This window comes from Tachypleus tridentatus, chromosome 13 (assembly GCF_004210375.1).
Source record: "Tachypleus tridentatus isolate NWPU-2018 chromosome 13, ASM421037v1, whole genome shotgun sequence".
NCBI classification, from domain to species: domain Eukaryota; kingdom Metazoa; phylum Arthropoda; class Merostomata; order Xiphosura; family Limulidae; genus Tachypleus; species Tachypleus tridentatus.
The window spans coordinates 90,995,104-91,281,275 of NC_134837.1; the positions used below are offsets into that span (position 1 = coordinate 90,995,104).

At 32.4% G+C, this 286,172-nt stretch overlaps 4 protein-coding genes, 1 long non-coding RNA gene and 1 pseudogene across 11 annotated transcripts; 3 read left to right on the forward strand and 3 right to left on the reverse strand.

Annotated features, from left to right (window-relative positions):
• Window positions 1-36,468: 36,468 nt before the first annotated feature.
• LOC143239772 (uncharacterized) lies at window positions 36,469-137,874 on the reverse strand. Of its 2 annotated transcripts, XM_076481256.1 has the most exons (8): window positions 137,671-137,874; window positions 136,555-136,714; window positions 52,989-53,052; window positions 51,331-51,416; window positions 51,121-51,213; window positions 45,228-45,287; window positions 41,521-41,604; window positions 36,469-38,639 (listed from the first exon to the last, which is right to left on the reverse strand). In XM_076481256.1, the coding sequence occupies exons 3-8, from the start codon at window positions 53,002-53,004 to the stop codon at window positions 38,301-38,303; spliced, it is 678 nt and encodes a 225-aa protein (XP_076337371.1). In that variant the 5' UTR covers window positions 53,005-53,052; window positions 136,555-136,714; window positions 137,671-137,874; the 3' UTR covers window positions 36,469-38,300. The 2 variants fall into 2 exon arrangements, with proteins under 2 accessions (XP_076337371.1, XP_076337370.1); XM_076481255.1 differs by lacking the exons at window positions 136,555-136,714; window positions 137,671-137,874 and adding an exon at window positions 122,780-122,945 and having other exon boundaries at window positions 38,177-38,639.
• Window positions 137,875-144,158: 6,284 nt separating this feature from the next.
• Window positions 144,159-169,991, forward strand: LOC143236218 (serine/threonine-protein kinase BRSK2-like; annotated as a pseudogene). The gene is made up of 18 exons (XR_013019512.1): window positions 144,159-144,182; window positions 144,776-144,811; window positions 148,992-149,077; window positions 150,094-150,234; window positions 150,441-150,591; window positions 150,762-150,830; window positions 151,964-152,109; window positions 153,150-153,184; window positions 153,553-153,604; window positions 155,691-155,803; window positions 157,254-157,470; window positions 157,564-157,922; window positions 161,296-161,355; window positions 165,191-165,411; window positions 165,543-165,585; window positions 167,451-167,574; window positions 168,034-168,265; window positions 168,903-169,991. The product of XR_013019512.1 is annotated as a serine/threonine-protein kinase BRSK2-like (transcript).
• Window positions 169,992-175,062: 5,071 nt separating this feature from the next.
• Window positions 175,063-211,308, forward strand: LOC143239986 (DNA damage-regulated autophagy modulator protein 2-like). 4 transcript variants are annotated; one of them, XM_076481718.1, is made up of 8 exons: window positions 175,063-175,120; window positions 182,534-182,606; window positions 184,314-184,435; window positions 184,823-184,977; window positions 195,961-196,138; window positions 198,260-198,333; window positions 202,582-202,698; window positions 207,928-211,308. In XM_076481718.1, the coding sequence occupies exons 1-8, from the start codon at window positions 175,078-175,080 to the stop codon at window positions 208,096-208,098; spliced, it is 933 nt and encodes a 310-aa protein (XP_076337833.1). In that variant the 5' UTR covers window positions 175,063-175,077; the 3' UTR covers window positions 208,099-211,308. The 4 variants fall into 4 exon arrangements, with proteins under 4 accessions (XP_076337833.1, XP_076337832.1, XP_076337834.1 ...); XM_076481717.1 differs by lacking the exon at window positions 175,063-175,120 and adding an exon at window positions 175,163-175,244; XM_076481719.1 differs by lacking the exon at window positions 175,063-175,120 and adding an exon at window positions 180,042-180,193.
• Window positions 211,309-230,536: 19,228 nt separating this feature from the next.
• LOC143237856 (electron transfer flavoprotein regulatory factor 1-like) lies at window positions 230,537-240,222 on the reverse strand. 2 transcript variants are annotated; one of them, XM_076477539.1, is made up of 3 exons: window positions 240,076-240,222; window positions 235,328-235,450; window positions 230,537-233,708 (listed from the first exon to the last, which is right to left on the reverse strand). In XM_076477539.1, exons 2-3 carry the CDS (start codon window positions 235,367-235,369, stop codon window positions 233,499-233,501), a joined length of 252 nt encoding a protein of 83 aa, XP_076333654.1. In that variant the 5' UTR covers window positions 235,370-235,450; window positions 240,076-240,222; the 3' UTR covers window positions 230,537-233,498. The 2 variants fall into 2 exon arrangements, with proteins under 2 accessions (XP_076333654.1, XP_076333655.1); XM_076477540.1 differs by having other exon boundaries at window positions 240,187-240,205.
• A 13,378-nt stretch (window positions 240,223-253,600) lies between these two features.
• Window positions 253,601-274,543, reverse strand: LOC143239988 (uncharacterized). Its single transcript, XR_013021492.1, has 4 exons — window positions 274,383-274,543; window positions 264,465-264,602; window positions 262,250-262,451; window positions 253,601-255,155 (listed from the first exon to the last, which is right to left on the reverse strand). It is a non-coding gene; the product is annotated as an uncharacterized LOC143239988 (long non-coding RNA).
• On the forward strand, window positions 270,190-273,545 carry LOC143239987 (progestin and adipoQ receptor family member 3). The gene has a single exon (XM_076481721.1). The coding sequence runs from the start codon at window positions 270,389-270,391 to the stop codon at window positions 271,232-271,234; it is 846 nt and encodes a 281-aa protein (XP_076337836.1). The 5' UTR covers window positions 270,190-270,388; the 3' UTR covers window positions 271,235-273,545.
• Window positions 274,544-286,172: the final 11,629 nt, after the last annotated feature.

The window sequence follows — 286,172 nt, forward strand, 5'->3', positions numbered from 1 at the left end:
ACTAACTTCAAACCATACTTGGCGACATTTATATACCATCATAGAGGTTTAGAAACTTATAGACTGTAAAAGTTCCGCACGTGAATGTCATCACATTCTTTCTAGAAAGTTCGATTCCAGTAAGTTCACTGACCTCCAATCAGCATTCCAGAAAATTTCGGCATTTTATAGATTTCTAGGCCTAATTCACGAGCATTCCGGAAAACTCAACAACTTCTCTGTAGTTCAAGAATGTTTAACGAAAATAGTCATTTTAACTCTGCTAAGAATTTTGACCTGATTTATTTGATTTTAAATTCTGACAAGGTATTAAGTTCAATTTTATAAACAATCAAATTTACGTCTAACATTACAGTATTATTATTTATTATTAACTCTATTACGTAACACTCAATAAAGGATCGAAACACAAATTTTTCGTTCAATAGACACGTACATGCATAGAAAAACAATAAGGTGGTGTGGCGATGTTAACATTTTCAAAAGACATACACTCAAAGTACGATACCTTATTTGGAAGGGCAAGTACTTTTGTCCGTTACGAAAAAAGAAATAAAATTGAAAATTACGTGACTTCTTAACATTCAAACTAGTACCAAAAAGAAATTTAAAGTGGAAAGAAGTTGTAGTTAAATTGTACTTTAAAAATATGCTACAGACACAATGTGTAGTTGAAAGAAGTTTTAAAAACTATCAATGCACGGAAATAAAAATTAATAGGTTCCATTGACACCATATACCTGTTTACAGCCCGTCGATCAAAGATATTAATTTCTAAGCTTCCAACTCTCTCATCATGATCTCCAATACTACATCGTGAAATAAGATATTAAATAAAGTAACGTCTACTATTTCATAAGATCTCTTTAGGAACAATAATGGTTACGGAACAATCTATGACCTTTGTAGTTTCTCGTTAAAAATCTATTATTACTATCGTGAATTTATGATATTGGATATTATTCTATGTATCGGATAACGTTTGCTGAAACTGCCGAAATAAGATTATACAATGAATTCAATATCAAATTATTATAACGCAGTAATAAATCAGTTCCAAAGAAACACAACAGGATATACAAATTTTTTCTTTCTGATAGTTTCCCTATTTCATGATTACAACAGCCAGAAATAATAATCAAGTTTGCATATATCACAAATATATACTATAAACTTATCTTACTTCATAAGCATTTATAATCAAAAGAATAACTAACAGTTGAATATATTATACTATGATTTATTAAGAAGGACCTAAATAAATATATTTAAGCTATTAATCACGGGATTTCTGATTTAAGTAATGGCTATGTAAGAATAGAAATGTAATCAGTCAAGTTTTGATATTAAATGAATCAGGTATAATATTTTTAGATTTCGAAAGATTAAAGATGGGATTTGAACAAGCTATTGGTATTTTCAGTAATACTATAAAAAAGTAGGTAAATTGGTACTTTCGTTTGTGTTAACAGCGTATATTAATTATCTAAATTTCCCAAAAATAAAAATGTTAATAATTAGTACAATTTGTTTGTTTTGGAATTTCGCACAAAGCTACCCGAGGGCTATCTGTGCTAGCCGTCCCTAATTTAGCAGTGCAAGACTAGAGGGAAGGCAGTTAGTCATCACCACCCACCGCCAACTCTTAGCTACTCTTTTGCCAATAAATAGTGGAATTGACCGTCACATTATAACGCCCCTCACAGCTGAAAGGGCGAGTATGTTTGGCGCGACAGGGATGCGAACCCGCGACCTTCAGATTACGAGTCGCACGCTTGGCCATGCCGGACCAATTAGTACAACTGGAAATTGAGACGAAACAATGTTCGAATCCGCTAATGTGCTTACCAGTCATGTATTTTTATTAAATAAATTTTTCGTTTAAATAGATTAACATATTAAAATAGCTTAAAGTAGTTAAATATGACGCAGTCGTTCATTCAAATTTTTTAATATATTAGCAAAGCCCAATGATGAACAGATCATTCTTGTAAAAGAGAGTTTCTTCACTGATGTCGAATTTAACCAAGTGAACAAACTCCATTTTATAAGAAGGATCTGTACATCATTGGATCTTGCTAATATATTAAAATAATTTCAATGAACGACTACGTCATATTCAACCAGGACAATTCAAGTAAACTCGACTTCATCGTGAATAGGTAATTTGCATGTTTTCTTATAGGAGATAATTTATTTTTAGTAAACCTAATACATAAATGCAAACAACAGAGAAAAGTAAACTTGTAAAACACATTTGACGACATTAGTAAGGAAATATAGTCTTTATTCTAACATTTGCAGGCAATATTTACGTTTTAATACACATCTCAACTATATTTAATAATATAGTCTGAGAAGTTACGTTTCTTAATTGATATTTAATAATTAAAGAATATTTATTTACGCATGTTTGTTTTGAACTTTGCGCAAAGCTACACGAAGAATATCTACGCTAGTCGTTTCTAATTTAGAAGTGGAGAATAGAGGGAAGGCAACTAGTCATCAACATTCACAGCCAACTCTTGAGTTACTATTTTGCGAACGAAATGCGGGATTAACCTACACTTATATCACTCACACGGCTGTGACAGTAGTTCGAACACATAATCCTCATATTACGAATCGTGGGCACTCACCGCTTCGCCATGCCAGACCTTATTCATGTTTGGCAAAAAAGATAATAACAACATAATATTTCTAAGCTTTAAATACAGATGGTTTATTAAAAGTTCTTATTACACATTGCGAAGTATTCTATCCGTAAGAAGGTTTGGAGAATCATTATTTTAGATATAAATTATTTAATCCTATTGAATTCTGTATGCAAACATTCTTAAGTAAGAGATACCTTATACGCACAACGGAACACAATTTTAATCAAATTTTCTTTAAAGACCTTTGATATAAAACTTGCGGAATTAAAGTACAAATCAGTAAATGTTTTTAGGTTATAATTCACATTGAAATATTGGCAAGATATGGAAGGTTGGTATACTTCTGGTGTTTCTTAGTAAATTTTATATTGTTATATTTACTATTCACAGTTTAAATAATTGCAGGCAATTTTACAAACACTGTTTTCATGATAAAAAGTGAAATAAATTGGTCAAAGAGGACGCTTGTCTAGAATCCATACCAACACCATCAATCTGATCATAAAAAATTTCCATTAAGAAGGAAACGTAATCCCTTGTTAAGAAACTTCATTAATCTCAAAAACCTTATTAGGGAATAGTTAGATGGACAGAATTGTTGTTTAGTATCAAATTAGTACTTAACTGCATAGTTTCTTATAATGGTACATTATTATACAGCGATTCAACGAGGATGCTGGCAGAGTGAACATTGCTATCAAATTTCAACTGTTGTAATTGGCTAGAAAATTCAAAGTTGTTTTTCAACGTTCGTTCATTAGTAGTAAACACCTTAAATAACTGAGTCAAAAACCACCCAACGTGTTTATAAGTTTCAATTGTAGAAACTACCAATCGCAATAAACATTTTCTTTATAAAGTTTAGGAAAATCATAAAGACACAGTTTTGAATGACTGTCTGAAGCTGGAACTTAACCAAGTAAAATATTTCTATCTAAGCTATCACACCTTTAAATACGGTAACTTCTATATTTCACCTCACACATTTTTTAAAGACGTATTTTTGTCGTGACATGTAAAAATGAAAATCCTCTATTTCCTGTTTAAAGAGGCCTGGCATAGCCAGGTGGTTAAGTCACTCAACCCGTAATCTGAGGGTCACGTGGGGATGTTATAATGTGACGGTCAATCCCACTATATTTGTTGGTAAGAAAGTAGCGATGACTTGCTGCCTTCCCTCTTTCTTACAATTAGGGACAACTAGCGTAGATAGCCCTCGTGTAGCTTTACACGAAATTCATGAAACGAACAAACATACAAAAGTGAATTACATGGTATAAACTGTTTCAGTTCTATGCTGGAAATTATTCTGAAGAAGTGAGAACAGAGACGTTAAAGCTAGGAACAGCACATTTAAATACCGAATAAGTGCTTTAAACAGGACTGATTTGATTTGTTTTGAATTTCGCGCAAAGCTTCACGAGGGTGATTTGCGCTATTCGTCCCTAATTTAGCAGTGCAAGACAAGAGGTAAGGCAGATAGTCATCCTAACCCACCTCCAACTCTTAGGCTACTCTTTTACCAATGAACAGTGAGATTGACCGTTACATATTACGCCACCACAGCTGAAAGGGCAATCATGTTTGATGCCACGGAGATTCAAACCCGCGACCTTCAAATTGCGAGTCGAGTGCCTGAACCACCAGTACATGCTTGGTCAGGCTTTGTTATTATTGGATGATGTTGTGAATCGTTTTGGAGATTTAGTTTTTGAAGAAATAATATGTGTTTTTTTTTTATCTTCACAGCTATTCTACTCTGTCATCGTTACTGCAGGGGCCATTCATATAGACGGTGTTTTTCACTCCTCTGGTAATGTAGCTGTAGGTTTTTACACACTCTAAAATTGTTGATATTTTAATAAATATATATATATATATATATTCTAATGTGTGTGATACATTTTTTTTTATAATCAAGGCTTAAATTTTAACTTAGTTCGCAAACTTTCATATTTTAAGCGATACCTGAACATACAGTAAGATTTTCAAGTTTTTAGCAGTACGTAATCGTCTAATTCTGTCAGTATTATTTCAATCTGCAATTCCACGTACCAGAATTCTGAGAAAACAAATAGTGCGCATTGCTTTAAAATTAAAAGTTGTTTTCTGAAACATATATCTTATTAAAGTAAATCTACAGAATAATTGGAATTTATTAAATATAGTCTATTATAAACATTAAAATAGTGCTTTAGTTTGCTTTGTATAATGTGAGTGATGGTATTTTATTATACGTTTAAACGTCTAGAACTTTTGGTACTCAGTCTAATAATCATCGTATTTGCTGGATTCTGTGCTGTATCTTCTGTGGTTCTTATTGTCGGATTGTTTTTGGTAAGTAACTGAGACTTACTAAATAAAACTTTTGATTTTTTGTTGCTTTTAATTCGAATCAAAAATTTTATACAACGAAATAGTCATAGTTAAATTGCTTGTATAAATTTGTGTTTGTTAAACATACTTAAGCTATTAATTTTGCCACTACGCGTAGAAAAATTATGAATTAAATCAATCCATCTTTGTAGTGGAAAAAATAACACGTGTGTGTTTTGAGAAATTATTATTTTTTTATAAAAGATAACTTTGTAACAAAGTACATTTTTTACACTTGTTCTATAAAGAATTCAAATGTGTATTACAGTGGTTTAACTGCCGGTATTAGTTCTAAAAACATTGGTTGATCTAAATACTGAAAAATAAATAATGTATAGCAGTAAAATATGAACAATTTATTATGTATATAATTTGCTTTAGTTTTATTCCCTTTTACAGATATTAAAGTAACCTATGAAATACCTTAAACATATTCCAAAAATAGCAAGGTTGATATAAAATCAATGAATGCTAAAATGAGTAGTTTCAATTCTTGTCGAAAAATTATTAATTTTTAGGAAATTTGTTTTTGTATTATATGATTTAAATCTAAAAAAGAAGAACACGGCTGAGTGCATTAGCTTGGTGTAGAAAAACTATCAAACTTCATTATGAAAACATTAATAACAGAAAGTGTGAAAGTATTTTAAGAAATCTATCAAAATTATTAGTCTCCCATTAACACAAGAAAACTGTTCTGTAGTTTTAACTACTAATTAAAATAGATCAGTTTCATCAAATCTTTACTTATTTCGATAAATATGTTGATTGTTTTGAAACATATTTATAACTATAACTTAGTACTTTCTCAATAATATTATTATAGTTACATACTTCTATGTTTTACACATCTATATAATAATTTTTCTGTATGAAAAATAACAATAATAACTTAGAGTTAAGAAAAAATAGTGATCAAAGTTTAATGAAGGATCGGAATCTTTCAAAATATGTATATTCCGAAAATAGGTTTATGAATAAAACGTTTACTGTAAGGCTTGACAAGTTGACTAATTTTTATTGTAACAGCAAAACAATTTTACAAACGTAGTTGTTTGTTTTTATGAGTTATTAGTTACAAATAATTTTTAACGAGAAATTTCATCAGTATGTAATATCTTTTGTGTTTCTGATATCAATATTTTTCAATACTGAACATGTCAAAATATTTATATATAAAAGTCATTAGAATACATTGCTTTGATATTAATCACGTTTAAAAACACACTTAAAAATGTAATTGAAATACAATTCACAAATTAAAGAAACAGTGTGCTTCAAAATGATAAACTTTAGACTATAATAGAAAATAATTAAATAATAAGATCCTTATTCATTGAGTAGAATTGTAGTTTGCTTTCATATGTAAAAGTAATATTTTGTTACTAATACTATTTAGTTCTAATATGTATTTTCAAAGACTTTACTTGAAAAGTGACTTTGAAACAAATACTTTCTTTCAGAACCACAGGATGATGCTACTGCCGTGGATATTTTCTGTTACCATAACAACTTTGATAAACATAATTTCATTTTTCTACCTTTTTAATGACGTTGTAAGTATAGCAATATGTCCCTACTGTGCTTTTATCTGTTTTATATTTTGAAAAAGAGTCGACATGGTCAGGTGGTTGACTCGTAATCTGAGAGTTGCGAGTTCGAATCCTAGTTGCACCAAATATGCTTGTCTTTCAGCCGTGGGGGCGTTATAATGTCAATCCCACTATTCGCTGGTAAAAGAGCAACACATGAGTTGACGGTGGGTGGTAATGATTAGTTTTCTTCCCTCTTGTCTTACACTATTAAATTAGGGACTCCTAGCGCAGATAGCCTTCTTGTAGCTTTGTGCGAAATTCTAAACAAACAAACAATTTGAAGTAATAATAAACAAGACTTTTGAAGTACAATATCTAGAGCAGAAAGATCATGAATGACCACACTGTGTCATAAATGTTATATGAAACAAAACGATTGAACTGAGCCCTCAAGGGAAAGAGATTTTTACAGCAATGATTTCCTTGAACATGATTATTTTTCGGTTACTATTACAATTTCAAATAAAGAAACTTACATTTATATAATAGTATACCTAAACATTATTGGTCACACAAACCTTCAGGCGAAGGACAGGTTTTTTATTTTCTCTCCCCCACTTCTCATGATATTCCTTAAAGAAAGAACAATGGGGCTATAGTTTCATGCTGCTAGTGATATATATATATATATATATTCAGAGGTATATAGGATATATTTTCTGTTTGAAGTTCACATTATACGTTGCCGATGTTACATATACCAACATAAATCACATTTAGTGTACTTTACATGTGATTTTCTGTAATATTAATACATTATACTGACATATCAGTTTGTACTGCCACATAGATATAGTAAACTGCGTGCGATAGCTTTACTTAAGTGCTTAGATGAACAGTTGTTGTACAATTCATATGCCTTCATATAGTTATAAGGAACACAGTGGTAAGTATGTGTGATAATTTTAAAATTGCATGTTACGTTGGTTAACATTAGTTATTCTTCATTTTAAAATGCACCTAATCTGAGGCATTAAAATATTATATACTTCTTTTTTCTTATTTTTAGTGTTTGTCTGTTTCTAGTTTTACGCAAAGCTACACGAGAGCTATCTCTACTAGCCGTCTCTAATTTAGCAGTGAAAGTTTGTTTGTTTGTTTTGGAATTTCGCACAAAGCTACTCGAGGGCTATCTGTTCTAGCTGTCCCTAATTTAGCAGTGTAAGACTAGAGGGAAGGCAGCTAGTCATCACCATCCACCGCCAACTCTTGGGCTACTCTTTTATTAACGAATAGTGGGATTGACCGTAACATTATAACGCCCCCACGGCTGAAAGGGTGAGCATGTTTGGCGCGACCGGGATTACAAGTCGCACGCCTTAACACGCTTGGCCATGCCTGGCCCAGCAGTGAAAGACTAGAGGAAAAGCTGCTAGTCATTATCACCCACCGCCAAGTCTTTGGGTTATTCCTTTATCAACTAATAGTAGCACAGAACATCTCATTGTAGTACTCCCACGGTTGAAAGGGCGAACATGTTAGGTGGGACGGGAATTCGAGTGCCCGACCCTCAGATTTTGAGTAGAGCATCTTAACCGCTGGCCATGCCGGGCTTTGTATTTCTATGATGGAACAAAACAAACACTTTTCTAATGAACCATTCATTCATGGAGCACTTAATAAAGAAATAAAGTTCGTTTAAATATGGATATACTTATATTTTTTGCCTGCAAGGTAGAAGCCTCTACGTTACATTACAGTACAATTATGTCTTTGTGATATGTTATAATACACAGAAGTACTATTCTAAAGGATATATCAGGTCATCCCTTAAGTAATGTCCAATTTTCGGTGCAGAAAAAGATAAAGGACTTCAAACACTTCTAATGTTATTTAATCAATAATGTATGTTCGATTATTATTAATTACTTCCTGCTATGCTAACGATTCAAAAACTTCTGAATGCCACTTTTATAAAATTCTTAGTGTTTGGAGGAAACGAATGTAGAGAGGGTAGTTTTGACATCTTCATGTGTTCCAAGCTCTTTAATATCAAGATAGTTCTGCAATTTTCGGAGCAGATGATAATCAGATAGGGCAAGGTCTGGAAAATAAGAAGGGTGTAGAAGTTTTCCCAGTCTAGCTCTTCAATCTTTGGATATGTGATCCTTACTGTACGGGGCCGTGCATTATCCTGGTGTAATACATCACCTTTATGATTACTCAAAGCAGTGCAACATTCAAGCGCTCTAACTGTTGACAATACAAGTCTGATGTAATCGTTACATTGAGTAACAGCAACTCAACAGTATCCCACCAAACGCTTAACAAGACTTTCATAGGGTGGAGGTCCTGTTTACCTGCACTGAGCCATTGTCTGCGGCGCTTAAATTTTGTAAAATATCCATTTTTCATTTGCAGTCACTAACATGTCACAAAAAGGTGAGTGACGTTCACGAGAGTGCAGAGAAGTTCAAATGTTCATTCTTGTTCTAAGGTTGGTTTCAGTCAAATCATGGGATCCATTTTCCAAGTTTTTGATACCTTTCCAAGCTGTTGCAGATGACGGTGAGCTGTTGAATGGGTTGAATAAAGCTTCTGTGCTAGTTCTTCAACTGTTACAGCACAATCTTCATCAGGTGTAGCCAGCAGCAAGTCATCATTAAACTCAATAGGACGACCTGAACGTGGCGCATCACTTTAGCTATAGTCACCTGGTCCGAACTTCTGAAACCACCTTCGACATTTTCTTTCATTGAGAAATTTTGTACTATAAACACCTTGAATATTTCGTGTAGTTTCTGCTGCACTATTGCCTTTTTTAAATTCATAAACCATTATATGCCTAAAGAGCTCCTCAGACACATCCATCTTCATAAGGGTTTATTTGATTAATGATCTGAAAAAGTGGAGTTAGATTAGTTTCTTTTATTTGTCTGAACATTTTTATACACGTCAACTACATATTTTAGTTATTAAAGCCTTCTACAAAGCAAATGATGATGCACTTTCTGTATTACATTTTCGGGCATTACTTATTGAATGACTTGATAGTAATGAACTGAGATATGGTATTCTATTTTCCAACATATGTTTCGAATCATGTAAAGGATTAATAACGGAGTCATTGGTAACTAGATTACTTCTTAAGAAGAAGGTATAGTAATCAAAATCATTACTTTTTGTTATCATAGTAATATATAATTTACAAATATGTCAATGATTTACTGAATTGAGTTAACAGAAAAATGTAAAGGAATAAGTTATTAAGTGTCAACATCAATTTACGAAATATTTTATTGCTATCTTCCTCTACTGTTAACAACCATTGTAAAAATTAGCAAAATTATTTAATTTATTTTTTCAGTATTTTCCAAACGAAACAGATATTACTCAATGATAAATGGTAAATCGAATAGTAGATTGGGATTTATAGTTGATACAATATGGAAATATTACGTTCGCAAGTGATTGAAAACAATTTTTATAACCATTAATAATATCAATTATGTTATTAGTATACAGCATTATACAAAGTTCATTCACAACCTTAAAAATCATGAGACAGTTTATTAAGAAATATAACTGAAAGACTCAAAATGGTATAACTATACATATTGAAATTTAAATCTAAATGAAATTTATTTATTTTTTGAAATAAAGAAACAGTTTGGAAAATATATTTATTGATTGATTAGAATTAAGCAGACGTACCTCTGTGCTACTAGGGGCATGGAAAATATAAATGACATTGTATCTATTTAATACTTAGAGACTTCACGAAATCGATATTTTACAATAATATATATTAATCATAGTTGAAGATATACCAAAAGGTTTCTGAGAAACACTAAAATATCTATTTATGAAGATCTTCGATTCTTTCAAATATTCCCTTTGAAGATCACTGTTAAATTTTCGGAATTATAGCGTTGCAATTCTAGGACTGAGTCCCTGTAGTAGACGAAGCGCAGATAGCCTATTTTATAGCTATGCATTAGAACAAACTAACAAATGTTCCTCGGTAAACAAACAAATAACCAATGGTCAGTCTAAAGACTTATAAAGTTAAAAATCTGGTTTTGACACCTTTTGTGAGCAGAACACTTACAGAAATTTTTGTAATTTTGTGCTTAATGATTAGCAAATAAACAAATCGGTCACTGAATCCTTCGATGAGTAAAAAGTTATTCTCTCTTCGGGAGATAATTTATTTTTGAAAACTTCCTTGAGAAAACTTAAGAAATGTCGAAAATTTTCTGTTGTCAAATTTTCACATCTTATTACGCTTAATAAGCTTACAAATTACCTTTATACACAGTAAAAATAAAACAGTCTTTAAAAGATTTGATGTGAAGACGTTTGAAACGATTTGTACGATTTCGGAAATACCAAAAACATTTTTGATGTCCTTTGTAACTATATTCAAAAATATATACTGTTACAAACAGCTTCTGTTCTATTCCACAGTAGGATACATGGTAACCTATTTTACTCAGAGCTGAGGAGACCATATACTCCTACTCAAATATTCTTCGAACAAATCGAATGACAAGATAGTAAATTGCTTGTAGTTTCTAAAAGTGTATTGTAATTTTGTGATATCGTTCAGTTAATACGTTTTTATAAAAAAAAATAATTTTCTGTAAAATAACATATAGAAGTATTACTTACAGACTATGACTGGAAAGAAAGATTGAAGTGAGACCTGGCGCAATCTTAGAGTATAAATTGTAGCTGATTGTTTAATATAAGGTATCTTCATCTTAGACAATGATATTCACAACACTCGAGGAGATTATTTATGTTGGTAATGTAACAGTGTGGAGAAATTTAATTTTATTCATTCTATTTCCTAATAATGTTATCAGCCGTATTTCTTTCCATATAAATGAGTCTTTCACACAAGAAATATATTTGTAGTTTCATTTAAGAAAAAACATTCCATTGCGGACACTTACTACTGAGATACGTATATGTATGTTCAAGTTTAAAGTTTTTTTTTGAAGTTATATTTTATTCACAACACAGATTTACTTCATAATATTCTTCCTGTCAAATTTATTTTGCGTCTCATTTTTTATTTTTCCTTCGGACTTATTCTGTTTCTAAATTATACATATTAATAGAAAATATTTCTTCTAACTTTTTTTCTTCTTATAACATACACTGAACCTATGTATTGTACCTTCGCTTATGAAATATAATAGGTTTAAAGTAACTCATTGCAATTAGTTCCTTGAAAGTATGTAAGGGTATATTAGTTTATAACAACCCCATTATTCTGAACATTTAAAATACAGTTTTGTAGATATTCTGAAATATGCTCTTCTTGGATACTTTCAAATTTATTTAACGCTTAGAACACAAATCTTTATTAGTTTTATATGTGTTTGTGTGTATTTATTTAAATATATATATATACGTGTTTGTTTTACTTAGTTCATTAGCTCTATACATTTAATAGTAAATAAATTACATAAAATACCAAATAAATATCAAAGCTAAAGCCAAAAACTGGCCGTATTTTATTGGGTTCTACAGTCATTGCAATATTGTTTTTGTATTGTTCACTTTATAGACATATATATTACTGTTGAAGGACAATTACATGATTATTTTAATTGTTTGTGCAGAAGTTTACAATATTATTTTAATTTAAAACACTTTTGAAGACAAAAAGGATTATAAAATGAAAGGCTAGTAACGTAAAAACCAAACACTTTTATCAAAGACCATAAGGCCTAAGATTTTCTTTTTCATTTGGCATCAAAAGCTGTAGAAGTTCAATTTGGTTATTTACTTTATATATATATATGTGTGTGTGTGTTAATATTGAGTATACTTTTGTTTATTTGCCATAAATGTGTGAAGAACGTTTCTATTGATTAATCTTGCTGTTCAAATTTTGCTATGGTAATTTTGCTATGACATGAAATATGTTGGTATTTACAGACTATTGACCCAAACCAAGCTGTTTTCTTCGCTACTGATCTTCTAATATGTGTATTAAACGTAAGTAAAATCTATAAATGTGCATCAAATACTTCTTCTTATTAATGTTGGCTTGCATACGAAATTAGAGACAGAAATAAGTTTTAATTATAAAATATATCTGTTCATTATACAATAGATAATGTATGATTAAACATGATATTTGCTTCAAGAAATACATAATGTTTGTTGCTTTTTCAGTAATTAATTAAAGAAATTAATTTTGTGCGAAAATACTCATAATGAACTGATTTATAAATAAAATAAATGACAGAATAAAAACATAGCTGACTCCAAATATTAGCATATGATTTATCACCTGTCTAGCATGTTTTGAAAATTTCAAAGTATTACAATAAAGAGTTGATAAACGTTTTTGAATAACTAAACACATATAAGAGCAATATTGTTTAAAGACAGAATATTTGATGGTAGAGTTTCTTAATGTGTTGAAATGAAATGCTTTTACAAATGCCTACGCCCCCCACTAGTACAGCGGTAAGTCTACGGATTTACAATGCTGAAATTAGGGGTTCAATTTCTCTCGGAGGACTCAGTAGATAGCCCAATGTGGCTTTACTATAAGAAAACACACATAAATACCTCCTACCTATAGCACAATGCCACGTATCTTCATGTAAACACACGATAATCCGATACCTAAACATCCTACCTATAGCACAATGCCACGTATCTTCATGTAATGTCATTTTGCGAAATTTCCAAACAAACAAACAAATTCATGTAATGTCATTTTAATACGTTTTACTCTCTTTTTCAGAGTCAATAAATCTTAAATTCTATGAAACAAGCTATTCATATTAAACTAAAATTAGATGTACTGTACACGTTTTAATTAAGCAGCGAACAACAACAACTATCCTATTTTAAACTGTAAAAGACAAGCACGATGAAACAATTTTACAACATGGTGTAGAACATTAAAAGTATTCTCATGGCCTTATAGTATATTTTATATTGTCTACATGTATGTAATCTTGGCTTGTTCGTGGCTTGGTGATTTAAGACGCTCGACTTATAATCTCACCAAGGATCTAAATTCTCGTCATCAAATATAATCACTGTTTCGTCTGTGGGGAAGTTACACCGTTTCGATCAATCCCACTATTCTTTGGTAAAAAAAGTAACATAAGAGTTGTAGGTAGTGTTAATTAGCTGCCTTCTCCATACCCTGATTACTAAATCAGGGAGAGCTAGTGCAGATAGCCCTCGTGTTGTTTTGCGTGAGATTTAAACTAACGTTTACGTATTGCATATAAATAGTCATTTTTGAACTAAGAATATTATTTATTTAATCAGTTTATATTTGGTTTCACATTCCTTAATATAAAATTTATATAATTGATGTTTTTATTTAAATAAATTACATAAGCGGCAACTGATTGTATTTCCTATTATTTTTATGCTGATAAATATCGCGTGAGACAAAAAAAATCACATTTCTTTTTGTTTTCCAGCTACAGATTTCAAATTACTATAATGTAAAACTAATATCTGAGGTTTGTTTTTTGTTTGCCAGTGTCACGACGCTAGATGCGTTCTCGTAATGTACAAAATACGAAATACCTAGTCGGCAAAGGTTTGTTCATACACAGGAGAGACATGAAAGACTAAATAGGCATATCTCTTACTTGAAACCAATAATATACAAATTAAGGGTAATATGAAACTAACATACCTATTTTACAATCATCTTTACTGTCTTATAATTTTATTATTTTTAAGATTTTTTTTAATGTTACAACTTTTATGTAAAGCTCTGGAAATCTTACACCAATATCTACTTCGTTCTCGAAAGTTACAGACTAGCCATACCTAATTTAATAGTAATAGACTAGAAAGAAGGCAGATAGTTAGACAGCATTCACAGCCATCTCTTGGGATACTCTTTTATCAACGATAGTGAAATTGCTTGTAACATTATAACACTCCTACTACTGAAATAGTGAAAATGTTTATTGATGGGGATTGAAATCCACGACCCTCAGGTTGCCATTTTAACACCTTAACCACTCCAAACATGTTGAAAAATAAAGAAAACATAACATCAGATGTATGATTAATGTTTTAGTGGTGGTTTTAAAATTAAAAGACTAAATTTAAAGTTCATCACTAATATTCTAATTGTTACTTGCAGATATATTGTGTTTTATGTGTTATTTCTCAATACCAAGAGTATACATCAGGAAGAGGCAGGGCTAGCTTTCTCAACGAAGAGGTAAGGAACTTTTAGATGTAGTTATTATAACTTTATGAAATGTTAAAAAAATACGTTAAAGTAATATCCAATTATAACGGCTATAATTAAGTAAAAACAAGTTTCTTTTGCCACATTACAACATTTTCCCAGGACAATGAAGCAATGGCTAACACTTTTCAATGTATTTACTTACTGGTTTTGATGAAAACTCGAGATTCTATTGTTATAACAGTAACAATATGTGTACAGAACCTAGTTCTCTTTCGATTTTCTGTAAGTTACTGTAGTTCGTTTTACAAAGAAACTCGTATATTTTTAGTATAAAAACATAATGTGTAATTTTAATGTAGCCAATTTTCGTTATGATTAGGAGAATAGTTGGTTTCAAGGACGAAGTAAAGTACACACAAAAGAAAATTGGGATAAATCTGAAGCGAATCACTCAATAAATAGTTAATTATATAACTGAAGTGTTTTTTATCAAAAGTGCCTTTCTTTATAAGTCAGTGTCATGGTTAGGTATCATTAGAAACAATGCCCATCTACGATATTCCACTGGCATGTTTGAAAAGTATTGAACCATATATTGGTTTGAAGGATATAAAAACACAAAAAACGTCAGCTGAAATAAACAGTTTTACATCTTACAATACCAATAATATAACAGACCCACGGTCTTAAAGTGCGGATCGAAAACATATATTATTATTTGTATATCGATAACTAGACGGCAACCACAGAGCCTCGGATACACATTCCGGCACGTTAACCACTATTTGGCTGCATTCATTAGATCTTAAATTGTATATAGTAAGTGGAAATGTATAAAACAGTTATACAAACAGTAAGTGCAAACTTCGTATAACACACGACAACCTCCCCTTAGACAATGTAGTAATGCGATTTTGTTTATGTGCCACAGTAGTACTCTGTAGTTATCCAATCAATTATATAATGTCACTTAGGTTACTGACCAAATAAACATGTGGCCATCAACATCGTTTTCTAGTATAAGCATTCAAAAACACATGGCCTCCAAGAAAGAAATACCTTACGACAAGCGTGTAGTAGCTGCCGCTTACGTTGTAAGAGTTATTTGGCGTGAAAAAGTGAAAAAATCATGTGCGCGCAATATACAAAACACTTTGTGGATTCGCGAAATTAGCGCTATTAATAACAAGTGAAAGCAGTCAAGGAAAAAAGCTAGAACTTTCCAATAAAGATCGCATACACCTAAATATATGCTTTTTAAAATATAGGAAACGTTCCAGTAATAAAAAGGCAGGTGATTAATCTGGCTTGAAATACACGTATATTTGTCATCCCGAGTACAGCAGGAGCAATATGGCTTAGCGTAGCCTCAAGAACTTGTAACTGGAAGAAAGCCTATGATTTGGGGAGGTAACCAAATGCAATTATCCACAACGCTAATGAAAATAAAAGAGTTGATTGAACAAGCACAGCACAGTGTTGTTTACCAAGAACACAGATGTTAGGTGCTCAATATAAAATAATGGAAGCATATTCAAAGAGGAAATGAGGTAGTACCACTACAAAATTACAACAACTATGAAGAAACATGGTGGTGAATCTAGGAATCTATGAAGTAGCAACTCCTTTGATGGTGCTTGAGACTTGATAGTAAACATTGATGAGTCACTAATAAGATAGAAGTACAGTCAGATTATAATATACTATGGCATTTCATTCGGGAATTTATTAACTTGCTAGATGTTTCTAATAATGACCCTAAACCAGGGACGTGTAATGATTCGTTCTGATGAGGAAGCAAAAGCATTAAAGATGGATTACAAAAGAAAGTAAAAATTACAGGTCGGCCAATAAAGATAAAATTAATTATTTGTAGTCATTAATCATGTTTAAGATTAAGTATTTTCAATTAAAGATAAAACAAGGCATATTCGACTACCTACTTTATTTATATGTTAATTCTACCCTCCTTTATTTTGATTGAATAAATTTATTACATATTCGTAGAAACTATCAGTCTTTATTTCCTTAAGAAACTTTCTCAACCGCGGTTAACGCTAAACTTGAAAGTCTGTCGTGTCGTTGTATATTTCTGGTGTAGCTGTGTATTCTTTTTAAATGAGTAAAAGGACGCTCAACTGAGGCGGTGGTGATTGTAAGTTGTTGTATCTAACTTGGCATTTCGCAAACAATAAAGTAATTCATTTAATGGTTTTACTTTCAATTCAGTGTCAGTGTATAAAGTCGAAAGTTCATTTTTCAAGCGATGAATATCAAAGTATTCTCCATAATTATCTTATAATAATTTTAGTGCTAATTCGGGAAATATTTTTGCTCTCTTCCTGCTTTTTAGTGTCAAGAAATTCAAATAATGCTATGTTTTCAAGCTTTTAAACTTAATTTTAATGTGGCCACAAATTGCATTCAAAATTTTATAAAATAACTTTCTGTATGCTATTTTAAATGTATTCTCCGGCATAATTCTTTATCCAAATAGCAGGAGGGTATAATACATCGACTTCTGCCAAAACTTCATCGAAATCTCTCTTTGTTTTGGAGAACAATAACCATTTCATTTACTTTATTCATACAGTAGGATATGCAAAGTATCCTATTCTGTGAATACCAAATATAACATTCGTATACGAAAAATACTGGCAACTAAATTCAAATAGAAATTGAACTCAAAATTTTTGAGAATCGATGAAATTGCTTGGGTACAGGTGAAGGCTTCAGTATCCAAGTTGCAAAAAAAATATCAATAATATATTGAAATAAGTCAACGAATTCTTCCTTTTATTGCAAGACAGTTTCAACAAGGCAGTGATTATAATTCCAAAGAGTCGGAGCCATTTTCGAGAATCTTGTCTTCATTTCAGTATCTGAAAGGTGTACTTTTTTGATTTCGCAAAAAAAGAAGAAAATGATTTACGTTTTGCGAAAAGTCTGTCACACTCCTTGATCTTTGTCATAGATTAGACAACATTAAATTCACTCTATTTGTCATTTAATGAATGAAAATAGGTTTTGGATACTTATCAATAGGCTTCAAAATTTGTTGCGCAATATTTAATTAATCGAATGAATTGAACACTATCTTGGATATACCTACAGCTGTTCGTATGTACTAACATTTGTAAACTCCAGAAATATATCGCAAATTTCACTATCTTTAGTCATATATCGTACAACACTAAATAGCTGAGAAATGGTTATTGCATCAGTAGTTTCATCTAAGATAAGAGCCGCAAACCGAGAATCACTTATTTCGCTTTTAATTTTATTTAACAGTACTTTCCCTACACATTTAATGAAGTCATTATAGATCCTATTTGACAAGCTAGAAAAAAAAGAAACATACACGATTTCTCTAAAGGAGATTTCAATAATGTATCATTTTTCTTGAACAAATTTACCAATTCCACATAACTTCTTCAGTTAGCAGATTCATCATGACCTCTAAATGCGAACTGTTGTTCACCCAAATTGTATATTATGTCGATTAATCTTTTTAAAATATCTCTGTTCCTCGTCATCTTTTCATTTTGCATTTGTACATTTATTTTATGTTGAATATTTATTTGGAATTCAATCTGTGATTTTCCCAACCTAGCTGGGCCTAGAGTTGAAAATATATGACGGGAGGAATTGTCATGTCTTTTAATTCCTCAGTGCATATTACTTAAATCTTTAAATCCTTTTGAGTTTCATCCTCCAAATTCACTGTCAAATAATAAACAAGACCAGCATCATAGCTTCTACAAGTTAAGACAAGCAATTAGCATAGATGTCCTGTCATATTGGTTTACACTGAATTTTAGAATGCATTGCTTTGTTCTCCCAGTTAGATTTAGATCTGTATCAGTCTACCATTTCTAATGATGCTTTCTTTATCACTAGAACTCACTGTATCAAACTTCTTCATTAATAAGCTATCAGTTGCATAGTTACAATTTTTCCTATTACCCTTTCAATCTATATTTAAATATGAAGGGTGACACTTTACAAAAAAAAGTATACATACAAAAATAACAGTATTATTTAATACAATGGCCGAAGAACCTGCACATCACGTGACATCAGAGAGGTAACAAACAACCAGGAGAGCGAAATGCAGGTCATGAAAAACAAACGTTTCCAAATATTGCAAGAACATTAACTATAAATTATTATTTTTCTTATTATATTTGATTTGTTTATTGTACATTTTAATTTATAAAATAGTTATTACGAAATGCTAACTTATTTATAAATTATTTATTTCGCTTAATTTTTTTAAATTTAGATAAATTAATATATAGACTATCAATTGTCAATAAATTACAATTTTACGTGTATTTTGAAGTAAGATGAACTGGTTATTGCTTCCTTTATGCCATGGAAGAGGCCAATATAGCATTCAAGATATGCTGTCGTTTTGTTTTAAATACAAGTACGAATTTGAAATTTCCATTCAGAAAATTATTCATGTAAGAAGCGATTTATAGTTTAAAAATTATATTACGTGACAAAAATGTTTTACTTAGAAATAAAGTATTTTCTACTGAGAAGAAACTAAAATCAACTCCAAAAAAGGAAGCATTTTGCGAGTTGTAGTCGAGACTCTTTCCAACACTGCTTTCTCCCGTACAAGGTGATTACTGATTATATACGGTATAATAAAGTGCTTTGGTATGAATCAATTGTAAATTCATAACGTCATACTTAGCTGATACTTAAAAAAATAATTATTCTTTTAACATATATTGGGGAAGCACTGCTTCCCTTGCTTCCATGGACCACATGATTTTGCCTTAAACATATAATTAACATGGTAAATTCTACCATAAGAGGGTAAAAACTAGTTTCAAAGTAAGATTTTATGTCTATTTCTCACAGTTTCACGATCCAATTGTGCGTTGAGACCAATGTTGTTTTAGCCTGTTCAGCTCAGAACACCGTACAAGCATTTGAAACTACATGCATAATGAGGAAGTAAAGAGGCAACCAAACAACTTGTAAAATTGTGACATACTATTAAGTATTTGAAAGAAAATACCTTTTTTTTTCCTTAACTAGTACGGTAACATGTTATCCAGATATCTTGAAACGTAACGTTACTTTTAAATTACAAAGATATCTCTTAGGTAGGCAATACTGACAACAAAGCCACAATTCTGGTTTACTTCAAATTTTACATCTTTTCTCAAAAATACTAAAGGTAATCCATGTATTGTAAAACTAAATTTACAATCATTTCGACTCGTAATTCACCTATGAACAATAATTGAGTTACACTGAAAATGTGTGATGAGGTGAATTGGGAACTAAAGTGAATGTAAATTAAAATAATACAATATCTGTGTTGCTAAACTGATGAATTATAGCTTTGTTGTGTTTTTCCTCAAGCACTATCGGTTGGAATTCACGTTTTGTTGCTTGTTACATCCTTCAAAGACAGTTATAATCATTATTGTTAAACTAGATCTTTAGAAAGAGACAACTCCTACAGGGAAGTACTTTACAGATCATGATATGACATTTATTACATACATTATTGAAGTAGGTTATATGGGACAGTTTGTTCCTTGTTAAGCAGGAAACTATACAAGGTGTTATCTATACTCTGCTCACCATAGATAAGGAAAACCCGAGTTTTAGAATTTTTATACGAGGACATATTGAAAAGATCATTTGTTACCTTTAACGCTGGTAACGTGTGAAAAAGAGCGGGAAGCAGGACAGGTATCTGATGGCATTCTCGTTCTGGGTTTAGGTGTGTAAAATGAACTTTGGAAATAAGAGTAGCCAAAAAAAGTGAAAGAAAGGAATTTTTTATTTTTATCAATCAGAATTCTTTCTCATTCATACTTGATTTGTTATGTTTTCAAAAAAAGTGGTTATTTACAGCTACAAAAATAGGTAACTATTTCAGGTAGTCGATACAGATTTAATTTATTGTTTCATGCTATTAGCGCTAGAATTAGTATATATCTTCAAATTTCCAAGATATTTATGGCGGATTTGTTATTATATATGTATTTTAATACTGATGATTGTTTTAGTTAAATATATATTTAGAAATGCGTGTAACTTATACTGTTAAATATGTATTCCCGCCTCTTCAATAAATTTTTAGAAAATTCTCGAGCGTGAGGAACAACAGCACATATATAAGTAAATACCAGTATTGTTGCTTTAGCTGAAATTTCAAGAAAACCTCCTCTCAAGCTTATAAAAGGTAACCAACGCAACGTGAGGAGACATTTTATATTGTTGGTATGCTATACACCTCGGAACCTTATCAATTGGGAAGCTACAAATATTTGATCAGGAACGCTTATAGATTTTGAACATTACAAACTAACATTAGCGGTTTAACTTATGAACAATGTTGCAGGTTCCGTACTGATATTGATAATACCTTAACGGCGTCGTTAAAGTTCTCGTTGCACATTCATTTTCTGTCTTAAAAGCTTTGTTTTGCAATTATTCTTTCTCACAAAACACCATGACTTATTTCTTTAATCTTATGTATTAAACTTGGTGACATTTCGCTGTTGAATATTCATAAATCCGTCCAGTATCAAAATATGAGTACAAATAATGTCGTCATTTGTGATGCAATCGTTCATTTTCTGTAATAAAGCTTCTGTGCATTGCCATATATAACTCGTTTATACAAAGTACGAGTAACCATTCATACTTTTGATTTTTGTTATATAATTACTAAAATCAACTTATGTTTCATTAATCAAATTTGGGCTATTTTAAGATATATGATTTTTTTAATAAAAGCTCTAGTTGGTTCTAATATAATCAAAGCTCTTTATTGATCGTCCTAAATGCTTAATATGTATTGTAAATAAAGAAACAGTCATGCAGTTGGATAAGTTAATCAAGATTGTCACAAATGAATGAATTTCAATAATTAATCTAATAATTAAGATATATCGGACAGTTTATAAAACTATGCAAAGAGAGTGAATATGTATGCTGGACGAAAAGTTATGAATAAATTATTATATCAAACAAGTCTAATACTATTTCAATTTATAGGTTTGTTTTTATGTTTGAAATACGTAACACTGTGTGTACTTTGTCATTTTGTTCGTTATATGTTTGTGCTTTTCTCCAACAATTACTTATGCAAATGTATTTCATATAAAGGTAAATAATGTTATGATATTTGGGACATACAAGCAGCATGATAACGAACTTAGGTCACAGTATATAAACGTATAATATTAAATACCTACTGTGCAAAAGTGTTGGGACAAAATATGAAGTTAGATTTCAGGCTATTTTCAAAGACCATTGAAAGGTAAAACATCAAAATTTTTATTTATCTTCACATTAAATACAACAGAAACTTAGTGGAAGTGATTGAGTTCAGATGTTTTGAATTTCGCGCAAAATTACTCGAGGGCTGTCTGCGCTAGCCATCCCTAATTTAGCAGTGTAAGACTAGAGGCAGGAAACTAGTCATCACCACCCACCGCCAACTTTTAGACTACTCTTTTACCAACGAATGGTGGGATTGACCGTTACATTATAACGCCCCCACGCCTAAAAGGACGAGCATGTTTGGCGCGACGGGGATTTGAACCCGCGACTCTCAGATTACGAGTCGAACGCCTTAACCCACCTGGCCATGCCGGGCAATGATTGAGTTCAGCAAACAGTTAATATTTTATGGCTCCTTTTTGCTTTTATAACCGCATACAGTCTTTCAGGCATTGATGGAATATATTTAATTAAACTGTCTTTTGGAATGTTACTACAAATGTGTCTAATACACTTCCATAAAGTTTCTTTGGAAGCAATGTTTGATTTGTCCAGTTTTTGACCTATCAAGTCACAGATCTGCACAATTGGGTTGAGATCGAGACTCAGTGGAGGATGTTGCATCATTTGAGTGACTCCAGCAACTTTTCTTCTTAGCTAATTAATTTCTGCATAAGTTGGATTAGTGTTTGGGATCATTATATTCATGCTAGTAAAATTATTTACCAATAATACACAAACCGTTGGGTATACCATAACGGATCAGGATTTGATGATATTTACGCTGGTCCATTATTCCATATAGTAAAAATATTATATTGGGTACCAAGACAATTATTTCGGACCCTACATTTGATCAGTACGTTTATTTAAGGAGAACTTTTATGACATGCCCTTGGTACAAGTATATGGGAATTCTAACGAATTGTAATCATTCTCATCTTGACTCATTTAACTGTCAACATGGATCGATGAATTATTACCTTCTATAAATGCATGGAAGAATTAACCCCATACAATAGAAAAAACGACAAAGTAGTTTCTTTCTCTAACACTTTTGCAAAGTACTGTATTTAATTCTACAAAAAGGTTATTCCCAAATTTATTATTTCAGAGAGAGAGAAATATGTAAAACAATTATTTATAGCTTATAATTTTGCTTTACTAATTATTACGATTCTTGCTAGGAATCTGGTTACAGACGTTACAACAGATGTGATTCCAGAGTAAAAACTGCTCTTCCAAAAGTGACAATGAAATTTAGTGAAAATAAAACCAAAACGTCATGTCAGATTTTACCATCTGGATCTGTGACAGATCCTCAAACCCAACAGTCATGGGAACTCACTTCTATTTCAGAAGAGCATAAAAGCGATCTTCTCAGAATAAGTATAGGAGACACGAGCTCTGAAGAAACGAATGGATGCTTTTTACCTCAAGTTAGCTTCAAATCTTTCCCTGTATCAGAATATTTAAATCACATTAGCTCAGGAGATAAAAAATGTGGCTGTAATAAAACTGCCATCGTCAGAATAAATCGCTCAACATCATTCGCTGGAGAAACATCCTTTATTCTTTCGTCTATTCATGAAGTCAGTGAAGTAGAACCACTAATAAACTCTGCTTTTAGTGAAAACAGTGTTTTGTCTTGTAAGTATAATAATATTTATACAATAGATTTAATAATTTTTATTGTTTTGAATATTAAACATACTAGTTAAACATATAATTATTCAAAAAGTATAAGTTAAACAGCTTTCCGCTAGTACAGCGGTATGTCTACGGATTTACAACGCTAGAAATGAAGGGTTCGATTCACTTCGGTGGTCTCAGGAGATAGCCACAAGATATATGTACATGTATATAGATAAAAGTTCAGCTAATGCTCTTCATCAGATCGTACATCTAAAATAAAAGCGCATACAAAAAGTTTTAAGAATGCGTGCAAGAATATGGGAAGTCGGTTATATAATTCTTCTACAAAACTTTTAATGAAAAATTAATGATATTCAAATACAGATTACGATTTTAATTGAAATAACTCGTGAAAAAATTAAATAATTTAAGAATAACAACAGCGTTGATTTGAACCAGATGGTTGCATGGTTCCTATATTGTAAATTAATTTACTTTCTACTCATTATTTTTTGCGAAAGTATGCTAAGTCACTCACAGGTCACAGAATTGAAACGTCTTCAATCGTATGATTGTAAATTATTTGCTTATAAGCATATACTGGTTTTTCGCCTTGTCCATGTGTGGACAGTTTACATGTTTCAGTGCCTGGATTATTACGCGTTTTTTTAAGATTGTGAATAAGGAAAATTTCTCAGGTTTATATTACTAGATTATCACCTGTTATACTCAGCCTCATTTTGCTTACCATTGGCAGGGTACGACTTCTCATATCTCTTTTTCTGGGTAGTTCTAGTCCCTAGTTTGATCGATATTCCTTTGTTTTTTAATATCATTAAGTACAAGGTACATGACCATCTTGCAAATTATAAATCTCTAGAATGAGTACATATATATGAATTGAGTGTATGAATATTTTGTTTCATAAAAGACTGTTATATGTTTTTTGTTTATTTTTTTTCCAAAACGATCAATTACAATGCCGGTACAATGCCAGAGTTAAAATGTATCTATTATTACACTACGACTGAAAGTTCTGAAAACTTACAGTTACCAAATGTTGATTGAATATTTATTTGTATTTACTAGATACTTATTTGTGTTTATTAAATAAACTATTTTGTTAATCTGTCCTAATACACACACACACATATATATATATATACTTTTTCATACGTAATATACGTATTTGGACAGATTTTTTGTGAGATTTATGGCTTATTCTGTATATTTAAATATAAAGTTGTACCAACACTGTCGTTAAATAGAACATAAACTCTTTTTTTGTTCACTTAGCGCCAACCTATGATGTAATCTGGTAGAAAAAATCACTCACCATTTCTTTGAAAAAAGCTTCAAGGACAGTGTGTTTCACAATTTATATTTCTTTTCTCTCAAGCAACATTTGAAAATATTCCAAAAAAATTAGTTATAGTGGTTAAAAATATCAACATTTATGGTATAATTTGTTGTTTAATTTTTAATCTCATACTACCAGGTCAGCACTCTTTCATTTCTTTAGAACATTACCCTCAGTGCAGATAGTCATGATTAAAGGAACTGAAATAATCGTGTCTCTAATAATACATTCATTTTCTAAGAGCCATGGAATATCTTTGACTTCTTTTATTCGTAGTATCTTGAATCAAACTGATTATTTGAAGTTCGTAATGTCTTTTTACAAAAATTATATAACACTGCATCATGAAATTCCCATGAAAAGTTAAGATTAGCAGGGGTGGATTGTTCTTCTGTTTTCTGAAATGTATGTGTTTTTGTGAAAATTTAAGCTGATGATCAAAATATTAATTTCTCAATCCAATAAATGGTATAAGACATTCTAAACAAAATTATGAGTTGTTATATTTGTATTAAATGTAATATAAAAAATAAACCACAATTAAGGATATCGTTTGTTTGTTTTTGGAATTTCGCACAAAGCTACTCGAGGGCTATCTGTGCTAGCCGTCCCTAATTTAGCAGTGTAAGACTAGAGGGAAGGCAGCTAGTCATCACCACCCACCGCCAACTTTTGGTTACTCTTTTACCAACGAATAGTGGGATTGACCGTCACCAGTATACACCCCCACGGCTGGGAGGGCGAGCATGTTTAGCGCGACGCAGGCGCGAACCCGCGACCCTCGGATTACGAGTCGCACGCCTTACGCGCTTGGCGATGCCGGGCCCCACAATTAAGGAAACGCGAATTCCCATGTTTTCAGGCGTCTGTTTCTACAATTGTAATAAAATTATGAGTTAAAACCATAAAGACAAAATTAAAGCATTTATTAATAAGTTATTAACTTTTATTTTTGTATCAACATATCAACGCTTTTTCTGTTAGTATTGTAATGGGAAAATTATTTTTTGCTTGCATAATATAGTAAACATGTTAGTTTTTTTTCTTCGGTCATAAACAATTTCATATCACATCAAATAATGTATAATTTTATATCAAATTAATCATAGGTAAAGGGGTTCTAATTTTCAACAATTAATTAACGAACGATATTTTTAATGCTTTGCTAGACGTTACAAAACAATGAATTCCATGCCTCGTGGCCCCGGCATGGCCAGGTGGATAAGGCAATTGACTCGTAATCTGAGGGTCACGGGCTCGAATCCCCGTCACATCAAACATGCTCGCCCTTTCAGCCGTGGGGGCGTTATAATGTAACAATCAATCCCACTATTCGTTGGTAAAAGAGTAGCCCAAGGGTTGGCAGTGGATGATGACAACTAGTTGCTTTCCTTCTTGTCTTATATTGCTAAATTAGGGACGGCTAACGCATACAGCCTTTGTGTAGTTTTGCGCGAAATTCAAACCAAACAAAACCAAAACCTATTCTTCATACTATTTCCTTGTGTTGTTGAGCTTATGAAACCTATCCTGGTATGTTAACTATTAAAGTACAGTAGATATTTCTAGCTTTTAAGGCTGATTTTTATGAAAATATATTAATGCTGTTTAAAGTATGATATTATTATTATTATGCGTGATGGAATCATATGAAACTGGATCGCTGTAGGAAATGTATTTAGGTATCTCTAATTCGTTGCGTTGTTAACGACACGTTTACAATTTAATATACAACATTTAGAGCCTGCTCTTTCTTTACATAAGCCTGGCATTTTTTTCAGTTCCGGTATTTTATTCCGAAACAAATGTCTTTACTGTCATAACTGCTATTGTTTCAACCTTGTTAAAAATCAGTTTTGATAAAACAGTATAAAATTCCTCCAAGGCATCGGTTTGAATTTCATGCAAAGCTATACAAGAGCTAACTGCGCTAGCCATTCCTACTTTAGCAGTGAAGGCAGTCAATTATTACCACCCACCAGCCAACTGTTGGGTTACTGTTTTAACAACGGCTGAAAGAGCGACCAGTTTGATGGAACGGGGATTCGAATCTGCGACCCTCAGTTTGCGAGTGAGGCGCCTTAACCACATTTTCATTGCATCGGTTAAAACAATTTTACATATATAGCATCTGCTTGTCACCCTACCGCTATATTTTCGTGTCTGTGTATGTAACTTAAATTATAAATTTACTGTCGTTCAAAAGGTAACAATTACGTATTATTTCATAAACATACAGTGTAACATTTTGTGTCAACATCACACTTATTTAATAAAAAAATATTCGCATTTCTTTGTATACCGTATAGGTTCGACTTTTGCTTTTAAGACAAGCCACAAACATGAAGATCGAAGGCAACATAACTTGGAAAAATATACATTTCCAAGCAGATCTTACACCTGTCCTGTTGGATTTTGTAACACTGTTGACAACAAGAAAACATTATCCTGCAGAAAGATAAGTGAGGATGAAAAGAGAAGCAGAAAATATTGTAACATCAAATTAGCAGAGTGACGATGTTCCAAATGTCTTTTGTAATCAAACTGTATTTGAATATGGCTCACCTAGCTCATTTGATTCATTTTTAACTTAGAATGTATATTATTGTCTATGTTCGAAGTACAGTTACCATTTCAACGTGCGTGGTGTTTATGTTGTTAATTTTGTATATTTTGTTTATAAGTGTCATTACAATTTTATTCCGAATTCTATCTGGAATTAAAACTTAATTACAACGTGATATGAGGCAAACGTATTGTTGTAAAACGTCTACGAATTACACATGTTAGCTTATCAATGATACCTTATATATTTTATTCATCAGGTTTCTTCGTAAATACAAAACAAAGCTTACAACAACAGATTCTCTCGACGGGAAATCCAAGTTTAATACTAAACAACAGAACGACGCCAAACAACAACGAACATTTGGCATGTGTGTAGTAACAAAAATTTAATTTGTGAACCTATCAGAATACACATATTCCGCTTTCAGCAAGCTATATTGAAAAAGGTAAAGTATTAGGTACGAAAATCTCTAAAGTTCTAACATTTTGTAAAGAGTATTTAAAATATAGAATAAAAGAATAAAGTCAATTAAACGAAAAACGAGAAAGAATAGAAACATGCAACAACTATAACAATATTATACCAATGTTCAGAACATATTTTTAATTGCAGCTTTCTATTGTTTATCATAAGAAAGCTGTCTTTCTTCTGAACCTTTCGTGTTTAAAGGAGTTTAATTTCATATACACATTTACTTGATTGCCAAGGTGAGTTCATGATTAATCAAAATCGCGATATTTACAATTAGCCAGCAAATACATTGTTCTCGTTGCCCTAGATTACAAAAAAGTTTCCTTTTGGCTATTATGTAAATCCTATGTTATGGAAAATTATTTTGACTTGGAAAAATTGGGAAAGCAATTTCAGGTAAACGACATATTCAAACCCTTTATAACAAAAAATCTTCTTACAAGTTAGTTCTTAATGATTTGAAAAATCAACATTGTTAGTATATTATAGCAGTATTTTAACATACAGCATGATTTTTTTATATGTTGTGCACATTGAAAAATCTTTATTAACTATTAACACAGAGGCACAGTGGTATGTCTGCAGACTTACAACGCTAGAAATAGGAGTGGGTAGACCGCTTTGTGCTTAACTACAGCAAACATGACAAACTTGATTGTGAATGTTTGCGGTGTTGGTGAGTGTTTGTTTATTACAAGATATCATCCAATTAAAGTTGAAGAAATGCTATGTGAATTTATATTTTCTCTCAGATGCATTGTTCCCCAGTGGCTCAGCGGTATGTCTGCGGACATACAACGCTAGAAACTGGGTTTCCAAACCCATGGTGGGCAGAGCACAGATAGTCCATTGTGTAGCTTTGTGCTTAATTCAAAACAACAACGACAACTGAGATGCATTTGTTCTTTTACATGATAAATACAGTTATTATATTTAAAGATAAAATGCCCTGCATGATGAAAAAAATAAAATTTATAAAGATGTATGTGTTTCTTTATAGCAAAGTCACATTAGTTTATCTTAGGTGTCCACCAAGAGGAAGCAAATAGATGATTTTAGTGTTGTAAATCCGAAGATTTACCGCTGTGCCATCGGAGAACAAATTAATAAAATAAAGAGAAAAAAACATCCTTATATCTTCAGCTAAAACTAACTTTAGTGTCCAAAACTTATAATATTATTGATATATTTATTAATTATGCTACGATTACTTTAATTATGCACAATTATATTATATTTGCGAAAAGCAAACGGAAGTAAATAACAAAAAAGTATGTACTCAAAGATATCATAAAAGCATGTTTTAGAATTCCATTAAAGGCAATAAATAAATCTTGATAATATGTGACTCCACTCTATTTTCAGTTATAGTTTAAATTTAAATTTGTCCTAAAATACACGTGAATAATTCGTAACTTCTAGAAAAGTACAAATTAGATAAACTCGTATCATTAACTTTGAAGACTGCTTGTTTGTATTAGAGTTTTTTTTGTATACAGTTGCTTAGAAAATACTAAAAGGAAAGTAGTAAGTAAACATTTCTTATGGTATTTTTTTCTTAGCGAATACTGAAATTTGACAATCACTTTTATAAGTCATCCACAGTCCAAATGTTCGGAGTGCATTGTTTGCAACAGTTCGTGAACAAATAACAATCAGACTTATAATATGTTTATTCTTATTATTTGGTTATTTTTTGTCCATCTACGAATGAAAATTGTATTATTTAAAAACAAAAGTTAACAGATAATTACAAAGAGAAGGAAAGCTAAAAAAAAACTAACAAAGAAATCAGCAAAGGTTAAGAAAACTGTATCAATGCCTTGGCAATAAAATAACAACACAGGTAATATAAATGTGAATTAAAACTATGTTTGAAAGTGATTATCGTATTAAAACACACACACTATTACTAGTGAAACCGTAGGAATCTTAAGCTTTTCAACTTTTCAAAATAACATAATCATTTATTTATCAATATACTACAGTTTAGCCATGCTCTATTAGGAAGCTACAAAAACACTGCGTACTGGCAAGAAGTGGATGATAAAAGTTAACAGTTCAGTATCAGATTCCTTACTAGAAAATTGTTACTACCTGCGAGGTATTTAAGGCGTTTGCCTCGTAAAATGAGGGTCGCGGGTTCTAATTTTCGTCACACCAAACATGCTCGCCCTTTCAGCCGTGAGGGCGTTATAATGTGATAGTCAATCCCAATATTCTTTGGTATCCCAAGAGTTGGCGATGTGTGGTGATGACTAGCTGTCTTCCCTCTAGTCTTACATTGCTAAATTAGAGACGGCTAGCGCAGATAGCCCTCGTGTAGCTTTGTGCGAAATTCAAAAACAAACGATTACTATCTGGCAACTTAGAAAATGACAATTGAAGCGCAGAAAATGCTTTGGACTAAGGACTCTATTTTTCACATATGTACTCTATTTAACTTTATATAATAATATTATTTCAACATTGGACAAAAAATATTAAGTCATTCTAAATATTAACATATAGAAATTGGATATTCATACTTATAAAATATCGTATAATTTGATAATTTTGAAATATATAATTTTATCGTCGATATTACTGTAAAATAACAACCACTTCTTTTATTGACCGACATCATTGGTTATTATAACGTTACGTTTCGTTACAGTACATTAATATTGATGAAACTAGCTATAGTTTTATGTGTGCCTGCTTAGTAGCTTACTTTTGTACAAAATCAAAGTAAATTAAAAGACAATTTGAGTATAGTATACACGATATTTTTATAAAATTCTGTTTTGGGAAGTTTCTAGTTTAACAGGGATCTCAAATAAAAGAGAAATAATGTATTATGGCATTAATTTTCTGCTTGTCTTGAATGTTTTCCATGTTTGTTGTTGTAATTTCCTTGTGTGATCGTGTAAGCCCTATAGATATCATATAAACATCCCATCTACAGATATTTTGAGAGGTAAACTGCTGTAAAATAATTTCTATAAAAATATTTCAGTTCTCTTTCAAATACATAGATTTAGATATCTATAAATATATAAACGCATATGTTTTAAAAGACTATTTAGTTAAAACTAGTAACTTATTAACTATTACTTAGTTAACATAGTATTCCGTAATGTATGGAGTATGTATTGGAACATATCCTACTCTTACATGAACATAGCATATATGTTCCTAAGAATAGACAGTGAAATATGGTATTACGCGAGCAGTAATAATCAGTTAACTTGCATCAAGAATATATGTTGCGTGTGTTGTTTTCCAAGTATTATGACATATATATACTTAAAGAACTCAAATAAAATACTATTTAATTCCGTTTTCAATCCTTTTTTACTGTGCATTTTACTTAACTTACGAGCTTAAAATACAGTGAACGATAATTGTAAGCACTAATTCGTAACAGTAGTACTTTTAATAAAAAAAGAACACGAATGTAGAACATTTAATGATGTATTATCATGGAAATGTTTGTGATGTTCGTTGTTGTTGTTGTTATTAAGCACAATTAAGGAAACTCCTTATTCAACGTTATGAAATTTCAGACTTGACGCTGATCCACCGAGGAAAATAAAAAAAATGTAAAACGCATTTATCGATATTCAATTTCGCTGGCTTTATTTCTCTGAGGATTCTAGTAATACCAATATTTCATTACTCATAAGTCCAAGATAGTCAGAAACAAACGATGCTAAGCAAATTTTACCATTCTTAAAAACAGAAATAAGTTTTGATATGACACTTACATCTACAAATAACGTTAACATTTTGTGTAAGTGTGATATTATTGTCTCAGACAAAACCTGTAGCCTAAAAACATTACAAAACAGGATTTCACTTTACGTGAGAATATAAAGAGTAAAGTAAATTTTCGTGCAGTTGTAATGAGTAATATGTTTACTGAGAGTCAGTATAGTTTCAATAACTGCTGGCGAAACGATTTGCTTTTAAATTTATATACGAAGTTGTGTAACATAAGTATGAACAACTAGAATTTGAATATCTATTATGCATAATAATATTACTAAGTGCCCTCACTTACTGAGATTCGTGTGTGTATTGATTTTCAAAACGTCAACCACGATATTCGTTTACCAAGAAGTTCTTGGGCTGTTATTTTACCAGCTAATAGTGAGATTGACTGAAATATTATAACACCCCCACGGTTATGCGGACGAGCATGTAAAATGCTGCGAGAAACAATTAGATCTGTCTTACTGATACTTCGGAGTGATTAGCAATACAATATACTTGAATGTTAATCTTATTGTTTGAAAAAGACAGGAATAAGATCTCGAAAAGTCTCCAAGGAAACTAAAATGGAACTCGTTGGGAAGTAAGCTTGTATCAGCTTTTGAACATGTACTGAAGACAAACAGCAATTACAGCTGAATAGGTTTTTCCCACTTAAAGAATGAAACTAATGCCATGATTGACATAACATTGTATTAGATTATGAAATATACTCATAAAAACCCATTTAGATCACTATGACTTGATATTAAATCGAGCATTATATTTATCTTGGAAGTAAAGTAGTTTGTCGGTAAAGTAGTTTATAAAAGATAATTATGCAAATAGAAGATAAACATGTTCAAAGACAATTAACATTAACTTCCCATCGTAGCAAGCTATATACTTACTGATAGACTAGATACCAGCCTAGTAATCAGTATAAATAATTAAGTATACTTTTATTATGTTTCTTCATAAATAAAATATTTGTATACATAGTTAACGATATTTATAGTATTTATAAAAACTAACATGATCTTAGATTTCGTAAAATAGTAAAGATTTAGATGACAGAATTCAATATGTTGATTAAAATATCTGCTAATCTAAAAGTTATTAAGGTGTTTCATGACATTCAGGTTCAAGGTAGCCTCAAATATTCCTAACAGTAATGTTATGAAGTTAGGTGTAAGGAACATAGTTTGTGATTGAGAGATATAAGAAACCTATGGAATTAAGGGATTACAGTACTATACTTCATTAGAACATTTTTAGAGAGAATGTTTACTTTCCTGCTCAGCTGCTCTGGAAATTAGCTACGCGGTTTTAAGTGAAGTGCGATTTTTTCGTTTGGCAGATTTCAGAATGAATGACCTGAAGGAGCAACGACTTGCTGTGAAATTTTGTGTTAAACTTGGAAAATCTGCGACTGAAACTTTTGCTATGCTTAACACGGCTTACGGTGATGTTGCTATGAAGCGTACGGCATGTTTCAAGTAGCATGAACGTTTTAAGGATGGTCGACAGTCCATTGAAGATGATGAGCGTCCTGGACGTCCTTCCACGTCAACTGATAACCCACACGTCGACAAAATCAACACCCTGGTGCGGGCAAATCGACGTCTGACTGTCAGGGAGCTTGCTGAAAAGTGTGGGATATCAGTTGGATCTTGTTACGAGATTTTGACCGAAAAATTAAAGATGCACCGCGTTGCGGCGAAATTCAGCCCTCAGAACTGGTGAGTTTTTGGCCAAACACTCGATCACTATTCTTTCCCACCCCCTACTCACCTGACCTTGCCTCTTGCGATGTTTTCATGTTCCCCAAACTCAAAAGACCCTTGAAAGGAAGAAGATTTGAGACGATTCCCGAGATTAAGGCAAATGCGACGAAGGAGCTGGAGGACATTACAAAAGAAGCGTACCAGGACTGTTTCAACAAGTGGAAACACCGTTGGGATAAGTTTGTGCGTTGGGGAGGAGAGTACCTTGAAGGGGTCCCAGACCTGTAACTTCTAAATAAAGTACATTTTGTTTTATGACGTCAGTCCGCGTATTTTTTGAACAGCCCTCGTAATTATGTGTGTTCGACGTGTTGATTAAGAAAGGACTATAAAAGACAGGAGTTCAATGAAAGAAAATATATTGGAATCTGTGAGAGGAAATAAATAATACGAGAGACGCGAAGGACGAATGTATTATGCTTTAGTAGAAAGAAAAATTTATTATAAGTACACATGTTCTTGATCATATTAACAACGAATAACGTGTTCTGTTTTCATTAACATGAGTTAATTTCTGACAGTAATAGGTACGACCTAAATAAAGAAGAAGAAGAGAATGCGATATATCATTATAGTAACAAAGTGGTGTCGAAGAGATATACAACAGATAATGATCAAAGAAACGTTTATTCAAATATGTAACTGAAACATAACTCAGTAGTATTGTATTACAAAACATGTCAACGCTAAGTAGGGTGTTTTTAAGTGTGTGCATTAATAACACATAGAAGTACATAGGCTTACATAAAGAATAAATCTAATGGATGGTGTCTTTATCTCACAGTGTGGACTCAGTAATTTTAGAAACTTTTCTTACTAATGAACGTTTTTACATATCTCACAGAACACCCTTGAGAGGGCAAGGCTTCTCTTAGTAATGAAAGTTCTACATATCTCATAACACAGAACAAGCTTGCCTTCTCAAGGGTGTTGCAATGTGATACTCAATTCACAGAAACCTCAGTGAAGTTTTGCACAAGAATTCATTAACTGCCTTCCTCATATTTCTGTTTGTATATGCAAAACAATTTTTCACGATTTTTTCTAAGGTAATTTCTTTAAAAAAAACATTTAATGTACGGATATGCTGTTATGTGTTATCTTTATTTCAGCTATTAAAAATAACAAATTTCCGCAATTTTTATAATACACATTCACGCATTTAGATATATAGAAGTGAATAAAATATATAACAATAATTCCTGACGTAACTGCGTTATCAGATTTTTCAGTCATCACATCATACTAATAGCAAAATAATTTTAATGGTACCTTTAACCTGTGGAAAGATTGTATCTTGAAAAAAGGTTAACAAAAAATAAAAGACGTATTTCTTTGTTTTTAATACAAAATAAACCATTACAAGATATAAACAGAAATACCTGTAATAATTATTACATAGTTTTATTAATTTAAAATATCTTTAAAATATATATATAAACTCCTTTCCGTCAAGAGTTTTATCGCATTCTCAATAAATGGCGATCATGGATTTGCCGATTTTTGCATAATATTCAGAAACTTATTCACTTTCCGGCTTGGTATAAAACGTTTTCAGAAGTCTAATACTCTGTGATAGAATATAACATAACATATTTCTAAATTGATATGGGATATGGCAAAATACATTCTGTGAATTGAATAATATGTAAAACAACAAGCAATATAAAACCATCGTAGTTAAGGATAAAGAAAGTGAATACATATCTAACATTATTATACCGCATTTTTCAATATTCAACCAGGCTCTTAAGCTTGCACAGTACAATACAATAGAAATAATCATTATCTTCTTATAATTCATTATTATGGCATTGAAACCTTTATTGATGACAGAACAACAATAATAATGACGACAGTATATCTAAGTAATATAATTAAGAGAGTTTTGAAGGTCCACGATAGTAGGCAGATATATTCACCATTTTACGCTTTTATATATGTCACACAATACAAAAACTTTACTGAAATGACGCTGCTCAAAATGAGTAATATATTTGGTATTACTGACTCAATGATTAGGTTTGCTTACAAACGATTTTTGTAATATCAAAACATTAATCTTTATTTTCGTTTTAATATGTTTCAATATAAAATTAATGTTTAACGAATATACACACACATATCTATGTGTAAATTCTAAACTATTCTCTAAGTGCAATTCACACAGGGTTTATTGATTTCCTTTTTAAAAACTAGTATTTCCTGTACTGTAATTTTTTACCAAGTTCTTAGTACAGTTTTGTCGTCAGTGTTATCACTACGGTGCAATTGTAAAATAGAAATGTACAGAACCTCAATTACTAGAAGTTTCGTCATTAACCAACATAAAGTGGAAAAAAAACTTATCAGTTAAACATCACTAAAACGTTCAATATATTAAATCAGATATAGTTGATATCAATTAACTTGGAAATGTATCAACAGTTTATTTAGATGTATGTAAAGTATAATTTGATTTGGATTTTATTTTAGATCTTTTCTTGCGCCTCATCTGTACCAAAATTAAATTCTTTAATATTATTGGTACAAAAAAACAACAACAAGTAGAACTGCCACCTGTTGGTGTATTTTCTTAACTTTAATAACATTGAAGACTATCTTGTAAATGTAGCCTTTATTTCTCTAAATCTTTTACACAATACTGAAACATCTAGAAACATCAAGTTTCAATTGTACAGCATTAGGAAAACAACTAATAGCGAATAAAAATATACAAAGATGAATTTATTCACAGGGGAAAGTGAGTCTTCATTCCATCATAGAATAAGGATGTACCAGTATTTTCAAATAAAAATAGATGCAGTAGTTTTACAAGCGTAAACTTTCACTGTTTCTTAGTGTTTAAAAGAAATTAGAGTTCTTCATTTGAATTTCATAAGTTGATGAAATGTGTACAAGCTCTTACATTTCTTTGTAACATTTCGAAGTTCTTTTCGTGCAAAAGAATATTCACGGGTAACGAGCGCATTCTTATCTGCGTTAATTAAATATGGCCCTTTAACACATATGTTAATTGGAACTAACGATTTATTGAAATAATTTCAGCTCTTGCATGTAATTAACTGATTTAGCTTTCTCTCAATTCCTAAGAAACAAATTGGACTGCCATATGCTTAATGTAGTTGGGTATGGTTACGTGCTTTTAACTAACCGGATATAATGATTTCTGTTAAGAAATAAAACCAAAACTTATTGAACATTTAGTAAATTATAAGTGATCCAATAAATCAAATTAATAAAAATGTACATTTTAAAATTACAAATAAAAAAAAAGGAATTAAATTTTCAGTTGACTGTAAAATTGGAAGAGCTGAATATTAGCAAAATATTTTTAGAAATATATAGATTATTGTACAATTCAGCTGAAATGTAGAGGAGCTAAACCATTTACCAATAGAAGTTAACTCATAATGATATTTGCAAGTAAAAGTTATTTTTTATCTTTTGCGATATGTAATGCTACAAGTTGTGGATGTCAGAAATACTTCGTTGAAATTTAAGATGCGTAATTTTAGGAATAAAGTAATATCTAAATAAGTAGAACACAAAATGTTTCTATATTATAGAATTGTGTATTTTAAAATTGCTTTAATATTTTAGTAATTTTTATGTATTTATATCATCATTAAAATCTGATGACATTATATGATTAAATGTATTTTTTTCTAATACATTAGAGTGGTATAATAAGTGAAAGGTTTTATACTGGGTTTTTTTTAAGCACGATTTCGCGAAATTCCAGTATTGTGGCTTTCACTAATTCAAAAATAAAATGTATTTGCTCAGAGAATGCAGCATTTAAAATTACAATACCAACAATAAAACTACTTGCCATAATAATGCAATATTGAGGATTAGCCAAGTTTAAAAGAGAGCATACTTACTAGAGAAATCTTACATTGAGTAATACATCAATCAAAAATAAAACGATATTTATCCTAAATCTCTAACCTTGAGGATTACATTAAACCAAAAATAAAATATACTAGGGATATATGTGTACAAATTTCACACTAAAAGCGAGGACATTTATTTAAGAAATACCTGACAAATAATATATTTAACATTGAATCATAATAAGCTTATATATTAAAATAGCATAATATTAGAACTACATCACAAGATGATAACATAAATCTGTTTTTGTTTCTCAAATTACAATTAAAACATTTCTTTAACAATGATACAAAAAGAAATAAAACGAATCGTGTTAAATGATGTACAGTTAACAAGAAATTAAAAAAAAAAAACATTGCAAATAATGTTAACTAGAATAATCTTTCAAATAAAATCAAGTGATATGCATTAAAATACTGCGTTATGATCAATAAAGCTTTCATTGTTTTATTTTCTTGAATTAATTTCAAGATACGTTTATGTTATCTTACACGTATTTAAGAATAATATATTTGGAACAATAAATTAAGATCACCACTAGCTTTCTGGAAACCGAGATATTTGAATGTTTGCACTCAAAATCGTTCTTTTACAATGATATACATACTTACATGCATAAATATTATGCTGTTTATATCTTATATTTGATCAAATCATTTTTCACCATTTCAATAATTTTTTAAACGTTTTAACTTTTCTCTTTATGCTTCGAGGCTGGTAAGATATACGTGATGTAAAATTCCCTACAAGAAAAGTTTTGTTTCTTGAGACATTGTGCAGTAGTTCATTTCGACATTTACCTGTTAAATATTTTGCATTTTATTGCCTACAGATGGCTCAAGCTGTTCCGTTACAAATACTTTGATTGGGGCGGTTACTTCTTCTTGAAGATTGTTTTCTTGGATGCGTGAGCAGAGGTCCTTATTATCTGGACGTGACACATCGTTAACTGTCTGTTCCTCAACGTAAGAACTGAGGAGCTCAGTCGACATGTGTGATCGAGTGGGGGTGCTGCAAGAGGCACAAGGTGGGGGAACTCCCAGATAGCCTGGAGAAAGTTTCCCGTGTACATTTAATCGTGGAACAGTATGTTTAGGCTGTGGTGAACTTCCCTCGCGATCAAATCGAACAACGGGGATTGACTAAAAATAAAAACAACAATTTAAAATGTTGATGAAACTTTCATATTTCATGATTAAATATAGAGGTCTTGCACGTGAATTGACAAAACTTTCCGGATCATTCATTACCGCCATTTTGAATGTTTTCTGTTTTTTTTCTAGCAAGAAACAGCAAACCATATTAGTACAAAACTCACATACTAGTTTAGTAACCAGCTGTGAAAAAAGGGGTGGAAAGTTATTCAGTTTTTCGATATACCTTTCTTTATACACATTGCTGAAATGATTTGCAGCATTATCTAACACAATATTAAAATACATTTTTCATTTTTTCTAGTGTAAAACGAATGAAAGCACTGACATTTAATTAAACGGAGTACACTATAGATCTCGAAATTTACAGTGCAAGACCTTTATATATAAAATTACATATAAAGCAAATCAAAAATGAGTGGTGCACGCACAGCTGTGCCATGCATAAAAATATATGAAAGAAGTAACGATTCGCTGAAAAGCTATTAAGAGGAAAACAATAAACTCGTTTCTGAAACACTTTTTACTCATGATTTATTTAAGAATAAAACTTCGTTCCTGCGTGAATTTGTTTTTATTTTTACTGAAATGTGAAATGCACTGTATGCTAATTTATAAACTTTTGGCTGTAACAAGGTAAAACAGTTCTTACAAAATAATGTCAATTAACCTTTCTTGCTTTTTATACAAATGCAATATTTGATAATCCATTATATAATCTGAAATACAAATGACTAGTTATTCAGCCTATGCTAGTAAATGAATAATTGGGTTAAAACGACTTTACCTTTATCTTTTCACTTTAATATTAAGTATGGTGATCTCAAACTAAAAAGTAGTTTGGAACAGGAGTTATACTTAAACCTAGTGTTGATAAGATTGGGAAGTGTTATCCACTTTAAAGCATCTATTTCCAAGCTATGATTAGCATCTAGAATCACACGATGGCATGCAAAGCCTCTCCCAAAATTACTTCTTGCCTGTTTGAAGAACGTAATTTCTCTTCGCAATAGGTCAGTCCATTTGTTTGCTTTATCCATCCTAATGGAAAATGTTGTCCAATCTAACATGACGCAGATAGATACAGTACTGGCCAAACTGTTTACATACTCTTCTATATTGACGTTATTGTCTACATTCATGAAATAGTTATTGAGTAAATGCTCGAGTAGTAGCAGAGAAGGTAGTTTATGATTGGACAAACAGGTACGAGTTGTTATTCTGGTATGCATAAGTTGTTTTCAGCACTTGTTCGACAAAAAACAACAAAACAAAACACGAATACCTGTTTTGTTTAAAGGGTGTTCTTTTGGTATGATATTTTTCGAAAGAGATTAACGCTTTGTTGAGAAAATTTTTCTGAGGTACTTTGTGTCCAGTCACGTATTGTCAAGTGTCAGAAGTTATAGAGCGTAAAGTTGTTTGACGGTATGAAGCAAATAGGCATTGTCAGAACGGTATAGTAACCTTAGTGCATAAAACCACAAACTTGTGTGACTAAATGATTAGCATTGTTGGAATGGCATAGCTCTTAACTGCTTTCATCTTATGTAAATGCAAATGCATATGACTGAATTACGCTACCCTGACTAAAGTCAATTACTTACTTTTACTGAGAACCTTGGTAATAACAAGTAATAACAATAACCATTTTGCAACATTACTAACGAACTGATAATACACTAGTAGCCATATTCTATGACAACGAACATATAATGTGTGAATACATGACTGCTTACGTGCAGGAGCTAGGTGATCATCCTGCAGCGGTACCACTTATATCAAAAACTTGGACAAATTAGATTCTGCATATCTACGTTATATCTATGATTTAGCAGGAAAGTTTCAGTTCTATACCTCTGACTCGAAGGTTCTGCGTTAAATAAAACAATTTTATCAAAGAAGTTGGTGCCTAAGACGTGAGTCTTCTATGTAAGATGAACGCTATCACTGCCGAAGCCTGATATGACCTTGCTAGAGCACTCTGGATTAAAAGCAAGCACAATAAATTTTATAATTTATATTTGTATTGTTTTCAAATTAAGTGTGACGTATTGACACCTAAGGTTCTATTTTAAACAGTACGATTTTTACAACATATCTTTGAAGGAAACAAAACGAGAGAAAAGAGGAAAAATCTTTGTCCCAGCAAAGAGAGTTTTACTGCAAGAACAAAGATACGGTTAGAAACAGCGAAACAAGATTTAACAATTAATTCTACCAAAGAAAATGTTCTTACCCTAGATAGATTGAAGAAACTATTTAGCAAATATATCAGCAAATGCCAGAAAATATCGAGAGATAGATCTAAAAAAAAGCTACGAAAGTATGGGATTAGAGTACAGTCACCCCCAAGGCTTAATACCAAAAACTTATGAGACAAGTGTAATAACAAAATTCTAAATAAAAAGAAAAACTAGATAGTAGGAATTAAAGTACCGAGTAAAGTAAAGAAAGAAGGGCTGAACGATTATTACACCCACTTTAAAGTTGTGCATTTTCAAACATCATCAAGGTTTGTAATGTTATCCGCACATTACTAGTTCGTTTCTTTACTTTTGGTACTCCCATTCCTACTTCCTAATTTGTAGCCGTGGCATAGTGGCTCATAGAAGTTTCTTTAAATTCTTTAAATTGATGTACTTGAACACGCCTATGCTGATAATATAACATATGTTTGAGTTACGTGAACTTAAGAATGAACGAATTAACCTAAGAGCGGTTTAAAATTATTTTTATAACAGTGGTTATGATTTGTCATAGATATGTTAAGATATATTCCACGTATCTCTTAATTTACTTGGAAGTGTATTTACAACCTATTCTATTACAGCGGATTAGAGCAATAATATTTATTTACGTAACTTACTTGAAAATTACAATGTTGCCTTGCCACTGCATGCCTTTGCACGTACTCTTGATATTGGGAAACTACACATAATAAACAGTAAACCTGCAAAAATATATATGAAATAAGCGATGCAAAATGTACAAGATATATCTTTTAATTAAATATATCAATAATCATAAATACTGTTTTAGATAAAGTTCTTAAACTTTTTTCTCTTCTTAACTCAGTCATTACTGTACGTTACTTGAGATTATATGAAACAAAAATCAAACATGACTATAATTATAATATTTTTGAACTTGTGTCTATTCATGTTGTGTGTTGTTCGGCCAAAAGAACCTGCAGAGCACACTGTGTGTTATAAACAGAAATGATAGTCCACTTTCTGTAGCTGGAATGGGGTTAATCCATACTACTACTATTTTCGAAGGATGTACTCTATAGAACCCTTGCTTCATACACCAGATTTCAAGGTAATTAGTTAAGAAATACATGAGATATAAAATCTTCACTTTTGATTGACTTTCTTCATTTAGTCGTCATAAAATAGCTATGAGTACAAACTTTTAGCTCATAGTTCTCCGTCGTCTCTCGACAGATCTGAAATCTCATTACAATTTTGGAATTAAGAGATGAAACCCTATCGGTTGATGTGACTGAACATGTTCAAAGTCTCATAGATTCATCTATTGCAATCTGGCTTAAAAAATTTCAAATGCCGCGGCGTTTGAGAATTCCCTCATATTTTCTTCCCACCGAAAGTACGGAAACTGTATCTGATAAAAAAACATAACATTCATTTATATTTTTCGAATTTAGTATATCAACAGACCTAAACAGCTTACAATTAGATATCAAATGTAGGTCTGAATATAAGCCATATATGCAAATTTATTCAACAAAACATTGCTCTCATTGTTTTACAAAAGCTTTATCTAAGAGTAAAGATGGACCGTTTTTGTCATCATTAGGGTTAAAGACGGCTGATTGAGAGCAGCAAAATTATACGGTGCAAGCAGATACGTAAGTATTGGTTAGGCCAAGCATATCTAATTAGTAGTTTTTTTCTCACGTTGCTCCTCCAAATAGCACAGTCGTATGTGTACGTAATCACATCGCTAGACACCGTGTTTCGACATCCGTGATGAACACAGAACAGATAGATCATTGTGTAACTTTATGCTTAATTCTAAACAAACAAATAAACCAAACAATCACTCACGTTTTTATAAATCATATGGATTGACGGTTATTATCCATTGCCAATTTTTAAGTACAAATTTGTTAACTTTTATAAAGTTGTCGTTATTAAAGATGATTTAGTGTCACGTGATGTTAGCTTAAGCAATTACCGTAAATAATGGTGCTTAATGCGACTGTAGGGAGTGCATACAGGTAATGACAAGAAACAGTTAATGTAGTTTCTATTGTGTTACCATAAGGTAGGAAACAGTACCACCAAGTAAGATTATAAAGAATCTCTTTGATTGTAAAGTACAAGTCTGTTCCGAATAACAGGGCTGCGACCCTACAGTTAATGTTGATTCCTATTGAGTGTCACTTTTTCTGACTTGCTGTAATTTCTTGGTTTGTATTGAGAAAAAGACATAATATTTAATCAAATCACACCTTACTTGTGACAAGAAGGTATGGGCAAAAAAAGAATGAATGCGCGACTTAAAGAAATAAACTCGTAGTGTAGCTACAAGTTTGGCTGCCAATTCTTTAGTCGAGTCGTTTTTTATTCAACTTGAAGCATGATGGAGGGTAAATCAAAGTTCTATTGAATGAATATTTGCTGTAAGATGTATATCAATATTATAAGTGTGGTTGTTAGTTTGACTGTCAATTCTAATATAATTTCTTTAAGTCTTTCACTCAATCCTTTATCAACAGCACCTCTTTTTACATCTACGTTTTTTTATTAGATATCAATAATGCACGCAATTAGTTTACAATACATTACCTTATACCGCTGCTCTTAGTTGTAAGAAACTTACGTTTTTGTCTTTTCGATAATATTTTCAATAATACAAACTTTGCTTTGGACGAAAAATATTCCAACTCAATAACAGTTTCATTGACCTCTACCAAATGGTATGATGTGCTTCCTAGTACAATGTGCTATTGTTTAAATATATCTATTCACTGCATTTAACCAATATATATTTTAAGTCGAAAATAAAACAAAGTTCATGCGCCTTATTTCCAATATTTTAAGCAAGACGTATTTACTTGCATGTTTAATTATATTTTATTAATCACTTTACTTTGTAAATATCAGGTCTTTTCATTTTCTTCTGCATTTACTTAAATATTCTAATTCAATTATATAACTCATATTACTCTTCTTTCTTCTTGTCTCCAAGTATAATACGCCACCCATCAGCAATGCTAATATGGGAACTTATGCTTTGATCAGATTAAGATATTAGTTAATAACAAAATAACACAATAAACTTTAATACAGGGTCTGTTTCCTCTTCCAAAAAACTATCAACAATTTAAAAAGTAATAGGACATAACGGCAGGTCAAATCTCAAAAGATCATATAAAAAGCGTTACCTACTTAAACCTTTATTTTATAGAATTTATGCACTTATTTATTATGAGAATGCATGAGGTTATTGTAGTCATCATACTTGGAACAACTTCAAAAATATTCTGTAATTAATCTCATTATTTATAATCGGCTAACTGATAAAGTAAAACTAAAATCTTAGTTCTGAGTTCTGCTTGTCAGGTAATATTTAGTGCATCAGAAATTTACAGACGTCGACACAAATCTCTACATAAAATATTTCTGAAGTGAAAAGCTTTCAATCATTCTTGAACTGTGCATATCGAAATATTACATTAGTCAATAGTATTTATTATCACTTATATAACTTCCAACTTATCAAATCTGAAAACGTTTGCTGTTCAGTCTTTTGAATTTACATTTGTATAAGATGTTACGTTTTAACCAATTAAAAGGAATATAACTGGACGTTTGCTAAAATTACAGAGACAACCTTTCGTAGTATCAAAATACTTCTTAGAACACAGTCATTGACGCAGAAACAATATTTTATACATGACATCTGTTTCGTCAAGGAAACTAATTAAAATTTGCAATTGATAAAAGTTAACCAATTAGAGAATATTTTAATTAAACAAAAATTTTTTTAACATTTTGCATAGAAATTTGTCTTTGAAATTTTCAATTTGTTGTAAAGTCCTAAATAAATTGAATAATATATTAATTATCTCTAATAACATCGTAACTTTGATTTAAGGAGATTCATGTTTGACAATGAGGTATATTTTAGCCTAACTGAATCATTGGTAATTCATTTATTATTAAAATGCCATAGAAATGTGAAGTGTTTTGATAAAGTTATATCAATACCCTCCAAAAATATTCGAATCTTCTTACTTAAAACGTTGTACTGTGGCTCTTAAATTCATAAAATTTTTGATTAATTATTCCATTCATGTACTTTTGGAAATTCAATATTTATTGGAATGTTATTAAGATTTAGTAGCGCATTTTAAATAGGCCCAATAGATAATGTAACAGGTAATTTATTTAATGAATAATTACAATGAAATCAATTTCACCAAAAACTAGACTATTAAAATACATTAATTTTTGTTAGTTTCCTTAGATTTAAAATAGATGAAATGTGTTTGATATGAAAAGCTATGGCATATTAAGTGAAGAAACGGTTTCATATACTTACATTAATAGCACAAATTGCTAAGTCTGTAGCAAATAAGATTCCAAGAAAGATATTCATAGACTGAAAATATAAAAATATACCTGTACATTTTGACATTCATACAAAAATGATGAGGTAGAAATGTATATGATATTCAAACCCACATCAACACTAAAACACCCATACATAAAACTCATATAAGGCTTACTGTAAAACAAAATACAATTCTCACGTATGCATTAGGCTGAAAATTCAAGATTTTCCACATTGAGTTTTTTTTCGCTTTTTGACATTGTAATCTTTACGGATTATTTTTTTAGTAAACTTGAATTTAAATCTGTTTCATTCTCATTTTTAGACTAGAAATATTGTTTAAGTATTACTAAAACAGGAATAAATATAATCCTTATAGGAACCAACAAACAATCACAATGAAATTATAAGCTATGTAAACAAAAAACAAAAATCGTTTTAATAAACCTCAGTGAACTCGGTAATAAGAGTTGTGTGCTTCTTAAAAATATTTTTTTTTAAATCACGTTCACAGAGTAATGTATCTAATACTTTTCAACTTTTTCACAATCAACATGTATATATAAACTTTGGTTTTTGTATGATATGATAGCTTAAGTTAGAATAATTTCAAAATAAAAATATGTATATGCGTCCATTTTGCTTTCCGTAAATGTTTTGTTAACATGAAGAAACGGGTTACAAGATAATGCTAAAAATATATACTTCCATAGATTTGAAACCATATCGACATAAATAAACATAAACCTTTTTTTTCAAATAAGTAGCTTAGTTGGCTCTATTATTATCATTATTATCCATAAATGTCGCTCTAGAAACGACTGAAACAAATAAAATATTGTTTTCCCTTATCGCAAATATGTACTATTTTCATTGCAACAGTTTCATTTATTTTGTTCAAACGTTTCACAACAACCAACTTCTAAAACTACTTTTTGATTAGTAAGAAAAACTTCTGAAATTTAATTTAATCTAGTTTGTCTTTTTCTTCTTTCTAGTAATTCAGACATGAAAAGTGTGACGTATTATAGATACTCAGAGTTGTAGAATAAATTGAAATTGCAGAGTATATAGTCAGATCATAGAAACAATTCGCAGTAACTGACTTCTCTTTGTGTTAATTCTCACAGAAAAAACTTATACATTTATCTATTGGGATATTGCTAATCACTTGATTCGATAAAATAAAAGCTGTGGTTTACGACAGCTTATTAAATAAGAGTTTAAGACAATTTATTTAGTTTAAAAACGCCTTATGAAATAATAGCATTTCAAAGATTTGAGAAAAATAATAGCAAATAAATATCTAGCTTTAAAATTAGTCTTTTTTATTTTTTTATACATAGAAAACGCGTTATCTGAGTTAACTATCTTTAATTTTAATAGCAAAAGGTAAAGCAACTATAGCTAATCAAAAGCATTCTCAATCAAGTCTTAAGATTATCTTCTAAACTATAAAAATGTATTAAACATTCTCATCAATGCTGTTTATGAAAGTAAGCATAATAAAAGAATAATACTTAGTTACATAATGCATACAAAGTGTAATACAATAGAAAAACTGTATGAAAAAAATTAAAAATGCTTAAAAGGCCTGTATATTAAGTACGAGTCTTTACCTTTAAGATATGCTCAATACGATAAAAAGTAAAAAATCTAAATAGTGAATTTCTGTTTCTTGTGATTAACCAGCAGATAAGATATTGGACATCCTCAGAGCTTTGAAAATATATTCACTTTATTATTGTTTTTACCCATTTAGAAACACCTATTTATTTGATCAAAAATTGTCTTACATGTATAGGATCTGTCAAGTAATTTCATAAAATATTTACTGGAGACGTTGTTTCTAGTTGGACAGAAATAACTATTAGGTATCTTAATTGTTGAATGGTTACCTTTTCTGTTACTTCAGTAAACATAGGTGGAAGGGAATATTGTTTTAATACGAGTAATTTCGTGTTTAGTTATATTGCACCGAAATATGTAGATTATAAATCATGATAATTTATTTTAAAATAATGAAACTCTACACATTAACGAATCGTTATAAGTTATGGCTATGAAAATTCATATATCTTTAAAAAGTATTAAAATATTTAATTTAATACGAGGCTTAAAATCTGGAATAGAAATTAGGGAATAAACTTTGTTTTAAAAGAGTAACAAATGCTAGATAGAAGTGAACTACTGACTGAAAATTACAAAGAATTTTCGTATCGTTAAAATAGTGAAAAATGTGACATTATTCAACCACTTAAAAGTGGTACCTTAAAAATGGCAACATTTGTTTGTTTTGCCACTCGAGGGCTAGTTGTGCTAGCCGTCTCTAATTTAGCAGTGTAAGACTAGAGGGAAGGCAACTAGTCATCACCACCCACCGCCAGCTCATGGGCTACTCTTTTCCAACGAATAGTGGGATTGATCGTAACATTATAATGTCCCCACAGAAGAAAGAGCGAGCATGTTTGATGTGACAGGGATTTGAACCCGCAATTATAAGATTACGAGTCTAGTGCCTTAACATACTTGGCCATGCTGGGCCAAATGGCAATGTAAAATGACAGCAAATTTAACATCAATACTGTTATTTCGTGTTTTGTCAAAGCCTATAATTACGTTTTGTATGCATTGTTAAATATGCAAAATGACCTTATGTGATTAGATTTCAAAAATTATATTATAAAATAGAAATTGTGGAGAACAATGGGGCTATAAGAGTGTACCTTGATTTCTTTATTGTAAGGTATCAACTCTGCCAAACTCTTTATGCACCACCTAACTTTTCTCATAGGTTTTATTGGTTTTCTTTTCTTTTTGGTAAAGTAAACGAAGACACTTTGAATGATGAACAATATCTTATAAAACCAAATTACCCACAGTTAGGTTTGTCGTCAATTTTTATTTTGTAAAACAAGCGTACATTTTCTCACACGTTGATTGTTTTTAAACGTATAAATTCAGTTAAGTTTATTGGATGAATAATTACAGAAAAACAACTTTCTTGAGATATGATAACATTTTAAAATTTTCATCAGACAAATACCAAGAAACCTTATTTCCCTTCCTGTATCTTCTTCCATTCTTTTATTCTTTTTTTAGCACTTCGAAACTTAAGGCTGTTAAACTTCTTTTCACAACGTTCGTGTCACATAGCTTTATACAACTTGAAGGTTGATAGCAAGTATTTTCATTTTTCCCCTAGCTTTTTAATGTATGAAGACAAAGAAAACAAAACGTGCTAACAACCAAAATATATGTATATTATTGGAAAGATAACTAATTAACTATTTCAATCTCTCTTGCCCGTGACACAGCAGTATGTCTGCGGACTTATAATTCTAAAACCAGATTCCAATACCTATGGTGGCCAAAGCAGAGATAGCACTTTGTGTAGCTTTGTTATTAATAACAACAGTGTCTGTGATTTATTTTATCGTAAAAATAAAATAATTTTAAAGTAAGTAACTGTTTTACGTCACTTGTAGAGGTCTCTGTGAAGACACTAAGATCAAAAATAACAAAAAAGAAGCTATTATATGTATGTTCAATACTTACTTTTGTACAATGGAATAGTTTATTTTAGGCATTTGAATTATTTGTTAATATTAGATTATAAAAAGAGCTCTATTGTTATGTGAACGTCTGCTGTTTAACTTCTGTGTCATTTTTAGTATTATGTTTATTTCTCTAAACGTATATTTATTATCATATTTCAAAGAAAGTCTTCAAATATTCGGAAAACTGTGAATAAATTATAGATTACATCAAGGATAATATCATACATTACATAACAAACACCAGCGACTGTATGTGTCAAAACAACTTAAGTATCCTTTAATCCAATAGATAGCAAAACAATAATCATTACTGATGTTTTTCACCTTAGATAAGATATTTTAACCCGTATTTCAAGACCCAAAGAGTGTTTTTTCACTAACATTTCTTTTTACTATTAAAATTAAGTTTAATCTGAAAACTTTCAGAGATGGTAGATTTATATTTATATTTTTGAAACAACTTCGAGAAAAGTTTTCGTTTGCTAATTGATAAATTTTTAAGTGAAATACAGCATCATCAAGTCTCTAAACAAGCTAATATTAAGGTCTACCTGATGTGTTATATTAGTATATATTAATAAAGTCACATTCTCAATATCATTAATATTTTATCCTTCTGATATCACTTTTTTATGAATACCTTTCAATAAAGATACAAACAAGTTCATCTAATATTCGGTAGTGAAGGTTGAAGCATCACGATAGTCAGCAGTAGGATGAGTAGACAGGAATACTTTGAAAGTAGCTACATGCATAATATTGTACTCGGGCCACTGCAAAAGGTAATTTTAAACGGTTTCTGAATATCGTTTTGTGTCATTTGAAGAGTTCTATTCTTCATGTTCTCATCAAATCATGTTTCACAGTCCCAACGCCAAAGAAGTGGGTGAAGAGCCTTCTTTTAGCCGACAAAAATGTCCAAATATTTCATTTCAAATAAATAAAATCTGATTAGGTGGGGTTTCTTTGTTGTTTTTTTGTAACAAAAACGCTTCTCACTGGCTCGTGAGGGCATTCTTAGATGTTTAAGCACGGCCTGGCATGGCCAAGCGCGTAAGGCGTGCGACTCGTAATCCGAGGGTCGCGGGTTCACGCTCGCGTCGCGCTAAACATGCTCGCCCTCCCAGCCGTGGGGGTGTATAATGTGACGATCAATCCCACGATTCGTTGGTACAAGAGTAGCCCAAGAGTAGGCGGTGGGTGGTGATGACTAGCTGCCTTCCCTCTAGTCTTACACTGTTAAATTAGGGACGGCTAGCACAGATAGCCCTCGAGTAGCTTTGTGCGAAATTCCAAAACAAACAAACAAACGTTTAAGCACAAAATATATAATAATTTTTTATGAAAGTTATATCAAGGACCACTTATAGGAAATATATACAAAACACTTATTTTCTTGAAATACTAGAAGAAATAATCTAAATAATGTATAGATATATTATTAATATAATATAATTAATTTTTAGAAAATATGTTTATGTAATATTTATTTAGATTTGATATTCAAAAGAAAATTGATCATCCTTTACTATCATAGGCCCCTCTCGTACAGCAGTAAGTTTACGGATTTACGACGCTAAAATTAGGGGTTTGATTTCTCTCAGTTGGCTCAGCAAATAGCCCGATGTGGCAGAGAACAAAGAGCCCATTGTGGAATCCTACGTTTAACTTCAAACCAACTAAGTACTGAATGATTCAAATAACAGTTTATATCACTATGTTAATAAGAAAACATAATTATAATTTTAGAATAATATATTTTACTGGTTTATTTATCATTAAGCACAAAGCTCCACAAAGAACTATCTGTGCTCTGCCCACCACAATGGTTTCTAGCCATTGAGTAGCTATTTTTTATTGAAGAAACAATTCAGTGTTTTCTCAAATTTGTAACAATAAATCATAGCATTTACAAGTATATTTGATGAAAAATTAATAAACTCGTAGTATAAATGATCTAGCGGGTTCTTTATCTGTAGGTTTTCATGGATGCTAGCTCAAAGTATATGTTTATCTTACTGCAGAACATAACATGTAGCAATATGAAAATGCTTAGTAAATTTGAATTATACAGTTCTTTTTCAGTACAAAAGCTGTGTTATTTATTTTAGTGGAAATGTTGATTGAATTTCAAGTACGTAGAAAATTTCCATGGTTTTATTTCTGTGAACGAAAATAGTTTTATTGCGTAATTCATTCCAGCTAAGTCACCAAATAAAAAAAAAAACTCTGTATGAGTACGTTATCAGTCCCGTGAGTGCAGGTTAGTTTAATAATGATGCAATGGTGATTTTTAAACCACAGTTAATGATATAACCTACCGATTCTGTTATGAAATACAAGGCAAGAATCAGATGTAGTAAAGTGGTGATTGAGATGACCACTATCCACGGGAGCAGAAAAATACGACGCTCCTGTCAGAGTAAGTTTAAAGAGAATTATTAGCATATAAAGTAACCAGAATTTAGATTTAATTGTTTATTCATAAACAGTAAAATTAATCACCAAAGTCTTAATATAATTAAACTTACCGCATAAACACCAATCAGAAGAATGACTGAAGATATCACGCTCATGGCTGCCAAGACCATCATAAACAAATTCCCTAAGAATACAACTGAGAAATATAAAAGATAAATCAGTTAATTGATGAAGTGTATACTTACATACCAATATTTTCAATTACAAATTAATTAAATTCGTAATGCAATGTTAACATAATTCAAAAGAGAAAACACAGATATATTTAACTGTTGTTCGAAGTGTATAGGCACAGAATTTGTTAATGTCAGTTAGTTCTGTTCGAACATTTTACCGATATGGACAGAGTTTTTGTACCCACTTCGTGTTTATCCTTAATAAAAACATAAACGTTCTTAAATATTCAGTTAATAAATTAATGATAAGTACTATACAAAATTTATCATAATTATTATTTTTAATTTCTTTCTTAAATTGTCATTTCAAAAGTAGCTCATTCTTACACACACATGATAGACACTAAGTAAAATAATAATTTTATCTTCAATGATGAGCATGTTGATAGATAGTAATTTAGTGCTAAATGAATGATAAAACAAGTGTGTTTTTTGTAATATGTATCACACGTATGAAAAACTGGCGAATAATTTTCGTACAATCAAACGTAACAATAAACACGTTAGTTGTTAGTATGTAGGGATTGTCTAAGAAATGGCTGCTTCATTCAGTTTCTTACTATATGATGTTTACATATAACTGTTAAAGCTGAGCTGTAACCATTTTTAGCACATAATTGTCATTTTCGAGTATTTCGCAGCTTGTGAAAATTCTATTACCAGATTTTATTACACATATTGATAAAATACACTAACTTTCAGTAATGAGAAAAACGTTACAAAAACTAATAAAACCCGTTTTGTTAATGTAAAATGATCTAGGGATGGCAATACCTAACGGATACAAACATGAATATATGGATGATACAGCTATGCTTTTCTCGTACTTTTTTTTACTTTCTGTAGGCTCCTCAACATTAAGTCATAAGAAGTCTAGATTATAATCAGTGATGATTAATAATCTATTGTAGCTAATTATATAGTTTAATACTAATATATGAGGTAATTCCACAAGTTCAATGAAAAAATTTGAAGAACTGATATCATATTAACAACATATATTACCATTAAAATATAAAAATGAAACATATGTTTCTTTATTAACCTACTTCAGTGAAATTGTTTAAAAAATAAGAGGAGAACGAACAATAAAAGAACAAATTTGCAAAACGTAATCATGATGTGTGGATGACAATGCCAAAACATAGAGAAATAAGGTAGTGCACAATATATAAAAGCCATGTAAAAATCATTACATAAGTAACCAACTCATTCCAATAACAGCTTTTATCTACAACTAAATGTTGAACTCCTGTCAATTGCATGAGTTTACGTTTAAATAAAAGCATTTAAACTGAATAGTTCTATATAGTCTTACAGTAGCTAATAGCCATAAACTTGTAAAATTGACTCAATACTTACTGGCCACTTATGTAAAGATTTTTATATTGTTTTTGTGTTCCACCTGTCTTGTTTTATATTCTTCGGCGTTGTCATCCTTACGTCATGCTTAATTTCATAATTTTTTACTAGTTATAATAAAATAGGGATATATTCTTTATTACGATAGCTTAACATAAGATATTACGTACCTGTTGTATGATACATGGCATGAACTTGAAATAAACATGCTGTGAAAATGAACAGGTACACTGCCTAAAAAAACAGAAATGACAAAAACTAATGTAATATAAGCCACAAAAAATTGATATTTCTAAAGTGAAAGATAAACTTTTATGGGAAAATCTTAGAGTATTTTTCAAAATAAATAATATTTACCAGTAACATAAACGCAATATGCCCACAATATCTTTATATTACTACACAAATTAAAATGTAATGACAAAGTTCCAGTACAACGTATTTGATCTTTGAAATACGTACTTTGCAAAATTTCTGGGTAAAGGTTATTACAGGATACAAGAAGTTAATATTTTGTATTCTAATGCATTAAATATAGGATACCATGTTACACTTTTGTTCTAAAATCCTATGAGTTGAAAGTCTGAGATACACGTGATTGCACAAAATGTGTATTTTTTATGTTGAGGTATTCTATAAGTTTGTGCTTAAAATGAAAAAAAAACAGACTGCTGCAATTTATAATTTAACAGTTTGTTTGTAGTTTACGTACCAAGCTGCAGAATGTGCTATTTGTGCTCTATCCACCACTGGTATCGAAAAGTGGTTATGTTACTAGAGAGGAGTATATAAACGTAACTAAATTAGCCGTAGATAAATATTATTTCTACATGGATGAATGAAAAATTATTTTACATCTCATTAGACTGAACTTTTTGTATAGTATTTTGTGAACTTTAAATACGAAGCTCCTTAGAAAAGTAAAACATTACTAATATATGTTTTCTATCTATTCTGGTGTTGTGTTATGTGTGTGCAGTACCAGTCTCGGTAACATCGAAGAGTTTTTGTACTACTTTGTTTTTCAAATGTATATGAACTAGAGATGAAAATCGAAATAAAAAATATTATTTAACAAGTAAGTTTATTTTCTCTGAGAAACCGTTTAAAGCTGAATTCCAGCAGGACGCTTTGAATAAAATGCTGCTTGTTATGTTACATTTTATCGTTTGCTTATGTTCATAGCAGTCTGGTTTATTCTATCTATTTCAATATAAAAGTATCCTAAAGCGATAGCATGTAAAAAATTCGACTACAACAAACTAAGCTATAATATTGTCTCATTTACATAAAACGTGAGAGTCAGAATAAAAAATGTGGGTGCTACAAGACACCTGTTATCATTTAGACAGTTAAAACACGGTTTTTCATTCATATTTAAACCTTTATGATTTGGCAGTAAATCGAAATATGGTCCTCGTATTTTCTTTTTACTTTGATCTTAAATAATGTTTTTGAAATACCAGAACATGTCAGTCAAGTTAAGTTAGAACAGAGTAGTAAAACAGTCAATCATAAACATAGTTAAAAGTTATTTTATTAGATAAACGCTAAAATATATAAAATAACATTTGTTGTGTCGACTAGCATCCCATCCTACAATATAACGAAATCTTCAATATCTCTAGTTAACTTATGACATACAATGCTGAATAAGTAATATTTCTAAAGTTTCCATGCGTAGGAGAAACACTTTAAATAGAGTTTTGAATATATTATTGTAAAATAATAAAACAATTATTAGAATCTATCCAATTTACACTACACATATATTACACGGTTCAATTAATTCTCTATTCATTATCACAAGTGATTGCGTTAAAAAACTCCTAAGTTACGTTTTGTTGTGATTTTTTGTTGCTGTAATACAATTAACCTCACCAAACATACTCTTAAACAAAAAGAGTTCGACCACAATTTTTGCTAAATGAACAAAATTGTGTGGTTTTTGCTTAGACTGTTGCTTTTTTGTAACACTGTATCTGCTTATTCATAAAATATAATTATTATATCATCACAAACCTTTGCTGTAAATTAAAAGAATGAAACATAAAATAAACTGTTATACCCAGTTATTGTATTTTCCACAAACACCCCAACTAAAGTGATGATAAGAAATATAAACTGTCTTAAAATATTTACTGGGAAGCAAATTAAGGGGTAATAATAATAAAGTCCATTTATTATTAATGAAAAATACAAAGAAAAGAGACGAGAATATTGGTGAGTTCTCTTAAAATTCTGAGTTTAAGCCTTTTCCATCAGGATATGTTAAAGCATTTTGAAAGAGAGCTTTGGAGACAAACTTTTAATATTAAATATACATCCTTCTACAAGTAAACAATGCAGATAACGAAATTGTATACAGTTTTATTAGATGGAGAATGTCTTTAGCATATTTTAACGTCTTTTTTATGCTTTTCATTCCAAAAGATATGTGACAACTTTTTAGGTTTTTATATGCTTAGGTAGCGTGTTTACTTCATTGATCAGTGCTACATATTGCAGTGTACAACTCTCAGAAGTGATAAAACACAAAATATGACCACATAACAAGTGTAGTTGGATTCTGTAGCAGCACTAAACAGCCCGTATAGAAGTGGAATTTTTGTATGATTTCATGAGTGAAAAAAATTGTCAGGAGTAAACCTTGTTTATTATACTCATACGATGAAAAACAACAACAACAACAACCCCAAAACATTAATTCCCGTTCAATGAGATTCTTTATTACTGATGGGACTTTTTTGGGCGAATTAGAGCTGATCTACATTGAAGTGGTTATCAACTGTCCTTGGAATGAGTTTTGTTTAAAATTATTTGCTAACCTGTTTCATATTGGAATGTTTGGCGCAAAGTGATAATGCATGAAGATTAGTTTTATCCAGAAAACTTACAAGGATGTACATAAAAACTAGAAATGACACACTATTCATTTTGCATTTACAAAGAACAGCTGAGTAAGTGTAAGCTCTGCTGAATTAGTTGAGCTGAACAGGGATAATTAAATTACAAACTGATAATGTCAGCTGGCCAGATATTACTTTTTATTATTTATTATAATAACAGGCAACATTTTTTTACGATAAATACCCATTAATCTTTTCTATGTTCTATTTTTACGATTGTACAATTTTAGCAATATAAACTGAGAACTACTGATTGAAGAAAAAGCTGTTCTGTAACAGATGAGCTTGCATGTTGAAATAAGATCATACAAATTTTGCATATTTATCCTCCAACAAATAACCACAAGTTTTAAACGAATAAAATAAGATCCTCAATCGCTGGTCTATATGTTGTTTCGCACTTTTTAATATTTACAAATTTTTTTCACTCATATTCTGATACAGTTGCTATCTGCACTATCCGTCACTAATTTAGCAGTGTAAGACTAGAAAGAAGGCAGCTACTTATTACGAACTACCGTAAACTCTAGGCCTACTATTTTTACCAACTAATAGTGGAATTAACCGTCACATTTTTACGCCCCCACGACTGAAATTATGAGCATAGTTAGTGTGACGAGAATTTGAACTCGCGACCCTCACATTATGAGTCAATCGCCTTAACTACGTGGCCATACTTGGTCTAATGTTTTCTGGAAGAAATGGATATGGAAGTTAAATCATACAGATAGCTTTATTAACAGCGTGATCATAGCTTTAGTAAGAGTAACAGTTAAAATTACATCCAAAATTAACAAAGAAAGCAGGCCCCCCAGTGGCTCAGTGGTATTTCTGTGGTCTTCCAACGCTAAAAACCGGGTTTCGATACCCGTGGTGGGCAGAGCACAGATAGCCAATTGTGTAGCTTTGTGCTTAATTCAAAACAACAACAAAGTAAGCAGTGAGAAGAATGTTTATTTGTGATATACATCGTAGTATGAATCTTTTGAATAAATAATATCATTGTGTAAAAATATAGAATACACGTGGTTCATATCCTTTTTTCCATGCACTCAAGTTGCATTTGTTAACGATAAAGCTTTGCTTTGAATACATGGTAAGTAAGTGATTGTAATAGTTTAAAACAGTTAAATGTTACTTCACACTGCCGTAAAAAAATAATAATATATTGTTTTTTCATTTATACTCGTCAAATTAAAATATGATAAACTTTTAAATATATTAATTATTTTAAATAAAAATATACTTAGGCATTTTGGTGAGAAAACAATTATCTTTAGCTTACATGTACCAAAAGTGGCCCAATAAAACAATGTGAATTACAATGTTTAAATTAGGAGCTACTGCAAATTCCTAAAGATAGCGCAAAACAGTGAGTGAGATTAATGAAAATACATCCATAATTTTCTAATGAACATCACAAAGTAATATGCGATCTTTGATTTAGAATGCGGGAGAGATTTTAGAAACCCAATTTTAAAACACTAGGATTGAAATAATTAATGTTGACATCGATAAAAAAACATTTCAAATGAAAAGAAATATATCCAACGTTAGTTTTAAAGCGATTTCTAAATATTTTCTAAAGTATGAAATAAAACATATTAATAAACCGATCATACGTTTTGCTGATATATTAATTTGTAAATGAGTGTTTGGATATTAAGCACAAAGCTACACAAAGGCTATCTGTGCTCTGCTCACCACAGGTATCGAAACCCTGTTTATAGTGGTACGAGTCATCAGATATTCCGCTTTGACAATGAGTGGCAATATTCAGGTAAGAAAGTTGGAAAACTAAATAATATAAGGCTAAGCTTCCTCCTGAACGTATAATGAAAAATCAGGCTATTATTCAAAATGTATTGACTACTGAAATTTAACTGTCATGGTGCTGTACATAGAAGTCCCATGGTGGGTCAACAGTAGGTTTGCCGACTTACAATGCTAAAATGGTGGGATAGATTTCTCGATGTGAACACATTACAGGCAGCTCATTGTGTAGTTTTGCACTGTGATAACAACTATGAAAATGACTATTTACAGAAAATAGAAAGGCATATATGGTCAGATGGTTAGGGCACTTGCCTCCCAATCTGAGGGTCACAGGTTCAAATCACCGTCCCTCCAAACATACTCGCCTATTCAGCCCTGAAAGCATTATAGTGTTAGGGTTAATCACATTATTCGTTTGATAGTTTTTTAATTTCACGCAAAGCTACACGAGGGTTATCTGTGCTAGCCGTCCCTAATTTAGCAGTGTAAGACTAGAGGGAAGGCAGCTAGTCATCACCACCCACCGCCAACTCTTGGGCTACTCTTTTACCAACGAATAGTGGGATTGACCGTCACATTATAACGTCCTCACAGCTGATAGGGCAAGCATGTTTAGTGCGACCGGGATTCGAACCCGCGACCCTCAGATTACGAGTCGAACGCCTTAACCCACCTGGCCATGTCGGGCATATTATTCGTTGGTAAAAGAGTATCCTAAAAGTAGGCGGTGGGTGGTGAAGACTATCTGCCTTTTCTCTAGTCTTACCCTGCTAAATTATGGACGGTTTGCGCAGATAGCTGTACGCGAAGTTAAAAATCAAACACAGAAAATACAATGCCAATAATTCTTGTGCTTATATTACGCTACCAAACAATTGTTACTTGTTAGCGACTATTCATTTGGTAGAAATTATTATTTTTTTGCGAAAGGTCCACCTTTTGAAAGCGCTTGGGTTACAAGGTTTTGTATTTCAGTTTTATCAAGACTTCTTGAACCTACGTGTTTTTAGCACATCATGATTATTTTACTTACAGTAATCCAAAACTTAGTTAATAATGTTAGAAAACTACTGATTCAGATGTACACTCCACTACTTCAGCAGTGCTTAAGCGATCACACATTATTTCTCTCAAATGTGAATAAGTGACAGATTTTGCTAAGAAAATACAGAATGCACGCCTGCTTTTAGATAAGCGGAATACATGGGGAAAGACGAGTTCATCTTAATTAACTATTAACGTTTCATTTTCCAAAGACTAAAATTTATAGTTGTAGAAGTTTGTACATTGTTGATACGATATTTATAAAGTTTAATGTATTCTATCATCAAGGGGTTAAACAAAGTATAAAATTATAAGTACAAAGTATAACCCTTTGTATCAGTGCTAGTGAGTTTAGTTTAAATAAGTATTTATTTCAACTTTTGTGAAATAAAAATAAAGGAATTTCGGAAACAGATGGCTAACAGGAAATGTTGCCACTTTGAAAAAGTTAGCAGACAATACATTAAAATACGTTCAAACCCGTGAATCGACATTTTAGACTGAAACAGCGTTAACAAAACAGCACAATGTAGTCAATCATAAAAACATTTTAAATGCTAAATGGACATCTTTGAAACATAACCGGAAGGCATGACATTGTATCTAGAAATCACAAGAATGTCGTTATCTACTACGATCTTATTTCGCCATTCAACTAATTTTTTAACAAAACAAAATGCAAAGTATCGTCTGATCAGTTTGGTGCATCTGACATCCAAAAAACAAAAAACAGAAATATCCAGAAGTGTAGGTCTGTTTCCAGTGATAATTTTGGATTCAGAGGTATCGAACCATGTTCGAATCTGCACGATATCACAGAGTACTCCAAACACTTTAGAATGCGGGTACTTTATAAGAGTAGCAGTTGGATAGTGGGTAGTACGTTGCTGCTAAATCGCCACATGACATCTTAGTGTATGTGTTTTCTTATAGCAAAGCCGTATCTGACTTTCTGTTGTATCTACCGAGAGGAATCGAACCTCTGATTTCAGTATTATGAATCTGAAGACTTACCGCTATCCCTCCAAGAAGGTCCGGCATGACCAGGTGGTTAAGCGCTCGACTCATAATCCGAGGGTCGCGGCTTCGAATCCTCGTCACACCAAACATGTTCGCCCTTTGAGCTTTGAGGGCGTTATAATATTACTGTCAATCCCACTATTCGTTGGTAAAAGAGTTGTCCAGAGTTGGTAGTGGGTCGTTATGACTAGTTGCTCATTCTGAATCACTCAGTCTCAATGACTGTCTCATTCTGCCAAATTAGGTTAAGGCAAATAGCCTTCGTGTAGCTTAGCTCGAAATTCAACAAAGAAACCATTTATGTTTCATAGGAGATTTATATCTACCTTGTAAACAGTCTTTTCTCAAACTATTATTGGGCCTGGCATGGCCTAGCACGTTAAGGCGTACGCTTCGTAATCTGAGGGTCGCGGGTTCGCGCCCGAGATGCGCCAAACATGCTCGCCCTCCCAGCAGTGGGGGCATTATATTGTGACGGTCAATCCCACTATTCGTTGGTAAAAGAGTAGCCCAAGAGTTGGCGGTGGGTGGTGATGACTAGCTACTTTCCCTCTAGTCTTACACTGCTAAATTAGGGACGGCTAGCACAGATAGTTCTCGAGTAGCTTTGTGCGAAATTCCAAAAAACCAATCAAACTATTATTTTTATGGAAGAAAAACTTGTTGTATGACAAACCCAAGCCTCTGTTTAATAACCACTCTTTCAAAATATTACGTCCATTTAATGTTTCGAGATGCACGTAGGACGAATTCTGCATACAATAAGAGACAGAATTAATAATGCTTTGTCACCGAACACTAATTTAGTGCTCTCAAGATGGTTAAGCGTTCTATAATCCTATAGTTATAAAATAAAGTTATGTCCAGTCGACATTCAGTTAATAAGAATGCCATAACAATTGCACGAGAATTAAACAAAATGTCTTATATAAGCCCCCCGCTAGACGTGGCTTTGCTATAAGATAACACACATACGCCTTATAATAATCATATTAAAGATTGATTTTAAATTAGTTGTAGAACAGTAAAATTCATGACTGTTTTAATCATTAAAGTAATACAATAAAATGTCAATGGAGAGTTTTCAAAGAAACTTCTCCAAACTGTGTTTGTGTTATTCATTTTAAATGTACAAATTTCGACAGTGAAATAAACTAGAGTCAATAAAACATATTGAACCGGCTGAATATATTAATCAGTAATAATAAAGGAAGTGTTTACCATTCATTTTTAATTCAATATTTCTTTAATGTTTTGGTATTTCATGGCTGGTTTTTGGTCATTAGTGGTCAAAATAATTATCAATTTTGAACAATATAAACTCGACAATCCAAATACCAAAATCAAATAAATGCAGGTAAGGGTTTATGTTCTTTTCATGATTTGCAAAATCAACAGTCTGGAACTTTATCTGCAATTATTTATGTTTTTGTTTCATACTTGATCCAGCGTGGCCAGTTGGTTAAGGCACTTGACTTGTAATCCGAAGGTCTCGCGGATTCAAATACCCGTTGCATTAAACATGCTTGCCCTTTCATCAGTGGACGCGTTATAATGTTACGATCAACCGCACTATTCATTGGTAAAAGAGTAGCCCAAGAGTTGGCGGTAGGTGGTGATGACTAGTTACTTTTCCTATAGTTTTATACTGCTCGTGTAACTTTGAGCGAAATTTAAAAACAAACGTTTAATACTTGAGTACTTGTGACATAATTTCAAATGTAAAACTTGACGTTGATACATGTTTTGTATATCTTTTGGTTTTGTATGATCCTTTTAGGAAATGTTGCTGTTGTTTTCAACGAATAGGCATTCCGTCCACCTTAATCCTTGATTTTTGTGTTGTAAGTCCAATAATTTACCTCTGATCTATCAGGGAATATTTAACAGAAGTGAACTGACTTACTAATTAGATTCTATGTTATGATCTGGATTTCTGATATTGCCAAATGTTTCTTGCCGTATTCTTGTAGAAATTCGAAATATTTTAATGTGTTTTTTAGGGTTATTAAAAACATAACAAGAAGACATAAACAGATTGTTATTTGATGATCGAGACAAAAAAAGGCTTACAAACCATTATTATACGAATGCCATAAAACCAAGTAATATGAGATAGTTTGCATATCATAACATTATGAAATCTGTAGTTTTTTTTCATAATGTGCATATTGTTTTCTAGGCCCGCCATGGTCAGGTGAGTTGAAGCGTTTGATTCGTAATCTAAGGGTCGCGATTTCGAATTCCCGACGCACCAAATATGCTCGCCCTTTTAGCCCTTTCAGTGACGTTCAATCCCACTATTCGTTGGTAAAAGAGTAGCTCAAGAGTTGGCGGTGGATGGTGATGACTAGCTGCCTTCTTTCTAATCTTATTACACTGCTAAATTACGGACGGCTAGCGCAGATAACCCTCAAGTAGTTTTGCGCGACATTCAAAAAACAAACAAACAAGTACAGTATATTGTTTTCGTTTTTTATGATTGTTGATAGCATATTTTCTTACATTTGTATTAATCAGTTTATTGGCAATCACAAATTATTTTGTATTATAGCTAATTTGCAACAATATTAAAATAGTTTAACTTTGTAGATTAGACGAAGTTATTTAACTTTAATATGACATCGAATATAATTGTATATAAATGTATATATACATCACCAACTCAAACTGGTAAAATCAAGAATTAAATAAGAAGGTAAATATTAACAGTATTTCAATTACTTGAATATTAAAGCACTTTGTCAAAATTGTGTTTCACTCAGTATCAGAGACCATCAAGCCAGTTAAGTCATAGCAGAACGTGCATTAGCCGAAACTTTATCATACATGCTATGCGTGAAGCAATCAAATTCGTGAATAATGCTAAAAATGTAAAAATTCAAGCTTTTAAGTCTATGCAGGACTCTTATACAGACTACTTCATCTTTATGTACCTAAATAATTAATATTGTAACTATTTTAGCGTGCTTATTGATACATTTAAGCAACAACAATATTTTTAAACTTGTGTTTGTTATTGAGCTCAAAGCTATGGAGAGGATCACTTACTACGTGTCTAATACAGGGATCTAACACATAATTGTTGCGTTATAAGCCATCATGCTTATCACTGAAGCAGTTGGAGGAGTCATTCGGCAAGTATACATTAAATTAAACTAAAAGTAACAAACAATACAAAGGCACTAAAATGTTTAAATACAGTGTGCAACCGTCATATAATAAGTAATATTTTGATAAACTGATTTTCATAGAAACGAGGAGATAAGTTCATTGAATAACAAAAGCTTCGAGAAATATCTATCAGAAAGTATTACTGTATTTGTGTGAAACTGAGTTTGTGAGAATTAAATAGAGATTGAATAATATAAGATAACGCATACAATATTTGTTTAATAACATAAATTACAGTAAATTTTCTTTACAATGCGATACCATACCTTCCCAGTATACTGTATATACCAAACTGTTTACATCGAACTTCCCTTACTTAACAGGTAACTTATGATTTACCCAGAGCAGACAAAGTTTTACTTGACTGGTAATTCTCATACAAACATAAGGGAGGCTTTGGCGTCGATATGTCGCCTGAAATACCATTGACAGACACTGTTTGCTACATCTTTATATTACAACCACACTTTCCATGGGCAGACCAGTTCTTATCTAAGAAAAGACAGATGAATTAGAGGCAGATAAAAAGAAATCGTTCTTGAGATTTTCTTGACCATGTGTTATGCAAAAACTGTACAAAACAGAACATTTAAATAATTATATAGAATTCTACATTAATTAAAATATGAAGGTGGAAAATGTATGGTGTGCTTAAATACCATAAAATAAAAGTATTAATATTTCTAGAGCAGTGCTGTCAAGTTTCCGTTTCATTCGTACAAAAATATAATTCGATTTCTTTGTTGAACATCTTATAAAAAGAGTAAATAAAGATATAGAACGCCTAGGTCGTACTTAAATTTACTATTAATTCATTGACATACATACACAATAAGTAGTAGCATTATTGTGTAATCTACAAGTGATTTAGTGTTACGTATTAAGTTTTAATCTACAGACAATTCTGCGCATGCACACGCACATTAATATATTTATATAAAATTATTTTTTTAAGTTTGAGAATGTTTAAATAAATTATCCTGGAACGTTGTTTGACTGTTTTGAATTAAACACATAGCTACACAATGGTCTATATGAGTTCTGCCCACAACTGATATTGAAATCCGGTTTCTAGCTGTGGGAGTCGGCAGACATTATTGTGCCACTGAGGAGCTCATGGAAAGACAGATTGCTTTCTTTCTTTCGTTTCACAGTAAAGTTGCACAATGGGCTATTTGTGTTTTTTATGTCGATGTATTGAATTCCAATTTCTAGCATTCTAAGAGATGAAATGTATCACTGAGAACCTTAGTATATATATGTTAACTTTGAGAAAAATTGTCACCAAAAATATTTACAAGTAGGAATATATAAAAATATAATCCTGTAGCTTATTATAAAATTAATTTGCTTTTTTATTTAATATTATATTATACTAAGATTCTGTTACTTAACTTCTCAATTACAAAATATGAAAGCAAAGTAAATGTTAAATATAAGCATATTACTCATAATGTTGAAATCGAACACGTCCGAATTTGGCATTCTGTATTAAAATGATTCTATAATTTCACAACACATACTTTTCAAACTCATATTTATCAAAAATAGTTATGAAAGAGTATTTTGAGTATGTTATTTATTATTTTTTTCAACTCAGTTTAAGCTGTATCAAATAATTAAAAAATGAGTAAAATTTGTAATACCTTAACTTACACCATTGAAGACAGCTCCATCATTCTTCCAGTACATTGGTATGAAATGTAGGTATTTAATGATTAGTCACGTTTTCCGAATTGGCGATTCAGACCATTCCGTTTGTAAAAATCCCATACAGTTTTGATTAACTTTTCACTTTATAGCAAGTTGGTCTGTTAAATGCTTTTCAAGTTGTTCTTGAATTGTGGATATACTTCACATAAAACTTCTGGATATTTCAGTTGTTTGGAAACCGTCTAAAGAATTGCAGCTGTCTAATCACAGCAAGTGTTGACAGCTGGTATACGAAATATCTAGAAGTTTAAGGTTAACATAACATAGATTCTTTTCCAAACTGATGGTAAAGCTGCTAGAGAACCTTTGTAGCACAGGTTTTTGTTCACAAAGTGAGCTGCCAACCGTTATCTGTTGATTTTAGTTCAGTATGATTTTACGGCACATAATCCGAGACTAAATAGACATTTGCAACCGGAACTAGGCACTGTACTAGTATTCATTCTGCTATAAACAGATTAGAAAATTCTAGGCTTGTATTTAGGCCACCAAGTAATGTGTATTGTATTCATGGTAAGACAAGGAAACAGCCTCCTTGCAATTACTCACGAGCATATCCAATAAACAGAAGACATATGACTTGATATTATTTTTAAAGCGAAAGTTAATCGTACTTTATTTTGCACTCAGGTAAGAAGTGTATATTGACTTGGAGAAAATCTATGTTAGACAAAATCTAGTTTTTATTTCGGAATACCACGTATACAATTAAGGCGTAGGAAGAAATAGGCATTTGTAGACGTACTTACCCTGCCGTTCGTTACATCTAATGTAACGACAACACTAATGACACATTATTTGGATTATATCCTACAACTATATGCTATCATGTTTTGATATAGTTAACTCTGACTTCCTTTTAATGGGTGATAACTCCTGCCCTTTCTCTGATAAACTGGTTCATATATAATTAGTTATCTACACGCTCACCAGACTTAATCTAATCGATGAAGTATGGCTTACACTCAAATCTGAAGACGCACTGCGTACTATCAAAGTATTTCAGGCTCTAAAGATGTCCTGGACATGAGGCTTTAATAGAACCTTGTCAACTATTTTAGTTTTAAATGTGCAAGTTTTGCTTTATTTGCAACAACGACAAGAAATGTCATGTAATGCAAAGACGAAAGGGCATCCTTATTTTTCTCATTTATGGGCATAGCACAGCTGACCAGTCCTTCGTTTTCACATGACATGACATGAGATGTTTCATTTGTATAAATGTGTTGAAGCAGAAGAAAGAGTGATTGAAGATGTTTCACAACAGTTGCTTTTGAAGCCTCATAACACAAATATTATAGAATCCAATTATCCTTTAACTGTTTGTGTGGTATATTATTTAATCGAAGAAAGCGCCAGCATTTGTAAATGTGCACAAATAGGCTTCAAGGCTTCAATTAATTTTAATCACAACAAACAAAATATTACATCAAATTTAATAGCCTTACCGGATAAGTAAAGTAGTCACATAATGTTATAGATATAAGTAGCTAATGGATTATGCTTCTGGCTATATAATATCGTAATGTTCCTCCCCTTTTTTACTTCCAAATATTAGGGTAATTTAACCTCTATTTTCCCATAAGTAAGTTATTGTTTAACTCTATTGAATTTCAAACAAATATCCTGCTTTCCACCATCGATTCATTCACTTTTCAATACTATTAGTTTCTATTTCTCAATCATTTAAATTAGTTATTAATCGGTTTTTATTTATTTCTTTTTTAGATATTTATTATTTTCAACCAACAGGTACTTTATGGAGACAGACACCTAGGATTCAGATAGATTATTGTCTTTAATTTTCAACTACCAATAAGTGGGAAGGTCGTGAATTATCAGCAACCTCTGTCACACGGGTAGTTATTGGACATCTTTGAACAGAATAACGAGATTGGCTATTACTACTATAACGCACCCACACTACTACTACAGAGCAAGTTCAGCAGCACGCTAACCAATATCTATGTCAGACTCTTTTATTTGTAATCGTTATTCGGGTTTCGTTCTTTAATTCAGTGATCACAACATTACAGTATGTTATTACTTGCTCATTTAATAATTCACCTGGCAGTTTATTTTCCTATTACACATCTTTATCGTCTGTAGTTACATCTGAACTCTGTGTCTCATAATTAACTGAACCACATCTTATAATTTACTTATCTTATTTTTTTGGCACACACAAAATAATCCTTGTTTATTCTTATCATTACAAGTACATTTTTATACGTATGACTTTTATTCAATTTATTATCGCATCTCTCTTATTCTCGTCCCTTGGTGAGTAAGCAGTTAAAATATTACAATCACCAATTCAGTTTCACAGGATGATTAAAACGCATATTGTCAATTGCTTAGCTTTGTGCAAAGAAACGATACTTTTAGTATTTAATATACAGTTTTGAATGTTTCGTCTATTCATCTAACAGCATTACACAACATATTATTTAAGCTTCATTCTGTGTTAGCTAACGTTAAAATTCTGTTTACCTCAGTCTTAAACAAAATTAGGCAATGACTGAAAGATACAGTGAAACATATCACTAAAAAAAATATTTCAAATAAGCAAACAACCTTAGTAAGATCAAATTTTAAACGTTAAAAATACATATATATTTTTAAATGTTGAATAGAAGTAACAAAAGTACACAATAGATATGCGTGTTTCTTTAAATATCTCTATTTACATAATATTAAAACCACTTCGATTGGACAGCTTTAAATCTACGGACTTAAAATCCTAAAATTCGGGATTCGATTTTCCGCAGATAGTCTAATGTTACTATGCTGTAAAAAACAAATATTATAAACGATTTTATGCAAATTACGTTTGGCAATTAGAGTGTTTTAAAGTTTAGTTTTAAAAGTCAGTGAACCATAATTTCTTCGAATATATTTATAACTCACTCTAGTTAGTGTTACGTATACCCCTGGTTATAAAATTTGATATTGAAAAAGAAGTCACTTCGTGATGTTCCTTAATTTACTTATTACTAAGCTATTCGTGGAAATAAAACAGTTATATCTTTGTTGCTTCAGAGCGAAAGAACCAAAACTCCATTATGTCAGCCTGTATGTATAGTCACAGCACTCCACTCAACTACATCTAGCTTTGAAATTTACTTTGGTCAGATGCAATAAAGGAACGTCACGAGTCAAAAATATTGAATTTGAAATACATTTTTTAAGAGAAGAGTATCATTTACAAAAGTAGTTTTAAAGAAATGTAGCATCTAACAAAACTTTTTGCGCGTAAAATTTGTTTGCTTTAAACTAAATAAGGGTTAACAAATGCTTTGGTATCTTTAAAAATTTCTAATAAAATTATAAGCTCTTATCCACAGTCAACGTCCTTTTGTGTTTAAAAATCTGACAGAAAGAAAGTTTATAATCAAGGTTCAAACTCTCGTCACACCTAACATGCTCGCCCTTTCAACAGTGGGGGCGTTATAATGTGACGGTCAATCTCACTATTCGTTGGTAAAAAAAGTAACGGTGGGTGGTGATGACTGGCTGCTTTCCTTCTAGTCTTAGACTGCAAAATTAGGAACGGTTAGCGCAGATAACATACGTGTAGCTTTGCGCGATATCCAAAACAAAACAAACTAAATCAATACAGTGCTTGGCAAACTTGCTCAACCGAAATTGTATGGTACAAGATATTCATAAATCTTTGATCTCCATAAAATCAATCAACGATTTTTTTATTTAAAAATGTTCAAGGTTTTAAAAAAATAGCATAATTTAGTTTGAGTGATGAAAGAGAGCCATTATCTGATTCACGTCACCCGCTGGTACAGCGGTAAGGTTACAGATTGACAACACTAAACTCAGGGGTGCGATTTCCCTCTGTAGACACGGTAGATAGCCCGATGTGGCTTTGGTATAAAAAAACACACACACACTCTAATTCACAAACGCACGCCACCTATTCGAATTACTTTACATTGATTTTTTTTAAATTTGGAACCATGCATGGCTAGTAACTAAAATGTTAGACTGTGAATATGAGGATTCACGGCTCGTGTCCTACAGCTGCAAACATTTTCTCCGTACCTTAATGTTGTCAAATCATAATATTCATTAAAAAAAATGTATCCTTAAAATGAATGTAAATGTTACTGGCTAGTCTATTGGTTGAAAATTAGGTGTGGCTATGCACAGATCAACATTTGTGTAGCTTTGGGCGATATTCTGAACCAAATGAACACAACTTCAATTTTCGTAAGGTTGTGAAATATGTAATTTAAAATAAGTCTTTATTTATCACTATGAAATTATTTTACCTTGTTTATTCGGTGTAATACATTAGTTATATATTTTAAAAAGATATCTGTAATCATTCTGCAAGATGTGATGTTGAAATAAGTGGTTTCATGCACTCATATGTTCTTCGTTCTCAAAAAAAAAAAAATTCCTTAAACGTATTGAAAAAGGTTAACTTATTTCTTTGTGTGTGCATGCCATGAACTTTCATCAGTAAACATTTAAAATACCGTAAGTTAAATTAAACAAAAATATATTGTCGCACAATAAAAGAAACAAATTAACTTTAAAACTATAAAATAGGAACTGTAGGATGTTTCTGAGAAAAAGGAGTTTTTCCTCCAGTAATACCTGTACAGTAATGTGATTACACTATCTGATAGATTTGGCTTTTAATCAAAAGTCTCGTATATGAGAATTAAAACTATATGTGGATTTTGAACTCTAAGATATACAATTCTGTGGTTTTATTTTAGAAATAAATTCGAATTTCATACGTTACATTACGTTTCGACACCTATAAATATATATATATATATACATTATATTCTTTCTCCATTCAGATGAGCATTGATTTCATATATGTTAAAGATTCATTTGTTTGAGCTTGCTTATATATGCACGTTCCTTTATTATTTAACATGCTCATATATTATCCATGATTAATTATGAAAATTGCTTTGCTCTACTTTGGCATGGTAAAGCACCAAATTAGTACAAATGCATATTAAAGTTGATAAATTAATAAATTATTGCTGCTTCGTACGTAGATTTCCCTGCTGGTACCGGTATTTCTAACGTGTAGTAACAACACTGTTTAAAACAGAATATTAAATGTCACTATGTGAAATGAATATGAATTCCTAGTTTCATAACAAGGCTTCTGTTTTTCAGATCATGTCTTTTTTCATACATGGCTTTTCATGCTATACCATTCATAATTTAATGCTATTAATGTCAACGTTATGATAAATCGTTATAAAAACAAGGGTAAGAGCTCAAAGAACGTGAAATGTGCAGTATGACTCTGAGGGGCGTTGTTCCTATAACGGTGGAAATATTTATTTTTGCCTTGGTCCATCTTAGGAATGTTCGAGCTTACTCACTTTAAATGTTCGTACTACTTTGAAGACTCGGTAAATACGAACTACTCTTATTGAATTTCTTTATTCCATATACTCTGTTTTTCACAAAAATAGAGAATAAAGAATAAATAAAAGTGTTATGAGAAACTTTGGTGATGTTATAAAAAGGAATTAAACATTTATTATATAGAACAGGATTATCTGTGATAATGCTTCTACAATAATTTATAAGTTTTACTTTTTTATCAAACTTATTCAAGAAAATAAGATTTTTATATACTAAAAATAGTAAAATTTAACTGAAACCTGATAAATAAGTTTAAAATGTTAGTGAATAATGTGAAACTATAATAACAATTCACGCACGTATAATTAGTACAAGCTTGAAGGGATAACCTTTTTTTTATTAGTCAGGCAAACAAATGAGTTTAAGTGAATCGTTTGTGCAGTAATAAATAGACTAACAGTAAGTAAAGTTATATTATTCTTTTCTAAACCTATGACTTTACTGTTTCCAGCAATAAGTTTATTCAATAACAGCATTTAAAAGAGCTCATGTATAGGTAATATGAATTTAAGTAAGTTTTGGCACTAGAGAAAAGTGCAATGGCTTACAAGAAACCAGATATTAGATAAAATGGTATTATACATATATTTCTTACTAAAATCCCATATTTAACAATGACGAGATTTAAATTAATACCAGTCTTATAATGATGTAATAGTACACTACGTTACTATTTAAAGTCATATACTACCAGTTAAAGCTTTCTATATGTAAGTGACGCAATCGATTCATCAGTTTTTTACGTAACTATTCTGTTTTTGTTTTTGTATAGTTTTGGCCTTTAAAATCAAAATATGTTCAAAACATGTACATCAGCTTATCTGAAAAAAAAATGCGATATACGATTGTTAAGAAAAGTAACTTGCTTCTACAGTTTACTGGCACGTGTTACTGTCATCAGAAGAACGATTTTTCATGGTAATGAGAACACTACAAATAAGTTCAATGAATAATAAAATAACCTCATCATAGTGTAATGATTATGAATTCTAGATCATGATCTAATTCTGACATCCACAATTAGACATTTATTGCTGAGCAGCTACCATTTTAGTTACAAATATTTTTGTTTGTTTATAGTAAAGTACAAACCTGCAAAAAGGGTTATTTGTGCTTTGCCCGAAACCCAGTTCTAGCATTGTATGTCCGAAGTGACACAGGGGCTCTTTTTGAAGAAAGAAATTTTATATTCTAGACTACTTACTCAATTTTACCATTTATAATATTTGTTCACCAAAAATGCATTTATTGTACTATATTTATATAAATAAAACTTTGATTATGAAATATATTATTCTTTCAAAACATTTATTTTAAAGTATGAGATTTGATCGTCAAGTTAATGTAGCCCATCCGTTTTTTTTTTTTGTGGATCTATCTTAAACCCTTATCTGTCGTAAGCTTAGTATTGTCTGGCGATTATGGTATTTGACTAGCAACATGTTAAAATGTCAGTCCCAGCGTTTGTTAGTGAGAGAGCAGCACAAGAGTTGACAATAGATGGTGTCAATTAGCCGCCTTACCTGTAATTTATGACTTCAAAATTACGGACGGCTACCTTAACAACCCCTCGAGTATCTTTGCGTGATATTCAATAAATAAACAAATCTTTCATTATTTTCCTGCATTTACGAATTACTGCTTTTTTTTTTAAACAAAATCTATAAGATAAGTCATATTATTTTCGATTAAAATCTATTCATAATACCTGTATTTAAGAAACCGTTTGCAAAATCTTGCTTTGTCTAAAATATTAAAAGTTTAATTTTGGGATGATTTGTTTGTTTGTTTTTGAATTTCGCACAAAGCTACTCGAGGGCTATCTGCGCTATCCGTCCTTAATTTAGTAGTGTAAGACTAGAGGGAAGGCAGCTAGTCATCACCACCCACCGCCAACTCTTGGGCTACTCTTCTACCAACGAATAGTTGGATTGACCGTATCATTATAACGCCTCCACGGCTGAAAGAGCGAGCATGTTTGGTGTGACGGGGATTCGAAGCAGCGACCCTCGGATTACGAGTCAAGTGTCTTAACTAGTTAGCCATGCCGAGTCTTTGGGATGGTAGCTCACTTCTTAATTTAAGAGCATATGTTCCTAACCGCTTATAATCTTACATGTTCTGACATTACGTGTAAATCAATTTTTCTATCTTAGTGTTTTGTCAGACGTTTTGTTCTATTCTTCCACCTATAACGAAGTTGCAGGAGAAAAACCAACAAGAAAGACGATCTCTTCACCAAAGTATGATGACACAGAACAAGACAAATTATATTGAGAGAAACTCAAGTGATTCGTTGTAATTTGATGATGCTAATTTCGCAAATGTAGTCTGAATTTGTCCAGCTCTTCTAGATTTTGAGTTATTTTAATATTTCAATATCTTATCAGCACATGCAATCAACTGAGGACAATAAATTGATGGTGTGAAATTAAAGTTGCTTAGACCATTTAATGGGTAAAAAAGTGTACATTTTTCATAGCCACAAACACTGGCTATATTGCATTGATGAAGATTTGAAATATAATGTTTGTTCTCGATATAATTGTAGCGAATTACAACGACTTTGCTTTATTCTTATGTTCTTCTGCTTCCAAAAATCACAAAACCCTCTTGTACTTAGTTTCTTAGAACATTCAAAAGATACATCTACTTGGTATAAAAGAAGTTAGTCAGACGTCTCTCTCTCTCAGTTGTCTCTTACTCACTCAATTGGTCACTTCGCCTTGCTTTAAGCACAGGCAAATCAAACATTTTTTATGGTTTCAGTAAAGATAATTTCTTTTAGTTGTTAAGAAAATAATTTAAAATACTGTTTGTCTCTAGTTCAAATAAAGTATGAAAGTACAAAAATCGCCTAAAAGATTTTTGCAACATTTGTAGAACATACTTTAGTTTCATAAAAGTAAAACATCACAGAAGAAGTAATGGTATCTTACTATTACTATTTTGAGTGTAAAATTAGGCTTCACATATATGTTATACAGTTTGCGTATATTGGTTGATACAGTGAATATATAAGAAGAGATAAGGTGTGTCAGTTCCTATGACATGGTGTGAGCTTTAAGATAATCTAACTGACTGTTATTTTTACATGAATAATGTTTCTGGATATTCAGACAAAACAAACATTACATTAAATATCCAGATATTGCATCTGCAATGAAACTAGCATCTTAGGAATATCGTTTTTTAGTGCCACATCCACCAACATATTGGGAAATAGAAGAGTCATCCTGAAAAGAAGACAATGAATCACCTTAATCTTTTCCATCTAAAAATTCTATTCCTTTGACACCTCAACAAAACTAGAAACGTCTAATTACACAAGAAGAGATAAATAATTTGATTTGTGACTTGTGTCTATCAAAGCAGCATGGATAACATTGTTTACAGCGATGGATGTTATTAGCTCGAGGAACAAGGATCTCAATTACCCAAGTTGTCATCAAGGTTTTGTTTCTCATGCACCATGCTAAGTACTTCATATTTTTGTATGAATGTTGATCTACGAATGCAAGAATTAGGTATTGAACATCATATTCAAGAATGGATGCTTTTAATCACTTAATCTAAAGTTTGTCTGAAAACTATAATTTTACACATTGAGAACATTAAGGTTCCTGTTGCTCATACTGCGATCATGAAAGAAACTTCTGAAAGCAGGAAAGTTATTCTTGAGGCCATTAACTACGATCATCATAGGTAAAATTTATTTGGTGATCTAAATATCATCGTACTTCTGCTAGGCCTGCAGAGTGTGAGTATACCAAACATTGTTTCTTATTATGTCTCTGGGACAACCGAGATGATAGAAGTCATTTACACAACCAGATAATTATTATTACGAATTAATGCGTACTTCACGAAATCTATCACGAACCACGACAAATCTTTAAAATCTGTAATTATAACATTCGCGCATAACACAGGAATCTATGCCTCACCGAACAAGAAGAACGTCGTATGTTAAGTTGAAGAATGTCGAGATATGATTAAGTGACAAAAACGGTACAACATGGCAAAATAGCTGAACACGTACGAGATATTCAAGACCTAGATAGAAACAACATATTACATAACACTGAAGATATTCTTTACAAACCGAGGAATTCTTATGCGTACAAATTTTAGCGAGAAAGACTATTTTCTGGACTAGAAATATATATAATCAATTTTAATTTAAAAGATAAACAACCAAATCTAACAAATAATAGAAGTACACAAGTTGATCTTTGAAAGAAGAAAGCGATTTTGCTATATCTTGTCGAATCATTTATTTTAATACAGTTTAGATATATGGATGAGTGTAAAACAACATAATATATTTTACCATTTCTGTTATGTTTCTCAAGAGTTTCTAACATTTTAAATACCTTTTTGTGATGAATTACTACTTCTGGTTACTGTTCCAATAATAGAATTTCAAAGAATGTTAAATATTTCATATCGCTTGTGAGGTCTTGCCATTTTCACACAACGAAAGGTGACCACGTAATTACACCTCTATATTTTTACCATAGTTTCAGAAGTGCATGTGTACAGGGAAACAAAGTTCCTGATGAATGTGTAGAGCGAAATATTGAGTAACGAAAATTATGCTTTGAAGATAGAAATTGTATTGCATTTAATGTACACATTATTTCAGGCTCTAAGTTCAGCTAGTTATTGTTTCAAATAGTCAAGGACCTATGATGCTAAAAACAAGAAGTATGTTTTAGGTATGACCGTTTTTCTTCCTCTCTAAAAGGTTTTGAAGGCAGTGTCATTGTACTAACATGTTTTTTTTTCCAGTTGCAACATACAATACTTTGTTTTCCAACAGGCACCTTTCTACTAAATTTCAAAGAAGTATTTATATAGTTTCTCCTTACACCTTATTTGTTCAAAGGAGATCGATACTCCGCTAAAAGAATTGGGCTTAATTTCATAAAAGGGCTTGTTAGGCTTTCTTGTTTAGCTTTGCCCCTGTACAGTCTGGCAGATACGTCCAGGCGATGGTTTTACTTTCTCTCATCCGTCTGGGGACAAACTACTCTGTATTTTACGTTGTACTATCTTTAAGTCAGTTAAAATGGTAGCACTGTCCCTTTGTTGTCACTCCTTTTAGCAATCTAGAGGAGAACTCGCTTTACGGCTTCCATCACCATCTTTTCTTTGAAGTTCGGATTGACTATATAGTAAATTCAAAAGTGGCTAGCTGGAATAGAATCCATAGGATACCATAAAATATTACCTCAAATTTTAAGCTGTTGGTGTCTTATGAGAGAAAAGGCTATCCCTTATCATGGATGGTGGTTGCTGCTGACTAGCTGGTTTCCCATTGACTGATAGTTACAATAAGGGAAGTAATGAGATAAACTTATTACGTTTGTCATAAAAACAAAATATGAATAATGTTACTAAAACTTTATGTTTATATCCTCAAAGTGTTACTAACCCAATCTTCAAACAGGTATAGTTATGCTTTGCAGTATCTGCGGAATACGGGTGAGGTATCGTTAATGAACTCGATAATACATGGAAGTTTAAGAAAGCCTCGAGTCAATAACAGTCCAATATATGTTCCACGGCAACAGCCATCCCACGTTCAAGAAACATGTCAACAGAGGATATCGAATAAAACAAATAATAAGATCACATTCATAATAAAGAAAACTTAAGGAATGAAATGAATTGACATTTCGTAAATATATATATACATATATATATACATGTATATATGTGTTTGTGTGTCTGTGAAGATGACAAATTGATTTTCTTATAAAACTTCTTTATTTCTGATTATCAACTGAATAAAATCATAAATTTAGAGTAACAGTGGTCTTTTAATATATTTCAAATTATCAATAATTCAGAAAGTAATACACTATTAATTAAAGTGGTATAAATTTAGTTATTTATTTCACAACATGATGAAAGTGTGATAATATATCAATAGATTTTAACAACTTATGAAACCTTTTGTGCGTGAGTATGTATTTTAAATGATAAAAATGTTACTGAAATTCAAAATTAACATAGAAATGAGTGTCAGAATATATTCACAGTATAGATACTGGGACGGACTAGGTGTTAATTTCTCCTATGTTCAGTAACAATTCCTAAATGAAGGGTATACTATACGGACTTGATTTGGTATAGTAGTAGCATTTAAAAAAAAAAAAAAAACATGAATAGTGAAAATATTTTTCAAATACTGATATAACATTTATGCATGGCAGATCAATTATATAAGTTAACTATGTCTATACGTTAATTGAATTATGGAATTGAAAGCTTTCATTTCTAGCGTCTCCATTTACAGGGGAGCCTTTGGTTAAATGTATTTTATAACAATTCTTATTAATATATTATTAACCTTAGAAATAAGAATCCCATCGATTTAAACACATTTTTCTGAATTATTTAGCCTCAAAAAGTTTTTCGTATGGGTCATTGACTTTGATCATTGACAGATGAGCCATATATCAAAACAAAGAAAACTGCTATGAATATTTTAACGAGTCTCATTAATTGAGGCTTTCCCGTTTACTTTAAATAGAAAGTGAGCGTTATAATAGATAAAAACCTAAAATTACTTATTATATTGTAGTGTATAACCAAATGATAATGAACCATATGAAAATAAATTATTGATTTCTGGGTTATTTAACTACATACAGTAAATAAATCATGATCAATACTTCTGCCTATGTCTAAATATATAATGAACAAGGAACATGCTGTACACATACCAAATATTGATTATTGTTAAGGGAGGTAATTTCTGTAAATGCTATTTGCTCATTTATAATAGGCCCGGCATGGCCAGGTGATTAAGGTACTCGACTCGTAATCCGAGGGTCACGACTTCGAATCCCCGTCACACGAAACATACTCGCCCTTTCAGTCGTGGAGGCGTTATAATGTAGCGATCAATCCGACTACTCGTTGGTAAAAGAGTAGTCCAAGAGTTGGCGGTAGGTGGTGATGACTAGCTGCCTTCCATTTAGTTTTACACTGCTAAATTATATTTGCATGTTCAAGCAAAATTAGTGTACGTATGACAAAATGCACTAAACTCTGAGGTTCACCAAACTACGCTCTGAATACAGGAACTATAAGGTCAGAGTTTCGATGCATTTTTTAACATTAGAGAAGCTTCAGAAGTTATTGTTTTTATTCGTCTATAATATTTTTGAGAGGAAAGCTGTAACAAAACAAATTCCAGTCATTTAAGATTAATAATTAGGGTTAGCAAGTAACTAATACGTCAAAATAAGAATTAATTTAATAAAATATCATATTAGATGTTCTAAAAAGCGTTCTAATAATGGTAGTTTACTGAAAATTGAAGTTACAATTTAAACAAGTGTGGAAAATTACATTAAGTGACACATTTTTACTCAGTCTTCCAAATAATGGAAATCTTAGTTATGTTAACTCAAACGAAAGTCATATCTCTTACAATAAGGTCCATATTAATCAATAACGGTCAAAACATAATATATGAAGATGGATATATGGACGATATTTTATCAGCATTATTTATTATTTGCAGTTTTACGTATTGATTGTCATTTATTAAGTGAAAAACTCATAGATTCAAAGTATATAAAAACACAAATATACGAAACAAATAGACTTTAATAAATACGTCTTTCAAGTGTTTAATTTGTGGTCTGTTGTTTGACAAAAATGAAAACTGTAAATTAATTTGTACTCCGTACTAAACGTGAATTATTTAATATATGATTTTTTTTTCTTAAAGGGTAGAATGTGTGAATGTGGTTGTAAACCTTATTATACCATATAATATGGCCAGACTAGCACTTTTAAATAAAATGTTTCACTCATTCATAAAAAAAAATCATATATCGCATAAAATAAATTTCAGGTTGGATTGTATAATTAGGGAAAAGGCTTTTACAATTGGATATATGTGGGCGCCTTACAATTTGTAGCTAGAAACTAGTAAAAGTATAGTGTTTGCTTGATATTGTAAACTCATATGTCTGTTTTGGCTGCATAACTTATGATAATCTTTACGTTAAAAAGTTTGAAAATATAATGAAGCGTTACTATAATACGAAAATAGACTAACTAAATGTTTATTTAAATTGAATTTATATTTTATGAAAAAAAAACATTTCATAGATTTTATGCAGATCATTTTTTTTTTCGTTAAACTTGTCATAGTTTGAACTTACGGTACCCTCCTGTTCACTTTGGTGTTTTACGTAAGACAAAAACAGAATATTTTCATTAATATTACGTATCATTAGTATGTACAACTTAACTGTATTTCCCTTATAATAATGCTAAATTATTTTCTAAAATAGATGTAATCAATATCACACTTTGTTTATATAAAATAGTACCCTACAAAATAATATAAATATTTGTTAACATTTCTTGAAATACAACATGTTCAGGCTAGGGTATGCTTAAATGACGTACACTGACATTTCAGCAAAGGGATATGAAAATGTTTTAAATTACCATTGTGTTAAAACTCTGAATGTAAAAGTGGTTTGTTTTGAATTTCGCACAACGCTACACGAGACTTATCTGCGCAAGCCGTCCTAATTTAGGAATGTAAGACTTGAGGAAAGGGTGTGGGACGGGGATTCGAACTCGCGACCTTCAGATTACGAGTCGAGTACCTTATCCACCTGGCCTTGCCGGACCGGGTAAGAGTGTATAGTGTTTAAAATGACAGCCTTTAATCAATGGCAAACGTTAACCAATTTCAAGTTTGTTTGTTTGTTTTTTGGAATTTCGCACAAAGCTACTCGAGGGCTATCTGTGCTAGCCCTCCCTAATTTAGCAGTGTAAGACTAGAGGGAAGGCAGCTAGTCATCACCACCCACCGCCAACTCTTGGGCTACTCTTTTACCAACGAATAGTGGGATTGACCGTAACATTATAACGCCCTCATGACTGAAAGGGCGAGCATGTTTGGCGCGACCGGGATGCGAACCTGCGACCCTCAGATTACGAGTCGCACCCCCAGTTCCAAAAAGTCATTCTTTATATTAATTTATAATAAAAGTATGATATTCACAGTAAATCCTACAAACACAGTTCATTTTCAAAATATTAGACAATCAGTGGATTTTATAATCAGCGAAGTAAATATTTTATGTTTCAATATTGTGGTATAAAAAACGATTAAACTAAAATAAATTAAATTAAAATAAAGATACAATAAATATTTTTTTTATTTCTATTTGATTTGCATTGATTGATATTTCCGTGCTTTCCAGCATTGTATAAAGGTGAAGGTAGACGGATAACTTTATTACTGAAATATTTATAACATATTAGTCTTTCTGAATCATTAATTTCCTGGAATCACGCAATGTATAGCTATTATAAAAATTATTATAACCTCTCTGTATAGAGAGATATTTAAGATAATTATCAAACAACAAGAATCAAACTTATATAAAACTCCTCCGATTGTTTTTCTTTGATAAAATAAATTTGTTTCTCTCTTCTTGCTTCAAAGTTCAGGTCTATTCTTTTTCCTGCTTGATTGAAGGAGACATGCTAAGTTTCATTTTTTTACATGAAGCTATACTTTATTGAAAGGGATCCATCACCGTGACAGATTGAATCAGAAGTTGGAAGGCATTTCTTTTTTTCGTTGAGGGAAAAGAATGGCCTTTGGATAACAATTTTTTTACGTCATACCAACTATTTTTGTTTTATTCTGGTGAAGTAATAGCGCAGCGAACATTGTGACAACCTGTACTTCACGTATATATGTTATTAATCTCCAATACCGAAAAGAATAGTTATTCTTTCTACAGATAGAAGTCCTGATAAGTATCACTACCACAAAAACAGAAATTTATGAAATTATACTAACAATAATAAAACGTTGACTTTTTCTACAGAAGCCGTACTGTATGGTCATTGTGTTTTTCTATTTATTGTATTTTGAAAGTTGTAAACAATTTGTAATTTAGAATATATCGAAAGGCTTCTTTATTTTCTGATATATTTATATTTACACAATGAAAACCATTTATACTTCGGCCTTATAGTAATTAAATATAAATATATAAGATTAAATTTATTCTTTATACATATAACTGAATTTGCTCTTCCCTAGTGGCACAGTAGTACGTCTGTGGACGTACAACGCTAAAAACTGGGTTTCAATACTCGTGGTGTGCAGAATAAAGATAGTGTAGCTTTGTGCTTTATTACAAAAAAGAACAATAACAATATATGTGAACATGTTCACAGGACTGACGGTTTACACGACAGGCACATATCTTAACACACACATTCACGCTCATATTTATATTTTTATTAGATCTGAAATATCTGAAGAATTATTTGTAATTAGCATTGTAACTGTAGCTTGTATAATTTACACTAAAACGAACTTAGAAAAAATAGTTTATAAATATTTCTCAAATAAAAAAACTTTTCAGTAGAATTCAAGGAATAGCTCTGATGTCAATCATATGACTCGTGCTCCTCAGTTTTCCAAGATGTTTCTAGAGTTTGATTCCACAGGCAATATTTCATTGACAAGCTTAAAAACTAACTGTAATACAGTAATGATCATTTTAATTAACTCAGTGAAACTTAATTTCTGGTGTACCGTTATCAATGATATTCGTTAAATAAACACCATAAAAGAAACTCTAAATCTTTAGAATCTTGAGTAAATTCTATAAGAAAAAGTGGTTTGATCTTGCCCTCATTTAAATCTGTTGATTCTTTACCTGTGCGACGAAATTGATGGTTTTATTATAAAGCTAAATAACCTGGAATGATCTAGTAATCAGTACATCAAAAAATTAATGATACACATAACTTAATAAAACGACCTCAGAGTCTGCATTGAGTACTGTTGACAGTCGTTTTTCCTTCTAATCAAACATTCAAAATTAGTGGTGGCCCGGCATGGCCAGGTGGGTTAAGGTGTGCGACTCGTAATCCGAGGGTCGCGGGTTTACATCCCGGTCGCGCCAAACATGCTCTCCCTTTTAGCCCTGGGGGCGTTATAATGTAACGGTCAATCCCACTATTCGTTGGTAAAAGAGTAGCCCAAGAGTTGGCGGTGGGTGGTGATGACTAGCTGCCTTCCCTCTAGTCTTACACTGCTAAATTAGGGACGGCTAGCGCAGACATCCCTCGAGTAGCTTTGCATGAAATTCAAAACAAACAAAATTAGTGAGCACATAGCACAAACTTTGCATGAATTTTCGAAATGACCAAAAAAATTATTGTTTCTGTGATAAGGCTTTCACATAAAATTGATCATAGGAAACTGATACAGAAACAAATATTCCAAGATATATGATGTGAATTATAAACGTCTCAGTACAGACAGTTATTGTATATATGTATTTATATTTCAATAAGAAAGCAATTTTATTTGTCGAAACTTTGAATTAGGGCAAAGCAAAGAAACAAAATTACCTGTTGTTTGAGCAAGTAGATTGATTTAATTATAAATATTGAATATATGTGAAAATTGTGTTGTTTATTACATTATTGTGTGTCTGTGTTGTGGGAAAATTATCAGATGGCTCATATTATTTTTGATGTGACTATAGCTTGTTTGTTTGTTTTGGAATTTCGAACAAAGCTACTCGAGGGCTATCTGTGCTAGCCGTCCCTAATTTAGCAGTGTAAGACTAGAGGGAAGGCAGCTAGTAATCACCACCCACTGCCAACTCTTGGGCTACTCTTTTACCCTAGTAATCACCACCCACTGCCAACTCTTGGGCTACTCTTTTACCAACGAATAGTGGGATTGACGGCTGGGAGGGCGAGCATGTTTAACGCGACGCGGGCGCGAACCCGCGACACTTGGATCACGAGTCGCACGCCTTACGCGCTTGGCCATGCCAGGCCCCTGTGACTATACCAAAACTACACTACTGATGTGACTATATCAAACTACCCTACTCAGTTACTAGTTTTTATTAAAGTCATTTGTCCTCATCAACTACTTGCAAAATTAATTCCTATAGTAACACAACTACATTCACAATACGTTTCTTTAGAGTAAAAGTGGCGGAATCTTGGGAATGGTATTTTATGTGACACGACGGAACGCTTGTTGTAACTGTTGTTGATTAGTGACACGATGGAGTGTCTATAGGAACTGTTATTGCAATTCTGTAGGAACCAGCAATGTGATGAACGATTCGTTAAGTTAAAAATAGGACAAAATAAGTTTCTGCAATCAATACTTAATGAAACGAACAATATTAGTTTAAATGTATGATATATATATCCCCAGTGACATAAAGAGGGTACCTTTCCTCTCCGCGGGGATATATATCATACGTTATCTTTGGATTAACTCCAATTATCATTCCAATTATATAATGGCTGTGAAATTGAACTCTTGAAATAGTTTAGAGAATTACGAATACGTGTTAATTAGTTTGCCTACAATATTACTTCTGATAATAAAGTTTTATAAATTATTTAACTGCGTTCTTTACACTGCAGATTGTATAAAATATAAGAACACTAATAACGAACAACGTTCCAGACCTTTATGAGCTAAGTACGATGTAAAATGAGGAGATTTGTAAAAAACAACAACAAATGTTTAAATCAAAATTAATGTTTAATACTATTTATTGTTATATTAAGTAAATGATAGTTTTCTTTTCTGTCCAGGTCGTTAATCTGACTCATTATATCATAATGAATGTTCTTCTACAAAATATTGATCCAATCCCCGTCACACCAAACATGTTCTCCCTTTCAGCCGTGGGGGCGTTATAATGTTTCAGTCAATCCCACTATTCATTGGTAAGAGTAGCCCAAGAGTTAGCGGTGTGTGGTGATGACTAGTCCCTCTAGTCTTACACTGCTAAATTAGGGACGGCTAGCGCAGAAAGCCCTCGAGTAGCTTTGCGCGAAATGTCCCTGTATAGGCCCGGCATGGGCAGAGGGGTTAAGGCGTGCGACCCGTAATCTGAGGTTCGCGAGTTCGCATCCCCCTCGCGCTAAACATGCTTGCCATTTCAACCGTGGGGGCGTTATAATATAGCCCAAGAGTTGGTGGTGAAGACTAGTTGCCTTCCCTCTAATCTTACACTGCTAAATTAGCGACGGCTAGCGCAGGTAGCCCTCGAGTAGCTATGCGCGAAATTTAAAAACAAAACAAACAAACAAAGTCCCTCTATAATTCTGGAAAAATATCTGAAATATATTAATAAGTATTTCTGTAATTTTATTGATTTTGAGGTTATACCTTTTACTAGATACATTTCATATCAGGTAGTAATTTGGTCGATTAAATGTTATCGATTAATAATGAAGTAAATTACATATTCCCTCAGAAAATCACAGATTTTGTGTGTTTGTTTATTTTCTTCTAGCAAAGCCACATGAGGCTATCTACTGAATTCACCGAGGGGGATCGAGCCCCTAATTTTAGCGGTGTAAGTCCGTAGATTTACCGCTGTACCAGGGGGAAACATTACAGATTTAAAAATAATAAATTGATGCACGGAATACGTATGGATAAACTGTGATGGATTTAATATCATATTGCTATTTTAATGTCATAGTTTATTTAAGCTAAATTTATATTTGCTGATATACATAACTTATGCTGTTAAATCTATATTGCGAAAATCACACCTATTCGCTAAAGTGTAGGAAATTCTCGAACGTATAAATCAACAATATGTTTCTGTGTGTAAACATTGGTTTATTATCATATTGTTGCGTAAGCTGAAATTTCTAGTATCTCTTTTTTATATTCCTTGGAAGATATAAATGTGTTTGATATAACACTTATTAATCTGCAACTTTCAATATTTTACCAGAAAAGTTTATAAATTTCGAATATTAGAAACCATTTAAGTTCAGCGGATTCATATTGAACATTAATGTTTTTTTTTATTTTACTAAAGCATTGCATAACTTATTCGGTGGATAGCTCGGGATATAGGCAGCGATGAACACAGAGCTAGCTAAGTCCTTTTAAGTAAATTGTATCTATATCAATTCAAAATTAATTTCTTCATCGTGAACACGTTGATAAAATATCAAGGAAATTCCAGACCAGATAGAATACTCCATGCTATTTTGCAAGTTTGTAAAACCTTTGTACATAGGTCATTATGTTTAATAACCATTATTGTAAATTGTGTTATTGCTTATATATTAAAATATATTTGCATTAAAAATCTCTATATAAATCTTGTTGGCAAGTGTCATAAGTTGGATATACATATCCATATTTATTTAATTACTAAATCTAAATTAGCATTTAATTTAATTTCATGCTATTCGATATTATAATACGTTACGTAATAAATTGGAGGCTGGTCTGAAATGAATTGTAACAAAACTGAAAGGAAATATTTAGCTATGAAACGTCCAGCTGCTTCAGATTTTTGTATTTGATCATGATATTGCATGACACGTGGTTTTCTGATAATTAATCAATAGTTCTGTGTTAGTGCTCATTTACGTCCAAGAAAAAATCGTTACATATTAATACATGAAGTGTCTCTAATGCAACTGCATATGAGCTGTGGCTAATGAAATACCAGGTGACTTTTTGTTGTTTAGGATTTCAAGGTGACAATCATTATGGCACTTTTTCCACATCTAGTTATTGTTGATAATATTAGAACCCTCGTGTCTCTTCAATTGGTAGGTTGAAAGGCAATTTGTTCACGAAATTATGTTTGCTTCTTTGTCTAAGCCCAGGAAATTGGCTTCTATTTATTTCCATTAGCGCTAAGTACTTTACGACAATAAAGTTTCCTGTGCCCACGCCATTGTTTTGTGTTTATAGCATTTAGGGCATGTGAGGTTTACCACAATGGATATAAACTAAAAATGACGAGAAAAGAACTAGGTAATGATATTTATAAGAAATGAAATTGTATATGCATGTGTTACGATGTAACTGATTTCAGTCGTTACATTAGATCACTTGACTCACACATTACTTTTGTTACTAATTCTATGAATGCACAGTATTATAATAGGTTTGTTAATAATTGGAAACAAGACTTAATAAAATAGTAAAGAGAAAATAGTAATTTTAACCCCTGCTTGTAAATAATTGTTTCCTCAAAATTTTGATGATTGATTTAAACACTGCATGATATGTGACATACATATAAGAAACCAGTTGTAATAATTTATGCTTCAAATGTACTGCCTTTTAATATATTTACAGTTCTATTACTAATAAAGAAATATTTTTACACTTATTAACATAAATATTTCACGTTTTCATAAAGAACGAAATGAAATCATACATAGTATAAAGATGTCCTGTTTAATTTTATTTAGTTTCGGGAAAGTGATAATTAAACAATTATTAACTGTCATTGTAATAACAAAAATGCGTTGTAATAGAATATCGTGAAAAATTACTGAAATAAACATTAGAATCACGGTGAAAACAATGCACCAGTACATAAAAAATATTACAGAGCAAAAACAAAATAATAATAAATTCATTAATGGCAAAGACATTTTTATTTTATAACTTACTTTACAACGGTTTAATGTGTTACATTTTTTTATAATATTTGTAATCCAGAACGGATATGAATATTTGATGCAAAATTTATGTTTTCAGTTATGTTTTTAAGTTTTACTTTTAATCTAATTCATTTTCAATTAGTAAATGGCTAGAATATTTTGTTTAGTTAGATACTTATGCCTAAAGAATTATAATAACCGTTTTATTAGATAGTTTATAGTTATGGGAAGAATATCTTGAATATTTTGTGATATTTATATTTTGTCTAAAGCCACTCACTGCTTCTCAGTGTCACTTTTTTTATATAAGTTGAAATATGTTTTCAATACTTGAGCCAACTAGTCAACTGTAAGTGTTTGTACCAAATTATGCCATCATTTGGCAATATAACTCTTTGGAAAAAAGAACATGATTTAACTGCAATGTTTATGGTTTTCGAGGATAAAGAAATAATAGAAGTTTCTTTCTCAAGACAATCTTCCGTTATATAAAGTAAACCTTTAAGTTACTCACGGTAGATAAAATCATACCATTTCTATTAATAGCCTTTCTACTATTATTATTTTAAGATTATGAGTGAAACAAATATTGTAGCAATATAACCTTAAATAATATATATTTTCAAATATTAATGCAAAACTAGGGCATTGAGACTATTTCATTTATGGAGAGCCAGTTGATATACTCAAACGTGTTTGTTATTTATTGAAATAAGAAATGTTATTTTTATTTGCTCTGCGATTATTATCTGCAATATTCAGAATCTTATAGAAAACGTGAGCTATTTTATTAGCGTTATTTACACCATTTCATACAAATGTTCTTGTCATTACTATAATATTACACGTTTCTAATTATTATTTATTTGTTTAGTGCAGCATATTTTCACACCACCATTAAGTATATAATGATGAACTGGAACTTTGTAATCAGTTGAGATTATAACTTACATGATTTTTAACTTCAAGTGAAATATGTATTTACTTAACATCTAATTTGACGAACTAAACAAAGAATAAATATTATGACGATATTATTATCCGTGTTTTACAGACTAGCTTTACTGCATTGATTTTAAAAGAAATATAAAATAAAGAGTAAAGGAACTAGCAGAAAAGAGTGGGCGAACAACTCAACTTATTATAATAATCCTCCGTTATTTGATAATTGCTATAATAAGAGATTTGGTGAGTCAAAGGTACTTTATAGACTTGAGGCGTTAAAATCTGGAGTTCATTTGTACTCGTTGGACAGAACAAAGATAGTTCATCGAATAGTTTTTGTTGTTTTTTTACAACAAAAGCAAAAATCTAATAATGGAATGAAGGTTAACAATGGCGTGTACTTCTGTATAAACTAGATATATAAATGATTCTAACATATCCAGTGCGTATACAAAGTTAATGATGTGATACATATAACTTAAAAACACAGCAAAATAAATTAAGGCGTTAATAGCTTGATGTTTATATTCTGATACACATTTTATTTTATTAGTACTGTTATTCAAACACTGACTGTAACATTTAATCACTTTTATATTAAAATATTATATTATAAAATGGTTTACTATATTTAGGTTAGTGATTTTAGGACTGTGTTATCATATTTTCTACAGTACATTATAACGTTCATCGCTGCTACAAAGGGATGGATAATAATTGTACAGCATTAGAAGAAATCATATTAAACAAATTATTTTACTTTATAATACACATTTTCATCAGTTTTGTTTATGGTATTTCCAAACTCGTTCTGAACAAGGAGTAACAATTAATTAACGCAAAATATTGATGCACTAATAAGTTATATTCATATCAGATATTTAGAATTTCAAAGACAGGAATATATTTTTTACTTAAGAATATTAGATAATAAAGGAGTACGAAGCATGTTGATGCACCAGGACCACCGGGAAAGAGATTTGCAACAAGTCATATCCCATTCGTTGTAAATAAAATGAGTTTTGATATCTACAAACACAGTTGTTGGTGATAAAAGTCATCCATGTGTTCCAAGCACGATCGACGTTGAAGATAATTTGCTTCCATTGCTGCCAGCTCAACTGTCACGTACTTTAATCAGCAGATGAATGAAACGATAATTAATGTTATTTTATATAAATACATATCGTTCAAGTTGCTGAACCTAGTTTTCGTGATTTTCTGTTGGATCGTATACACATGGTATAGAAAATAAATCTGAAAAACCGTCATCGGCATACACCAGATGCACCATCAAAAACTGTCAAGGAGGAAGGGTGTACTTTTAACATAACAAAAGAGCCCTACGATAGAATTGTGTGTAACGGGAACTATGTTACAGAGCCATGGTCATGATTTCTACTATAAATGGAACTATAAATTCTACTTTACCTAAAGCAATAACCAGCATAGGAAATAGCGACAGTATGTAAATAATGTAATAACATAGACATAGTAAAACAATTTGTGAAGTTTTCGCAACTTAGGTACTAATTACTGTACGCAAGTTTTTAAGAAACTATTTATTTTCTCTCAGATAACAGCTTGATACACCATTGAAGCTGATGAAACCACATTTATCTTTAAGCCCGGCATGACCAGGTAGGTTAAGGTGTGCGACTCATAATTTGAGGGTCGCGGGTTCGCGTCTCCATCACGCCAAACATGCTCGCTCTTTTAACCGTGGGGGCATTATAATGTTACGGTCAATCCCACTATTCATTGGTAAAAGAGTAGCCCAAAAGTAGGCGGTGGGTGGTGATGACTAGCTGCCTTCCCTCTAATCTTAACCTGCTAAATTAGGGACGGCTAACGCAGATAGGCCTCGAGTAGCTTTGCGAGAAATTAAAAAACAAACAAACATTTATCATTTATTAATGATTGTAACATACCATTTCTGGCATTGCCAGTTTTCCTAAGTGTATGGTTGTTAGGATATTTCTCTTGGGATTAAATTTATTTTCCCTATTTCCAAATAATTCTAAAACCCTAAGGACCAAAGCAACCAAAGGAAAAACAATGTCTTATTACTCTGCTGCTATATAACTGGTCTTCCATTAGGTTCAAGCCTACATTAAAGTATTAATTGCTACGAATATGAAAGTCCGATTTTTAGCGTTACATGCGTTAAAGCTTATCATTGGGTTACCAATTGGCATGTTGGTGAACAATTATTTTATGTATTCAATCAAAGTGAGATGGTTTTACATTTTTGAACATACGACAGTATAGTACATGTGTGTTAAAGTCTGTGAAGCAAGCACCATTTCATTTATACGAGTCTTTTTTCTGTAACACAGTACCACATATCTTAAATTTAGTTAATAAGCATTTTATTTGTGATACAATTTATGTGCGTTTACAAGATACAAGTAAAGTTGCGAATACGTGATCAATGTATTAAACAAACTATCAAATTACTTTTATCATTTGAAAGAGGACGGAAGTGAAACATTTATCTGAGTATCAGTTTAAGGTTGTTTATTGTGTAATACTTAATGTTTAGTTTGTTATCGATGTGTGATAACATATTCAATACCAAAAACAGAATTTGGTTTCATAAAAGATCCAAATTTTATCAAAGAAAGTGTATTTCCAAATAAGCACACCAACAAACACATTCATTATTTTGACAGAATATGTATTAAGAAGGCTGGAACTTTTTAAGAGAAGATGTTGATCGAACCGACTTCACAGTTTTCAGATAAAGCTCCACTTTTAGAGATCAATAACCTCTCACGCTGTTAACGAGATTTGGAGTTATCAGATGGTACGTGGGATATTTTAGCTATAACTTAAACCTCCACATTCACGGTTAAAATGTTCTAAACGTGAAAAAAATTATTTAAGTATTTTAAGTATAAATGTATTTATTTACGTATTTCAATGTTTTCATGTTGTGTTTACAATATTCCAAAAACAAGTTGTATGCATAGAAAGATATAAAAAAGAATATAAAAGATATAAAAAAGAAAGATTTAAAAAAATCGATTTTATGCTCTTTGAAAGCGCTTTAGGTTCAATATTGATTTCAACATAGTTAACCAGATTTTTGTGATTCTATTTACTACTTTTTCATTGTGATTAACTTTCTCGATTTATACATAAAGTACAATGATATTTGTTTTTCTATATAAGTTTATTTAACCAGTAATTCCCTAAAAGTGAATGAAATCAATTGACTTATCATTTTATAGAATAAAATTATATTACAAAATATCTGATAATGACAAGTTGAAATTTATAGAAATGGATAGGCAGAACATATAAAAAACATGAAACTAAAAATATACTGATCTTATATACTTGTTATATAAGATATACTTGTTTATCTATCGAGACTTCTTACAGTGAAAATATCAACAGTGAAACAGAACATGGTAATTTATTTCAATCAAATGCATTTTACGTTTTAGCGAATACTCTATGCTGTAGATATAAATAGTCAATTCAAATTGACTTTGCCTAAATAAAACATCTGGTCAAAATAGAGCATTATATAAATGAAAAGAAAAATACAAAAAATAGCAATTCTCTTGAATAAGAAAAAATTGTTAGGTTTATACGTTAACTTATTTTGTTGCTTTTATGTGATTGGTACATTTATCCAGTGATAACAGAAAGTCCATATGTAAGATTTTGTACACATGGAAGCGGACTATCTTTTTTGAGACAAAATAGTTACAAAATATATATGTATTTTATTACATACCTAATTAAAGAGTGGGGTTTAACTGTCACTCTTATAACGCTCTCACTGCAGTTATTTCAGCCAAAGGGGGTAACACTAGCTATTAGGGGGTAGGGTGTTCTAACTTTTTCCTCAGTTAGAATATGCATTTTTGTAGAATTACATTTACAGATGATCTTGAAAAGTCCTTTCTTCAGTTTTAATAGTTTAGTTATAATCTCTGAGTATTGTTAAAATTGAGATTAACTATCATTATATCCAAAAATGACACAAACATACACAAGCTTTCATAGAGTGTCCTAACTTTTTCACATGACTGTATTTTAAGGTCAATCATCAACTTCGTGTTGTTGAGAGAGAGAGGAAGGAGTCCCAGAGAAATAAAAGCAATATTGGTTTGGGAGAAAAGAATTTAGATATACAAAACGATGTGTTTTCGAAACACCGTATAGAATGTCCAGGCTTTCCTGTTTAACAATGATGATTTTATTGTGCTTTTCGAGAAAATTTATATCCTTAGGACAATTGGTTTTTAAAGTACACTGTATGTTATTTCCAAACATTTTTATATAAACCACTCTGTACTAATATGTAAAGAACTTCTATTGTATATAAATTATAGAGCGATTGGAATAAGATATTTGAACGAAAGCTGTGTTATGTTTTGCATAGAGTTTAAGTTTACGGTACTAAGTAAATAAGTTGAAAATCAAACATTCAGTAGAAAGTATTGTTGAATGAAAATTCTTTAACTGCAACTACGACTGTAGTACTTGTCACTGATACAGTAATAATTTTTTTAACTATGAAGAAAACGCTGTGGATAAATATTATCTAAGAATGATCCGTTCTATATTTTAACGTAATATCTTTTTAAAAGCTCTACTTTATGATACCTGTGAGATTCGAACTAGAGTGAAAATCACTCTTTCCTCTTCTATTGTTTAGAGTGCCAGCACAAATCAATATAAAGCCTGAGAAATATATTTTGCAATGTTCACTTTTACCATCCAAAAATATACATATATTATTAGCATTATAACTTGTAAGTTGATAAGAATCCAAATATACACGATACAGTGATTTTAATAACTATTTATAGCTTGTGGTAAATTTAGGTAAATGTTTTATTCTTAGCATTACAGAAAAGTTACTAAATTTTATAATGTTTGTTAAGTATTGTCATGTCTAATTCCGAATGATTTATTACGATGTAGACGTTCCTTGGTTAGATCATTCATTTTCTCACTCTAGGCTTGTTCATTAGTCAAACGTTTTTGTTGCTCCTATCGACATTTTAAATAGAATGACAGTCGATATACTTACAAGCCGAATTAAAATGATTATATTAACTTATTCAGTTTTTTAATCATCCCTCGCTAGGCTTTTTTTATTAAACAACAATATTTGAAGCTGAAAGCCATTTAGTTATGTCCAAAACTTTGATAGTTTAATTATTATAACCACTGTGAAGAAGATCAGTGCAATATATGCATCTTCGGTTCCAAATGGCTTAAATTTTATGAGAAGATAAAACCTATTCATGTAATACTCATTCTGAAACAAATATTTTCCTTAAAAATATCATAATATGTAGGAGAATAGTATAACCCTGAGAAGAAAGGTCCAGCTTTCGAAAGCGCTCGGGTTATAAGTTTTCTATTTCACTTTTATCAAGACTTCTTGGACCTACGTATTTTTAGAACATCATGAATAATATGTAGGAGATTGTTTTCTTTATCTCGGCTATAAAGAAAACATATCTTATATGATGTTAAACGTAATTATAAGAACTTAGAATCGAGTTTAATTTCCTATATGAACGATGTTTAGATCAGTATTTTTCTGTTAAGTTTAAAGTGTCTGCAAGTTTTTAGCTCTTAACCATCAACATGTAATGAACAATATATCAATTCAAAATTTATGGCCATGTGAAACACCATTTTATTAAGTTTTGGGAGCAAAGTTGACTTTGTACCAGGGCGCTCACATTAAACGCATTATTCTAATTCATAATGAAATCATAAATTTCAACACAAAGCCATCATAGTCGTTAAGAGCTTATTTAAAATTACTTTCTCTGTTTACGACGAATAATTTTATTCTACAACAAGTAGATTAAGATATAATAGGAGTCAGTTAAATTATAGTTATAAAATATAAAAAGGAAATACTGAAGTCTTATGATTAATCAAAGTGCACACACTTTATTAGGCTCATACTATAATAAAACTTCAACGAACCAAGAACACACTTCATAGTGATTTTCTACGAGCAAGTGTTTGAATTACTAAGTTTAGTTATTCTAATGTAAGCTTATTTCTGGATATTCCAGCGTTATATGAACACAAACCCAACAAACAAATGAATAAACATTTGTATTGACTTGTTAATATGTATAATTTTAACAGAAGACTACATGTTTTATAGATTTCTTGTGTCAGTTTTTTGTGTCACGTTTTCAGGTGAGTTTTTAAAAAAGTCAAAATATATAGCATATATATCTGATAGCATATTAATTACGCAGTTTTATTTGAATCATAGTTCAAAGCATTATGTACACTTTTATGTGAATACATTTGTAAACTGATAAAACAAGAGCATTACGATATTTATATATATGGAACACCTATTTGTGTACACCACTGATAATATTGGATTTTTCGGTCTTAATGACACATTTAGCTTCATTTAGCCAAACTAACAAAAACAACTTAAGTATATAACAAAATCCTGCATTATATATATAGTAACATGTTAAAATCATTTAAATGGAAAATAATTTCGAAATATCTTTCACTAATTCAAGTATTCGATATATACAAGATCTATAGCAAAGAACCTGCGCATATATGAGGAAAAAATTGTTTAAGTGTGTTAACGAAAAGCACTTCGTGATCACTTATTAAAAACAACGGTCACATCATTTGCATAATACATCTCCTTTATAATATTCAGCAAACCAAAAGGGTGTACTGGTTTTGTAACTACAAAACTATAAATTAGTAATCTGAAAGTAAGATAAAAAATAGAAATCAGAAAAGGCTCTTAATAAATTTATATTTTTACATTTCCACTAAACCACTACAACCTTTGCATAGGCTATATATGTTAATATTTCTAATCTATGGAGAAACAACTGGTGAAAAGATCTAATTATATTCTAAAATAAGTAGAGAGGTCTCGCATCCTTGAATTAACCACTACCTTATTATTTTATGAAACAATAAAACATCTATGTAAGACTCGTTCTTATTAGTATTATATATTAATATTTCAGTTCATTCAGCTGTTGTTACATTTCAAGGTTGAAAAAGTTTTATGTTACAGTTGTTCAACATATTTATGTATAACATATACAAGTATAATTGAATACAATACACACAGAAGATTGTTAACGATATATGGTTACAGTACAAAATGTGATCATAGGGTTTAAATCATTCCTTCCACTACTAATGATGTTCTGCACGATGATTTTGATTGTGGATTATTGTTCGGTAAAACACTTTCCACTGCAAACAATTTTTTTTTCGTAGTTGCTGAACTATTATTATTTCCTTTTTGTTCACATGCTTTTCAATGACCTACAAACCATCGACCTTATGTAAATGTCAACATTTCGAGAGCCCGTTCGAGTAATCCAAAGTTAATGGGATCTGACTGTAAAAGGAAGAGCATGAATAATTTCTTGTACTTGCATGTTACGAAGAAAATGGTGTGTTTACTGGACGTGAAGAGATCACTATAGGTACTTGTTACGACTACCAAGATGCTAGACGTGGCAAACCTTTGAGTTGCTCGGGAAACTTTCTAATGTTTTGCTAAAATATCTTAACATCTGCTGCGTAATTTGGGGTAGAAGTACATCAGCTTTTGAATATACCGAAACAGTGTCTAAATATACCATTCCACTGGTTATACTGAATATAGTAATTACTTTTTAAATTAATTACTCTGTTAAATTACCGTGGATATGGAAGAATTTAATTAGCAGTTCCTTAAATCACACGTACAATGTAAAACTAATGGTTTGCAAAAAAACAAACAAATAAAACAGTTGTGTACTAGACGACAATCCCAGAGATTGCGCAGAGTGGAGCTTACCACTTACATGGAGTACGGCTATTTTGCAGGAGGCAGAATAGAATTTCTTTATTTATGCTACTAATGACCTTCTTGCTGTGTGCTGCCCTATTGATTTCCCATCTTTTGCTTTTTCTAGATGCACCATAAAAATCTGGAAAAGAGTGTAGTAAAAAAATCTGGAGTTCCTGCATCTTAGGCAGTTTTAAAGTTTAGGCGATGCACGTCTATATAAAACATGACAATCTTATAGAGCAGCCTAATCATTTAATTATTAATAGTTAATCAATAAGAATGTGACTCCACCAGGTGTTGACTTGCTGGGCTGAAAGGCACTTCCGCCCCCTTGTCGTTCCAGTTGTTAAGCCTGTGGAGTACACTAACATTGTCAAATGCTGGTGTCTACAATGTTGTCTTTTGTTACCAAATTGTTATGAATAATCTCAAGTTAAGGTTATATTATATCTGTATTCTCAATTATTATAAATCCATTGAGAAATGTTTCAGATATGTGACGGACGGTTTTTAAATTTTGCGTCACTGTATGATGATAACACAGTTTTTGGACTTATAATTCGTATAGTTTTCACATAATAGTTTGCTTTAAAAGTTGGCTTTACGTTTAGTTGTGTTTTTTGGAAGGAGCTTGTGGTGTTATTGACCTCAGTCCATGTAACTTATATTGCTCAATGTCCTGAGAATGGTTTCAAATTTAACTGCAAGGAAATGCTGTAACTTGGGTTATTCCTGATGATAAACTGTTTAACGTTATTCTCTGCATTTGGTACGTAACTGGTAGCTTGTTATGAAATAGCCTTTTTTATGTCGTTTTTAAATTCCTGCTGTCATAGCGTTTTTATTATTTTGCCGAACTGGTTCATCACAAAAGATTTCTCATTCTTCGCAACCTTCAAATTTCGTGTCAAACATGTTTATAAAAGTGTGCAATAGAAAGATAGACTATCCTGTAATGTTACTCTTCTACAATGAGCCAATTTTAATTGACAGTTGTTCTTACAAGTCACCACAATTCAATTCAACTAAACTGTAACAAGAACTGTAACAAGAACGTTAGGCCTGGCATGGCCAAGCGCGTAAGGCGTGCGACTCGTAATCCGAGGGTTGCGGGTTCGTGCCCGCGTCGCGCTAAACATGCTCACCCTCCCAGCCGTGGGGGTGTATAATGTTACGGTCAATCCCACTATTCGTTGGTAAAAGAGTAGCCCAAGAGTTGGCGGTGGGTGGTGATGACTAGCTGCCTTCCCTCTAGTCTTACACTGCTAAATTAGAGACGGCTAGCACAGATAGCCCTCGAGTAGCTTTGTGCGAAATTCCAAAACAAACAAACAAGAACGTTAGTGCTATTAACTTGTCTGGTCACAGATGATTAGATATACAAACGGTTAACATAAGTCATGAAGAATCCTTTTTGTGAGTCTAATCATCGCAGAGGTTCGTCATAATGATTTCTAGGATCTTATTCTAAATGTTCATTGTCATTGTTACTAGTTTATAATCGCTAAAGTCTAATTATAAAGTACCTACTAATTTGTTTAACTATTATACTCATTTCCAATTAGTTTATAACCTACATTTCTGTTACCAATGTGTTCCAGTGTTTAGTAAAGTCCTAAGAAGAACTGTTTGCTGAGGTGAGGACCAAGAGTCGACCACATGTTTTTTTTTTGTTGTTGTTAGACAGACTGATATGGTATTTACTCCACTGGGATTTCCTTCATTAAATATTCAAATAACTAACTGTTTCAATAAGTTTTGAAGGAATATCCAGGTTTTCTTATTTCTGCACAACATTGATTGAAGATCTTAACACGTCGATGAAGAAGTTTCATTTTATTTTTATTGCTCTGATATTGATTAATATTTTACTGTTAACTTGTTTTATTGTCTTGTCTGGTCTTCTTTTTGTATGTTATTTATGTTTGGTATTACTGGTCCTTGTATAACTACTATCATTCTTATCTCTGAATTTTGTTGATAATTTCGTTTCTACAATGTGAATGTTCCATACTGGTTTCCCACTTTGTATAACATTTTCGTCTACATTTCTCTGTTAATTATCGAGATACGTGCACAGAAACACAGACAGATACACACATGAGCGTGCGAAGACCAAAATGCAATATTCTCGACCCCAGGTGACGGAGTTGGTGATAAAGACTAAAATGTTTATGTTTAATTGTCTATCTAAGCACAGTTTAATCGTATCCATAACTACGTTTGCACGTTAGGTTATGTAATGTTTAATTTATCGTTTAGTGTGAGGATATTTGATGCACTACTTTTCAGTGGCTCATTTTTAATTTTGCTCCGACTTTCTTTAAAAATTATATACCTTAACCTCTTAGGATGAATAAGGAAATTGTCATACCTTAAGTTTGCTAATATTTACTGAAAAAGTGTTTTAGGAATTTTACTTGTCAAATGCTCTAGACGCTTATCTTTCCTTACAGGCTCCATTTTAGAAAAGAACGAAATTTAATTCAAATAAATTACAGGATAAGAAAACTGGAAATTGGAAAACGCTTACCAGCTTTGTGATTTGTTTAGTTTTTTGACATACCTCATTTAAGTGTAACACGAACTATTTCAATAGCTTATAAACTGTTTTTTTTTTTTTTTTAGAAAATTTCGCTTACTCTCTTGGAAAATGTAAAAGAAGATTTTATTTTATTGCTAAGTCCAGAGAAGATACTACTTATTGTTTGAAACAACAATTGAAGGCATAAAAAATCCACCGTATGAGAAACTACCAGATTATAAAAGCAGACTTTATTTTTTATTCAAATATTGCTTGAAAATGATATCAGTAAATCTCTTATTTTCATTACTGAAATAAGGCATAAAATATATCTAAAAGCTCCGATTTATTCAAGAAGTAAATATTTCCTTTTAATATAATATTAATGAAATGAGTGTGTGTTTTCCTTATAGCAAGGCCCAGCATGGCCAGATGGTTAAGGCGCTCGACTCGTGGCCCGGCATGGCCAAGCGCGTAAGGCGTGCGACTCGTAATCCGAGGGTCGCGGGTTCGCGCCCACGTCGCTCTAAACATGCTCGCCCTCCCAGCCGTGGGGGCGTATAATGTGACGGTCAATCCCACTATTCGTTGGTAAAAGAGTAGCCCAAGAGTTGGCGGTGGGTGGTGATGACTAGCTGCCTTCCCTCTAGTCTTACACTGCAAAATTAGGGACGGCTAGCACAGATAGCCCTCGAGTAGCTTTGTGCGAAATTCCAAAACAAACAAACAAACAAAACAAACGCTCGACTCGTAATCCGAGGGTCGCGGTTTCGAATTACCATCACACCAGACATGTACACCCCTTCAGCCGTGGAGGCGTTATAATGTTACGATCAATCCCGATATTCGTTGGTAAAAAAGTAGGCCAAGAGTTGGCGGTGAGTCTTCCCACTAGTCTTACACTGCTAAATTGCGGACGGTTAGCACAGATAGCCCTAGAGTAGCTTTGCGCGAAATTCAAAACAAACCAAAATTTAAACCTAACCTTATAGCAAAGCCACATCGGGCTATCTGGTGAGTCCAACGAGGAGAATCGAACACCTGATTTCAGCGTCGTAGACTTACTGCTGTACCAGCGGGGAACTTAATGAAACGAACCGATATGATTAGCCTTATAATTAACTGTTACCTTTTGCTATGTATTCCGCATACTGTAACCTATTACAATTAACTTTAGAATACCACATGAAAGCACGATACGCCTCTCAGTGGCTCAGCGGAATGCCTGTGGACTTGCACCGCAAGAAACCGCTTTTCGATACCGAGGTGGCCAAAACACAAATATACCATTTTCTAGCTTTGGACATAATTCACAAAAAAAAAAACAAAAAATACAGGATGAACAATCGAAAAGTAAGTTCATTAGAAAATATAAACTTGAGAACAACAAAAGCAGTCTGTATTTCTTCAAAATTTAATTCACACGTTTAAAAGCCGGATGAAAGAAGAAAGACTGTCAGAAGGTGTAAATAAAGTTAAGGGAATCATTTAGTCATTTTCGTAACACGCATAGAAAATGAAAATAATTGATTTAACCTTTGATCTTATGAATAACATTTGGTCTTTAGCGACCGTACTAACCTAATTGTGACATTTTCGACGGCCGCATTCAGCTTCTTCATTGATAAAAAATACTCTCAGAATTTTCGTAGCTTACTTATAGAAAATCCTCTTTTTTTCTTTTAGAAAACTCAAAAATAATTCTATTTTAATTTTTTTCATTTAAAGATCTTGGTACGTGTAGATGCATAATTGTATTACTTTTTACATTTTTTTATAATTACTTGAACAACCTACTCGTATGTGTATTATTACGAATATTGATATTTTTTCTTAAACAAATTCACGTTAATGAAATATCAATGCCTCTCATGTCCTGGTGATCAAGTCATTTGACTCACAATCTACGTGTCGCCGTTTTAAGTCACCATTCCTAACACGCTCACCCCTTCAACAGTATGGTGAGACGTTATAAGTGACTGCTAACTTCTTGTCTATTCGTTGATAAAAGAGTTGTCCAAGAGTTGGTGCTAGTTGCTACTGAATATCTGCTTCTACCCTTGTCTACTTGAAACTTAGGTACAAGTAATACAAAAGATCTTTGTGTAGCCTTGCTCGAAATTCCATGACCGACTGACATATATAATTCTTTATTAGTGAAGATAGTAAGCATTCATGAGTGTTGTCCATACATTTGGGTTATAATATTTCGAAATATGAATTTGGACCAAGAGCGATCCAGCTGTTAGCTATGAAAGTATCGGTAAACCCCGCTATTGGTCGTGACGAGAGCAACCCGAAAGTTGACGATGAGTATTGTTAAGTAGTTGTTATCTTCCCAGTATATCACAAGCACAAGCAACCTTCACCCAGCTTTGTACGGAATCTAACAATTAAGCAAAAATTCACAGATTTCAAGTATTCAGCTAAGAACAAGTGATATAATTTGGTTATTCTAGTGATGGGCCTTGCCTTGTTAATTGAAACATTTTTTTTACAATATTTCTATATATTCAGACTAGAATATCACTTTGTCTTGAGTAATCTGAATTAGTTTATAATTTGTAATTCTGTAAGAAGTTAATAAATTCAAAGAGGTATTTGTATAATAGACTATTCGTTAGAGCTGTTAAAATAACGTATCTCATTTATTAATGTTAGACATTTGTTTGTTTGGAATCAAGCACGAAGCTACAAAATGAGCTTCCTGTGCTCTGCCCATCACGGGTATCGAAGAAAGGTTTCTAGCGGTGTTAGTCCATAGACATAACTCTGTGCCACTAGGGGGCGTTAATGCTTGATATTTTCATTTAGTAACCACTTACACTATGTTAAAGAACCACAAACGAAATCATCATCCTGTTCTATAACAATCGACAGCTCAATAATATTCCAATCATTTTCATTTGTATGTATATGAAGTGAAACTGTATTTGTACATTTGATAAATAAAGCATCTTAAAGATATTTTTCGATCTTTATCGAGTTGTGTTTAATCTTATGGTGGTAATGTGTCCAATAATAAGTATATCAAGTAATGTACGGTAACCTAAGTACCCTGTTCGTATAGCGGTACGTCTACAGATTTATAATAGTGACATCAGCGGTTCGATTCCCCTCTGTGGAAGTAGCAGATAGCTACTTTGCTATAAGAAAACACACACCAGCCTATAGTTTTACGAAACAGACATAAGGTCAAATAAGGTTGGAAATGAGCAAGCAATACTTTTTATTTATTGTATATAAGTTACCAACAAAATCCTAACTTGAATAGTGATCAAAACTGATTGTCAAATAAAAGTCAAATTTTGCATATTCACGTGCCCAGATACGATTAATATTTTTCAAAATTAATAACATACTGTATCACTAAGCGTTATTTTTTTATTCATGTTAACAAATGAACAATAAGGTAGCAGTAAGATTAAGAATGCTGTAACAGGATATTTTATTCTTAAAGTTTCCACTAGAAGTCTTCTTCAAGATTTAGTCAGAGTTTTCTTTATTTTTCACTGCTAGCCCTAGAAAAGGAAACGAATCAGTAGTGGCCTCCACCAACCTGGCTGCTCCTAACTGAAAAATAAGATTTATCATGACTTTCATTCTGATTCGCAGCCCGCCATGTTAATTATTAGGCCACTCATAACCAACATATTTATTCTTTTTATGAGAGGAATTTAAATTCTGTAATTATGCCAATGCTACGAAGACTGTCTACCCTTTACATCTTACTTCCACAGAATACAATCAAGTTTTTTTATCGTTTTCCAATGCATTGCGTATCAATTCAATTTTTTTTTCATAAATTACTTCTTTCTTTACCTTCTCTCATGGAACAGGCAACTTAATAATAATTACACTCCTTGATTTCTTCACCACAAGGCAACGTCTTGCTTGTATAACATCACTGCAATTTCATTAAGAAACACTAAATCTGATCCAAGATACGATCTTACAATCTTTCATTTAATTCATCTCAGCTGTACTTCTTTCGAGCAAAGCATAAATTTCATCAACGTGCAGTTATGTCTACATCTATACGTACATTGAAAAAGTGTTATACCCAAAGCTTAAACAGTACGCTACTTCTTCAAATTAACCAGCGTTAATGGTACATGTTGTACAAATCTAATCATAAATCTAACTTGCAGAAGACCTATTCTTCACAGCTTGTTCCATAAAGTATCCAGAAAAAGTACAAAGCTTAATGGATTAGTAAATGTGGAACTGATTGATAAGCATTACTGATTTTGACCCTGACAAAATCTAGGTCTTTATTTTCTTTCCTTGTCAGCTGTAATCTGAAAGATTACATAATTCATTTCTTCATATTTTTCCATCAGTTTCCATATCTTTTATCATTCTTTTTGCAGATCATCCAATATGACCTCTACATCCTACCTCCACAGGATATAACCAAGTCTTCCTTCCTTTCTTGTTACAATGTACCATTAACTGCTTCCTCCCTATCACTTCTTTCCTTGGAAAAGCTAGGTATACCTACTATCTCTAGTGCTGCGTTGGTGTAGTCATTAACAATAAGAAACTTTGCTGACTTACTGATCACGACTCCTATCGTGATCTTTCTTTCTATATTCGACAGTTATATCGGTAAGACAAGTCTTATTTTACTTGAGTCCACTCTTTCTGTGCATATGCATTAGCTCTTTGAACGCTCGTTGGTATACTACATTTTTAAAATAGTTTTCATCAACCAGTATAGGCGTTCCAGTACCTTCAAACATTTCTAAAATATTGCTGGATATGCCATTGCCACCAAGTGCTGAATCATCGTGAGCTATCCTCATCACTGTCTCAAATTCACATACTTCAGGAGATGTATCATCAAACTGAATTCCTGTGTATGTCAGTCGGACTAGACCTCTGTGTTTTATATGCTCAGAAAATTATTGTAAACTGTTAGGGATTTTTCACAAAATCCAGCGTTCTCTACTCCTATACCTTCCTTTTACTCTTCAGCTTCTTGCTCGTTATAATCTCCTAAGCATCTCCTTTATTTCTATTAAAATAATATTATATCTTTTATTCCGTTTTCATCTGCTTTCTTTCATTTTTTCGCAATTGTCAGTTTGCAAGAGGTATTTGTCTGATGTAGTTTCAGGCAAATACCGCATGCACGTTGTTATACATGCGGTCCTTCTCTTTTGTTAAGGTGACCTTTCTTGCATCCATCTACTTGGGCCTTATATCCTCGCTTCTATCACAGAAGATTCAGGGGACATGTCTTGTCTCTTAGCATTGTAGCTGCCTTGTTTTCTTCTTGTGAATATGATAAACTTGTAACACCTATGCCATCAAACATTGGTGTTTCCTGATTGTCAACTTCTTCTTTTCTCAATAGTCATTAGACTTTTCAGAAGAATTTTCAAATTTTCCAGATCAACTTGAAATATTTGGATAAACACATGATACACCATGGATAATAATCAGTCATGTCATAAATATTTACTTGGCTGGTGTATCCCTGTTGCTTTGGTTCAAGGAAGATGTTTCATTATTTGATAGATTAGTGGTGCTTGGTTGTGACATTACACTGTGTTGATGGAAAACTAAAGACGAAACCATTCTATTGTCCTATCACGCAATCACGTACAACTGAAAGCCTGCTCTACCACCAATGACAGTACCACAATTCATTTCTTCATATTTTCCCATCAGTTCCTATATCTTTTATAAATTTTGTGCAGGTCATCCAATATGACCTCTACATCCTACTTCCACAGGATATAACCATGTCTTCCTTCCTTTCTCGTTACACTGTACCATTAACCGCTTCCTCCCTGTCACTTCTATCATTTCCTCTTCCGATTGAAAAATCGTCTCAATAATAATCACACTACTCAACAATATCATCTGTTTGTTTTTCTCTACTATCTTGAGTTGTAGAAAAAGGATGCGATGTGCACAAAATACATACACCGAGAAAACATACATGTAAGAAAACAATGCAAATGAGTATGGCAAGTTGTAGGACATGTAATATGCTAATAAAACAACATTTGTATTAAGCACTTTGTATGGTATAAAATGTCTAAAAGTGCAATTATACCTGATATTACATAAATAGAGGAAAGTGAAGTTTACAGTCAGCTAAGAAAAATAGCAATACAAAACTAGACTAAAATCGTACTATGAAGAAATATGATAAAGTGATTCTATAAAAAAATGTTAAAGAGAAGACAAACAAGAGAAGAAGGAGAAAACATATAAGGAAAGACGTATATGTGTGTGTGTACGGAGTGAATAGTATTTCATGTATCAGCTACACTGAAAATTCAAATACGAACATCTTCAGAGGGGTTTCTAGGCTGTAGATCTTAAACATCAGTTTTCATAATAGTTATAAACTGCAAAAGTTTTACATAAACACAAGGATGTACTTATATTTGATAAATATTCAACAAATCCATTTATCTGTGATTCATTGGCATAAAATGTTCACATAATGTAAGAATCAATGTAAACACCAAAAATGACTAAGAAGGTAACAACAACAAAAGAACTCGTTTAACTATAGTAGAAATATTAGAAGCAGAAGAGACTGGTAGGCCAGCTGTTTAAAAAATATGGTTTTGTCTAATATATTAATATCATATACAGTAACACTTAAATCCACCCCGAAAGTACTTTATTAGGAGAGAAGGTAGTGCGTTCTAAAGCTGTATCTATAGGTGTATATTTTGTAAAAGTTACATACAGTTAAAGCAGTTTTTACTTGTAAGATCACATACACTTATACGTATGCTTATAAAATAAGAAATATTCTATGAAAGAAGAAATATTAACTGCTAACGTATGTTGAATAATTACTTTCTAGAATACACCATTAAAGTGTTTGTACATCTTGCTCATACGCATTAAGAAAAACCTGTCTACGATTTAGTCATTTTAGTTTTGTTATTGGCCTATAAGAAAATAATTAAAACATAAAATTCAATTATTAGTTAATAATTATAAAAAAAGTAGCTCAAAAGTTGGCTTTTGTCTTACACTTCTAAATTAGGGACGGCTAGTGCAGATAGTTCTGGTATAGCTTTGCGCGAAATCCAAAAACAAACAAAATAAAAGTACATCAGTCGTACTCTGCCAAGAGAACCATCGTGTTTCACCCATGTCTCCCAGGATGAAATAATGTGAAAGAAGCGGACAAAGCTCCAAGATTTTGCTTGCTAAGGCTATATGCAAAATATTGCGGCAAGACTATGTAACATTAAATGATTCAAACAAGAAATTGACGAAAATATGTGAAGCTTTTACTGCTAATAGTAGAAGTGGTTTAGGTATAAACCCGAAAATCTACAAATGTGATGCTAGGTATCTCAGTGCAGGTTCGTTAGGTGATATATGACGATCGACCACAGATGTTTCGAATGGTCTTGCTGTAAATACAAATTTGATGTTATTTCGAGAAACCTAAAATATTCATTAGCAAAACATTGTGTGTTTAGCTGCTTATAAGCCGCTGTTCAAAAAGAAAACAAACCAAAATGTTTAATAGTTTTTGGACTTCAAACACTGGAATCAACAAAGTTGGAGACATGCGTGTTCAAAACGTTAGGTAGCAATCAACGTCAGTTTTTTGCATGGGCGAAGAGGAGAACTGTGTCGTCATAAATGTAAAAAATCTAAAGTGAAGAAGAGTAGTGGATCAGAATAATATTGTGGATGTATTTCAACTAACGATGGTTTAGTGATCTGCAAATAGTTAATGACCCCCTACTACTAACAGTGCAGATCTGATTATAATCCATCATACCCTAACAACTCGTTGGGAGACAATTATCTTCCAGTGAAACAATGATCCTAGATATGTTGGAAATGTGGTTAAAATGTAACACTAGTAGCTTACCCAACACAGGTTACCAATATGGACAATTGTAAGACTATGCAAGATTTTTACAAACACGGGACAGTCAAAAGGCGGCCACATAATTTTACTGTTTTTGAAGAATAAGGCAGACATTTTAGAAGTATATCCACATTCATGCCTTCATAAACTATATAACAACATGAGTAAAGCAGAGGACTCAAATGCGAAATAGTAGTGCAGTGATTTACTAATTCGTATTTCTTCTGTAAGTTCTGTGTACTTCTTATCATCAATGAATTCACCATATAGTTACCATAACTATTTTTTGCGACCCATCTATGTGTGTTGTTTGTGTATTTCCATAATTATTTCCATTTGTCACATGCAATCATGGTGGATAATCCATAATGATTCTTTATATGAATGAGCTAAAGCTAAGCCAATTTTTACTGATAAAATGAAAACATTAATCTGTATTCAAGTAATTTGGTTGGCTGTTGTAGAACAAAGCCAGAATGAGCTATTTGGTGTATCTACCGACATCGTGTAAACAGATACATAGAAAATATAAACCAGAGATACGTATTTCGAAGAAACATGTACATAAAACTTCCCGAAAAATACCTGAATTCAAGTAGGTTTAGCGAACATTGAGAGAACTTTACATTAATAGGTAAAAGAGAGTGGGTTATGCTTTTTGATCAGAAATACTTAGAAAATTCAATTAATCAATGCAAATACACACCTTTAATAGCCAGGCAAATGAAGGTGTTAATGTTAAATACGCTTAAACGTATGTGGGAAAAAAGAAATTTGTTAAATATCCCCGATTTCCGTCATATTCTAAATAATTAAAATACTTTACATATTTTTTGCCGATTTCGAAACACGAATGATATAAGTAATATATTTGAAATACATACTTCGTGTAAGCTAAATTTGTATCTCTAATTAAACAGTTTTGATATATTTTGTTTCTTGTGAATTTATATTTTTTCTTTGAGGAACTACAAAATATAATTTTTACTATAACTAAAACAACCAGATTCAACAAGATTTAACCAAGTGTGTCGTTTGTAGTTTTTAATTCCAATACAACACTTGATTTTATTAGTTGAAAACAGAAAAATGCTATTAGGGAAATATATAAAATGCATACGAAATTATTGAGACATATTTTGTAACAATTTACATTGCTATAACAAATTCATAAACGTGCGACTCAGTGTTGAAATATAGTTTAGTTTCTTAACTATAATAAAATAATTTGGATTTTATTCTCTTTCTTAATATTCTCGGCTCGGTATGGCAATGTGGTTAAGGCAATCCAATCGTAATCCGAGGGGCGCGGGTTTGAATCCACATCAAACTGGTTCTCCCTTTCAGCCTCGGAAACGTTATAAGGTGACGGTCAATCTCCCTATTCGTTGATAAAAGAGTAACCCACGAATTGGCGGTAGGTGATGGTGACTAGCTGCCTTCCCTCTAATCTTACACTGCTAAATTAGGGATGGCTAGCGCAGATAACCCTCGTGTAGTTTTGCGCGAAATTTAAAACAAACCGAACCTAATATTACTTTTCTTACATTTTTTAACACTGAAGAGTGTTTACATGAATAACACTTCATTCCACACAAATTCCGGACAAATAAGATATCGCAATGTTTTACCTACAACTGAATAGAAGGGAAACAATTGATAGAGCCCATCGTCTCTTAAAGCGGCTACCCTTGATTAAATAGGATTGACTACTACTCTTAAAACGCACCCAAAAATGAAAGTACTCTCCACGTTCTGTGGTATTACTACTCGAACCCAAAATCTTCGGATCCCCAGCCCAATATGCTTAACAATAGGCTAAGCTCCAAACACTAGGGTAGGACTATAGAACGTAAAAACACTATAACTGCCTTTAATATTAATTATTTAATCATTACTTGTACAGAAAAAAAATACTTGTATTATCATAATTGTACTTACATTACTTAAAAATGTAAGCATTTAAATGAATCAATATACTACAGAACTTGGGGAACTTAATTAATGGATTCCACACTTGTATACCAATTCCAGAAAAAACATATACTCTTCAAAAAAAGAAATGCAAAAGGCAAAATATGAGACAAATTGTTAACAAGTTTATTCCGGGTAGTTCTGTATGGCATGTGTGAAACTTTGCACATTCACTGCTGAACATCCAAAGTCTGCAAAGGCGAAGTCTACGCTCACTAGTTGAAGTTTAACGTCACTCAACGTCACAACGAGTATGCCCCCCGTGAGCATCAATAACTGCTTGGCATCTCCTGCCCATGGAAGCGATGAGATGACGAATCATATCCTGTGGAATGGCTGTCCACTGAGCCTGCAAAGCTGCTGCAAGCTGAGGTAGAGTCTGCGGTTGAGGTTGTCGTCGTCGCAGACGTCGGTCCAACTCGTCCCAAAGATGTTCGATGGGGTTTAAATCTGGTGTTCTGGAGGGCCAGGGAAGAACGTTGATGTTGTGGTGTCTCAAGAAGACAATGGTGAATCGGGCTGTGTGAGGACGGGCGTTGTCATGTTGACATCATTGACATTCACCATGATGGGTTGCACATGGGGCCTAAGAATCTCGCCGACGGTTGCGTACGGTCTGATCGGAAATCCTACGCAGCCCTTGTATGGCTGAGGCAGTAGACGTCGCAGTGGTGGTCCTATCCCGAAGGTGACGTAACCGGATGTTGCGATCTTGTGCGGGCGTAATCACACGAGGTCTGCCAGATCGTGGACGGTCACGAGTTGATCCATGTTGTTGGTGACGATTCCATAGCCTTGTGATGGTGCTTGGGTGGACATTCACAGCTCTGGCAACATCTGATCGAGATTCGCCTGCTTCCAAGCGACGAATGGCATTGTTGCGTTGTGCTTTAGTCAGTCTTTGCGTAACTGTATTGCGTGTCGGTGGCTTAACACTGAGCTATGGAAACCGAGAACCCGTCACTTTTATAGGGATTTTGCACATGTTTCACTTGCAGAACATGCAGATCTCTCAAACAAATTAATTGGACACGCATGCGTTTTGGCGAAACATCCGATGTTTTCCTCTGTTTCAAAGTGCACAACTTTTATTGTCATTTTGGTCTGACAATCAGTGCCTTAACAAGTGTAACATCACATACTCTGAGCTTGTATCGTTATTACATATATTTCTCTTTAAAATAACAAAAATATCCCTTTTGCCTCTCTTGTTTTGAAGAGTATATATTTAATATTCGTAAAATTCTTAGATTTTTTCACATTGTCTATCACAGTGTTTTTAAAGACAAAGTTCTAATAAGTGAATAGACATAATTATTTTTTTCACTCCTCCCCACAAACGCGTGGGAATTGATCCTTTATTTAATATGGTCATGAAAGTATCTAAGCTGACGAAACAATGAATTGTTTTTTTTTTTTTTTTACTTAATAAAAGTGATTAAAGACACGCTTTGGTGAATAGTTTCGGTTTAGTTGATGAATTTTGGTATCGAATGAAAGACTTCTTGAACAATAACTCATTTTGGAAATTAAAGATGGATATGCAATGTTATTTTCACACAGTTTTAGTTTAAAATCCACAAGGGACTAATTGAAGGAAATGTGAAAAAAAACATGAAAAGTCAAGGCGGATTTTAATCACTTTTGCATCAATCTCTGGGCTTTCTGTTTTATTCTCTTCAATGGATACAAAAACCAATCTGAATTAAAATATCAAATAACATCTAAAATATTAATTTTAAATAGTTTAAAGAATAATATAATCCGATCTCCAAAATTAATTAGTGTGACTATTCTTTTAAAGCATTAAACATTATAATTGTTATGTTTCATAAGTATGATATATACATGTACAAAGTAATTATTAAAATTACATGAACATCGAGGTGACGACGGGTGGCATAACACAGAAAGGAGGCAGAGTGCACAGAACTAAAATCTACAAAATAACAATATTTGATTTAAGTAGTTTCTATGGAGTATAGCTAGACTTCAGATTTATTACAGGTAACAAGCTTCAGCAAATCGTAGTTAAAAAAGTTATCGATCTGCATTACTGTAAAATCTTTTCAAAGAGAGGTTTCACCTCAAAGACTGCTATCAAAACAGCAGGAAAATTATCTGAACGGCTTAAAAATTCATAAGAGATTAGAAAGTTATTAAATCTATTATCCAGCCTTATCCCTTCACAGAATTTGTTGGAAATGACGCTAAGTATGTACTCAAGAACAATATTTCCATCAAAGATTCCTTTGCAAACCGGTAATGTTAGCCGATTTTGGAAAAAAAATGCTTGTGGTGTTTCAAGTAAAATAAGATAACGCCATTTATGGTTCTTCCTGGAAATAAAATGAAATTACTGTCTTCTTTTAAAACGTGGTAGGTAGGAGGATGTATGATTAAAAGTATATATAGTTTGAAATATTTGGAGTTCAAGGACACCATAAGTAGTAAAAAATGATATTACATCTTATAGAACTATACAAAGGGTCCAAATATTGACAATAACCAACATCAGTGAACATGAAGACTTTCAACACTGAGTGTATGTTGAATAAAATTAAATTTAGTATAAGTATCGGAAAAATAACATTGCAAGATGCGAGCTTGAGTGTGTTTGATGTGGTATTTGCAATAAAAAACACACAATAAAAAAACCGTTAATCAAATATTTTACTTTACTTGTACAAACAGATATTAAAAATTAACTGTCATAATGATTTCTCATTTAATAAAAGAGTGAGAGGCACACACACACCATGATATACTATCAACATATCAAGAAACCTTACAGAAACCTGATATTTTCTAACAAATGGTTTGCATTTTTATAGAGTTGGCTGACAAAATATGTAATGTTATGTTACATATCCCATTCAACTTGGTATGTATCTTTTTTGAAAATGACGTAGCTTCTTGCTATAAATGTTCGTTGTGATATAATAGTTATTTTAAAGTTCCCGTTGCAAGAAATAATTATTAAACAATAAATGAAAACTGAAAATTGCTATTGCATGGCATTCTTTTTGTATGCTCGTTGAAATATGGTTTGTTGAGATACAAATTCTGGGGAAATTTAGGCGTGTGTTTTTCGTATATCAAAGCCATATCGGGCTGTTTGCTGTATCCACTGAGGGAAATCGAACCCCTGATTTTAGAGTTGTAAATTCGTAGACTTACCGTTGTCCTAGCGGGGAGAACGGCGAAGTTTGGAAGAATTGGTTATTTCCAAACAAGCACTGGTAAAATAAATATATAACTCATCGATATGAAGAATATAAACTAACGCCATTTTGTAATTTCAACAAAAGGTAAAACGGAAACACTAATTTTAGTATTGCAGTTGTATCTAAATAATAGAAAAACTAATAATATCTGAAGTAAAATAGCTTTTAAATTAATTCTTTATAGACATTTATTTTCAGAGAAAATAGCATAGAAATAAAACTTTAGACTAAAAGTTTAAATTTAAACTTTGTACATTAAATCGTGAGTCGCATTTTGAAAAATAACTCTATTTGAAAAATCAAATTCTACTGGTGTCTAATAAGAATACATCATTACAGTAATTATTTCTGCTTTATTTGAACAAGAAAAAATTATAATACATCTACAGATATATACAGCTTAAAAGTATCCTCATTCCCAGTTTCATGGAACAGGTCATAAAGTGATTATCAAATTAATGACTTGTTGTATATGACTCTGAACTTGTAAAAATGAAAATGAAAAAGAAACACATTCTGGTTTAAAAAACTTATAGTAGTTTATATTTAAAATAAAAGTGACGAGGCTTATACGAATAAAATATAATATGCATGCACTATTACCTTATATTTCGTAGCATCATAGTTGAAAACTTACAATATGTAATTCATGGACATATATTAAAAAGGACAAAAATATGTATACGCTTTGCAAGATATTACAAAAAACGTGAAGAGCAACTATATTACATAAAATGAAAGTGAATAAACCGGGTGGTAATCAGATAATGCACAGAATAGCCGAAATCCCTTCAACCTTAAAATTAACGACTTCTTATCTTGTTGCACTTTAATTCAGAAATTGATTTTTTTCAAATTTGTAATAAACTAATTAGATTATCTCTCTCATTGTATGCACGTATTGGAATACGACTAAAAAACAATAAAATACATTTTAACTCATGTATAAGTAATAAGTTAAAATGAAAAATCCATTGACAATTATGCACAATAAATCTAATATCACTAAATGGAATTATAATAAGGTAAACTTCAAACAATACTTTATCAATTTATTAATAGTAGTATATGATCTGCATTGATAATTTGTTTTTAATATGAAATATGTGTACGTTTACATTATGAGATATCAGTAAGATTTCTAGGTTAAAACTGTAGTATAAAACTCTATTAATTCTTATAGGTACAGCTTGAAAAATTGAGAAACAAAATCGCTTTAATATAATTTTTAAGACTTTTATGTAGCGTTGTGTTTAAATATGGACCTCAATGTTATTTTGTTTCAAATATTGTCTGAATATGTGTCGCAACAGCAGCCTGACCTGCTAAACACAAGAAGAGATATGTGTGTTCAGTATTATAACTCCTAGGCATTTGGCCCTGAAAGGACCGTCTTTCCCTTCTGTCGATATGTCTTTAACCTCAATGAAGCTAATGTCAATAAGCACCAGTCTCATCATTATCATCTCTTATGACATAATTTATTAACAAAAGCGCTGTTACCTCCATCTCCCTGCTCAACTGATCACACACCAAACATGTATGTCATAATAAGTAAGACCCTCTATAGGTGGTTAGGGTGCTCGACTCGTAATCTGAAGGTCGCGGATTTGAATCCCCATCACACTAAATATGTTCGCCCTTTAAGCCGTTGGGCGTTATAACGTTTCGGTCAATTTCACTGTTTGTTGATAAAAGAGTAGTTCAAGAGTTGGGGGTAGGTGTTGATAACTAGCTGCCTTCCCTCTCGTCTTACACTTTAAAAAATTAAAGACGGCTAACGCAGACAGCCCTCGTGTCGCTTTGCGCGAAATTCAAAATACAAATACAAATCTTGTGACGTGCCCTCGACTGGTATGGAAACCTAGTTTTTTAGTGTTATAAGCTATCAGATTTACTCCTAAACACTGATAAAAAAACAACAAAATCCATAAATTCTATAGTAAAAGAGTACATTATTATAAATTTTAAAAAAGGTAAAGGTTTCTTTAACTGTTATTTACAGTTCCATATACATTTCAATAATTGATAGCAAACAATTTATCATGAAATAAGTAACCGTCATTATAAAATAGTATGAATTGGGGGGCAAGATAATAAACATAAAATTAAACTACGAAAAAATTAAGAAAAAAGGAAACAATATTTAAAAAAAAATAACTAGAACACCAAATTACCTAAATCATTACTTAACAAAATTCTGTGTGTTTTAACTTATAGCTATTAAATCGCTGTACACTTTTCTTTCCAAACATGGTATGTAAATTTAGAGCACCTCTGGATGTAATAAAGGAAGTCGGCATGATCCTCTCATGCTTTATCGTGTTGAACTGATAGGTCAACAACTTTAACAAATTTGGTAAATTTTGTAATTTATCTTGAACGTCTGGTTGCACTCCACTTTCCTGGATGAGTGTCTTTATTGTTATGATTTTAAAATAATAAAAAAGACAAAAGTAAGACAATATGAAAATGTACAAATCTAGCATAATTTTCGTTTTCAAATGATAAAGTTTTGTAAACAATGTTAAATTACAATTTCATTTTTTTACAAATGATAATTTATTTAATAATTACCATCACTCTGCTAGAAAAATACCGAACCCATAATTCTGTAACATTAACTTCTAAAGCCATAATTAACTACTATAAAAAACGTCTTACAGCTACTATTTTATAAGATTGCCTATATTTTGTCTTGAGATAAAGTAAAAACTTTTGGAGTAATATAAGCATTCTATTTTACCATATTCATTGTAAGATACTTTACTTTGTGAGATAATATATTTCAATTACAAAAGCACAACAAACGTAGAACACACATAACATTAACTTTCACATGCAAAGACGAAATAAGTGGTATGAAAATAAGAAACAGTGGAATATGCGTTCTTCGTACAAAAATAATGTTTTTACCAAGGAGTACTTTGGTGGATGAATGAGTACAGAAGTATCACAAAACAGAACATACGCTATAATGCTATATAACATAATAAAAAATCTCATCTCTATTATGATAATTTTATTAACCTTTATTAAGAAAGAAAGTTGGAATAAAAACAAATCAACAACTTGTGGACTGGAGTTCAACGATCTGTCTGTGTTTCTTGTATTTCCCTGAATGCATATTAGAAATGAAATATATTGAAAATTTATTAAATGTAAAGAATGATCCTTTTAATTGTTAACATTGTCATCAAAACAATCGCGTTTAGTTGAACAAATAATTAATTTGTCATCTTTGTTTGAAGAGCTTCATATTGGAAGACTGACGTAATGATATTTAAAAATCAATTTTTTTTATTGTTCTTTCATTCATTTATATAATTTTCCTTTTCACTAAATAGATTGATTATTCATAATCATATGGATTGGTATGTATCTTCTTTCTTTAGTAATTCTACAGTATATTTGTTGAAAGTCTCCTTTATGTTCGTAAGACCTATACCGGTTAGAAATGAGACGTATTTTATTTTTCGCGTCAGGTATGAAAACGCACTTCAACATTGATTAATGTGATTTAAGTATCAAAATAATTCAGGTAAGACTTTAATATATTTTCTTAAAAATGTATATCAAAGTCTGATAATACTTTGATAAATTTCTAAGTAATTCTCTAGATTAAACTTTACCTCATTGTACAAAACTATGGTATAACATGATTTACTAAAATAATCAAAATTTTTGGTGGCTTTAACTGCTGAAGTGATAATGTATTTACCACACTAAAAACGTCTTCCTATGTCATAACTTGCCTTAGTTGTTTATATGATTGTGTATTCATGAATTTTATTTCACCCATTTTTTTTCATCCTTCAGATTGGTTTTCTTTTTTACTTTAATTAAATAAAATGTTTTTAACAGTCTTACTAATAAGTAGGATTTTAAAGTTAAATTTAATACAACCATATTATGTAACCTTGTCAAAAAAGTATATTATCATTATTACGATGTTAATATTATTGGTGAGTAGATACATAGCCTAGAGGTGAATAATAAAAGGAGTTAAGAGAAAGATGTGAAAAAACATGATTTACATTCACAATCAGACAACAATTAAATAAAATTACACACAGCAAAGATGTTTCAAAACTAAAAGCAAAGTACTGTATAAATTTAATTCATCTTTACATCTCTTAGCTACAAATATTGCCATGTTAAGAAACCCTTTTAATCGATCTTTATAATAAGAGAAGGACTTCTGTTTAATACTAATATACATTCTTGCTCTTTGAAACCGTATATTATTTTTTATCTTTTATCTGTCGTTCCATTAAGTTTTACTAACATTTTTAAATATCCTTCTCTTGCCCCCCGCTAGTACAGCGTATGTCTTCGGATTTACAAAGCTATAATCAGGTATTCGATTCCCCTCGGGGGGGCTGGGCTGATAGTGTGATGTGGCTTTACTATAAGAAAACACACATATGTCCTTCTCTATAAGCTATTGCTTAAAAATTATGAAGACGTCCTTCATTTATTTCATGATTTTATTTATTTATTTTCAATAGCCTTATTTAATAATGTGTTTTGTTTTAATGTATTTTATTTTTATAATTGGTTTTTCAAACCTTTTTTTATTTTACCCATTTCATAGACCTGTTTTCAAATTTGCTAGGTCTACGTTGTTTATTTTTATGAAGGCTTGCTATTTCATTTTTGTTTTCTGCTCCGAGTTTTAAATTTAGGTTTAATCCAAAGTTACTTTGAGATGTAACACGGGTATACGTACTATCAAGGATTACTTTAATGATGTAAGGCGCAACATCGTTAGGTTCGAACTTTGTAAGATAATATATTTCAGTTACATAAAGCACAACCAAAGGCGACACGCGAGGATTACCTGAAGTACATTTGATGTTATCGAATCATTCAAACTCAAATTGTTAAATAACTTCATTTAAACTTACAAGGTGAGTAATGAGAAAAACCCTTTCTTATCCTACCTTTTCAACTGTCTCGATAGAGTTTAGTGAACAGATGTATTTTAAATTGCAATAATCTAACAAATATGCCGATGACATTTGTTATGGAAAATTAACATTCATGTTTAATATTACTGACCACATATCTTGTTTTCACGATCCTTCCTTCTTCCATCCTTGGATATTTGACTATGTTTGACACATAAGCCTTAGTGCTCAATTCGTTACTTTTCAGGAACAGTTCTTTTTACTATCTTTAGAATAAAATCTAACAGGTAGCCATTGTTTATTTTACACGGTGAACTATCTAAATACTTCTTTTTCGTAAAACTATATGGCATTAACTAGTGGTTAAAACGGTTCACTTGCAATCTGATATCGTGGGCTCCAATTCCTTCTCCATGTATGCTCATCCTTTCTACCGTGGAGGCATTATAACACTATAAAAATTCAATTTTGGTTGATAAAGAGTTAGCAATGAGTGGTGTTGACAAGATGTCTTCCCTCTAATTTATCACAGCAAAATTAGGGACGGGTAATGCAGATAGCTCTCAAGTAGTTCTGAGTGAAATTAAACAAACATTCATCATAAAAGAAGCGGAATGTACAGTTACAACTGAAAGACTAATAAAATTATCGTAGCGAAAATGATAAACTGTGTAATTTAATTAGTGTATGTATAGTTTTAATGAAGAACTAGACACCAAAACGAATAATAGACTTGAACACATTAAATGTAGCTTATAATAAAACACTAAATGTTTGGATATTATTATTATTAATTCTGAAATAACTCTCTTTAAATGTAACAACACCTAATTATGTAAATTCTCATTTTGTTGCATAAAAGCGTTTTCACTTTAACTATCACTGCTATAATGTTTTCATCATAATATGTGAATGAAATTCGCAAATTACAAAACAACTAGCCTATCTTTCAGACATTTCGGAGAGATTCTCTTTATAAACAGTTTCAATTCCTTATTTTATTGAACATTATTACAATTGATAAGTAAAAACATTTATATATGCTGTAAAGAAGGTATAACACCTTTCCTTTCTGGATTTTTGAAAGATATGGGCACACTTGTTTTACTTATTGGCTTCTACACCTCATAAAAGATAACTCACTCGAATGAGCGTTTCTCAGCTTTATAAATTTGAAATGTTCAAATTCTAAAGCAGCACTTGTTCATAGATTGTACTTGAAATGTATTACCTCTCAAAGATGTGTTTAAAATATGGAGTTAATGTTGATGTCTCACTGTAATACTGAATTCATTATGAACACCTAGAAATGTATTATTATTATTTTCCTTACGAAGAAAACTTCTCAGTGACACAGCGGTATGTCTAGGGACTCACACTGCTAGAAATCATGTTTCAATACCTTAAGTGGACAGAACATAGATAGTTCATTGTGTAATTAGCTCTATGCTCAATTTCAAACAAACAAACGATTAAGGAGAGTTACACCCCGCAAAAAATGTTGAAAATAAAGACTTATTTTTGATACCTGTTTACAAAGTGTTAAGATTTATATATAAACTACTACATTCTGAATGTTACGTAAAGTTTTGGTTGGTTAGTTGACGCTTATTGGCGCAAAGCAACTAGGCTACGTGCTCCAAACAACTGGTTAAAAAAGCAAATAAAAAACGTAAAAGTCAAAACGTTATAGAAGGTAAAAAAATAATGAAGTTAAAACCGAAGCAAGTTCAAATAGCAGGTTAAAAACAAACTTAAAAGGAATTAGAAAGCCCAATAGTCCTTAAACATTTAAAAACGCACATGTCAACTTAGCTGATTTTCTAAGAAGCATGTTAGAACAGGTATTGCTGTATTGTTCAACAGTGTGTACTCATGACTATCACATTGAGCATTATAGACGATGGAGAAACAAAAATGCTAAAAAAAGCGGAGAATCTGGAACATTATTCTTATGAAGTCCGATTAGTCTACAAAAGTGTACAAGTGGAATATAGAGTATGTTTATAAAACAACCTTGAAATCATCTGCTGTCTCCTAATTAGGTAACATAACCGGTCATTTACAAAAACTTACAAATTTACAAATAAATATATCGTGTTTCTACATGAAATGACTATAATTCTTCTAATTTTAATATAATCGATTCCCTGTAGTAAACACTAGTCGCATGATTAACTTAAACAGCCTAATACTTAAAATGTTCTCAATATAATTGGTTAGAGACAAACATTTAAACAAGAATTTCTTTATTTTCACAAAGTAGTAACATCAATACAAGTATCACGAACCCCAGTAATGTTTCTAATAGGAATGACAAGGAACTGCCAAAACCCTGAGAAAATGTTTGGGAATGAAACACTTTAAAAAGTAAAGATTAGCTTCAAGAAAACACACTTTAGAACATTTACTATTGATTACCAAGGTTTTTCACAAAAACCACAAATGATAGATTTATAAGGAAAAGCAAATAAGCTAAAAACTGTCCATTTGTAAATCTTCTCATTGTTACCCTGCCAGCTGCCGTAAAAACAGCTTGTTATTGGATGCAATATATTGCATATATTGGATATATTGGATGCAAACTTTATGCGAAGGTCGTAAGGCTTTTGAAAAGTCGATTTGTTTTTCTATATTTTACAAAAGCGAAAAACAGCTTTCTTTCAAATACTTAATGCTCATTTAAAAATGTTAAGTACAGAATGAAACAGGAATTACTAGCCAATAATAGACAAACATTAAATGACTGTAACATATATATACTCAATGCTTAGTACTCCACACAACTGGTGACTTTAGAGAGTCAATCTCTGTATTAAGTATGAACTGAAGAAGTATAAAAATCAACACACATCATATTAAATTTTAATACTTTTATTTGTATAATAATTACTTCAAAAGTTGCGGAGATTTATTCAGATCGTTGTTTTAGACGTATGTGTTTTAATTGAAACGGCTGTTGTTCTACTGGTAAAATTTAACACTCATTTAGTGGGGTTGTGTCTTATTCCAGGTATATATTAGCCTATTGCAATAGAAAATATAAATGTTCACTGTGTTCTCAAACAAACCTCCATGACAATATTCGGCTTCGGCAACATTTTATATCTTAAACTAATGCGAGCAGATAGTCAATAGCTACAGTAACTCATCACGAACCGTATTAGCTAGCTACTAACTGTGTTTATGATTATTACAATGTGTAAGTTTAGCTAATATAAACTAATCCTTTGGCCATAGTTTAGCATGAAAACCAGCAAATAAGATAAATAAAAATTAGTATTTAAAACTCCGAAAATAGTGATTGTAAAAAAGTAAACATACAAAGCTGGAGATACAGTAGACATTATTCACTCGCACTACAAACCCTATTTTGGCTCCCAACTGTTACCTAAACTTACATTTGGTGCTAACTTCTTGCGATTTGCAGGTTTTTAAATTTTTATTTTTATTTATCTTGTACAATATAGCTGAGTTTCTTTGTTTGTTTTAACGCAAAGTTACACAATAGGCTACCATGCATTGAGCCCCGGATTTTAGCGTCGTAAATCCATAAACGTACCGTTGACCCACTGAAAACTACATTATTGGAAATAATCATTAACACAGTGAATAAAATATGTTACAAAAAGTAGACAGAGGAAAGTGAAGCGCGATGTTTGTTATAATAAAATCCCAATCCAAATTGGCAACAATCCTAATTAAGGTACAGTGAATCATTCAAGGGCCCTACTAGAGGTGTGTTCTGCATCTCAGCAAATTATTACTGCACTATACATCAAATTGATGTTCCCTTGCTGTCAACAAGTGTCAGCAGATTCTTATCAATATCTCTCATGTCATTGCCTTAGAAACAAAACTTGTGGAGAAATTAATCCTTCAGGAAAACCATGATGCAGCCAATGTGATCAAACAACACCTAAGGACAAACAGATGTTGATTGGATACTGCCATCCATGGCTTGGTCTGCACATATTCAAGATTAAAAGAAATATTTAGGCTGTTTGAGCTTATATGAAAACCGAGAAAGTCAAACGACAACGAAACAACGTGGCTGGAATATGGTCAATAATGCAGGCATCTAACACAAGAATTCTCACCTATACATTAATAACTGTGTAACATAAAGTGTAATGGTTTATGATACAAATACCAAATATTAATGCATTGTACAACTTCTTTTATTCCACATTTTCTTTCATAACGTATCGTACTTATGATAAATTAACCCTTTAATTACAGTTATTAATTGCTAGTTATTCTTGCATGTATGTATAAAACTGTTTTCATATTCACTTCTCATGTTATGTATGTTTGTGTATGTTATATATATTTTCTGATGTAACATTTTAGTCTAGACTTCAAATCCAATGTCTTTAAATGACGTATAATTGTTTTTATCTTTCATTTGCACTCGAGCACGATCTAAGCTATTGTGACCTCACTGGGTCATCTCACTACATGAATTATTAGCCGTTGTGTTTCTCACATGCTCTTTTTTTATATAGAGTTTTAAGAGATTGTTTTGTAGAAAACGATTTAGCCTTGATGACGCCTAGGATTCTGCTGTCATAAATCACCGTAGCTTTAACACAGAAATTTCCTTTTTTTCTTTTTGAATGAGGTGAAAAGTTTTGTAGTCTACACACACACATGAGTTACATACCAGGTTCATACTTTATTCAAAGGTAAAAACCTTATTAGAATTTATTTTGGATTTGTTTTTATGATTTAAATCGTGGATTCGTGTATTAAGTATCGTAATTATAAAAAAAATGTTAGGAAAACGATATATAAATGTTAGAATTAGTAACGTTCTTAAAGCATAAATTACTTACAGAATTCATTAATGGATACGATAAAAGCGAAACACATTATTTAGACTAGAAATAACGTAAAGTAATGGCGCTGTAAACCATAATATAAAAACAATTTCTACTGATTGATTTTCTGTGAAATAATCTACGTAAGCACTAAGCTCTTATTATTTTTTATACAATAAAAATAAAGTACTGATATTCTTAACGAACTAAATATCTGACATTTAAAAGAGAGTCATCAAGGTTGATTGACAGAAAATCAGTTTTACTGATTTAAGAAACAAAATAAATATTTTTCCACTAACCATAACGACTGAAAAGTTTCACAGCAAGTTCAAAAGATTAAGCAAAATAGGATAAAAATGATTTTGTGTGGAGACTACGTATGTTAGTTGGAAATAAAAAGATATGCAAGTCGGAGATCAAATCATACTTTACATGTATTTTGATTGAGTAGGACGACTGTAAATGTATTGCCAAAAGTATTAGTAAGAATAATATAAGATAAACTTTAAACTAAAATCAAAAAATCAAAATGTTAATATTTAGTTCTGTTAAATTAGCATTTTTGTTACTTAATGTTTCAATACTTCATTACTTTACTGGTAGAAAGATTAAACATAACTACTGAAGTAAATATATGTTTTTAATTAAGTGGACATGCAATTGACAATAGACCTAGTCATAAGATATGGTTGGTTTGTGTGCTCTATGCTTATTTAGTTTTTTGCAAAACAGATAATATCTGCAAAATTTGACTTTACTTCTACATTAGCAGCTGACCTTCTGGTTCTAAGGACCACACAGGAAAACTGCTAGAATCTAATATTTAATATTTGTATGTTACAAATCCGAAATACGGAGAAGAAAACGAAAGTTTATTAGTTAATTAATGTATTTTTTGAATATCGTACTCTTAACATCCATTTTGCTTGTTGTTTTTCTCTAATTTGAAATATTTCGTTATGTTGATAGCAAGCAGTCTTGCTATCTAATAAAATTTTATTTTATTATCAGTTGAGAGAGATTATGTTTCTTAAAAAGATTTTTCAGAAAATTAGAAAGTACTGACATTTAAATAGCAAAATTGATAATAGATTTTAAAACATGTAGTCACAATCACTAAACTTTATTAATTTAAGTAAAACAAAATTATAAATGTTACTTTTATTTATTCTCGATGAAGAGAAAATTAAGATTTTTTGTATAGCTAAGCACAAAGCTACACAATTGGCTATTGGTTTTCTGCTCACCATTGTACAACTGGGTGAGGGTAAATTAAGAAATACAGAGTAAATGGTGATCATTACTAATTACTCTGTAATATTTTAGTTTTTGTAAAGAAAATTTTCTCACATTATATATATGTGTGATAAAACAACTTTTTAAAATATATGGATATCTATTTTTACAATATGGTGTAAGAAATAAAAGAAATCATTTTATTCTTAATATCAAAGGTGAGTAAGTAAACTTTTTATTCATTAACATCAGCCGATACTAGGGGCACCAGCTACAAAAATGTTTCCAGATTTACTCGTATTGTTTTCATTAGTTTGAACCCCATAAAGCGACTATAAAAACCAAGCTGTTTCGACCATTCGCAGTTACAATTAAATATACATGTATTTTATGTGAAAACTTTCGGAATGTCTTCCTGTGAACACCTTAAACGTAGCCCCAGTATGTCCAGGTGGTTAAGGCACTCAATTCGTAATCCGAGGGTTGCGGATTCAAATCCCTATCGTACCAAACATGCTCGTCCTCCCAGCCGTGGGGGCGTTGTATAGTTACGATCAATCCCACTATTCATTGGTAAAAGAGTACCCCACGAGTTGGCGATGGGTGGTGGTGACTAGCTGCCTTCCTTCTTGTCCTACACTGCTAAATTAAGAACGGCTAGTGCAGATAGCTCTTATGTAGTTTTGCTCGAAATTCAATCCAAAACCTTAAATGTAAGACAAATATTTAAGGAAGTGCGTTCAAATAAATGTTTATCTATGGAGCCCGAAAATATATTGTGAAAGGTTCACCACCTTTTACCAATACAAAGTTGAGAGACGTTATACATATTTTTGTTGACTTCAGAGTTCATGTATACACTATTATTTAATGTAATCAGCTATTTCAATGAAAATATTTTCTTTATGAATACACTTATGTAAAATATTTTATAAGAAATAATAAAATTCGTTATTTCGCTTTTCGTCGTTTCTAAATTGGGAAAAACACTTAAGTAATCTAGATATTCGTTTTTTAATTGTTTAAATAATGTTGCAGCTACTTTTCGTCATTGTGCTGGGTTTGTTATACTGCTGAAATAAAACCAGTAACCAACATTTCACTGTGAAGTTATAGTATTCGAACGTATTCACCTTAACTTCTCCTTAAACGTAGCCCCGGTGGCGAATAGTGGGACAAACCGTAACATTATAACGCCCCCACGGCTGAAAGAGCGAGCATGATTTATGTGACGTGGATTCAAATTCGCGACCCTCAATTAGGAGTCGAGTGCCTTAACCATCTAGCCATACCGGGCCTAACTGCTCTATACAGTTATTCAACCTATGTATTCGAAAACGCATAAATGAATTTATACATATTAACTAACAATGTTTTCTAAACAAAAGATAAAGTAATGGTTATAGAATACTTTTTTACAACAATTATTTAATGAATAGGTTTGAATATATTCCGTGATCTGAGTCTCAATTGTCAAAGTTATTTTTTTTACAACCAACTAAGAGAATGAATAAAATTATAATAATTATTTTTTTGAAAAAAAATGTTTTCCTTAATTCCTTTAATTTTGTAATAAAATTACTCAAATTTCAAACGTAGTTTCTTAAATCTTAGTTTATTATTTTGTATTATTCATACGAAATATTTATTCATTTTTACAAAAGATCGTGAAATATGAGTTGATACGTTTCTCTTAAAAATTGAATAAATTAATGACACCAAAAGATAATCGAATAAGGAATAAATCTCATTCATGACTTGAAGTCATTGTCACTCCGATATCAGCATTATATTGTTTTACAATTCTGGTGACTGGTTGTTTGAAAACCTTTTATTACTCAAAACTACAAAGTGGAAACAGTTACGTGTTTGTGATAGCAAGTTTCGTTTATAGGATTAGAAAGTATAAGATTATAATTAAAGGATAGCTAAAAATTTAACGGTTTCAGCTTTGTCACACAAATATCGAACAGACTGAACTAATGCCATTAAAACTAATTTAATGATTTTTTACGTTTACGTAGATATCTATACCAAATATTTTTAGATTGAGAAAAAAAATTACGAACCAGAGTAAATATTCCACTTGCGAAACATCCTTGTCTAATTGATTTGAAACAACAGGAACTTAATATTGCCATTTTCTCTGCAAGATGCGTATTCACTGAGGTATGTCCCAAAACAATACGTTGATGTACATGAATTTCTCAGTGCCCATGGCTAATTGGAACTCGATGCGTTCTTTAACGCATCCACGTGCTAATGTGAGCGCCTGACAACGTTTACTCCGATTTTAGCCTAGCCGCAAGCCTAAAGCAGGAGCAACGCTCCTACGACGAATCGACTGCTTTCGCCTATAAGACACAATTAAACGATCGATTTAAGACTCGCGTTAATGTCTTTTGTATCGGAAACAATTGAACTGGTGAAAGATGTGAACAAACCGTAATTATTGACATATTCCTTTACTAAGAGCAATAGAAATGTTTGTCTGTAAACTACATGCAAACATTGACGTAACATTTGTACACAGGTGCATAGTTTAAAATCATTACTGTGGTGGACAATCTTCCTTTTATATTTGTAGAATACTTACAAGTTTATAGGGACAATATTTTGTCTGTAAATTGTTTTAGAATAAATAACTATTTTAATGTATTTTCTTCCACAGTGGAGACTAATCTTTGAGCTCCAGTAAATATTGATCCATACATAGCCATTTTAATTTTTCGGCAGTTGTTCACCTTAAAGATACAATGGGTGTATTTTGTTTTCGAAACACATAAGCTACTTTGATATTGTTTCCATTTTATCATTTTTAAAATCAGTATAGAAAGCACATTATATCCTATTTCAAATTACTTTCAGCAAATTATTAAAATAATTTTTACGAAATAAAGATCTGATAATTAGTAACTTTAATGACTGTTATTGAGGGGCTTTGATACCATGCTCGTTTGTCATGTAGCTTCGCAAATGAAAGAAACTGGGAGGGACTCCGAAAATAAGTGTTCGTTGTAAAGACAATCTAAAAGTGAAATAGAACTGTGCATGAATAAAGGTGTCTTCAAAGAGCTTCGTATAAGACTGATATAATAGTTAGAAAATAACTTCACAAAGGGATTAATAATGAAAGTGTTTTCCTTTGTTCCCTTTTTTCTTTCTTTCTTTTCAATAACCTATATACATTACAAATATCATTTTTCCTAGAAATGATACAGTTTTTTGTAATTCTTTCTATTCTGTCGATTATAACTATATGCAGTTTCCTTTTCTGCACTTCTACAGACAATAAATGGTCTCAACTATACCATATCGACATACAGAATACATTGTTTTGAAATTCCTTGATATCATAAAGGAATAAATAACAATTGGCATATTTTTTTATTTATATATATATATACGTGTGTGTGTGTTTCCAGTTAGTAATGGGCTACGCATAACCAGGTGGGTTAAGGCGTGCGACTTGTAATCTGAGGGTCGCGGGTTCGCATAACCGTCGTACCAAACATGCTCGCCTTTTCAGCTATGAGGGCGTTATAATGTGCGGTCAATCTCACTATTCGTTGGTAAAAGAGTAGCCCAGGAGTTGGCGGTGGGTGGTGATGACTAGCTGCCTTCCCTCTAGTCTTAAACAGCTAAATTAGGGACGGCTAGCGGAGATGGCCCTCGAGTAGCTTTGTGCGAAATTAAAAGAAATATTAATGATAAGATATATATATAAGTAGATCTATTTTTTTACTTTATATATGTGTGTAAAAATCTTTTGTAGATAAACAATATACAGTTTTATACTTCTAAGTAATTATACAAGCGATATTTTCTTCAAATAATTTATAGAAGAAATTGAGGTTTACAAATTGATCTTTAAAGGAAAACACTATTTTCTTATATTTCTACAATCATTAAGGAAATCTTGAACACTATTGCTTTCTTTGTTTCAAGTTTTAACTTCGTACACCGATGACTCATAATTTCACAAAACAAAATTGGTCATGTGTTTATTCTAGTCTTTCATAATAAATGATATTTATACACACAATATACATTCTACTTTAAATACGTTACACAAAAATGGTGCTTTAAACATCACTCATTTCTTGAACTTTATCAAACAGAGTAAAAGTGAGTGGTATTTTTTGAATTAAATAAAAAGATAGATTAATGTTTGAGAAATTAATCGTTTTGAGAGTTTACATGAAAAAACAAAATTATCATTAATGTTCTTGGTACCCATAAAAGAAAATGTTAATCTAAAGTTATTTAGCATGTGAAATATTATTTTAATAAAGTGTAAAGAAAACGGCCTGATACTATTTCACATATAAAGTATTTTTAACCAACTTTTCTTATTTGTGGCTTCATTAGAGTTTAATATACACAACTACAAATTCTGTAAAATTTATAAAATAATAGTAAGAAAATAGCAAAATAAAACTCAATAGGTATTTTACCTATAGGCATAAAATTTAATAGGTTATCACAAAATGAAAACTGTAAATAGCAGTAAATACTTCAATATTAATAGCTTAAATCGGGCTTGTATGTTATAGTGAGCTGCTGATAAACAGTTCATCTGAATACAGAGGTTATGATTTAAGTTCCAACTACTCAAACGTTTTCTCTCACATGGATCACCTAACTGTCTTAATAGACATATTATTTGCCTCATCTTCAATATTATGTAAAATACAGTTTTACGTTCTTATTTTCTAACATAAATAAACTACAGAATTAATGTTTTGATATTTTAAAGCATATGTGATGAAAACGATTTCGACAGATATCATATTCATAATGTGGAAATAACATACTTATATTATTGAAATAAATAGTATGTATATGAAATGAAACGTTTTTATTCTAAATGCCTATCAGATATGCAAAATATTAATATTATTTTTTATTCGAATTATACTATAAAATGGGGCAAATTCGCATAGCACAGTATTCAAAAGAGCACCTGGGTTCAAAGCCATGTTTTAACTAAATTATCAACTCTTCTGATATAAGAAATAGACAAAGAAACTGGTAACACAGTAATCCCACTCTATCATGTAAAGGTAAAGTCTCCCAGTGCAACTCTTAAACTTTATTGCACTTTTTGGCCTGATTAAACGCAGTGTTGAAAGTCGAAGTCCATACAGAAATGAAAAGATTGTACACATTTTATCAAGAAATGTGTCTACGACCAATGACGCAGGAAATGATATACAGAATAAAGGGAGAAATTGCTCCCTCTAGATATCAGTAAAAAATGAAAGTGGGAGTAGAAGTGGTCACCTTCAAATAAAATAAATCGTAATTGACCAAAACAGCAACAAAATTTTCAATTTAGAGTTAAGAAATTTACATTTGTTAAAATGCTAAAATATATGATTATATGTATTGTCATTAGCTACTAAATAACAACAATACGTTATTGTAAGTCCAATACACTATATATTATCTATTTCAACGACAGGCAGCTCGCAACACCTTTACAAAATGTCAGCTCTGAGTGAGATTGGTTTGGATCAATGGAGTTTAACGTAGGTACTTATGAAGAAGGATAAAAATTTTATATATGCACCTATAGTTGAATATATGTAATGTTATTATTCATATTTTGGGGGTACTTACAAAGTTAATGCTTATAGACAACAATTCCCAAAGAATATTATCATAACGCAATTATACGTAATTAGATATTTAATTTCTGAGATGATATAAAGAAGCCAACACAACAACGAAGAAGACTTATCGTACGTATTACAGAGAAATATAAAGTATGATAGCTATTATTTGCTATTAAGTGCAAATCTACACAAAATATCTCTGTGCTCTGTCCAACACGGGTATCGAAACCCGGTTTCTAGCATTATAAGTCCACAGATGTGATGTTTTAAGTAAAGTAATATTTATTTAAATTGGCTAAACAGTGGAATATTAATGTTATTAAAGAATTAAAGTTGACCCTGTTGTAGGGTTATAGATTTCAGAACTGATAAGCCAGGTTCGAATCGAAATGGTACCACAAAATATTCCCTACGCTTTAAGCTGCGAATGTTCTAAAAGAGTGATCGCCAGTCCCACTACATGTATAATAAGTGATAAGGTGCTGCCTTCCTTCCGGTTAGTAGTTCAAAAGTAGCGATGGGAACAGTTACTTTCTTTAAAAAAATAATGTCTGTTTGTTTATATAGTTAAACAAAAATCTGCGCAATAGGCTATCTGCGCTCTGCCCGCCACGCGTATCGAAACCTTGTTTCTAGAGCTGTAAGTCTACAGACATATCGCTATGTCAATGGGAGGAGGAGTAAAATTAATGTGAAAAACATTAGAAAATGGATATTCCTCTCAATGTATTTCAGTAAGGAGAAAGTTTGCTTTTCACATATGAGTTAAAACATAAAATTTTGCTGTAAAAATGTTAGAAATCTTAAAATTTAAATTTCAATTTGTATTTCAATTCAATAATATCGTAATTATATTTTGTTGTACGAGCAGTATTTCCATATTTCCTGACAAAGGAAAAATATTAGCAAACAGATATCATTTACTAAAAATAAAAATACAAAAATAAAGTAGTAGCACAACTTTCATTTCATCAATGTTAACATAAAAAAACTCAATGTCAATTTCGCTATGTAAATACATGTACATTATTCAAGGAAAAATGCTCAATCACAAAAATTATTTGTTTATAACTAAGCTAACAATGGACTATCTGTACATTGCCCATTATGGGTATCAAAACCCGGTTGCTCGCTGTGTGAGTTCGCAAACATACCACCGTGCCACTGAGGAGATCTATTTCAATAAAAATAAAAAAAAAATTCTAATATCGATTAGTATAGCTTTTGTGTTCTTCAAACTAGAATACCTTACTAATTTGTATCAAACATTCTTTATTTGTATTATGTGGTTAATTTGGTGGTTAATCAAAGACCAAAAGAAATGTAATTAAAATATGTTTCCTTTTGATATTTAGAATGACCAAGCGTCATGTTAATGTAACAACATCAGTTAATTGTTCTTTTGTAAATTCGTTTTTTTTATAAAATGACAAAAACAACTACATAGAACATGAGTGCTGAGAAAGGTTTTGTAACGATAATTTTAACTGAGTGGGATATTGTTTTTGTTTATTAAAAGAGATAACAGAAGATCCGCTATAAGTCAGACATCATTACGCTTTAGCAATGAAAAACACAGACAAATTTGTTTTTAAACTTCGTTTTAGAAGATAAAAAAGTAATAAGGTATGATTTCGAGTTTATGTTCTTCAAACAAATCGAATCAATATATTATTTTAATAATAAAAATAGAGAAGTAATAAGACTCCAAATTTTATTTTTGTAATTTCGACAGTTAAGATACTTATTTCGCTAAGCCTAAGTAAAACATAGGTTAAAATTTTCTGCATACCGTATTTTATTATTTGGTATTTTTTCTAAGCAGTTATATTGTTTTAACTTATATACAAGACTAAGACATATAATATTTTTATTCCATTTTATTTTAACGTTCAACAAAATTAGTTTAGTCTCTTGTTTCCTCTTTTAAGATGTTTGTTAAAATTGATTGTTTTTTATTAAAATCAAGTCCTTAGTCAAACTTACTTTATTCGAAAAGCACCGCTAATATATAATTAATAGTAATCTTTGAAAAAAAATTGTGCGTTGGACGATCTAGTGCAATCGAGCTAATGAATGCTTATTTACACTTCGAGTGTTTTTCTTTGAATATTAAAGAAACTTATTTATTGCTCCGATATTCTAGAAAATGATGCTTCAGAATGGATTGGTAACTGAAGCAAAAATAGGCAAACAAGTAGTCAATAATATTTCTATCACCTCGGGAGTAATAAGAAGTAAGGGTGCATATTTGTGTACAGACTTCAGACACAAACACATTTATACATTATGAAACATATTTTGAGGCTGTTCTCTACTGCAATTAAACTTGTATTTTTGTTTGTCTGTCTTATCTTGTATAATTGTATAATTAACTTGTATAATTGTCAAATGAAAATACCAAAGTTAGTGCAATTCTAAAGATCATTAAAGGAGAAGCGGAATTTCTAAGGTTACATCTACAACTCTCCAAACTGTTCAAGACCAGTGACTCGACATCATGAGAAATTCTCTGAAACATGTAAATCGACCAATCACGACATGATGTTGACACCAAGTGTTCCACATAATGGCTAGTAGAGTAGATATCTAAACACGAAAATTTATCATTTATGATAATAGCCTTCATAGAATACAGATTTCAAGATTATTTGAAACAGGCATCGTAAAGACAGCATGTGTATCAAATATATTTTTTGTAAGGTATATATGAGATGTATTCACTGATAATATAATTACAGTACTAAAGTTAGCTAAATATAGAATAACCTGAAAGTCTCTTTTTGTAAAGACATTGTGTGTGTATTTATTGAAACAACACAAACTCGAATTCAGTAGCATTCTATATAAAGCTACTCTACGTGACAACTACTAATATCTGCCTAACTGACAGTCTAATTTTATGTGGGGATTGCAGAGTTTTGTTATCTAATGTAGGTTTATATATTTTCATATTACAGGTTGTCTACTGTTAACCATACGTGTGATTATTTTTTTTACAGATAGGTCGCCCTTAACTCTGTGGTTAAATAACAGGCTTCTACGTTCTTGGAAGGAAGTTAATGCTATATTAATTAAAATGTTCACTGTGTAAAATGACACATATGGCGATGGCGAAAGTATATTGTGAAGAGAAATAGGCATTCTTGAGCTGTAGAAAGATACCATTCATTTCACGCATGATAAAGGTCACATATTATCACATTTTGTGTTAATATATGTCAACGTGATTATTTATGACATCAAAGTAATACATTAGAGTGCTAAGTCTTTCCGCTTTAAGCTGGTCGACACAATCCCATTCCAAATAATTGGTTAAGCTACCCGAGACAATTCCATCGAGATTGGGTTAAACTGGCCGACACAATCACAGGAACATGAGTTAATTGGGAGTAGCGTATTTTTTCAAGTAATTCCAGACACAAGAGATGACCTGAAATAGCTCTTTCAAAGAAATAGTCAAGGCTATCTCTAAACTTTATCAATACTCTGATTTGAAACGTGCAAAATCGACACCAGGTTCCCTTATTATTCTTGAAGACCACATTTTATATCGAAGCGAAATGTCATAAAAAGTAAAGATGTAAAGCGACATCTACCAAATATTCATTTAATAAAAAAGACTGAGGGACAGTCATTAGCATTTTAATGAATAACACTAAGCAGGAGATGCTTCATTTACATAGAAATTAACTAAGTGGTTTGTAATGTTGTTGTATACTATTGGCTTTGCTTTTTCGTAATAGTAATGCAAACAAGTTTATTATGAAACAAGATATTTTCTGATGATAAGCTGAAAACTATGGTTTCGAGTAACATAATGGGTTTCATCTGTATATGTATATATTTTGTTACGTAATATGGACACTGTTTAAAAATTACAGTTTACTTGTACGAGAAAGTGAAAAAATTGGGTAATAAATTTACCTAAAATTAGAATAACCTACAAGTGTCTTTTGTAAATACATTGTGTATATATTGAAACAACACAAACTCGTATTCAGTTGCACTCTATATAAATCTACTCTACGTGACAACTACTAATATCTGCCTAACTGACAGTCTATTTTAGGTGATTATTGCAGAGTTTTGTAACCTAATGTAGGTTTATAAATGTTCATATCACAGGTTGCTTACTGTACATGATACAAAACTGCCTTACACATAGATAAATCATTTAATATCAACAATGTTCATATCCTTACTTTTATTTTAAACATGTGGCACTATAGATGTTATGATGTTACTAAATTTAATGTATTGTCAGAATGTTTTGAAAGAAAAGAAATTCATCATTTAAGTATAACACAAAAAATATCTTGAGAAAATATTCGATACAGTGTAAATATCACGAAATTTTAATTTGAAAACAAAATTTAAAATAAAATGTTTACCACATGTTGAGAACATAGAACACAGCGAGATTTATAACTTTAAAGCGTAAACAAAATATTTATTAACAAGCATCACACTTAAGGTTAATTCTAAATTCATCATATAATTATCGCAAGCTTCGTTATCGCTAAACAAGAATGAAAATAATTATTTAATGGATTGGGTGTTTATTGAAGTGTGTTGCTCTACTCGAACGTGTAATTAAATACTAATACCCATATGTTCACGTACGTCTTCGTCACATCAAATTTCTTTCTTTGTCTTCAGTATTTCAATATGGGTGAAGATACAGTTGATGTTAGATTTCGATTAGGTGTTACTGAAGTTAAAATCCATTGCATGTAATAGACTCTTTGTTTGCTTGTTTTTTAATTTCATGCAAAGCTACACAAGAGTTATCTGAGCTAGCCGTCCCTAATTTAGCAGTGTAAGACTAAAGGGAAGGCAGCTAATCATCACCGCCCACCCCAACTCTTGGGCTACTCTTTAACCGACGAATAGTGGGATTGACCGTACAATTATAACGCCCCCAAGGTTGAGACAGTGAGAATGTTTGGTGCGACGGGAATTCGAACCCGCGACACTCATATTGCTCTCGTGTAGCTTTGCGCAAAATTATTTGTTGTTTTCTAATTCAGATAGTTAACTTCATGATTGTTTCATTTTATTTCGTAATTTGGACTAATTTTCTACTAATAACAAACACAATGCAGCTAAGCAATCTAGAAAAACAAAAACTTTTACGCACTTTTACCTCAAAAACTAATTACATTCTGCAAGGGCTTAAAACACCTATAATACTAATATTAAGGGTTACGTCTTACTGTATTAGAAGAAATACTATGATAGTTATGATTTGATAAATTACTCACTCATATAAGAAATGCATGTCTATTACAATTATTTCTTAAGCATAAAGATATACAATAGGCTACCTGTGCCCTGCCCACCACTGGCGTCGTAACCAGATCACTAGGGTTTTATACCGTTGTAATGTTGGAAAAAATCATTAATGTTGCCTTAAGTTTATGAAAAGCATGTCTACAAATAAAAAAGTATGAAACAATATGACAAAGGCGCATTATAGTTGGCTCGGGATTGCCAGAAGGGTTAAGGCGTTCGACTCGTAATCTGAGAGGCGCGGATTCGAATCCCCATTGCATCAAATATACTCGCCCTTTCAACCGTGAGGGCGTTATAACGTGACGTTCAACCCAACTATTCGTTGGTAAAAGAGTACCCCAAAAGTTGGCATTGGGTAGTGATGACTAGCTGCCTTCCCTCTAGTCTTACACTACTAAATTAGGGACGACTAGCGCAGATTGCCCCCGAGTAACTTTGTGCGAAATTCAAAACAAACAAAATACAAACGAACGATAATTATTGCTGCGTAATATATTTTATTTCGGACGAGTCTCCGATTTATTACTTTACGTACGTTATGTACTTCGATTTCAAATATCTGGAGGAAATTTTAATTTTAATTTAGAAGTTTATTCAATGTTAATATATATTAAATTTATGATATTTGCCAACAATATTGATACACAGAATTATCTTTCTTATGACAAATATGGATTATAATATACAAACAACACTACAATTGATAATAACGGTTATTACAAATGATGATTTATGTACAAAAGTTTTACAAACTTACAAACAATTTTAAATCCTCTATCCGGTCTGGAACTGAATATTTTGTTGACGGTTCATGAGGCACAAATTATTTTTGAGTTCATACACGTTACTTTATTGGAATGCTAGCTAGCTTTATTTTTCACAAGTTATTTTTTTCCCGACGAAAGTACTTAATGTGCTCGTAAAAATACTAACATCGTAAGTTCATTCACTAAAGTTTGTAAATGTTAGAAATCAATAAACGTTCCTAGTCAAATATCTCTAGTTTTCCGATTAATAAACATTTGTCATAATTATAGCTTCCGATGTTTATAATATACTGACTGTAACAACCCAACAATATTCATAAACTGTCTCTTGGCGCGTAGATTTATAATCATTAAGCGAAATTCTCGAAAGTTCAGTAGGCAACAATATAAAACATATATTGTTGGTTCTTACACTCTTCAACCTAAAAATTTAGAGAAGAAGCGAGACCTGCGCAATAAACATTTAACAATGTAAGTTATACGCACTTCTAAATATATATTAAACTGAAACAAACATAAATATTAAAATAATATTAGATCCGTTACACTGGTTAAAGAGCAACTATCTGAATATTAGCATATAACTTTGATATATCTTATACTATATGGTTTATAACAATCGTAAAAACGCATTCAAAGTAGAAACAAATCCGCTAATTAACGTTTTTAAAGTAAACTCTCTCTTGTAATTAGGCTCAAAGAATTTGTTTTAACAGACTCGTTGGGAAGCATCAGAAGTAAAGTTATTATCATATTTAAGATTATTAAGCACATTTTTTTCTCAACCTTTATTAAATGCATAGCGTACATCTACATCACATTTAAAGGTAAAACGTTAATCATGTAAATGTGTTTTTAACCATCATTGAAAGAGTAATTCAACTTAATTCTCCGTTTTCTTCTTTAAAAAGATTTTGGATCACGTTCCTTCAAAAGTAATTAAGCAATGAAACAAAAAAAAACTTTTGAAATCAAAGGTAAGTAAACAGAATAAACTGAACGTGTTATATGTAAGAAAGGACTAATAATTCAAGGTAAGTCATGCGAGACAAGAAGTACATAATTATATTTTCTTTCTCTCTATTATAGATAACTTTTTTATTAGCTACATAAACATTAAAATGCATTTTTGTTCATCTTAAAACTTAAATCATCGTCTAAATAGAAGCAAATGGATCAAACCAATAGCTTGATGAATCTATGAATTGTTCAAATTATTCATTTTGCTATAACATTATGTTATAAGTTTTCTACGAAAAAGTTATAAAAATTGTTTAATTAACCTCAAAGAAACGTACAAACGGGAATTTACAATTTTAAAATCTATTATTTAAGATCAGAAACAAAAATGCTGAAAATTATATCGCTGTTTAAAACACAAGATGAGGGAGAGTCGAAATAATTTTCTTCTAGCCCTATATTGTAAAGTATTTTAAAAATGGAGTAGTGTGTAACGATCATTCATAATCAATCATCTTTTCAATGAACTTAGAAAGTCTTCAAGTTTTTCTTTCTCCTAACTCTTGTATGTTATCTTGTACAACAAGCTGTCACTTACCGGACTTTTTGAAGGTCCATTACTCAATCACATCCACTTAGAGATATACAAACACATATATTTTTATATATGATTGATATTTCCTTCAGTAAAACATATCTAGCTGTTTTTTTTTACTATCGTTTACTACCTGCTACCCTATTGGACAAGAATAGTACGGGTATTATCCCACTTACCATTTTATAATGTTGTGAAAGGACGTAAAATACGAAATACAATTTATAAGATAATAAATGAGAACTCATTTGAACATTCTGAGAACTAATTAAATAAACCAGTACTTATATATATCAACACTGGCAAAGAAATCACTGATATATATTATGTGTTATCTCAGTTTCACTAGATATTTGTTTTAATGAGCAATTGAAATTGCATCATTTTTTATTAACACTAAATGAAATAATTATAAATATTGATGTATTCCTAATCCTGCATTTAGCGTGAAATGAATAAACTTGCGAACCAAGTTTAACATTAACGCTTTTTATGAAGTTGTTTATGGTGGTTGCAATGTCCAACATAAAATTCGAAATTAAATTTCTTTATTTAAACTACTGTTGTTTTTTAACTATGAAAAGATGAAAAACCAGCTTGAATTCTGATGTATGATATCAAAATGTATGGTATTTCTTTTGGAACTTTAAAATTAATTTGAAATACTTTTCGGAAAATATAGCTTTCAATAACTTATATTGTTACCAGAGGTATTATAGTGGTAAATATTTTGAAACACGTATCATGGAAGAGCTTTATAACAAAGCAAAGAAACTACAACGGAAACAACTCAATTTTATATTATTTAAAAAAACGGAACTTTTCTCTTCGAAGTTATCTATTCAGGATTGAGTCAGTAAATGTCAGATATATAAATTTATTTGTAAGTAATAAAAAAGAGAATACTGAAAAAAGCAAAGAAAAATTCAATGTGTGACTCCATATTATTAAAATTAAATATAGGGAATTAAAACGCTCTCAGTACTACAACAGCACGCCTATGGTCTTACAGCTATAGAAACTAGATTTCGATATCCGTGGTGAGCAGAGCACAGAAGGTTCTATGGGTAGCATTGTGCTTAACTACAAACTGAAACGCTTATTTTATACATGTAACAAATTAGTAATATAAACAAAAGTAATATATTAGTAAATCAATATTTTAAACTTTTATTATAAATGTCTGTTATTGTACAATTACTTTTTTGCTTTTGCTAAATATTATAGTCTGTAAATGTATTGCTATAAGATTTGACATTTACAGACTATAATATTACAGAGGAAAAGTGTATAAGTATTAATTATTTTTACTGACAAACTACTGGACCATTACATTCACTCTGATTAAGGCTTAAAGCTGAAAACAAATGATTAATAGAAAACCTTTGTTGTTTGTATGTTTTTCTTATAGCAAAGCCAAGAAAAGCTTTGTTCTTTCTTTTGTTGGGTTTCGCATAAGGCTTCACTAGGTAAGACAGGCTGTCAAAATCATCCGAAATACAGAAATATGTAGTCAAATAACATGGAGAAAGAATATTTGTCCGAAAGGTTGTGCAATTTAATAAAATATTTTGTGAGTGCTTTGAAAATATGTTCAACTTTTCCTTAGACTCAAAATATATATTTACATAACCAAATTTTCCAAACTTTTATAATGTTTACAGTAAACATCTTAATTGTGGCTAAATACAGACAAGTGTTGAGTTATATAATATATGAAATTAGGTAAGCGATAGATCTAAACAAGCACGGACTGACTATTCGAGAATTTTCCCGAGTGACATTCACGGCTGATAATGCTGTTAACTAAATTTAAATTTAGTCTTTTCCATGCATTTTCTACTGTCATTGTTATTTGCAAGTGTGACTTACCACAGAACTATGTTTAGAATCATTTTCTCAAGAAAGGTGGAATTTAAAGTTACAGCATGAGAATTACGACCACACCCACATTGTTTCACCAAAATGAAAGATGTTTCACCCAGATTACTTTGAACCTTTTTCATAATATAAGTTTGAGGCTAGATGATCAACTTTATCAATTATGATTTTTTTTCAATAACAACTCGAAAGGTTCAAGTCATCCTAAAAACGTTTTAACGAACGTGAATATCGAAACTGTCTTTTTACGATCTCGCCCCATGACCAGGTGATTAAGGCATTCGACTTGTAATCCGATGGCTCGAATCCCCGTCACACCAAACATGCTTGCCCAGTCGTGAAGGCGTTATAATGTTACGGTCAATCCCACTATTCGTTGGGAAAAGAGTAGGCGGTGGGTGGTGATGACTAGCTGCCTTTCCTCTAGTCTTACACTTCTAAATTAGGGACAAATAGCCCTCGTGTAACTTTGGGTGAAATTAAAAATAAACCAAAAACCATTTCGCCCATAGTTATCACAGTTTTTTTTTTATATAATTTATAAATGACTCTTTAACCAAACACGTTATTATTTTGCAATCTATTTTAATCTCATATTATAATATCTGCTTCTTATTTTATGTTGTTTTATTGCTAATATACAATTAACAATGGGCTATTTGTGCTGGATACGCCACGGATATCGAAACATGTTGCTTAGCATCATAAGTTCAAAGACTTACCGCCGAGCCATTGGGTGTATCTGCTTATCTCCCTCCTTTATTTCAGAAGGTTTGAGGAAAGAATATTCATCTTGTAGAAAATCTTGGTGAGTACGTTTCTGATAAAAAAATAAGTAAATATCTGTTTCTTTTTTTTTTTCTTTTCTAAGCATCTTTATTCCTGGAATGATATCATAAGAGTAGAAAAAAGTAGTTTTTTTTATATAACTTTCCAAGACTTAAATGACACTGTAATACATTTGTACATATTTAGGATATTTTGTTTTTATTTTAAAACTTCTAAATTATCATTCTTGATCAAGGAATTAAAAGTTTTATTATAAAAGTTAAACAATTGCATACTGTTGGTACGCGATGTTTCGTACATTAATTTACCTGGTGTTAAACTTTCCAATAATAGGTATGGTAAGAGAAACAGGTTTAATTCTGAGACTCATCATGAAAATACATAAAAACAGTTAATATTTGGAGCTTATTGTTGTCATTAATGTATGCTTGTTTCGTTTTTTTAATTTCGCGCGAAGTTACACGAGAGCTATCTGCACTAGTCGTCCCTAATTTAGTAGTGTTAAACTAAAAGGAAGGCAGATAGTCATTAAAACCCACCGCCGTCTCTCTCACTAACGAATAACGAGATTGACTGTGCATCATAACGACCCCACTTCCGGGAGGACAAGCATCTACGGCATGATCGGAATTCGAACCAACGATTCCTAGGTTACGAATCGAGTTCTGTAGCCGCTTGGCTTTGCCAGGCCTGTCATTAATGAGCTCCACAAGGCGTAATTTTATAATTGGTAAAGCAAAGGAGAAATATGAGACAGAAGCTTAACGTCTTTACCAAGACATTACGTTAATTCAGTATAATAAAATAATGCTAAAACAATCTTCTAACGTCCCAAAGAGAAATTCGCGAACTTACAACGTGAAAATTCATGTGTAACTTTGCACTAAAATAACAACTACCAAATTCAAGTGAAAACAAAACAGAAAATGAAAACATAATAGTTTAGGTTCTACAGTATTGTAATTGATAACATTGTTAGCATGTTTAAATTTTTTATAACAGGTAAATCCTAAATATTGGCTGAAATATATAGAAATTATTATAGTTACCTTTTAAGATTAGATGGAAGGCAGATAGTCATCGCCACCCACCGCTACCTCTTGGGCTACTCTTTTACCAACGAATAGTTGGATTGACTGTCAGTTTCTAACGCGCCCACAGTTGAAAGGGCGAGCGTGTTTTGTGTGACGGGGATTCGAACCCGCGACCCTTAGATTAAGAGTCGAGCGTCTCAACCACCTGGCAGATAGCCCTCAAGTAGCTGTGCGTGATATTAAAACAAACAAAAAACAAAATCGTTTAGCAGTTGTTTATTTTTTATTAATGTAATAAATTACAGTGATTATACTATCTACATGAAATAACTAAACGTTTATCACTGACGATTTTTCTTGTAAAATTTAATTAATATTTTATCAAAGTAGGTTTGGCTGATTTTAATTTTAAGTATTTGAAACGATAAAATTCACTCCAAACTTAATAGTAAAGCGTACCAAATTGTATTATTTAAATATATTTGAGAGTTTAAAGACGGCTTCAGTAGAGGATTTAACATAGAGAAAGCAGTTTCACAATATTAGAACCACATTACTTTTCTGTACCTGGTAATTATTTATAAATATTTTCGAAAACACCGTGGTTTGTTATTTTCGAAACTTAATGCCCATTAAAGAAAATATGTTGATCCACGCAGAGCAGACTGAGTTTCTCAAATATGCTTGCCATAGCGGGAACAGCTATTGATTTTACTCTTCCGTAACTAATATAGAGCATGTCTTTGCGCAGAACCAGTGAGGGAATGACGGGCCTGACATGACCAGGGGTTAAGCGCTCAACTCGTAATCTGAGGGTAACGCGTTCGAATACCTCTCACGGCAATCCAACTGCATACCATATTTTTCTTTTCTTTTATCTAATTTCAAATATTTCTTTAATTTGAGCTAATGTTTTATACTTATACATTTTTTAGCTTTATCTCAGCTTTCCCGTCTTTCTTATGTTTATTATCCTCAGCTAATAAATTAAAAGAAGTAACCGCAGTGGCCTTATTAGCTTCCTATTACATCAAACTTATTGTTAATTGTATGGCTTATTATTAAAATTGTTAAGTACCTATGCTAAATTTATTATATGTTGTAACTGTTCATGAGAATATGACATCATGAGTTGTGACACGAAATTAAGTAAGGTTATGCAGATTCTGTTCGCAGTAATCGGTCATCAGACATTTAACATTGATAAAGTTATACGAAACACTCTCAGTTACAGAGATTACGTTCAATTTATTTACTATAAAATATTTTGCTTGAATATTAAATAGATAAGATAACGACCACAACAATGAGTAACAATTTATGTAGAATATTATAAGTACATGTACACATTTCAAAATGACAATTAAATAAACCTCACTGAATGTGGTGTTTAGAAGTGGTGGAGCGCTATGGTATTCCATAGCATCACATTAACTTGCAACAGCATTACTGGTGGAAATATGAAACCCGTGAACTTATGGAATACCTACTGAACCATCTCTTTTTCGCTTGATTTTGAACAAAGTTAGAAATAATATTCTGTTTATAATAATATTTCTGTTTACTTTTATAATATGGCTTATAAATGCACACCTTAGAGTGAATTTAAAATATCCATAGATGAAGATATAACCGGGAGTTTTCACTGAACTTTGAAATACGTTACACCTCCCTTGTTAATGTGTTAGCAACCAGTCAACTAAGCACCGAGTATGAGGCGTAATATGTCTGTAATAATGATCCAGGAAAGATAAAAATTTTAATAACGGCTCTCTAAATAATATCTTCAAATAATGTCAAAATGAGTCATATTAAGACACTGATATTTTTTAAATTTGTAACTAGTAATTGGTACATAGTGGCAAAAGCTACAAAAACGAACATTTTTCAAATTACTTTAAAATGAGTTTTGAGACACTTACGTAGTCAATTAGACGAGGACACATTTCATAGATAGTTTGAAGTTTGATGTGCAAAATACATTCCACACCATTTTAACCCCATTGAAGAACTTCTTAACTAATGAAACTTGACACGATCGATTGCTTTTTTTACTTATCAGACACATGTCATATCGAAACTTTGAAAGTAGGTGAAGTAACTCTAATCACTTCATAGAATTCACTTTCAAAATATAATAATCCAGTACTGACTAGGTTTTACACAAAATAAATCTGCGTGTAATATTCTTATGAGAAATGAGGATCGTAGTATCATAGTCGGAATAACTGAGTATAGACATAGCCCATAGTACGTTCGGTAATGTATTTTTTTATTGCATTTACCATTATTATTATCAGTTGGAATACTAATATTTTATTATTTATTTATTTATTTTATTAGTCGCTTAATATGTTAGATTTATTTGAATAAACTTTATTTTTTTTGAGTGTAATGTGTATCGCCTTGTTACCCAACTCTATAGCATGTGTTATAAATATTTATTTAAAGTATTTTACACAAAAAAGAACGGTTTTCTGGATTTTCATTGGCCACTAGACATTGGTATAGAATATTATACAAAAGTTTACATATTCTGATGTCACGATTTTCAGAATTAATGAACCAGACATGAAGCATGAAACAAATAACTGGATTCTATGTGCTTTGTGTGAAAATCTATCTTCCTTTGTGCATGTTTGGTGCGACGGAGATTCGAACCCGCGACCCTCAGATTACGAATCGAATGCTTTAACAGCCTGGCCATGCCGGGCGTCGACAATAGTAATCCTTTAAACTTTAATGATTTGTTTATAGTTATGAAAATTATGACCTTTTTCAGGAAGTTATGAAATTCAAAACGTCAAAAAATACAAACATATGATTAGGCATAGAAACAAAAATCATTATCTGTATCTTAAATTATTAAAACTAAATCGGCTGTCTTGTACAATATTTATAAAAATATTAGGTATGATAAAAACTTTTCAGGAATACCTTAAATGCGTTCGTAACATTATCCTTTATACAAATGACATATGAACGAATAATATAAACATAAAAATCGTATGCAGGCCTACGGAAGTATATAAACATTTTGTAAAACACATACAGTACTCCTACTAAGACCATCCACCTTTATGAAACATATGTAAGTGAAAACTATAAAATAATATGTGTAAAAAGATATATTTTCTCAAAAACAATAAAACTTGAGACTATATAGATAGCATAAAGACAACCAATTGAATCATTAAAATAAACGATTTACTTGTAAAAGCGAATCAGCACATGTGTTAAAATAATATGAACTATAAAATACTGAATACCTTTGCAAAATATATGCAATGAAAAATGTCAAAATTAAATCTAGACTTTGCAGACTATTTGATTGATTAACTGTTTGTAGTCAACCACAAATACATACAAAAATGCTATGTGTGCTTTGTTTTCATGGTGAAAAACCTGGTTTCTAAAGTATATGTTTGCGGATATACTGCTGTAACCAGGGGGCTACATTGAAGACATGCTGAAAACAGTTTGTGCAATTAGTAACACAACGGATATAGAGAAACTTTTAACAGTATCAACTGATAATATATCCCTCCCAGACAGACATCCCTCTAGTGTCACTTGGAGTAGACATTCTGTCAGACTCCACATGCTTCACTCTGGTTCTAAAATAATAACAGCTGATGTTATAGTGCTCAAACTACAACGTGTTACGTAATATTTATGTAATCCTCAAATGTCGTCATAATATATTACACTTGTGTAACGCTAAAGCTACCATAAAACACAAGTGTAATTACAGATTTTCTTCTCAACCATTATAGTCGTATTATTTGGCTGCTATATAAAACAGGCATAGGAAGTTAGCCCGTCATACCGTCATAATGGCGGTGTTACAAAGCTGCTGTCTAAAACCAGTGTAGAAAATATTTATTGACAAAAATACAAAGAGGCGGCTTTAAGGTGATAATAAAATAAATTACCATATGGATGTTTATGTATTTTTGTATTTCTTTGTTTTATTCTGTTTTTCTATACATCGTAGGTTTTTTTTTGTGTAATATTCGTACGGATGTTCTGCTACTCAAAGAAATACATAATTCTAAGGGTGGTTTATTCTTGTGGATTATACCTTAATGGCGAAGGAAGGAACAGCGTTGCTTTATTACTTCAGTTTATATTGATAGAAGCAGAAGAATGGCGTTTATATTAATGTCTCCACACATGTTTTTCTGTTGATAAGCGAATGAAGTTTCTTTGTGATATCTATTTATATAATGCATATGTACAGGGCACAATTCAAAAACCGTATTTAGATTTCAGTGAGAAAGAAATAGAAATAGGATATCTAATGTAATAAATGTAGATTAAAATTCAAGATTGGCCAGGTGGGTTAAGATTCGAGTCGTAATCCGAGAGTCTCGGGTTCGAATCCCTGTCGCACCAAACATTATCGCCCTTTCAGCTGTGGGGCATTATAATGTGACGGTCAATCTCACTATTCGTTGGTAAAAGAGTAGCCCAAGAGTTGGCGGTGGGTGGTGACGACTAGCCTTCCATCTAGTCTTACACTGCTAAATTAGGAATGGCTAGCGCAGATAGCCCTCTTGTAGCTTTGCGCAAAATTAAAAAAAAAAAAAGAAAATTCAAGATATTGTTTTCCATTCGATTCACAGATGCGTAAATGAAAGAAGACAGAAAAAATAAAGCAACGCATACGTGACTTGTATATATCATTATTAGGTGACGTGATATTGTATCAAGACTATGTTTCGCTGGGAATCATAATTTTGTACTTTTCAGATTTATCTACACTACGCTTAAACAAAGCGTGACTTGTATATCATTGTTTGATGTTATCATACTACTTCCAGCCTTTATTTCGCTAAGAACTAAATTTTTTGTAATGTTCAGGTTTATCTGGACTACCCTATACATGGTGTGACTTATGTATTGTTTTTTTTATGTCATATTGCATCAACTCTTCATTTCAGTTACAAAATGTTGTAATGTTCAAGTTTATCTATACCACACTTGCGCGTATACATTTTTGTTTGCGTGTTTTCTGTGTACATAAAATTTGAATACGAATTAAAATACTTGCTTCTGATGCATCACATATTTATAGTCCAGAAATCGTCCCCACATGGGACAGCTCTACGTCTTTGGATTCACAAGGCTAAAATCATGGTTTGATTATTCTCGGTGGACACAGGAGATAGCCCAATATGGCTTTAATGTATGAAAAAAACACAGTCCAGCAGGCTCTGATACACTTTTTTTGCTAATGCTGATTATTTCTTAACAGGATGTTTGTGCAAATATATAGATGTGTACAAATTTCTCACCCTTGGGAAAATTGAGAAAAATAAAAACATTGGAGATGGCGACTGTCGAATCAGAAAAATTCATGGATGTCTACATATTCCCAACTAGAAAGATATAAACATGATTAAACTATCGTTTTATATGTTTTTAACATATAACAACGCCATTCATGAGGGTAATTTTTGTGATGATATGTATAAATATGCAAAATCAAACATGGCTTTTAAGACACCCTCAAAATTTACTTTTGTCATATACAGTACTGTGCAAAGTGTTAGGGAAACGGAATATTTTGTCCTTCTTTACATTTTATGGGGTTAATTCTTCCGTGCTATTATAGATTGTAAATTTCAACATTATGGTAATGCTTCACTGATTTCTGTTAACAACTGAATGAGCCAGGGTGAAAATATCTATAATTATTTAGAATACTTGTATCAAGGTCACGTCATAAGGGTTCTATTTGAATAAACGTACTGGTCAGTGAAATAACTGTAATTGTATGCATGCAGTATCTTAACTATACAGAAAAAAAGATAACGTATAGTTATTAACGCTCCACAAACAAACCTTGATAAAAACAATGTATAACACTATATATTAAGTTTTTGTCACGGCCAATACAACGTTGAGAAATGTCGGAAGAACAGAAAGTTTGCATAAGAGTTTTTCTTGACGCTGGTTGGACTTTCTGACAAATTATTGCAGACTTGAAATACTACCCAAACACTGTCAAGTACACCCTAGACTGTGAGACCGAGACAGGTAAATTTGAAATTATGAAAAGAAGAGGTAGAACATTTCAACTCAATGATACTAATGTTACGTATCTTTGTTTATGCAGCTTTTGGGACAGAAAGAAGACTGTCACTGATCTCAAGCATGAGAGAAACGACCATGTACCAAACAACAGAAAAGTGTTCAGATCTATAGTATAAAAAAAGACTCAACGAGAATTGAATATTTAGTCTTGTAGTGATTAAAAAATTTATACTTCGATCTCTATATATTGCTAAGAGACTGAAACTTGCTAAAATGTACACAAACTGGACTATTTATTATTGGAGAATTATATTATGCACGGATAAATCCAAATTTGAAATATTTGGTTCAAAGCGTAGGTTGTACATCTGGAGGAAGAAAGATAAATATGCATAGCACTTAACATGGTGCATGGGGGTCGTTTTCTGCTGAGACGACAGAGATATTTGTAAAATACAATAATGGACCAGCGCAAGTACCATCAGGTACTGATTGGTTTGCGTATTATTCGTAAACGATTCTACTAATGATTCCAAATGTCATATAACATACGCAAAAATAAGTTCACTAAAATGGTCTTCATACAACCCCCCATCACAATCCAATTGACCAAATCTGGGATTTAAGAGATTAAAAATTTGAGAAATCAAAAGCTAATTTCAGTGAAACTTTATGCGAGTCTATTTGAAATATTTGAAGTAAAATCCCAATGGACACTTTGAATGTATATGTTGCAACAATTCCTGGAATCATGTCTGCAGTTATTAAAGCAAGAGGGTGACGCACACATTTTTAATTGTTTGTTGAGCTTAATTACTTAAACTAGCATTGTTGTACTAAGTATGAAGATTAATAACGTTTTAATGTTTCACGTGTCATTTACCTTCTATCGTTCTTTGAAATTACTCTGAAATATAATTTTTGACTTTCTCGTAACACTTTTACACAGTACTGTAATTATCAACTATGGTTGAGAATAGTCTGGCTACTAAAGGTCCTCAGTTCATAAAGTGTGATAGATGCCAGAAGAGTGTTTTATTTATAAAATGTTGGGTTAAAGAGTTCCTTTGGATGCTAGTGGCCAGGACATACACGATATTTTCAGGGTGTGCAGGTAAGAAAAGTATAATGGTTTTGGGGTAAACTTGCAGAAGTGGAGAGGGAAAAATGTAAATTTCTTGCTTAACCTAAATTCAAGCCTATCCTTGCTCTTAAATGCATTATGTTACAAGCTTTTAGATCTATTTCCTTTCTTATCTTTCCTGAAATCCTGTTAACCAACCGGTTCCAAACGCTTGCTAGTAATAAAGGGGAGCACATAAAGGAAACAGATGGGATCACAAGGCCTGACAATGTGAAATATAGAGAAGTTATAGTTGGAAGTAAATCTAGTTAGACATGTAGATTATAGTAGTATGTGGAATAAATAGGAAACAAATAATATAATTATGCTATTCAGAGAGATAGTTAAGGGTGCTAGTAACAATGCAGATTTTTGGTTCATGTTGGGTCTAATGGTTCAAGGAAAGACGGGTCTGAGGAGCTTATTGATAAGTATAAAACACTGATTAAGAAAGGAGTTCATAGCTTGATTTGCTCAGGATATTACCAAAATAAATTGTGGGGATGAGATACTAAGTAGGTCACTAAGATTGAATGTCAGGCTTAGATAAATATGTTGGGATGAGCAGATAGATTGGTTGGATTTGTGAGAAACTTTAATGGGAAAGATAATCCTTTTGAAATGAATGATTTAAATTAAAACAAGGCAGGAGCTAGCATGTGCTACTAACTCAACTGTACACAGAGATGAGGACTATAATATTAGTAAAACAGGAAGTATAATTAAAAATAAAACATGTACAAGAGGCATAACACATGAAATTTAAAATTTATGATAAATTGCTACGAAAGTAATACTAGAAGCATTAGCAATAAATTCGATGAGTTCGAAGGAGTTGTGGAAACTGAGGATTTTAGTGTTATGAATTTTACTGAGACTTGATTGGATTTAAACAATTTTGATTAAAGATTTTTTTTGAAACACCACACTACAGATTATTTGCTAGATATAGAGTATTCGTAAAAGAGGGAGGAATATCTTTTTATGTCAGTAGCGAATTGCATCCTGTTGAACTAGAGCATATCAAAGAAAATAGCACTAAAGTTAAGTTAGTTTGGGTTAGTGGATATAAAAGGAAAAGTATTGTAACTGGGTGTTGTTATAAACCACCAGGTCAGAATGTGGAAATTATAGAGTAATTCTTGATGACGAGAAACCCACTTGAAATAATATAACTCAGAACGTCTGGTAGAGTATCAACACTTTTATTGATAGTAGTGAACGTTTCAACTTTCTAGGTCATCTTCAGGTTATGCCTCTTTCTTAACCTGAAGATGACCTAGGAAGGTTGAAACGTTATTCTCTTCTTATCAATAAAAGTGTTAATACCCATACCAGTCGTTCTGAGATATATTTTTAGTGAGTAATTGTATGATGAGAACAGAATGTTACCTGAAAAAATGTTATTGTGGGATATTTTATTTCCATTGGTATTCATCAGGAAAATTTCGAGTTTGACAGTGAGAGGGATAGGATTTGGAAATTGTCCAAGGTACTTTTGTATCCCAACTGGTGATGGAACCTACAAGAGAGGAAGTTATATTATGTTTAATATTAGTATCTGATATGAATACGACAGGCAGAGTTGTAGTTTAGGGTCACTTAAGTACAAGCAAACTTGGGATTTTACTACATGTAAAAATGAAGAAGAATAGTGTTCCGAATTTCAGGAAAATCAATTTTGATGGAATGAGACATTATCTGCCTTCTGTAGGTTGAACTACTGAGTTATGAGGGGATCTTGAAGAAGTGTAGGAAGCATTTAGGGAAAAATTAATATGCATTCAGAACAAACATGTTCCATATGGAAAAAAGGGGCAATGGAGCAGAATAAATCAATATGGTTTATTGAAGGTTTACAAAATTATATTAGTAATAAACACAATAAATTCAAGAAATTTAAGCTTACTGAAAATAAGAAGAACTTGAGGGACTGTACAATATCAAGAGAGCTGGTTAGAAAGGAAGATAAAAGGATAAAAACAGCATATCAAAGAGTGTTGGCTGAAAGAGTTAAATCCAACAATAAGAATTTTTATGTATATGATGGGTAAGTAAAATGTTAGGTTTCTTAAAAATGATAGTGGGAAGCTGATCCCAGAAGACTATGAGATGATAAATTTATTAAATTATGTGTTCCCTTTAGTTTCATGAAGGAAAATACAAATATTATGCCTCAACAAAGCACTTAATATGTGAGAAAAATATTGATATAATATTATTTTTACTTCTGATATTATAAGAGAAAAGTTAGGAAACCTAAAACTGATCAATCCCATGGACCAGAGAACTTTCATTTTAGATGTCTAAAATAAATTAAAGATTTTATTTGTGAACCACTAGCTATTATTTTTATAGATCATTGAGTAGTGGAAGAGTATTAATCGTTGGAAGTTGGCTAGTGTTAGTCCAATATATAATGGAGGTAATAAAAAATTATCCAGACATTTATAGGCCAGTTATTCTTACGTCAGTAGTTGGAAAGGTTTTAGGAAATATGATTGAAGATGCATTGCAGAATCTCTTGAAGCAATTTAATATTGTGTCAGATAGCCAGCGTGGTTTCACTAAGGTGAAATCTTGTTTAACAAATCTTCTAACATTCTTTAAGGATGTTACTGCATGTGCTGAAGAAGTTAATACTGTGGACTTTATATATCTTGATTTTCAGAAAGCGATTGATAAGGTGAGTCACAAGAGATTTGTTACAAAACCCAAATCTGTGTGTGGGGAATATATTATTAAACTAGTTGGAAACTGTCTGGAGAGTAGAAAGCAGAGAGTAGTAATAAATAGAGTTAGGTCTGGATGAATCACAGTTACAAGTGGTGTGCCTCACAGCTCTGTGCTGGGTCCTCTGCTATTTGTGATTTATATTAATAATATTGACTCTGAAATTACTGGCAGAATATTGAAAGTTACAGATGACACTAAGATTTTTGGGGTGGTTAACTGTATCAAAACTGCTGCAGACTTACAAGAAGATTTAGGTAATTTTGATGCATTGGCAGATGATATTTAACTATCTATAATGCAAGGTGACACATGTAGGTTTTTCGCAATTCAAATCATTATTACAATATCAAAGAAAATACATTAAATACTATGGTCGAAGAAAATGTTCTTGTTGTTATGATTGAAAAAATCACTTAAGTCGTTTAAGTGTACTGGAGTTAATAGGATTTTGGGTGACATCTATAGAAATATTGAATACAAGACAGTTGATATTATTGTTTCACTGTATGTATCACAATTAAGGCTTCATTAAGAGTACTGTGTACTGTTTTGGTCTCCCTTGTCAAGAAGGGCATTAAGTTGTTGGAGAAGGTTCAGAGAAGAGCCACCAGGATGATACCTGAGATGATGAGATTGTCCTATGAGGAAATACTAAAATATCTAAACTTGTTTTCTCTGAGAGAAGGTTCATAGAATAATTAATTGAGGTGTTTAAGATTATTAAGGGTATTTATGATGTAGATCCATCAAACCTTTTCGTCTTTAACAGTGAAAATAATAGATCAAGGAATCATAAATTCAAAATTTCGTAGTGTGGGAGTTGTCTGCAGTTTAGACACTGTTACTTTTGAAACTGGGTAGAGGCAGAAAATTTAAATGAGTTCAAGAATAGATTGGATGAATACATAAGTCGTAAGGGGTAGTTATAGTTGGGAGCTGGAGGGAACATCCATGATGAGCTGATAAACCTCCTTTTCGTCCTTTTAAAATTTTACAAAATTCTTTCTATTCCATAGGTTGGATTAATCAGGGGTTGACTGCAAATTGTGTTTTGTATATATATTGTTTTAAACAGGTGATGGATGTAAACAAAATATAAATAATTTTCATTTGAAATATGCTAACTTTTATGTTATCATACAGTCTAGATTTTCATATTTTCTATTTCCATTGACACTTTTATGTTAATTAGAAGAGTCTGCCACCTTACATTCTCAAGTATTTTTTTTTCTCTGTCCAGGAAATCACCTTTAAAAATTGTAAGGTTAAGGAAAATATTAATCTTAAAGTAAAGGTAACTTTTGTTTTATGCTGTCATTCAAGAGTGGTCTAGATGCTATACAAAACTTAAAATTGTATTTACTCAACAAACTCAGTAGTGCCTAGAGCACTGTGTGCGACATGTAATTGCTGTATTTTTAACTTTCTTTATCAGGTAGAGCGTGAAATTGCTATCATGAAAATGATTGAGCATCCTCATGTTTTAAAACTGTATGACGTCTATGAGAACAAGAAATACCTGTAAGTATTCTGTATAAATTGCTCTAGTCGTATTTTATTTTCCTAATTGTAGTAAAGATGTACAAGCGTTAACTATTTGGAGACAAACACTAAACAGAAACTCACACTTTTAAGATGGAAATGAAATGCTGTGATTTTAGACTATTTCAAAGTTTTGTTGCTCAGTTCGTTAAACATAATCTGAATCATGTTCTCATGAACTTCTAACACTCATATCAAAAAGGGATTTTAACTATGACGTTCTAACCAAAGCATCAAGGAGCAAGAACTTTTGGGGTTAACAGTAATATTTATATTTTATGTTATCATTTGATGGCCTAAGTTTCCTTTCATCCTTATTTATAAGAGGTAAAAACATACCCCTAATCCACAGAGATATAAGAAACAACTACTATCCACCCTGATGTAAAACACTAATCTACACAGATCTGAAACATGCCCACAATTCACATAAACTTTAAATACACCTGCGATACACAAAGGCCTAAAAAGCATTCAGCATAACACTGGTGTAAAACACAAACTCCTCGATAAATAACAAAAAATACCAGCGAAATAAACGCAATGATTTAATTTAAATTTTTTATTCCAGCTATAGCTTACAAATATTAAAAGGAAAATGTTAGTTGAATAAACTTAAATTAAACATATAATACTGAAAAATTCTAACTGTAAACAAAAAAGTATTATTTTACTGGTTGGTTTCTGTTATAGATATCTTGATATCTGTAGTTTTGCCGAGCTTCCACATAAACACAATTTTTACGTTTATTGAAAAATTAAACTTTTACAATCTTCGTGAGTTTGCTAAAAACCAGCTATATAGATCAAAGATCAAACGTATTGTATGTTTATATAATGAAATTATAAATACTTTTCAGAACTGACCAATCACAAAGCGAGTCTTGAATTCCATGGACGATCAGCTGCTCCCTCGAGCGGTAGTCGGAAAAAAATACTTATTTGACTAAATTAAAATGAAAAGTCATTTTAAACAGTTCGTGGTGTTGTTTCAGGTACCTCGTGCTTGAGCACGTGTCAGGAGGTGAGCTGTTTGACTATCTACTCAAAAAGAGACGTCTTCCGGCCAAAGAAGCACGAAAATTCCTGTGGCAAATTATTTCCGCTTTAGATTTTTGCCATAAACATTGCATATGGTAAGAAGCATACGTTATTATTGGTGTTCTCTTGCTTTTCATTTCGCTAAAAGGAGCGTTTCGTCTTAGTTTCTTCGTTACGTTTCGTTACTTTGTCCTCGGAGCGATTATGAAATGGGCAAGCCATTGGTGGAATAAAGTAAGTTTTGGTATTCAGCATTTTTAAACAAACATAAATATTGTTTTGTTTGTCCATATTTTAACAGTCACCGTGACCTAAAGCCAGAGAATCTTCTTCTGGATGACCAGAATAACATCCGAATCGCAGACTTTGGGATGGCATGTCTTCAAGTTGAAGGTACCATGTTAGAGACATCTTGTGGGTCCCCGCATTACGCCAGTCCAGAAGTTATACGTGTAAGTAATGACAGATAATCTAGTTCTGATGGCATAGATAGAGAAATTATTTGTATAGTGTTTTTATATACTCGTAGAAATACTGGAAGATATATGGATAGTGTTAATATGATTATTATCGCAAAATGTACTGAAAAATATCAAATCAACCAGTTCTTGTCCTTCTTCAGGGGGAAAAATACGACGGTAGACGAGCTGACGTGTGGAGCTGTGGAGTAATCACGTTTGCGATGATAGTGGTAGGCCTATTCTTAATTTCTATATATAAATCTTAAGCATTATTCTCACTAGTCTGCTTTTTGGCTTCACCCAAATAACTATTTACAGATAACTTTGTTACATTTATGTAAGTCTTCACTTTATATGTATTAAAAGCCTAATTAACTGAAAATCTTCGTAAATTTCAAAGAAAAACAAGATACAAATATCACTCAGCACTTTAGAACAATAAAACACTAGCCTTGACTTGTTATACAAGTACAATTAATAAAAACGAATTTGATAAATATTATACAACCATTAACTTACAAAAAATATAGAAAAACACATATAAATTTCTATTCCATGGTGATTAATTTATTTCTGTTGGTTTCCCGATTCGGACCGATGCGTTGTTCAAAACATATTATACCGGCCTTATGTAACTAGCAAGACATACACGTTGTTTAACATGACGAAATATTAATTTTTTCACCTGTAAACAGACGTATTATCTTCTTTAAACGCGCGTGTTATTAATGTCGCCACCTCTAAACAGCTAAAGTTTGTTTTTTTTAAGCTATCTAATTTTTTCTTCACCGCGAGTAGTTTAAACAGATTTTTAGAGCTGTAAACGTACCATTGAACAACCAGGTGGCAAACAGTTAGATGTGTTATTTAAAAGCACATGAGGTTATTATTTCCAACTGTAAACAGTTGGATATATTGTTTAAAGCACGTGCTATTAATGTCATCACCTGTAAATATTCAGGCACATATCTCAGTCATATTACTATAAATTATACTGTTCGTAGAATGTATAATAATTTTAAAATTATTTTAAAAAAATAGAAAGCAAACTTCTAATTGTGTCTGAAGCCGCTTGGATTTCATACTAACCTCCCACGCATTTTATTTGTTTCAAAAGCTAGTCGACGTAAATAAATATGTCACGACAGAATTGCCAGTTAGGTGTTTTTAATGTTTACGATTACAAATCTTTATATTCTCACTAGAAAATCTTAATAGTTATCTGACTCCTTGAGATTAGATTTTTCCACATTTCTTCCGCCTTCATGGTAGTCATTGGAAGCTGAATCTAGAAAGGATTCGTTAAATTTGTACCAAACTTAAAAAAAGAACAGGTCATTAATCAAGTTGTCTTATTGTTTAGGGATCATTACCTTTCGACGATAAGAATTTACGGATTTTGCTAGAGAAAGTTAAGCGAGGGTGTTTCATATCCCTGAATTTGTCCCCCACGAATGTCAGGAATTACTAAAAGGAATGATTGAAGTCGATCCGGAAAAGCGGATGACGGTAAGTGTGGAATTTATCTTTAGATGAGAAGGAAAAGCAATAAAGGGCTGATTACAAACTGTTTGAGTGATGAACAGGGGCCCGGCATGGCCAAGGCGTTCGACTCGTAATCCGAAGGTCGCGGGTTCGAATCCTGATCGCACCAAACGTGCTCGCCCTTTCAGCCGTGGGAGCGTTATAATGTAACGGTCAATCCCACTATTCATTGGTAAAAGAGTAGCCCAAGAGTTGGCGGTGGGTGGTGATGACTAGCTGCCTTCCCTGTAGTCTTACACCGCTAAATTAGGGACGGCTAGCGCAGATCGCCCTCGAGTAGCTTTGCGCGAAATTAAAAAAAAAATGTGAACAGAGAAGAACTTCGCTCTTTGACCAAGGAAACCTAACATATTTTTTATGTTCAGAAACTTAGCTGAGGTAGTATATTTTCAAATTTCTTTGAACTGCTTTTTGGAAAACTAATTAGATTTCTTTTTCTCGCACAATTGTTCTAAATCGTGTTTTAATAGCTGTTAATTGTACAATTGTATTAATAATGGAATAATATCACAGCGTTTTTCGTTATAATAATTGAAGTTTGGTGCAAAGCTACATGAGGGCTATCTGCGCTAGCCGTCGCTAAATTAGTAAAAGAGTAGCCCAAGAGTTGGCGGTGGATGGTGATGACTAGCTGCCTTCCCTCTAGTCATCACCACCCAATGCCAACTCTTGGGCTACTCTTTTACCAACGAATAATGGGATTTACCGTAACATCATAATGCCTCCACGGCTGAAGTGGGGAGAAAGTTTGGTGTGACGTGAATTCGACCCCGCGACCCTTAGATTACAAGTCAAGTGCCTTAACCATCTGGCCATATCGGACCAATAATTGAAGTGCTCAGTCATGAAACATATAGCGTGTAAAAGATAACGGCTTAGTAAAACGTTATGATTCCTTTCAAGTAGATGTAGAGATAATTTAGTTGCTGGAGAATATAGAATAAAATGACAAACGTTTTACTTAATTTTACAAGTGTTAATTTGTCTGTCTTTTTCTCTGATAGCTTTCTGAAGTAATGAAACACCCCTGGATAAATGGGTAAGTTCATTGTTCTTTGGAGCTATAGAATCTAATTTTGGTTATTACATTATACCTTGATTGTTTAAACAGGTCTTTTGAAGAAACATCACGTGAGTATTGTATGTTTATTAGGCATCTAAGACCTCTCTAAATATTAAATTTATGTATGATCTACTCATAAAGATGTCTCATTGTTACAAGAAAAATTCTATACTCGTTTTATACAACATGGGTAAGAATTATTAGACGAGTATCTTTTTATTTATATCATCACTAAAGAAAAAGATGGATATCGATATACTGTCACTCTTCGGCAACTCCAGTCAAAGTAAATTCATAATGATACATATTTAATATACTAAAGTATTCATACTTTTATTGTTTAGGGGAAGTAGGACACTATCTAAGCCTGAATATCCCATCACAGATACCATTTCGGTAAGTATGTAGTATTAACTACAATATGTTTTGTTAGTTTAAGATTTTCTAAAAAGCTTCACAAAGTGTCATCTCCTCGTAACCTTACTCACTTTAGTGTAGAAGGAAGGCAGCGAGTCAAAAACACCTATTGCCAACTCTTGAGCCATTCGAATAGAAAAGTGGAATTTTATCCTCTCCTTTCAGTGCACGTACGACCCCAAAGTGTGTGACACGTTCTTGCAGCAATGAACCGCAAAACGTTATCCTTTAAATTCATGTTGATCAATAATCCACGTTTGGCTTAATAGCTTCAAGATTAGACTTATTAATTGGTATGACGAGATAGTTTGAGGATTTTTAGCATCTGATAAGAGGAGAAATCTAAAATAGTTAGTTTGTATACAATGTGAATGATTAAGAATCGCACACAATGAAACAAACAAACCTCTTTTGTCATGTACATGTATGGTATGTAATGTCTCATATATTTGCATGATACACTATTACTCACCAGTTTCAAACAATTACATTTTTAAATTAAAGACATTCCCAGGTACAGTTAAATTTAAAATCTTTTTATAGTTGGGACTTTAAACATTGTATTCCATTGTCTAAAACTTCTGGTTAAAAGAACTGAAGGACTGAGTGTCGCCTAGAAACTAATAGACTCGGATTGTAAATCCGAAATTTCATGATCCGTGGGCTCTTGTCATAAAACATTTTCTCTGCATTTTTGAAGCGGTGAGTGGATTATAAGAATGACAGTCAAATCTCACCACCTGGTCAGACAAAAGTATTTAAAGAGTTGGCAGCAAGTTATAGTGGTAAATAGTTTCGCTATGATTTATTAACTCAAAAATTAGGAAGGATTGTGCGCCGATAGTTTTACTGTATAATTGCTTGAAAATCCTGAAAGAAATAAACAAACAGAAACTTATTAAATGAAATTAAAAGTTTTGTTGTCATGTATCAATAACTGTGAAAAGCTTCTTTCTCTTCACGTTCCTTTTTTGGTAATACTCAACAATATAATCTCTGCTTAACAAACAACCATCACCTGATTGTTCTTAGGCTAACTATGGTGTTCATGTTGAATGCTCAATTTATGTTGATTTATTAGAAAGGTCTATTTTTATTCTTTGATATCTGATAACTTTGGTGATACGACAGCAAAATAATTTAATTCAGGAATTTTATGACATTGAGTTGCAGCCAATAGTAAAATAAAAGTTACGATGTGTAATGTTTCAGTTAATTCTTACTTCACGTTTATGAATTAAATTAGACTACAAATAGGCCTACTATTACTAACGTTACACAGTCAGTGTTTAAAAAGTTTTAAGTAGTGAATAGATATTATTTTGGTGTTTTGTCACATATATTACTACTTGGACTTAAAGCAACAATAAAAATAAACGTTTATTATTGTCAAATATCTTTTATCATTTGTACAGTCGAAAAAGTTAAAAATTTATGTTGGAGTGTCCGCACGGTGTTTTCTACTTCCTTACCTATAGGCCCGGCATGGCCAGATGGGTTAAGGAGTTTGACTCTTAATCTGAGGATCGCGGGTTCGAATGCCGTGGGGGGCGTTATAATGTGACGGTCAATCCTACTATTCGTTGGTAAAAGAGTAGCCCAAGGATTGGCAGTGGGTGGTGATGACTAGCTGATTTCACTCTAGTCTTACACTGCTAAATTATGGACGGCTAGCGCAGATAGCTCTTGTGTAGCTTTGCGCGAAATTCAAAACATACCAAAACCTTACCTATACTACAGAGAAAAGGTTCAAAAGTAATATTTAAGTTTCTTTAAGAGTGCACACGTACTTTCATTCAAGATACCATTTTATTTTTTTTTCTCTGTATTTCGTGCTAAAAATGTGATGATTCAAGGAAATAATAACTTCGAGATTGATAAAATAATTAAAGAGTAATGGTATTATAGAGGTACTATGAAATTCGTTTTAGTTACATTTATAAATTTCGTTAATCATTCAACAATGGCTTCCCGTCATTTTTAGTGAAATTCTATGTTAGTATGTATATAATCTTTGCGAAGCTGGATTGTGAATACATAATACATATGTTTTTAACATCTCCAGACGTACATTATACCAACAGAAGAAGATATGGATACAGATGTCCTGAGAAATATGATGTCTTTGGGATGTTTTAAAAACAAACCGAAACTACTGGAAGGTCTCCTAAATGCAAGGTACCTACAGTTTATCATGAAGAACGGTCAAACTTTACTAAGTTTATTTTGCACCTCTCAAATTCTCACTTTGATACGAAAATCTAAAAAACTGTTTTTTATGACATAAATCAGGTTATGTACTCTGATTGTCTCAAAACATTATGTCAATAGAGAATTCGTGCAACTATCATCTTCATATTATTGTGAAGCTTCTTCATCCAGATTCACTTGTTCATTATTATTTTGATGGCTTTTTGCATATTTAAGTACAAATACCATGATTCTGACTCTAACACCTATTCTACTAACACAATGTGATAAAATCTGGAGAAAAACTTCACAGCTACATGAATGTCAGTTGTTTTTAGGTTTATTGTTCTTTCTTCTAGTCATACTGTTTTGTTTTCGGCTTCTTTCTTACCTTCTGAGTATTAACAATCAGAAAGTCTTTAGACTGAGGTGTTCTATAATATGTGAGAACAACACCGTCGTTAGGAGATTTAATGTAACAAATAAAACACTTCTTTTTAAACTAATATTGATTGTACAGAAGTTCAATAATTATAAAATCGATTAATGAGTAAAACTAATATTTTTCAATACAAATCTGAGTGAAAGTCGTGTCAGTGTTTCTTTAAAGTTTGTTTGGTTTGTGTTTACAGTACTAATGGCTTATGTTGCAGTACTGCTGGTTTTAATTTACAATGTTACTCGTTTAAGTTTATATTATTGATAGTTTATGTTGCAGTGTTACTGGTTTATGTTGAGAGTTTAACTGCTTTGTGTATTCTTTATTACTGGTTTGTGTTTACAGAACTGCTTTTTTGTAATTACAGTATTACTGATTTATGCTTGAGTATTGCTGTTTGTGTTTACAGTGTATCAGATTGTGTTTACAACATTTAAAGTTGTGTTACAATTTAGGGTTATATTGCAGTATTGCTGGTTTGTGTTTACAGTGTATCAGGTTTATGTCTACACTATTGCTGATTTGCGTTTACAATACTTATTGTTTATGTTGCAGTATTACTGCTTTTTGTTTACAACATTTACTGTTTATGTTGCAGTAGTGTTGGTTTGTTTTTACAACAATGCTGGTTTTGTTCACAACATTGATGTTTTGTATTTACAGTGTATCTCGTTTGTGTTTAGAACAATGCTGGTTGTGTTTACAATACTTCTTATTTATGTTACAGTGTATCTCGTTTGTGTTTAGAACAATGCTGGTTGTGTTTACAATACTTCTTATTTGTGTTACAGTGTTTTGCTAATTTGTTTTACAATGTACATGGTTTGTGTTTACAATATTTCTGGCTCATATTACAGTATTGCTAGTTCCTGTTTATAGTATAGCTGATTTGTGTTGCTGGTTTGTATGACAATGTTGCTAATTTGTTTTCATAGTACATATGGTGTGTGTTGAAAGTGTCACTAGCTTGCAGTAAAGTATTGCAGGTTTGTATTTCAGCCACAACACGGAGAAGGTAATATATCTTCTTTTGCTGCATCGGAAGGAAAAGGAGCCTTCCTGCGAAGACGATCACGAAATAAGGAAAGTTCAGCGCAGGAATATGTCCGAATCCGGTGAGTTCAGCGCTTGGAATGTGTCCGAATCCGGTGAGTTCAGCGCTTGGAATATCCTGACTAAAGCACTAAATCTTCCCTACTGGTTTAGAATAAGGAGTGTTTGTGTAATGTCTTTAAATGCTGAAGAGAACACTGAAGAAATTGAACATGTTTCTTATTGCAATCATCAGTGTCCGTAATTCTTTCTGTAGGATGTTCCACACACTTCTTTACGTTATTCCTTATCTCATAGTTCAACCTTATCAAATATGCAACAAATAAATATTAAATGCTGTTCAAAGATACTTCGGTATATATGCCATAGCAATGAACTATACAATGTATACCAATCAAGATTATCTATATATATTGTATTAATTTATGTGATGACTAATCAGAAGTCAGTCTCGTTAAATAAGGACAGCTTATATATTAAAAATAGATGGCAAAACACATTATATTTGCTTTTATATAACATGAACAATGATTTCTTATTTCTAATGTTTATTTTAGTTGATCCCCCGGAAAAAAGAGTAGATTCTTGTAAGATGAACGGGAAGTTAAGACCTAGGTAAGAAATGTCATAAAAATAATTATAAAGCTACTGACTGAAGCTGAAACACATTATAATCCCGCAATATTCAGCCATAATCGTTTTAGTCACTTAAGATATATTCCAACACAGTTATTATACACGTTATTTTCTTCAAGTCCCACACAAGTAAGTAAACTAGTATGAAATAGTTGCTTCATTTTAAACTGAAATACGTTGCTTAATCTTCTTGTGTATAAGGTAGCTTAACAATGATTTTGTATGTAAAGTAACTTAATAGCGTTTTCCATAAGCTCAGTTACTTAATAAGGTTGTTTAAATGATGCTTACTGTTTCATTACACCCCAGCAAATGTCAAATTCTTAAGTGGTGAAACAGCGGTAAATCTTCGAACTTACAATACTAATATCAGGGTTTGATTCCCGTTGATGGACACAGCAGATAGCCCAATGTGGCTTTTTCATAAGGGAATCCACACTTTTTTTAAATTTATTGTATTATGTAACACAAATTTTGTTCCTAGATAGTGTCTTATTTCTTCATTGCTTATGTTGTAAAAGTACAGAAAATGGTCATTATTCCTTTTAAACTTTGCTTTTGTGACCTGTATAGTAAAATTTAGAAATTAACATATTTTATATGTAAAAATGGGCATATTTGCACATTTTCATTTACATAAGGTCTGAATAAAAGAACATGTGAATCAAGATTTACATATATTTATACTAAAGTTATACAAAAATGAACAAAAATTTTTAGAAGTGAGGAGTTTTTCGAGATTTGCAACTGTAATTTAAACCACTTTCACGTATCAGCCCCCAAATATAGTCTTCTATCATGTTTTCGTTGTATGTCACTTGGTAGCGACGTTCGAAGTCCAGTAAATCTTGGTAGAAGCTCTCGCCTTGCTCCTCTGAGTATGCTCCCATGTTCTCCTTGTATTTATCAAGATGAGCGTCAAGGATATGAACTTTCAGAGACATCCTGCAGCCCATTTTGCCGTAGTTCTTCACCAAAGCCTCAACCAGTTCCACATAATTTTCGGCCTTGTGATTGCCCAAGAGGCCCCGAACCACTGCGACAAAGCTGCTCCAAGCTTTTTTTTCTTCTTCCTACTGAATTTCTTGGGGAATTCTATGCGCTTCAGGATCTTCTTTATCTGTGGTCCAACGAAGACACCAGCTTCGACCTTTGCCTCAGACAGCTTAGGAGCTTAGGGAAGAAGCCTCGAAGATACTTGAAGGCTGCAGACTCCTTATCAAGAGCTGTGACAAATTGTTTTATAAGACCCAATTTTATGTGCAATGGTGGGAACAACACCTTCTGGAAATCCACTGGTAGCTCACACTTGACATTGTGCTTCCCCACAGAGAACTCAGTTTGTTGTGGCCAGTGTTTCCTGTTGTAGTGCGCTGCGGTGTTCCTGCTGTCCCAAAGGCAAAGATAACAGAAAAACTTGGTAAAGCCTTCTTAGAAACCCATCACGAATACCACCATTCTAAAGTCTCCGATAACCTAACAGCCATACTCATCATACTTCAAGGCTTCTAGCAACGTCCTGACGCTGTTATATTCCTTTCTGATACGCACCGAATAAGTCAGGGAAAGAGATGAATACTTATTCTCGATATGGAGTAGCACAACTTTGAGGCGTCTGGATGAGCTGTCAATAAAGAGGCGCCACTCGTTTGGGTTGCTAGCAATTCCAATTGCCTCACACAGACCGGATACGTTGTGGCAAAAGCAGAGTCCATCTTGACGAATGAAGAAACTTGAAAAATGTCCTCTGACTTGCGACATTCTGGAAAATTCTTGTTAGTTCGAGAAAATTCTCTATTAGCCACTTAGCACTGAATCTACCTGGAATGATCTGGAAAATGGATAAATTTGAAGATTTCATTACCCAGGTCACAAAAGCAAAGTTTTAAGAGAAAAATAGGTCTTTTCCATTTATTTTAGACATAAGCAATTGAGAAATAACACTTAAATAAGACTTAATGGTTGGTGGTGGTTGGGAGTTATACTAGTTAATTTAGATAACTGGATGGGACCCTTCATACTAGTATAATTCGTTTACTGGACTACCAATTAATGTCATTTTACCATAATGGGGCTGGAATGCTAACTTCAAGAGATAAATTTATTTAACTTACTTACCTCCAAGTGATAGTATCTTATTTTTATTTTCTCTTCTTCCCCTTTGATTTGGAGAGCAGTAACCTCCCCACAACTGGTGAAATAGAGGTGAGGCTTTGTTGACTTGAGCACTCACATTTCGCTCTTATAATTTCTATTTCTATATCTATTGCTACTCCTTTATTTTATTTATGTGAGACTGGCGAATGAGGTTAAGACTGATAGATGGTGTATCTCCACCACAATGTGGGTCCTATTTCCGCAGTCACCTCCAAAACTTAGGGTACATTTTATATCTCACAGAATAACTTGTACCTAGAGATCCTTTCAATTAATGCAGAGTTTTTTATTTTTGTTTCGGCTTGTTTTTGGTTATAACAAACTAATATCTATATATAAAATCTACATAGTTCTGTATTTTAAAAGTTATAAAAATTGCAGGTATAGAACAGAAAAGTGCCGTTTAAACTAAGCAAGTTAATAATGTTTGTTTTTACAAAATAATTTAACAGCATTTTTTTGTAAACTGATATATTTAATAATATTTATTCAAAGTAAAATAATTTAGCAGTGTTTTTGTAAACTAAACTGCATAGCAATCTGATTTAAGTAACAGTGATTTTGTAATTTTTTAGTTTCTTAATAATGTTTGCATACATAAAGTAATATATGTTTGCGTAGACTAAGCTATTTAACTATATTTACGCAAACAAAGCTACTTAACAATGTTTGTGTAACTTTAGCTATACATCAACGAGTAAATTAAACTACGTAGCGATGTTTGTGTAAACAAAGTTACGTTACAGTTTGTTTAACCTTAAAGTTTTTCAATAAACTGGACATAACAAGGACTACGTATGCCTACTTTTACATCTTTAGTATAATGTAATCTAGTGAAACGAGAGATTTCCATATATTTGTTTAAAAACACTTTACAAAACTCTATCAGCTTGGTAAGCATTGTACTCCAATGAGTGCAACACGAGTACAAGACCTTTGTAACATATAATTTTATTTTATAAATCTTCTTATGAATACCTTAATTAATTTTATGAAATTTTGGTTCACATTTTCTCTAATTATGCTACCAAAGTTGTAAGTTAGTTTTCTCATAGTGCCATATATGTAATTGAGACGTGTTTAATATATGGCTTTTATAAATTATCATAGGATTTCGACAAGATTCACTCTTTAAATACAAATTCACTCAATATTTAAAACTAAAGACATTTATAATAATGTTGGATTTTTTCAGGTATTCGCTTGACCACATGAGTCATGACTCCCCACTGTCCTCTCGACGAATTCCTTACAGGTAAGAATTTTCTCAACCCACTTGAAATACTTGATGTGAATTAATTTAATGAACAGCTTTTTGTTTTCAACTAACTGCTTTATTTTTGTTTGTGACGTAAGTTCAATCTTTTGCAGAATACCATATCACCATTGTCAGAATTTTAGTCTTATTATTGAATAAAGGGGAAACAGATTTTTTTGCGTGTCCATTCTGCACAAATAAAAAACGTTATTTAAACGCGTTTAGACCTTATTAATGTCCGCAGCAAGCTTTTTTATTCTGCCATAGAAAATTAAAGAGGTTCTGATAGTATAAGGTTTTAATCGTATAAACTTTCGTCCTTTAATCCTCATCCTGATGGCTTAGCAGTGAATATGAGAGCCTATCCCGAGATAAAACGGATTTCAATACCTGTCTATGAATACATTACAGATTGCCCATTACGTAACTTTACACTTATAAACAAACAACTATATTCTTAATTAACATATTTCAGAAACAGGAACTTTCTTTGAAAGTTATTTATGTGTGAGTTTTCTTATAGCAAAGCCACATCGGACTATCTGCTGAGCCTACTGAGGGGAATCGAACCCCTGGTTTATGTAAATCCGTTTTTTGGGTGTTTTTTTTCTCTTTATTCATCCCACCTCAGAGAGGAAATATAAACAAAAATACATGAAATAAACACTAGTTAAATAATTAGCATATGGAAAGAAAACATTCCAAGATACCACCTTGTTAAAAAATTACAACAAAAGGTATAAAATGTGTTAGAAAATATAAAAGTAATAGTTAGCGGTAAGTATATAAATCAAATTACAAAAACATTAATAAAACAAAGCAAACAATGGAACACTTGTGATAAAAAAGAAAACTTGTAGAAAAGAATACACTTCATCTTAACAAAGCACCTAACAGGTATCTTTGTCACCAACCTACCATTATAGTGATACAGTAAATGAAACACTAGTTAAGTAATTAGCATATGGAAAGAAAACACTGCAAGATACCTTGCTAAAAAATTACAACAAAAGATATAAAATCCGTTGACTTACCGCTGTACTAGCGGGGGGCGAAAGTTATTTTCCACAGAGAATATTTAAAGATATCTTAATTATTTTCTTGGATTTAAAAATCAATTTTCAATTTATTTAGGTTTGACTCCCTAATTGTATAAACATAATATATTGTTTTAAAAATCTTAAAGAAACATGAAAATATATATCTTTTCATAATAAAGGTTTCGTCAAATGTCAGTAAAGATTTAAATAGCTTAATGTGATCGTTTTTGGCAGTCTCTCGGTTAGTTCACAACATGTAGATGTCATGTTGGTCTAACGAAACCAAATAATATGTCCTCAGTTGACTTTTGATAAGAACAATATTTCGTTAGTGATAACATATGTCATTGTTTTTATGTTATCTAGATATCATTTGAAGAAAAAAATCTGGATTATTCAAAGTTTTGATACAGTAAATAATTTTTAGTTTCATCCTAACAGAATATGAAATATAATTTTGATTCTCACAAATATAACAGGTTATCTTGTCAGAAAGATTGTTTTCGTGTTGATATGCTACAAATATTAAACCTGTTTACGAGGTCTGTTCAAAAAATACGCGGACTGACGTCATAAAACAAAATGTACTTTATTTAGAAGTTACAGATCTGGGACCCCTTCAAAGTACTCTCCTCCCCAACGTACACACTTATCCCAACGGTGTTTCCACTTGTTGAAACAGCCCTGGTACGCTTCTTTTGTAATGTCCTCCAGCTCCTTCGTCGCATTTGTCTTAATCTCGGGAATCGTCTCAAATCTTCTTCCTTTCAAGGGTCTTGTGAGTTTGGGGAACAAGAAAAAATCGCAAGGAGCAAGGTCAGGTGAGTAGGGGGGGGGGTGGGGAAGAACAGTGATCGAGTGTTCGGCCAGAAACTCACGATTTCTGAGGGCTGAATTTCGCAGCAACGCGGCGCATCTTCAATTTTTCGGTCAAAATCTCGTAACAAGATCCAACTGATATCCCACACTCTTCAGCAAGCTCCCTGACAGTCAGACGTCGATTTGCCCGCACCAGGGTGTTGATTTTGTCGACGTGTAGGTCGTCAGTTGACGTGGAAGGACGTCCAGGACGCTCATCATCTTCAATGGACTGTCGACCATCCTTAAAACCTTCATGCCACTTGAAACATGCCGTAAGCTTCATAGCAACATCACCGTAAGCCGTGTTAAGCATAGCAAAAGTTTCAGTCGCAGATTTTCCAAGTTTAACACAAAATTTCACAGCAAGTCGTTGCTTCTTCAGGTCATTCATTCTGAAATCCGCCAAACGAAAAAATCGCACTTCACTTAAAACCGCGTAGCTAATACACAAATGAAGATATCTGCAATCGGGAAATGGCGTCGTAATCAGCTGATCTGTGCGAACCTAGCGACACCAAGTGGATTCCCCTGGAATCAACTGGAGCCGCGCAATTCAAACAGTCCGCGTATTTTTTGAACAGACCTCGTATGTCATTCTGGCTCAAAGGTAAAACAATTACAATGATAATAATAATATATGATGTTGAGCTTTTTTTCACAAAATTGTCGGATAAAGTTTCGTTCTTGTAAAAGTACCAAATGCGCTCCATTGTCACAAAGGTGAGTGATTGTGTTACATTGACACAGAGAAATGTGATTATATTGTCATAAAGATATATATCATTACGTTACATTGCCACAAAGCTATGTCATTGAGTTACATTGTGTTTGGTATATTAATTTATTTCGGACGAGTATTCGATTTATTTTATTACTATGTTAACATATTACTACTACAAATAACCGGAATTTTAATTTAAGCTTAGCAGATAATTAAATGTTAATATGTATTAAATTCGTGTTATATGCCAACAAAATTATTACACACAATTTCCTTTTCAAACACAAATTTATTTTAATAAACAAACAGAAAATCAATACGATTTATAATAATGGTTGTTACTAATAGCTATTACAAATGATGGTTTATATACAAGACTTTTTCAAACTTACAAACTGTATTGGGTCTCATATCCGGTATAAAACTAAATATTATATTGACGATTTAGGTCCACGACGAACAAATTAATTCTGAGTTGATATTGTCACACCAGCTTAAGCTAGCTAACAAGCTGCCATTTCTTGATTGGCCTCACACCGGGTACCGATGAAGATATTTAATGTTCTCGTAAAAATTCTAATGTGCGAAGTAATTTACTGAAGTTAAACGATTTGTAATGTTCGAAATCTATAAAGGTTGCTGTTCAAATTATGTAATTTTTCTATTAATAGACGCTAATCACAATTATAGCTTCCTAGGCCTATAGCACTCTGACTATAGCTGTCCAATAACAATCACTCCTCTCTCGACTTACCACTTTTTATAGGTATCACTCGAGACTCTAGAACCTTCACCAAAGTTTGCTATCAACAATACTGTCAATCGCTAAAATTATATACACACATAGTACATTGTTGATCATTACTCAAGAATTATCTACCACTTTTCAGAACAGAAGGGACTTCTCAATACATAGTCAACAATATGCGCCACAATAAAAAATGAAACTATACAGAAGCATATGCACACACTAAAATAAATATACAACGATAAATTCGTTACAGTTGTCACAAAGACAAGAAATTGTGTTAACTTGTCACAATGAACTTATGTCTGAGAGATGAACCTTCTTGGGGCGTTAAGGTTCTTAGTTTTATTTTTTGTCAAAACAAAACTTATTTTTATGTTATTTGCTACGGATATGTAAAAGCAAAGGAAAAATTACAGAATTCCAAAGCAAACAACCCATTTTTGTAAACTATTACAACAGACCCAAACGAAGCTATAGTACTGCCAAGTCTTACACAAATAAAGCTGAAACCTCTTCGTTGAAATCTCCCAGGCCTGTTGTCATGGGTACCACATGTGAAACTCTTTCAGGAATGCACCCAAATTCTCCAGATATCAATCAAGCTACTTGGAAGTCACGCCTAAATACAACCAGGAATAGTTTTCTCGGAAGTCCGCGTTTCCATAGAAGAAAACTTCAAAGTAAGCTAACTTATAAAATCTCTAGTTTGAAAAGTGTAAATACTAAATTAAATCGTGTGTGTGATTTTATGTGAGAGAACATTATTCTTTCAAATATCTATTATAACGAAATTTATTTATCTTTCTTCTAGCGCCATCACCTTCCGACGATACAGGATCAGATTCCTTGCCAGAGTAAGTTTATGTTTGCTACAAACTAGCTGTGCATCCTTTACGAAAGAAAAACGGTCCAATATCAGGTTAACTACTTATTAACTCATTGAATTACTCAAAATGCTGCCAAGGTGTTCTTAGCAACACGCCCTCCAGTGGCACAGCGGCATGTCTGCGGACTCATGCCGCTAGAACCCGGGTTTCGAAACCTGTGGTGGGCAGAGCACAGATAGCCCATAGTGTAGCTTAGTTCTTAATTCCGAACAAACAGTCTATTTTAGAAACAAACAATATAAAAATTAGCAAACCACTGTCACTGAAATATTAAAATTTGTTTAAAACATTCACTTTTGTGTTAAAAATTTGTTTTTAAACGGGAAAGTAAAGAAAGCAAACTGAAAGTTAATAAAGTGTAGAAACGGATGATATGAGAAGTTAACTTATATTACATATTAGCAATATATACAAATATAATGATGTTTATATGATCATCAGGCTTAACAATGTAATTATAATTGAGTTCTAGTGGATTTTACAAGCTCAAGAAATTTCTACAATAATTTTCTTCTGTGTGAACCCAATTTTTCGTTCGTCCGAGCTAAATTATAGGTAAGAAAGTATTGCTGTTTTTACTATAAATCTGGACTAGAAAATTCCATGTCCCTCTCCCATTCCAGAAGAACAAACAAAGGGGAAATGGGCAGCATTTGCCTAGTTCAACGTGACGCTTATGGTCAAAACCTTGGATAATTAATTTAAAAAACTAACAAAGATAGAAAGAAGAACTTTTCGAAAGACTTTCGTCTTTTGTCTTCAAATTTTAACATAGGTTTATATACTGTCTGGAGGGGTATGTGGATTGAGATAAGCGTGAAGTGTGTGGATGCTTAGACACATGTCTGGTACAGCCTTGGCTATAGCCTTGCCAGTTGCAATCACAAAACTGAAAGTAATGTTTCGTGTAATCATTCACACACCTTTTGCTTACATATCAAAGGGTAACACTGCGAAACGAATCACCTCTCCATTTCTTTGTATGGACCATACCCATTACAGTTTTTAGTTTCTTATCCAATCCCGTAGCAATAATCTTTGGGCCTCAGATGCAGGAAGATCGTGAGATCTTCTTGTAAGAAGAGACCAATGTTAGTGTGGTCCTTACGTTTTTTGTTTGTTGTTTAGTTGTCTCAAGGTCTGAACCGTTGTGCTCGAGTACGTTCGATCCTTTCAACACTGTTGCTCTCATCCCATTTGTTTAATTTCTACAAACATACTTTGAATTTTTTTCTCAGTCCAAAAGTTTTGGATCGAACCCCGAATTCAGCGATATAAGCCATCACCCTGAGACAAAGAAATAGAGACTAAATATTATGAAATTGGCCCTTCTTCATTGCTTTGACTTGTTTGGCCAACAAAAAAAATATAACATAAATTAATATATTAATTATGAATTAGTTTGTAATTTTGAACTGATAGACTAGAAGACAGATAATGAACAACATCTACGATTAACTATTGTTAGTGTGATTTGATCGCTACTCTCATAATGCATCCATAGCCTCTAAAGTGCGTTTTTGGGGCAACGCTTTTGTGTTAACTGCTCTAAAAAAGTAAATTTACTTACTTTTCTTATTTGATTTAACATTTTATGATTTAACCTGTTAACGCGGGTAAAATGAAGAACTTTTATAAGTAATCTGAAACCACATCAAAATTTCTATCATCATAAAGAATGCAGATTCTCGCCGAAATGAATATGACCAGAGTGCTCCCTTGTTAATAGTTGTATTCAGCAAATGATGTAACGTTATTGTATAGTTTTAGTTTACTTAACTATAAGTGCTTTTTAACTTATTTACTTTTATACTGTACTTACATTTCATAAGATTAACCAAGAAGTCCTGGTTTACAAATCTGACTGGTGGTGAACGTGATGAAAGCCGTGTTTTTCTGGTTAAAGAGGTCTCTCTTGGCACAGTCAAAGCAAAACTTGTCCTCTCCTTCTTATCAGTAAGTTTAATTGCATCCCATTTTGGATCTCAATTTATATCTTGTAATAACATTCTCTTTTTCCGGTTCTTTTTTCCGGTAAATTTCAGTTTATTAACTGAATCATAACTATTGCAGCCTGCAGGTTCCTAAAAGGTAAAAACTGTGTTTTTGAGATTAAACTTTTTTGAAAGAGGGTTTGGGCTTGAAATATCAACATTACCATTATTTATTGTGTCATATATTTAATTTTTCCATCTTTTGATTTCTTTTGTCTTTTGTCTTTTTTTTTTTTTTGTATTCTAACTCAGTTTTTCTTCAGAGAAAGGTTCACTCAATAATGTCAGTCACTCATTGGCAATTGTTTGTAAAAACAAATTAACAAAAGAATTTATGTTTCTTGCTTGAGAGGCTTGGTCTAAAATATATACTTCGGAATGATTAAACGCACAACTTCCATGCACTTGATGCACTTTGCAGATAGCAGATCTTACCCATACAGTGTTGTCACACACAACTTTTCAAGTGAATTATCACAAGAGCGAAACAGAAGCAAACGAACGAAATTATCTTCAGCGAGACATTTGTTTTAAAGCAGACGCATCAGTTCTTCCAAACACCAATCTACAATTATTGACCAAAGACAGCGTGAATGGAAAAGAAAATTCTCAGACTCTATCTGTTTATTGTATCTGTTTTATACTAGTTTCAGGTAAGGCATTTGTTTGGTGTTAAAATAACTTATAATTTCTAGAAAGTTAAAAAGTAAAGAACCATTTTTTTAGAAATTTTCAAATAAGAATTTAAAAAATTAATTATAAAAAGCACCCAACAATTCAAATTCAAAACAAGAAAAATCATCAACGCCATTGTAAACAGTAATTTGGTTGATAAACATGTTTAGTTTCCAAATTTTCAGCTTTCCTTATAAAATATTTGTTACTAAGTTATCTATAACATTATTTCAAAACCTAAAACCTATAAACTCGGAAGATTACTCGTTTTAGTATGCAATGTTGTAAAGACATGCTGATATTTTAGTTTCTCATGAATAAGTGGTGAGTGATGTTCTTATAACACCAATAATGATAGAAGTTTGTCGTTTTCTGATATACAATGAGATATTAAAGTCATTCGACGACAATTTAAGTGTTACGTTTTTTTTTTTAGGTTGATATACAGATAAATAGGTGTAACTCTAACTATCAATATAATACGTATTAACATTTCTGGTTATCATTTATTAGCAGCTATCTTTTGTGCTAAAAAGTCTAGTCGTCAATTTTAGTGACATAAACAAAGAACAAATTATGGAACATTTGAATCGAATTGTACTTAATCATTTTCAGGTTCAGTTCAACTTTTCAAGCGAGTTTGCGACCAAATCCAAGAGCAACTTTTGAAACGTTACAGAAATAACTCCTCCCACATTAGTAGAAGTCCAACGGCAGATCTTGTAAGCGATTCTTTCTTTTACTGTGATAATGCATTCCCTGGCATTGTTAAGAACCAGATACTCGGAGAGTCTAGAAAAGCAGTGGTTCTCAGTGAAAATACTGTTAAGGACCAGCCTGTTGTGGAATCAAAGAGATCAATGGTTCTTTCACTTTGCAGATCAGTTCAACACATTACATCCGACATTTTGATGTCAAAATCCGTGGTAACCAACAAAACATGAAAACCAGAGATCCACGGATGTCGATTTGATATTCGTCATTAATTTTTGAAAGACGGGTAAAGTCAATGATGGCTGCTAATGCTTCATTATCTATGCCTAAATTCGGTCATATAATCACACTTCTTGTGTCACTTTGTTGTTTAACACCCGCACTTTTAAAAGTTACGATGGTTTTAGTGTTTTGATGTTGGGTTGAACACATTCAAAACCCAGAAGTTCAGATATTCCCTCAACACAGTATAAGTGCTTAATTTCTAACAGATCTCTTCCAATCTAAGATCTAGAACCTATTTCGGAATTTGTTTAATATAAGGGTGAAAACACCATAATTAGTTCTAAGATTGCTTCAACTATTTCGTGAATTGATATTTCACAGACTTAGTCAATTACATTATTTTATTCGAAACAAATCCCAAATAATATCCTCAACAGCTTTTAAATTTTTATCTTAAATTCCCCACCCCAATTACAAACAGGGATCCGCATTTTTTCTGCAAATTGAACACTGATACTAATTAGTTTCTTGTAAAAATCATTTAACGCAGTTGTTCTGTTAAACAAATATCCTCACTTATCACTTAGATATCTATGTCATATTATTATTCTTTGTAAGCTTAACTTGTTCGCATAGTACTTATAAGTTATCGTATGACAATGATTTATTTCTTAATAAAATATCAGGATTGTAAGTTTGTAATAAAAGTTCAAAACGAGTTCAGAATTTACATGTCATAAAATTGTATCTTAATGACATCTCTAGTAGAGTTGTTGTCCTTCGTTTTTATTGTTGTAAACATATACGATTCTAAAATTCAAGGACTTTCTCGAATGATCTTTACCATAGCGGTGACTAAAGATATAAATTTTTAAAATACGTGAATTGTTATTTATACAAACAGATACTGTTAAATTGCATCGTTCTTCAGAATTAGCTTATGTAACTAGCAAAACGGAATAGATATTAAAAATCAACTTACTTCCTACGTAGGACTTGATATATCTTCATTTACATGACTCTTCAGGTACTCGTAACTGTTTACGTTGTTGTTGAAGTAAATTTGAGAACTAATTTATGACAACGAGAAACTCTCTTGAAGTAAAAATGTATTCTCAAAATGCTGGTATGGGAATTTAAACTTTAATTAAGATAAAATACAGAACAAAGTTTCGACCTTCTTAAGTCATCTTCCGGTTAACAAACCTTTGTACATAAACGTGTATTGCGTGCGTGGTAAATGTATATCATTGTGTTATGTTAAATATTGTATTTTGAAATTTCATTATATCATTGAAAATTTTAAGCACTTAATTAAGAGATAGTCCTTTTAGGAGATAAAATTTAATTAATTTATAAATTAGTTTTGTTTGTCTGAATTTCACACAAAGCTACTCGAGGGCTATCTCCTCTAGCCGTCCCTAATTTTGCAGTGTAAAACTAGATGGAAGGTAGCTAGTCATCACCATCCACCGCCAACTCTTGGGCTACTCTTTTACCAACTAATAGTGGGATTGACCGTCACATTATAACACCCACACGGTTGAAAGGGCGAGGATATTCGGTGCGACCGAGATTCGAACCCGCGACCCTCAGATTACGAGTCGAACGCCTTAACCCACCAGGCCATGCCGGGCCCATAAATTAGTAACAAGCGTCCTTTTATGACGATTTAATTTTAACTGAATTAATGAGTAATTGTCGACGTGATGAGAGATGTAATGTACGAGTCATGGTGGCTTAAGAAACACGTTCTCTACTTCATGACACTATGATTTAATTATTAGTTAATTAATAAATTCACATTCACTGTTCTTTTTATATTTGATTATAAATGAATTAATGCTAAGCATCATTTTTAGGACGACTTAATTCATTAATTATATTCTAGTTGAGACATGTAATGTATAAGTCATGTCCGTCTTTCATTGTGGCCTAAAATATGTTATTTACTTTGTGAAGTAATCATCGATCATAGCCGCCTGTCTGGTATCCAATTATAAATTCGGCCCTGTGGACCAACATGGCCAGAAGATTAAGGCACTCGACTCGTAATCCGAGGATGGCGGGTTCGAATCCTTTTCACACCAAATGTGCTCGCTCTTTCAACCGTGGGAGCGTTATAATGTAACAGTCAATCCCACTATTCGTTAGTAAAAGAGTAGCCCAAGAGTTAACTGTAAGTGGTGATGACTAGTTGCCTTCCCTCTAATCTTACACTGCTAAATTAGGGACGGCTAGCTCAGATAGCCCTCGAGTAGCTTTGTGCGAAATTAAAAAAACAAACAAACAAATAGGGACGGCTAACGCAGGTAGCCCTCGAATAGCTTTGTACGAAATTCAAAACAAACCAAATCAATCGGCCCTGCATAAGTTAGTTTCGCCTCTTGGTGAAACTTTGTTGAACTATGACATCATGGTGGACTAACAACACGTTAGTGACGACACGTCCTCAAGTGGCAACCTTTGGAACTATGACATTGTTATCTTAGATAACATCACTCACTCACCGCCTGTCCAGAAGTAGTCAATCAGCGCGAGGTGGCATTCTTTGGACAGTAAAATGCCATCCTTACTGTTGATGTCTATAGGAAACATATAACCTAACCATTAAATAGAATGATCTACGTTCAAATACTAATGTATGTAGTTCTTGACATGGCCAGGAGGTTATGGCGCTCGCCTCGAAAACTGGGGGCTCGATTTCCCGTCCCACCAAGCATGCTTGACCTTTCAGCGAAATACCATGGACCACAGTGGTGGTTCATTAATAGGTTCGCACAGGAATTTTACAAAACTTCTATTAGAATATACAGGTAAAACCCATATTAAAAAGCAGACTTGTTCTTGAAACAAACCTGAAGACTTTCTATTTCAAAAGCTAATGCTTCGAAAATACTAATATGGCAAAAAATTGTTTTCCGATTATTAGACAAAATTTGAATGTTATATATTTGTTCTTCATATTATTATTATTCATATCACTCTTGTCTCACAAGTCTATGGAAAAACGTTTTATTCAAACGAGGGCAATCCTACTGAAAACCTCCTTGGCAGTTCATATGAATATCTTTATGTGAATACCTCAAAGAGTAGAAGAGATTTTATCAGTTTTAAATTGCTACTGACTAAGTTTTTCTTTGAAAACGCCCTCAGTGGCAAACCATACTCACACCGCCAGAAACCGGATTTAAATACTTATAGTAAGCAGATCATTTTGTAGCTTTGTATTTTATTTTAATGAATCATTCAATATTTGAAAATATTTTAGCGTTGAAGCCTACAGCATAAACGACCAAAACCTATGCTTAGCTACTAAAACACTTGAGAAGAATCATCTTGAAATGTCCATTCCCTAAAATGTTTAAAGCTCTTGTGCTTTTCGAAGCCATTCATGCATTACAGAAAGGTAGAAGCAGTTAAATCCTCCATTCTAAATCAGTCATAAACGCTTCATTTTATTAGATTAAACAATATGTATATTTATAAGTGTCTTTATTCTTATTATTATTGATCATAGTTTTACAGGTCGCTAAACACAAAAGAGGCTATTAATATTTTACTGAAAGGTGAGCAATAGTAATGAATGCACTGTTAAGTGTCATAGGGTGGCTATAAAATTAATTTAAATCCCTTTGTTTCTCACTCTGAAGATTTTCTCTTTGTCCTTAACTTTCTGACATTTAAAAAAATCCAGTGCTTTCCTAATTGTAAAATATTTTGTAACATACCGGTATAGTGCATTAAATAGAAACTGCCATGTTAATGATTTATCATTTCTCGAGTTCACTGTTGTACCTTGTCTCATCGTGTTTTTTATGACTATTTCAATGAGTTTTTTACCAGTAGATGATTATCATAGTAGGTTTCTCTACACTTGTGATTGGTGATTTATTCTACTGACTTTGGTCTGGCATGGCCAGGTGGTTAGAGCGCTCGACTTGTAATCTGAGGTCGCGGGTTCGAATTCCCGTCTAACTAAACATGCTCGCCCTTTCAGCCTTGTGGGCGTTATATATTACGATCAATCCCACTATTCGTTGCTAAAACAGTAGCCCAAGAGTTGGCAGGGGGTGGTGATGATTAACTGCCTTCCCTCTAGTCTAACGCAAAGGCCCAGCATGGCCAGATGATTAAGACACTCGACTCGTAATCCGAGGATCAGGGCTCGAATCCCCTTCACACCAAATGTGCTCGCCCTTTCAACTGTGGGGGCGTTATAATGTGACGGTTAATCCCACTATTCGTTGGTAAAAGAGTAGTCCAAGAGTTGGCGGTGGGTGGTGATAACTAGCTGCCTTCTCTCTAGTCTTACACTGCTAAATTAGGGACGGCTAGCGCTAATAGCCCTCGAGCAGCTTTACGCGGAATTCTAAAACAAAACAAACCAAACCCTTGCAATGTTTTATCTTACAGTAACCCTTACCATTAAAAAATACGTATGGTACCATAAGATCCCCCAACAATAAGTAACTACTATAAAAAGAACTTGGTCAAATTGCTTGACCAATGTTCTATCTTTGAATCTACATAAAGATCAAAATCTATTTGGTACAAAACTTTACTTGGCTTTTCTGAAAGCTGCTGATCTTTTGTTCGTCTGGTGAAAGTTGAAAATATGTGTCAGTTTGAGAAAGAAGAACACTCTATTTGTACTCAGTGCTATTTTTCTTAAATTATTATGATTCCTAATGTCATAAGCCCATCAAGGCCTAGTGGTTAGTGTGCTCGAGTAGCAATCTGCAGATCACAGGTTCTAATTCTTAAGCGAAGTGTGTGACAGTATAAATTCAGAATTAATTTGCTGGTCGTGGACCTTGATCCTGGATAAGTCCTGAATTTCCCGCAAAGCTACACAAGGGCTATCTGCGCTAGCCGTCCCTAATTTAGCAGTATAAGACTAGAGGGAAGGCAGTTAGTCATCACCACCCACCGCCAACTAAGAGAGCGAGCATGTTTGGTGCGACGGGGATTCGAACCCGCGATCCTCGGAGTAGAAGGCGAGTGCCTTATCCACCTGGCCATGCCGGGCCGGATCGTCGATAAACCATTCAGTTTTAGACCAGCTATAAGACTCAGATTTGTTTCTAAGTTTGTAAAACTCTTATATATAAACTACCATTTGTAATGACTATTAATAATAGCCGTTATTATAAACTGTATTGTTTTTATGTTTGCATATTAAAATATATTTGTGCTAAAAAAAGAAAGTGTGTATGTCATTCTCATTGGTAAATAATATAAGTTTGATACATATTAACTTCTAAATTCAAATTTTCGGTTATTTGTAAAAGTAATGCGTTAACATACATAACTAACATAATAAATCGGAGACTTTTGTATGTTTTCCCACAACAAAGCCACATCGGGCTATCTACCCAGCCCACCGAGGGGAAATGAGCCCCCTGACATTGGTGTTGTAAATCCGTAAACTTACCGCTGTACTAGCTGGGGACTCGGAGACTTGCCTGAAATAAAGTATAATTCGCAACACTGTACACAGTTCAGTGATAAAAGTGAGATTTGTTGCACCTACATATTAGAAAGGACATTCTATAACAATTGTTTGTGTATTTAGGCTTCTGCCTACAAGTGAAAGTAGCCTGTAACAAAGATTAAAGAAGAAATAAAATAATTTGATATTATGTCGATTGTTTTTCACATTATCATGATCACTTAATTCAAAAATATCCTTCTTCGCCCAATTCGCCTGATAATTTTAATTATTATATTCGTGATTTAAAATTATATGGGGGTTAGTTTTATTTTGATTCGTTAGTAGGTTGGAAGAGTGAGTGCAACACAAACATGCAGAATAAGGTCTGGTTGGTTCCAAGGCAGAGAAGAAAAGATGATCAAGGCCGATGACGTGATGTTGAAAATGAACAGAAGAAGTAAGGCAACATGAGTGAAGGATATAACCCACAAAACAATAGATGTAACTTATCATAATGTTTAGATTCAACAAGAAATCCGTTGGTCCATCTCGGCTGTCCCATTCTCATAGGCAAACCAAAAGTACGAAATTAATAAATGAATTTAAAACTAGCCTTTATCGCTCACATATATATCAAGTTTGTTTTTTTTTAAATAACTAAAATTTACTGCCTCCGCGACATTGAAAGGCAACCAATTCCATAGGCCAACCACCCTACTTGAAAAATAAAATTGTCTTAGCTGAAGACATCTTCTACTTTGCTTAAATATATATTTGTGTTTACTTGTTTTATAACTCTCTTTGTTAAATACGAAGACTGTTGAGGCGTAAACATTATCAGTTCCTTTTACAATTTTAAACAGTTCAATTGATCCCCTCTGACTCTTCTTTTTTCAAGAGAAACAATTTTTAGGATCTTAATCTCTTCTCATATGACAACTCCTCCATCTTACTTACCATTTTAGTAATCCTCCTCTGAACCCTTTCCAACAATTCAATGTCTTTTCTAAAACAAGAAGCCCAAGACTGGAAACAATACTCCAAATGTCGCCTAACCAGTGACCTATACATTGAAATTATGAACTCTTTGTATTTGGTATTTCTGTAGATACAACCTAACATCCTATTTTCCTACCACTAGCAACAGCGCCCTAGTTAAGAGACTGGTCAACCATTACGCCAAGATCCTTTCATTTTATGATTGTTAAGATTATTCCAATCCAAATAATACTAATAATTAAACTTGTGATAATCCACATACAATATCTTTCATTTATAATTATTAAAATCCACCTGCCAATCAACTCACTAAATGATCTAAATCTTTTGTAAAACAGCAGCTTCCATCTCACAGCTACCAACAGTCCTTGATATCATCTGCAAATTTAAGTAATTTATTGACTATTCCTTCTTTTGTGCCATTAAAATAAATCAAAAAGAGCAATTTAATTAAAACTGAGCCCTAAGGTACACCATTTGCAACATTAATCCAGTTTGACTAAGCTTCTTTTATAACAACCTTCTGCTTTCTTCCCTCAAGCCACTCCTCTATCCAATTAGCTAACTTATCCTCTCACATCTATACAGATATTTTTTAAAAACATTTTATGTAGCATCTTATCAAATGCTTTATAAAAATCTAGATACATCAAATGTACAATATTATCCTCAGCTACATATCCTCAGATTACGAGTCAAACGCCTTAACCCTCTGGCCATGCCGGGTCCAGTGTCTTCAAATAACTCAGACGTTCAATTCACAACAGATAATTCTTTTCGCATCTCTTCAAGAATTTTGTGTTTGAAACTTGCAACCAAAGTGTTATTATTCTTGACCTTTATTTGCAGCAAAAACATCAAATCAGTTACCTAATAGTGAAATTATCATGTAGTTTCAGATGTCCCCCAGAGGCACAGTCTTCGGATTTACAACGCTAAAATTAGTGGTTCGATTCCCATCTGTAGACACAGCAGATGGTCCCATGTATTTTTTGTATACGAAAACATAAAACACGTGCACTCAGATAGTCTTCAGCTTCCACCATTTCTCTGTTAGAAGTTAACAATAAATCTAAAATAGACCAATTGGTGAAGAACAGTTTCCAAAACATTTCTCCCTTGTGAGTTGACTCTAGCATTTCCCAGTTTGTATGATCGAAATTAAAATCATTCATAATTATGACCTCAATAGAAAATGAAATCTTATTCTCACTGTAAAGTTTTCATTAATTTCACTAATATCTTATTGTGGTCTTTAACAAATTCCCAATAAAAACTTCTTCCCTTTATATGCGCTAATAGAAACACAAATGAATTCATTCTTGTTGTCACATTATTTAATATCCCCAACTTCAAGAGGATGTAATTTGCATTTTACATAAAACGCCACTCTTTTTCCCTCTCTTTTGTATTCTAGTATCCCAATTAAGGCCCGGCATGGTCAAGCGTGTTAAGGCGTGCGACTCGTAATCTGAGGGTCGCGGGTCCGCATCCCCGTCGCACCAAACATGCTCGCCTTTTCAGCCGTGGGGGCGTTATAATGTGAAGGTCAATCCCGCTATTCGTTGGTAAAAGAGTAGCCCAAGAGTTGGCGGTGGGTGGTGATGACTGGCTACTTTCCCCTCTTATGTTGCACTGCTAAATTAGGGACGGCTAGCGCAGATAGCCCTCGAATAGCTTTGCGCGAAATTTAAAAACAAAAAAGAAATACATATCCCTATTAAATAATGTATAACTTCCTTCTATTTCAAAGAAATTTCCATCGTAAAAAATCATTTACTTTTAACTAAGTTTCAGTTTCTCCCACCTTGTCAAAATTCTCCATTCCTATTAGCGCGGGGCCCGGCATGGCCAAGCGCGTTGAAGCGTGCGATTGTAATCTGAAGGTCGCGGGTTCGCATCCCCGTCGCACCAAACATGCTCGCCCTTTCAGCCGTGAGGACGTTATAATGTGACGGTCAATCCCATTATTCGTTGGTAAAAGAGTAGCTCAAGAGTTGGCGGTGGGTGGTGATGACTAGCTGCCTTCTCTCTAGTCTTACACTAATAAATTAGGGACGGCTGGCACAGATAGCCTTCGAGTAGCTTTGTGCGAAATTCTAAACAAACAAACCTACTAGCGGTGTAAAATATATATTTTATTGCTTATACTCCATGTTTTCTTCATGTCGAGAAAATATTCGACACTATCTCGCATGATCGTCTGAGGTTCAATATGACTGAAGTGGACCTACAGTGTGGAATTATTCGCTGGTTATCTAATTTTCTATATAATAGAAAATGACAAAATAAATGTTAGGAGATCTTACTCTGAGTCTTTTACTCCACAGGCGGGCGTTCCCCACAGAGGAATAGGTAGACCTATTCTATACATCATGTATGAAAGCAATATGCGACTGAAATATCCAAACTCAGTATTTTAATTTCAGTTGGCGGACGATGTTGCGGTCTTAAAAATTGGCATAAGAACAATCAACTGTACGATGTAAATGGACCTATGTACCCCTCGCCAGTTAACAAATATTTTAGAAATAAAGAGTTAAACAAGCTACCTAATGCTAGACTGAACAACCTGCATTAGTTTTGAACTATTTTATTTAAAAGGTTATTTATGTAAAATTTTCTCATATTAGAATTAGAAGTAGTGAAATGTGTGCAACACATACTGAAATGATCGAGAAGTACAGGACCGTGTAATATAAACCATTAGCAGACACGTCATGGCCAAGTGGTTAAGGCACTCGACTAGTATTCTGAGGGTCGCGGTTTCGAGTCCCCGTCACACCAAACATGCTCGTTTTTTCAGAGGAGTTATAATGTGACGGTTAATCCCAGTATTTGTTGGTAAAAGAGTATTTGTTTGTTTGTTTTTGGAATTTCGCACAAAGCTACTCGAACTCTATCTGTGCTAGCCGTCCATAATTTAGCAGTGTAAGACTAGAGGGAAGGCAGCTAGTCATCACCACCCACCGCCAACTCTTGAGCTAATCTTTTACCAACGAATAATGGGATTGACCGTCACATTATAACGCCCCCACGGCTGGGAGGGGCGAGCATGTTTGGCGCGACGCGGATGCGAACCCGCGACCCGCAGATTACGAGTCGCATGCCTTAACGCGCTTGGTCATGCCGGGCCCCCGGTAAAAGAGTAGCCTAAGAGTTGGCGATGGGTAGTAATGACTAACTGCCTTCCTTCTAGTCTTACACTGCTAAATTAGGGAAGGCTAACGCAGATAGCTATCATATAGTTTTGCGCGAAATTCAACCCAATCGAACATTAGCTGGGGTAATCCAACACACTAACTTATCTTTCCATTCCTACATGGACATTGTCCTGAAAGAGGTCAAAGTAAGTGCGGTTTAGTCTGAACTTTATGATGTATCTACAAATACGTTCAACAGCAACTATGTAACATTATACAGGTGTAAGAAAGAGGTAAACGAACCTGACCCTTACAGGTCTTTAAGATCTAAATTCCGATAAAGAGAAAAGGAAAGAGCTCTCTTCTGGCATTAAACTGATCGTGCAAGTCTAACCCGTCATTCTGCTCATTCTTAAATATTAGCCTTAGCCAAGCATTCAGCATCAATGTACTACTTACTTTCATCCTCACAATTAATTTTCGGCAGTATCCTTGACACAATGTTGTAATTTTATATGAAAATCATCTATATATATATATATAATTTTAAACCGATTTTACTTGTAACCATATTAATTCTAAAAAGGCCTGGCTTGGCCAGGTGGTTATGGCACTAACTCGGAATCCAAGAGTCGCGGGCTCGAATCCCCGTCACACTAAATATCCTCGCCCCTTAAGCCGTGAAGCATTATAATGTGACGGTCAATCCCACTATTTGTTGGTAAAAGAGTAGCCCAAGAGTTGGCGGTGGGTAGTGATGACTAGCTGCCTTCCCTCTCGTCTTACACTGCTAAATTAGGGACGGCTAGTACAGATATCCTTCGAGTTGCTTTGCGCGAAATTCAAAAATCAAATAAACAAACAATTTTCAGAACATAGAAATTAGCCCTGTAAATGCCGCTATCTTGTAAATGATTTACAATTTCCTGCATAAATTGCTGTATGATAAGATAAATATGTGATTTTTATATGTTCAATGTCTCTGGTCAACAGGCAAAAAACACAATATAACCTATTCACGTTCTTTGCGGTTTGGCTTTGTTAAGTAAAGTATGTCATTATCGGTAACCTCAAAAATATTTGCTGTTTTTACTGTTGTTTGTCATTAAGCACAAAACTATAATTCCACAGTATAATAAGTCCACAGTTATACTGGGGGAAGGGAGAGGGAGGTTCATTTTAAGTTTTGATAAGAAACACTGTTATCGACCGAAATATTAAATTTTTAACACTATATGTATTTCAGATTTGAAAGGTGTCGCTAGATTTGTGACGTCTTTACTTACATTGATTAGCAATGATGTTATGGTATTCAACGTATATAATTCAATAAAAGTTAGATTAGACTTACAAATATTTTATTATTTATACTTAATATAACCTAATAGGTAGGTCTGTATTATTTTAAACTACTGAATGAATCAACAAAGCATACAATCAAATTAGTTTTTAATTTAAGTTGGGCCTACGTATTGTAATTTGTACCATATCTATATCATTACTATTACTGTCAGTAGCGTCTTATTTCCGGATTATTTGTGATAAAAATTTTATCGTACCCATAGTGTTTTAATATGTATAGTAATCATTATTAATTAACTACGAATTACAATGAAATATGGTTTGTAACTACTAAAGTACTGTAAGATAAAATAATATAGTAAAACCTTATAGCATTACTACAGGGTGTTCGGAAAGTCACTGTGCACTTATATATTTATTAAAAGACGTGTTTCAGTATAGAATACAGGAGGTAAATATGAATGACAATTATAAACAATGTTGAAAGTGACCCCCGTTCACATCAATACAGGCCTGGGTCCTTCTTATTTTGTTTCTAAACACCACTATCAGTTGCTGGCTTGAAATAGATTGAATAAAATATGATTACAAAATTGCACAGTGACTTTTCAAACACCCTGTAGTATATAACCTATTAATTGTGCTCTATTAATTATTATAGAGTGTGAAAAAAAAAAAATATCAGTGCTTTTCACGTTACACATAATTTCTCGAAATAGGAATAGTCATAAAAATCAAGATGCATTTATCCAGATGAAGTAGTTGGACTACTATCTGCTCATCAGGATTTCAGTGACGGGGAGCAAGGGAGCTGTAAAAACTTATAAGTGTAGTGTGTGTAAAGTGTATAAATTCATCATAAAAGTGAAAAGTATAGATTCAGTTTTAAACTTAAATTATTTCTGAATTAAGCCATTTTCTGTTTTATTATGAACATTTTAATTAAAAACCAAACCTCTTTAGTCAAAGGAAACTCTAAATTAAGAAATCTAACATATTTTTTCTAGTTTTGTTGTCTGTACATTTAATTTTATACACTCAATGCATAGACAAACAAAAATATTGGGTCATACTTTTGTTGCTAAGCTAAATTACATAAAATCCATTGTAATATAGTGTTACTAAAATGTACAGACTTATATATATATACATTAGATGTTGTTAATATGATTTTTAGACACTGGCTTTTATGTAGCTTACATATGCCATGAATTCCTTTCATGAATGATCTCAATTTTGAATGGCTCATGAAAGATTTTACTGATGTTTGATTTCACTTTTCTGTTGCTTTATTGGACAAGCTTGATTTCATGAAATTAATTTTTTTTCTGTTAACTTTGAAATGTAAGGTTAGGGTATACTGGAGGTTGGGAACTGTAGTACTTGTCCCATAATTTTTGACTGACTATATGCAAGTATATATATAGTAATCATTATTACAGATGTAATACTTCAAACATACTGAATTTAATGTTCAGTGAAGTAATACTAATAGTAATATGTCACTCATAAAAACAACTTGAGTATTTCATGGAGGTAGAAATTTAAGTAAAGAATTGAAGTAAATTTTTAAAATATACATTAGGGCTTGAAAAATGGCTTATGATTACAAATAAAAACACAGTCCACCCAACTTCCCCTAGAATATGCATTAATTAAGTTAAAATGTTTTGATCCTATTAAAATAGAAATTTGGTATTGTTGGTTGTAAGATGCTAGTTGTTTTTAGGTAAGCTGTATTATGTTCTTTCTCTGTAATTGGAATGTTTAATATGTCCAGTTTTAATACTTTTTAATTTTATTTTTATCATTATACATTTTATATAGAAATTCTGTTAGCTTAATATATCTATTCAGGACTAACCAAAATTTCTTAAGTTCATAAACTTTCCAAGACATTGAAATTATGGCCAAAACTACCATTAATAGTAACGGTACTCATTGACAAAACAATTTATTCGAGTCTATATAAATAAGAATATAAGAAAAGTATATTTGATTAGTTATAGCCATAACCATAACTTGTACCATGTTGAATTTTACTGTAAGCATGTAGCTTGATCTAATCAGAAATCAATATTAGTTACCATTAATAAGAGTTAAGTGAACATTAAAACCATAGGTTTAGACTATTTATTTTTTTATTATTATTATTATTGATAAGTGGAAGAAATGAATGTAATGTATTCTGAAAATTGCTTTTATGCATTTTGTCTATTGTTAACAAAAGTACAAGAAGAGTGAAAGATATTTAAATCTTCAAGGTCATCCATTTACTTTTCAAACTACTACTATTCTGTTACGTTTAGAGTTAGGGTTAGCTAGTGAAGCAACTTTTATTTATCATTATGCATATATGTCATAAACTAATGAAATATTCACCTATTTTATTAAAGAGTATAATCTGTGGTAACTTTTTCTTGTAGGAATGGTATTGGCAAAGATATACTTTCTACCATTAGCTGTATTTATTCTTCTACCTGGAACATTTATTCTCACGTAAGTTTGTTTAAAGATGTTTATGCTACTTCAGGAAAAAGAATATTGGCAATACTTAAAATATTGCTTATGTCTATTATGAGAAAGAATAAAATGGATGCAGAAGTTTCTTTTTTTGTTGAAGGGTAAGGTAGCTTAAGTTTGGAAACATAATCCATAAATAGTTTGTTAATAACTCCTCCTCTTTGTGTAATATCATTATTGCTTTGGGTATATCTTTGAAGAGACTTGACCATTGAACAACAGCCATCATCAATTGATGCTGCTATCTACAACATTCTTGCTATTTAAGTGTTAAAATGAATGATTGATTGATTTTTGCATACTACCTCAAACTGTTCACTATGCAGTTTGACAAAAGTTTCACCAAGAAATGAGTAGCTGGTAAAGTAAGAGCCATTTAGCAACATGAATTTGGTAAGATGTTTAACATCATATTTGAAATGGTAATAGTTAAATTATATGAAGAATTTCATATTCTGTTATTATATGGTCAATACTAGTTTTACACACGTTTATACTTTGTGGGATTAAGTTGCATATATATTTCCTGGTTAGGATTACCACCCTGCTACAGTTCTCTCCCATTTGGTTGTGTTACTCTTTTTTTTTTTTCTGCCCTTATCTACTATACATTTCACAAATGGGTGAAGAGTATACCTGATTCAGAAGTGGTGCAATTCTTATTATTAGATCTTAAGATGTGACTCTCTCATTTCCAGGGGGTATTCTTCAGATACTTTTAGGGGGATTACTTCTGCCATTCCTTTGCACATTTTCTGCCACCTAATCAATGTGGGATTCCAGCTAATCTTGTGAATGAAGAAAAGTGCAACATCAAAAGATAGTTTTACTATACTCAATGTTTCCAATAGGTACTTTCCCCTGGAGCTTGCATCTTCTGCCAAACCTCAAAATGATAGTTCAGTAAAAGCATATAGAGGGAGCCACTTGGATGAAATGAGTATGCTATGCTCTTATTAGTAGAGAAGTGACATGATTTACATCAGAGAAAAGTTGAAATCATATGAATCCAATAGGAGGGGAGCAGAGAGCTTGTGACATGCATAAAGAAAAATTGCATATAAAGGGCAGCAATGAACACAAATAGCTAATCTTGTGAGAAGAAGGAAGTACCTATTGGAAGTACATTTTCACTATAGGAAAATTATAATTTTAATAAAATCAATGGTTTTGTAATTAATTAAGCTTATAAATGTTGCATGTTAACTTGCAAATTTTGGAAATGCATACATGACTAATTATTTTACTTAACTCTACTTCTGTAACATTCATAAACAACTCTTCCATTTCCAGGTTTACTTTTACATACAGAATAAAACACAAAAAGACGTGTGTAACATACATATTCATGTTTAATTACTTATCTGGAAATTGAAACTGATAAACTTTGGGAAGTTTAAAAAGTAATACAAAATTCCAATCTCTCATGGCTGTAAAAGACTTAACACTTCTTAGATTCTGAGAACTTAATAATTATTTATAATTTAACTCTAAAAAGTAGGAAAAAAATCAGATTTATGTGAAAATAATAAGTACAAAATAAGTAATTAAACAACACTGTGTTTATGTATGTAGCTTAAACTAAGCCTTGTGCTGAGGGAGTTGTTAATCTCTAAACATGACATGAAAATAGTTAAATCTGTACAAGCTTGTAAATAAAATATTTGTCTTTTTGGCTCACAGGTATGTAATATCGATATTACTAAGAGATGTAGAAGTGGGCTTTCCTTATATTAGTGACACTGGAACCTATGTCCCAGAGAGTTGCATCTTTGGCCAGCTACTGAACTTAGTAGCTTCTCTGAGTAAGTGTTTGTAGTCCTTAAATCACAATTTCATGTAGCTACTCCAAGAAATTTCAGCAATGTCTAGTTTGTTGAATGTTAACTTATGATTGGAGGAAAAGCCTGTACACATTTTCTAATGTAAAGTAGCTTTTACTAAACCAGTTTAGATTTTCAAATTGATGGATCGTTATAGTTATTTTCACTGGATGTGACCAAAACCACAAAGTTAAAATGAAGAATGCAAACAAAGTAAGCTTTAATTTGTTTGTTTTTTTGTTGTTGTTGTACATTACTTTTAATTTATTGAGGTACATAGCCCTAAAAGAACTAGAAGGTGAAATAATGTGTTATTAATGTAAATAAAGTATAAATACTTGGCATTCCAAGTGAGTTTCTTTTATTTAGTTGCAGCCACTGTGTATGTAAGATACAAGCAGGTTGAACAATATTATCGCGACCATCTTTCAAATGAATCAAGACTGGTACTTCGGCTTAACATGGTAGGATTGTGGTTAGGGTGGATTGCTGCATTTGGAGTAAGTCTGGTAGCAAATTTCCAAGTAAGTAGAGTTAATATTCTTTGCTTAAAAAACATGTAATGAAAACACCATGTTTTACCACTTAGATTTACAACTAATGGCTATTGAAAATAACTTCTCTAAAGTAGTTACCATAATCTTGACTCAAATTTAACATATAGTTCTAAGAATTTAAAACAGAAAGTCTACAAGAATATGCTATAATGTCAATCACACTACACTGTCATATATACTACTAACAAAGCTTTTTATCCAATACTAGGGCTTTTCAGGCCAGCTCAATGTTTAAGAACTGGCACACAAGCAAATAAAAATGTTTCTACTGCAATAATGGCAAGACCTTTTTCCTATTTAATTCAGCTCTCATCTATACCCTTGAAACTTGAGATGCTTTGATTTCCACTATAATCTCACTATACCATCATGTTACTGTTGCCTGCTGCTATGTTTGTGTTACAGCCAAACCTTGGTATTTTTTCACAGAACTTTCTGTTTTGTTTGTGACATAGCCAGTCCTTTACTTTTTTCGTGTTGCTTGCTGCTATACTTATGACAATCTTTGTTACTTATTCTTATCATCTGCTGTTGTTTGTGACATAGCCAATTCTTGTTTATTTTTTGTGTTATCTTTTTTGTTTGTAACATAGTCAGATCTTGTTACTTTTTTGCATCACTTGCTACTATGTTACTTCTGGTAGGTTCTTCCTTTAATGCATTTCATTAGTCCACTTGCAATGAATGGCAAAACATTTCTCCTATTTAATTCAGTTCACATTTCCATCTGTAAGACTTGAGATACTCTGATACCCACAATCATCTCATTTTATTATTTTAATTTTTAATGTCATTGTTTTTCTCATAATATTTTCTGATTGATTGAGATTTACCTAGAAGAGAGTGGAAAACCATTCTTTAGAGAACCATCTTGTAAGCATCTTGGACTGTATTTTTTTTATCCCAGCAACATTTTCAGATAAAAGTATCTATAACAAATTTCCATTACTACTTCCATTTCTTCCATTCTGTTGTCTCATTTATAAATTTCACATTTTTTAAGAATGTATACCAGTCTGTCACTGTATAATAATAATGATGCTTTTTCTCTTGTGCATCTTTTTCCTTCATATTACAGGGAACCTTATACTTGTTTTCTTAAACTTATCTATTGGATGTTTCAGTTTCCTTGTTTAAGTAAAGTTTATTGTCTGTTTGGCTTCTTCTCTTTGCAGCTTAGCAATGCCAACATTAGACATGCTTGCACTATTGATGAAAACATTTATTCTGAAATGAAGTATCTTTTAAGGTGGACATAAGTTCTTTAAGTTACTGTCTGTTAGTTTTCTAAAGTACCACTTCAGTTTGCTACAAGAGTTGACACCTTTAATTATAGAATAATGTAGTTAATGTAAGTTAAACTTCTCCATTTAGCTTTTGCCAGTAATGTTCTCTCATGGGAAATTTTATATGTCGATTAAACTCTGCCAAACACAAGCATGTTTTTAAATTTATGTTGAAAGATTTGTTGGTTACCTTTGTTCTTATGGTTGTTTATGCTTACCAAGACTGCAGTTTATAGGGCTCTTTTTACATAACTTTAAGTGTATATGAAAACTTGTGTTAAGAGATCCAGTGTGATTTTTCACGCCTTTCCTTGTCCTTTAGATTTAGGTAACTCATCTGTGGAGTTTAATACTTTCAGTCATCAAACGCACTCCTGTGCACCAAACTCTGAAAAGAGAACTAGATTCTTTTTAGTAAGTTCTAAATTTCATGCAATTCAGTTAAGCATTTCCATTGTGAAAATGATAAAAAGACATTTGTGGCACCCCTTTTTCCATAAAGGGCTAAGTTATATTACTTTACATGTCCTTCTTGCCTGTTTCCCTCTTGTAACAATTGTTGGTGGGATCATGGATATAGACACTATCCACTTATGGGAAAACAAGATGTATAATATTTTCTTGTGGATTGAATTTCCTTCATACACACCCCTTGGTATGAATTCGTGTATGTGGTGAGGGGAACTCCCAGGGAAGGTTCTTTTCTTTCAGTTTATCTCCCCTAGGATCTAAACATCCACCCACGTGTTTGCTGTGCGTGGCAACCCATGAATGGGAGGAAAGGATCCTGGTGGTTGAGGGGTCCAACCCTAACACACCACTTTGGCCTTAAATTCTACTATAAACTCACTATACCATTATGTTACTGTTGCCTGCTGCTACGCTTGTGTTACAGCAAAACCTGGTCAGTCAGCTGGTCCACTCGGCTAGGGTCAACCAATTATCAGTGTTGGATGTTCTCAACAGGTGTTGTAGACATTGTATCTGATGCTGGTGTTTGTGAATAGTGCTCACAAAACCCTGGCATTGTTGCAGTGTCCTTGTTTGGCATTGTAGTGTGTACCCTCATACAGCTTCATGGTGGGTGAGGTCAGTGGGCACCGAAATTTCCCTTTCTTTATTATGGATACTCCAATTAAAAATCTTAATAAAATAGTGAAAAAACACTTTATAGGTAAACGACCACGTCTTGAAGATTCTGAGCTGTTGTACCTCATTTTCTTACATTGCACTCACTTTCAGACAAACCTTTAGGGCAAATGTCTTCCTTTTTCATTCAGAAGGGACTAAAGGGACTTGCTGGATCTCCAAAGTCAGAAAAGAAGCTTTGATCTGGTGACATATTGGTGGAAACATCCACATCTCAACACAGTGAACTCCTCTTGCATTCAAAGGTAATTGGGGATATACCTATTGAGGTTACACCTCATGCTACTTTGAATTCATCACGAGGAGTTACTGTTGAGAGGGATTTGAAGAACATCCCAGAGTCAGAGGTTCTCACTGCTTTCTCCGCTTAAGGAGTTTCTGCAATGAGGCATATAGCCACTCGCAAAGATGGAATTGTGATGCCAACCAATGTCCTCATTCTCACATTTACGTCACCACACCCACCTGTCAACATCAAGGCAGGTTATCTTATTGCAGAGTACGGCCATACATTCCAAACCCTCTCCAATGTTTCCAGTGTCAACAGTTTGGTCACTCAAAGACGTCATGTCATGGTTCCTTGACGTGTGCTCGTGTGCAACAGACCCTCATTGCACCAATTGCAATGGTTCTCACCCGTCCTACTTTCGTTCTTGCCCTAAATGGTTGGAAGAAAAAGAGGTGCAGCATTTGAAAACAATTCATAACATTACCCATCCTGAGGCTCGAAAATTGCTGTCCACCACCTCATCTCGGACGTATGCTGCTGCACTTCATTCCACATCTACTGTGGAAGTGCAGACAGATCTCTCTGTGTCTCCTAAAGAATCGTTCTCCAAACAAATGAAAAGTCTTTTGACCTTAATGGTCAAAAATGTTTATGTCAACTTGAGGTCAACAGACCTCCCTCGAATAAGGAAAGTAAGGAAAAAAGACGTCGTCGTAAACAGAAGGGTTCTCTGCCCAATTCGCATACACACATAAATAAAAATGGCCACCCTGATACAATGGAACTATCAAGGTTTACGTTCTAATCTGGATGACATCAAAACACCGATTGTTTCCTACCATCCTGTTTGTCTCTCCTTACAGGAAACATTTCTGAAAACTGCTGATACAGTCACCTTTTGGCAGTTTTCTTTCTACAGAAATGACAGGCTGTGTGATGGAGGGGTGGCACTGTTAGTTGATCAGCATATGACCACCTTCTCTTTGTCACTTGACACACCCTTGGAGGCTGTAGACAACAGTGTTTCCTTGGGTCATACCATCACTGTTTGTTCTCTCTATCTGTCACCTGGAGAGACATATGATCAATCAGACCTTGATGCTTTCAATGAACAGTTGCTGTCTCCCTTTTTGATCCTGGGGTACTTTAATGGATATCATCCCTCTGGGAAGTGCTGGTATTGATAGGAGGGTCACTCTGTAGAGCATATGCTCTCTGATCATAACCTTTCTCTTTTCAATACTGGTTCTTATACTTATTTCCATACACCTAGTCAGTCCTTTACTGCTATTGATCTCTCAGTTTGCTCCCCTTTGTTATTTTACCATTTTTTATGGAGAGTTGGCAATAATCCATGAGGCAGTGATCATTTTCCTGTAATCTTGAGAGAGACTGGCCATGGTCAATGCCACCTGACCCACGTGCCCCAGTGGAAGTTGGATCACTTAAACTGGCGCTCTTTCACTGCTCTCACAGAACTTGATCCTGCTATTGTCTCTAAGCCATCAATAGACGACTGTATGGCAGCAGTAACTGACTGTATTGTACAAGAAGCTGCTACATGTATTCATAAAACCTCAACATGTTTTCCACTATATCCTCATCCATGGTGGAATCCTGCCTGCCACAAGGCATGAAAGGCTCAAAAACGAGCCTGGGATACTTTCCCTAGATATCCCACACTTTGAACCACATCGCTTTCCAGCCAGCCTGTGCACATGCTCAGTGGGTAAGACGTCAAAGCCAGAAGGAATCTTGGATTAAGTTCACAACCAGCATATCCTCTACCACCAGTTCCAAAGTTATTTGGGACAAGATTCAAAAGGTGAGTAGGCAATATCACTCTGTCCCTCTCGATCTTGCTCACTTATGACCATGAAGTAACTGATACCCAGAGCATCACCAATACTCTAGGTGAAAGCTTTTGCGGGTATCTAGCACTTCTGCCTCTTCTTCCACCTTCTTAGCCATCAAGACTCAGGCAGAGCAATCACCTCTTTCCTTTCGAGCTGATTGTCTCTATGACTATAATCATCCCTTTACACTGGTGGAAGTGAAACTGGCCCTTCTTTGGTGTGGCAGTACATCAGTTGGACCTGGTGATATACACTATGAGTAGCTGCACCATCTATCTCCTGCTTCTCTTGCTATCCTACTGGTTGTTTTCAACTGGATCTGGCAGGAGAATCTTTTTCCTGATGCCTTTCTCCAAACCTGGGAAGGATCCCAAGATTCCTTCAAACTACCGTCCAATTGCTCTAATGAGCTGTCTCTGTAAGACCTCAGAAAGAATGGTTAATGCTCACCTTGTTTGGTTCCTCGAATCAAACAAACTCCTCTTGCCCAACCAGTGTGGGTTCCAACAATAGTACTCCACCATGGACCACCTGATTCGACTTGAAGCGTCAATCAGAGAAGCCTTTTACAAATAACATCTTGTATCAATGTTCTTGGACATTGAGAAGGCTTATGATACAACATGGAGGTATGGCGGTTTGCAAGACCACCATACATATGGGTTAAGTGGCCATTTGCCAATTTTTAAAAAAATTTTTAATGGACAGAAGATTCCAAATTCGTGTGGGTTCGACACTTTCCCATTCTTTCCTACAGGAACTTGGAGTCCCTTAGGGCTGCATTCTGAGTGTCACACTTTTCAGTATAAAAATTAATGCCATCACTGAACAACTCTCTCTCACTGTTGCAAACGGGCTCTATGTCGATGACTTTCACATCTCATGTCAGTTGTCAAACATGAGGTATATTGAGCAGCAGCTACAGACTGCCCTCATTCGTTTTCTGAAGTGGAACACAACAAAAGGCTTTACTTTCTCTCTCTCTAAAACAGTTTGCCTGCACTTTTGCCACCAACGGAGTATTCATCCTGATCCTGAACTCCGTATTGGTGAACATTTGCTGCCTGTGATCCCCGAGACAAAGTTCTTGGGAATTATCTTTGACCATAAGCTGACCTTTATACCACACATCAAACAGCTATGAGTCAAATGTACAAGAGCACTGAACATCCTCTGTGTCATTTCTTCTACCACTTGGGGAGTGGATCAATGTTCTGTGCTAAAGATATATTGTGCTCTTATTTGATCGAAACTCAACTATGGATAATTGGTTTATGGCTCTGCCAGACCATTGGCTTTAAGGATGCTAGACCCTATTCATCATCAAGGACTTTGGCTCTGCACTGGGGCTTTCTGCACTTTCCCAGTTCAGAGCTTATACATAGAGTTTCATGAACTTTCTTTGCACCTCCACCATTTGCAACTATCTTTACTATATGCTTCAAAACTTTGTACCTTGTCAATGCATCCCATCTTGGGTTGTGTTTTCCTTCCTCAGTGGGCCATGCCTTTTCAGAACAGATAATCTGCCATTATTCCTTTTGGCCTTTATATCCAGGTGCAGTTGGATGAATTGTGTCTGTCCTTGGATAACATTGCTGTATCCACTGGTCAGCCCATCCCACCATGACTTCTTACAGTCCCCAATTTAAGACTTATCTTTAAGTCATCTGAGAAAATTGGACACTCCTGATTGTAAATACTGTCTGCTATTTGCTGAACATCTTTCGAATGATCCTTCCATTCCTATTTATACAGATGGTTTGAAATCAGGTGACCGTGTGGACTCTACCATAGTTTGTTGTGGTTTGGTGGTTGCGTGCAGAATACCCTTTACAGATTCTGTGTTCATTGCTGAACTGTATGCCATTTCTCTTGCCCTGGATCACATAGAAGCTAAGCAGTACTCAAACTGCAGTATTTATACTGACTCGCTTAGTTCTCTACTGGCTCTGGAATCGCTTCACGTTGGTTCACACCCAGTTCTCACCAATATTCAAAACTGACTGGCCCATTTCTCTTTAACATCTACTTCTATCCAGTTTTTTTGGACACTGGGCCACATTGGTATTCGTGGGAACAAGCTCCCTGACACTGCAGCTAAGTCTATGTGCTCTTGCACTATGAATGCAGTGCCTGTCCCATACATGGACTGTGGTCCTGTATTCAAGACTCGGCTCTGTGCCAGTTGGCAGTCGACTCAAAACAAGCTTTTCCAAATAAAACCCTCTATTGGACTTTGCTGTCTTGCTTTCATAAGGATCAGAAAGAGGAAGTTGTTCTAACTAGACTACGCATTGTTCACAGTTTTACAACTCATCATTTTCTTTTATCTGGAACTGATGCATCAGTCTGTAGTTTGCGTAACACTCAAATCACAATAAGCCACATTTTACTTTCTTGCCATCGTTACGACTCTCAACGCCAGCATCATTTTAAACATGTTCTGTCCCGAGGTTTGCCCATAATGTTAGACAATGTTATTGGTGATGATGACACTGTCCACCTTGGTAATATTTTTAGTTTTTTAAAGACCATTAATCTTTTTAATGCCATTTAAGTTTTTATTTATACATTACACCTTTTTAATGTGGCTCCCTTTTAAAAATCACAGTTCATCTAGTTCGATTTGAAATCAGAAACTGGCTGTAACATTAAATAACTCAAAACCAGAACTTTAAAGGCCAACTTCAGGTAACTAACTCCGCTGTTTGAACTACCCACTAGTCATCCTGGCGAGTTATAATTATAATTTTGCTACATGTCTTTTAAAACCTTTTTATTACTTTCCATTTTGAAAGTGGCCATAACGTTAAATAACTGGGAACCAGGACTGGAAAGGCCAACTTTAGGTGGTTTTTTGTACTTGCCTGTTGGTCTTCCTGGTGAGTTAAGATAATTACAGTTATGCTACAGAAAGTCCTTTATAACGTGAATTACTGTAGTTTTTCTCTTAACATTGTAAAGTAGATGTTAACATTGGTTTTATGCTATTTATGTGTTGTTGTTTTTTCAACTTTGTTTTGTTTTACCTTAATTTCCTTTTATGAATTTTACTAAATTTACGTTTAACTTTTTACCAGATGTTTGGCACAAATAGCCTAGCTGCTTTGTGCCATGAAACACTAAATCAACCATCCAACAAATCTTCATACACACTTTCTCTTACACAGTATGGGTTACAGAAGATGGTGTACTTCTTAAGTACTGCTAAGATACATGTAGTTTTAGTTCATACATTTATTTCTTCTTATGCTAATTGTTTTTGAAAGGCATGGTATTAAATGTTTTAAAATATTAACAAGAGCATCCTGCTTTATATTTTATCAACAAAGGCATAATAATGTGGTAGTAGGTGTGTTTTCTTTTTATTTCGGTAATGGGTTTTACTGTAACATTTTATTTTAAAAAATGTGCATTTTGATAAGGTCATCTTATAAGTAATGTCCCAAAATTTAATACAGAAAGTGCATCATCATTTTTGTCTTTGTAGAAAGCTTTAATGGCTAAAATATGTGTGTAGTAGAACATGTATAAAAATGTTCAGACAAATAAAAGAAACTAACCCAACTCCACTTTTTCAGATCATTAATTAAACAAACCCTTATGAAGATCGATGTGTCTGAGGAGCACATTAGGCATATAATGCTTTATGAGTTTAAAAAAGGCAATAGTGCAGCTGAAACTACATGAAACATTCAATAAAAGAAAATGTCAAAGGTTGTTTCAGAAGTTTAGATCAGGTGACTACAGCTTAAGTGATGTACCATGTTCAGATTGTCCTGTTGAGTTTGTTGATGACTTGCTGCTGGCTGCACTTGATGAAGATTGTGCTGTAATAGTTGAAGAACTAGCACAGAAGCTTAATTCAATCCGTTCAACAGTTCACCATCATCTGCAACAGCTTGGAAAGGTGTCAAAACTTGGAAAATGGGTCCCCTATGATTTGACAGAAGCCGATCTTAGAGCAAGAGTGGACATTTACACTTCTCTGCATTCTCATGAATGTAATTCACCTTTGTTGGACAGATTAGTGGAAGGAGATGAAAAATGGATATTTTATAAAACAGTTGAAAATATAAATCCATCCTAGGAAAGTCCTGTTAAGTGTTTGGTGGGATATTGTTGGTGTGATCCACTTTGAGTTGCTGCCAATCAATGTAAAGATTACATCAGACTTCTATTGTACAATTAGAGCACTTGAATGTTGCACTGAAAGAAAAGAGGCCTGCTTTGATTAATTGTAAAGGTGTTGTGTTACACCAGAATATAGCATGGCCCCTTACAGCAATGATCATATCTGCATGCAAAGATTGAAGAGCTAGACTGGGAAAAACTTCCACGTCTTCCTTATTCTCCAAACCTTACCCCATCTGATTATCACCTATTTCAAAGTTTGCAAAACTATCTTGATGGAAAAGAGCTTGGAACACATGAAGATGTCAAAACTACCCTCTACATTCTTTTCCTCTAAACCACAATAATTTTACAAAAGTGGCATTCAGAAGCTTGTGAATTATTTAATAGGAAGTAATTAATAATAATGGAACATACATTATTGATTAAATAACATTTAAAAGCATTTGAAATCCTTTTGGTTTTTCTGAATCTGAAATCAACATTACTTAAGGGATGATCTGATAGAATGCTACCATTTGTAAAATTTGAGTACTTATTGAGAACTTTTTACATGTGTATAATGTTAAATTTAACACTCAAGTAATGCCTGGTAAACTGATTTAGCACAGCTATTCAAATGAAAGTATGCACAAAGGAAAAATTTAACATCTAAACCTTTCCATGCGTATTAGAGAGGTCAGGGTACATGTCATGATATTTTGCATATTTACAATCAAAATTTTATTAAATTACTGTTTTATGAATGAATGTCAATAAATTTGAAATCAAATTATAGTTTATAATTGAACTTTTAGTATTCTATAGTATTTAATTTCTTAATTGAATAGTAAGTGTTAAAAAAAATGACTAAATATCTATTTTTGTGTTACTTGGTATATTGTCTTTTACTTTTGCTCAGATTACACTTTATAGCACACAGTACAGTGTCTGTAGTTTTTAACGTATTATAAGTTCAAATTGTTAATATTGACAAGTTAGAATATAAAATAAATATTTTCCTGCCTTTTTTATGTGCTATCATTATATTTAGTAAACTCGCCACATTGCCTCTGCCAAGTATTTCATGTTTTGAAAATGTTTGTTTTCTTATATCTACTTAATTCCATCTTTATGACCAGTTAAAAGTTTTTATTTTGAACTACATAATCCTGTCAGTCTTACTAAAGTAGTTACTCAAGTAAAGTCATTACAACTGTTTGAGAGTTTGATGTATGAAGATCAACGTGATATTCTGATCATAAATGATATTTTGTAGATCTAAATACAGCTTGATTGAGAAGTCTGATAAGTTACAATGGACTTTTATGGTGTCAGCATAATAATTTATCATTTTTTGTTACTCAAAATGTATATATTAAAATCTACAAAAATTAATTTTTTACATCCTCCATATGCAGAATTTGACATGACTTAACAAGTATGACATGCGAGTACAAAAAACTTCATAACCTCCTAAATAGAAAAGATCATTGGCTTTTATGTCTTTTACTTACTGTTTTATGTTTCAGAAAAATAAGTGAAATTTAGTAATTCATTTTGAAATAGTAATAAGATATATACACTTTAATGTATGGTAATGGAAATGTCAGTGTTTTACAAAATACTGATAAACTAGTACTAAGGATAAGAAGTATAAGAGATTTGTACTTTGTAGTCTAGTTTTATGTTATTCAATATGGTAATGTAAACTGGATGTTCATCGCACGACTTGCAACTTGTTTGCAGAAATTATTAGTTAGACATGGTTCAAAAGTCAGTAAATAAAAAAATTAAAAGATATAAGCTATTTAGAATAAACAGTTGTGGTTTTCTGTTACAGGTTTCAGTCATTCTAGAAAGAAAAAGTAATTGAGATTTATTTCCTAATTTGTTATGAATGGATGAAATTGAGTCACCCTGTTTTGAGTTATGGTAAAGAAAATAATGGATAAAACATTAAGTTTTATTAAGATAAATGCTTGATATTTATTTAGAGATTATAGAGACTGAATTTTACAATTTTTAGATGAAAAGTATTTTTAATCTTAAAATCAAACTATGAAGTTTTATTATGACTTAATTTCATGGTTTTGTAGTAGGTGCAGTGCACCTACACATAGTCTAAGAGTTAATTAGAGATAAAGAAAATGCTTCAGACATGAATTATTGTGTAAAATGTTCATTAATTGAAAATATGCAGTTGTTAAGGCAATATTATGAACATTTAAAGACTTGAGAAAAATACAGTTTAGAGAGGATGAATTACTAGATTGGTAAAAATTGTTGACACTATTTCCTTTATGTTCTTCAGGAGACTTCTGTGTTCATCATCCACATGATAGGAGCAATGATGGCATTTGGTATAGGCATGTTCTATGCTTGGCTTCAGACACTCATGTCCTACTATATGTTTCCCTTGGTTAATAGTCTGCTGATGGCTCGGCTGCGGCTTGTTTTGTCCATAGTAAGCACTGTGTGCTTCATTATCTGTATCTTTTATGTGAAGAAAATCATATATGGTGTTGTAATGCCTTAAAATTTGTTGTGAGAGATGATGTTTCATGCTGCTTATAGCATTAAAATGATAATGCTTATGTTTTCTTCAGCCCAGCAATAAATGCATAGTCACATAGAAATCATAAAGCATCATATTAGCTTTCCAGTATTGTTAGTATAAGAAAGAATGAGCTTTTGGCTATAACAACATATAGCTTTATACTACCACTAGGCTTATAGTTTGAATTGGGTTGAGGAATAATTCGTGAGCATTTTTTCAAGTTAAAAAAATATATTCATAAATGAAACGCTTTATAAAATATTTCATGTCATTTGGTAGATACTTTTTTGCTCTAATAGATGGTGTGTTTGATTTTCATATGTCTTTAATTTTTGCTTTCATTTTCAGCTCATTAAATGGAATGTCAAGTGGACAAAATTGAGCATTTTGACACCATCTACTTTTTGCATTTAATTTCTTGCAATTTTGTTTAAAACAATGCATACTATATACCTAGGCATTACATGAAATAAAGTATCATAATAAATGTTTTGGGTGTAATGTGTTCATGCATTGAAGTATTGTATAGTCTTGCATGTAATGCTTGAATGAAATTATTTAAAAACACTCACAAATTATTCCTCAACCTAATATAATCTAAATGTAGGCTTTCAGTTGTTGCAACATTTAGCTTTATACTAACATTTAGCATATAATTGCACTAATCTAAATGAGAATGGATGTTAAACTGTTATGGTAACACTTAGTTTTATATTTACTGCCTGCTTATAATATTACTAATCTGAATAAGAATGGATTTTAGATTACATTGACAGTATTTGACTTCATGTTAATTGTTAAATTATAGTGTTATCAGTTTAAATAAGAGAAAGCATTTGGCTTCTACAACAGTGCTATTAATACTTTCCTGGTATATGTAAAATGTAGAAATTGATTGTAATGTGATCAAATAATATTCTTTGGTTTTAGAACATCTGTGAAGTTTTGCTCTCACCTGCTAAGTTGTGTAAGCTGTAAACCTGAGCACTTAAAAGTTTTATGGACTTTGTTTCTCTAAAATTATATATCACTAATCTGAAATTGGATACAAGAATAATTAATCAGTACTGTTATTTTTCATACATAATTTGGGACAATTATTTACGCACATTTTTGTATGTATGGGCTTACTTCCATGTGCAGGAATTATTTTTAAAAGCAATAACATGAACAACTAAGAAGAATAAGTTGGTCCATTAGTTAGAAATATAAAAATTATCATTTTTTAACAAGTTAGAAGTTTTTGTGTGTGTGATTTGAAATATTTACTTCTATTTTGGAGCTCTGTTGTTCTGGTGTTTATCAGAGATGTTTTAGGGTTGTGTGTTATAAAATTATGATTAGAAACAATTATGTGTCTCATTGTTTTATAGCTGTAATGAGTGAGTACCATATATATTCAATACATGGTTATTTTGTGGTAACTACAATACATGAACTTTATGAAACTTGGTAACTTTGAACTGTATGCTAGGAGATTCATGTGTGGTAGATAGCAGCACAGTATCTAACATTTTGATAGGTTTTCTTTGCAAACCCTTCAAATCTAATGCTATTTTGAATGGGGGTGTGAGTTATTCTGACTTCCAATGTCACAGACGATTGAGACATTGTGATTTTTTTCCACTCTTTCTCAGAGGTTATTCAAAAGTAACTTACACAGTAAGTAGTAACTTAAAGAAACAATGACTTGGGTTATATGTGGAATTTCCCAGGACAAAATTCACAAAGTTGTACATACCAACAACAAGGAGGGACATATCAAACACAGAATCCCTTAGATGTGTTGCCAGGTTTTTGTACCATTTTCTTTTTGTACAACATAGTAATTACAAAGTGTAGCATTTATCTAGCCTTCCTGTAAAGTTTATGAAATGTAGTGTTACTCTTGTTTCATTAATATGTTCTGTTATATTATGTAAGGCAACATTAAATAACTGTTTTTTTCTTTTGTGATGTCTTATATAAAAGTTTATCAAACTAAAATATATAGTTATTAAAGTGACCAAAAATCTGGTCTGCCAGAACTTTCACCCTTAACGCAACTTTCCAGTAAATGTAGCAACTCCTCTATCACTGCAACAATTTCATGGAAAAGACAAAACTAAGTGGTATCAAAAAGATGGGGTAAGTATGATTAATCAAAATTTATATATATGACTTAACACATAATCACTTTTGCTTCTTAGCTAAAGCATGGGACAAGTGTGATGTTTATATGTATATATATATATATGACATTAAAAATTTCTTGCAATTACATTTTAATCCTTTCACAATGGTTCATAGGTCAAAGGCCATGTCATCACGTTTATTGACAAGCATTAAAGATTTTAATGAACTGATTGTTTATGAATTTATGTCAATAAGTTTGAATTAAGTTGTAGATTGTAATTCAAATTTGATAACAGTGTGAGAGATTCAGAAGATAAACAAAATGGAAATGATAGTGAGGAAATAGAAAATCTTACTTTATTGCAAGTGTTAAGTTATATTAACACTATCAAATTGTATGCAAAAAATGAAGGGGAAAGATGAACTTTATAACAAGGCCATAGAATTGGCATTCTCTTTTAACCACACGAGAAAGCTCATTAAAAAATGAAACAGTTGAAATTGGACACTTTCTTCAAATAAATTGTATTAAGATTTTGTGTACTTACATTTATTTTGAATGTCTACTTTTGTTCTTATTCTAATAAATATAACCTAAGCAATATATAACTTTATTCACAAACGTTTTACTTCCCTTGAGCCAAGCAAGTATAAGATTCCACTCAAAAATTATATATAATTAAGGAAATGCATGTTCACTGTTTAAGCAGAAACTTTACTCGGTTCCGTATGATTTCGCCTTAGGTTTTACTGTATTAAAAGAACTCACCTAAATATAGATATTATAGAGTCGTATAGTATGTTGAATACAACATTGTTTAAAATTAGATGTTTGTGATGTCAAAAAACTAAGTCTGTAGTTTTGTACAAATTATTAATATTAACAAGCTAGAATATAAAATAAGAATCTCATATCTTTTTATTTTGCTGAGATATAGTTTACGTACTGAATCAAACACAGTAGTCCCATTCACTTTTTTTCATTTTTGGAAATGATACCTTATATACATTCACTTCAATATAATACACGTGAATAACCAATCGACAGATTAGAATGTTTCCCTTGTGGTTTTCTCAGTCATTTTAATCTGCAAAAGGGCTACCATGTTCTTCCAAACCAAGATTTCAAGAAGGTTGGTTGTGTCTTTAGTCTGCTTGAAGTTTCATATTTTTTAAACCTAAATACATCTTAATTGCTAATCTTAATAAATTATAATGGAATTGTATGGTGTCAGTGTAGTTATTTATGATTTCTTGGTTATTCAACTATATATACATAAGACTTTAAAAAAATTGTCTGATGTCCACCATGTGAAAAATTTTAAAAGGCTTAGCAAACTGTGTCCAGCAGCAACTGAATTCAATGATCGTAGCTGGAAGATATAATTGCTTGCTTACTTCTTTATTTATTGCTCTATATTTTAAGAAAAATAAGTTTAATTTATTTCTAAATAGTAATAATCTGCATACATATATATAGGGTATAATAATTGAAATGTGACTAAAATAATAATCCGTGATGATGAGAAAACCCACTTGTAGAGAAAATTATTTATTTAAAATGCCTGGTATGGGTAGAGAAAGTACTAGTAGAGGAGCGAACAATGTTTTGACCTTCTTCGGTCATCGTCAGGTTCACAAAGAAAGAAAGAGGTAACTGACTGATAGCTGACCATATGTTTGAAAGGGGTTGTGTAACTGAGTGTAGGAATGTAGAGGGCATGCTTACTTAGATATTGGATTATATTTATTAATATAGGTATAAAGGTTTTCCTTTGTATTGGTTTATTTTGGGCTTGAGTTGTTGTATAAGTAAGGCTTCTTTAATTTTGTGTTTGCTTATGTTTGTTTCTTTATTTAGTATTTGAGTGTTTTATATGGTTATGTTGTGTTTATTTGCAGTGTTTGAAAACATGTGAAGGTGACTTTTGTATTCTTTGAATATGGTTTCCATTTTCTACTTGTTTCTCAATATAGAAGTCCTGGCAGTTACCATTGTATTTTATAAATAATGTTGGTGTTGTGTTTGTCAGTGTAGTTTTTACTTAGTATAGGCCTTAGTTTTGTGCCTGGTTTTTGAATAAATTTGGTATTAAGTGGAATGTCATATTTTGTTGCTAGTTTTGCCAAATGCTGGTTATTTTTCTGCTGAACCTGATTTGACTGGCTTTGATGTCGGATTATATGGTGTGCAGTAAAGGGTTTCATGATATTTTAATTCGTTGGGCATATTTACTTCTGTTAGTTGATTTTGCTTTTTATTTAGGTGTGTGCATATAATGTTTTCTACGGTTTGTGGAGGAAACTTATTGATGTTGATGAAGTATTGTTTTATTTTGTCTAATTCATCATTAATTTTATCTGGTGAGCATAGTTTTATGGCTGTGTTTATTTGGTTTCTTAGTATGTTGAGTTTTTGTTTTGTTTCATGTGCTGAGTCCCATGGAATGTATAGTCCAGTATGGGTGGTTTTTCGGTGGATTTCTGTGTTAAATTGTGTATCGGTTCTTGTAATTTTGAGGTTAAGAAATGATATTTCATTGCTTTCTTTCTGTTCACATGTGAAGTTAATGTTGGGATGTATAGAGTTAATGTGATTGGAAAAATTAAGTGTGTGTTCTGTAGATGTGAATCCTACAACCGTGTCGTCTACATATCTGTACCAATATAGTGGTGGATGTAATGCTGTGTCAATTACTTGTGTTTCAAATTGTGTCATAAAAATATTGGCTAGAACTGGTGATACTGGATTGCCCATGCTTAGGCCATTTATTTGTATATAGTTGTGGTTCTTGAACATGAAGTTTGTCCTCATCGTGGTGAATTCTATGAGGGTTGCTAATTGGTTGCTGGGAATGTCTGTTGATGGATTAGGGCCTTGGATATAGAGGTCTAAGGCTATCTTGCAGGCTTCAGTGGTTGGGACTGCTGTAAAGAGGGATATGACATTGAAACTGGCCATTAAGGCTTTATGATTAAGTTGATTATATACTAGTCCACTAAAACACAGCCAAGACAGGGAAGACTAAAATTTAGTTTTATATTATTGAATGCGTGACATGAGTGCATGTGCACCACCATAATGCAAATTATGTAATGTTATCTAGGCATGACTGGTAGGTCAGTATAATATATAAATATATAGCATTATGAGACTTAAGCTACTTTGACTAAACATTTATATTTTCATGTTATACATATTCATTCTAATATGAAAAAAGCATTTATACTTTTCATGATGCTTACAAGGTTGGTCATCTGACAGATGCCACATAGCTAGGGTAAAGAAAATAAACTATAAACATTTATTGAAAACAAACATTTGAAACATATTTAGGATGTTTTAGAGATTGTGTAAATATTATTTAAGACTTTTGGGACTAAGAATAGTTTTTTATCACAACATGAAATCACTATGCACTCAGACTAGTGACAAAACACACTATTTCCACAAGCAAATCTTTAGTAAAAATATTTAATGAAAAGTTTGATTTATTGTGCATTAAAAACTTGTAATCTGCACTAAAAGTCTACCAAATTTTGTGAAGGTGCATATACTACATCAAAAGTTATAGTGCAAAAACTTTACATGTGCAAATGTGTAGATAAATATATAAAAAATACTTAGCTCATTGCAAAAGAGTTAATTAGTCACTTTATTTTTCTTGTTTGCTCTCCATATTGTTATTTTCTTGCCTTATTTTATTTCTTTTAACTTGACGTGAAGATGTAACTTGTTAGTTTTCTTGTTTTTTATACTGCTAGTAATGTCATGGAGATATGTTGGAAAATCATTGATCAATTTAAAGTATTGCTTAGATGATCACTGGCTAAAACTTTGAATACATTTCTAATTTAAAAAAAAAATAATTTTTTTGTTTTTTATTGTTTTTTAGATTGTATACACAGAAGATAATGACTAATACATCTTGAACATTTTTGGATAAATTATTCTTTATTTTATAAATTATTTGTAATTTAAAAATACTTTCAGGAGTTTATCTTATTTATCAAATGAAGTTCCTAAAGGTAAAAGCCTATTTTGCTGTCTTCAGGGGAAAAAAGTTGCTGTGGTAAAATGAAAGTATTAAAAAATCATGTTTAATTTAAACCACTTAATATGTATTTTTCTAATTTTGCTAAACTAGTGATAAATAGAACAGTTGGAATGAAATTATGATATTTCAGTAGTTTTGTTTTCTATTTTCTTAAATTCTTCACAGATCTTTAATATTTATGTTTTTGTATTTTTGTCTGCAGGGATTTGCATCACATGTTATTGCTACAGTTTCAGAGTGGATACTTGCATTGGCTTTTGATTTGTATTTTCTATCTTTTGTTCGAGAACTCCAAAACATTACAATGGCGTCACCTAAAGTAAGTTACTTAGTCAGTACTGTATAAACTATAAACATCACACAATTTTTCGTACTGAGATTACCAGTTGCAGTTTTTTTGCCGTCACTGAACATATAAAAAAATAGCTCAAATCTAATATAAGTTTTCTTTAGAAGAGTAATGGGTAGTGCAAGAATGTTTGATTAATCCTAAATTACCTTACATATTGAATAGTCAAAATGTGAAAAAAAAGACATGAGAAAATCATTACTTAAAAAAAATCTCAAAACTAGATAAAAGAATCTTGTATCTTGCATACAAAAATCTTGTAATATTTACTGATAATCTGTAAGATTTCACAAAGACAAACTTACTAATTTGAAAGCTATAGTATGAAATGTATAACAAACACAAAAGGTTACAAGTTCAGTCTCAGGTACCAAACCCATACTGCAAGAGTTAAGTAGCATAAACTATACATTATGGGTTTGTAATACAAACTACCAAAATTGTAAATAGCATTTATAATTTTTCAATTAAATAAATTATATTAATTGTACAGAGCTTGTGAGGTGTCAGTTTTTTTCCTTATAATATGTAGGCATTGTTGTATTTCTAAACTCTCTTAACTCTCGGTCTTTTGCTTAGTTGACCTTTCTGTCTGCTCCTCTTCATTTTTCTTGGAAGGTTGACAGTGACTCACTGGGCAATGATCATTTTCAATAAGATTGGCAATGATCGATGTTACCTAACTCTCATACTTCAGTGGAAGTTGGACCAAACCAACTGATTCTCTTTCACCACTTTCTCTAAATTTGATCCTGCTGTTGTGTCAGCTTTCGATAGATGATCATGTGTGGCAGTGACTGACTGTATCATCCAGGTAACTGCTCAATTTTCTCATCTATGGTGAAGTTCTGCATTTCAGGAGATATAGAAGGCTAAAAAACAGGTCAGGAATACCTTTCACAGATATCCCACTCTTTCAAACCACATTGCTTTCCAGTGGGCCTGTGCCTGTGCAAGGCAAATCAGACATTAAAACCAAAGGAAATATTGGATTAAGCTCACAACCAGTATCTCATCCACCACCAGTACCAAAATTATATGGGACAAGACAAGATTCAAAAGGTCAATGAGAAATATACTTCCCATCCCCTTTCCATCCTGTTCTCCAGTAGCCAGGAAGTTGCAGATACTATTGGCAAGAACTTTTCTTGTGCATTTAGCACTTCTGTTTCTTCTCCTGCATTAATGGCCATCAAATCTTGGGCAGAGCAATTGCTTCCTTCTCTTTGGGCTGATCATTTCTATGACTATAATCACACCTTTTACACTGGAGGAACTCAAGCTCACTCTTCATCAGTCTGGCAATACATCGGTTGGATCTGATGATGTTCACTATGAGATGCTGTGCCATCTCTCTTGCTATTCTTCTGGTAGTTTTTAACCAGATATGGCAGGAGAATATTTTTCCTGATACTTGGCACGGGGCTATTATTCTCCCTTTCTTTAAGACTAGGAAGGATTCTCAGATTCCTTCCAACTATGATTCAGTTGCTTTGACTAATTGTCTGTGAAGCCTTACAGAAGATGGTTAATGCTCATCTTGTTCTGTTCCTCAAATCAGACAATCTCCTCTTGCCACCTAGTGTAGGTTCTGTTGAAAGCATTCCACTGTGGACCATCTGATTTGACTTGAAACATCGATCAAGGAAGACTTTCCCAAGAGGAAACATCTTGTTTCCATGTTCCTCGACCACAAGAAGGCCTACAACACTACTTGAAGGTACAGCATTTTGCAAGACCTCCACTTCTGTGGGTTATGTGGTCATTTACCCAGTTTCATCTGAAACTTTACAGGAAAGGTGATTCCAAGTCAGTGTGGGTACAACACTTTTCCATTATATTTACAGGAACTTGGGGGACTTTAGGGCTGTATCTTGAGTGTGACACTTTTTGGTATTAAGGTTAATGCTATCTCTTCTCAGCTTCCTCCTACTGTTGCAAACGGGCTCTTTGTCAATGACTTCCACATCTTGTGTCAGTCTTTGAACATGAGATTTATTGAGCAGCAGCTTTAGACTGCCCTTAATTGCTTGTTGAAGTAACCACTGTAAACAGTGTTGCCTTTTCTTTCTCCAAAACCATTAGCTTGCACCTTTGCCACCAATAGACTAAACACCTTGATTCCAAGCTCTGTCTTGGTGATGTTGTTTTTTCCATGCTCCCTGAGACAAAGTTCTTGGGACTTATCTTTGACTGTAGGTTGACTTTCAATCCTCACATCAAGCAGTTACGTATCAATTGTATAAGGGCACTATACATCCTCCATGATCTCTCTTCCACTTTTTGGAGAGTTTATTAATGTTCTTTGCTCACAATCTATCATACCTTCATTTTCTCCAAACTGAACTATGGGTCTCTGGTTGGTAGTTTTGCCAGGACTTCAGCCTTGATGGTTCCTGGATCCCATTCACCATCTGGGACTTTGTGTTTGCACAGAGGCACTCTGCACATCTCCAATCTATATTTTGTATACTAAGTCCCATTTGCAACTTTCATTGCAGTTTTCCGTTAAACCTGGAGTTATGTCTTCCTTTCTTTGTGGGTTATGCCCCATAAGAATAGACGGGCTGCCATTCTTCTCTTTTGTTTTTGTATCCAATCCAGGTGCAGCTTGCTAAGATTAGTGTGTCATTGGATGATTTTGCTATCTCCACTAAACAGCCCATCCCACCATGGCTAATTACTATCCCCATCTGTGACCTTTTTCTGAATCATCTGAGAAAGGCAGGTACTCTTTATTGGAAGTACCATCTTCTAATTGCCAAACATCTTTCAAACCATTCTTCTATTCCAATTTATATGGATGGTTTGAAATCAGGTGACTCTGTAGAATCTCTAATTGGTTGTAACTCAGTGGTTGCTTACAGCATCCCCTCTACAGTTGCTGTGTTCAGTGTAATTTCGTATATCATCTCTTTTGCCCTAGATCATGTAGAAGCTATACAGTACAGCAATTGTAATATTTACTCTGACATTCTTAGCTCTCTACTTGCCCTGTTCTTGTGAATATTCTGGTATATTTTTCTTTGTCTTCTGTTTTTATCCGGTTTTCTGGATACCTGGCCACATCTATATCTATGTGAATGAGCTTGCTGATACTACAGTTAAGTCTGTCTGCTCTGGTGCCCTCATGGCTGGGCCTGTCCTGTATACAGACTACCGTTCTGTATTGAAGGCATGGCTTTATGCTAGTTGGCAGTTGAATTGGGGTGCACAACATTGTAACAAGATTTTACTGATCAAAACTTCTGTTGTTCTTTGGCCATCTTGGTTCTGTAAGGAGGAAGTTATCTTAACTAGACTACATATTCATCACAGTGTTTTAACTAATAGTTTTCTTTTATCTGGGACCGGTCCAACAATGTGTGGCTTTTGTAACAAGCAAGTCATAATAGCTCATGTTTTAGGGTCATGCCATCATTACGATCATGAGTGACAGCATCATTTTTGACATGTCTTTACTATGGGTTTATCACTGACATTGGACAGTGTCATTTGCAATGGTGACATTGTTCAACTTTCTTGTGTTGTCAACGTTTTTGAGCCATTGGCTTTTCTAATTCTATTTCAATGTTTTATCTGAATTTTGGACATTGCTTTTTTTTAAATTTTATTTAATTATTTTGCCCTTTGTAATACTTTTCCTTTTATCTTTTTTTACTGGTTGTTTGGTACAGATAGCCTAGTTGATTTGTGCTTATAAATGCCAAACAAAAACAGCAATATAACTGTAGTGAAATAAAACTACTTTTTTTTTAATGGTATATGCAATTATATACTAAGTACTATTTTTTTTCCACACCTCTGATATTGAGCTGCATTGGATAGATTAAAAGGAATGTAGAACAACTCCTGTTAACTTGTTTCTATAGTTTTAGTATATTGATATTATCTACAAAATAAACCTAACTTTCCAAACTTTTCATATACAATGTGTTACTTACAAATGTTGCTTGATTTGCATAACACTGCATGTTTTAAAGATGTCAGTTTTGAACTCTTCCACAGAGCAGACTGATAATTATGAGCACATGATATTCTCACCGTATTTAAGATGCATTGCACAAAGTTTAGTGATAACTTTATGCTTTGCTTTATGAGGACATTTCACTTCCAACCCTGCTGCCATCAATGATTATGTCTAGTGTAGCAAGTTAGTACAGGTACATTGTACAAACAAAAATTTCATATTTCTTTGTTTTTACCCCAGTGGCTTTATGCATATGTTTGTATAAAGTTTATTTCACTATTTGATGAAAGTTACTAAAGTCAATTTGTAGGACCTATTATTTAGCTAAGTTGAGAAGTTGTTTCATTTTGTGTCAATTCCTGCATATAATATATAATTAAAAGTAGTTTTAAGAAATATCGTTAAATTACTTGATACAGTTCACAGTGTAAAAGCTTTCTCATCTATCATTCTGTCTTTTTTGTAGAAGAATAGAAATTAATATTATATGTATTATTTATATTTTGCCATTTTCTTGTTGAAAAGCTTGATGAATGTAATGTTTGTAATACCTCTATAGCAAAGTATAGGCCTAAAATAATGTTGTTGTTTATTGGAGCTATATAACACAATCATTTTAGTTCTTTCCTTGTTGGTGTAAACTGACCAACCTGGTCTATTATGTCACTTTCTGATTTGCTACGATAAGTGATCAGTAAGACTGAAATGAAACTCAGCAGAATATTGTTTCCCCTCTTCATGTAGTACATAGAAAATAATTTTATATTTGACTTTGAAATCCTATATAGGATCTGATCCATTTTCATTAAAATTTCAAAGTTTGGAAAACTCTACATAACAATAACATAACTATTTCCCATATTTATTGTTTGTAGCAGAATATGGTTCTAACAAAATTTTGTTGCTCTAATAGCAATTCCATTGTAATTATACCATCTTATATACTAGAATTTTACCAGGAGTAAAATAGAAGGATAATATTTATATAGGAGGAATTGCAGTTTTAATTTTTTATATTAACAGTTGAAACATATTTTGTATAACTTTCATGAAACCATTGAAAAAATGTATTGCAAATAATAACTTGGCACAATACATTTCTGTGTGAAAGATCTTTTGTATAGTATGTACTTCATTAATTTTAAAAACCACAGCATATTAGATTTACTGAAGAGAAGAAATACAAAATTTAGATTGAAACTGAAACTGTTGTTTTCTATTAATTTCAGGTTATTTTTCTCACAGAAGAAACAGGAATGTCTTCAACCAGTGATATTTATCATAGTGAAGATAATTTAGAGGTTGCTTTCCCAAAGAGCCGAGGAAGCATGGGGTCTGTTACAACAGAAACAGTAAACAGTATCAACTCTGTTACTACAGAAGCTGTAATCCACCGATGAAACAATCCTTACCATTAACTAGTTGTGGGCCATCCATTTATAATACGATCCTTACTTTCGACTAGTTATGAGTTGACAGTTACTGTTACTAGATGTTTGTAACTTACTGAAGTGATGTAACATTTTAACTATAAAACATTATACCATATGTTTATATCGTGTCAACATTTGTCTTGGAATAAGAAAAGGGTGTGAAACGTACAGTGAGATCACATGCTCTTTCTTGAAGTGTTGTGATTTCTAATATTCTGATTTGTGCATTGCTTTTATCTCAAACTCTGTCATTGGTACTGTACACATTCTAGTGTAGTTGAAATAGGTATTATAGAGTGGAGCCTACAGAGCATATTTCTCAATATTGGTAGGAAAAATTGTGTTATTGTGTAGCCTGATTTATAACTTCAACATGTTGAGATTACACACAAAGCATCTTCTTTACCAATCTTTCTTAACCAATCTTTATTTTCTCAAGTAGTTTTTTAACATAAATATATTTCATGAGAAAACTTAAACAATATCAATTTGTTTCTAAACTTCCCAACCAAGTTTCATGTAGTTAAGTAGATTTTTTCACTACAAGTCATCATTATAGTAACTCCTCATCATTTAATTCCATCATTTCTGGGAGTTGTGTATGGTAGTATTTTACAAAATAGTATTAAAAACTTCAAGAAAAGTTAAGTTGGAAAATGTGTTAGAAATGATCTATAATTAAATGTCTATGAGAGTCAAGCACATGATTAACACAGATGCAAATCAAATAATTCTTTTGTTACTTTCTAAAGTGTTTCTTTGCTGCAACTACACATATCCTACAAAGTATTTTGAAGTCTATGTGTAAAGAGACTTTAATTCCCATTAACTTTCCTTTCTTCTACCAAAACATTTGATTTTAGTGAGTTTATGGTTTGATCAGCAGTGTTTCTCTGATACTAGATTATGGGAAATAAAGTTCTTCCTTAATCAATGTATATAAATTATTGGACTATTTGGTGGTATTTTATTAATATTTATAAAAGACAGAGTTGTTCTCAAACTCTTATAAAAGCCATAGTCCAAAGAGTTTTATTTAACCTGGTGATAAAATTAAGTACTCATATTCTCAAATAGCTTGGTTTGTGTATTCCTTTTTTGGGTCACCAATGTTAAAATATAGTCCTTATTCTTCTATTATAAAGCCCAAATTCTGGTGGTGTTTTGGGCACTGATATGAAATAAATTACTTCTCAAAATTCTTATTTGCTGAATCTCTGTTTTCTTGAATCGTTAATTATAAATGACTGAATCCATTGACATAAAGAATCAAGATCCAGTACTAATGGTGTTAAAGTCACTAATGGTACAGAACTGAAACCATGATATAAGAATATCGAGACCGTAATACTAATAGTGCTTGAATCACTGATGATACAGAACTACATCCATAACATAAAACTGTCAAGACCTTCACATGATTGTGTTAATGGTCACTAGTGAAACAAAACTACACCCATAACATAAAGCTATCAAGACCTATAACTGTCAAAACCCAGAAGTGATAGTGTTTGGGTCACCAATGATACATGACTGAATCCATAATGTAACTCAATACCCAATAATATTGGTGTTTAAATTACTGCTGATTGTAGAATGAATTCGTGAAATAAAACTATTAAAACTCAATGATAATGGTATATGAGTCAGTGACGACAGTGACCAAATCTATAACATAAATCTATCGAGACCCATGGTTTGTCACATGATACAGGACTGAGTTCTAAACATTATTAACACATAATTGAGATAGACTAGTAACAGAATAGTCTGGGATGTTATCCACACATTTGGTTGTGAAGAATTTAGCTTTACTTTTAATATATGTTTAAGGGAGGAAAGAGCTGACCAATGCTTCTGGTAGTATGCTGTTTAGATGCATATTGTGTGATGTACTAGGCCTGGTTTACTTACCCTTTTTGTTTACACGTAATGCTGAAGTATGTACTGAATTTAGTGCAACATGGTAGGTAGGTAATGTAACATTCATTTGAATGTTTGCTTCAGTGATTGTGTAAAAGTCTAATATTTTCTAATAACCTAATGAGTTTTATATCTGAGAGTAAATTATAAATATGTAATAATCCTTCATTATAGTCCATCAGTTTTGTTACTACAGTATTTCAGTTGATGTGAAATACACCATGCACAATATCATTTGTGTTGTTTTTATAGTATGCTGTATGATCTCACAGGCTATCTTGGATTTAAGTTTGTTTACATTGGTACCCTTTTTATACAGAATTGAATAAATTTTACTTGGGAAAAAGGTGAATTAATTTCTGTGGCTTTTTGTTGTTATAGCCACTCATACAAATTATTTTTGATGAAAATTCTCCTTTTAAGCCTAGTAATAAATACTGAAATAATCTAAATATGTGTTTGAATTTGGTAACTCTTATCAGTCTAGTGAATTTCCTGTTGATTGATGGGAGAAGAACAAGTCGTGATAATGATATATTTGTTTCTTGCATGTCTCTCTCTACCTTGCAGTTTATCTTTCAAGGCCCTGTACATTCTCCTTATATGAATCTAAACTGTTCACTAAGAAATGAAGGATTTTTTGAGTACTTATTAAGATAAAGCTCTGTTTACAAGGAGGTTGACAGCACAAGATATATAGATCATGCTTTTTGAGTTGGTTAATGTGGTCGTTTTTGTTTTTAGTTCCAAATCATCTGTTTACACACGACATCCATTATGTTATATAGGATCTGACATTGTTTTCTAACTGCACTTCCTCTGCTGATTTTTTTTACCTTGTATAACACAGTAGTATTAAGTTATTTGTATTTATTAGAATCTTTCAGCATTTACAACTGTTATTATTTTACTATATGCTAAAACATTCAAATTTTTTTATATTTCTGGTTCAGTGTATGTTTTTTGTTGTTTTTTTTTCTTTGAGTCAACTATAACAGATTGTATATTTTCATGTAATAACTACTATTTAAACCTAGTCTTCATATGTACTGGAATAAGATCTTATATTTTTGGATAGAATACTTATATATTCATTACAGATATGAAGAGTTTCAAGTTTGGTTGAAAAATGTTTGAGATTAGTAAATATTTGACATATAGCACTGATTTTCTCTGTAGAAATACATATTAATGTACACTGAATTAAGTGATAAAAAATAAATATGTATATAGTTCTGTATACAGTGTAAATGATTACATTGTTTGTGTTTACCTTGAGTTGGTTTGAGGAAGTCTAGTAGCTATAACAGTATGCTGGTCAAATAGTTATCCGACTGCACAACTCTAATGGAAGTTAAGAATTTGTACACTAGATGGCAGGAAGTAATGATTTGTATGCAAGTAAAGTTTTAAATATTTCCAGTATTAATAAACGTATGCAATATGTGTGTTCCATACTCATAAAGTATTTTTGTGAAACGATGTAATATCCGTACCCTAGGAACGAGTATGGGAAACATTACAAAGGATTAATAATGCATTTTAACCAACTGAAAAATGTAAATGGAAAATGATAATGTGCATCTCAAGTGAGTGAGGAAAAAATCAAATCTTGTTATTATTTTCAAATATACTCCCACTGTTAAAATATATTAAAACGAAGTTGCATTAGTTATAAATCTTTCAATTGACTCAAAAAAATTAACCTATTGAGACAGATATAATAATTGTGAACAATTATTTCAGAAGCCGAACATGGCTGAAGTAGTTATCATACTCTTTCCATTTTAAAAAACAAAACAAAAATTCGCTCCACACCTTGGGGACCATGTCTGATTTACAGCAATAACTGTGAAAATCCACTTTGATTAGAGTAGCCCATGATCTGGCAATGGAAACTATTGACTAGCTGGTTTCTTTTAATTTATCATTTCAAAATTTGGACAACTAGCGAGTATGCGTTTTCTTAGCAGCAAAGCCACATCTGGCCATCTGCTGTGTCCACCAAGAGGAATCAAACCCCTGATTTTAATGTGTAAATCCGAAGACTTACCGACGTCCCAGCGGGGGACCAGTAACTTGTAATTATTTCAGAGATGTGTTTAAATTACACATGTATGAAACTTGTAAGAAAAATGTTTGTGCGTTTTATCAGTTTTCTAACATAAGTATTAAAAAACGATGAATATTTGAAATATTCTTAGATGTTCTGATGTAAGTTAACTTGTTTTTTCTTCCCCCCCCCCTTTTTTTCTACTTCTGGTGTAATGTTTACATAGGAAATAAATAGGTGGTTTAACTTACTACAGAGTGTTAAGGCTTACTTCGATTGGATGAAAGGTGTCCTTGTAACAAGTTAGACGAGTTCATTTTTTCTTCCCTCATTGGAAAGTGACGTCCAACGTCATCTTAACTTCAAATCGTTCGAGAATACTTTTTTTTTTTTTCTCTCTCAGTGGAAAGTGTTGATTAAATCTCCCCGGCTTCTTGAAAACACTTTGTAATTTTAGGTGTTATTTAGGTTTACAAATATTATCTTTACCGGTTCAGAAGGGGGAAAATAAAATCTAGTAATAAACAAGATTCCTGACATTAGAAAAACAGCTCGAACTCCACCCACGTTGTTTGCTCTTTGTAAAAGTAAAGTATTCCCATATCACTCAACAGTTGGAGCAGCTATGTTCCAAGAGATTAAAGTTGGTGTATACTTTGCTTAGTTTTAAAGAACTTTTAATAATAAAATAATCATAGTCCTTCGTATTTCATCACGTTTCGTACTTTAAGACAGGAGACGTAGTTATGTTATCCACATGCTGTTCGTTTAGAAAATAACTGCACGCAGAATAATGAAATCACACTTTGATCATTGTCGATATTTTTGTTAGAATGCAAGACTGGTTTGAAAATGTAACTTGGTTACGTTATAGAAAATATCTTTGAGGATAATCCCCTGCATCCCGTACTGTAATCGGGCAAAGTATTTTGAACTACGATTACTTCAAACTATTGATTTGGATCATGTTGTATTTATCTGTATAAATTATAAGAATTCAACTCATAAAACTTAAGTTATTGTGGAGAGATGCTTTAACTTGTGTGAGAGGTTCAAAAACAATAATATGGAAGTAAAATAAATGTTTCTTTACTTGTATGGTGTTATATTCAAGGCACATAATGTGGAAGGAATCGTATGTTTTGCCATTTTGAGGAGTAAACTGACGAAGTTCAGGCCAGAACTAGATGATATCATCTAGCAACGCTTATTATAAGTAGGTAGGTAATCGTTCTAGAGTGGTTGAAGTACGTTATGAACATTTGACATCTAGTGTGGGAAATAAGAACCAATATTTAAAGTTCAGTGTATCCGTTTTCCTGAAGAAAAAATACTATAATTTGTATTAATGGTTATCTAGATCATATAGATATACTTGGACAAAGTTTTTATCTCCACACGCAAGGGATTATTTACTTTTCAGACTTACACCGAAGTATCTCACTCTACATTACATAAGGATGAAGTCTGAGTGTTTAATTAATATGAAATGACTTGCTAATTCTGCTATAAAAATTTCGCTATTACAGCTTTGTCAGAACTATATTAGTGAATTAGTAAGAAATCGATATCTCCTAACAAAATTGTATTAGCGAAATACTGAGCTAATAAAGTTACCTTTTGAACATATAGGTATTTTATTTTATTTATATTTATGAAGAAACTTGCTTTGCACATTTAGAAATTGTTTATTTTACTCTTCATTGATGAATGAAGTTTTCGCAAACTGAGGATTACAGAATTAAAGTTATCCTGACTGTGCTACACCTGACCAACGGGTTTTACTTAAGATGTTAAACTACGAAAATAAAAATCAAAGTTTTTTCCTATACAACTGTTTCGTTAAATGAAAAGTAAATAGAACAGAAGAACCAAGCTATTTACATTTTACCAAGAACACAGATGACTGACTCACTCCACGTACGCCCAGAGGTTTACTCAGTACAAACGCCACAACAGAGTGTTTACAAGAGTCGCTCTATATTTCTTCCATTTATAACCAAGCTAAATAAATATTTCCTAGCAAGACAGATGCTCTCTTCCAAATACACGTCTACACACTTTTTTGAAATAATACTATACTGGAATAAGAAATGAGCTTGTCAGAAATTGAGTCATATCTTTATTCCACCAACCTTATCTACTAATGTAAAAGGAACACATCTTCTAATATGGCACTTTACTGTGCATGGAACGTTCTCAGGTTCACTTTAATCAAGTAGTTTCCACAAAGTTACAGCAGATTCGACAGAGTTTAAGTGAAATGTCGTGATTTTGACTAAGTTCTAAAAGCCATTAGAAAACTAACCATTATCGCAATGCGGACTGCTGGGAAAACTGATATTCTCGATGAAGCTGATTTCTACCGATGGTGGCGAGAATAACGAAGGATTGAATCAATATGTTTATAACAGATTAATGCTGAATTTCTTTGAAAGTTACTGATCTCGTGAAAATAAAGATACTGAATATAATATGCGAATTCAGCTAAATAACTTACAAAAACTTCCTCCTGACATATGTTATTAACGATCCAGCTAATTGTTCTGTAAAATATTTGTTATCGTTATTAAGAATACAGGAAATAACTTCCGTAAAATATTTGTTAAGAATTCAGGGAAATAAAATTAACTGTTATGGTAAACAGAATAGAGGAACTACTTATTTCGTGAAATGTTTGTTATTAGCAACGATCTAATTAAATACAATACGCCGCCCAGTGGCATCTCTACGGAATTTTACTGCTAGATACGTTTCATTACTCGTGGTGAACAGAACACAGATAGCCATTCGTGCAGCTTTGTGTTTAACTACAAACAACAACACAGATACAATGTACGATCATCTTTCTATAAAATATTTGTTTTTGTTAAAACTCCACCTTAATACAACAAAAACTACTTTTATATTTTCACAATGTGAAAGAAACAAGTAAAACGTGTAACTGAGAGAATAAACTTGAATTATTTTTGTTTCAACCATGAGTGTGCCTAAAAATGCCAACTAAATGTGTTTCCCGACCATAAAATTTTTTGTTGTGTCAAATAGCTTACACAAAGCCTGTTCCGACCACTGCTGCGTTTCCAGTATACCAGTCGGTATGATAAGCTATGGATTAAACTACAATTATAACTCCGTATCATGATACTGTGGTTAACTAAAAACTACAGCAATGATGTTGAATAATGACGCTGTGATTACCTAAAAAAGCTAGTAATGGTGCTCGAAAATGACATGGTAGTTAGCTAAAACTTACACTGATGGTACTGGATGATGACATAGTGCTTAGTTAAAAAACTACAGTAATGGAGCTTAATAATAACATGGTAATTAGCTAAAACTTACAATAATGATGCTAAATCATTATATGGTTAGTAGTTAAAATTTACAATAATGGTTCTTGATAATAGCATGGGAATTAGCTAAAACTTGTAATAATGATGCTGAATCATTATATTGTGAATAGTTAAAAATAACATTGATGATGACATGTGAATTAGTTAAAACTTACCTACAATAATGATGCCGAGTCATAATATGGTGAGTAGTTGAAACGCACAAGAACAGTTAGTGATGAGGACATTGGAGGGCAATAATGTTTCTGGTAGATAACATGGTGATTAGATAAAATCTACGATAATGGTATTTGGCTAAAAATTACACTAATGGTGGGGAATTATGATAGAGTGATTGGTTAAAAGCTACAACAATGATGTTGCTCTGTGACATGGTGGTTTCTTAAAACTAGAGCATTGGTGCTGTATTATAACATGGTGATTAGCTAAAATCTACAATAATTGTGCTGGATAATGATATTTTAGTTACTTAAAAAATGCAATAATGATGCTGTATGATGATGCAGTTTTTCGTTTAAAAAGCACAACAACTGGAATTGGGTTATAAAATGATGATTAGTTGAAAACTATAGTAACGGTGATGAATGATAACATGGTTTCTGATTGAACATTACGGTATTAATGTTGAATTATGATACCACGATTAGTTAAAAACTACAATAATTGAGTTGAATCACGTCGTAGCTGTTAATTAAAAATCATATATAATGATGCTGTATGATGACATAGTGATTAGCTACAAACTACAATAACGGTACTAAACGACGACAAAGCGGTTATTTAAAACTACAGAAATTGTGAATAACGTTCTGGTGATTAGTTAAAAATTACAAAACTTTATCTCGATTAGGACATAGTTGTTTCTTAAAACAAGAATAATGGTGCTAGACTGTGATTAATTGAAAATTATAATAATGTGGTAGGCTAAATCCCACAAAAATGGTTCTAAATTATATGTTAATTAATTAAAAAGTACAATAATGTCACACGTCGTAATTATTTAAAAACTTCAGTAATGGGTCTGTACCATGGCATTGTGGTTAGGTGAAAACTACAATAATGGTTTTGGATGACCACTTAGTGGTATTTAAAACATACAATAATGATGCAGGATGGTTACCTGGTGGTTGGCTGAAAATTATAATAATCGTTTTGGACAATGACATGGTGACTAATCAAAAATGAAATCAAAGTTAAAATCTACAGTAATGATGCTGGATGATGACATGATGGTAATGAAAAGCTACAATAATGGTGCTAAATGATGATATGGTTGTTATTTAAAAATAAATAATTTATCTGGATTAGAACCTGAGGATTAATTGAAAATTGCAATATCGATACTGGATTATTACTAGTTATTTAGTTGGAAACTACAATGATAGTACTGGATGATGACGTTGCAGTTATTTAAAAACGACAGAAATGGTGGATAATGGTATGGCGATTACTTAAAACAATAATAATGTACCTGGATTATGTCATGGTGGTTTCTTAAAATTAGAGTAATGGTGCTGGTTATGGTATGCTGATTATTTAGAACATACAGTAATATTGCAGGATGAAAATAAGAATAATCTTTCTAATAGATGACATAGTGATAATTATAGAGATACTGCTGGATAATAACAAGATGCTGTTTCCAAACTACAAAAATTTCGCTGGATGATGATATAATGGTAAATTAAAAACTACAATGATGGTGCTAGATGTTGATATGGTTGTTAGTTAAACATCACCACGATGTTTCTGGATTGTAACATGGTAATTATCTAAAAAGTACAAAAATGTGTTGGATAATGGCATTTGATTAATTAAAATCTACAGAAATGGTTATAGTAGATCATGACATAGTGGTTATCTAAAAACTGCACTAGCGTCCTTGACTGATGAAACTGTGTATCGGTAAAAACTACAATAAAGATGCTGGATTATAATAAGGTAATTATTAAAAACTGCGAAAATATTGATGAATAATGATACTGTAGTTAACTAAATGATACTGGATGGTGATATGGTGGTCAATTAAAAAGAACAGTGGTGACACTGAATAATAATATGGTGGTTACATAAAACTACAATAATGTAACCGGATTATATATAGCGTGGTGGTTTGTTAAAATTACAGCAATAGTCTTAGATAATATGATATCGTGGTTTTTATGAACTAAAATAATGGTGCTGCATGATGATATGGTAATTAATTAAAAACTACAATAGTGTAGCTGGATTATGACATGGAAATTAGCTAGAAGCTAAAATAATAGTGACGGGATATTATGTAGTAATTATTAAAAACATACAATAATGGTGCTAGATAAGGACATGGTGATTAGCTGAAACTTCAGTAATGGTTCTAGACAATGATATGGAAATTAGCTAAAAAAATACGGTAACGGTTGTTGGATGATAAAATTGTGGTTGTCTAAAATCTACAATAATGGTACTGGATTATTATAGAATGATTACCTACAAACTCCAAAAATATTAGTAGATAAGGATATAGTGCTTAGTTTAAAACTGCAGTATTGGCGCTGGATAATGAAGTGAAAATAATTTTAAAACTACAGTAATGATTGTGAATGATGATATTGTGTTTAATTAAAAGCTACTGTTATGGTGCTGGATTGTAATATTGTGCTAAATGAAAAACTACAATAGTAACACAGTAAGATGGCATAGTGGCTACTTAATAACTACAATAATGGAGATGGATTATGGAATAGTGATTTCTTTAATAGTACGGTGATTAATTTAAAAATACAGTAACGATGCTGGATGATACAATGGTGGTTAAATAAAACTAAAGTAATGGCGCTGGATAGTGATATGATGATTCGTTAAAAACTGTAATAATAAAGCTGGATGATAACATCATGATTATTTAAAACCTACAATAACGCAGCTGGATGATTACATGGTAATTAGCTGGATGATAATATGATGGCTAGTGTACGACCTGATTGTATTTAGTTTACATATGAAATACTATAATGTCACTTATGCATTTGTTTGTCCCGTTTCCAAGTTGCTACCTATGTGTTCTATTTTTGGAGTTCTGTCTTTGAAAGAAAACATTAGAAATTTGCCAAAACTATATTTCGTAAGAGATATGAAAGCCCTCCAGAATGAAGTTTTGGTTATAGTTTTAAAAGTTATTTATTTTTCATCCTAATCCTAATTTGAGGCTATAAGAATTATAAAAAAGAAAGAAGGCGACTTTTCTAAATTTTTCACTTTGGAAACGCTGAGTTAGAATAACTGTTGTTTTGTTAATTAAATACCTAAATTAACCACCACTTCCGGTTATCCTACTACAGTATAAAAATAAATAAATATCAGTTGGTACTTAGATTGATTTCTTTGTTGAAAAATATGCATGTTGCTAAAGCTCTATAAAACTTTTAAACGTATTTGTTGGTTATGAACATGTGATCATAAAACTCCTTTTTTGTTCTAAGCCAATTAATTGTATTTTTGTGAGGTTTAATTTTAAAGAAAACAACACAAATCCATATATTCTTATACAGTTTATTCCATGTTGTCAAAAGATTTTTGAATATCTGGCCATAGATACAAAATTACAGCGTGTTGGGTGGTAGGTAAATTTTAAACCCATGGAATTTAAGATCGAATGTACTTTAAATAACTGTAACTTTAAACAGCATGTTTGAGTTATTTGATTTCACAGTTTAGGATTTTTTAAAATTATTTAAGAACTTCATGGACTTAAATCCCCTTTCTCAGTTCCATATCTAACTTCAATCAGGCTGCCTTAAAATACTTTTAAACCACAGTGTGGCGATAATTTGGTAGTATACTAACACGTAGTTGATGGGATAGTGATATTTTAAACCGCTGTAAGGTAAAAAGTTAGTTGTATATTAATACGTATTTATGGGTTAGTGATAGTTAAACCACTGTGAGGTGGTACGTTGGTGAGTAGTGAGAGCGCCACTAATGAGGTCAACGTATGCCACCTTACGCTGATTAACTACCTCTTCAAAGATGACGAGGTCATACTTCGAAACGTTATCTCTCACAAGAGGGTGCTTAGTTAGAGACGTATTGCAGGGCCGCAATGTCAAGTCGCCACGACTCATACAATAGATGTCTCATCATGTCGATAATTAAATCGTCCTAAAAAGTATGCTTAGCACTAACTAATTATATTTTAATCAAATTGTTAAAATCTTCAGGAATATAATAAAATGTCAAAAATAATATTTAACATAACATGGTCACAACATACATACTACCAGGCATATACTACATCTGTAGGTTTAAATCATGCAATAATTAAAACTTGAACTTTGTACATTTTTTGTCGTCAATAAAAAGGTTTTTATACAATAACACTTTTACTAATTTGTGACAAAATAATTTATGCGTGTTTTACAAAGGCAGACTTTCACATATGTAGTTAGTTACTATTATTACCATAGGATTTTAACAAATATATTGTGACAGTACAAGTCATCAACACTTAGATTTAATCATGTTAAAATTAATTATCTGTACTAAAAATAATAAATGATTGACTTACTTTGTTCATTTTTTATATAATAACCATTTATCACTGGTAAACGTACACAAAACTTGTGGAAGTATGGAATACATTTCTAAACTATTCATAGCTTGTTTCAGAAATCATACATAACCAATAATAGCCCTACAGCTAAATGAGCGTCATACTGATTACTAATATTTAAAATACCAGAACTTTCACATTGTTTAAAGTTAAGACACTAATAACAAATTCACACATATGCAAGTTAAAAACAGAACTTTAAGAATTACAACGATCAGATGCAATCAGTATAGTAGACACTAACGTCAAGATAACGTTGTATGAAGGGTGGTCACATATACAGTGTAGGGATTTGAGATATTTTTTGGTAACATTGAAAAAAACATCACATCTTCCTTTCTACATCTTTCAAAATTGTATGTGCATTTAAACTTAGTTGTTTTTCAAATACACGAAAGAACATCACTAGTATTATAATTATACCAAATATTTAATAATGAATTCTACATATATATACATTATGCTTTAATTGCTGAAATTTAAAAGTATATTTACAAAACGTTTAAATGATTGATTTATTACTCAGCCTAGATTATTATAAAGTTCCAGAAAACTATCAGTGTTTCAGTCCATTAAAAAAAATAAAATGAAACTACTTAAACGGTCCGACATGGCCAGGTGGATTAAGGCATTCGACTCGTAATCTGAGGGTTGCGGCTTTGAATCCCTGTCGCACAAAACATGCTCGCCCTTTCAGTCGTGGGAGCATTATAATGTGACGGTCAATCCTACTATTCGTTGGTAAAAGAGTAGCCCAAGAGTTCGCGGTGGGTGGTGATGAAGTGATGACTAGCTGCCTTCGGTCTAGTCTTACACTGCTAAATTGGGAACGGCTAGCGTAGATAGCCCTTGTGTAGCTTTGGACGAACTTCATAAAACAATGTACTTAAACGTGCGACACTTATATTTAGGGGAAGCTTTAATTTCGATGAAGGTTAATTATAACACACTGTCCGCTATCTATGTATTTACCACATACTTAAAATAGATGGTTCAATGTAAATATGTAAAGACGCATATCAGTTAAATATAATTTTCATACTTACTTAAACTGTACATTTTATAAAATAAGTCACCTGAATTATCTCATTTGTCAAGCGATAAAACCTGATATTATTGTAAACGACGAAAAATAATGTTCATGACCATCAAAAGTCTCGGAATAGGGATAAATGACAACTATAATTTTATACTCATGTCTTTGTCCTTGTTTCCAAAATCATTTAGATTAGAAGAACTGCAGAAATGATATTTTTCTCATATTTTTAATATCAAGTCAAATCAGGAATACAGATAACCAAACACAAATACCAGTTTTTACTCTTCCGACATCATGTCAGCATTTGTAAGCTAGTAGTTCCTGGATTGACATATTTTTAGCGATGATAAGAGATGTACAGTTAAGGAAAAAAGAAAAAAAATGTTATCATTGTTTTTTATTGTTTAATTTTATTGTTTTATTGTTGTTTAATGTTATATTTAGCATTCTTTATTTTGGCCTTTAGATACTGCCGATCTAATGTAAATACACATCGATGGTGTTGTACCCAGTTTAGGGATGAGTTTCTCGCAACATGTGAAATAGACCCATTTAGGCATACCTAGATGAGAACCGTCTACTACACCCTTTTATATATTTGGTGTCAGGAAGTAGTAACTTACAGATTGTAATTAAAGTTTTAACTTATTAATACGAAATAATTTATTCTATTCCTGAAAACATTGTATGGTTTTAGGATGAATTTATACTGTTGTATACAAAAATAATGCGAAACCTTCCCTGCATTCAAGTTGTCGATGGCTTACCTGAAATTTTTCATGGTTATTTACAGTCTTATCATTTTTTTAAATCATTTACGATCTTATAAGTGAAAGCGGAAAAAATAAACGAGTGTTTCAAATATTTACGTGAAAATCACAAATTTAATTTATCAGTGCTTTGTATTGTATAAAATTTATTTCATCAGGGTAGACAAATGTGTAATTGGTTTAAATTCTCAATATATTATTTTGTTCAGAAGTAGACAAATTTCAGTTGAGTGTCTTAACAAGACAAATGTTTCCATCACGTATCAAATATTTAGAAGAAGCTCATAAATATGTAAAATGAGCCATATGGTTACTTCCTCACCGAGTTAAAACCTCAAACGATTGAACAGATCTATCTGAGGATTGGACCTTTTCTTGAAGATAAAGTTATAATGTACGTACGAAAGTAAGTTAAAAATATTGTTTACATGAATATATACTCATTTATTAACGTGACAACAATGTAGTAAAAGAAGAAGGGTTTTATCTCAAGAATAAGCCATACATAATTAAAGAACTTACATTCAAATGTTTGATCACTGGACATGTAAACATGTTTTTGTTTAAACAACCGCTTTCAAGTAAATATCTTTTAGGTGATGAACGTCGTCAGTGTAATTGGATGACACACCACATTTATAATATTCCATTGAAGTCTGATAATATCGACCATCTATACCTGTGGAGTGTGGCTGCATTATTGAGAGAGAATTTACAATCGTTAATACAAAGGGAAGAGAGAAAGCCGAGATATTGACAAGACTGTTGAAAATTCCTTGTTACAATCCGTAATTGTTTGGCTGTCCCAAGGTTGATCAACTTCCAAAATCTACTGTCATGTTCATTACACATAAACAATTGTCATAATTGTAGTGTAAAGAAAGTTGACAGATGAAAGTATATGAAATACGATATACGTGATAAAAGACGTAAACATACTGTATCTAAATGGGATCATTTTTAATGAAGTTGTATTGTATTATTCATTCGATTGTGTCTTTACTGTAAGCATTTTGAACTTAGTAATATCTTGATTCGTCTAAGAGTTAACATCGTCTGTTGTAAAGGTCAAACTATTACTATTGTTAGAGACAAATTTGATGCAAAAAATTAATAAAAGTAAACGGAATAGAAAATAACGTCTTATAAAACTCTACAATCTATTATAACCCTGCATATCCTGCTAATTTTGGTGGAATACAACTATTATTTAGATCTGTAAAAGCTCTAGGTAAGCCTGTAAGTCTAAATCAAGTTAAAGACTGGTTAAGTTGACAAGATACGTACATTAAGTCATTACAGTAATCGGTTTAAGTATTGACTCATGTGTATTGCTTTTTTTAAATATGTATCGGTTGTTTTACTTAAGAATAAAAAAGATGTAACACTTGTAAAAAAAAATTGTCAAATTTTAAAACGGGATAGAAAATCTTGTAAACTTCAAACCGATAATGGGACAAAGTTTACTAATCGTATCTTTCCACCATATCCTAAAGAAACAAGACATTCACTTCTTTACTTCATATAATGAAACAAAAGCATCTATAGTAGAAAGATTTAATTGCATTCTTAAAACTAAAGTGTGGTGCCATTTTACTCATCGCGGAACTTATAAATACCTCTGTATTGAAACATATGGTCAGTGTCTATAATCAATCGTATCACGGTTGTATTAAAATGAGGTCAATTGATGTTAATCACTTTAATCGGTTTGTGATGTTGAAAATACTTTACAAACCACCCACTAAAGTAAAATTTCATTTCAAAGTAAGCGATAAAGTACGTAGTAGTAAAATAAAGCACCCGTTTAAGAAAGTTATATGCCTTTATGGACAGATGAAATATTTACAGTTTACCACAGAATAGAGAGAAATCCGCTAGTTTACAAACTGCAAAACTTTCGAGAAGAAAAACTAAATGGAACATTTTATGAATTTAAGCTACAAAAATCTTCCAATAACATCTAAGGTGTTGAATAAATATTACATAAATGAGAAAAGGGCCAAAACAAACAAATTTTGTAAGGTAAAAAGGATATGCTCTGAATTGCCTGTATTCATAAAATGTTATGTATAATTCTATTTTTCGTTATTTAACATGAGTCCGGACCAGAATGGCCAGGTGGTTAGGGTGTTCCACTGGAAGTCGCGTGTTCGAATCACCGTCACACCAAAGGTGCTTGTCCTTTTAGCCGTAAGGGTGTTATAATGTTACTGTCAATTCCATTGTTTGTTTGTACAAGAGTAAACCAAAAGTTGGCGGTGGGTAGGCATGACTATCTTTCCTCTAGTCTTACACTGCTAAATTAGGGACGACTAGTGCAGATAGTTCTCGTGTAGCTTTGCGAGAAATTCAAAACAAATCAAATAAACATGGATCAGTTGTATGTGACGTTACCTCACTGATTTTCTGAGATTTATTAACTTTGAGGGTTCGTAGGAAATGGCCTTGGTTGAATTACCTATCTACATAGTTAACATAACGTGCATGATGGTATAAGATGGGTATCTTATTGTCAGGCTCTCATTCTGCTACCATAATAAATTATATTAGACTAGATAATTACAAAGAGCCTGAAGATGTAATTAGAGTCTTAAACAAAGTAGAAGATACACTTCCTAAACCAGATAATGAACTTATATTTACTTACGATTCATTCACCTGAAATGTAAGCGTGAATTTAATGATGGAGGTTCTATAGCACTCGATCTTGTACTATCAGTTATACTTGGATTTAATAATAATCAGATGATAACTGAGCCCACTATATTACCATTAACTGTTAATGTGCATGGCGGATTTTATTCACTTTACGCTTAGTCAGATAATGTGGAACCTAGTATTGTTCCACCATATTGACCATTGATACAAATTGTTCAAATTTAAGACCACGATGGAGATATGATCAGTGAAACATTTATAAATCATCAATACAGACCCGTGTCTAAACGAAATTTTCAGAATATAGAGTTCGATATAAAGGACGGCATTGATCGGCCTATCTTATTTGAACAAAGAAGGGTGATCATAACGTTCCACCTTCGCAATCATGAGAGTTCCTTACAATCAAGAACCAGACATCTGGGATGCATATTACGACTATCCAGTGGTAAATGGTATACCTTATTATACTGGTAGCTAATGATAACAGGAACATGGATTAGGGAACATTGTAAACAACCTATATCGTTCTAGTACACCATTTCTGGAAAAAGAGCATTAACCTTAGAAAGGCAGGCAGTTAAATCAGGCATAAATCTGGCATCTGATGTCATGTAAGGAAAATCTTTTATCAATCTTGGAAAACGACGAGCGATACAGGGAGTCCAGAATCTGGCTGGAGAAATTCTATGTAATAAAATGAAGGAACAAAGAGGTCCCATGTTCAGAACATCTAAAGCTAAGAGATGAAGAATATCGACTCCATATTTTTTCAATAAGTACTCATAATCCTCTTACCATATGAAAAGTTCTGTCAATGTACAAAATCTAAGCTACACTTATTTTCTCTTCCTTACACACAAACAGTGATAGAAGAAGCTCAGCGAACAACAGAGGACCCATGGAATTTTCCACATGAGGATCAGAAGGTGAATATTTAAATCCAGTCCGATCATATCTCCATGTAAAGGCAAATATTGTTAAGCCTGATGAAACTTAAATAAAAAAAATGAAAATGCTTCTGCACCTGCAAACTTGCTACTTCATTTTCTGTGTTCTTAAGTAGATGTACACCTTAATGATAAACTCATTTCTTTATCTTACAACCTCTATGCATGTAAAGCCTACATGGAAACTTTACTTAGCAGTAATGGTGAAGCTAAGAGAAATCACGTAGATAAAAGACACATCAAGCAAATTTGATTATCTCGATTTTAATAATGGTGAGAACAATGGAATCAAAGATTTGCACATAGGTACACGTGGTTGTCAAACAGTCAACATGACTGACTGATTACATTCAGACATATATATATATTTCTTGTCTGATGTTGTGAGTTTAAATTTCCGTCAGATATGAATTAAAGATTCATTTTAAATTATGTCAAAGGATGAATCATTTTTCAAAACTGTACTATAACACGTTTTTTATATATATATGGTAGAAAACTCAAGATCATTCCATAAGTCGTTCTATCACATGCTAAACCATTTTATAAAGGAATAGCTAAATATCCTTTGAAATATATAACGTATAAATCGTTTTAAATTCCCCAGGGAAACATACATCCAGATATACTCGTATATATATATTTCTTGCCTGATGTTGTTGGTTTAAATTTTCGTCAGATACGAATTAAAAATTTATTTTAAATTATGTCAAATGATGAATCAGGATTCAAAATTGTACTACAACACGTTTTTTATATCTAAAAACACGTATATCTATAACACGTTTTGTTATAGGTTGTGTTGATAATGTTACATTTAATGGATTTTAGAATAAAAATCCATAAAATTTCAAAGATTACAATATCGATTTCGTGGGAATCAACGTAGATGACAAACAGATTCACACTCGACCTCTACAGCCACATTTTGAAGCTAAGCTGTATACTTGAAGTAATGAAATATTATTTAGTGGAACTGGGAAGCCATTTCAAGATCAAGAAATTGATATATGATATGATGAATATTCGGTATGATAAATATTCATTGTCTTTGATCTTACAACTGATCTATCTGCTGTAGATTCACACTTTAACTTGTTGAAACAGTGAAATTTATAAACTGAAATAGTTTTTGGTAATACTTTACTTAACACTATAAATCTTCTAACACACGCAGAATTTCAGTCAGATTTAGAAATTGATCAGTCTAGAAACATCATAACAGATATCTAAGATGTGTTAGAAATTTATTCAACACTCTCGCAGGACTTGTGAAGATGTGTTTGCCAGTGATCAAGTACCTGAACATGCAGAAAAATAGTTATAAATGGTCAATCTGGATCCCAGTAATAAACCTAGTAGCCATTGGATGTGCGTTTTTTTTTTGTTTTTTTTTTGGTAAAAATGAAAAAGGAGAATATTTTGATCCATTAAAACTATCTGTACATAACTCACCAAGAAAAACTGTCAAACATGGACTACTACAAGAACCACATACATCTGTATGTGACAATATTGTATATACTATGCTTATTACTGTTGTCGACATGTGTGTAAACATTACCTTCTATGCAAATTTGGATCTTATAAAATTAATAATAATATATTTGTTTATGATCTTGTTTTAAAACGTGTTCATGTAAATACATTATTAATAAATGTGCCTTTTTATATGGATCAAATTGTAAAATTATTATTGTAAGATGATAAATTATTAAAAATAACTATTATGCCCAGATTTTTTAATAGAACAATATTACTGAATTAATACCTTCTTATTGAGACAGCTTTTGAATTTTACATTGTGGTACTATTATTTAATAATTTAATATGGCCCTTAGTGACAAAATTTGGAACTATGATATCATGTAGAAATATATTTTCTACTTCGTGACATAACTTTGACTCTTACGATGTTCCCTCTAGTGACAACGTCTAGAACTATGACATCATCATCTTTGAGGACATCATCTCCCCTCTCCATTCCTTGAAGTAGTTAAACAGTGTCAAGTGCCATATATATGCAAAAACGGCTCGTTTGGGCTGCGAAAATATTTTACGTAGAAGAGCGAACAATGTTTCGACCTTCTTCGGTCATCGTCAGGTTCACAAAGAAAGAGAGAGATAACTGACCGGAAGCTGACCACCTGTTTGGAAGGGGTTGTGTAACTGAGTGTCAGAATGTAGAGGGCGGTGTTAGATGTTAGAATATATAATTTTATTTCATTATATTTAATATAGGTATGAAGGTGTTCCTTTATATTGGTTTATTTTGGGTTTAAGTTCTTGTATAAGTAAATGTTCTTTAATTTTGCGTTTGTTTATGTTTGTTTCTTTATTTAGTATTTGAGTGTTTTCTATGGTTATGTAGTGTTTATTTGACTTGCAGTGTTTGAAAACGTGTGAAGGTGACTTTTTATATTCTTTGAATCTGGTTTCCATTTTTCAACTTGTTTCTCCAATATAGAAGTTGTGGCAGTTATCACATTGTATTTTATAAATAATGTTGGTGTGGTGTTTGTCAGTGTAGTTTTTACATAGTATAGACCTCAGTTTTGTGAAGTAAACTTCGTCTTTACAGAAGTTCCAACCACTGAAGCCTGCAAGATAGCCTTAGAACTCTATATCCGAGACCCTAACCCAACTATAGACATTCCCAGCAACCAATTAGCAACCCTCATAGAATTCACCACGATAAAGACAAAATTCATATTCAACAACCACAACTATATACAAACAAATGGCCTAAGCATGGGCAACCCAGTATCACCATTTCTAGCCAATATTTTTATGGCACAAGTTGAAACACAAGCAATTAACACAGCATTACATCCACCACTATACTGGTACAAATATGTAGATGACACGGTTGCGGGATTCAGATCTACAGAACACATACTTAATTTTTTCAATCACATTAACTCTATACATCCCAACATTAACTTCACATGTGAACATGAAGAAAGCAATCAAATATCATTTCTTAACCTCAAAATTACAAAAACCGACACACAATTCAAAACAGAAATCCACCAAAAAATCACCCATACTGGACTATACATTCCTTGGGACTCAGCACATGAAACAAAACAAAAACTCAACATAATAAGAAACCAAATAAACACAGCCATAAAACTATGCTCACCAGATAAAATTAACGATGAATTAGACAAAATAAAACAATACTTCATCAACATCAATAAGTTCCCTCCGAAAACCATAGAAAACATTATACGCACACACCTAGACAGAAAGCAAAATCAACCAACTTTTCAACCAACGAATCAAAAAATCACGAAACCATATACTGCTGCATACCATATATTCCCGACATCAGCAGATAAATAACCAACATTTGGCAAAAACTAGTAACAAAATATGACATTCCAGTTAATACCAAATTTATTCAAAAACCAGGCACAAAACTGAGGTCTATACTATGTAAAAACTACACTGACAAACATTACACCAACATTATTTATAAAATAACTGCCACGACTTCTATATTGGAGAAACAAGTAGAAAAATGGAAACCAGATTCAAAGAACATAAAAAGTCACCTTCACATGTTTTCGAACACTGCAAGTCAAATAAACACAACATAACCATAGAAAACACTCAAATACTAAATAAAGAAACAAACATAAACAAACGCAAAATTAAAGAAGCCTTACTTATACAACAACTTAAACCCAAAATAAACCAATATAAAGGAACGCCTTTATACCTACATTAAATATAATAAAATAAAATTATATATTCAAACATCTAACACCGCCCTCTACATTCCGACACTCAGTTACACAACCTCTTTCAAACATGTGGTCAGCTTCCGGTCAGTAACCTCTTTCTTTGTGAACCTGATGATGACTGAAGAAGGTCTAAACGTTGTTCGCTCTTGTACGTAAAATATTTTCTCAACCCAAACGAGCCGTTTTTCATATACATTTCTCTACAAGTGGGTTTTCTTGACATCAAAAGTGTCAAGTGCCATCTTTTGGCTTTATTTACTGGTACCTTTACTACTTTGGTGGTATACTACCACGTAGTTGATGGGATATTTTAAACCACTGCAGATAATGAATTGGTACAATACTAAAACGTGATTGAAGATTGTTTGTTTGTTGTTTTTTTCAATTGGGTTAATCACGCTTGAGCATGATTGACGAAATAATGATTTAAAAATGAAACACCAAACAGAAATGAGCAAAGTTATACTGGTATCGGTAGTCAAATGTAGTTTAATGAAGTAAATAGTTAAAAACAGTCCTCACATCCTTCTATCGCTCGTCTTCAATGTATCTTGACTACTATTATACTTCATCCAAAATTGAACACATTAAAATGTACAATGTATTATCAATCCTTTTACCGAAAGTGAACTCATTCCAGCCAACGAGATCAGTCACAAACCAGTTTTAACGAATTCCTTCACTCTTGCTCGGCATGGTCAAGTGGTTAGGGATCTCGACTCCCCGTCACACCAAACATGGTCACCCTTTAAATCGTTATAAAATGACAGTCTTTTTAAAAAAAAAAAATTCGCACAAAGCTACTCGAGGGCTATCTGTGCTAGCCGTCCCTAATTTAGCAGTGTAAGAATAGAGGGAAGGCAGCTCGTCATCACCACCCACCACCAACTCTTGGGCTACTCTTTTTTCAACGAATAGTGGGATTGACCGTCACATTATAACGTCCCCACGGTTGGGAGGGCGAGCATGTTTGGCGCGACGGAGATACGAACCCGCGACCCTCAGATTACGAGTCACACGCCATAACACGCTTGGCTATGCCGGGCCCAAGATGACAGTCAATCCCACTACTCGTTTATAAAAGAATGGCCCAAATGTTGGTCGTGGATGGTGATGTCTAGCTGCCTTCTAATCTTGCACTTATAAATTAGTGACGGCTAGCGCAGATAACTGTCGTGTAGTTTTGCGCAAAATTCAAAACAAAGAAACAACCAAACATATTATCATTCACTCTTACGTGCCTTCTACAACAATGTTAAGTAAAATGGTATGACGTTGTCGCTGCCACAGAAATTACTCTACAGATAATATCAAAGGTCTTAAAACGTCAATATCGTATCTTTATTTTGCTAAGAAAACAAACATTATTTAGCACATCATAAATTAATACATTCATTTCCTTTACTAGTTTATGAGAATATTGTCTGCATAGAGAGGAAACCGTGTCTAAGTCAAAACTCAACACTTTCTAATTAATATTTTCTTTGTTATGATTTTTTTTCACTATAACAGTAAAGTTTTCGAAAAATAATATAGTTATTATGTTGATGATTCAATATGGGTTTACGAGGTCTGTTCAAAAAATACGTGGACTGTTTGAATTGCGCGGCTCCAGTTGGTTCCAGGGTAATCCGTTTGGTGTCACTAGGTTCGCACAGATCAGCTGATTTCGACGCCATTTCCCGATTGCAGATATCTTCATTTGTGTATTAGCTACGCGGTTTTAAGTGAAGTGCGATTTTTTCGTTTGGCGGATTTCAGAATGAATGACCTGAAGGAGCAACGACTTGCTGTGAAATTTTATGTTAAACTTGGAAAATCTGCGACTGAAACTTTTGCTATGCTTAACACGGCTTACGGTGATGTTGCTATGAAGCGTACGGCATGTTTCAAGTGGCATGAACGTTTTAAGGATGGTCGACAGTCCATTGAAGATGATGAGCGTCCTGGACGTCCTTTCACGTCAACTGACGACCCACACGTCGACAAAATCAACACCCTGGTGCGGGCAAATCGACGTCTGACTGTCAGGGAGCTTGCTGAAGAATGTGGGATATCAGTTGGATCTTGTTACGAGATTTTAACCGAAAAATTGAAGATGCACCGCGTTGCTGCGAAATTTGTGCCTCAGATCTCGTGAGTTTTTGGCCAAACACTCGATCACTGTTCTTCCCCACTCCCCCTACTCACCTGACCTTGCTCCTTGCGATTTTTTCTTGTTCCCCAAACTCAAAAGACCCTTGAAAGGAAGAAGATTTGAGGCGATTCCCGAGATTAAGGTAAATGCGACGAAGGAGCTGGAGGACATTACAAAAGAAGCGTACCAGGACTGTTTCAACAAGTGGAAACACCGTTGGGATAAGTGTTTGCGTTGGGTAAGAGAGTACTTTGAAGGGGTCCCAGACCTGTAACTTCTAAATAAAGTACATTTTGTTTTATGACGTCAGTCTGCGTATTTTTTGAACAGCCCTCGTATTTATGAACTTGGGCACATTTTGGCATTATAAATTCTGCCAAAATGTGCCCAAGTTTATTTCAGTGAGCATTCTGGTCAGACGATCTGCTGCACTAAGTCCTAAATGTTGTCTGTGACAAATGGAACTACATGAAAGAGTAAGAAAGTAAATAATTTAGCTTATTTCTTAAAAGTTATAAGGCATAAAACATAGAGTAACCATGCTTAGGTAACAATTTGTATTACTACCTTATTCCAAGATACATACCATTTCTGAAACACGTTTCCTATAAAAAGAGAAACAATACAAAAGCAATATGCGAAATACCCAATAATTCCTCCCTGTACAGTTTTATTTACATAGATTATTAAGTTGTAATAAGGGTACAGCAAATTTACTATGAAAAAAAAAATACTGCATAAAATGACCTTTCTTTTTATGATATTTAGGCAGTAGAAAATGTATTTTCATTTGCAGGGGGGATAAAATGTACCCCCTCCCCAAATAAGATAATATAAGACATTGGATCTGCGTTTTTTTATGGTTTTTTTGGTAAAAATGAAAAAGGAGAATATTTTGATTCATTAGGATTATTTGTACATAACTCACCAAGAAAAACTGTCAAACATGGACTTACAACCAAGAACTACTACAAGAATCACATACATCTGTATGTGAACAATATTGTATATATTATGCTTATTACTGTTATGAAAAAATATCTGATCAGATCTCATCAAGTGCTTTATAAAAACATATGGTTTTACATATTTTTCTAAAATCTAATGAAGGATATAATAAATTAACAATGTTTTCAAGGGGGCCACTTTTTGCCCAACACCTCTATATACTGTCTTGATTTATTCACAAGACAAGTATTTGTATGCACTCTGTCAACAAGTATATATTCTTAACACAACCTAGATTTTAGTATCTCAAGACTGAAACTCTAGAGTTAAAAAGGATACAAGTTGTGGTGCGAGTTTCTCCATACGTACTTCACCAAGACTCACATGTAAGCAGTTTGTTGTCCTTAAATAAGCATTTGTTTTCAAATCAAGTCTCCAACTAGTTATTATAAAATTCTAACATAGTAATCTTCTGATTAACTTATTATTTACACTGGTAAAGTTACCATGTTAAGGTGCAATACATGTATTATTCAGATTCTGCTACAGTAGTTCAGACACTCTTTTTAATAGTATAGAGGGTTATCATGCTATGGTGTTATCAACATATTTTATGCAACAATAATTCAGACTGGTATATCGTTAACACTACACAGAGTTATCATATTATGGTGCTATAAGTACATGCAGTGTTCAAAGTCCATGATAGTAATTCAGACTGCTATACTGTTAACATCACATGGGATTATCATGTTAAGACATTATCAGTACTTGTACTAATCAACCTTGTAGAAGTAATTAAATATGCTGGCAGCTCAGTTACTACTTTATATGTTACTCTGCATAAAATGCTACAACAGTGGATACTAAACATGGAAAACCAGCAGTGCCTAATTTGGTTTTGAAATACAGTTTATAATTTACAGATCTAGCTGTGATAGGAATAATTTATTCACTTTGCATATTAAGGATTTGTGAGATCATCTATTCATGTTATAAACTTATAGATATGTCACAGGTTTCCAGATCATCTTTTCACAAAAATAAGGTGTGAAGTAATTTGGAACTACTCCAAAATGCAAATGTGTGAGATAGAGCCCATGGATTAGGCTGTAGACTTCTTGCATGGTTATGCAGACCCACCATTATACCTCATGATCCATTCTTCTCAATTCTACTGGTCATATTCACTGTTTTGTATAATATCGTTTCTTTAATGTACGATACTTCTTTAGCATGTACAGTGCCTCCAGCTCCTTGATAATATACTGGCCCCGAGCCAACAGCATCTCGAGCTGGGGGGATTCAGCCACCTCTCTGTTTTTCATGAACGCTGCCTTTAAACGTGTGCGGAAGTAATCATGTCCTTTTGGGTAGTCACGTCCTAAGTACAGTAGCTGTAAATTACACAGTCTACAATTATTGTTTTGTAACGATATGCCTTTTATGTTTAATACTTATTACATACTGTTTTAAATTATACTCACAACACAATATATAAGAAACAATCAAATAAACGTAATGTTGATGAGAAAAGACACTATAATGTAACATAATCCATATAACTACTAAGTAATTTTTAATATACTTTAACAACAGATTATTCATTTAGCTTCAACATCAAAACATCCATTCCAGGTTTTTCCAACTGAAAAGCAGATTCCCTTCCTTGAGCCTTTAAACAATTTATCTTAGTAATATATATGTAGATGAGCTTTGAAAACCTACACATATAAGAAAAGACTGACACTCACACTCTAGTGTTCAAACCTGAGCTATAAAATCTCTTCTTTAATATGGTTAGATACTTGAAATTCCAAAACTCAAATTTTACAGAGAAAAACACATACACTACAACTAATGTTACACACAAAACAAAACACCACCACAACTGTTATATACTTTTTGTATGAATGAAACATTAAAATAATGATGAGACATGGTGTATGACAAAAAATCTTGCTATAACTAACTAAATTTGTTAAAAGTTTGACAGCAAATAAGGCCTAGTGAATAAAGGCCAATTACTAATATCACTGACTGATGAATAAATACTTACTAATTATGTCATTAACACTCCTTCGGAAAGTGGGGCCTAATAGGCCCCAGAGCAACTTGAAAGGTTATTAATATTAGGCTAATAAATTTGTATTTAAATGAAATTGCTATTTCATTTGATTTCATTAATCATTAAATACAAATTTATTAGCCTAATATTAATAACCTTTCAAGTTGCTCTGGGGCCTATTAGGCCCCACTTTTCGTAGGAGTGTTAATTAATGAATAAAGGCCTACTAATCATGTCAATCACTAACTAATGAACCATGTCACTAACTGATGAATAAAAATCTGCTACATATGTTATTCACTACTGAATAAAGACCTGCTACATACGTCACTCAGTAATGAATATACTTAATAATCATCTTACTAACTTATGTCTACCTAAATTTAATGTTTTTCAACTAGCTAGAAAGCAGCGCTAAATCAGTGAAACAGGTCAGTTCTGTAATTTATAAATAATCAAAAAGCAGACAAGATGCAGCTTCAGTTTTTTAGTAATACTTACATATTTTACATTATTCATAATATTTATTTAAAAAAAAATTTCAATGTGTTTCACATAATTTGGTAAATGAAATATAGTATTAAAAACTACATGTTTCTAGAATTTGGCTTTTTACTTTTAAGTGATCTTTGAATGTAAGAATTAATAATTATAATATATTTTAAATTAAACTGATTATTTTTGTTAAGAGTTAACAAATTTGTTTATAACAAATAAAATTTTATTTTAAGAAATTCCTGACAAATAAATTTTTTGGTCTATTTTCAGAACATATTACTCATCTAAAAGTTTAACTTTGTGATTAAAAAAAACATTTTTCTAGTTACAACTATGATAACATTATCTGGATTTTGAATGTTATACACACAACAATAATGGTATATATTTGGATAGTTAACAACTTCTATACCAAACCTATGCTTTTTTGTCACAAATTTAAAAACATACATTTTTGTATAGCTGTATAGCATGACTTTTATAGGTAGCCATCTGACTTTTCTTTTACCATTTACAATTCATCCACAACCGAGATGTTCAGATCTGCAACCACTTTTCAAGGGCAATGATTTGCTAAAAGAGGATAAATACAACCTTCATTACTTGAAATCACCAATTTGTGCCTGAAAGAGATCAATATCTTTTCTAATTTTTCTGATAAAGGAACAGGTTACAATTAACCAAGAGCGTTTAACTAGATACGTATGCTTCAGACTTGTGAAATAAATTCAAATTGTTGTGTAATTACCCTCAGGGTACTAAAGCACAAAACAATTTATAGTGAGTATTCAAGCGTGTTTAATATTTCTGAACTTGTGACAACAAGCATGTTAATATAAAGGAGAATCCTCTCTCTCCACTGAACAGCTAGTAAATTTCTTTTTATTTCTCTGATTTTATGTAATTTCACTCAAGAACTATCTGCACTAATCATCTTTAATTTTGAAATGATAGGTTAGAGGGAAAGCAGCTAGTCAGCACCACCTGCCACCAACTCCTGGCTGCTCTTTACCAACAAGTAATGAAATTGACGATCATATTATAATGTCCCCATGACTGATAAGGACACAAATGTTCCGTGGGAAGAAATTTATTTCTACTGAAAAGTTAATAAGTGTTCTGTGACAATAAGTTCCAAGTCTCCAGTAGAGAGTACGTCTCTTGTGAACAAGTACCATGTCTTTTCCAGTAGCTAGACTCTCCACTGAATAAGTACCAAGTCTTCTCCAGTAACGAGAATCTCTCCACTGAATAAGTACCAAGCCTTTTCAGTAGAGAGAATCTTTCCACTGAATAAGTACCAAGTCTTTTTCAGTAGAGAGAATCTTTCCAGTGAATATGTACCAAGTCTTTTCCAGTAGTGAGAATCTCCCCACTGAATAAGTACCAAGAATTTTCCAGTAGGGAGAATCATTCCACTGAATAAATACCAAATCTTCAGTAGGGAGAATATCTCTAGTGAATAAGAACCAAGTCTTTTCCAGTAGTGAGAATCTCTCCACTAAATAAGTACCAAGGCTCCAGTAGACAGAATGTCTCCACTGAACAGTTACAAAGTGTCCTATGGAAAGACTCTTCTCTCCATTAAAGTTACTAAGTATCCTATAAGGAAATTTTTCTCTATACTGAACAGCTACTAAGTATCCTGTGCAGATAACCTTTTTCTTTAATTTACTAAATAGTTAGTATGATCTTTTTCATTTTTTGTTTATGTATTCATTATGATTTTATTGTTCTTCCTTACTCTTGAATAAGACATGTCCAACCAGAAAAAAGCTTTTATCCAGCACATTTAATGCACATTATACAGGTCTTAGTTCTAATATATTCTCTCTCTCTCTGTTTTTACTAACTCATATGGGGCATAATACTAACTATGCAAGTGAAAACCAATTTTCAGAACAGAAAGAAATTGAGTTATTTGTGTATTTATCCAAAACAGTTTTTAGTTTAAAAATTGTATATGTTAACCAGAAAAGTTACCAAAACCATAACATCCTTTAGTATTTTTCTTTTCTCACCATAAACAGATGAATGAAATATTTCTGTTTCTAATAGAAGAAAAAAAGAAGTACACAGTTTTTACAAGCATATCTCTATACCGTATCTACATTTTTTCATGTTGTACACATGAAGCAAATATTGTTCATCTAATACAAGAATTATCTAAACCCAAATATAGAGAAATGTGCTCAACTAATTAACACAAAAGTGATGACCTACAATTGCCTCGTGTTTTAAAAAGTAGTAAATATCTATATGTAAGAAATGATTATCATCTTATAAAAACAAATAAAACAAGTTTATCTTTCTCAAGGATTTTGTTTTTAAACTGTGTTTCTTACAAAATTTACAATTAGAATACAACATAAGCCTAGTTAAAACTTGCAGTGCCTTTTTATTCCATCTGTAAATATCAATGAATGTAAATATTACTTTCACACAGATGGCACTCTTTCAAAGTGTGCATCTTATATGACAGGACTCAGGTTTTACTAACTTCAAATAAATTCATATGTTTTAAATAAATGATGTAAGCTCATGTAGTCTTTTCATCATAAAAATTCCTTTTGGAGATTGAAATTATTAGTCATTTCACTAAAATAACAAGTTCAGGATACTTGTTTTTCAGGTAAAAGTCACCATTCTATAATGCTATATAAAAAACATATTTTTGTCTCTCTTTCATGACTTCAGTTAACAAAAAAAAACAATCATTTCTGTAGCACCTCTCAGCTTACTAATTTGTTCATTTTAATATGAAAAAAATAAGTGTACAAGTGATCTGACCGACATCCTAAACAAGGTTATACTAAAAAACAAATTATTTAATTAAAATACTCACTTCTTTTCATTATTTCTAAACTTTCAGTTGACTGGGTAAAGTTTTTGTCACTAATAATACCTTTTCTGCATCCATAACACTAACTCTCTCACAAGTGAGCAATTCACAAAGAAAGTATTGAACCTTATTTTATGCAATACAACAATACTTCCCTTATAAATAATCAATTCATAAAGTATATAAACAATATGTTAATATTCCTCTTACAAATAAATAGCACATATAATAGATACCAAACCTTATTTTAAACAATATATGAATATTCTTCTTATAAATGAGCAGTTCATAAAACATCATGTACATTCCAAGCCTTATTTTAAACAATACATCAATATTTATTTTACAATTAAGCAGTTCATAAAATATCATATACATACTAAACCTTATTTTAATTTAAACAATGTACTAATCTTTCTTGTATGAATAAGCAATTCATAATGTGTCACGTATACCAAACTTTATTCAACATAATTTTTACCCACTCAATCTACAAGTTAAAGCTTTTTGAAGAATGAAGCATTTATCACAGAACTGGTATTTTCCAATACTTTAGTAGTATATGAAAAAGTTTACAAAATTATCCAGAGTACTAACAAAAACACACATTTAAAACTTGGAAGAGGCTTTAGCAGACAGTTTTATTTTCTAACATTCAATTGATGTATGGAATAAGTTGCTAACAGCAGTAAATTAAGCCAGCAATTTGCAGGAATTTAAGAGAAAAATCAAGGATTTTCTGAGTATAATTTTTTTACTCCAAGGGCATGTTTGCAACACAGCTTTGAACAGTCAGTTGGTTGCCTGTTATCCACAGGTTATGTTAAATATTAAAAAAACATATATATATATATAAATTAAATTATTGACATGAAATTATAAGTACAGTAGACATAAAAGAAGACACTTGTTGGGGTCAATCTATTATTATCTTAAGAGTCACTTGCTCCAAATATTAGAAATAAAAGATCCCATTCATTAACACAACCCCCTTTCTTCCAATTAATCAAATTTTGACTTTTACACCAATTCGAATATTCAAAGCCTCCAGTTTAATCAGCATTAAGTCTAGAACTTAGTGCTAAAATGCAAGTTTGGATACAGTAAGCAGAATGCTTATTTGCACTCAAGAACAAATAAACAAAACAATATACTAAACATTGCATCAAATAATATAAACCTTTCAATAATTAAGAATATTACCACATACATTTTGCAATGATAAAATAAAATTCCATACATAACTACTTTTAAACTTTTTTTTTAAAGTTACAATGCCCATTTCTCCAATATTCTTACACTTTATTAGAATTATTATTTTGGTTATAAAATTCAGTGATGCTTGAATCAGTGGTACAGTTTGGTGAATTATCAATATTAAAAGGTTTTATTTGTTTGTAGTTAACTACAAAACTACACAATGGGCTATCTTTCCTCTTCTCACCATGGGTATCAAATCATGATTTCGAGTGTTGTAAATCCGACTAAAAGAGGTTTAACAAGTCCTAATGCATTGTAATAAATGTAGAATTTTATAATATTACCTTTAAAGCAAAGTACGTTTACAAAATATTTTCGAATACTATTATTTCATTTTCGACTTTGTAAATAAGAATTGCTAAATTGATAAAAGTTGCTACGTTAAAATATATCCATTCGATAACATTACCACGCTTTTAATAATAAATTAAACAGTTATACTTAAACGCTTATTTTTAGTTAAACAGGCTAAATATTTGTATTCTGGGGCACCTTTTCAAAGTCAAATGGCCCGGCATGGCCAGGTGATTAAGACGCTCGACTTGTAATCCGAGAGTCACGGGTTCAAATTGCCGTCACACCAAACATGCTCGCCCTTTCAGCCGTGGGCGTTATAAATATATGGTCAATCCTACTATTCGTTGGTAAAAGAGTAGCCCAAGAATTGGCGGTGGGTAGTGAAGACTAGCTGCCTTCCCTCTAGTCTTACACTTATAAATTTGGGACGGCTGGTGCAGATAGACCTCGAGTGGCTTTGCGCGAAATTCAAACCAAAGTCAAATATTCTTTATACATTGTATATATACATATATATAATGATTTGACTGTTAAGAGTTTTAATCCTTTTTTATTGGGTGTTATAGAACTATGTAAGCGTAAGTGGATTACACGTTTATCAATGCATGCTCAAAATAAACACTACTACTACTCAGTAATAATAACATCACTACTACAGTACAGGTATAGGCTATACAAGATAAATAATATTACTAACACTGGCGAGGAACTGGACGTTTTACAAGTTACAACTAATATTTGATTAAAACTTTCAAAACATAAATCTCATTCAAATAACAAGTAGATGATTTCTACTCACGTTGCCTAGTGTTATTTTTCTGATAAAACTATTAATGTTACACAGGAAAAATATATATATATATCCAAGAAGAAATAAAACAAACAGTATGATTCAGTTCCTTCTACGTACGTCATTCCCACCTGAAAATAGTGTATAAAAAGAGCTTCTAACTTAATATTGTATCCATTTGACTTCTAGCGTCTCATTATTGGTTAATTATTAACCAATGGAATAGCTAACTCCGCGTGCACGTGCATTTGTTGTCAGGTTCTCTCGTAAGTAAACAACTCGAAAGACATGGTCACTTTTAAAGCATAACAGTGACATTGATAAAATATTACGTAAAATTTATATTTTTCGGAAAAATAATGAATTAACACATTAATTTTTAAAGCCGTAGGTTCACTACAGTTAAATATGTTTTATCGTGGACTTCGTAAATTATAAGCTCCATAACAAAACGGCATGTACTTAAAAGTAAACACCACTAAACGAATAACAATAACACAGATACTAGGTCAGAGTGAAACGTTGCTATATGCAACATTCACATAAATAAAAGAGATTAACACATGTTTATGACCTTTAAACATCCGGTTAACGAGAATATCATAGTTACATGCAGAATATTTGTAGCAAAATTTTGAAAAAAATAACATAACATACCTGAATAAAAATACATTATATGCTACAGTATCTGTACAGAAGATAATAACATATTACGTACTAGGTTTGATCTATTTAGCGCTGAGCTGAAAAACAACTTGTTGAGACAAGCCCAACACAAAATTTTATCCCTGATCACTCAAACTGATTCATAGCACATGTGTACACAGAAAAGGTTGATGGATTGATTCTTTGAAATGAAGCACAAAACTACATTATGGGTTATCTGTGCTCTGCCCATCACGAGTATCGAAAGCCGGTTTCTATAGGTGTTAGCCCGCAGACATACCGCTGTGCCACTGGGTAAGATATAGAAAACGTAATAATGAATGATACCGAATTATTTTACAACTGTTTCATAGCACATGCACACACACAAAAGGTAATGATAAATGATACTAAATTGTTTTATAACTGATTCATAACACACACTGATACAAAAGATAATAATGAATGATACTGAATTATTTTACAACTGATTCATAGCACACGCATACAGGGGTGTCGAGAGGCAGGTTGGGTTTCGGGGATAATTATTTCACCGGGCACCTTTCTGAAGTTTTCATAAATTCATGGTACATTTATGGAAGTATAAAATTTTTTTATGATGGACAGAAGCCAACTGTGTTGAGAATTTACATATTTTGGATAAAAAAGGTATTTTTTGAGGCAAAGCGATTTCCCGCAGTACTGCGATTTTTCCTTAAGTATGTTATGAAAATGAGAATACATTATTCTTTATCCCATATTTCCCCAGGCCCCCTTTTTTACCCCAGGACTGTAGCCCCCCTGACGCCCCTCTAGTCAGGCCTGCACGCATTACACAAAAGGTAATGACGAATGACAGTAATTCTTGTTAGAACTGATTTATAGCACATTTGTGTACAAAGGGTAGTTACAAATGTCACTTATTCGTGTTACAACTTACAGACAGCACACACAAACAAAAGATAATGATCGTTACATATTATAATTTATTTCAAACGAGTCTTCAATTTATTGAGTTACCTATTACGATTTCAAATGGCCTGAAACTGAGATAAATTTTTATTTGAATGAAGAGTTCATTAAATCTCGATATGTGTCAAATTTATGATATTTGCCAACATTGGCACACATAGTTTTATTTCTTAATACAGATATATGTTTATATACAAACAATAACGCAATTTATAATAACGTTTATTACTAATACTTATTACAAATAATAATTTATCTACAAAAGTTTTACAATCATATAAACAATATTGAGTGTTCTCTCTGAACCGATTGGCCAAGCGTGTTAAGGCGTACGACTTGTAATCTGAGGGTCGCGGATTCGCATCCCCGTCGCGCCAAACATGCTCGCCCTTTCAGCCGTGGGGGCGTTATAATGTGACAGTCAATCCCACTATTCGTTGGTAAAAGAGTAGCCCAAGAGTTGGCGGTGGGTGGTGATGACTAGTTGCCTTCCCTCTAGTCTTACACTGCTAAATTAGGGACGGCTAGCACAGATAGCCCTCGAGTAGCTTTGTGCGAAATTCAAAAATAAATAAATAAAAATAAAATAAAAATATCTGAACCGGAACTACCTTGATATCATACCAAAGGTTCAAGACGAGTGAATTAATTTGGAGTTGATATAGGCACAATTCACTTGACGGGGAGCTAATTAGCTCTTCTTTGATCACACAGGAGTTTTTCGAACCATGAAGTTGTATAATGTCATCATAAAAATACTAGCGTCCAATGACAATTCACTGAAGTTAAACAGCTTGTTCGAAATATATAAATGTTCCTCGTCAAATATATATAGATTTCCTATTATAGCTACAGATGTTTATAGCATACCAACTGCAGGAGAAACCAACATTACGTATTGTCTGTTGTTTATAAACGCTAAATGAGGTTTTATAAATTTCAGTTGGCAAGAATACTGGCAACCATTAGTATTTACACAAACATACACAGTATATTACTGATTCTTAAAATAGAGAATTTTCGACAACTTTAGTGAATAGGTAGGAATTACGCTATACCGATTTAAAAGTAAAAGATACTTGCATTTCTAAACATATTTATTTCATAGAAACAAATATCGGTGTTGAAATAAATATATAATAGTAAATCCGTTACCTTAGAGTATTAAGAATAGACTTTAGACAAAATATATATATACATTGATAACAATATATTAAATATAATACATTATCAAAGAATTATGTAATTTCAATAATCGTGACAGTATATAACAAAATTAATACAAATAACCTTATGATCATAAAATACCATAGCACGTGAAAGTGCATCAGCACAAATGTTATCAACCCCTTTGGCATGGATAACCTTCAAATCATATTCTTGTCATGTCAAACTCCAATTTAACAATATTCTGTTCTTGCCCTTCATTTAGTTCAAAAACGTCAGTAGGTTGTGATCAGTATAAATGACAATAGGTTGTTGAGATGTAGATACATACACATTGAAATGTTCCAAAGCTGACACTAACATCCAATGTTTCTTTTCTACAGTAGAATAGTTATTTTGGTGAAAAACGTTTTAAAAAAGAACAAACTGGGTGTTCAATACTTTGTTGTCTGATAGTACCAGCACCAAACTTGATTACATTAACAACTAATTCGAAAGGTTTATCAAAGTCAGGTGCCACCAGTACAGGATAGGTGTACAATAAAGATTTGGCCTTATCAAGAGCAAATTGGCATGTTTGAGACCACTTGAACTTTTGATTTTTCTTCAGTGGCTTAGTTAATGGTACAGAGATGTTAGCACAATTTTTACAAAAAACTTCATGAAATAATCAGCCATTCCCAAAATATCATTCAAATTTTTCTTGTTTTTAGTTAGGTGCTCTATAATTCACAATGCAATCAACTTTGGCTTGAATTGGAGACACTTGGCCGTGTCCTACTACATTATGTAAGTAAACGACTTTGACTTTACAAAAGTCACTTTTTGATAAATTTACAATGAGATTAGCTTTCTTAAGCTTCTCAAAAACACCACGTATTACACAAGTGTTCTTCACAGATCCCTGTGTAATTTACAATATCATCAACATAAATTTCAATAGCTGACAGATTGTTGAAATATTGATTCATCATTCGCTGAAAAGTTGTTTGAGAATTTTAAATTCCACATGACATTGTATTGTACTAGTATAATCCACCGGAAGTAACAAAAGCAGAAATTTCTTTTGCCCTGTCAGTTAAAAAAATAGTACAGTATCTGTTTAATAGGTAAAACTTTTTAGTATCTTTGGCTTTTCAGATTTTATCAATACAATACTCCATTCATGAAATAGGATAGGAATCCGTTTTTGTCAAAACAAGACTTTGCGAAAGTCTGTACAGAATCTATCCGAACTATCAGATTTAGGAACCACAACACAAGGTAAAGACCAATCACTTTTACTGGGTTATATAATGCCAATCTCTAGCATATAAGATATTACTTTACGTATTTTATCATCCTTTATTGGATTCACACAATCGGGATGTTGTTTCACTGGAGAAGCGTCCCTTACATATACATGATAAACAACGATGCTGGTTTGATTAGGAACGCCCAGAAAAACACATTTGTATTGAATAAAGAAACTAAGAAGTTGATTTTCCTCTTCAAGAGGCAAGTGATCGAGTTTTGAATAAAAATTGACAAAAATATCAGAATTATTCAGTTTCATATTGAATTAACTTTCTATATTTTCAAATTTATATATATGTCTGAGCCAAAGAAACTCATCAGTATCAGAAGCACACTCAAAAACTAAAATATTTTCGGATGTATCTCGGACATGATATCGTTTCAACATATCAATATGACACAGCTGGGTAGTCTTTCAACGATCAGGTGTTTTTTACAACATACACTGTATCATTGACTTTCCGAACAACCTCATAGAAACCATGGTATCTAACTTTAAGTGGATGTTCCATAGTGAGTAACAATACTAAGACTATGTCCCATAAGGTGTTCGACTCGTAATTTGAGGGTCGCGGGTTCGAATCCCCGTCGCATCAAACATGCTCGCCCTATCAGCGTGGGGGCATTATAGTGTGACGGTCAGTCCCACTATTCGTTGTTAAGAGTATCCAAAGAGTTGGCATTGGGTGGTGGTGACTAGCTGCCTTCCCTGTCGTCTTACATTGCTAAATTAGCAACGGCTAGCGCAGATAGCCCTTGAGTAGCTTTGCGCGAAATTCAAAACAAAACAAATTAAACCATGTCACCACGATAGTCATAATCCTTTTTCATTCTAGCTTGGGATGACCTCAAATTTTCTCGAAGACCTTCACAAAAGTCTGGACTGAAACTTGACAATGTAATCCAGCAAGAACATTTCTCTCATGTCATCTTCCAACCATTGCTCCTTCAGCAACTTGGAGTTAGTTATCACAAGGTATATTTACATAGTTTACATCTCCAATGGGTCATTATTTGGTTTGGTGTATGTTAACTGTGATCGTATTGTGTTGTGGTTTTTGAATACTGTTCTGACTTTATATTGTTTACACATTTTCTGTCTTTTTAGTGAAGATTTGGACATTTGGTTGTTTGTCTGAAATCATATACGTTACTACATATGAATAGAATAACTTTCTCAATCTAAAGTTAGCCTTAAACTTATAATTAATCATACAAAAAAATATATTCACTACTAACAGCAACCGCAACATGTTATTAGTGGAATGTAACATATTTAAAGATTTTGATAACACTGACTTCACTTTGCTTGTTAACCCTGTATCTCAGTTGTTTTTATCATCAGCATCTCGTTTTGAATGTTATGCAAGATAAAGGGGATAAGGTAACTTCGTGCGAAAAACAAGGTGTTTCTTGTTTGTGCTACCAAACGAAAATAATCATAGCGTTTTCAATTTACACTCTCCTCCTACAGAAGTAAATTAGAAATATCAGTGTCGGTATTTTGCAGTAACACGTTAATTGTGGCCAAAATGCTTCTATATTTTGTAACAAATAAGATGTGTTTGTTTTATGAATTTCGCGCAAAGCTACTTGAGGGCTATCTGCGCTAGCCGTCCCTAATTTAGCAGTGTAAGACTAGAGGGAAGGCAACTAGTCATCACCACCAACCGCCAACTCTTGGGCTATTCTTTTACCAACGAATAGTGGGATTGACCGTCACATTATAACGCCCCCACGGCTAAAAGGACGAGCATGTTTGGTGGGACAGGGATGCGAACCCGCGACCCTCAGATTAGGAGTCGCACGCCTTAACCCACTTTGCTATGCCGGGCCAACAAATACGATAATTATCATCAAAGTAGAATACAAATACTCTTATCACTTTCAAACTGAAAAATACATGTTATATTAAACATCTACATATGCAATTTATATAATTAAATAGATCCTATGGACATTATGCACGATTTATTAGAACAGTAAATAATTTCATCAAACACTTACAGAAAGGTGCGTAATTCAGCATTTACCTATCACAACAAATCCAGTCCCCAGCTGAGACAGCGGTAAGTCTTTAGATTTACGACGCTAAAATCAGGGGCTAGATTCCCCTCGGTGGACACAGCGTATAGCGTTCTTTGTTATAAGAACAACACACACAACAAAACCTTACTAAAACATAAATAATGACAAAATATGATATCAAATTATCATAAGTAAAGTATGTAACATTATATCAACTCATATTAAACATTCAGTTTTTGGTTGGTCTTCTTTGTATTCTAATGAGCTCCACTGTTGATGAGGTTATTGATGTAATACACCGTGATTTCATACCAACTTGTCACTCAAAAGCGCTTGAGCTCAGCAGTGGTTACCAGTTCTGCCCAACAGTTCTCAATGAGATTACAATCTGGAAACTTTGCTGACATTGGAAATCTTGTAACGTCTTCCTGGTCAAAATAATTCTGTACAATCCTGTGTGTAGTAGCATTGTCACCTTGGAACACAAAGTTATTACCAAGCCTTGACCAAGCAAGTGACAGAAATATCTTCTTCATTTAATGCGGCGCCATTAACGATTCCTTGAAAGATATGAAGAGCAGTGTTTCCAACATAACGAATAGCTGCCAAAACATGTATCATATCATCTCCTGTGTAGTCTTCTCTTGTGTGTTACTCAGACAAACGGCCATCACAGGATTCGCCTGAAAAATGGATACATCATCAGAGCCCTAACTGTAAGTTGGCATGCTGTCTTACCTAAGTAACATAATGACAGCTGTGAATTCTGGTTAATATCGATTTGCAGATAGCCCTTATTACAAAACAAACCTGTTGGGCAATATCCCGATTATTGTTCTTCTGGATAACCAGGAATAAATGTGTTCATCCCATTCCTGTCTTAAGGTGTTGCATGAATTCTTTCAACCTTGGCGTGCTAACATGATAAAAACACGATCATCTTAGTTTTTCAGCATCTACCAGAAACTTTCCTGGAACGATGTTTACTGTAATTTAATAACGTTTCTGGATACTGGATACAATACACTGGGGGGTATTCTATTGCTCCAGCAATAACCAACTTCTTCATAATATTTCTGGACAATTGAACAAATTTATACCTATAACTCATGGCGGCCCGGCATGGCCAAGCGCGTTAAGGCGTGCGGCTCGTAATTTGAGGGTCGCGGATTCGCTTCCCCGTCGCGCCAAACATGCTCGCCCTTTCAGGCGTGGAAGCGCTATAATGTTACAGCCAATCCCACTATTCATTGGTAAAAGAGTAGCCCAAGAGTTGGCGGTGGGTGGTGATGACTAGCTGCCTTCCCTCTAGTCTTACACTGCTAAATTAGGGACGGCTAGCACAGATAGCCTTCGAGTAGCTTTGTCTGCATTGCTGTTTGTTCTAAGTGTTGAACCTTTGCGGAATATCATCGTTCATCATGATAAAATTGTGGGCCTTGGGGTAAATACCTCACACTTTCAACATTCACTTCTTTATCAACATGCAGATGGCACTACTTTAAAGTTACTTGATGTTGCTTCCTTGTCTTATGTGCTCGATGTCTGTAACTTTTTTGGTCGAGCTTCGGGTGGTCAAATTAACTGAACTGAGAGTCAGGGTTTATGGGTTGGGTCTTTCGGGATGAGTTTATATGAAACGACTTAAGAATATGCAATTAAGATATTAGGCATAGTATTTCACTTTGATTTTGATATGATGCTTTAGGTTTCGTGATAGGGGTGTTATGAAGGGTTAGAAGTATCTTGGCGTCGTGGCGATATCATTCATTATCGCTTAAGAGTAAATTTTCGTTGTGAATTCTTTGGTAGCATCAGTCATGTGATATCCATTGTAAATTCTCAAGGTGACAAGGCAGTTTGAAGCTAAGTTTCGCCAAAGTGTATTTGACTTTGTTTGGAATGGCGGTATTTATATAGTGGCTTATGGAATTTTGATCAACGAATTTGACAATGGGTGTATTAATTTGGTATATTTTAATGCACGTAAATTAGCTTTTCGTTTGAAAGTGCTGCAGCTCTGTTTAGATGTTCCTGTTCATATATTCTACGGAACCTTTTAAAGGGTTTTCTTGATTGCTATGGTGATTTGTTTCTGGATTTTTCAGCTTTTCGACATACGATTTTGTTCAGATATGTTAAGGTTTTACCTTTATTCATTCAGAAAATATTCAATGCATGAAAATAGTCAGTTGAGGAGGTTTTGGCTTTTGTTCTTTATCGAACTGCCATTTTTGATGAACCATTATTTCTAAATTCGAATATCGATGATATACAAAGTCACTCGCCCACTTTATTTTCCTGTGTTCAGCAAGGCAGGATTAGTACATGTGCACACAGACGTTGTATAAAGTACTCCCTGGCTTTCTCCGCGTGAGATCAGCGGTTGATTTGTTTGTTTGTTTTTGAATTTCGCACAAAGCTACTCGAGGGCTATCTGTGCTAGCCGTCCCTAATTTGCAGTGTAAGACCAGAGGGAAGGCAGCTAGTCATCACCACCCACCGCCAACTCTTGGGCTACTATTTTACCAACGAATAGTGGAATTGACCGTCACATTATAACGCCCCCACGGCTGAAAGGGCGAGCATGTTTGGCGCGACGGGGTTGCGAACCCGCGACTCTCAGATTACGAGTCGCACGCCTTAACACGCTTGGCCATGCCGGGCCCTCAGTGGTTGAAATGTGTAAACATGTGGAAAGTTCGTTAAATGATCATACCATTGTTTCTCAGCTCAAATCTGCCGAAAGACTGGCGGACACTTGTATCTTCCGAGTCGGCGCTATTTCTTTTTTCATTCAGCAGGTTCCTGAATTGTATTTTATGGATATTTCTGATTAACAAGTGCAGTTCAAGGGGATAAGTGTCCAGAAGTTAGTTTGGTATTTGAACTGTTCCTTAAATTCTCATGTTATTACTCTAACTTTGAGGGGCGGGGTGTTATTCCTTCGGGTGATTGGAAGAAAATTCGCAAATCTACATTTTTGTCATTTGTAGGACTTGAGCTTTGTACGGTGGATTATTTGATATGGGTGTAACCACTAATGTCAAGTTAGTATATATGGGTGGGCGCTCGACCGGGTTTTGCACTTTTTGTAGCCGTGAGAGCGAATCTATCGATCACTTGTTGTTTTTTTCTATGTTCAAAGGTTCAACACTCGTGGTCCTATGTTTCTGCTTTATTGGAATTCTATTTCGGTTGTCCCGTATCTGTTTGGGTCTGGATGCGGTGTCAGTTGGTGGGATTCCATTCTTCTCTACAGAGGCTATTATAATATTTTTCGTTTGTTTACTATAGCAAAGCATACTATTCATTCAGTGCGATGCGTTCAGCTATCTGGGAATCAGGCTATTCATTTTAAACGATGTTTAAAGTTCGTCTTTGACGACGTATTAATCTGGATTATCGTCGATACATGTTACGTGATTATTTAACTGTTTTTCATTCTTTGTATCCTTACAAAGGTATGATGGTATCACTGGGTTTACAAGGATATGTGTTGTGTTCTTTACTCCGTTAAACTTGTTTCACTCGACATTAATGTTCACTTTGGCTTGATTTCTTTTTCATCGTTGTGGTGTGTGATAGGATTTTTTGCTCGTTTTTCTAATTAAAACTTATTTTGTTCTTACAACTTTTGCGATTTGTATTATAGTTTGGATTCGCATTTTATGAGCTAACGATTAATTATAATTTATTTTTCTTAATTATGCTGATTGTATAATATGATAAACATTATCAAGTGTTTGAATATTAATTTAATTACGCATTTGGTTTGTTTAACTTAATATAACGAACTTTATTTATATATTTTTGTCAGATTTGACACATTTTGTATTATTTCCGTTTTCATGTATTTTGTATTTACTTTACGATGTTATAATGTTTCCTGAATTCGTTTTCATTTGTACAATATTTTGCAATTATGTACATACCCCTCTATGAGGTGGGATGAATATAGGAAAAAAAACAAAAAACGCTCGACTCATAATCTGAGGGTCGTGGGTTCGAATCCCCATCACACCAAACATGCTCGCCTTTTCAGCTGTGAGGGCGTTCTTTATGTTTGTTTGTTTTTGAATTTCGCGTAAAGCTATACGAGGGACTATCTGCGCTAGCCATCCCTAATTTAGCAGTGTAAGACTAAAGGGAAGGCAGATAGTCATCACCGCCCACCGCCAACTCTTGGGCTACTCTTTTACCAACAAATAGTGAGATTGACCGTCCCATTATAACGCCCCAACGGCTGAAAGGGCGAGCATGTTTGGTGCGACGGTGATTCGAACCCGCGACCCTCAAGTTACGAGTCGAAAGCCTTAACCCACCTGGCTATGCCGGGCCACGTTTTTGTGACGGTCAATCTCACTATTCGTTAATAAAATAGTGCAAGAATTGGCGGTGGGTGGTGATGACAAGCTGCTTTTCCACTGCTAAATCAGGGACAGCTAGCGAAGATAGCAATAGTGTAGCTTTGCGCGAAATTCAACAATAATAAACATTACGTACATAACATTGTTTATTTACATTTATGTTTCGTTTGATTTCTGATCATACAAAGTATGTATGACAAAACAAAAATAAAAGTATTGTATACATGATCAAAATTGCATGTTACTTGTCTCTCTTTCACTTCAGCTTTCGAAGTAATTCTAAAATCATACAACAATTCACATTTTTTTAAATTTATTATACTTCATATTTCACGCAGTCATACTGATTGAGCGAGCAGTCTGGTATATAAATAGTCAGGGAAAGTGGTATTAAACTTCTAGGTATAAAGTACAGAAGTGAAAACATTTGTTTATTTCCCCGCCGACGCAATAATTTCATTACTAAAACCAAACTCACTTTCTTACTGCGACCAGACGTAACACTAAATGACTCTTCAGTAATCTACGTTTCGAGATGCTTGGTGTCTTAAATTCGTTCTCTTACGAGTATGTACGATAGGTTTTTCGTTATCAGACAGTACACTATGTAAAACTCCGTATAATGGCTAGATGGTTTTCATAATCACTCGTCTTGGCCATAAAGTGATTCCTAACGTTTTTAAGTTACGTTGCAGTCCAAAAAACTACAAAAACAATAGCTTTAAAAACAGTATTAGTAGATTTTTTTGTGTGCAACTTCTTCAAACTTACGTGTTCAACTGCACTACCATGTACCAATGAGGAGAAACAGCCAATGCTGTACTTCACGAGACACGACAGAAACTTTGGGACCTCTATAATTTCCCTATTGCCTCTACTATCCATAGGTTTGTACACGACTTAATATAACTCTCTTAAAAGTGACAAAGAAGCGAAACTGTGTGAATTAGGTATTCAAATACGTTCCTTGTTCTGACAAAAATAGTCTTGAAAATCTAGTTGTCACTATTCCTTCCAACTTGGCCCGGCATGGCCAAGCGTGTTGAGGCGTGCGACTCGTAAACTGAGGGTCGCGGGTTCGCATCCCCGTCGCGCTAAACATGCTCGCCCTTTCAGCCATGGGAGCGTTATAATGGTACGATCAATCCCACTATTCGTTGATAAAAGAGTGGCCCAAGAGTTGGCGGTGGGTGGTGATGTCTAGCTACCTTCCCTCTAATCTTACCCTGCTAAATTAAGTACGGTCAGCGTAGGTAACCGTTAAGTAGCTTTGCGCGAAATTCAAACCAAACAAGCGAACAAGCTTGAAGACATTGATCAAACGTGAAATTTTTGTAATTAAATTTTTCAATATTCAAGATAAACGTATTCTCCTACTACATCAGGTTGGCTCACAAAGAGCTTAAGAGAGAAAATTAGAGAAAATCGTCAGAAATTTCAGTACTTTAAATTGACTGTATTGACAGGAAATTTAGAAAATCATAGAAGATCAAGAATGTTGGTGAAACAGGAAATTAAGACATCAAGAAGGATGTATTAGGAAAAGTTGTCTTAAAGTGTAAAAATTAACAGTAAAGATTTTTTAAGTACAGTAAATGTAAACAAAGTATTAGAATGGCGGTAAAACCATTTAGGGATGGTGAAGGAACACTTGTATCTGATGATTATGAGATGGCTGGATTAGCCATCAATTCAGCTCATTTTTCAGTTTTTACTAATGAATATTTAAGCAGTATTCCTCATCTTAAACAGTTGATAGCTGGAAACAAGATGATTACTTCAATTCTAAGCTTGTTAAAAACTTCGTAAGTTTAAAGAACGATAAGGCTTTTAGAACAGATAGTATTTATACAAGAGTTTTAAAAGAGGTTATGGACTGGATATGCGAGTTACTAGTTACTATTTTTTCTAAGTTCTTGAATAGTGATCGGAAGTTGGTTAATGTTACCCAAGAGAGGTGATCATAAATCTGTTAGTCTTACATCAGTTATGGGAAAATTTTATGAATTCTGTTAACAAAGTTTAGAATTTCATTGGATAGTTAGTATGATTTCACTAAAGAAATATCTTGCCTTACAAAGCTTTTGACATTCTTTGAAAAGGTTACTATTTATGTAGCTGAAGATAATAGTGTACATTTGATGTATCTAGATTTTTATAAAGCATTTGATAAGATACTAAATAAAATGTTTTTAAAAAAATATCTGTATAGATGTGAGAGGATAAGTTAGCTAATTGGATAGAGGAGTGGCTTGAGGGAAGAAAGCAGAAGGTTGTTATAAAAGGAGCTTAGTCAAACTGGATTAATGTTGCAAATGGTGTACCTTAGGGCTCAGTCTTAATTAAATTGCTCTTTTTGATTTACTTTAATGGCACAAAAGAAGGAATAGTCAATAAATTACTTAAATTTGCAGATGATATCAAGGACTGTTGGTAGCTGTGAGATGGAAGCTGCTGTTTTACAAAAGATTTAGATCATTTAGTGAGTTGATTGGCAGGTGGATTTTAATAATTATAAATGAAAGATATTGTATGTGGATTATCACAAGTTGAATTATTAGTATTATTTGGATTGGAATAATCTTAACAATCATAAAATGAAAGGATCTTGGCGTAATAGTTGACCAGTCTCTTAACTAGGGCGCTGTTGCTAGTGGTAGGAAAATAGGATGTTAGGTTGTATCTACAGAAATACCAAATTCAAAGAGTTCATAATTTCAATGTATAGGTCACTGGTTAGGCGACATTTGGAGTATTGTTTCCAGTCTTGGGCTCCTTGTTTTAGGAAAGACATTGAATTGTTGGAAAGGGTTCAGAGGAGGATTACTAAAGTGGTAAGTAAGATGGAGGAGTTGTCATATGAGAAGAGATTAAGATCCTAAAAATTGTTTTCTCTTGAAAAAAGAAGAGTCAGAGGGGATCAATTGAACTGTTTAAAATTGTAAAAGGAACTGATAATGTTTATGCCTCAACAGTCTTTGTATTTAACAAAGAGAGTTATAAAACAAGTAAACACAAATATATATTTAAGCAAAGTAGAAGATGTCTTCAGCTAAGACAATTTTATTTTTCAAGTAGGGTGGTTGGCTTATGGAATTGGTTGCCTTTCAATGTCGCAGTGACAGTAAATTTTAGTTATTTAAAAAACAAACAAACTTAATATATATGTGAGCGATAAAGGCTAGTTTTAAATTCATTTATTAATTTCATACTTTTGGTTTGCCTTAGAGAATGGAACAACCGAGATGGACCAACGGATTTCTTGTTGAATCTAAACATTATGATAAGTTACATCTATTCTTTTGTGGGTTATATCCTTCACTCATGTTGCTTTACTTCTTCTGTTCATTTTCAAAATCACGTCATCGGCCTTGATCATCTTCTCTTCTCTGCCTTGAAACCAACCAGACCTTACTCTGCATGTTTCTGTTGCACTCACTATTCCAACCTACTAACGGATCAAAATAAAACTAACCCCCGTATAATTTTAAATCACGAATATAATAATTAAAATTATCAGGCGAAATGGGCGAAAAAGGATATTAATATCCCTGTCCTTCTCAGTTGATGAAAGTATACCTTTCTTTAGAAACTAAATCCCTGTTACGACTTTTTCCTTCATTCTATGTAACCAGTTATCTAAGTAATCTTTTCAGTTCTGAATTATCAGAGTAAGTTGAAACTTTAATACCATTTGATCTGATGGTCTAATAACTTCTATATCCTGTTTTATTTGTTTATCTGTAGCTTTAAAGGAAACAAGTTCTATTGATAACTGCAGATATTTCTTTAAAGATGCACATCTACTTTGCTTCAACCATATTCTCGTATCTTTGTACATTATGACATTTATATATTGGTCAAATCTTTTGCAAGATTGGCTAAGATCTTGTTTTTCCTCTGTACCAGAGACAGCAAGGTGAATAGCTTATTGTTCACTATTTTATTTCTTCATTCTGGAAATTATTTCAAACTGAGCCTGGTATGCCTCCCATACAAATTCTTCATCTAAATTATGCAGCTAAGCTTGCTTGTGACATGTTTGGTTTAGTCTGGCCAGGAAGGTCCTGCAGTAGCAAATGTCGCAGCAGTAGTGGTAATAGCTATAGAGTAAACAGGTTCTCATATTTGATATTCTGTAGTAAGTGGTATTTTAGGATGAATTTCTTGGGCAGATCCAAAAAAACCTGGTTGGGTTAATTTTTCAATTTACTAATTTGTTTTCCAATTCTTTTTATCACGTCACTCATATCTTTTTGTACTTTATGCCATTTTGTACCATGTGAATGTCTTTTTGTACTTCTCCAATTTTGTCATTATTACCTTCTGTACTGTTCAATTGTTATTACTTTCTAATTCCCATTTATAAAAAGTTAAATATGCATGACTTTTGAATAATGGTTGCTCCTCTTTGGAAATTCACAGGGAAAAATATGATCAAAATTGTTTTGCCCTCAATTCCTTTTGGGCCAGACTAAATACACATGGCACTTTTAGAAGGAAATATCCTGTTTGCATTTGCTCGGGGCCTGACATAGCCAAGTGTGTTAAGGCGTGCGACTCGTAATCTGAGGGTCGCGGGTTCGCATTCCCATCGTGGATTGGTGGAATCTAAAAGGGTAGAAATTCTGTGATTATGACAGTGACATTGTTTACAGTTACTGCTCTTTGTTGGGCATTACTACAGTCACCATTTTTTAATCTTGGTCTGCTAAAAGAAACGTAAAAAATAAAAATTAGCATAAAAATAAGAATACATTGATTTAATACACATTATAATTTTTTAATTTTTGTTCATCTAATATTACCAAAACATTGCACCATTAATTACACTAACTTTCAATTCAAGTATAATTATAAATGTTGATACTTCATTACATTCTGTGAAACTTCACAACTATTTCATTGCTTATATAAATATAAATTTTTTTGAAGCTTATGTGTAAGAATATGAAGAGGTAAAGGCTAAGGATACAAAGTATTGAATACAAATGTTATCTGATAAAAACAGAATGTCAAATATGTTGGCTATGATCATAGTTAAGAGGAAAGGCATTTCAAAATGGTTTATAATTAAGTACAAACATTTAAATTTAATACATATTTTCTGAAAATATGTGTATTATTTAACCTATTCATGGCAGGTCATGGGTCAAAGACCATGTCATTGCATTTGTTGACTTGCATTCAAAATTTTATTGAACTCTTATTTTATCAATTTACGTAAATAAGTTTGGAATCAAATTGTAAATTATAATTCATACTTTAATATTATATACGAGTTATTTTCTTAATTCAAAGGTAAATATTAAAAGAACACACCTAAATATAGGTTTCTGGTAAGTCACATGGTATGTTGAATACAGCACTGTTTAAAATTAGATGTCTGTAATGTCAAAATACTAAGTCTTTGGTTTTGTACAAATTAGAAACTCAAATTATGAATATTATTAAGCTAGAATATAAAATAAGAAGAGGCTACCATGTCCTTTTGAACCAAGATTTCAAGAAGGTGGATTGTGTCTTTAGTCTGCTTGAAGTTTCATATTTTTTTAAACCTAAATACATCTTAATTACTAAGCTTATTAAATTATAATGGAATTCTATGGTATCAATGTAGTTATTTATGATTTTTTTGGTTATTCAACTATATATACACAAGACTTTAAAAAGTTGTGTTTGATATCCTCCAAATGCAAAATTTTAAAAAGATTAGCAGTCTATGTCCAGCAGCAACCAATTTCAAAGGTTATAGCAAGAAAATATAATTGTTTGCTTCACTTATTTATTGTTCTGTATTTTATGAAAAATAAGTTTATAATTTATTTCTAAATACTAATAATCTATCTACACATTTTATGTATAATAATTGAAATGGGACTGTATATTACAAATTACTAGTCCACTAAAACATAGCCAAGACAAAGAAGACTAAAGGTCAATTTTATATTACTGGACATGTAACATAAATGCATGTGCACTGCATCAATGCAAGTTATGTAATGTCAACTAAGTGTGACTGGAAGATCAATATAATAAAAAATAATAAATACACAATGTTATGATACTTAAGATACCTAGACTACACATTTATATTTTTGTGTTATAATATGTAGTCACTCTGGCATGAAAAAAACACAGCTTATATTTCCTAATTTTTTTATGATGTTTACATGGTTGGTCAAGTGACAGATCTCATAGAGACAAGAGTATAGAAAATAACATAAAATATAAAGTCTTACTGAAAACAAATGTTTGAAATGGATTTAGGAGGATTTAGAGATTATGCAAGTAACATTTGAGATTTTTTGGAATGAAGAATAGTTGGGTTTTTTTATCATGATGTGAAATCACTTTGCACTAAGGCTAGAAATGAAACAGGCTCCATTTTCACAAACAAATCTTCAGTAAAAATATTTCATTAAAAAATCTGATTTTTTTCTATACAAAATACTTGTAATTTTTATCAAAAGTCTACCACATTTCGTGAAGATACAATGCTATATTAAATGTTATAGTGCAAATATTTCACTTGTGCATAAGTGTAGATGAACTTTTGTATATTACACTTAGCCCCTAGCAAAAAGGTTAATACATGCAGTACAGTCAAGTTATTTTTAACACAAAGAAAGTTACTTCTTTCCTATATTTTCAACCATGATGTGATTCATACAAATACATATTTGTGTTTAGGTTTATGGAATTACATCTTGCTAGATTTTAAATACTGTATTTAAGCTCACAAAACTATATCTTGCTAGACTTTCAACCCTGTTTTAAACTCACATTACTACATCTTTCTAGATTTTCAACCCTGTATTTAACTCACAGAACATCTTTAGATTTTAAATACTAGCTCCCAAAACTATATCTTGCTAGACTTTCAACCCTGTTTTAAACTCACATAACTACATCTTTCTCGATTTTCAACCCTGTATTTAAGCTCACAGAACTATATCTTGCTAGATTTTAAATACTGTATTTAAGCTCCCAAAACTATATCTTGCTAGACTTTCAACCCTGTTTTAAACTCACATAACTACATCTTTCTAGATTTTCAACCCTGTATTTAAGCTCACAGAACTATATCCTGCTAAACTTTCAACCTTATGCTTAGGTTCACAGAACTACATTTTACTTGATTTTTCATCCTGGGTTTAGATTTACAAAACTACATTTTGCATCCTTTGTCGAGGTTCACAGAGATATTTCTTGCTAGACATTCAGCATTGTGCTAACAGAACTATATTATATCAATTGTACACCATATATATACTCTTCAAAAAAAGAAACGCAAAAGGGATATTTTTTTATTTTAAAGAGAAATATATGTAATAACGTTACAAGCTCAGAGTATGTGATGTTACACGTGTTAAGGCACTGATTGTCAGACCAAAATGACAATAAAAGTTGTGCACTTTGAAAACGGAGGAAAACATCGGATTTTTCGCCAAAACGCATTTGTGTCCAATAAATTTGTTTTGAGAGAGATTTGCGTGTTCTGCAAGTGCAACATGTGCAAAATCCCTATAAAAGTGACAGGTTCTCGGTTTCCATAGCTCAATGTTAAGCCACTGACACGCAATACAGTTACGCCAAGACTGACTGAAGCACAATGCAACAACGCCATTGGTCGCTTGGAAGCAGGCGAATCTCGATCAGATGTTGCCAGAGCTGTGAATGTCCACCCAAGCACCATCACAAGGCTATGGAAACGTCACCAACAACATAAATCAACTCGTGACCGTCCACGATCTGGCAGACCTCGTGTGACCACGCCCGCACAAGATCGCAACATCCAGTTACGTCACCTTCGGGATAGGACCACCACTGCGACGTCTACTGCCTCAACCATACCAGGGTTGCGTAGGATTTCCGATCAGACCGTACGCAACCGTCTACGAGATGCAGGAATCCGACCTCAACGTACAGTCAGAGGCGTCATCCTCACCCAGCAACATCGTCAAGCACGGCTGCAGTGGACTCGGGCACATCGGGTATGGCCTCATCGACGATGAAGGCATGTTTGGTTCAGCGATGAATCACGTTTTATGCTTCGTAGGCAGGATGGAAGGACCCGTGTTTACTGTCGCCGAGGTGAACGTTTTGCAGCAAACTGTGTGCAGGAAATTGATAGATTTGGTGGTGGCAGTGTCATGATGTGGGCTGCCATTGCCAGAACAGACCTTTAGCACATTCGAGGGAATCTTACAGCTCAATGATACGTCGACAAGATTCTTAGGTCCCATGTGCAACCCATCATGGTGAACGTCAACGACGTTTTTCAACATGACAACGCCCGTCCTCACACAGCCCGACTCACCACTGTCTTCTTGAGACACCACAACATCAACGTTCTTCCCTGGCCCTCCAGATTACCAGATTTAAACCCCATCGAGCATCTTTGGGACGAGTTGGACCGACGTCTGAGACGACGACAACCCCAACCGTAGACTCTACCTCAGCTTGCAGCAGCTTTGCAGGCTGAGTGGACAGCCATTCCACAGGATGTGATTCGTCATCTCATCGCTTCCATGGGCAGGAGATGTCAAGCAGTTATTGATGCACACGGGGGGCATACTCGTTATTGACGTTGAGTGACGTTAACCTTCAACTAGTGAGCGTGGACTTTGCCTTTGCGGACTTTGGATGTTTAGCAGTGAATGTGCAAAATTTCACACATCTTACAGAACTACCCGGAATAAACTTGTTAACAATTTGTCTTAAATTTTGCCTTTTGCGTTTCTTTTTTTGAAGAGTATATTTTACTCCTTGAAAATCATTACAATGTTGAAAACTCGCATCTTGAATTTAAATTATTTTTCTCATTCTCCGTAATTACGTGCTCTCTTGCTGTGTTTACTAGACACCTGCTGTTGTTGCTCCTGTATTAACTTCCAATTAAAGCCACCCTTAGCATTTATAGCATAAGTACAATAAAGTATGTGCTTTGTTGACATTGATCAGTGAAATTAGATTGTTAAACTTCAATAATAATTCCAAACTATGTACAAACATCAGCCACTAGTTAACTTTATGTAAAACTGTATAACTCATCAGTGAATTTTTATTCACCTCACCAAAAATTGTAATTTCAAGGAAAAATATGTAAGTGTGATGTAAAATCCTGATCTATAATTTGATTCACAAAGTTCCTGTGCAGTAAACTATAGTTTTGTCTGGTAATGGTTCTTTAATACTTTTGGGGAGAGCAAACAAAAGATACAGTAGTGCTCCTTATACTGGTAGAATTCAAACAATTTTTAGGATTTGATGTAAAGTATTTTACATCAAATCCTACAGCTTGCTATGTAACTTAATCAGTTTAAGATAAAAAATGATATGCTTTTGTTTCATTACATATACAGGTTTTTCTTTCTTTTGAATTCACGAATAGATACATACATCAATTACAAATGGTTTGGTTTTCTTTGTTTTGAATTTTGCACAAAGCTACACAAGGGCTATCTGTGCTAGCTATTTCTAATTTAGCAGTGTAAGACTAAAGGAAAGGTAGCTAGTCATTACCACCCACTGCCAACTCTTGGGCTACTCTTTTACCAACAAATAGTGGGATTAACCATATCATTATAACACTTGCAGCTGAAACAGTGAGCATTTTTAGTGTGACAGGGATTCAAACCTGCAACCCTCAGATTACAAGTGAAGTGCCTTAACCTCCTGGCCATGCTGGGCCTAATTACAAATCTACTGACCAACAGTACATGCATTTAGTACACGATTCTTATTTCTAATGCATTTTTAATGTAAAACAATGCATATTAATGTGTAGATGTAACTTATCCAGAGCAGTAAGTAAAGTCTGTCACCAGGTAGTAAAAAGTTATCTTCATAGTAAATTATAAATATTGCCTTTATTTTAGATTTTTTTTTTCAGATATCAAACTAATGTCAGATTAAACATGCAGCTGGTATCTATAAAGAAAAAATCCCATTAAAACATACATTTTTCCTGAGGGAGAATCAAATTAGTAAAATTTAAGATTTATCTATGTAGGGAATATAAAATTATGATGTATCAAAATGTGGGGCAAATAAAATAAAGATGTATCTATGCGGGGCATATAAAATTATGATGTATCTACATGGGGCAAATAAGATTACAGATAGACCTCTAGATCTAATGTTGAGTACATTTTCTGTTTAACCTTCAGAAAGATAACATTCTCCTCAATTGAAAATATATTTTCTACAGATACCTCTATATACAGAAAGCTTTTCCTCTTGAAAGTATGCTAATATATTTGAGAAACTTACATACCATTAGCCCTGTGAAAACACCAACCAAATTTCACATGAAACATGAATCTAAGTTACTTCATGATGACATATGATGTAGCAAAACCCATATAAAAATGTACCCTCTACATTCACTTGTGAAATTCCAATTCTGTGACAAGGAAATAAATAAAGGATAAGGAATTGGAATGTGAGTATTCATCAAAAATACATTTTCAATTAAGAAAAATGTTAATTTTCAATACAAACACTCACCTCCAAACACAGATAGCTAGAATCCCACATTAAATTGTTGAAAAGATTGTTTTGAAATTTGCCTGGATGAGGTAGCTCTCTTAAGCAAATGTCTAAAGGAAGCCCCTTGGGTGCAACACAATGTTGTAGATACTCCATAGAGCCACATTTGCTCTCATCCGAGATATACTCTCTACCTATGAGTAGGATTAGAAGAGGCAAAAGAAGGCCTGAATTGTGCTGCAAGGTGGAGCAGGTTAGGTAAAAATCAGTCCAAAAGACATTGGATAGTCCTCAGAACCACTTTCCAATCATAATAGACAGGTACCCTGAATTCATTTTAATTTATTGGACACAATTTTTTATGGACACTTATATAGCCACAACTCGACACTATGAGCCACTTTTCTTACTGTGGAAGTAGGGTGTGTGAGTAATACATCAGAGTTGGAAATTAAATAATATCATCTACTCCACCATCATACACAGTAGTAGTAAGAATTCTGGTAAATACAAATATATATATAAGTGTAATATAGCAATATGTCCAAATTCCACTTGGAGATTGTGGTGCATTAATATGCAGTTAGGTGACCTGTACTGAATTCTAGAAACATCACATTACTAATTTTGAAAGTTGGTGTGACTGCTATTTGGGGTAGGGGAAGAACTTACATTGTTTTTATTAGAACTATGTTCTTGGAATTTGATCTAGTTAGAGGTAATAAATTTGTAATTTGATTCTCTGGGCAAAACTTGTATATACACTAGAGCTGGAATAGAAGAAACTGCACACATATTACACTACAACAAAACTGAAGTTTTAATTGGTTGTTTTAAAGGTTTCTTTCAAAATAAATATAACTTAGATAATATGAAATTTTGAATTATAACATACTTTATAACACTAATTGTATTAAACACATTGATAGTAAAGTGGATTAATCAGATTTTGAATGTAACTCAGTAACATTTTGTGACATGTGCAGAAAAGAATTTAAACAAAGCATCAAATCTAATAAGATTAAGAAATTAGGTACAAAATGTCAGGTGTAATATTGTGAAAATAAATATGTTTAAAAAGGAATATAACATGAATAGAAATATCAGGGGAGTGTGGAATTAATCTAGAAATCAAAAGTGGAAAGGTTAAGTAAGAGAAGTCTAGAAGCATTATCAAAAATGGGGTAAAGAAATATAATGCTACATACTTGGGTAACAAGTTCCTAGAACACCTGAAAATGATCAAACTTATTTCTCAAAAGAAATGGAGATACTCGAGGGAAAAGGAGGAGGTTGGAAAAATTTGTTCATTTTATCCACTTCAACTTGAGATGCGAAATCCTGTGAAAAGTTGGTTGGTTGGTGTGGTATTTTATGGTGCAAAGCAACTAGACTATCTGCACCAAACATCTGGTAAAAAGTTAAAACTAAAGTAAACTTATTAAAACCCACAAAAAGGAATCAAGGTAAAACAAAATGATACATAATTTTTGAATTAAAAACATAAATAGCATTAAAACCAATTTTTATATTTAGTTTACAGCAGTAAGAGAGAAACTACAGTAATAGAAATTGTAAAGGACTTTATGTAGCATAATTTTAATTATCATAACTTACCAGCAATGACTAATGGGTAAGTTCAAACATCAGTGTTAGTCACCTTAAGTTGGCCTTTCCAGTCATGGTTTCAAGTTATTTGACATTACAGCCATTTTTTAATTTCAAATCAAACTAGTTGTACTTTAATTCTTAAAGAGAAATCATAGTAAAAAAAGATCTAACTTATAAAACAAAAACTTGAATACCATTGAAAAAATTAATGGTCTTTAAAAAACTAAAAACATTTGTAAGGTAGACAGTTTCACTACTGCGAATGACACTGTCCAACATTATGGATAAACCTTGGGACAAAACATGTTTAAAATGGTGTTGTCGTTGAGAGTCGTAACGATGGCAAGTCAGTAAAATGTGGCTTATTGTGACCTTACTGTCACACAGACAACACATTAGTGCATCAGTCCCAGATAAAAGAAAACGATGAGTTAAAAAACTGTGACCAGTGCATAGTCTGGTTAGAACAACTTCCTCTTTCTTATCCTTATGGAATCAGGATGGCCAAAGTTCTATAGAGGGTTTTATTTGAAAAAGCTTTTTTTGACGTTGCTCACAAAAAGTTGACAGCCAGCTGGAGGATCCATAATAAAAAAAGAATGTTTCAGCACTCAGTGACCCCATCCACTATGGAGTTCTACAAAGGAATGCACTACAATGCCAAACAAGGACACTGCAGCAACAATGCCAGGGTTTCGTGAGAACTATACTCAAACACCAGCATCAGATATAATGTCCACAACACCAGCTGAGAACATCCAACATTGGTACTTGAATGACCCTAGCCCAACTGGACCAGCCAAGTGACCCTCGGATCTTGTGAATTCTATTTTTTGTATGACATGACCCCACAATGGTTCCATCTTGACTAAAGGTTGTTGTCATAGTTCAGTAGCACGTGTAAATGTCTCAATTTAGCTATCAAAACTGCTTTGTTATCAACAATTGACAAGCTAGTCTCTAAATACTAAACAAGATTATTAATATCCCAATTCACCAGAAGAAACATCTCTGCAATTACAAAATTAATGAAAATGTAATTTAAAGTTCTTTTCAGTTTCAGAAAAAGCAAAAAATTGTACAAGAAAACAGTGCAATAAGAGTAAAAAGAAGTATCAACCCCTGTCAAAATCATTCTCTTCTGAACCACTGATGTTCTATCTAGATAGAAGTTACTCTAGTCAAGTGACTGATTGTACGAGAAATATACAACTTTAGTCTATAAAATTTTAACTTATCATCCTCATACTGGCTAAACACTAACAACCATTTGCATGATAGAAACATTCTCAATAGCATCAGATCTTCATGGTACTTGTTATAATAAATAAATTCAGAAATTCATATGATGGACTAGCTAACAATATCAAAAATAAAACCAATTGATTCAACAAACTACAAACAAAACAACAAATCCTCTTCCAAATGCAGGACTTATCACTTGTTACACTAGAGGTAAAGAAACAATAATTAAAACCTACACATAAAACACAGTAATAATGATAAAAAATCACTTGTGAGAAGTGTATTAAAAATTAAAAATAGCAACAAGTTTACCAAAAGATTTAAATGATGAGTCATAGAGACACATTGTTCAAACTAACGTATAAAACAATCAATAAATCAATGTTCAAAATAGCATATAAAACAATAAATCAGTGCCTTCTATAACACATTACAGAAAAAATGGATAATCTGGGGAAAAGTTAAAGAAAAATTTGGGGATAATCATAACATATTGGAATAATAATATGATATTTTACTCAGATGAACAGTTATTAATAAATATTAAGTAATTAATGACATACTTACCTAAGAGTTCCTGTTGTCATGTTTAATACACATATCAAGGTCTCTACCAGAAGTTCCTTTTGTAAAGGGTGAGCATGTTAGGTGTGATAAGGATTCGAATCCACAACCCTCATATTACATGTGAAGTGCCTTAACCACCTGGCCATGCCAGACCGTTCATAAAATTAAATCAATAACTACACACATACCAATTAGATGTTCCTTTTTATATGTTACACATTAGACATTTAAAAGTTTCTACAAAATTACAATGCATGTATACACTACAATTCCAGTAGTTCTCATCTCCTAGATTGGTGTCTTTTAACTTTTCTTTTGAAAGGACAAAAAAATAAAATAATTTAGAACAATTTACAGCCAAATAGAGATTACAACTCAAATCTAGCACCAATATAGTTTTATCCAACAAAGTATCAAGCCATAACTCATATGGCCAAGTGCAACATATTAAATTCATCTAATTGTATGAATATGTTCAAATTGTGTAAATTACTCTGGATTTAAATATTTTATTCAGCATAGCAAGTGCTAGGTAATTCTGTATCATATATTTTATGATCAATAAAATCTGACACTTCATCTGTTATTTGTCATAACAAGCACTGTGTGATTAATGTACTTTAAAATCAAAGAAGAGTCAGCTGTACAACTGATGCTCCATCTATATGGTGCATAAAGACATCACAACCTAGCTTTCATGACCTTATCACACACAACAGATGGACGACCCTAAATGTACCAATTCTTGTGTAAAGTGATAAAACAAATAAATAAATGTTACTTTTCTTTGACAGCTTTTAAACATTTAATATATACTTCTGTATTTCTCTGAAAAGTGAATAATTTCTCATCAGAGTTACCTTTGCACTTATAGCAAAACTCAAAATAAACCTGGCCACCAATATAGCAAATCAAATATATTTTTTTTACATTTGTAATTATAATGCATTGTTTCAATAGTTGGGTACAGTCACTATTAACTAAGGGCTCAATATCTATTGACAAACTAAAGTGTTACATAATCACACATAGAAACAAAGTTTCCATAACGTTTATTTTGTGGTGCATTTAATATCTAGCAATTTATTAACTGTGTAGTAGAGTTTTCTTCATAAAATCAAATTTCTAAATTTAGAATGAAAATTGTTGCATAAACTTTGAATTATTATTATTTAATTAAATTCTATGTCAAGTATACAGGGGCTTCACATCTGCTGGTAGTGTAATGATTCTGTTTTCGTCTTGGTTGTTTTCAATGTATTATGGAAAACCTGTTCTAAACATTGAAGCAAGGGCTGGTGAGAAAGCATTTTTTTACTTAAATAGATAAAAATGTGTTAATGGTTGTTTCATCTGATTAAAATGTTTTAATATAACAACAAGAACAACCAAATGTGTAATTTTAATCACATGTAAATGTTAAAATACAAATTTGTTCAATGGTTTCAATATCACTACATTAAAAGTTGATTCTAAAATCGTCTAGAGGTCAGTAGATCTTTAGTATAAATATAAACTGTTTATTCCACCATTACTTACTATACTGATTACACCCATCATGAGTAATTTCCTTTTTTAAAATATCTATAAATTTGCATTACGATTCACTCAAAGATCTCATATTTGAGCTTTCCCATGAATTTCAAACACAGACAATCAAATAATCAAATGTTATATTTAAAGCATTTCATCTACCTAATTGTACAAATACATCAATAAAAAAAAGACGTATATCTATCAAAGTAAACAAATCACTTCAAAAAGAAGAATAGAAAGCTAAAAAATTCTGTTTCACAGTTCTATGTATCTTACATTATACAAGGTTCACAAATTCTATCAATTTGTGATTATTCATCTATATCAGCATATAAATTTTAAAGCATTCCAACGTTTTTATAATGCTTATATGGGCCTGGCATGGCCAAGCGCGTTAAGGCGTGCGACTCGTAATCTGAGGGTCGCGGGTTCGCATCCCTGTCGCGCCAAACATGCTCGCCCTCCCAGCCGTGGGAGCGTTATAATGTGACGGTCAATCCCACTATTCGTTGATAAAAGAGTGGCCCAAGAGTTGGCGGTAGGTGGTGATGTCTAGCTACCTTCCCTCTAATCTTACCCTGCTAAATTAAGTACCGTCAGCGTAGGTAACCCTTAAGTAGCTTTGCGCGAAATTCAAACCAAACAAGCGAACAAGCTTGAAGACATTGATCAAACGTGAAATTTTTGTAATTAAATTTTTCAAGTAATGTCCAGGGTTCTTAGCTGCCTAGGGATCGAAGATTCCCATGAATAATTAAAGCAAATCTATATTTTCTAGTCTTACACTGCTAAATTAGGGACTGAAAAGGTTAGCACAGATAGTCCCTCTAAATTAGGGAGTAGCACTTTGTAGCGAAATTCCAAAAACAAACAAAAAACAAACAATAATGCTTATATAACGAATATGACAGGACCTAATCTAAAATACATAATTGTTTAAATGCAAACAAATTTTCTATCAATACCAAAAATTAAAATACCTCTGAATCACTTCAGTTGACCAAAATATTCTTCTAATGACCTTGCTTGTATACAAACATTAGCATAAAACAAAAATTAAACACAAAACTGGAGCAAAAACAAGATATGAACACCGATTATTATTACTTCACATCCTTATAACAACGGTAATACAGTGTATAATATAGAACCTTACACTTGTTGGCCTATGGGCAGAGGCAGGTAATGTTTCAAGTGGGTTTCTCGTCACCATGACGGTGTTGTCTCATTTTCAAGTTCAAAATAATTCTTTCTTTTGTTAGTTTTTACATGTTTTATTTTATATTTCATGCTTTATTGGGATTCATAAATTTACCCCAAACAATTCTCTTTATTTTACACTTTTTTATTATGTTTAATAATGATTTTTCTCATGTTACAAATGGGTTTGTGACACTGTTACACATCAAAATGTTATCGTAATGTTGTTACATATTTTAAATTGTAAGCAGTTACCTTTTCACTTGGCTCGGCATGACCAGGTGTTAAAGCACGCGACTCGTAATTTGCGGGTTCGAATCCCCGTCACACTAAACATGCTTGCCCTTTCAGCTGTGGGGGTGTTATAATGTGACGGTCAATCCCCCTATTTATTGGTAAAAGAGTAGCTTAAGAGTTGGCGGTGGGTGGTGATGACTTAGCTTTCCTTCCCTCTAGTCTTACACTGCTAGCCCTCGTGTAGCTTTGCGCGAAATTCAAAACAAACAAACTTAAAAATTTTAACTTAAAAATTTAAGCTTAACATTTGTAAACCATAATAAAAATTACAATACACTGAGCGTTATCGATAAGACCTAACATGGCCAGGTGGCTTATAGTGTTTGACTCGTAATATGAGGGTCGCGGATTCGAATCCCAGTCGCTCCAAACATGCTAACCCTTTCAGCCGTGAGGGCGTTATGATTTACGGTCAATCTCACTATTCGTTGGTAAAAGAGTATCCCAAGTAGCAAACAGTCCGTAACAGTTAATGTGTATTCTACCCGAGAAGATATTGCAATAATATTTAAAATCCGGATAAGAAAAATTGGCGCTGTAATATCCTTTACTGACTAAGTTTGACGTTTACTAAATGTAACAGTTGTGAGCGAGAGAGAGAGGAAAAAAGACATAACGTGAAGCTATCGAATGTCAGAGAAAGCGATGTAACCTATTCATATCAGGCGTGCTTTTTTGAATCAATACTGCAAGAAGATCATCGAGTTAAAATATACTTCAAGAACATCGAGCTTTAGTCCTATGGAGATTAATTCTGAAGGAGAGAACGCTTTGGAGTTAAACATAGTCTGGTAGAAGCGATTGTCTTTTCGTGTACACAAGTACTTACGCTGCATGTTTTGTTTGTTTGTTTGAATTTCGTGCAAAGCTACTCGAGGACTATCTGTGTTAGTCGTCCTTAATTTAGCAGTGTAAGACTAGAGGGAAGGCAGCTAGTCATCACCACCCACCGCCAACTCATAGGATACTATTGGTAAAAACCAATGAATAATGGGATTGGCCGCTAGAGGGAAGGCATTATAACGCTCCCACGGCAATGAAATGGGATTGGCCGGCTCCCACGGTTGAGCATCTTTGGTGCGACTGGAATTCGAACCCCCAACCCTCGGATTACGATTCGAACGCTTTAACCCACCTGGCCGTGTCGGGTCCGCATGTTTTGTCGAATATTAAAGATTGTTTATATTTTTAATACCTTTGTTTAATCTTTCCTAACTTATTGATCAAATCTGCCACAATTAAGAGTGGGAATGCTAAGGTTAAGATTACCACTGCCAAGGTAAAGACTGACAATGCTTTGATTAACATTACCAATACTATAGTTAGAAATGTCTGCACCGTGGTTCAAAATGCCACTGCCAGGGTTAAGGTTGGTAATGCATGTGAGAACGGTTAAGAGTGCCTTTAAAAAAGTAAAGAAAAAAAGGCAGTGTCGCAGCAATAGAAATTAGAAGCAAAATTCCAGTACTAAAATAATATGTCGCCAACCCTTCAAATAAAAGTATTTCATCGATAATAGGAGTTATGTATCTTACTAACAGAGTTTCGTTTCTATTCGTGGTTTTTGGTTTATAAATGATGTTTTGGATCCACGCTACGTTTTTCTAAGATCCTAAATTTTTCTGAGCAATTTTTCAATGCCTTTAGATAAATAGATAAAATAGTACATTTATATATTTTTCAAGAGGTTATTATTGTCAATAACCACCATAATCTTATTTCAAATTGTTTGTTTGTTTTTGTAACAAAATCACTTTTGGCTATCTGTTGTTTTAAGGTTAAAATTTAACCCCGGATTATAAGATCAGAAGCTTACCTCTGTCCCACCGGAGGACCTAGGTATAAAAGCTCTTTAAAAGTTTTGTAATTTCTTATCCTAAGAATTTAATTAAAGGCAGTGTGCTTATTGAGGTAGTGTGCCAAGAGGAAGATACTCCCACATTCCTCTTCATAAAAGTTAAAGTGTTAGAAATATCCAGGTAAATCCCAGGTAAGAGTTTCTAAAAACAAATCTTGATTAATAACTAAATGATTCAAACCAGAGTTTTGTGGAAACTTTAAATATTTTATACTTTGCTGATTCCAAATAGAATATTATTTAAAATGTATCCTGAACAGTTTTTGGCATTTATAACATTTTTATACGAATACAAAAGATAGTGTTGGTTCACTAGATTCTGAACGCTGATAAACGTGTTAAAAACAATCTATTTCTTGTGATGACGCTTTGAACAAACTAACAGTGAAATTACTACAGAAGGCATTCAATACACTTAGTTCCATACGAGCAACATGAAGAAGTAAACAGGTCTGTGGAGTGAACAGTATTAATTAGAAACGGATGTCAATTATCCTAACTTTAACATCAATTAGAACTTTAGAAGTATATGTAAGTAGGTAACGAAGTAGGTGCAAAGAATGCAGACCAGTCAAGTATATTTTTAAAAGGTTAATGAAAAACTATAATACATAAAATATAACAATATTTATAAATATTTACATTTTAGAAGACTAGTGTGATCTCATTTATCCATCATGAATAAAAATCAATATACATATATATATATATATGTATTTGTGTGAGATGTTGTTTAATTATAGTGTAGTTTTAATAATTAAGGTACCATTGTGAATTTTTTCATGATGTATGATATCAATCCTCGTGTTTTCTACACGAGGGCGCTTTCCCTAATACAGTTGGCACATTCGTCTGCAGTAACTTGTATAGCAGGTACTGATATAACGGAGATAGTTAAAGTGTAAGTCTAAATCATATATGTTTTTTATTGGTTTTAATTCATTTATGAAAATCTCAAGAGAAGAAAACGTTTTGTTAAAAAAATAAGTTTATATTCCGAAAGTGCATCCCGTTTACCGGAGAAATAGTATTAATGCAGTCACATCAGCGTCAGTTACCTACGTTTCTGAGGAGCAATTCGTTTGTTCTGAGGGGATATCGCCCTGTTGGTCAGAAGACGACGGAAAACTTAAAGAGTGTTTGCTGCTGGTCTAATGAAACCCTGAACATTTGGATTCACATCATCGGATTTTTCCTATTTTTTGGACTTCTGTTTTATGACATCTTTGCTGTAATTCCAACATTAAATCTCCCTCTACAGGATGTTGTAACTTTTTTGTGCGTGCTGGTAAGTTTTCTTGGAACGATGTTTTTCTCTGTAATGTATCATACGATGAAATGTCAGTCAGAAAAGATGTTTATGATGTGGCTTAGCTTGGACTTAACCGGAGTCACAGTAAGCATGACTTCTATCTTCGCTTCCGGAATTTACTTTGGTTACCAATGCTTTCCTGAATGGAAAACTTTTTATATTTCAGTTATAGGAGTTTTAACAGTCAGTTTACTCACCTTGCATTTTCAATTAGATCAACATTATCAGTTAAAAATTACCTTATATGTTTTATGGGCACTTTTTGGTCTAATACCAACTGTACATTGGCTAGTTCTGCGAGGTGGATTTCAGGACCCTCTTGTAAAGATTTTCATACCAAAAATTGGTGTAATGTACTTGTTAGTTGGGGTAGCATTCTTCTTCTACGTCAGTAATATTCCTGAGCGCTGTTGTCCAGGCAGAGTCGACTACGTAGGAAATAGCCATCAAATCTGGCATCTACTCGTCGTTGTTGCTATGCTTTGGTGGCATGAAACTGGCCTAAATTTTGCATATGTTCAAACTCAGTATAACTGTAGTGTATCTAATCACAGTTTGAAAATATAAGCAAGTGACACTAATTTTAGAATTTAATGTCATTATTGCACAGCAGACTTTTTATAATACTCTTACCTATTAAAGTTCTCGTATTATATGTAAACTTGAGCTTGTCTACAATATTATTGCCTTCCAAATATGTTAGTTTGTGGTCTGTGTTTGAGATTTTTTAAATAGAAAAGAAACATACAGTTTGAATTTTATTAATACGATATTTATGTATTTTAGTCTACCATTTCTCTTTCACATTCTTTCCAATAATTAAAAATGTGCATCACACCTTTACTCTTGGGCCGATTGTCTTGAAGCCTAGAGAATGTTCACACTGAGACATCATTTAATGTTTTTTTATTTGTTTTTTTTTATAATTTTTTTGGTCTCGTTTCGAATTTATGATGTAAAAAGTTAAGCATCAGAGAAGCATTTTGGCGATTATTGTCCTTATATTTCCATTAAATCAAATGAGATTTGGCACAAAAGGCACCTTGCGACAATCTCCACATTTGCCAAAGGTTAAAATACTTCGCGAAATAAGGGTTTTTAGTCTGTCATTCATCTATGTTTCAGTCTCCCGGTGAGTTTGTTTGTTTGTTTGTTTTTGGAATTTCGCACAAAGCTACTCGAGGGCTATCTGTGCTAGCCGTCCCTAATTTAGCAGTGTAAGACTAGAGGGAAGGCAGCTAGTAATCACCACCCACCGCCAACTCTTGGGCTACTCTTTTACCAAAGAATAGTGGGATTGACCGTCACATTGTAACGCCCCCACGGCTGGGAGGGAGAGCATGTTCGGCGCGGCTCGGGCGCAAACCCGCGACCCTCAGATTACGAAGCGCACGCCTTAACGCGCTAGGCCATGCCAGGCCATCTCCCGGTGAGAAATTCAACGGACTAACAACGTGATTCGATTCTCTGCTTTGGACACAGCGAATAACCCAATGTAGCTGGTCTAAGTCAAATAATCAAACAATACTCAATCTTTGATCAATCTTGGCGCGACAGAAAGTGACTGTTCTATATATTATAAGGTCACAATTTAAAATGCTTCAATATATCTTTCTAACAAAGACGTCTGAAGTGGATACTGTGACTAGTGGAAATGTTATATTTTATAGTCTTCACCTGTTTTAAATATCACTCTTGAAATCTACTGTATTCTGAGAATCGTATCAATTAGGAGAGAAGGAGATGTACTTCATGCACTTGTTAATGTTTGACGTTTTAGTTAACGCTGTTGCGGAAAGCTGCACAATGGACTGTATGTAATTTGTCCATCGCCAAAATGCGAACCCTTGGATTTTTTAACTTTGTTAAACCTTAAACTTACCATTAACTCATCGGGTGACTTTTAGTTTATATTAAATTAAACGTATAATGATTATACACGAAGTATTATAATTTTTGAGACCAATATTTGTAGGTAAAATGTAATACTCTTTATTTCAAAACTGTTTGTATACTTCACAAGTGTAATACATAAGACCTAATTTATAACAATGATAATAAATGGTAAAAGCTGCTTGGAGGAGAGGGCACGTCTCTCCCTGAATTTACAGATAACAGATAATAAATAAAGATATATGCAATGAAAACATTATTTTAGTAACAAAGTTTCTTGTTCAACATATATCATATATTATCTTTAACCTGATGATTGTGAAGTTACATTAAAAATGTATTTATTGTAGTTCCTAGACTACATAAATTTAACATGTTTGAAAGAAAAGTAATATTCTCAAAATGACGTGATCGTGTGTTGTTACAATTTTATTTACTTACACTGTTCGTAACTTCATAAAATCTATACTTTTATAGCAAAAGTTTGGTTTTCGATTTTGTAGAAAATATAGTTTATAGGCTTTTTTTATGAAACCTGAAATAAAATAAAATACTTAGCTAATCGTTTGAATGTCTAGGTTCTTCTTAGTCTTGGAATGTTCACGTTTTGCTATTAAGTTATTATATATAATGATAGAACAAGAGCTGCTATAAGCCTATACAGCTTCCTTGGCATTTTTGTGGAAATATGATATTTAAAACAGTTTTGCATGTTTTAAATTTTAATCACCACCGTTATTACATAAATTATTAACTGTACTTATTCATTCAGTGGTGTGTTAATATATATAATTTTAGCTATCATGTATGTATGGGTTTGTGTGTTCATAAAAGCAGTCTTTGATGTTTTATCGATTTCTTCAATTTCTGTAATAAAATTTTATATTATGAAAAATATAATATGAAAAACAAATTAACTTGCTTTTTAAATCGTGTTTCAGATTTTTCAAACTGTTGTAAACTAAATAAAAACCTTTTTTCTCTATTTCTCTATGTATTCATTCAAGTTTGAAATGTACAGTGTAATATTTTGGAGGCATCTTAAGTGAGAATATAACAAACTCATCGACGATTCTCCATAATTTGTATAATGTGTCATTGTATCCTTAAAAAAAGAAAAAAAAAGGACAGTTGCGAAAAATGTCGTCCATTCTCTTCATTTAGGTCAAGGGACTAGATTGCATTTATTGATAAAGTATGATTGCTTTATTCTAGTTTATTCGTTTCGTTACAATAACAAGTTAGAAAGGCACTAAAAACGATTCGTATTTTCGCCTCTTAATATCGTATTTATATAATTTTGAACTGGTGTTTGGCGGGTCTTTCGGAACTATCTCGCGACCTAGATACGGGCCGCAACTGGCAAACAAGGTCTAGGATAATGACGTGATTGCGACTAAAAGTCTTAGCCTAAAGGTTGTCAAATGTGATGTCCATGTAAGTAGGTAGGCCTATATCAACCACAACCATCAATTTTTATAAAATCAGCAACGCTTCTATTTGCTTGTTTCTTTATTTTTAGAGCAAAGCCAAATTGGTTTATCTGCTATATCTAACGGGGGTGAACTGAACCATGGATTATAGCATTGTGCGTACATAAACTCAACGCTATCTCACCTGAGAACCATCCTTTCTCTAAAAGTGACGTGAAACATGGAACAAGCCAATATGACTCACTTTAAAAATCATATAGCAATGTATATATGTTTTTAAATGATCTTCAATAAATCAATCATATCAAACTTATAGTTATTTTACAACAAAGTTTACAAAATTTTAGGTTGCTAAGAGAAAACAAAACTTTTATTAAATCTAATATTACCAGTCGCGTTGATATGGACTCCACCGATTTTCAACAACTCGATTTTCTAAACTATTACTGCAACGTTGTTCTTTCACTAGAAGATTCTTTAAAATATCAGGTGAAAGAAATTCAACATCCAGTTTACTTAATGGCATGAAATAAGTTTATTTCATTCTACAGACGTTTCTACGAGCTTGAACTACATTTAACCTGTACTTTTACATTATACGTAAAAACCTATTTACTTTTATCTCAACTCACTTGAAGCTTCCCCGAACTTCATATATTTATAACCTACTTCTGTTCCAAATGTTTCCTGGGCTGCATCGAACTTAACGTCATATTACATCACCAACAACCCCTCTAGCTAACAACTAATGTTAGTTAGGGAGATTGAGTGATAGAGGTATTGTTTGAGACGTTGGTAGCTTGTGAAGTAGGGAGAAATATAAAATTTGGACAGAGAAAGGTACAAAAACTATTAAAGTAGGAACAGGATATGATTGGGGTGACATAGAAAAGGAAGACAAGAGTGGGAGAATGTTACAGTAAATAAAGTACTTGAAGTTTGATGCCAGGGTAAAAAATACCAGAAAAGTTAAGGTGAAGTCTATGTCGTCTGAGGAAATTAGTGAATGGTGCTAGGTTTTTGTGGTTAATAGGGCAATCTTGGAATTAAATCTGCATACATGTTTGGTTGATTCATTAAAATCTTGAATTTTATGTTGGGTTGTTTAATTATTGTATTGTTTTGTGTGTTGAAATCAGAAGAAACGTATTTGTTCACGTGACTATAGATTGCACAAGAAATAGCCAATTTAATGTGTAGTCTGAGGTTGAAGATATGTACTATTGTGTTTTAAGTTCTGAGAAATAGTCTTCAGCTCTTGTATTCGATTATTTCAGGTTGTTAGTATGAAATTATCAGAAATCAGACAGATTCGGAAAGAGAAGTGGCATTGTTTATTTTCGCTCAACTGATGAATTTCGAGAGGATTGTATGTCCATTAATAAAAGTTAAGTCATTGTGTAAGTACCTGAGCATTAAACCACCTAAAATGTCTATGTTAGGAAATAAAAGAGTATACTTACATGAATTGTGTTTATGTTTTTTACGTGGTGATACAATCATGATGTCAGAAAAACACAGGTTCAAAAAGTCTTGATACAAAGTGATAAAAACCCTAAAAGGGGTATCGTGTTTTCATCACTTTGTATAGTAATTTATTTTACAAATGTTTTACTTTGTTACCAATGTAGTTTTCTACCTCAATGATATATTTCTTTACTTTGTTTATGTCTTTTTGTACTTTTTCAATACTTTTGTTACAGTTTTTCTGTAATTCCTCAGTATTAATGTTGTACCTTCTCTGTACATCTCTAATTGTTTTTTAGGTTTGTTTTTAAATTGTATTTAGTTTTGATATTAATTCTTTAAATAGTTTATCTATTTTAACTTCCCATCACTTTTTTGTTGTTCTTTAATTTTTCTGGTCTTTTATTTTCCTACTACACGTTATTTTTCTGTAAGTTTCTTCTTGGTCTTATTTTAATAATTTCATCATAATTTTTTTTATTTCAAGTATCTTCCAAGTTCTTCTCTATTTACATCAAAATAAATCTCACTTCTGACACACAGTTGTTGTAACAATGTTCTTTTTCTGCGGGTTATTTCGAATTATTAGGTGAAGACAATTCAGTTTTCAGTCCTTTTATTGGATAAAATAGTTTATTCCCTCGCTTAAACTTTCCTGCAAGCTTAAATCACTTTTAAACTGTCATAAACAGTTTAATTTTACATTAAGACTTGTACGAAATAGTGCATTAACTTGTTATCTCAACTTGCTTGACAATTCACGAAACATTTAAAAAAAAGTTTCATGAGCTCGAGATATTTTAGGGCTAGTTTGAACTTAACGTCACATTACATTATAGACAACCAACAATTCTGTATAGTTAAAAATAAATTATAACTTTAAAAATATACCTTAAAACATCAAATATGCACAAATTCCTTTTGTTTCGCATGGTCTTTGTTGGCTAATAACAACATACTGTACAAACTAAATGTATAGAAAAACACAGTCAATAGTACAAGTAATTCCATTAATTGCCGCTGAGATTTATGATGTATCTTGTGCAGAGAATTAGTGATTTCTTTCAGTTTTTTGTCAGATTTTTACAATGAGTGTTGTAAAAGGCAAAACATAAAATTACTGAATATGAGGCATTGTGTGGATCCCACCAATAGTAAACGGTCTAAAGATGAGTCAGAAGACTCAACACATTGCTACCACGTGTGTTTTGTCAACCGATTTGTGGTATATTTTACCTAGTGGATTTCGCGCCAAGCTATACTAAATCTTTCCTTGCAACCGACTGTAATTTTCAAGCAAAGGATCGGAGAGAAGTCGGATAGTCAAAAACATCCACGACACACTTTTAACTGGTGTTATCAGACCCGATAGTGAGATTTAACTTTCACTTTTATAAGCATTTGCAGCCAAAAGTGTGAATTGCTTTTTATATCATGCAAAGTACTGGACCACAAATGGTGGGTCAAGCTAAATACAATATATTTAGACACATAATAATGAGATATATACGTAAATGAATTATCCTCATATTTCTAGGTAAATAAATGTATCATCCCAGACTTTCTATGTAAGAAAACATATATAAATAAATGATTTAGGTCCAACTTTTGGAGAGATAAGTTATATTATATGAATAAACTAATTATACCCAACTTTTATTTGAAAAAACAACAACAAAAACAAATAATTGTATTATTCCATCTTTCTGATTATTAAATCATATTATATAAATATTATATCCATCATCTTGTATAACAAAACACATTATATAAATAAATGTAATATATCCATCTTCTTGTTTAATGAAAGACATTATATATAAATATCCGATCCCCATCTTTCTGCTAACGAAATATGTTACATAAATAAATATGTTATATCCATTTCTAGGTGTAATGAAATAAATTATATGAATAAATATATTATCCGTACCTTTCTGTGCAATGAAACATATAACCTAAATAAACGTGTTGCCCCTTTATTTCTTTGTAATGATGCATTATATTTAAATAAATATAAAGCTCCATGTTTCTGTGTAATGAAAAAATATATATAAAATGTATCATTTGTGTAACGAAACATATTACTTAAATCTATCATCTCATCTTTCTCTGCAATGAAATATATTCTATAAATAAATGTGTGGTCCCTATATTTTTTGCAATGAAACACTATATATGTAAATGTAATATCTCCACATTTCCGTGTAATGAAATATATTACATATAAATATATTATCTCTATCCTTTTACTAATGAAATATATGATAAATATAAATACATTATACCCATCTTTAAAAGCAATGGAACAGTTTATATGAATAAATGTATTATCTGTATCTTTCTTTGCAATGAAAGTCTTTACTGCTAAAAACGTTTTATTACATCTCTCTGGGTAACGAAACATATTATATAACTAAATTTATTATTTTGATCTCTGTGCAACTAACATATCATGTCAATAAATGTGTTAACCCCCTTTTGTGTAATGAGACATATCATGTAAATAAATCTACTATTCCAATTTTTGTATGCAATTAAATATATTACATAAATTAATGTATTATCTCATTTTTCTACGTAAAGAAACATTTTACACAAACGCATCATTTTCATCTTTCTGAATAATAGAAGTTTTTGTTTTTGAATAATTCACTCTATATTTTTCTAAAATTGAATATATTTTGGAATTAAGTGTATTATCCACATATTTCTACATTATCAAACATAGTATAGATAAGTAAACGTAGTATCCTCATATTTTTGTGCAATGAAACATATTACATAAATAAATTATTCATACCAGTCTTTCTGCATAGTGAAACATATTATATAAATAAATAACTTATGCCAATATTTCTGCACAATGAAACATATATGAATAAAATCATTTATACCAGACTTACTGCATAATGAAAGATGCTATATCAATAAATGTATTATCTGCACCTTTCTGTGTAACAAAATATATGAAGAAATACACGTACTATACTATATTTTTGCGTAATAAGACAATATATGAGCAAACGTATTATTCTAATACTTTCGTACAATCAAACATAAATAATATACTAATCTTCCTCAATAATGAAATGTATTGTATAAATAAATGTATTATCCCCATGTTTCTACGTAAAAACATATCACATAAATAAATGTTTATCTACTTTTTCTGACAGATGAAATGTGTGTAACAAATAGATGAATTAATCCCAAATGTTTTGTGACGAAACGTATGTGTGTGTGTGTATATATATATAAATGTGTTATTTTCACCTTTCTTTGTAATAAAGTATATTGTATAAATTATTTTATTATTTCATTTATCCTGTATAATGAAACACTTTATGTATATAAATGTTTTATCCCCATCTTTCTCTGCAATGAAGCGTATTATATAAATAAATGTGTTGTCCCTATATTTACTTTGTAATGAAACGCTCCATATAAATTAATATAATAGCTCCGTCTTTATGTGTAATGAAAATTATTATATATATATATAAAAATATTATTCTTATCTTTCTGCTAATTACATAAATAAATGCGTTTTACAAATCTTTAAAAATAATGAAACAAATTATATGAATAAATGTATTATCCTATTTTTCTCTGAAAGCTGAAATTCTTTATATTAAAAAGTTTTATCCACATCTTTCTTTGTAACGAAACATATACTACTAAATATATTATCTCGATCTTTTTGTACAATGTTACATATCATATAAATATATGTATTAATCCCATCTACTTATGTAATGAAACAAACTATATAAATACATGTACTGTCATAATTTTTCTCGTCAATGCATTATATTACACACATAAATGTTTTATATTGATCTATCTCTAGAATGAAAAATATTTTATAAATTAATGTACACTGCTGGCCAAAATCTTAAGGCCAATGAACATAAAGAAAAAGTATGCATTTTGCGTTGTTAGTTTGTTTTGGAATTTCCCACAAAGCTACTCGAGGGCTATCTGTGCTAGCCGTCCCTAATTTAGCAGTGTAATACTAGAGGGAAGGCAGCTAGTCATCACCACCCACCGCCAACTCTTGGGCTACTCTTTTACCAACGAATAGTGGGATTGACCGTCACATTATACACCCCCACGGATGGGAGGACGAGCATGTTTAGCGCGACGCGAGCGCGAACCCGCGACCCTCGGAGTACGAAGCGCACGCCTTAACGCGCTAGGCCATGCCAGGCCCCGGCATTGTTAGACTCAACTACTTATTTGAGTAGAGCTTTGAAAGATGAAAATAAGAAAAGGAAAAAAAACAAACTTTTTTAGCATTTAATAGAGAAAATGTGAACACTATGAAATCAGCCTAAATACTAGCTGGTAAAACCAGCTATGGTAAGACCATACTGAAACGAAGCGTTAATCGGTAAACACGTAACGAAATTTAGTCATTTGTGTTCGAACATTAGCGTTGTGAACATCTACCACTGACATTTCCTGTCTTATATTGGGTAAAAACATGGCAAAGGCTAAAAAGTTGACAGAGTTTGAACGTGGCAGAATTGTCGAGCTGCAAAAGCAAGGTCTCTCTCAACGTGCCATTGCTGGTGAGATTGCTGTTGCAAATTTCTTAAAAGACCCTGAGGGATACGGAACGAGAATTTAAAGCGGTCGGCCCAAGATAATTTCGCTGGTGTTGAGCAGGAGGATTCGACGGGTTGTCCAGCAAGACACCAACTGATCGTCAAACCAGATTAAGGTCCTTACGGACGCAGAACGCATCCAAGAACAATAAGATGGCATCTACGAGAGAAAGGATTTAAAAACCGTAAACATCTTCAAAGGCCTCGCTTCCTTCCACACTGCGAAACAGCTCGGTTAAACTTTGCTGAGAAGCATCAAACATGGGACGTAGAAAAGTGAAAGAAGGTTTTGTTCTCTGATGAGAGAAAAATTAACCTGGATGGTACAGATGGCTTCCAACGTTACTGGAACGATAAGGACATCCCACTGGAGACATTTATTACACGACACAGTGAAGGAGGTTCCATCATGGTCTGGGGTGCTTTCTCCTTCCATGGAACAATGGAGCTTCAGGTTATACAAGGGGCGTCAAACAGCAGCTGGCTACATTGGCATGTTGGAGAGAGCTTCCTTATTGACTGAAGGCCCTCGCTTGTGTTGAAATGACTGAATATTTCAGCAGGACAACGCTGCAATCCACAATGCCCGCAGGACAAAGGACTTTTTCAATGCAAATAACGTGATTCTTTTGGACCATCCAGCGTGTTCGCCCGAACTGAACCTCATTGTAAATGTCTGGGGATGGATGGTAAGGGAAGTCTATAGAAATGGACATCAATTCCAAACAGTGAATGATTTTCGTGAAACCATCTTCACCACTTGGAATAACATTCCAGCCAGCCTTCTGCAAACGCTTGTATCGACTATGCCAAAGCGAATGTTTGAAGTTATTCGCAATGACGGCCATGCAACTCACTACTGAGACCTCTTGTTGGGCATTTTCTACCCTGTTTAAGACTTCTTTTTGGTATGGTCTTAAACTTTTGACCAGCTAGAATTTAGGCTAATTTCATGGTGTTCACATTTTCCCTATTAAATGCTAATTTTTTTTATTTCTATTTTCCCTTTTCTTATTTCTATCTTTCGAAGCTCTACTCAAATAAGTGGGTGAGTCTAACAACGCAAAATGCATATATTTTTTTTTTTTTTATGTTCATTGGCCTTAAGATTTTGGCCAGCAGTGTATCAGCCCTATCGTTCTCCATAATGAAAAATATTACGTAATTAGTTCTCCACTGGGTCAGCGGTAAGTCTATTGATTTACGATGCTAAAATTAGAGGTTCGATTCCTCTCGGTTTACACAGATAACCCGATGTGGCTTTGCTATGCAAAAAAAATATAAACAAACACGTAAACAGTACTGCACAATTAAATATATAATCCCAAATATTATGAATAATAAAACATATTATATGAATAAATTTATTATGCACATATTTCTACGTAATCAAACGTAATATATAAGTAAACATATTATTCTCATACTTCTGTGCAACTAAATACATTATGTATTTTTCATTTTTATCTGAAATGATACTTTCTATATAAAAAAATACTTTCTCCACATCTTGCTGCATAATGAAATATACTGCATAAGTAAATGTAATATCTTTATATCTCAGTGCAATAAAACATATTATACAAATAAATGTATTATTCATACTTGTTAGCACAATGAAACATGTCACATTAATAGATGTGCTAATTCCTTCTTTCCGCATAATTAAACGTATTATGTAAATAAATGTACTATCCAAATCTATCTATACAATGCAATACATATAAAGTAATTCATTAGCCTAATTTTTCTTGCCAAATAATGTACCATCTTCATATTTGTGCACAATGTACGGTAATATAAAAATAAATATTTTATATTCATCTTCCCACATAATAAAACAAATCATATAAATTACCTTTGTGCTAAGTTCTAAACAAATCAAACAGCCGGACATTTTAATTTAAATATAGAGGTTTACTTGATGTTAATACGTATCACCATATCACTGATTGGTTTAAGTTTCAAAGCGAGTGTCATGATGGAAACGTGGTGAGACTGTCTTGTACATAGGCCCAGCATATCCAGGTGATTAAGGCACTCGACTCGTAATCCGAGGGTTGTGGGTTCGAATTCCAGTCCCACCAAACATGCTCGCCCTTTCAGCCGTGGAGGTGCTATAATGTGACAGTCCAGTCAATCCAACTATTCGTTGGTAAGAGAGTACCTCATGAGTTGGAGGTGGACAACGATAAATAACTACCTTCCCTCTAGTTTTACACTGCTAAATTAGTTACAGCTAACACAGATAGCTCTCGCATATCTTTGCGCGAAAATTCAAAACAAAATTATATTAATGTGAAATATATTCTCAATACAGCTGGTGTGGGTACTAACACTTTAAAATAAAGTGCAGAATAACGTTTCAACGCTTTTATTTCACGTGGGTTTCTCGTCATCAGGAAAGTGAAATATATTTGTATCTAGGGAATTACTCAAATGTATGTAATAAAATAATTAAAACACTAAATAAAATATTTACTACAGCCTTAGGTTTCCAACATGCAATTTAATCGTCGTTCAATGCTAAACTGTAATGTACTGTCTAATCTTAATGTTCAAAATAATTACGGTGTTATATTATAAACTTAGCACACAATAGAAAGTTCTGTAACTCATACTTAGTCCTCAGAAATTTAAGTCGAATGTTAATTAAGTAACTGCTTTCGGCAATCTTATTTGTTTCAGTTTGAAAACTCCCAATGAACCGTTTTTAAGTTTCACTAACTCATTTCTTGTGCGTTGTGGCGCCCTCTAGTAATGAATTTGTTAACCAATCAGCTAAATTATTGTTAATAATGAAGAGCCAAATACCGCGATTTAGAAATTGTCACGAATAACTGATCAAACCAAGCTATGTATATATCAGAATTAAAATATAACCCAGTAACCAATATGGTCATTTAATATACCGTTCTAACTAAGTATACCTAAAGTAATCGATTCGTCAGTTAACAATATTTTCAGTCGTAATCCAAAACTATATCTCACAAGACTCTGTCAGTGGTTCAAGAGATTTAGATTTGTCCTAAATCCAAAAGATGCGTTAAGAAATATATAAACAGAAATAAAATAAATAAATAGCTATATATTTAAAATTTTAACCAAAACTGTTAAAAGAAATGTGGAATATACCTTAATGTCATTGTTTAACAGAATCTGGTAGTAGGAGAGTGTAGATATCACAGCAGAATACTAATGGTTATGAAGATGAAAATATTAAATCAAATGAAAGACAACGTTATGTAATATATATTAAAATACCAATACTTTGCTAAAAATAAAAGAGCTAATTATAATGGATAGAAAATTATTTTACTGTCTAATAAATAGCTCGAAGCAATAAACAAAGTTAAAAATAAGAATTACATTAATAAATCTAAATGAAAGAAGTAACAACATAATCAATATGGTAAGTGATAGTTACAATGGAACTAAAATAATGACATAATACTACACAAATTAAAGAGTTGTTATACAGCTTGCAATAACTATAGTAACGGAAAATAAAATCAATTAAGATACGAAAATGTGAACGAGATAGTTTCAAAAGTTTGATATTTTGTTTCAAATATTAATTCGTTAATCAGTAACAAAAACGTTGTCAAATTTACCGCAGAGTTGAATAAATCTGTTTTTCAAAATGTAATTATAAGTTTACTGGTTCTTTACATAAAATTTTGAAATACTGATCAAATTTTATTATGAATAATAATCATTATAGTACAATATATTTTTAATATTTGTGTGAGAAATTAAAATTTATAACTTCAGAGTTAAAAGTATTTGTTTTCTTGACAACCTTAACCTTAATATTTGATTAACGATGCTTATATTTAAATACATATAGTGTAGTGAAAGAGCATTTTTCTCTAGGGAGTTCTTGTGAATATATATATTTGGCTGAGCCATCATAAGTAGTTCGAGACATAAAACAGACATTAAACTAGGATGATGCTTTACCTCTAACAGTTTTAAAGGAATGTTGTTGTCTGAGGAGGATACAAAACGCACAATACTCAGGGTATTATAAATAATTAAATAAACAACATTCTACTGGTTTCAATATTATTGTTTCAAACCTAATAAAACGTGGAATTATATTAGATATTATAATGTTTTTAAATGGTATATTAAATGTAATAAAGTGAGCGAAAACTTGCTGCGTACAGATAGTGAACATAACTTAAATGAAAGATATATGTTACTTTAAACTTTGTTCAAGCAATCGTTTTTTAATATCTAATATTAATCTTTAATAATCAATAGTATAATGTTTACAAATGTATTACGTTTATTATTATTGTTATTTTATGTAGTGTGATTATTTTACCAACTTAGAAAGGCTTCTCGTGTACGTTTCATGCAACGTTCAAGCTTTTATCATCACTTTGCTTCCTGTATAGAGATCAAACAGTCCCGTATTAAAATAGTTAATTTGAAAATACAATCTCAAAATCGTGAGCCCTTTTACTTATTAACTTAAATATGAATACTGAAATATTATAAAATAAAGTCAACCTGTAATAATACAAAATAAATATAAAATGAGACTGTCCTCAGTTCCAAAATACAATAAAACTTGTTTTACCCAATACTTTTGCTGTATAAATATAAAATGGAATACCATGGAACAGAAAACAGTTTCATACACTCGACATGTTAGTGCGTCATCATTATCATCATTACAAGTGGAATATTTTGCAAGAGTTAGGAGTTATATACAATTTCAAAATACACATAATCAAATTTACATAAAATTCAACTTAAGTAAAATTTCGCGCCATCTATTAACAACATTTTCCCTTGGTCTTTCATCCTTATTTAATACTTTAAAATTGTTTTTATTACATTAGATTATTTCAATATATTCACGGAAATTATTACCATTAATGTTTACAGATTGTACAAAAATAACAGTTTTTAACCATTGAATCACGTGTTTAGTTACATTGGTATCTTTAACTAAAAGCAATATTTTTTATAATTATTTGTACCATTTTTTGTGTGTTTATTTATTCTGTATTTTAAATTTATTTTGCTTGGTCCTATATAAATATTTTAACATTCGTATATTATTTTGTGCATACTACTTATTTCCATAAAATCAATTTTATCCTTAATCATATTAAAAATATCGTTAATCTAGCTAATTAATCTATCATATATGGCAAAAAGATATTTTATTGTTTCCCAAATTGATGCATTAGGTTGGCTTCGTCAACATTTTTTTAGTTTCTTGAGATTAGTTTCAATTTCTGTTATAATGCCTTCTTTGGGCAACTAAAAAATGTAAACCTTTAGTTAAAATACCGAGTTGCTTATAATTTAAGATTGAATCAGATTTATTTACAACTTTACGTTGTTTTTTTAAACATATGGTATTATTATCTTGTAATGGATCAAGCTTGTACTGTCTTTGTTCCTCCTCTTTTTTGTCTTTTCTAATAAAGTTATTTTTTTTTCTCCTACGTGATCTTATATCTATCAATGTTTTTCTTTGCTCTTACTCTTAATTTTTTTTCCCATTCTTCCTAACCTTCCTTCATTTTTGGACCAAAGTAAATGCAATTGATATACTTCCTTTTCTTTCTTTGTTATGTAACTTTTTTTCTTTTAAACTGTAGTAAAAAATATTTTTCTTTTAATTTTCTTCAGTTGATATTCCACTTTTTTATTGTTGATTTTGTAATTCACTTTCATGAACCTTGGTATTATCTTCTTTTTCTTGCATTTTATTGTAAATTCCAAATATTATAAGCATTTTTTTTACTAGAATTTTTGTATTGCAAAAATGTCTTCATATTTTTATATTTATATTAAGACTATGAAGACACTTATGCTTTCACACAGTTGTACTGAAGAAATAAATTCAACGCTTAATAGCAACAAAAGTAGTTTTAAGTCATTAGATAAAAAAAAGAGGGACGAAAAGGAAATGATATTAATAGGCGACGTGAATTTCCTTAAGTTTAAATGCAAATAACCTTGATCATGTGATTTTTGAAATTGTATATCGTTCTTAACTCTAGTAAAATATTGTATTTACTGATGATAACGCAGGAAGATGTCAAATATAGTAGAGTGTATGAGACTGTT

Bases quoted from the DNA above. Each gene is read 5' to 3' on its own strand.
- LOC143237856 (XM_076477539.1), bottom strand. From the start codon at position 235,369: ATGGCTACCTATAAAAGTCATGCTATACAGCTATACAAAAAT. The intron at 233,709-235,327 runs GTATGTTTTTAA...TGTAATTTACAG, and splicing joins CTATACAGCTATACAAAAAT to CTACTGTACTTAGGACGTGA.
- LOC143239987 (XM_076481721.1), top strand. From the start codon at position 270,389: ATGCAGTCACATCAGCGTCAGTTACCTACGTTTCTGAGGAGCAATTCG.
- LOC143239986 (XM_076481717.1), top strand. From the start codon at position 175,178: ATGTTTAGATTCAACAAGAAATCCGTTGGTCCATCTCGGCTGTCCCAT. The intron at 184,978-195,960 runs GTAAGTAGAGTT...TATGTTCTTCAG, and splicing joins GTCTGGTAGCAAATTTCCAA to GAGACTTCTGTGTTCATCAT. The intron at 196,139-198,259 runs GTATCTTTTATG...GCAACTTTCCAG, and splicing joins CACTGTGTGCTTCATTATCT to TAAATGTAGCAACTCCTCTA.
- LOC143239772 (XM_076481255.1), bottom strand. From the start codon at position 122,851: ATGGCAATATTAAGTTCCTGTTGTTTCAAATCAATTAGACAAGGATGT. The intron at 41,605-45,227 runs GTAAGTATATGA...ATATTTTTGCAG, and splicing joins TAGCAATTTGTGCTATTAAT to GTTTACTGTTTATTATGTGT. The intron at 38,640-41,520 runs GTAAGTTACGTA...TTTTATTTTTAG, and splicing joins GGCAACATTGTAATTTTCAA to TCAATCCCCGTTGTTCGATT.